Source organism: Agelaius tricolor, unplaced genomic scaffold, assembly GCF_023055355.1.
Source record: "Agelaius tricolor isolate 1412-34295 unplaced genomic scaffold, bAgeTri1.0.p SCAF_4, whole genome shotgun sequence".
NCBI lineage: Eukaryota > Metazoa > Chordata > Aves > Passeriformes > Icteridae > Agelaius > Agelaius tricolor.
In genome coordinates, this window is record NW_027269264.1 from 19,532,775 (window position 1) to 19,776,567 (window position 243,793).

Genomic DNA, 243,793 nt, shown 5'->3' on the forward strand with positions numbered 1-243,793 from the left:
CCTTTCAAATCGATTTATCATTTATTGTAGATATCATAGTACGTTGACCATCTAGTTATGCCATTTACCAGATCTGAGTCATGACAATGATATTACATTTTAAGACAAGAGAACACAAAAAAGGGGAGAAAGAAAAAGAGACTTTCACACGAGAAATTAAATTTACTTTAGGCTCTGTTGCCGCCAGAGACCAATTTGGAGCAGGTCCTGTGATAAATACACCACCCAATGCCGTGGCAAATTGCTGGGTTAATGAAGGGAGTTCAAGTAGGGAAATGAGAGGCGAGAGTAGCAAGGTGCTGATCATCTGTAAATTACTTGCTGCAGGGCATACGATGTTAAAGCTCAGGGAGTGAAATACATCGTTTTTTCTTAGATGATAAGCAGAGGATTTACTTCACTTTCATTACTATATTTCACCAAAGCTTCCCCTTCAAACTAATTCATTTTTGTGCACCCAACAGTGTAAGATTATAGCAGAGGAATTTCACGTGCAAAAAAAGGAGTGAAATACAGGCAGATGAGAGAGAAAACATATCAAGCTTTTTAGGTAAGGAAATACTTTTCTAAAATAATGAAAGTGCCGTTTTTAAAATGTTTGATACTGTTTACAGGGGGAAAAAAATGTCTGGTAATTTTCTTTAGTAAATTCTTGTATATTGTACCTTCACATTTCCTTTCCTAGTAGTTACTTAAAACTGGAGGAGGGAATCACTTTTCCAATAATACTTATGCTATCTATTGAGAATGATTTACTTCCCTTCCCCACGTGCTCCAAAACCATAATTATAATTATCTTTCACTAACTTGATAAAGTAAATTCATAATATTTTTGTGAATTTATTTTTCCTGTAATTTTATCTTTGCAGTGCAGAGTTTTATAAAGTACACCAATATCTTTTCAAGTGCACAAATTTGAAACTAGTGAGACATAATCTTTATTTCTTGATTTGGTTTTGCTGGGGGCAGGAGCGTTTCTTTTGTTTGTTGTTGGGTTTCTATAGGTGATAGTTCTACCAAGCAAAGAAAATTCTTCACTTTTATTAAGGAGGTATTCCCTCACCTCCTCTTAATATCAAGCATTAAATTCACTACTGTCTTATAGCCTCAGCTTTCAGGCACCTTCATGCATTAATGGAGTTAGTTGTGTGAGCAGCATTACCCTCATGTTCATAGGTTAGTATTTTCTGTAATGTTGCTCTCTTTGATTTTTTCAGGGAACCAGGCTCCTTCACACGAAGAAGGATGCAGGATTCCCACATTAAGCTTCAGAGTGAGCAGAATCTGGTTATGTCATCTCTGTGGCATGTTTAGGAGTCACAGTGTGTGTCTTGATCCCTTGTGACTCTTCTTGCAAATAAAAAAAAGGTAAGAATCTAGACATTTTAGTATTTTTTATTTTACAATTCCATCTTCTGAACCAATATAACAGTGCTGATTTGAATTGTGAAGCAGAAAGAAAAAAGCTAATATGAGATACAAACAGATATAAGCTTCTCTATCACTTTCTAAAATTTCAATTTTGATTCTCATGACTTTTTAGAAATAATTTCATGTTGTCAGTTTTTCTAAGTAGTGATGTATGTAAATTTTGATTCTTAGTTGTTGCAACAGAACGTTACTGTACTCTTTTAATTTATGTGTTTAAAGGATGTAAAGGGGAAAACTGTAACAATTCCCCAAACCAAGAAAATCAGCACACAACCTTTAAACAATCTTAAGGAAAATTTCTCTGTTCCAAGTGGAAAAGAGCAGAAATCCTTCTGACGTATTTTATTGAGTTAACCATAGTAAGTTGTTCATCATACAAGTATATAAGTTGATTTTTCACATCCACTGTGAAGATGTTTCTAGCAGGGGAAAAGGGCTTGAAGGCCTCGATAGACTGGCTCTGGTACATAGTGATAGATATATTAGCCAAAACCCAATAGACAAAAAGCCATACATGTTAATGAAAGCATGTGCAAAGGACCCCGTGCAAAGGACTCGACACCACAGTGGGACTTCTTTAGCAAATAGCAAAGAACCCTCGAAGCCCGAAGCCCGGTAAGAGTGCAAGCAGCCATAAGCATCACAGTTAGCAGGTCCTCTCATGTACAGAAGGGCACCCTTCTGTGCCCCTGATGTCATTGCTAATGCCAGCTAAAGCATCCACCGAATTACTTGCAATATCTTGGTCCTGTGGAAAAGATGGGAGATGAAACATCATTATTTTCTAATTTTTGAAAATTGGTGGAGAAAATTAGAAAAGGCTGACAATTTTGTTAAAAAACAGGAAGCAAAAGCAGAGTTCAGAAACTTGTGTCAAATACTCCCCACTTCACAGGTGATGCAACAGCTTTAGGTTGTACTGCCAACAAAACCTGATAATAAAGAATATGTACCTGATCAAAAAACCATTTTTCATCTCATGCTTCTATTTTGAGATGTGGGGGCAGCTTCAGACTCTAGAAGCTGCTAAGGAACAATTGCTCGTATTTCATACACAGGGCCCAAAATGCCAGTTTCAGACACCCCCTGGTCACTTCCTATTGCCTTGGTATGTGTGCCAGCAGCATTGGTTATCACCACCTATAAAATCTCCTCTTCACCTCACCTGGATAGAAGACAATTGAAGACAAAAATAGAAGACAAAAAAATTTCTAAAATTCTAAGTTTTTGATTCTAAATTTCCAGAGGAAATAAGAAAATTGCAGTAATAGAGATTCTCCCATGCCTGCTATCTGTGCTATTAGGTGAGCCCTTTATTTGCCATTGGACTATGCAAGGATCTATGCAGAAAGCTATTGCCCTGCTTCAGAGAGAGCTATTTAATTTCACTTTTCCTAACATTTCCCCCAGTTCCCATGGAGAGTGTAAAGAACTGATGCTTTTGTACCCAAAGTAAGATGTGTGTTACCAGCTTCAGCTGCAGATGTATGTGTAGTGCCTGCTCCCTAGACACACATGACTTTTGTATCTCTTCACTATCTGGAAGTATCTTCCAAAACATTTTTGAAAAGACACACTATTAAAGAGAATTGGTGTGACTTTTCTGCTAGCCCAGAATGGATATAATTGAGTGCTGTAGCCATCTGTTCAGACACCAGGGTTTGCATGCCTTTTCCAGACTTGGTAGCCAGAAAACTGGATCAAAGAAAGTAACTCCTTCTGTGTTTTTAGAGAACATATGAAAGGTCAGGTCCTTGAATGAGTGCCTCTACAAGCTTTAATCTCTGATTAAGCACAGGAACAACAAAAGCCTGAAGGCAATTGTATTTCTTACTGAAAGATTAATTAAAATTTATCAGAATGCTAGTTAATTTAGTTTTTGACCTTTTGAATGTGCTAACAAGTCAGAATAACTGTGTAGAATCTTTGCAATAGACAACCAAAACAAATTGTAAAAGCATCAAGCTTAAATTGCTGGCATGTCTGTCTGCAGCTAAAGTGGGTACCTTATTTGCTCAGCAAATTTTCTGCAATAACTTCTGATTTTTGGGTGCAGCCCTTAAGCAAGGACTGCTGCCAAAATGGAGGAACCAGTTTCCTGGGGACTTTTAGCATATGTCCAAAGTATTTTACTGGTAGTCATTGGGAACACGATAAACATTTGAAGTGAGCAAAATGTGGAGGGTTTTTTATCCTCAGAAATAGTAACAAACTTACTTTCAACACATGTAATTCCACTTTCTAGGCTATTATTATTACTCTCATCTTCATTATTTTTGTTATTGCTCTAATTTTCTGACTCAGTAAATTCTGGCATGGTGAGGCTTGGGGAGTAGACTAAGGATAGCTGCCTCCTCTGTCAATGTGCCCAAGGGGTGTCTTCTGTTTTCCTCACGGTCTGAGAGATGGCTGTGGTGAGAGACACAGAACACCAATGCATGTTGGAAATCCTTAAACCAGCACCCAGAAGTCCATTCATATTATTCATGACTGAGTACCCCTGAGTCAATTCACCTGCCTAAAACAATGACAGACTATTTGTGGGGATTCCTTCACATCAAAGCATTAAATGGATTCAAATTCCTTCTATCCCCACCCCATACCCAGGTGCCCCTGGCATTGACCACCAAAATGATGGAAAGCTATACTTCCTAAAAAAGTGGCACTTGCTTCTCCCCACAAAAGAGTGTGGATGTGGCTTGGGGCAAATTAGAGTGGAGCAGATAGGATTTGGAGCTTTTGAGTGTAGGTGGTAGAGAGTTTCTAGGGGTGTGAGGACAGGCTGTACTAGCCAGCATCAGTCCCATTAAAGACCAGCTTGTCACAAGTTTCTTCAGGTTTTACAATTTGCCAAAACTTTTCTACAACAGGCCCATTTGACCTGTAGTATATGGTAGAGATAATGCATGCTATTAATATATAAAATATTGTAAAATCCAAACCATGTCTTTTGACCATCCTGGCTGGGAGCAGCTGTCTTATTTATATACATCTAGTTCCCACGTTAAGATAAACATTGACGCTTTAATGTAAGTATAGAGGCTTCCAGGATGATAATCGTTGGCTTCCCCGAGTTGTCAAGTTGTCAGGTCCACCTGAAAGTTATTATCGACCTGCGGATTGCATCTATCAAGATAGTCAGCATCAGTTAAACTGATACATCTGAATACACGGCTTCCCAAAAGCCAATTGACATTGATGGCACGCCTGGACTCGGCCTTTGTCCTGCTATGCATGTGAAGAGATACAGAGGAAATTTGGTCATCTTTGCCTCGGGCAAAATAAACTGTATAAAACCCCACTGCAAGAGGCAGCATTTGTGAACCGAGGGGGAGACTCTGACACTCTGGAGGTCAGATCCAGGTTCGCCCAGTGTCGACCCCGGGCTCGACACTGTATCTTTGGCTGTGGTGGTTTCGATGACTGAACTTCAGTCTCGCAGACAAATTAATAAATCTTTGCTAAATTTTCTTATAAGTTTGTCTCACAATTTGATAATTTATAACAGACCCATCACAGTAGTATTGAGACTGAAAACAAGTGCAGTGACCTCTTTAGACCCAGATTTGAGGCACATGCAGGACATTGATTATATAGTAGTTCCTATTTATTGTGGCAATTTCAAAAGAAGTAAAGGTCTGGGAGATTTTTAGTAGGTTGCTTCCACATTAAATTCACTGTGAAGTTAGAAAGGCTTGGGTAAATCATATCAAGAGTTTGTAGATTGGTCTAAAGATTGAAACTGTGAATCTTTTGTTGGAAAGAAAGCGGAAAACACTTTAATTTTCCCATGTTCATTAGTAAATAATTCTAATTTATCTGGCCTACCAGAAATTTGAGAATGAGATCTGATGAGTATGTTTGTGTTCATACAAACGCACATAAATATGAAAAATACATACATATACAGAGATGTGTACAAAGTTAGTTTGTATTGACTTCAGTAGATAGTGTATATATACACACAATATATTGAAATACACCCACAATATAATGAAATACAAAAACACTGACTTACTATATCCCAACAGAGTGATGTTCAACAAATTTGATTCATGACCAGCATGGTGAGCTTCTTTCAGAGCTTCTTCAATTTAAACAAAAGTCTTCTAAATGCATGAACTTATTTAAGTGTGACAAAGAGGGCTCTTTGTTGAACATTTACCATATTAAGCTATTAATGCAAGAATTAAGCAAACAAAAATCCCAACAACATTCTGATTACTAAATTTGCTAATTTACTTAATGGTTTTACTAGGTTAATTGTATTTTGTTAATCTCTCTAGAATTAATTTTTCTATCCATGTTCCCTTGAGAATTTTCCTTGCAAAAGAAGAAAAAAAGCCTGAGAGCTTTAGTACTCTGACATTTTTGTTTCACACTAAAACAAATTTCAGAGTCTCTAGAGGGAACATTACCTCCAGCTACTTACTCCATAAGCACTTGCAGGGAAAAATATGGCAGTACTTAAAATGCAACATTCTAGAGAATATCTGAGATTTACATATGAATACTCAGATATTTTCTCTCCTAAGCACCATAAAATCTCATCAGTCATTTCTAAAATGTTCTGAGTGCCGCTGTTTGCTGCTCTTTCAAAATTGTGAACACTGTGTTTAAGGACCCTCCATCATTGCCTGTTCTGCTGAAGTATTTTTTGTGAGGGCTGAAAGGAAGTAGTTTAGAGCAATGAAGAACTTGAAACAACACAGGCAAATCATTCTTGTTTCTGCTTAATTTAAGCTATTTAAATTGAGGGGTTTTTGTTTGTTCAGGTCTCACAAAAAGAATCCTCTTGACTGGATGCAGGTTGGAAACAAGTCTGAAGGACTGAGCACTCAGCTGAATGCCCGTCTCCTGCCGTGCCAACTCCCACTGCTTTGGCAAGTGGGAGTCTTTTGTCCCTCCTTCTAAGGAGGGACAGACAGAAGCAGGACCATGGCCCTTGACCAACAGAACACTTTGTGTATGGAGCTTCAGAGAATTGGCAGGTCCAAACCTGACTGATTATCTGTCTGTGGTGGGAGGATTGCAGGACACCTCCATGTCCATCTTCGCACTAATGGCAGGGCTGCAATCCACCCAAGGGCACATTCACTGGAAACCCCCCTAGTTCTGTGCACCTTGAAATGGCCATATTGCATCCAGCAACTGGCATATGGCTCAGTATTGAAAGATCAGCTCTTCCAGTGGAAAAAAATTTCACATGCTATTTAACATACTAAAAAATTACTCATACTAAAAAAATTTCACCATTTATTTGTATCATTTAGCTTTAATTGTTGCCTATTTCAGCCTCTGAAAAGATGAACTTGAAGATGTTTTCATAGTTTTTGTGTAAAGTTTTTGTTGTTAAAGATTATTGGCTCGTTTTGTGGGGAGTTTTGGTGTTTAATTTTTCGATTTTATTTTCCCAGAGGAAACCTTTCTTTTGAGTCATGGTTTTTAAAGTTTGTATCTTAAATATTTATCAGGGTGTTAGGTCTGTATTTCACCTTTCTAGTTACTTCTTACATGTGCAAAGAAATTTTTATTTCAAAACTAATTCTAAGATTTAGCATATTCTACTTCTTAAAAATTAAAAGCATCATGTCCTTGTGAGAATATTTAAAATGCATTTTCAAAATGTGAATCATGTAAAAACCCAGCTTGTTTAACCAGACAATTCAGAGTAGAGAGATTCTGAGCTACCAGATCTTTCCTTCAAAAACAAAAATGACATTATTGATTTTCTTGCCTTGAACATTTTTCTCTTGGGGTCTCTACTCAGTAACACTTATTTTATTTCTTCAGAGCTAGAAAATTCACAAAAGAAGTACTTACACCTTAAGATAAAGATGTATTTATTCTTACTGGCACCCTCAGAGGCTTTTCAGTTCTGGTAAGTAATTAAATGATCAAATTGTTTACCTTCTACCTTAAAGAGTTTCATTTAAAACTAAAAATAGGAGAGGAAGAATCACAAAATTAAATCTCATTTCCACTTTTTGTACCCTTTTCATCTAGGGAAGAGTCTGAATTTATTGCAGAGTAGATTCATACCTATGCCCATCACAACAGAGTTAGCACATGATTGATGTCAAATGCTAAAATGTATGCCCAATGACAGTTTATTATCATTTATTTATTAAGTCTGATGTCTTCAAAACTGGCACCAATTGAATGAAAACCTGATCTTTCCATAAATCTTAGGAATGTGTCCTTGTTGACACATAGTTAGTATGTAGGATTCATAGTATTAATATTTATCTAGAGCACACACAATATCCTTGAGTCCTGGTTGTTTCATTAATTCTCAACATACTCAGTGACTGATTTATTTACTCCCAAGAGCAGGTTTTTTTGGGGGTTGGAGTTTGTTGCTTTGGTGGGGTTTTTTTTCCCTTTTTTTCCCAGAAAGGAATCAAAGAAATAATAAGATATCTTTGCCAATCCTAACAGAGATAGTTCAATGCACCTAAAATATACCATATCGCTCAATACAAGTTCTACACAAACTAGAACTCCATGTTTGACAGCCTATTAATCAGTGAGGGAGGTGTTTGAAAAACAGGTTATGTTCCTACTCAGGAGGGATTGCTGCATAAGCAATGGTTTCTCTTCCAAAAGTCTTCCCTACATGCAGAAGTTTAGTCACATAACTGCTCTTGTACAGACCACCAGTAACAGAGGTAGAATCCACAGCTGGGAAAATGGATTCATGCACAGTTCTATCAAGCACAGCAACAGTCATTTTGTTCCTAATGTGGAGTGTAGAAATCTTGTTTAAGAACGTGTTAGATGATCTTGAGAGAGCAGACGTAAAGAAATGAGGTCACAAATATCTTAACCAACATTTTTGTCAAATATTGTCTGCCTCCCCATAGGGCTTAAGAGTTTTTGTCTGCCTCCCCATAGGGCTTAAGAGTTTTTGTCTTTTCCTCCATTAAGGCAGTGGATTTGGAAATTGATTCCACCCTCTCCAACCCAGCCTAATGTAGAATAAGTTCTTTGTTTGTGTGGGACAAGTTTGTTTTAAGCTAAATTTTCAGACACACGTATACAGTTGCACTCAACTAACTTTGCCAACAGTTTCTGGCTCTACACTCCCCATCCCCAGCCACACAAACATGTAGCAATATTCCCAATCTTACTAATCTAATAACTGATTTACATTGCTTCAGGCTAAACAAAACAAGCCAGCACCCCATGAGGCATCCCATAAAACCCCAGCTGTCCATCCACATCTTACCTTGTTATAAGATAGCAACCACTGACATATACTTAATATAACAGCAGAAAGTTGTGTTAACCCTTTTTCCACCTTTTTTCCCCTGTTCTTTCTAGTAAGGTTTAAGTTCTTTAAGGGTTATATTTTAGGTATATTTTTTCTTATAGTTGTATAAATAAGCCAAAATGTGAAAGGAACTAGAACACTTAATTCTTCACTCAGTGCTCATTAGATGTAAATGTGGGAAGGGCAGTTAAATGGAGTGAAGTCTCTGCTATTTTTTCTCATCACAAACAGAGAATCAGAGTTAACAGAGAGACAAAATGTTTTTTAACTTAGTCACAATTAAATTCATTTCTACATTGTACACAATACACTATTCCATCATGGAAGTGATCATTAGTTTGTATTAGAAAACAGAAGGGGATGGGGCAGAGGTTCACAAGATTAGCAAAGTGTTAGTCAAAAGACAGCAAATAATGTACTTTGACTTTTCTCAAGAAATCTATTCATTTCAACTGGTATTCCTTAATGTTATAAATTATCAAATCAGAAACCAAATTTATAAGAAAATTTAGCAATGATTTATTAGATCATTAACAAAATACAATTTCAAGAAAAACCATCACAGCCAAGGCAGCATCAACCTCGGGTGTCGGCGCTGGGTGAATCTGGATCAAACCGACAAAGTGTCAGCATCTCCCCAGTGGTTCACCCCGACTGCTTCATGCAGCAAGCTTATATACAGTTTATTCTGCCTGAGGCAGAGATGACCGAATGTTCCTTTGTGTCCCTTCACATGTAGAACTGGGGCCATACATGTGCAGGAGTAGACAGAAGTGAGTCCAGATGTCTACATGGTTGTCTGAACACTTCGGAAGAGTCCACATTCGCATGTAGCAGAGTGGTGCCAGTGCTTGAGTGAGGTAGTTGCAATCTCCCGGGTGCAGGCCCTGACATTCTAGGGAAGTCAGCAATCATGGCCCAGGAAGGTTTCATTCATACATTAAGAGATTTGATATTATCTTAATGTGTTCCAGTTGTCCGGGAACAAATTGAATAAGTATAAGACTCTGCTCCCAGCCGGGTGGTCAAAGACATAGCTTGGATTTTACAATATTTTTTACATAAATAGCATGAATTATCTCTATCATATACTACACTTAACATTTCTGTTACCAAGGCCATTTTTCTTATTCCTTTGAAAGACACCTATTTTTCTATTCATTATCTTACTTTTTAAGTATTAGCTATATTGAAATAATGGGCATTTTTCAATGTCTATTATTCTTAGGGGTTTTTTTTCTCTCTGTACTTCTCTCTGGACTGTGAGAAAAGGCAAATTTCCCTACAACAGTCACAATCAAAGCCTTATGTCCTCAGCAGGAAATCCATCCTCCTTTTCTCTCAGAGAAGCACAGAGCCCATTTTGTCTGTGCAGCTTATCATTCTCCTGCACAAGGTTAGAAAACTAACCGGCTCAGATCTGGGTTTAGACCACAGAAACATCTGTGTGTGTCTTGCCAACCACACAGACTTATGCCAACTCCTGCATTCTCTAGTGGAGAATGTTACCATAATATTTGGCCACAAAGGTATCCCAAAGCTCCTGGTTTGCTCAGCAAGCCTGGAACAGACACATCAATAAATTAATCTGCAATTTTACAGCATTTAGAAGACACCAAATAGCCTTTCTCAGTGTCGTCTGCTGAGACAGCATCAGAGACAGTCTGTGGTTAGGAAGGCAGTGCACGCAGCAGTACACAAGATCTGTGTGCTGCTGATGTGTGTGGAGAGTGTCCATCTCCTGGACGGACACAGGAATGGCTGCCTGGCAACTACAAAATCCTGAATGGCGACCCAGTGTTTCTGTCTGACTTATGCTCTTCTCTCAATTTTGTAAAAATATGGATTGTAAGTGAACACTGATTGGAGCTCTCATCAGAAAAGCTATTGAGAGAACATCTCTCTTACCTGACACATCAGGAACAGCAGAAATTTCAACAAAAAAATTAGTGTCACCACATGGAAAAATTTGGGACATTTCTTCCAAAATGGGGTCATGAACTAACAGGACTTGGGTTTCTTGATGTCCTTTATGAACATTTAAAACAACCTGTGAAAGTTATTTGAGAAGCCACCCTTAGGACTGAGGTCTCCTATCAGATTTTTACTGTGCAGTTGACAGCTGCCAAGTGTTGCAGACATTGCATTTCAAACCCCCGTCTTTTGAAATGCCCATCTTTGAAGAGGACAGCTAATTCCCTGTACCAGGATATACTAACTCTCTGTGTTTCTCTTTGTATATCTGCATGTCTGATTTCACGCTGTACTTGCATGTTGTTGCCGTGAAGGTCGAGCAGGTTATTGATTTTATTATAGGTCTAAAGGCACAGCCCAGCTTCACAAAATTTCCCTGTTCAAAACTGCATGTCCTTCAGCAGGACTTTTCATGTCCTTCAGCAGGACTTTTGCAAAACATACAGTTGTAGATTTAGACCTCAATAAATGGTACTGTCATTATTATTTATACTATATCTGCACTATTGGACACTGCGATAGCCAGAATGAACAGATGCTCAGGAAATTATTCAGTGGCATATGGCTGACCTTGTCATCTCATAGAAGGTTTTGTAACACTGCTTATATTTCTTTTTTATATAATTATAGAAAACTATTTCATGTTTGCTCATGCTTGCTGAGAGTAAGGAGGGCAATAAATCTGGATTACAGAGGAACATGAGGACAGCTTACAGCAACAATGTGGTTTAAATGAAATGTCTTATCATTTGACTTGAAATTACATTATTGTAACATTTTGGAGGCTTGAGTGAGCAATTATAGAAGTAATATATCTGCAGCACTATGGAAACACAAGTACTTACAGAAAACTAAAACTAAAAACCAGAACAATTTTCCTGAAAATCTTGCCCTGGAAGTATTGCATGTATTTTCAATCACCTCATAAAGTCTGCTGTTTCTTACGGTTGAACTGAGTCCCAAAGATCACCTTAAATGATATATCAAGTTGGACTAGATGAGAAAACTATCTCAGCTTTAAGCAAGGACAAGAAATTACAGTGGCAGAAACCACAAAATATACTACAAAAGTCTCTTCAGAGAAAGAGTAATAACCTATGTTACTGGTATGCAGTTTTTTGACACCCATGAAGACACTTTGTCTTCATGGACATAGGACAATGGATTATTTCTCAATCACAGAAATGTTACTATTTTAATACCAATTATCTTTGACTGTTAGTCTTTAAGTCTTTCATCTTTTTTCTGTTCCTCTGTCAAGCTTTGGTCATTTCATCAAGGAATAGATAAAGAGTTTGGGGAATAAGATCCCTAATTACATGAGAGTAATTAACAAATTAAAACTAATAACAGTAATATTTCATATATAAAGGGCTGTGAATTATTCACAGAAATGGTTTGGATCTCTTCTTAAAAAATTGGCAACACAGCTGGCCACTTTTTCAGAGTTATTATTTCTTCCTGAAAATTGGCACATTCTGAGATGGTGATGAGTGACTATGAAATGTGAACGTTGCCAGCTGTAGTGAGATCAAAGATGTCTTTCCCTGCCTGTAAATTGCCACCATAAATGTACTGTCACAAACCACGATGCTATAAGACATGTGTTGGCATTTCTCTGGTCAGGAAATTATATAACCTCATATTGGTTTTCAACACCTGCACTATTTACAAGCATTTGAGTCCTTGCCGGCTCAGTCCCTGAGGACAGCAATGCAGTCTTATGATCTGCTAACCATGAGGATTCATTTCTGTTGTCATGGTTTGCTATAATTAAAACTGCCTGTTCAGTCATTTATAGTAAGCCTGAAAACCCAACTCAAAACAGAGGAGCTGGGAATATACACTTTCCAAGCCTCGCATGGGGTACTCAGGGTATATAAATAAAACACTCTCTTCACTTTTTCCACTCTCATAGTTTTGTTTTCTTCCATCTCTGTGTCCCATTCTCTTCCATCCTCACTGCTCAAATACCTTCCAGCATGTATGACTTTCTAATCTTGTTTCTAAACCCTAGAAATTCCTCTTCTAAAGAAAGAAAAGGAGGATGAGTATCTCCTGCCTATGGTGGGAAGTGATACAGGAATTGGACTGGTCCAGGAAATCCATAAGAGATAGTTTCCTATTTTTAAAACATTCAGACCAAATCCATTCCCATGTTCACATAGTACTGTGTATTGAATCTGGATTGAACAGTGAATTTCAATTATAATAAAATATATTGTTGGATTCTCCTACTTCCAGAGTTTTAAGGCTGGGTCTTTAAGAAGCCCTTGTTTGCTTAGGAGAGGTCTGCTGGAGATCTATTTACAATGAACACCAAGTAAAAAAAATGTGGACAAGAATTGCAGGTTTGTGGACATCAGACAAAAATCAGATAAAAATCTGTCACAAAACAAAAACAAAATGTATAGATTCCATCTGGAATTAAGCCAGGTGCCATCAGGAATATTTAAAAGGTTACATAAATTTCTTTCACTGGGTTACTTCAATTAAGACCATTAAGACTGCCTAGAGATAAAGGAGAGGAAAAAAAGTAGAGTAAGAACATAAGAACATAAGAGCACACTAAGAAAAAACTACAGAGGAAGCCAGTAATTTCTCATGCTATGTCTGTAGAAGATATAGAGTGACAATAATATCTTGGTTCTTTCACGTCCTGACTTTTGTTGGTAGAGCAGAATAAGGTTGCTTTAAAATACACATGACCATTCTCTAAAATATGCATTAAAAGTGAAGGCAGTAGTCATTGGAGGCAGCCAGATATTATGTTGATAGGGTTTGTCGTTTTGTTCTCGCTAAAATAGATTATCAACATCTAATTATGGCAATTCATAAAATAATAGACTGAATAAGATTAAAAAATAAAAGAATAAATAGAGAAAAATATTGTTACTCACTAGTGACACAGCCACATTAGCCTTTTTTTACAGGGATACTGAACATCTATGGCAAAAGCAGAATATTAAAGATCTCTGATGTTTCCTGATTCCTCCTTCATTAGAAACATCACAAACAACATATTTTATCCCAGTATTTGTTCATGCCCAACAGTGGCTCAGAGAAAGCACATTAAGATGAAAAAGAAGATGCAACTCAGAAAAAGTTTATCTCAATCTCCAGTTTAAGCATAACATAATGCAGGCTCACTGCAGCTGTATAATAAATAGATTCCTGGATCAGCTATAGAGCTGCTTTGAGCAAATTACTTTACTCCTCAAAGTCTCGTTCTTTCCATCTATAAAATGAAAACATTAACGCTTACATTCCACATAAAATGCTGCTAGATTTGTAAGTAAAAAGCATTACTTATGCTTTCACTACTGATGTCCCAGCCTTGCATACTGCAAATTTCTGAAAAAAAACCAGATCTCTTCTGGTATCACCTCAGTGGTGTTAGCTTATCTCTTTTCTTAGCTTTATTGCTTGAGTTGTGAATGTAAAGGGCAAGTTTTGACTTGATGTACAGTATTGTGTTTTCCAGATCATCTGGTTATATATGCTCAAAATTCTTTCAACACTGATAATTTCAAAGGATGGTCTTGGTGAATTTGTTCACATTCAGCTTGCAATTATTAAGTAGTCTAGTAATCACAGCCTTAGCAATGGAATAAAATGACAATAAGAGTTATGTCAATGCCAGTTTTCTCAGCTAAAACTCAAAATGACTGGTTTCCAATAAAATAAATATACATGCCATAAATATGAGCTCATAAGCAAGCACAGATTCACTGCTTTTCCAACAGAAGCAAAAGGTGATTTTAATTTTTTTTCCTTTTTCCTTTTTTTCTTCTTGCTTGAGAATCCCTTATTTATAGGCTTCAGCTACTGGCATCCAAGATGTTACAGAAAACATTTCAAGATATAACTTGACTGAAAGAAACAAAACAGTTTAGAAATTGAATGGTACTCTATATTTTATTACTGAAGAAGTTGAAAACTGAAAGGGGAAAAACACCTCTTCTACTGTAAACAAATTATGTATATTCTACATAATGCTTAAAACAAACTTCCCTACTTTCCTTTGTGTCTGCTTAGATATGAGAGGAGATGTCTCTCTGTCATACACTTTTCACCAACTAAGTGCAGTTATCTTTGATTTATGCTGGTTTCATGAAGATTAAAATTTGACCCTTTTCTTGTATTTATTTATATAAGACATGAAAAATGACATGTTTCTCAAGTAATTAATAACTGAGAGACCAAACTAATAATAAAGAGCTTGTAAATTAAAATGTCAAGGAAACTAATGTAATATTTGATAAATTACTATGTTGTTTCCAAGGACTACATTTTAATGTTATTCTAATAGCTTGATTATAAAGGGCAATTATTGCATTTAAAGTAGGCTGGGCAGAACATAACCAGAGTCAGACCTCATTTTAAATTAACCTGTAACATCTCAGCACAAACATATTTCTTACCCAACTAAAATTGAACTTAATTATCAGAATGTGAGATTTTATTTTCCTCTTTTGTAGCATATATGGACAAATGTAATTTCCTTTGATTTTTAAATGCTTTTTTTTTCCTCACTGTGCTTTCCAATATACCTGTAACCTTTCTCTTCCAGAGCAGTTTACTAATTACATAATTAATATGGAAATTAGTTAGAAAAACTGACAGTCATTGGCACCTGATGAGCTCTTTTGCTGCAAAACAGAAGTTCCTAAAGTCCACACCCCTGCTCGCAACCTTGCACCCACATTCCAAAGTTGTAGGAAAGCATTAAAAGTAAGCTGAACTAAGGAAAGACCAAAAGTTAAAATGATCTGTTTTGTGGAAAACATATTTTCCAGAAAGTCTTTTCTAAACAATTATTTGTCCTCTTTTGCGGCAACTTTTTTTCCTCACTACAAAAACTTAAGGAAACAGATTCTTTAAAATAGCCATAGGGTACCCAAAACAAAACGCTGGATTTAAAACCCGGGAGCCATTTCATAAGACTAGTAAAGTTGAATCAATTTTCTCTCACCTGCTGGCAGACTGAAGGCAGGTCATTGAATTATCTGTTCAGAACCCCGGAGTTTCCCAAGTCTAAGGTCAAAATTGATTTTTATTTCTGTAATTACTAAAATATTTTTATTTCTCAAAAAAACCCTTACTTTTTCAAATAATCTCTCCTATACTCGTGAAGACATAATTTCTTACTAGCAATTTGTGCCTTGAAAGAGAATGAATGGATGGTAACACTTAAATATGTTTTCAGGCAACATCTGCTTTTGGAAAGCCCACTCAATTGTGTGATTTCATCTTTATTATCAGCCTTTAGGCTATCACTCCTTTTAAACTAAAGATAGTTTGGCAACAGGATGGTCACCATCTTTTGACATGTACACAAACCCCAGTGAAGTAAATGCTCTCACTCATAGCCTTTTTCCCACCTAGAAATGTCCACCACCATGATGGACATTTGTTGTTTCTAAATGTTTGTGAACAGTTTTATTTCTGCCTCCTTCAGATGTTATTTTTCTCATTTTAAAAATATTTGCCACTTTTACCATTTTGTCCAGTTCCCTGGAGTTAAGTATTTTCTAAAATAAATTTTAACTGGGACAAAAGACAAATATTTGAATAAAGAAACACAACATGTAGTTCATCAGTGTAACCAGAAACAGCAAATGAGAGCATTAATGAAAGCTAGGCATTCTTTCATGTCTGAGATAACACAGGATAAAACTGGTATGTTTTGGCTACAGTGAGCTGTGAGAGTCCTCAGCATTCCTCTTGTCAAACCTGCCACCTAAGTTTCTCAGCCGATCTGTCTCCAAACCATTTCCACCAAAACATGCGTATGAGCAGGGACCTACTCTTCTGACTCTTTAAACCTCTGGGGTGCATTGGATGCAGAGCTCAGGAAATTCCTTCAGCATTGCATCTGGCAGAGCAGAGGAGCAGCAGGTAGCAGCTAGCATGGCAGAGGTGATAATTAGCTGAGGCAAGAGGTGCTGGCCACTGCCTCAGCCTGTGCAGCTGCATCCAGGGTATGGAAATGGTGAATGTTCATAACGGGGTGTCAGAAGGACCTCTGACATTGATGGATAACATTAAATCAAATCAGAGAGGAGCAATACAGTAAAAATGAAGCTCAGGAGCTATTAATAAGGTAGTAGGAAGCTCTAGAACGAAACATTCTATTTTAAAGTGAGCCAAAATAAAGGCATGGCAGAAAATTTAATCCTCTGCTGGCAGCAAAATGCCTTCTAACTTGAGATACCTAATGCTTATTTAGAAAGAGATAGAAAGCTATTCTGGTATATTTTGATACTTGCATGGCGGCCAAAAGCAAGAGTCCCTACTGTGTCATGCCTCTCTTTATGGTGTTGCCACAGAGGAAGAAGGAGTCCTGATCCCTGATAAAAGGTGAGAAAATGAGCTTTGTTCCCACCAGAAATTTCAACATTGTCAGTATCTTATTTGAAAATAATTAGGACCTAGGTACCCAGACAATGTTCAGTAAGATGGGTCTTATTTGCAAGAAGCATTCATTAGGCCTCAAAAATGAGCGAATGCAAGTTATGGCAACTGGCAGAATAACTGAACAGCTGTGCAATATGGTTATAGAAAGTACAGCAGCTTCACTTAGGAGGCCTGCTTTTTGAAAGTAGCACATTTTCCCCACAATTTCAGAGTCTTGATTAGTTTGTTTTCAGTTTTACTGTTGCCATTATTTAAGGTCAGAGATTTCCTTCATCAAATCTTGCGCCAAGATTTAAAAACAACTAAAAAATGTATTTTTCATCTGCCCAGTTGTGAAATACTATATCTGGTAAAAAGCCTCAGCTGTTGATCCTTCCATTATTGAGTTTTGGGCCTCATGGAATGGCTTGTTACAGACAGACTTCACATGAGTCTATCTGTCATTAAATAAAAGGTAAAAGGAAGCATATATAGGGGTACAGAAGCATAAAAATGATAAATGGAAAAGACTAATTGGGTAATTTAGTACATTTTTCTGCCATTTTACTCTGATTCCTCAGTACAATTGGTGGTGCTTTGTTCAGTCTTACTTAAAATGTCTGAGGCAATGAGGTTTTGATCCTAGGTTCCCATAAGAAAAAAAATAATTCCCAGGAAAATTAAACATTAATTGTAAGTCAGAAAACGATAGTCTTGCATAATTTGTGTTCTTATATATTTTCATTAACCCAGTTTACTATTGAAAAAAAGGAAGAAAATGTTTCAACACCTTGGATACACAAACATGCTGCTATGGGTTGCAATTTACTATTCATCTTCTCATTCATGTTGTGTGAGCCCACTTTCTTAGCCCACAACAAACAGTAATTCAAATACACTCAGGTTGCTTATACTTCAGCTCTGGTGCTTGAAATGAAAGGGCACTTATGAAGAGCTTACCTTCAGGTAAGAGTAAATAACATGCTCTAAGAAGCCATCCGGCACACATCAAACAAATGTTGAGAGAATTTCAGACCAGAATAGAAGTAGTCTGTCATAGAGATACAAACCTGCTAAAGACCCTGAAATGCACAGACTGAACTTCAGGGCCTCACCACCAATTGCTTTCCCTTAATGCTGTTTTTTTCTTACCCATTCCTTGTTACAGTAGAAATTTATTTAGACTGCCTTTGCCTCATTAAAGCAACATTGTGGCTCTTCATTCTTGCAATAGATTAAAATAACAAGTAGAAAAAATTACTGGAGATCATGAGTGATTTGTCTGTGTGTTTAAACTCTAAGATATTTCTCGACAACAGTCAGTGATTTAGGTAGGTTAACATTTAAGTATGATTTAAAGGAAATAAAGTTTTTAAACAGAAATATTATTACACTATCAAGCACCAAGCAGCCTATTAGGACTAAGGACGGATTTTGCTACATTCTCTGATTTAAAAGATAGTCCTGAACAACTTAGTGCCCTAATAACATAGGTAGGATGTCATAAATCATTAGAGGAACAAATCAAAGTAACAGCTCAGTGCAGTAAGTCATATGGAGTTGGGAATACCTCAGTTATTTATTAGAAATTATTTAAAATTTGAATGTTCAAGTCCATGAAGTGACTATCATGCTATCAGAACATTAAAAGATTGCAAATACCATGAAGCAAAGTTGTGTTAAAATTCCATAATATACCAACAGATTTTTTTATCAACTAGTTAATTAAAAATACAAGGATAACACTGCACTACTTCTTTAGCAAATCACAATGTAACTAGTAGATCTGAACATGTTAATATGAATAAAACATCAACTTGTTCTTATACAAATCCTTTCTCACTGTCAGCTGAAATACACTAGCTCTTTTTCCAGACTTTATGGGTATAATAACCTGCTTCTTTACTTTGGAGAGTTAATAAGAGTGAATCTTGAACAAACTGGGTAGATTGATGCAACCTCTTGGGGAAAGCATTTCCAAACTCCTTTTCCTTAGGATAGTAAAGTCAACTTTTCAGTTACAGTAATACAATTCCATAGTGCATAGCACTGACCAGCTGTAAACTCAGATTGCAAAATCAGACTCATTCAAAGGAATTTGACGGGTAATTTCCTACCCCAAGTAGATTTTATATTGGTCCCCTCATGTTTGTTCACGCCAAATTTCAATTAGCTTTGTGACAAATATTGATTTTATGGTATTACATCATTTTCGCTCCCCTGTGGACCCTCCAACCTCCCTCACATAGGACCACTGTGTTGTCTTCCATTCTGGACTTTTTCTGTTCCTAAACTTTTGCTGCACATTTCACAGACAAGCCTTTCTTTAAGCTGTAGATCAAGTAGTATTACAGCATACAGCCCTAGTGGTCAAGATATCAGGCTTCTCCAATTGCTTATCTTGTACAATCATTTTACATTTCTTCGGGAAATGTGACGTAATATAGAATTTGTGACATAGTACACCTGACTTCATTAGAGATAAATACTTTCCAGCTTATACAGATGAAGTAATATCACGTCTTCTAGCATGGTGTCTGTTTACATGAGCTTAGCGATATCATTCACAGGGCCAGATGCAGTGCTTCTACCTTGACCCCCGCTACCTTTTCAGTGTTTCTGGCATGTTATCTCACAGATTATTCATACTATGTCTCCCTATCTGGTGCAAACAGAGAGCATTCAAATAAACCCTACCATTAGCAGCGTTGTCCCCAGACAATATCTAATAAGAACCCTTAAACCCTTGTGGATTGTTTTTCTGTCTAGTTGAAGATCATCCTGATTTTCAAGCTTAAAGAAGCTTGACCTTTCAAGTTAAAGTCAGACATCTAAAGACAATTAGCACAGTATAGGTGAAAGTGTGGAAGACAAGATTCAGCAAGGGATCACCACAGAAATTTCCTGAATGTGTAATTGGTGGCTGCATTTGCTGAGTAGTAAATATAGAAGAAAAATGTTGAGACAGTACATTGAATACTAAAATATTATAATTTATGACTTAAACATCTTCATGAAGGACTTTTGCCTGTTAGGCCAAAGTCTAACAAAAGCTGTATTACAAAAGCTGCAGAGAAGACCACCACGCCCTGAACAGGGCCCTGACTGAGGCCCTACACTGTTCACCAATGAAGATAAATAAAGTAAAAACTCAGGGCTGGGGCAGAAGAGTAAATTCACAGTGCACAAGCTCAGCACCTTGGGAGAGGAGAGTGCAGCCCCAGGGCTTTCAGCTGCCAGGCCTGCACAGGGCTCACACTGAGCTGGGGGAGAGGCTTCGGGCTGTGGGCTAAAGGCCTCTGCTGAGAGGCAGTGGCCGCCCATCCCGGCTGTGCAGAGGGCTCGGCCGAGGGGCCCCTTCACCCCGGAGAAGCCGCAGCCACACGAAGGACCCGGGGGTGCCGTGGGCTGCCACAGGATGCCCCGAGGGCTCCCAGACCCCGCTCCGGGGCACGGCAGCGCGGTACGACAGAGCCGCAGCGCTGCAAGGGACGGCCTCAAACTGGGGCCTGCAAGGGAGGCACCTGGGCATCCCCACTGCCCACAGGCACATCCATCCACGGGATTCCGTACATTCCCTGTGCCGTGGGGGCACGGCAGCCACAGGGGAGCCTCAAGAAGACCAGATGTGGAGGGGAGCAATGAGATGTCATTGGGTCCTTCAGAAGGGTTTCTACCTAACCCCACCACCCTTTAGCTGTCCTGCCATCCCCCCACACTCTCTTCTTTCTCTGTTTCTCTCTTTCCTTTTTTTCTTTCTTTCTCTTTGCCACTTTTACTATTAAATAAAGCTTTTCAATTTTTTGGCAGCAACATCTAACCTCGTTTGGTTTTAATCACATTTTTCAAGTATATTTCAAGCTTTTCTGGGTCTGATCCATTTCGTTCACAGAGGCTTAGCTTTCTTTGGTCTTCTGTCTTAAACCTTTTGTGTTAAACCAGTTCATAACACAGGAAGAACTCTTTCCAGAGCTTACAGAACCTGCAGTACCATCTACACTTCTTCATGACCTCCCACATTGACCTGCTTCATGCACCTTGAATTGGTTATGGAGCCCTTCCATGAGGGAGCCTACATCATGTGCTACAGGCTCTGCAAGCTGGCAGTAGCTTTATATCGGTGAAAATCAGGAATCAGCTGCTGTAGCTCAACTTAGCCTTCATTTCTTCTGCTGTCTTCCCCTCATGCTTGAAAATAATGTGCAATAGACAAAATACAAACAGTCCTGATAAGGAAATGGAAGTAAAAAAATCTGAGACTAGGCTACCTCCTTTTCTGGGAGTTAAGTGTATATGACCAAGCAAAACAGTGAGAAAGAAATATATGTTTTGTAGAGTGTTAGACTATATGGACATCACTGTAGTTAAGTGCCCACCGAAATCTTCAATGGACTTTAACAAATTAATTCTCTTCCTTTTAATGAAGGATAAGTTTTAGTTACCTAATGCAAACAAGCATTTTATTGACAGCATCAATATCTCACATAAAACAAAAGAAATATAAATGACTATATCAGCTCCAACTGGCAAAAAAATACAAAGTGGTGAAAGGGTAACAAAGTGAATTACTGTAATACAACATCCAAAACACAGTCATTTTTAACAAAGGCTATGTCAGCGCAAGACAATATTATCTGATACCTATAGATTTAAATCATTACAAATGAGCAGAAGCAACTGTCAGAGCCTTACTGTGAGAGCTACACTGCAGACTTGTCAAATTCTTAGGTGAAACTGTCAAGTTAGGCTGTAAAATTTTGAACATATAGTGGTGTCTATGTGCTTTATAAACTTGAAATAATTTACTCAAAATATTGATTTGTCTGACAAGTCTATAGAGAAAATCTATGCTACTTCTAAAGTCACATAACATTGTTTCAAATTACTCTGAACAACAAGAAGGCTGGAATAGACTACACTGCTGATCTCTACATGGTATCAAACTGATACTACAGTGATCAATCAGTCTTGCTTCCCATTTCTCAGTAACTTTATTTACAATGATCAAAAATCTCTGATTATTTCTGTGTGTCTTGCTGCAGCCTCATCTTCTCCCTAGTGTTTTTTATGCTTTCTTACCACTAGGCACCACAGTGGAACTGTGTGTGAGTTCTCTGAGATGTTGAATTGGGGCAGTTTCAGCACAAGAATATAAGTGGGATTTCAAGATCTGTTTTATGTCTGGGCTCTAGTGAAATTCAGATTTTTCAAAACAAATTCCATAACTTGCTTGCCATGAAAAAGTATGCCTTAGGATACCTAGTAGAGAAAATCTGAGCAATATATTTGATAGTCTGAGAAAGTGCAAAACGCACCTCTGAGACATACAGGAGATCAAACAAGCAATGCTGTTGGTACTGCCTCTCAAGCCCAGAGTTCTGCATTATTTATATGAAGAGGAGCAGCTCCAAGATGAGAAACTGTAAGAGTCTCACACCGTCATCAGCAATTTGGGCATTTGTCTAGGGTTCAGGATCAGCCATCAGTCAGAGCAGTCTGTCCTGGAACAGTGATTTACCAGCTTCGTGTTACATTTCATGGCTCACCTACACTAACAGTAGCAGTGCTGAGGTTTTACTGATTGATTACTGGAAAAATTAATTTAGCTGTTCATCTGAACTAATTATGGATTCAATAAGGATACTTAATGATACATTGCATTCTCCCTCTCCCTCTCTCACTGTCTACTAAACACATCCAGCAGACAATAAATAATGTGTTACGTTTTATGTTAGGAGATAAGGCGGACTACATGTCTCTTCTTTACCCTTCTTCTCTTCCCTATGGAGGAACCAGCTGTTATTTCTTATGATCTCACCAGGGTGTATCTATTTAAACTTAGAAGTTGTTAAAATGAGCTAACATCTTCTAGTGAAAGCTCCCTAATTGTGAGAAGTTTAAAAAAGGAATTTACCCAGAGCTGTCTTAGAAACAATGTTTTGAGAAACAGCATTTGGCACAAAATGAAGCAGTGAGTTAAATAAATTATCTGGAGAACAGAAAGGTTGTCATAAGCATAGGGAACTGAATTTCAAAAACAAAAGAAAGATATTACTGGAAGGATCAGAATAGAGAAAATGGCACAAGAGGCAGTTTGTGAACTTGAGATCTAATTAAAATTTCTGCCATAAGTTGAACCTTGTAAGTTGCAAAAAATAAGAGGAGAACTAGATGAGTGCATGAATCAATTAGAAAGTTGTAATGAGCATTGTACTTCTCTGGAAAAGATGAAAGTTATTCTAGATTCCAATTGTGCTATCCAAACAAAATCAGGAGGCATACAAGGGACTAATACTTAGCTGGAATGTGACACACTGTTCTCAATGCTTGTGTTTAATGAGACCACAGAAAAGAGTCATGATACCTATCTCTCTATCCAGAGAATGAGTATGAGAAGACTCCGAAGTCCTTAAATGTTATAATATCAAAACAAGGAAGGAGAGGGGAAGAGATTTCTGCCCTACATAGCTTGAAGACATGAGAAGGGTAACTTGTCTCTTGAATATATTCAGATTTTAGATTGAAAGAAAACTTACAGTAGTTGGCACAGAAAAGTCTGGAGCAAGCTTTCACTAAAAATACCTGGAGTAAGAAATATAATTACATTCAAGGTGGAACTTGCCAAACTACTAAAAGGTTATGCATTCATGTTGCCAAAAAAAGCTGAGAGCAGAAAGTCTGTCCCTATCTGCTCTCCCTTTGTCAAAGTAGCACCTTACTCACTTGTGTTCTTCTGTTTACCCAGGAGTACCAGTGGAAGGAGGAAGAATATGTCCAAGAAGTGGAATTGCTAAGTTCTGTAACAAATTATATACACTATGATTCAGCTTGCAGCTGGTCAGATTCCTGCACTATTGAGTGTATTAACAGCTTAGCTGGAATCCTGTCATGTAGTCTACCAGGTGCTTTAACAGACCAACACTTCAAAAGAGGTGGAAAAGAAATCTATTTATCTGTCAGTCACTCAGAAGCACAAACGTGAGACAAGATGTGTTATTCAACATGATCTTTTCAGATCTATCCTTTTTCTTGGAGGGGATGGTGTTGAATTCTTGCAAGTCATATGGAGGTTATGCTACAGTGATCCACACTTGTGGGATCTTACTTGAGTAACTGTTTCTCCAGAGCCAAGTTATGACATCAGTGGCACCTGTCAAAATTTATAGCACAGATCAAACGTGGCATTCAGAGTTTGTGCCCTGTAACTGTCTGGTCATAACTCGTGGTGTGTTGCAGGCTTCACAAAATGAGACTGTGGGTTTGGGGTTTTTTCCCCCGCTGCCATTAAGCTAATTCATAATAGCAGATGTCATCACTCCCAAATAAAAATGAGTGACGGATGAATAGATTTCATCAGTCATTCCTGGCAGTTGGAGTTCTCTTGAAAAGGGGAACCCAGGGGTAAAACTGACATGATTCAGTAATCACTCAAGAAAACCATACTTTGACAGAAGAGGAAGCTACTATACAATCAAAGTAAGCATTTATATTCTTGTATTTTGGCCAAAATAAGATTTTTCCTTCCTGTCTTGATTATTAAACCTGCCTAGATATACATGGATATACATTAATTTTATCTTTTGTTAAATCATGCGAATTTGAATAATGTTTTCTTCTTGTTCCCTCCATGACTTGGAGGGAATTCTGGAATTCTGTATATTTTAGTATACCTTTATGGAAATTATTCTGATCCTATGTGATTTATAAAATATAAGAGGTATCCTTCCACTGTTTCATTTTACTCTAGTCATAGCTTCAGTTATTAAGCTATTATTTGTTACTATCTTTTTTGGTATTACTAGAACTTCTGTATTACACACACTTCAACTGAAAGGAAAACCACCATAAAAGGAACATGTCAGGGGATACTCATCAAAATTATGCATTCTTTATGTGTAATGTAAAACTTCTCAGAGCTTTGAGCTTTTTTAAAAAATTTGTTTAAGGAGCACTATAAATGGGCTTTGAACTGTACTGTAGTAGATATATAATGATGGAAAACATTCCATGCTTAGGCAAACAAACCCTGGTGAAGGGCAAAAGGAATAGGATATTAATTAGTGTCCTGACAAAGATAAACCAGCTCATGGTCATGATATGACCCAAGGGACTGAGTCTAGTTAAAGTCAAAGATAATCTTTCCATTGTTTACAATGGTCACCAAAAAATCTCTGAAGTGACTTTAGAAATTCTTCCAGGAATATGCTTATGTTCCATATTAAAATTGGCTGAATCATCAGATTAATGGAAAGAGTTAATATTAGACTTATCTCCATCTTTTAGAAAGAAAATATTTTTAAGATATGTATATATACATATAGAAAATACAATTCTTGTTAAAGACTGTCTTTCAGCAAAAATTTTCTAAATAAACTTTGGAAATATTAAAATATTGTTTTATATTACTGGTTAAAATATTTTCCAGTAAGGAAAAAGCATTAAATGGTTTTCTTTTTGTTAGCCAAACGAATAATTCTTTAAATTATGCATAATTCAGACTAAAAATCACATTGATATTTTTCTCCAAATATGTTCAACTAACAGTTTTACTGAATATATTGAAATACTTCTCACTAAAAAGCAAAAGCACAAATATTTTGCCTACAAGTCTGTCTGTATAAAACACTGATTTTTTAAGACTATAGATATCTTAAGACACATGTTAAATAGAAAGATTAAAAAGGGTAAAAAAAATGGTTCCAGAGACTTAAGAAAGTATTTTCTTCTCCTACTTGTTTATTTCACATAAAGGTAACTCAAAATAGCAATTTTGTTCAAAACATCAAGAGCCATTTCTGGCTCTTAAAATTTCTCCAGAAAGAGTCCAAACTAGAAATTACAAAGTGTGCAGAAAAGAAATTACTTGCATTGGATACTTTTTAAAACTCCTTTTTGTACCTCGGCAGGGGTAGACTGAGATTGCATTAGGTCAATAGACACAGACCAGGCAGGGGCTAAGACCAGAGCATGTGGGAACCTACTAATTTAACACCTTACCAAAGCACACTCAGATGCAGATCAGATTAAATGAGAGAAGGTTGTACCACTGGCTTTTTCTATACTAGTTTTTTGTCAGTGAACAAAAGTTGTGCATATGACTGACAGCTAGAAGCAAAATTTCCTCCCCCTTGTATGGGATAAGTATGTAGAGGGAAAGCTGTTAATCATTCACAATTCAAACCTCCTCTGAACTGTCTCTCAGATGTGACCTCACAAGGAGAAGCAGAGGAGCTTGTATCAACCTCCTCACTCTTGTGACCAGTGAGAGGACTCAAGGAAATGGCTGGATCAGGGGAGGTTTAGGCTGGATTATCAGGAAAAGACTCTTCATCCAGAGGGTGGTTGGACACTGGAACAGGATCCCCAGAGAAGTGGTCACAGCCGGACAGAGTTCAAGAAGCATTTGGACAATGTTCCCAGGCACATGGTGTGACTCCTGGGGATGGTGCTGGGCAGGGCCAGGAGCTGGACTCTGCGATCTTTGTGGGGCCCTTTCAATTCAGCATTTTCGGTGTCTCCATGATTTTATGAGTTTAAAACAATGTATTATATGTAGGTGCTGTGTTTCATGAGTGATTTGCTGTCTTACAGATTGCTGCATGGCCCTCTGATTTATGGTTTGATTATAAATGTAGGAGATTTTTCTTTTACAGGGCCATTAATTTTGTTTTTACAATTACTTCTTGTGGGCATTCTCCATAAATTAATAATATGTTTGCATATAAATTAATTTCTGTAAATGATGAATGCTGTAAAAACTCTTTTGTACATCCTTACATGTTTTTGACAGTTGAGGTTCAGAGCTACCAAATACATAAACCACTTTAACCAAGATCTAATTTCATTCTAATTTAAATGTTGTTTTATCAGCTTGGCAGTAAACTAAAAAAGCAGTAAACTATACTTCATATGGGCAGGTAGGACAGCAAAACCTATATAATCATAGTTCTTCCTTAACTATCTTAGTTGAATATTTAATAAGAGACTGTCTTGCACCAGTGTTACACACAATTTAGTAACCCTTCATAGAAAATATATTGCAGAAAGTTTTATAGCATAAATTTTCAGTTCATAAATGATACTTACAATATTTCAAGTCTTCTGAATGAATAATTTTAAATGAATAGAAGTGCTTGCTCTTGGTTATTTTACATTCATATCAGTAGATAAACATGTTAAAACAACCTGCCATCAGGAGTCAGAAAGACACCTCCCTGACTTTACTGTAATATCTCTGGAATGATGAACTTATTTTCTTTGCCCTCTGTCCACCCAGACAAAACTGGCCAACTGACTGTAAGAAAGTGTGCTTTTTATTTACAGGGAAAATCTAATTGTTCTACTTGTTACTGAGCCCTGAGCTATCTGAGTAAAGGAATCAAGAAGTACTTTGACAGTATTAAGTCCAGGTGTCAGTTTAAATTTAATTTATGTTATTGGGATATCTAAAAAATAAAAGATCACACATCAACAAAATGTTATCAATAGAGCAATAATAAAGATTTTTTTTTTTTATACAAAGGGCTACTCAGAAATTCAAGCCAAGCTCCTAAGAAGAATCTTTCAATTAGCATAAAGAAAAGCAGGCATTACAGTATACATGAACCCTAGTCTCTACACCTAGATGTTGTAATGCCAGGCTGAAAAATATAATGCTTTCACACATCATACCATGAAAGAAGCCAGCCAGCAATGCAGACAGTATCATCTTCAAAAGTTCTACATCAAGAATCTGTCTTAGCAAGGACCACAGCAATACCATGTGAAATATTAACTGTCACTGGCATTCCTAGGAACTAGTAGCAAATGTTCTTGACTTGCAAAAAAGACCCACAAACCTAGCAGACTGAAACTTGCAGAACTACCTCCATCTTTTGGGCACCTCTCTGATCACAGTGTGCTCTTTTAGTGGAGCAGACAAAGCTTAAGGCAGCCAAAACCCTCATGTACCCCCTCAAAATCTAACTAATTTAAATCTCAGATAAAGACTGGAGATCCTCTTTGTACCATTTGGAGAACATCAACTAGAAATTTAATAATCATAAAAATTTAATCTCTAATTAAAGGTTAATGTGTTATGGCAGATTCTTATATGAGGCAAAGTATAATAGGGTTTGGAGGGCACACTGATTCAGTTTGTCAGCAACTTGCACTTGGCTTCTGAGGCAATGGGATAATTATCTGTAGAGTGTCAAGTGGGCAGCTGCTAGTGATAGAAGAGCCTCTAAATGGTGCAAAGACCCATGTGACCTGCTGATCCAGGAATGATGAAATAATCAGATTCCATCACTCGCTGTAACAAGCTATTACCAGAGCATTTATTTTAACAGTGCTCAAGGCCTATGGAATTAGGACACAGATAGGGCATGTTCCAGTGCATCCGTGACAGGCATATTTTTTTGCAAGATGAAGCCTTAAATAATACTATTATTTTGGGACCTCAGAGTGACACAAAGCTTTATTAACATTACCCATATTCCCATTTAGACCATATTCATTGCCAAACACAACACATTTATCAGAAGGTGTTAGTAGAACTGCTCTACCCACACCAATGCAACAATTGCAGCTGTATCACACTGCTACATCTACAGCACCCCCAGTCCACATCAAGGGAAATACTAGAAAAATGCTGTTTGCCTCAGAGAAAAATATCTGGTTGTTTTCGTGATAGTGCAGCTCTTGCTGACCTTGCTGTGAAGACAACCAGTGTTCTAACCGCTCAAGGCACTCCATCACACAGATTATATTACATGATCATGCTTATCACTCCAGTTGGGCTGCTCTGGTCTTTAAGCAACTGGACTTTTCAATGGAAAAAGAATGTATCTCAAAGAGATTTTTCTTTTTGTTAAATAGTTTTTCCATTCCAGCCAGACTTTATGCCAAGTTTGGCAAAATTATTTGTTATTACCGATCTTTTTCTAAAAAATTGATACAGGAAAATTATGATAAATCTAAAACATTCAATTTAGGAAGATGCCCAGAACTTATCTTAAAACTTAGTTTTAAGATGCCAGGAGTTTCAAATACTGCATTTGATAGTAACCTTTCAGAAATCTGCATTAATTGTATTACATCTGACTGTCCTTTATGTTTACTCTGATCTTCTTCTTTACAGCACTGTACAAAGCAAAAGTTTCTTCAGATTGGCCTACATTAGCATAGCCTTTGTTGTACTTATCCAGAATAGCTCCTAAAGTATGAAATCATCAAGAAAGAAGATTCACAAGTCCATATCAGGGTCTATGAGGCATTGAATCATCACCATTAGAGTGGAGTGTTGGCAAAAGTATCTAATGATAGTAGAATGCAAGTAAACACAAGGAAGCAAGGGATTTATTTCATAGCAACCCTCATATTAAGCGCTGATCTAGTCATAGAAAACTCTGGAGTTTAGGTTTTTGGGGTTTTTCTTTCTTGTATCCTCCTGCTTCCTGGTGGGATTTAATGGAGGATGCTGATTCAGGAAATAGGCTACAGAACCTAACTTTTCAAAGTACCATTACCATCTGATAATCAACACAATACAGTAATATCAGCAAGGACATCAGACACGATGAGAATTTTAATGTTTCAATAGCATGCATTTAGCAAGGACAAAGTCACCTATTTTCTGTAATTATTTATTGGAATTGATCCCTGTATTTCAATGAGCTATACTTTTAAAAGCATTTAAGACTGAATTTTGTTAAAAAATAGAACAAGACCATAACAAGCTCCGCAGGGCTTTGCATCCTGTGTGTTTCAATTCAGATTCATAATTCCCTTGTATATTTTGTGCATGACATCATTTGGAGTAGCAAAAGGAATCTTTTAGGCGCCGTGCATTTCCCTGAGATAAAGCATCTATGATCTGTTTTAAGAATATGGAAGATAGAAAATAGGAAAGTCCTTCACATCTAATCTGAACTCCAGTGACAATAGCACTATATTTGAAAGCATTTTTCACAAGTTCTTCTAAAATTACTTAAAATATCACACATATTGAGGCATCCACAATATTTCAGTGAACTGTGCCATGCACAGTCATTGCTCAGCAGTAAAAATATCGTTATGCCATTCAGCTGTCACCTAAGGCCTGTTTCAATGCCTTATATTTTGGTTCAAGGCAGACTGCACACCAGTTACCTATTCTTTTCGGGTGACATAATTTATTTTAATAGCACTTCCCGAGAATGAAATTTCAAGGGGCTAAGTAAGAGAGTATCTGCCTCAGGTCAGGCTTTTGACTGCTCTGACCTCCAAATTGCTTTTCAGAAAATGAGCAAGCATACGAACTCTAGACGCCACAGGATGGGTGGTCATGATGCGGAAGAGCTGAAGAACTTCTGGGAAAAGGTCATCCAAGAGCAAACTAAGCAACAAGAAGCTGAAGAGTCTAGGCTAAGCAAAAGTGCCCTGAACAAGTAAGTGGTATTTTTTCTTTTCCACAAGACAGCAAGGCATGTCATCACGTGTTTTAAAATAAGGTAACCTGTTATTGTACTGCTTTATTCATAGCACAGATTGTGTTCTGGATCTTTGGCACTTTTCCTCTCACAGCTGCTTGTCTCATATTACCATGGCTCTTCTGCATGGAAACTCAGACACCCCTCACCCCTAAACCTCATGAGCATTCTTCAAAGGCCTTGGAGCACAGCCATGAAAAAATAAAGCACTTTGGAATTATGGCTTGTGACAGCCAGAAAATAGCAGGAATTTTACCTGGAACTGATAGAGCTACACAAATAAACAAAACAGTATTACATTAAAGGGACAACCACCCACCTAATCTGTAGAATAAAAAACCTGTGGCACCTTTGTCACGTTTAACAGCCCTCCACATCATATAAACCCAAAGGTAAAAATGACACAATGAGATTTTCCCATTCAATGGAAAATGCTGTGGGCTTTTTGTTGTTTTGGGGGTTTATTGTTTGTTTTAGTTTGGGGAGGGGGGGGGAGCTTTACAAAGCAGTATAAAACAACAGGAATTGCCTACAGAGAGAGCTATATAGCTATATTGTGGTACAGATAACTCTGCACATGTGTGGCGGACTGCTTCAAATATTTGTTCAACTTGTGAAAACTCAGAACTTTGAACCAGGGTCACTTGCACACTAAGTGAATCCCCTGACTACTAATGGGCAGAAACAGAGGACAAGAAATACCATGTCTCATGTGGCTTCCTTTTGTGCTTTTCTCCTGAAGCTAACAAAGGTTTTCTGCATAAACTTTTCTCAAAACTGGGACATTCACATAAACTAATTTGACTTCAACAAATTGGAAGGTCCTGCTAAAGGACTACTTCTTGGAAAAAATTCTAGGTACTTTGACCCCAGTGCCCAAGAAGGAAGTACTGTCATCATTTAGACACTTGGAAATCAAGATCTGGGCAGGCCTTGTATCTCAAAAAAAGTCACATGTGGACAATCCTTCTTCCAGTATCCTACTCCAACTATTCAGTAGTATTCTCAAATCCCAATCACAAAATTGCTGGAGAAAAAGCATGTATGGTAAAATCCGGGAAAGTGCTCAGCTTCACTGGAAACATTTATCACCCTAGATCACAAAAGACTACCAGGAGAAGACAGTGCAAATGAAATGCAATTTGTGGTTTAGATAACATTTTTGACTTCGCAAAGTTGAAAGTGTAAAAGTTCTACTCTGAAGAGTAGAGATGTTGTGAAAGGACCTTGAATATGTTTTAACTTACATAGTCAATATGTCATAACTGACCCATCACAACTGAAATAGACCCAAGCAAGTTCCTTCAAAGTCACTTGCCCAGTCAAAACCCAGTGTTCACAAACTATTCCATAGTTTGAAAAAAAGTGATGCTTTCGGGAGGTAATAGACACTATCAATACAAAACATACATATCCACTACCTCATGTAAGAGGCACTCGGGAGAATGGTGTGGTTTTACATAAAGGCTAGTGCTCCCTTTTTGACAGTAGGACACTGAGGAGAAACACCAGTATTCTCAATGGCAGATTTTTCCTAACTCGCTGCACCTCTCTTTTGAGGCTTATCTATATGCACAAAAGGATATTGAAGACTAGGTAGTTTAAAACACAATGTTTTAAACCAAACTCAGAATCAGATAATACAAGCACCCAAGTAGTGAAAGAGCTACTGCTGAGTTATTCTCAGATGAAATCATTGGCTGCTGTTCTTTTCACCACACCAAAGGTAATTTAAAACCTCATATATTCTGTGATGCATTTGGTATCACCATATAATATCTAATCTTATAACATTGCTGGGTCAGATGTTTCATAACATTTCCTTCAGAAAACAACCCAGCCAACAATATCTTGCAGTGGTCCCTAGAGATTTTCTCTTCTGTTTTTACTATGCGAGTGTCTTGAAGCTATGTGGTTCCTCTTGCATGTGATATCGATCCCTTTCATTTAACATGTACAGGGTCTACAGAGTTGATGTTGTTTTCTTTTTTATCCAAAAGGACATATTTTAAGTTCAGCCTCCTCTTCTCCACAACATTTTACAGCAGAACTTGAGGGGTTGGAGAAAAAACTGTATTTTTTAATTTACACATTGAATGACCTTACTGCATAGGCAGTACATCCGTGTGGCTTTGAGAATACCCCAGAGGGAAAAACAGAGTTCTTCCCAGTGACAGTATTTCAGCAGTTGTTTGACTCATTCGGAATCCAGCAATGTCAACCCCTGATAGTATCAGCACTATCCTTTTCTCCCCTGCATTCCCAATCTAGCAAGCTAGAGGGATGTGTAATTGGTAATAAATACAGGACAAGTGCTCTGGTGATGAAAGAGAGGAAAGCTTCGACCCTGTTGAAAAGCCCTGGATACATTTGAAGGATTTGGCTCAATAACTGCTAAGCACTTGTACTCTCTTTGCAGACTTCGCCAGGAATGGACTCTGCGACTGGAAGGTCGAATAAGGCAGGTCCAGGCGCACATGAAAACACAGCAAGAAAAAATGACACCACTGTCTATCGAGGCTCTTCCCTCACCAGATAAAACTGTTGCTTAAACTGTTGCTGTGCAAACACAGCAAGCACTGGGACTGATTCTGACCTGCATGTAGAAACCAGCAGTTACGCTGCTGAGCAACCAAAAGGTCAGATTCTGCCCTTTTTCCAAGCTATTTACTAGAGCTACTATTAAGGTCCTATTGAAATTCAGTGTAAGAATAATGCCACAGGGGAGTAAAAGCACAAAGGAATAGATGAGAAGCAGACAACTCTAATTTTTCCATGATATATTGTTTCCGTGATGTATCAGGATTCTCTTATGTAACTGCATTTCCAAGCAACAACAAGACACTCCTAGGAAAGAGGGTGGCTTGTTTAATAGGAATAATAGATACAGACAGCTGCATGCAAAATTGCACATTTCCATTTACACAGTTCAGAGAGTCTGGCTTAATGCACTCATAAGAGGTTCTGTCTTGATGAGCCACAGCAGAAGGAGTTAAGGATTAGCCTGATCAGCTGGCCAGGACGAGAAACATATTCTTTAATGAGGGAGGAAAAAAACCAACTTTCCTGATCAACATTTAAGAACATTTACAGATCTTAATAATTAAATAAATTTAAAAAAATAACTTTCTTGGGGAATGTCAGGAAAATCTACTGAGCCAGTAGTCTTTATAGTGAGCCAGTCAGACAAATGTTAGAATAGTAAGAGCAAGTCAGTGTGATAGTTTGAAATAGAAGGCAGCGAATCATAACAGCAAGGAAATGCTGCACAAAGTATCACTTGCCATACCTGACATGCACTAATCCAAACAACTTCTGCATCTTCTTCTGGGTTAGGTGAAACAAAGGTAGGAATAACAAAACACAGGGTAGTAACAGTGTGCCCTGTTTACCTATATGTCTATGTATCTAAATACTAGTCTTCTGTACTAAAACATTTGTTTGTTTTCTCTGCAAATAAACTTTGGAACACAAGAGAAGACTCGTAAGTCTAAACAGCTATTTTTGTCTAAGAGTATTGTGCCAGACAAAAATTTACTTTGAATCTATATTGATACCAAAGTAGTACGTAGAAATACATTTGATATTTCAAAACAACAAAAATTAAATCATTTTGACCTCACAGAAATGCTTTTTTAATCCTTTTAAAATAATATTTCATTAAACACAAAATTTTACTGAATGTTCTCACTCTTACAAAGTGAAATTTTGCCACAGGAAAAAAAAAAAGCTGTCATAAAAATGTTGTTATTCCATGAATGATTAAAACAATAAAAAACTTACAAAATGTTTTCCTGTTATTGAAAAATTAAGGGATTTTAGTATCAGGTTTTATTCATAAACACTGACTCAAAAAGCATGCAATTGTTTCTTTCAGTGGCTATTTTCCATTAGAAAAGCAATGCTGAAAAAATAATAAAGTTGTAACTGCTTTTACCCAGCAAGACTGGTGTTTCTCTTCTGCATCCACTTATTTCCCATTATTCTCTAAAAAGTTATTTCTGTAACCCAGTAACCTCGTTTGGGCCAGGACTGAGTTAACTTGTCACAGTAGCAGTGAGGGATTGGAAGCTAGAGCTCCATGGCCATGTCTGGGTGTTATTCTCTAGCACCGCTTGCCATCTCTGCGGGTAGGAAGTCGGGATGCTTTGGGGAAGAAGGTGGGAGTGGTTGGGATGTGGGAACAGTCTGGGTGGAGAACTCATTGGCCACTGTTCATTGCCTTGGGGTAGGGCACATTGGGTCAGTAATTTTTGCATGTGCATCACTTTCTCTTTGAGTACTTTTCTTATTAGTATTGTTTTCCTACGTCATTACAGCTTCCAGTAAGTTGTTCTTATCTCAAGGTGTAACCTCTGTGTTTCATCTGCCACCAGAGGTTTGTGGTTTTCTCTTTAGTGGGAGTACTAAGTTGAGGAATACCATTCCTAAAATATGACACCTAAGCTAAACTGCTTCTTTGGTGAAGTAGATCAAACACAACCTGAACTAGCTGCCACTTACCAAAAACCTGGACTGGTTTACTTTACTGTAGCCATCACTAAAGGAAACAGACACGGGCTTTTAAAATGGAGAAATGCCAGATTCTCCACTTCTGAAAACCAGATCTATTAGATTTGTTAGTTTAACCACTGATCTATGGTGTTGTAATGCCACCCACATCAGTGCAGCTTATCCCTACTCCATGTCAATGTGACAAGAGAAGATCCATGAAAAACACGCTCAATAAGCATTTATTGTTCTTTTACACTGAATGTAGATTTTATTTTTAGTTTTTTATTTATCAGGAACACTTTTATTATACTCTTTATGGTTTTTTATGAAGTTATGTAAGATTTGAAAAAGACAACAAAAATAAACATAATTCACACAAAGCAAATTTCAGCACTCCTCTGAAACCAACCTTAGCTCTCTGAGGAGTAGTTTTTCTGTAAGGAGCTCTGAAAGCATCCAGGGATATGTCAAATGACTTTCACTACAAGCAGTTGGTATCATATTAGCTATACACTAATGGAATGTTGCAGGCATTGTTTACCTTCACAAGTGCATAGAACCTATTTCAGTTGTGATGCAGAAAAGAGTGTACATATCATGAGTGTGAAAAACCAAAATGCTCGCACACCAAACAAAAACCATTTCCTTTGCATTGCTTAAGTGCACATGCATTAGTCATGGTTACCTATTCTGGCACACATTTCACATGACAGTAGTAACCTAACACCTCCATGGTATTGACCATCAGGTGTTCCTATTCCCAAATGCAGGTGTTCATCCAATTTTCACTGCTACTTGCACATACAACCAGACTGAGATACTGAGACAGGTATCAGGTACTAGAAATAATAAAGTCTAGCAGTTCAATGTAGTCAGATCTGCTGCTTGCAAATTGCAAGGCTGAAGGCAGACAGGAAGGTGGCAGATAATATTTTGTCATTTTGCTTTATTCACTGAATTGGTGTCATTCAAGCCTGAACTTAGACATTTCATACATAACTGGCTGTCAATAAAAAACAAACAAAAGTCAGTTTTTTAAAATATAAAAATTCAGCTTGAACTGTCTCATTCATATACATGTCAGCCATTTATAAAATAGGATATTCAGTGAGCATAATCTGTTAGGAGAGTAGGCCACTTCAACTGAATATAGCTGAATTTTTTAACTCCTGTGTCTCTAGTTTTTTCCATTTTTCCATTTTTTCCCCATTTTTCCAATGGGAAAAGAAGGAAAATTTATATTACAGTAACCATATTAAGAAAGTTGGGCTAGATATTTTAGAAACTAATTGCCCTCATTTTTATTTTTATTATTTATTTTTCTAATAGAAAAAGAAGCAAATGTATATTGAATATAATGAGATTAATTGAATAATAAACTGTATAATCAGCACCACCCTGATCCTGCACTAGCAAGACATTACCATGTCTCACATCAGCACATAAACCAGCCCTGGCACTTGTCTAAGTCAATAAACAACTAATTTTGTACAGGATAGGTCAGTAGCCAGTATTTTGGTTGTGGGAGTTTAACTTTATGATATAGGATGCAATAGGTGTGGATCATGCACTCAAGCTGGCGCACTGATGTCAGCTGTAGAGCACCCACTTCACATGCCCAGATTTATGTGCATGACAGACATGGAGTGCACAATCTATATCCATTCACATTGTTGGTCTTTAAGTGCTGTCTGATCCAGGAACCAGCGACTTTCTTTAAGTAACTGAGCTGTGGCCAGTTGTAGAAGTCTGGCTTACTTAAACCAAGGTAGTCTAAAGGGTGACTGTAAACACCACGTTGATCTGCAGTCTGACTTCATTTGGACACCATGGTAAAGCACTCACACAATCAGTTCTAGGGAGGATGCAGCAACTCAACACCTGTCAGCTGCTCCGCTTGAATTTGCACTTAAATTCAGAGCAGGAGAGATATTTTTGAAGCTAAACCCTTGACTGTCTGCATGTACCACATACTAGTTTGGAGCCAATTTAACGCATACAAACCAGATTTCTTTCTGAGGAGCCAAAACCAGACCAGAAGCTGTGTTCCAAGCGCATATGGAAGAACCCTAGCCTCTAAGGATCTGAGACAAGCACTAGCTTTTCAGATAGTTTTGAGACACCTGCATAAAGGGGATATTCGGTCCAACTAACCAAATTAAATTGAGTCTGATGTAAACCCCTGGACCATGCACAGTCTAATGCAGGGACATCAGCAGCAGCCACTTTGATCTATTGAGCTGTTTGGTAATGTGCTCAGTCGCCTGCTAATGTAAATGAGTATAACCCAAACAAAAAAAATATAAGTGGGATCAAAGCACAATAATACGTTTCATATAGATCTAAAAGTGTACCTCAGCTGAGCTCAGGAATGATAATTTAATTAGCCATGTAGATATGCTAGCACGCACAACTAAGCACAGTTTAGTCAACTCACCCACTGGATCTGCATGTAATGGAACAGAGCCTCCCTACACAAAACTCAGAATAGATCTGGCTTCTGAAACCACTAAACAGCATGTATGGTTCATTTCTAGAGTTAAATGATAGGAATATGAGGATAATTACCAACTTTGTGGACCAAATATTCCCACTAATTACAAACTGCCTGTGTCCTGAGGGATGCTGCTCTACCCTCCTAATAAACAGCACTTAACTGCACCAGAGTGTGAACAAGGAATAGTAAATCACATAAAATACTTCTGGATTGAAACAGGCATCTGTAGATAAATAAGAATGAACCACAGAGTAGCTCTAGAAAGCCTTATACATCCTGAGAATGCTTCCATTCATTAATTAAGTATTACTATATTACTATATTATTTATTTCGTACCAAGAACAGGATCTATCCATAATGTTACATATTTAAGACAAACTGGAATAAAAAGATTCAATAGGCAGGACAGACAATTCAAAATTCTATTTACTATTCCCAGTTCTTTCAGCTGTCAGTATTTATCTGTGTATTATTTAGTGGCCAGTGTTTTAAACATATTTCAAGCTACAATGGACAGAAAGCAGGGAAAATTCAAGCTCCAAAAATGACAGGCTGACAAACAGATTGAAAAAGGATTATGCTATCAGGGAAGGCAAACTTAACAGTGGGTCATCATGTGCTACCTTCATAATTAGCTGTAGTTGTCTCAAACTCCACCCCTTAAAGGAGCTAATATCCTACTAGCATCTAATGGAAGGTGAGAGACTACTAGTAGGCAGCATCAATGTTCAGACTCAATTATATGGCTTCGGTGGTTCATAATCAGGGTCAGTGTTTTTTTCCATAGCAAACAGCAGCAGCATCAAGGAGAGCTATGGTACTAATAAAAAAAAAATAATCTGACAAGAATCAAAAGGCAGAAAAAAATGCAGCAGCAAATGTGAATGGTAATATATTTGGTTTACCTATTTGGCCAATCCTTAAAGAAATAGTCCTTTTGTGTTAGGTTTCCAGTATGACTGTACTGCATGTCCAACATAAATATTGATGCCATTTAATCAGAACTGTGAGTTCACAATGTACATTGATGATTCAGTCATAAGGAACAGTTCAAAAAATGGAATTAATACTGAAAAGTTCTTGATTGTATTAGATTTAGTACCTAAATAAAAGGAATCGTATCTGCAAAATGCTGATACAAAAAGCTTTGTCTGTATTGTCTCTTCACAAACAGGCAGAAGAAAATTATGTTTTTGAATAGAGTTTGCTATAGTTATGCTATTTTTCTCGCTCTGATGTGCTATTCCATTTAACAACTGCATCATTATTGTTAAGGGTTTGAGGTTGCAGTACAGGCTATGAATCTAATTAGGCAAGGAAAACACAACATACTGGGGTGGTCATCAGTGTTATTTCTGAAAAACCTTTTGAAAAATTACCTATGTTTGCCCTGCTGTCTTAATTTTTTCTTTCCCAAGCTGGATGGTGATTCCACTGCAGCTTCTCTTGGGGAAAATTTTTCTTTAAGATTTTTATTTGTGCCTTTATGTATCCTAGTAAGTGAACAAATTGACACAATTGTTCATTTTTACATGTAAAAAGTTTCAAATAACAATTCTGTCTCATTAATTGCTGGATATCATTGCAGCAGAGTTTCTGCTAGAGTTCAGTTAATGATAAAGTCCTAACTAATGAATCAATACTTTTCAGCTTTTGGATAGCACCTGGGTTTACCGATTTTGTTGATACTGCCTCAGTCATTAAATATATATTTTTAATAATAAGACTAACAGTCAATGAAAATAAACCCTACAAGCAATAAGAGCCATCTAATCTAAAATATCAGAAACAGCAGCTATTTTCCACCATCTCAAATGAACACTTAATAACCTGGAACTAAATCCCTTCAGGTTCTGTTTATGATATGTACACACTTCTACTACAGTGATGAAAAATACTCAATTTTCTCAGAACTAATGACCACTCTATTATATGTACTAGAGGACTGTGGAATGAGTCTATCAACAAACTAACAGAGTGCACACGTTTGAAAAAATTTTTTCCTAAATCACAGGCAAATTTCACTGCTGCAAACCTATAAAGAGCCCCTTTGAAGCCATTTCAAACTTCTGTAGCATGAGTTTGGTGAAAACAATTTCTGCATATGCTTTGTTTATTTTAATTTTGGTTACCTTTGGCCGCTACAGTTAATGAGGAGCAATATCTAGAAGTAATTAATATTTAACTCTCCACTATGTTCAGACAAAATACTATTGTCTCATGGGATGTTTTATTGCTTTAATTGGTGGATGCAGTTAAAAGTATCCCTTTATCTCAAAACCAAGAGGGCTTTATTTTTATTGCAGGGCACCTTTGAAGAACATCTCAAAGTAGGTTCAAACATATCTTACAGCTTTACTGCAGAGACTTTGACAGCACTCTGTTTATGTATCACTACAAAGATTAAGGATGCAGAAAATAAGTATACCTTGAACTACTTTAGCTGCTATATTTATAGTTTAACTTGAGTGCTGCTTTTACATACTCTGGAATCACCAGAGAACACAGCTAGTTCTGACAATAAGACTAACACTTATTCTAGCAAGCTAGTTTTAAAAAATACAATACTGTGTAGCCTAAATACTGCTAGATTTGAGCTAATATTTTCAACAAAAACCAGTAAATTTGAGCAGCTACACTGCCTAGTTCCATCTGTGCTATCTTTTCTTTGAGGCATTTCCTTGTTTGGAATCGCTGATACTTCATTTTTAAAAGCTACAATCCAAGTGCAAATTCCTCTGGCTGACAGTCCTCAACTAGCCTTAAGAAAATCTGGTATTTCTGCTGGCAAGTAGGCAACAAGAGTGCACAGGTAGGCTGCAGGACTTATGAAGAGAGGACTTTGGGGTTTTTTATGCTGTCAAGAAACAAAATCAAAATTTGATTTGGGAAAAATATGGCGTTCTAGCATAAATTCTAGTCAACTCTATTGAATTCTAGACAGGTGTCAGGAGCTTTGTTCTGGTCCGGCATATAATTTCTACCTGTCTCTGTTTTCCAAGCTGTATCTCCTAGGCTGCAGAGCAATTCCTGACTTGCACATGTATATATATCCTAACAAGAAAATTCTAATTGGACGACTTGAGTCAGAAAATTATTTCTTAATATAACTGGAAACAAAGAGAAATAAAAGTAATCAATAATGCTTTTTGATGCTCTAAATTACTCCAGAGTAACATGTTGATTAAAATGTAAACCAAATAAAACACATGCGAATTTTGCCTTCAGGAAGCACAGTTTTCACAGGAGCAGCATTAAATCAGTTATAAATGAAACAATGAGAGCCTTCTTCACAGGGGACTGGAATTACGGTTAAAGATAAGGTTTTTGGTTCCAAAGAGAAATACATGCAAGCATACTATCCTAAATGCTTCAGCAATTCTAATCTCAATTTCAGGAAAATGTCGATTTCTAACACGCCATGTCAACATGGTGAGCATACTCTGTCCCCTGGTCTCTTAATATTTGGTGTTCTGAACAATTTCACCTGGGTGCTTCCCTGCTATAGGAGGAATATGTCAGAGAGCAACACCATGCTAGGGAATGCAAAACACTGATTGAGCACATCCCCAGCAACCTCAGGCACACAGGTTCTAGGAAACTCTAAACACAAAATAAAGCTGCTTACAGAGCAAAAGAGCAAAATATTTTAAAATATTCTTTTGGTTTGTTTTTCCTTTATTTATGGGGGCTATTTGTGCAGGGTATGGGGGTCTGTTGGAGAATAGGGGCAAAGAAGTGACATTTAAGTCCCGGGCGGTGGCAAGCTGAGCTTCTGCTCCCTCAGTCTGGAAATAGGTTCTGCATTTTCCTACAGGACCTGTTTTACACCTCTATTCTGTATCACAGAGGGTGACTGGGGAGTCGGGCTGGGTGTGGTCCATCGTCTTCTCCAAAGGCAAAATATCTCTGGAAGAAGGCCATGCGAGAGGGAAGACCACCCAGACAGCTGCCTTCACAGACTGCGCTCGGCTAGCAGGGCTGGTACAAAGTGACCTCCTGGCCCCACTTTCCATAGCCTTCCTGAGCTACTTGAAGCTGCCCTTCTGTTACTGGAAGCAGCAGCAGCAGCAGCAGCAGCAGCCCACTAGGTCTGTGACTGGCAACATGGGAAAGGGCCCTGAGGACAGGAATTTAGAGGCTCTTTGATTTTCTCTTCTCTGTCACCTTGAAATGGCACTTGACTGAAGCTGCTTGAGAACTGCTGGCTGCTCTCATGTCAGTTCCAAATTCAACCATCTGCACCAGCACGACAGTCACAGGACAAACCCTGGTCAGTGCACATGAGTCAATGTTTCTCTTCAGTGCTCCCTAGCAGCTCCATGACAGGAGAAGGAATGTCTAAGAAATAGATGGAAGCTGAATTCAAGGCAAGATCTTTCAGTGCTAATTTTAAGTAAAATTGCCAAATTTTTAACCACAAATATGACAATAATGCAACCCTCTGATACCAGAGAACTCCAGCCAGATATTTCCTGGGTGAGACTTCTGCTGGGTCAGGGATACCTGGCCTACTCAGGACAAGCACCCTTGGCTGAACACAGTGAAACATCACATGAGTCAAACTGGGAGTGGAATTGCAGCAGAGAAGAGGTATGTGCTGACCTTCACATTCAGATTGGCTAATGCCACCCCTCACAAAGGGCAATTTGCTGCACCCACACCAAGCAATTTCCCCGCGCTCAAATATTCACACACAAAACATATAGCTCACTAATTCCAGCTTTATGCTCCTAAGTGTGAACATGCAACCATGGCATGTTGCCACCATGCATCTTTCATTCAATGAGTTATGTTACCTGAGGATGAACAACTGCCTTGAAGCTAACCTTCTCTCCCTGTAATTCTGGCAAGGCTTTGAAGGTTGACTGGGAAGACCTGGATTTTCAGGGATTCAAAACTCTGAGTCTTGCTCTGTCTGCCTCTAGCAGCAAAGGAAATAAAGAAAATTCATAATGAATCTCCACTGATTAAGTTGTCCAACAAATCAGCAAGAAGCCTTTGACTGTTAAAAGCCTTTAACTTCAAAAAATTCTCTGTTCTTTGTCTTTGTCAGATTCTCAGAGTCCAGCTCCAGATTCTCCAAGTCATACTATAAGACAGAAATACCTCTGTCAGCTAGAAGAGCGAAGATGCCATACAAGTGAGTAAAATAATAATTCATTGTCTATGCAGTTACTGAGAATGTGTGAAAAGAGAAAGAGGAATAGTCATTCTCAGTACTTTGTGTTTCCTCCAGATAAAATTCTAAAGGTAGTTTGAGATCCAATTTACAAGGAACTGAGATTTCAATAAAATTTGCATCAAGGGAATAAGAAAAAGCAGAAAGCTATTCAGACAAAGCTAAAAGAGAAACTGTGAAGGAGGGTACTGACAACATTTAACATTTATTTGTCTCCAAAGGTTCAGCTCTGCAATTCTCACAGGGTAAAAGAGTTAAACACAATATAGTTCAGTTCCCAAAACTCAAGAGCTTGTTGCCTCATTAGTTAGTGATAGGCTAATAAGCACAGGTAACCAAATTTATGCTTTATTGGCATCTTGACTCAATTGCCAGGAAATAGCGTGACATTACCTACTCCCTTAAGAAAGAATTAGTTATATCATAATACAGAATTCCCAGAGCATGCATGATATTGTTTTTTTTGAGGAAAAAAAGAGATCCTAAAGTTTCATGTTAAACTGTATTTGTGAAAACTCCATATCTGAAAAAACACCCAACCTTTCTTTCCATAGCACAATTATTTGTATATCATAGATCTTCAATACAGGTAAATGCAAGATATGCTTTTTGTTAAAAATTAGCTTTTTTTTAGATGTCATAAAAAATATAAATACATGGAAACAAAGTAAAATGCTGAGCAATAGTTAGTGAAAATATTATCTGTATATTCAGTATATTAAAATAATATATGAAACATCAATATTAAAGACAGTTTATGATAAGCAAAACTACTTTAGCAATTATACATACAGATTTAGCCCACTTAAGATTTCACACATTTCTTCATAGCCATATTAAAAGCTAAATACACATGAATTTTGATGAGTTCAAAGCAAAAGGAAAGAGTCAGAATTTCTGCATAAATATGAATTTTTTTTTCCAAGAAGTTAAAAGTAAATGCTCTGTGGTTTAAAAACTGCTGTATTGATGCAACAGAAGGTAGAAGTTTCAATTTTGGTGTTTTCTAGGGCTCCTTCATAGATGTTTTGGCAGATTTAGTACTGCAACATCAAATTGTTGGTACCAGTTTCCTGGCTCCCAGGCTCCCAGCCCATCTAAGCACACAGGTACAATTTGGTGAACCAGCCTAAGCCAAGAGTGAAGTTTTTACACTGAAATGTGAGTCCTTGACCTGAGAGAACTGAAGTACAGATGTAATTTCCATTCTGTCATCCTGGCTAGGAAACACACTAAACTGCAGCTGGTAAGGAGAAATGGGCAGGTGGGGGTGGAAATGTCCAAAACTCCTGCAGCTAAATATGACATAGCTAATATGCTGGAGTCCTAAATCCTCAGCCGAAGCTGTCACAGAAAGCCAGCCTCTGTGCAAACCACCCTGGTCAGAAACAAGGAAATGTCAGGCTTTGTCTGTGCAGTCCAGTCAGCCACTTTTCAGGTTTATTAAGGGACACAGATTATCCGAGGAGCCAAATCTTAATCCTTTTAGGATGGCAAAAGGATTAGAAAAGGATGCAAAAGAGGAGCTAAAACTTTGAACCCTTCATGCCATGCCACGCAAACTCCCTCAGGAAATTGAGTTATATGTTTGTTACTACACTATAAGTTAACTAAATTGTATTTTACCTTCAGGAAGACACAACTAGAAATTCACTTCTCTGCCTGACAAGTATGATCATATTGCTTTGATATCTGAAATCAGGCAATGAACAAATATGTAACATGATAAATAGCTGGTTTTTTTAAACCTTCCTGATGCTGAAAGGTGCTTATTTGTTCATGAAAGTTATCTGCTTTACACTGCTTTTTGACATGCTTGTTTTCTCTCCAGATGAAACAAGTCAACTAGAACAGAGGGAAGAGTGTCAAAGCTCTTGAAATCCAATCTGTCTTACCTTATATTGCTAATTTGGGGTGGAGGAAATTACGTGGTTCAGTTTACAACTAGGATTCCCCCTTAATGGTGCCCTTACATAGGACATACACTTTTTACAGAAACCTAAAATGAAAGAGTATTGCACAGTCCAACTCTAATATTGTTGCCACTTGTTTTGACAGATTGATCAAAAAAAATACAGACAGCAGAGAAAGGGAGTGAGGTTTTCTGGCCAAACATGATTTGAAGGGCATGGTAAAGGAGCAGCTGAGGGAAGTCTTTCTATACTGCAGTTAATGTTCAGAAAAGTTCTTTAGTATGTGCTTATGAACAGTTCTTCACAATAAGAAAATGTGTAGTTATGCATTTGGTTTGCATACTTATGTTCCCATATCCCATCAAAACAAAAAATATTCAGTGAATATAGAGCAAACATCTCTGTGTTCCAGGTAAATTTTCAGTGAAGGCAAGTGCCATTTACTGCAAATATGAAACTAACTACACAAATATGAAACTAACTCTACACAATGATTACTTTTAAATTAATACTACATCTTGTTTTGTCTTGCCAGATTTCAGCAAGTTTAGCTAAAAAAACCCCAGGAATTTACCCTTCAGGAATTTTGGTTGAGACCTCCATTAACCATGCCAAACTCCCTCAGGAAATTGAGTTAGATGTTTGTTACTACACTATAAGTTAACTAAAATTTATTTTACCTTCAAATTGACAACTTTTGGGGAGAATGAAGGATGAGCTGTTACCCAGAATGACAGGCAGAATGTCCAAAATACCACCCATTAATTGAGAAATCATCAAGACTTTTTCTTTACTTTACCAAAGGTGTGCTGTGCAAGATTGACAGTCTTGAACAAAAATAAAGATCCATGTGAAACATGTATAAGTACCAGCAGCACAACAAGCTTTCAGTCATAACACTACTGCTGCTTGGCAGATCAAGTTTTCAGGAATGAGATGCCCCAGTCTTTTGTACTGTGAGTGACTCTATTCAGCACAGGGAGTCACCAAATTTACCTCATGTAAAGTGAAGAGCATGCACTTGTTTTCTTGGCTAAACTAGATTTAGAGAGCATTCAGAACCAGTTATGGTTTTTCCCAAAGCTCTGCTATTCCCTGTGTCACAAGAGATGACAATGGATGGGAGATAAGTACTACAAAGTAAAATCTCAGCTTCTATCAATTTAATGGAGCTTTGCCTTTGTGTTCAGTGTTGCCAGAATTTCTCCCCAGCTTTATTCAGCAGCCAGAGAATGTCAGGGAATTGGAGTCAGCTCAGCTTTAGGGGCAACCACATCACTGGGCTCAGAATATTTTACCATTATTTTGCATTTAGGTAAATCCAGACTCATAATCACTTATTGTACTTCCCTGTAAGCTGATCTCTTTCAACTCTATTCTTTCCCTTTTTCTCTCACTGGCAGAAGCTCTTTTAAGGAACAGAAGAATTGTTGCTTTGTGGAATCAAACTCCAGAGTATTACAGGCAGTAGAGCTGTCTCCATGCCAGGAACTCCAGACATCCTGGGCAAGCATTGTAGTAATTTCGGGAGATAACTGGAGAATACAAAATAAAATTGTCACAACACATTTCACAGAATTTTATAAACAAACAATTTTAGAAATTTCTCTCTCTTCTCCCTCTAATGTTTCCTAGTTTACACCCTTAAACATATAATTTGTAGACACAGAAAATTTTAGCATGACATCTAAAAAAAAAATACAAATCAATTTTTCATTATTTGCACAGACTCCTTGGCTTTTGCAAGAGTTCAGACTCAAACAGCATAACATTACAGAAATTGTTGGAGTGCCACCTATTGGAAATAGATGTACAAATGGAAAAGACCTTGGTTAACTGAATAAAGTAATTATTTATTTAGCCTTATTTATTACCCAAATGTTGGTTTAACTAGATCAAGTTAAGAGGCTTTTAAATGCTTATAAATCATGCTCCATTTGTAATTATGGTTAAATTTAGATCAGCTTGTAATGTAAAAAAAAAAAATATTAACCTCTCTAAAAAGCAAAACACTAGAAAGTGGCAAAGATTTATATCCCTGGACCATAAAATATCAAATACCAGAGCAGAATTGCAAGAATAATCACCTGCCTAAAACCTGACTCATTTTATTAAGCTGTATATCCATGGCTAGTGTAAATAGTTTCACATCAGATCCTGGTTTTCACTCTGCAGAAATATATGTAATCTTTAGGCTCACACAGTTCAGCTGTGTTTTAGACTCTGAATATAAATTATTGATTTTCCCTATGGAAAACTGTCACCTTGAGATAAAACAGCCCTGACCTCCCATGGAGAACATACAAGTCAGGCTGGGACAGTACAAGCAGTTTAATAAAATGATCTTCAGCTGTCATTTCTGTTCAATCTGAGAAGACACTCAGGCAATGACATAAGTGACTTCTCTCTGTCTCCCATGAACAGATAAATTTATGGATTTATCGTCACTATTTTCTGTGCAATATCTTTGGCATTTCTATTAAGGGAAAGCATTCTGATTTACACTTAAAATTAAAAGAAACTACTCAAATACAGAAAGCAACTGAAAAATTTGGCCTAGTTTAGAACCTTGAACTTGATTCTTGAGCTGTCTGCCCTCACTCCTCCCTTATCACCAAGCAAGCAGCAGACTGGGAGGGCCATTGCCTGAAGAGCATCACTGCTGAAATCCTAACACATCCGTTTCATTTCCTCATCTTTACTACTGCAGCTTCCTCCTCTGTGGCTTTATGAGCTTTCACACTAAAAGAAGTAAAGTGTTGCCCAGCTCTTTTCTGTCCAAACATCCCAGCCCTAATCTCAGAGTCACACTATTCCTCTTACAAATTCTTCTGTTAATTAGCACTGACCCCTGACCAGCTCATGACAGCTTCTGTAGCAGCTCTTTTCATGGTTATGATTAAGAGAGCTACACAAACACAGAGTGGTAGCTTTTGTAGATTGCTCCAGGAAAAAAACAAAACAGAAAAAACTGCAGTTAATTATACATGTTAACATAGAGTAGAAAAAGGAATAAAAGAGTGACATGGCACAAAAAAAAAGTAAAGCAAAAGGCACTGGGTATTGGCTATTTCATACACTTAATCCTCAGAATTATTCCAGCAGCCAGATTTTCACTTTGCTTAGTTGTCCATGGTGGCATAAAATTTTAAACTCAAATTTTGGACTTAGTAGTATTTCATAATGTGTTTACAAAAATGGCATATGGAAATGAATTACTAAAACACATGCTCTTTACTTTTACTTGCAACAAAGGCTAAAAACACCTTTTCCGTTTATGCTGCTTATAAATCAGTGTGTATATATATATAGATGTATGTATATACACATACATATGCTGAGTATATAAATTGACAGGATCACTTTCAAAAATCAGTTTCTAGTCTGTCTCACCTTGATTTCTAGTAGATGTCTGATACATAATTTCTTTCTTTACTACCATTTATTCTTTTCCTGGTAGCTTACATCATTCTTTGAGTGAACACGTTTTTATTCCTTGGTTTTATCTCTTCCTCCAGATCCCACAGAGTATGCTCCAGGCTGCTCTGTGGTTTATAAAAGACTTTTTCTCCTATAGCTTTCTCTTGAAACTTCAATCATTCTCTGCTTCCTCTTGAGGCATGCCCTCACATGTAGCTTCCCTCCTTTAACAATCTTATTTTATTCTTCTGGGGACATATTTACAACAAAAGTTTAGGGGCATCAGAAGTAACATTTCTTTGGTGCAACAGCAGTAGACCCACATCTGATAGTAATGACATGTCTCCTATGCCCACTGTAGTATCTGCACTTACATTGCTTACTAAGAAGAAGGAAATGTGAGGAGAATAAAAACACCACAAAACTCTCAGTGAATTCACTAGGCCTGCTTCAGGTTTTGTGCCATATTTCTGACTTAAATGACTATGCCATAAGCATTTTAGGTGAGAACTAGTAAGGGTAAGCACAGCAGCAACTGTCTGGTGCTAACAAAAAGCTTGGAAATCTAGTCTGTGACCAGATTTTTGTGAGTACAGATCCTAGGCTTCTCATAATCTTCTATTTTCTTCCAACAGAATTTTTTCCTTGCAAATCTAGCCATAGATATAGATGAACCTGGGTTTGTTCCCCATTTGGTGTCTTTCAGACTGGCAGTGAAGACCTAGCCATGAAATCACATTATTCTAAAGATATATATACTTAAAGCCCAATTTCAGTAGATTACTAAAATGTTTGGTGAGGGAAGGGAAAAGAGTCTGCTGATTTTCTTTCTGCTGGACTGTGTGAAATGTAAGTTAAGTGAAGATAATCTCTGTGTTGTTTAGATACTAGGACTCACACAAATGGGAAAAGAGAATTGAATATTTTAAATTTTATTCATAGTCTGGAAGAAATTGCAATGTCAACATGATCTTCAACTGTAGATAGCATATTCCAACCACCTCTGACAAATTGCTCAGAAGATTTTCTGAATGTGTTTTGGACTAGTACAAAAACAGGAGTTCAGCTGTGCCTATCAGCTAAAAGCAGCAAAGGTGAATTTAGGAGTTGGTAGCTAGATTATACAAGAATTCTCTACAGGTGACATGGCACCTGTAGATAGAAACTAAATTAATAGACATATTTTTCATAAGCAATTTACATAACTGAATTAAAAAAAAAAAAGCAAACATCTTTACTCTCACCAGCCATAAAAAAAAACCCAAAAAAAACCCAACAACAACAACAACAACAAAAAAAAAACAAAAAAAAAAACAAAAAAAACAAAAAAACAAAAGAGTCTCAAACCACAAAAAACAAACAACCCACACAACCACACACCAAGTCAAAAAACCAACACAAAAAAACTTAAGCTAAAAAAAAACCTACTGTAAGGCCTAAAGGTTTCTTCACCTGTTTGAGGATACCAATGCTCATTCACTGTAACCTGAATAGGCATACTAAATGAATGATGGGATTTATAATTTCCACGCAATGGATCTCTCCCTTGTGATATAAATATCTGTAAAAAGCTCCCGTGAGGTATGGCAAAAGACGCCTTTAACCTTTGCATACATAATTTCAGATCAGCTTAGCATCATTTTTCTGAGAATGAAACCATATGTCACCTGATGGCTCAGGGGACATGCTGGCATATGGAGCCCTTCATGCTTTAACTGCCAGCTTGAATCCAGCCCAGGTCCATAACAACCAGCACTGCTCTGTCTGGAGACTGTTGGGTAATCTGTGTGAAATGAGTTGGCCATCTCAGATCAGACCCTACAGCAAAGTTGTCCACCAGAACGTGACCACTGCAGATGGCTCAAGCTTGCCCTTCTGTCAGTGCTATCAGCAAGTCAGCCAAAGATTAAATGAGTATTGTACATACATGAGCATTCACTCGGCAGAAATCAGTCTCCCAAGCCAGGAAATTGAGAGTGGACATGCAGAGCACTGCCTTGGAGAAGGACCTTTCCTCAGCCAGCCATCTCCAGCTCCTCTGAGTTAGTGTTGCAACACCCACTCCAAGCTCTTCCTCCATCCAGATTTAACCCATTAGGTAGATCAGCTTTTAACACCTGCATTAAAGTTCCACACATTGATGGTAGATCCTTAATACTCTGCTGTCCTAACTCAGGATTCACATCCATGAGAAAGCTTTTGAAAAGGAGAATGCAGAATTAAACAGTGTCATGATGATGAGAGGTTCAAACATGGAATAATTTTATGAAATTAAATAATTTTAATGAGGAAAAATACCATATGGTAACAAACAGCTTTCTTTGAAATGCATCCAATACTAAATGCATCCAATACTATAAAATAATTAAATAATAATGTAAACACATGCATTGCAGTAGAGAATACTGAGGGACTGAGAAACAGAAAGTTTAAGCCTCCTCAGAAAATATTACCAGGGAGCACATTCATAATTTTCAACAGAAGGGATTTTTATCAATATGAAATGTATGTTTTCTCTTTGCAGTACTGAAAATACTGTACGTCCATATTACCAGTTCTCAGTTAGGCTTCCAAAACTATAATTTTGGTTTTAGTTCCTACTGGAAAATCTATGAAGGCAGACATTTTAATGCATAGCATGACACTGATGTACAGCTGGGAAATTAAGCCAGGCAAATTAATTGATGATGCAGCTCTTTATGCACTCTGTGGGATCTGTATCACAAAGGGGGCTGTAGGTGTTTCCAAATAAAACAGAAACTGGGAGGTGATTTTAAGAACAGATCTGATCAGATTCTGATTATTTATGATCAGATTCTATTCCATTTATTGCCTGGTAACAAAAGAGTTTACATGAAAGTATTAGTGTTAACAAATACTTAGTTCATTGATAGAACAGCTCATGTATACCTATTTACATGGGCTTTTTTTCTTTTTTCTGGTACCAGATCTGTTGGTGTTTTTTACCGTTGCAGCTTTGTTAAATAAATATGCATATGACAGAAAGCAGCATACACAATTTACATGTTTTTTTTTTTTTCTGCTTTTGCAAATTATATGATTATTTCAGAAAAGGCACCTATTATGTCAAGCACTATCCAGCTATCTAAGAATTCATATCCAGCTACAGAATAGAGGTTGATCTGATAATCACAAGCTGTTGATACAAATTCTAGGCATGTTTTCTTCCAAAGTATTTGATTTCAGATTACTTATACAACTATATTATGTTCATGTAATATGTATTACATTTACTTCTTCCTTTTCAAATGTTAACTTTTGTCTTGTATTTCCATTAAATATGGAGTTCAGATTTTTAAAGGTTTTTTGCAAATGGAGTATGAACTATAGTTTCTTCCACTTCTATTTGCATTATCCTGATAACAAGGTGTTCTCCTCTTAGTTACGGAAAATGTAAAGGGCAGTTTAAAGCATATGTGCATGGATTAATCTAAGACTTACTAAAAGAAGATTAATAACAGTATGTCCATTTCTTATTATCCCACAATATGGAATTTAAGCAAAACAATACCTTTTAACACTAAGTTGGGTTGAGCACAATAAGAGTACACATTTTTCCACAGGTACAGTAATGGTGATGAAACATGAAAAACAGACATTTGTCTCAGTATGCTAAAGAGCCTATATGAGCATCAGAAACAGAAGATGTGTGATGTGATCAATTTTGGCATGAAGGACTGGGATTTTTCAGCTACATGAAGTAAAATATAATCAACATAGAGGCTGACACTTGTGTTGGAGAGTTGGTTTTTCTTTCCTACTTTAAAATTAAAAAAAATCCCAGCAGTTAGGTAAATGGTAGATAAAATGCACATATCTAGCTTTAATTAAATAATTCACAGAACTGAAAAAGAATAGCATGTCATCCCTTCCTCAAAGATGGGATAGTTAAATATTCTGGTCAAGTCCTCATAATTGGTCAGGCTCAAGCACAAATTGTGCTTGAGGTATCTTTTCTCTGACAGGAGTCTTACTATACCATGACATAACATAGCTGTCCCTTTTCCTGAACCTTTAGCAGGAGTACTGTTTTTTTATTTCCCTTGGACTAGAAAAATCCAACAATTTAACTCACATTTTAAATCTTTCTCACATGAGACCCACACACAGGCAGTAAAGAGTGGTGGAAGAGAACCTGGGAAGATATCCTGGGTAAAGATCAGACAGATGGATGAGCCTGATGAGTTACCTAACTGATTGGCTGGGGACACTTAATACCTTGCTAGGAACGTCCCTGTGGGACAGCAAGCTCGAGTGAGCAGAGTGCCCTGACAGTAACGAGGCCAGGACAGTCCTAGACTGGGTCAGGACAGTCCTAGACTGTGTAAGCCAGAGGTAACTCAACAGCTTGAGGGCTGACATTCTTTCTCTTGGTGCTTGTTAAGCCACAACTGGAATACTTCATCCTGTTTTTCAGCTCAAGAAGAGCACTGAAGAACTGGGGAGAGCCCAACAAAGATGCACGAAGTTGATTAGAGGACTGATGAATATGATACACAAAAAAATTTTGAAGAAATGTTATGTCCTCAGACTAGAAGGGGGAGAGCTGAGCAGAGACTTTATGATAGTGTTCCAGTTGCTAACAGGCAGATGCAGAGAAGATGAAATTACTCTCTGCACAGGAATGCACAGGTGCCAGAAGACCCAAGATGCACAAGTTGCTTCAGGAGAAATTCCATCTGGATATAGCAAAAACAATACTTCATATGAGGACACAGTCCTGGGCAACCTGTTTGAGCAAGGGAGCTGGGCCAGATGACCTCCAGAAGTCCCATCTTGCCCCAGCCATTCTTTGATTCACTAAATCATGGAAGTGGTGGAATCTTCCTTGCTGGAGACACTGAAAACTCATCTTGACACTGCCCTACATAATCTAATCCAGAGTCTCATTTTCAATAGAAAATTGGACAAGGTGATTTCCAAGGATTCCTTTCAATGTAAACTTTTATGTAATTTCCGTAACATGGAATACAATGTATCTATTTGCTTACATTTTTAATTTCCTTGCAACCAGATTAGAACAAAAGAAAAACTATTATTAAAAAAATAGTTATCTGAAGCAAAAATTTCAGGGGCAAAAAGCATAATAAACGAGTGGGTTTGGAACTGTTCAGATCTATTACTCAGTTCAGCATAGACCTGTGTCTGTGCAGCTGCTACCCTGCCTCACAATAGTCCAGAGGCTTCTTTTCCTGCTATGGGCCAGGCACCAAACCACATAGCAGATTGCTGCCATCACAGACACTGTGGCTGAAATCTGGTCAGAACAGAAATAAGAAAATCAGTCATGTTTCAAACTATAAATTTGCATTGAAAAATTTAGCAATATCAGTATATTTCAAAATCACTTTAAGTGCCTCCAAAAGTAAAAAAAAAAAAAAAAAAAAATAGTATCTACCTGTTCAGGCTTTCAGAGCTCTAAGAACTACAACCCTTTTTAAATAGGCATCCATTTCATTTTTGAAATGTACTTTTTATACTGATTACTAGAAAGGGGAAAATCTATTATGGGAGTGCCACTGAGTAAAGAGTGAGCATACTCATTGCTCTCTGGGAGTTTGAAAAGGATGCTAGAAGAGGATACATGCCTATTAATTTGTTTAGAATGCAATATCTGTTTAGATTGCAACCCTTGAGCAAAAACAATCACAAAGAGAATTGGCTACATTTCTTGCCTTCACCTCAAGGCTGTTGCCATTAAGCAACACCCTTTTCTAGTATAAAGTTACCTATTTCCAGTACTTCCATTACCTCACCTATTAGTGTGGTACTTGCTTCTTCTCTTTGACTGACCCTGAACTCAGTGTTGCATCCTTTTCCACATAGCTATATTATTTTTCTCCTGTGAGTACGAGAACCACATTTGCTATTTCTTTTAGACTTCAAGTTTCCAGCCTGAGGAATAATCAAAAGAAATCACAGTTCTGACATGATTTAGCATAAAGAGCTCAAAACTAGCTACAGTGCAACCCAGACAGTTTATTTTCTCTCTCCTCTCTGCTATTACATCCAGATATCCACTCTCATTTATTTTGTTGCTTCCATAATTTTGTTATTCATCACACTTTCTGGTAAGTTTTCCAGACTAAAGATAAACCCATATTAAACATTATTTGCTGTGAATGCTAACAGCTTGAAATACACCACTGATGTATACAGCTTGTTCCATCATTCTAAGTATGCCATAGATCAAGCTATCTACCTGTGATGGTGAGTATATTAAATCACTTGAAGTTCCATTTGCATGATCATCTTTCCAAACACTCTTGCTGTGGTGCTGACTCAAGCACTTTGAAAGGCACACTTGAAATTACTGTTTAAAAAAAAAAGTGAACATTGTCTCACTAAGTATGCAGGAAATTAAATGTGTTAGGACTTATCCATTTCAAATTAGATTCAGCACATAACTGTCTAACATGAGTGCACCTAGCTATAGTTTACATTTGTGTCTCCAGTAAGCTTTTTAATCAAAAGTAATTTAGTGCTAAGTGTATTGAAAAGCCTTTCATTAGCCATCGATGGAACTTGATTTATTCATATGCTGTGCAACATATGTTGCTGATGCAGTCATCTACCACATCTTCAATTTTAAATCAACCTTTCAGTTTTGGATGGATATTTATGCAAAGGAGAGGTGATCAGTCCTTGGATGATCTTCATGGCCCTCCTCTGGACCTACACCAACAGCTCCATGTCCTCCCTGTGCTGGGACCCCAGAGCTGGATGCAGGGTTCCAGGTGGGCTCTCACCAGAGCAGAGCAGAGGGGCAGAATCCCCTCCCTCCCCTGCTGCCCACGCTGCTCTGGATGCAGCCCAGGACACGTTTGGCTCTCTGGGCTGCAGGCTCACAATGATGGTTTGTGCAGCGTTTCTCAATGACCAACACCCCCAGCTCCTTCTCCCAGGGCTCTCCCAACACTTGTCCTTGTTGAACTTCATGAGATTTGCACAGACCCACCTTTCAAGGCTGTCAAGATCCCTCAGGAAGGCATCCCTTCTCTCCAGCATCAGGAGACCGCATTGCACAGATTGGTCTCTTCAGCAAAATTGCTGGAGCTGCACTCCATCCCACCATCCACATACTGACAAAGATGGTAAACAGGTGTCATACACAAACAGCTCTTATAGTTCCCACGTTCTACTGCTTGTCAGCTGTGCACTTTTTAAAAAACCCCAATTAGATGCTTTGTATTTCTGTTACCCACCCTCAGACCGAAAAAAAACCCCAAACAAAATACCACCAAAAAACACAAAGAAATGAACAAAAAAAAAAAAATCAACCCAATTTTGCCTAGTTAGGTTTAAGTCCTTCAGAACAAGTTTTTCAGACAGTAGGGCTGAAACCCTACTGAGTTTCTATTGAGGTATGTAAGAATATTGTTTCAACTTCACTGAATTCAAAACTTCAACTTCTGTTTATACAGCAAGAATCAGAAGTGTCACTTTAGGTTCGCATGACCCAAAGAATGTCAGGAAATGAGAATCATATTGCCAGTCTCATAGCAATATGCAAATCACTTGTGCGACCAGTCAGATAGAAGCATGGATAAATAGGCATTTTACTTTGGTGGCTCAGATAACTCCACAAGACCATATGTTACCTCAAACATTTATGGTAACAAAAGATGCATTTTTGAAGTGTTTTTGAGAAAGTACTGAGTGTTTTCAGCAAATTGAAAATAATTGTGTTTTAATATACTAAAAAATTCCTAGGTATTTTCTAAAGACAGACTATAATGAGGCAGGTAGACAAGTTGTGTGAAGAGTTTCTTACTTGACTAAAGTAAGAACAGTAAGAACTGTTCAGATACTCTAGTGGAGAAAATGAGTAGACTTATGTCAATTTAGGAGACTAGGAGGGTAAAAGAAGAGACAAGCAGCCCACCAGCATTGAAAGTGCATTTCCATATATCCTGAGGAACCCAATACGGGTAAACAAGAGCTGCATCATTGTTAAAATCATATCATTTCATGTGTGGCTTCATTTCCTCAGTACTGACCTTGTGTCTCCCTCAAAAGTTAAAGTTGAGGAAAAGAAATTGAAGTTTTTCACTCTGTTTTTATCACCACCACTATGAAGGACAAAAACTTGCTTTTACATACTTTTGCTATGTGCCCATATCTCTGTCTGTTTCTGCCAGTCTCTTTCCCTTTAGCAATATTTGAACTTTATGTTCAATTTCAGCGAAATAAGACAAAGGAGTCTCAAAGGAAGTTTCTTGGAAATAGGCAGGCAAGGAAAAGAGAGAGGCCGCATTAGCGACCCAAAGATGGAGAGGCTAAGGCATGTATTCTGACATTATTAATCACCTGAGATACCCCCAGAAAGAGAAACTTGGTGTTCCCTAGCAGTCTCTGAATATTCCAACTGCCAGCCAAGATTAGATTGGAGCTCATACCTATTAGACCCCATAAGGCACAGTCATCCACTGGGAACCAGATCTTAATAGCATTGTAGTTTCTGGATGAGCTGTTTTTCTCTCCCCCTCTCTCTGACAGTCATGCTCCTTTTTTTTTTTCATTGTCTCAAAAATGAGCTTCATTTTTCGTGCATCTGTGATGAACTGTTAAAAGTGTGCTAAAACAGCCTCCATGGCTGTCACCCTGATTCCACTTTGCTTCTGCGGTGAAATGCAGCCTCTGAGCCCTTCTGTTCCCCATACATTACTGCACCCAGCCCCTGGGACCAACGGCCTCTGCTTATCCATTACTTCATGCAAAGGAGGAAGGCACTAGAGCCCAGCAGTAATAAAGGGGCAAGGATTACCTTCTGTGCTGGCTGAAAAGGAGTTTTCCCTGTCTTTCATCACTAGGAAAGTATTCTCTGCCTACCTCCTCTGATGAGAGAACTTCCTCCCTGCTCACTTGTTTGCCCCACAAAGACATTCCTAATTTGTAAGGGACTGACTGGTCATTTACAATTTTTGCATATGAGTCAGGATGCTCCCAAAAGCAATCTTGAACTAAGTTGAGCGGAGAAAGTAATATAAAGACAGGAAAAATTAATTTGCAATGATTTCATCTCTAAAAAAGGGTATTATTTGAATTATGGATGGACATAATTACTTGTATTTTGTATATAGAGTAATCTATCTCAATAAAATAATACTGTCTGATCAAAGACAAATTCTATGATATGGAATGTCTCAGGGAAAGAAAACATATATTTTACAAAGCAATTCTATTTTTGCACATTAATCCAGAAACATTAAAACAATACACAATGATTTTAATTTAAGAAAAATAATCAAAACTATTTAATTAAATCGAGGTTTTGTCATATGGAACTTTTAAATATTTTATTCCACCAGCAAAATCTGCTGAGGCATGTGGAAGATCTCTGTATCTAAAGCAGATGGAAACAGATCCTGGATACACATTGCCATCTTGTGGAGCCCTCCCTGACAGAGCATGCTGCAGAAACCTGACGGTTTGCTTTACTCAGCAACCACTCCGTTTGGAGCTGGTATGGCTGTTTAACACAAAAGAGTTTTCTAAGATGCATAAGCAGCAGATAGTCTTATACGCAGAGTGTGTTGCCAGATAGAATGTTGTGGTTCAGGCCTGCTGAATCTCTTTTGGGAAGTAAGACAAAAAACCTTTCACTCTTAAAGCACTGCTTCAAATCAGAAGTAAAACAAATAAATACACTTGTCTCTTCCATTTTACAAGAAGTATATAACTGCTAAAGTGCTCTGTTTCACATTTAAGACCACACGCAACAAGCAAGGGGACTGAACATTTATTGTGCTCAGAGAGGTGTATCCTTTAGGGCTGGTTTGAAGAACAGTGGGACAATGGGAAAATATCTAAAGCCCTCCTACTTAAGAACTAGCAATTTGTAGACACAGACATGCAATTTTGTCAGCTTGATGAGTTTCCAAACATGACATTTCTTTCAAAAAATGAGATATTTAGCAACAAGCTCAGATGAGTCAGGGAGTTCTTTGTGGAGTGATCAATCAATACCAAATAAAGCAATCCACAGAAATATGAGTCATATCACCATAATACAGAGGAAATAAAAAATCTAGCCCTTCTGGCTCTTACTTCTTTGGTTGCCTTTTATTTGCTTGGTCTCTGTTTATTCTTGCCATTAAGAGTAATTTCCAACTATTGCATTCAATTTTAGTTTCTTTGGGTTTTTTCCTATACAGTCAACTCAGAGATGAAGAAATGTTCTTGTCCTCCTGATACAATATTAAACAACCTCCAAACTGCAAACTCCCAATTTCTTTTCTCCTGAGTCAACTAGGGTTAGCTCTAAAGCCTTTTAACTGTGAAGTAACAAAGCCCAGTACACGCCTTAGTACTATTACTATTAAATGTATAAACTGGGACAGCCGGCAGACTACAGCTGTGCCAAAGACAGGAACAGTGTGAGAGACAGGAACAGTGTGAGACATGGCGTGTTCTTCTGCACTTTGTTTTTGACAAAGGCTATCCTCACAGAGGTTTCATAATACTTAAATCAACAATTTGCTGAAAAGCTGATGAAAGCTGAAGCCCAAAAACAATAACAATAATGGACAGCCACTCTGTGGTCAACATGACTGAGATGTGTGGTAGGATGAAAATCATCCCCACATGGAAATGAGACAAATGGATTTCTAGGCAGACAACATGGTTTGGCTGAGCAAGAAGATGTGGCTGCAGTGTGAAAAGAAAAGAGCAAAGATAAATCCACCACACCTCAAAACATAGCTTTGGAGTGACTCAGTGATACCTTAAAGATTAGGCAAAGATGAAGTCACCCACTTTTAATCAGTGCAACACAGAGTATGCACTGTTCAGCCTAGAGATTAAATAGATTAATTAGTAGCTGTGGTCTTTTTTGTAGACTACTACCAGTGAAAAGGATAAAAACAGTCCTTTGCTGCAAGGTGATATCATCAGAGGTGATATTATCAAGAAGGGATGTTACAGGTGTGTACAGCATATACTGGTAAAAACAACAACAGTATCACTGTTCACTAAGCAGAAGGAAAACAGATTTAGACTGACATGAAGTTGTACTTGAGTATGGCTGTGAAGAAGTTTGCAGGCTACGTTTAATACCACCTATAATCAATACGTTCTTACTGAGTGTTTATTCAGTTGCTTTCATATAAGTAGAAAGGAGAGGAAGCATAAATAGAGATGCCAGAAGAACATGCTAGTAGTTACCTGTACTTGATATATCAAGCATATTTAAATTTCAACAAACTTCAAGGCAAAACTGTACCCACTGATTGCAGTTCTGTATAGATCAACTGCATCTTGCATTACATATACTTCTATGAATTTAGTGTTTTACGCTCCAATTTTTATTGTAGTGGTTTTTCAATTTTTGCCCAAAGAAGGAAATAATATAATTGTTTTTTCCTTATATACCTTCTTTAAAATAATTGTTACTACCAAACAGGATGGGCTCAATGAAATTAGGAAAAAATGTTCAGAATTCCATTCACAGATGGGGCTGGCAAATAGGATCAATCAACAACCTACATTTTGAACTGAGCAATTTTGTTACCAGCATCATCAAAAGAATAAATATACTGTCACATAATGTCAGTGATTCAGAATGAAGTGTTATAAATGTCAATTTTTACAAACTATGGTGGCAAATGTTAAAAAAATCTCTTAGGTTATTTTCCCAGTCACTGTATAAAGGTGATTCATTATATTCCTTAAATTCCAAAAGTTGTAACTATAAAGAATACATCTTTGGCACATTCACAATGCACCACTTGCAACCACCATACATTATACTCATACAGTGAACTAGTTAACAATGACAGCTGGCACTAAAGTTTTCTCCCGAATTACGGCTAGTTCAGAAATGCTCTGATTCCAAATACTATGGAACATGAAGTAGAGAATCGTACCTCATAAATGCTTTACTAGCATAATTTCTGCTGACAGTGGACATAGAGGAACAAACAAAAAAAAAAACATTTATCCTACTAACATTCTTGTGTATCTCAGTTTCCTTTGAATATAGCTCAGTATAAAGTTAACCCTGAAACTTCCATAGCTACAAGAAAAATCATATTGTTGCTGTGCAACATAGACTAAGCAAATTAGAAAAAAACAAGCAGAACCACATGACTCAGGGAAAATAAAAACCAAAATCAGGATATCAGACTACCTGTCACACATCTGTATGAGGTGGTATGTCCTGTTACCTGAGAACAAGGTTTGATTTCTAGCACTCTGCAAGGATATACAGCAGAATATACACAGAAAGAGGGGATCTTTCTGTACATAATCTGTAGTTTCTAAGACAAAGTACATTGATACACAACCATACAAAACCTCTACCTACAACCCAACATTACAGCCCAGAAAATCTGAGAGTTTCTAAGGCTTTGACCTGGAGGACAAGAAAATCTGACAGTATCTAAGGCTTTGACCTGGAGGGAATAGGTACTTGTAGAAGATAGAGACCAGAAGGCTCTGCCAAAAGATTCTTTTTGAAAACAGAAGAGGCTGGCATTCTTTTTTTTTTTCCTGTTTTTAATTTTTTTTTAATTTCTTCCTAAGGAGAATATCAGATTTTTTTGCTTTAAAAACAGCAAATTTAATTGACACTGTAGGCCAGTAATATCATTAAACACAGTCCATCAACCGATCACAGCAGCCAAAATCAAGTAGTGGGCCTCTGATCTGCCTGCCACAACAGTGGTGTAAGGAGATTATCTCTGTTTTTAAAAGATTATAATTTATCCAGATTTTTAACATTATTAGCAATGGCAGATTTGGCCCAGCTTGTTCAGAGGCCACTAGGGCTTGCAGTACACACACAGCAATGCACAGATGTGCAGTGAAGTTGAAAAACGTGTTCTGACTTTTTACAAAGTGTGTACAATGAATATTAAACAATCCCCTGAAGTTCACACTTCCACTCTCCAGATTCACCATCAGAATCCCTATTATACACTGCACTTTGTGTAATGTTAATAACTATTTAAACTAATTCATAGTGGGTGTGTAAAGAATCAGGGCAGTGACAGGGATACAGCATATTATAAGTGCAAATTGTACTGCAGCATTACATATTCATTTCCCTTCTTCTTTATTTCATGAGGACTTTTTCTTTCCAAATTTGAAAGAAAGGACATTGTTTATTGCCTTGGGGGACAGAAAATGAGGTTTCCACATCAAAATGGTTAAGAGATACCCATAGGCCAATTTTGATTTAGGAAAAAGGAAAAGCTGCCATGTACTAGAATACCATGTCAAAGGCTGGGGAGATCAATTGAATCATAAAGGGAAGGGATAGGAAGCTTCATTAAAAGTGTGTGGAAATATGGAAATTCCATGTAAGCCACAATGTTTTGTAACCTCATATTTGTGTTCTAAATATATTTGCATCAGAATTCAAAGAATTACAGCACCAAAATATCAGGAAGCTTTAGCTAGGAAATAGGAAGCAAAGTGATGTAAATATCCAATTGCTTACATAACTAGAAAGAGCACATTCATGATGTACAATCTGCATTAGCATATATCACTTTTTCCTTCCATATTCTGAAATACCCCAGCTAATACATCAATCAGAAGTAGAGTCTGAGGACTTCATTTTCTGGAGTTCAATACAGCTTCCATTTATTAACTCAAAAGTGCATTATTGTCCTTTTTAGTTGTTAGAGGGTTTTTTTCTGACAGGGTTTCTTGTGGCTTGAAAGAACCAGCATTCAGACAGCCTTCATTTTAGGCTGTAGCAAACTAGAGTTAATAGGATCTACCCTATCCTGGCTTTGTGCCTCTATTCTCTCAGTGGCTGCCTTCCCCAAATCACCACTCCAGTAAACCCCAGTCTAAAGTTAACTCATAATTGGACAAATATATCTTCTGATAAATATTGCCTTGAAAAGGCAGTCACAACCTAAATTTCTCTTTTTGTCACAGCAGGCACTTGCACAAAACTGAATTGTGAATTCTTTACCAAGCATATTGGCAAAAAAACATGTGCACCTGGCAACTACAGAGTATCCAGAAGAACCTACTTGGTGTTAGAAAAAGTTCTGCTCTGTCTGAAGGAGAAGCAAGGGCTTCTAAAAAGATGTACTTTTCCAACACAAACACGAACACAGGATGTTAAACCTAGGGACAAAGCTAGATTTTAGATACTCTAAAACAACTTTCATACCCTGGTATTAGATATGGCTCTATGTTTTAATTTGAGATACATTATATACAGCACACTATATTTCTAGAGAGGAAGATCTTGGCTAGAAATATGTCCAAATTTCTCTATTACATTCTCAACTTATCAGACCCATTAATTACTTTCTTTTTCATCTTTACATGCTCAAAGCAGCACAGTGGCAGGCAAACTGGCTGCAACAAGAACTGTGCTTTTTTCAGCACAGAGATTCTAATACCATTGCCGCTTTGGCTTTTCAAAATGTTCATTAAGTGGGAGGGATGGAGAGGACTGATCAGTACCTTGCTGAATGCATATGCAAAGGTTAGAAACAAAGTATTGGGGAAGGGAGGGAAGGGAGAGACAACTAATCTAAATCCTTTAAAAAAATCAGGTTGTTACCTAGCTCTCCTTGATGTTTACTCAATTTATAGCATCTTCTTCCCTAATTACAATAATTGGAATTTTTGTTCATATTTGAGCAGACGCATAACCTACTTTTTTACTACTCTGTACAAGTAATTTTAAAGCCAGGCAGCTTATTTTAAAGAACTCATTCTTCTTTCAAGCTGCAATTCTGGGAAAAAATTCTGAGCACAGAAAAAAAACCAGGAAAGGCTTGTGTTGCCTGAACACAGCTCCTGCCAAATGTATTCCAACAGGATTTTATTTTACCAGCAGGACTTCATTATACAAGCATTTTAGCAAAAAAATTATGCAGCTAAAGGGCAAGATAAAGACTGTAGGAGCGTGGAGGGAGGGGTCAAGAAAATCTAAATATTGAAAAACAAGAAAAAAAGACAAGTAAAAATAAAGAAGCAGAAGGGCCAGTCTTTTACTGAAGCCACATAACAAAAATAAGATTACACAACGTTAGCCTCCAGTCTGACTGAAATTTCAACACCTGAGCAGTGCTGGGCTGTGCTTTCCTGACACCATGTGGTTCGTCTGTAGAGGTGCATTCTGTTGGTCACCTGAACAGCCCTCAAAGGGGTTTTTTTCCTTATATACCTTCTTTGAAATAAGTGTTACAACCAAGCAGGATGGGCCCAATGAAAATAGGAAAATTTTATGGTTTTAAACCCAATGGTCCTCAGCCCACTCTCAGCTGTATTACAAGTCCTAGGATGGTCTTTCATAAGAGAGCCACATTATGCCACCTAAACTTTATTTTCATTCCACTCCAGCCCTTTATATTTCAAATTAATTTCCTTTCATTTATACTCAAAATTCAGAGTATATATACTTGAAGTATATATACTTAAATTCAGAAGTCAGATTAAGCATTTTAAAAGATTCTAAGAGGAACCCTATGCACATTCTGTGAAATAAAACACCTACAATTTAAAAACTAATTCACAGCAGCAAAAAGAGCCCCAACACAAGTTAAACCCAAGACTTGACCCCTCCTGTACTGCTATTAGAGAAGCACACCAGAAAACAAAACATATCAGCCAAGAAGAACTGCAAAACAAATTGCCAGCATGATTGTCATTTTGAGATGATTTGTGCCCCAAATTTAATGATTACTGAGACCCAGATGTCTTTAGACTCTCTCAGCTGTAAAAAAAACTGCTCTTATTAACTGCGATCAGCATTCAGGAAAAAAAAATCCACTTTCCTTTTAAATGTTTATGTCTAATTAACAATTAAAATGAGTACAATTATGTTTATTTCTGCTTCGTAAAGCAGCCATCACCACAGCTCCTATGCATCTTCAAATCTTTAGGTCATTTGATGAATGCTTCACAATGGACCCTGAACTCCTTGCATCTCCAGTGGACATTTAAACCAAACATGTTCAAATTCTCATTTTCTGGCTGATTTCTTTGATTTTTAACCTTTCAATTAATATGATTCTGTCAGCAGTAACATACAAACAAAGAAGATTTTCCTAACAGGTAAGAATTGCAAATTGCAGCTTACATTCATTTTTATTTCCTCCATTAGCTTACTTCACAGTCAGGTGACTTCATTGAAGAACCTTTCTTATCTGCCCAGAGCTTTTTAACCACAGCATTTACATCTTGATCTTCTGCATCAAGATGTAAATGTAAAAAAAATTAAAGTCTCTTGAATGGATACTAGAAGTCAAATGAGAGACTATGTAGAATCATAGAAAACATAGCAACTTCTGGTAGTGTATTTTTTTATGAAAAGGGAATTAACTGCAGCATTTACACCGATAAAGATGGCACCTATCACCAGTTTCAGATATAAATCATTACAGCAGCTTTACTTCAGTGATGATCAGCATTTCCTCAGTCTTCATATTAACCCACTGCTTTGCAAGACTCATCTTTGGTAACTGAAGGCACTTTCTTTCTTCAAAGAAAGTCAGTGTTGTGAACTTATCATTATCATATATAATTTCTGAATAGACTCACTTCCAATTCCATTTATTTTAATTTTTGTCCTCTGTTTTCAACCCTTATGTCCAGTGGACACTCTTAACATCTTCAAGGGGGAGCCATTCTCAATGAGACATTTCTACAAACAAAAAAAACAAGAAATTAAACTGATTTCTATTACAGTATTAAGTATTTCATTGATATCAAGTAGCAAGATGCAACTACAGAATAAATAAAACAAAACGCAATTTACTGTTTAGGTAGAACCTGAACCACCATGGCATGTCTTCGGAATCCCCTCAGTAACAGTTTGTCTTGCAGGGGCACAGCATGCTATGCTGAGAGAGTTTACCCAGCTGATTTTGGGCTTAAATGTGGGGGTTTCTGTACCCAGGGGCTGCAAGAGTACCCTGCAGGGAGGAATTCAACATCTGTGCTGTGTAGTTACAGCTGTTTCTAGCTGGCTCTGCAACCACTGTGCACCCCATGTCCCACACCAAAATTTCAACCAACCACAAGGTGCTTCTGTTCAGACATGTTTATAAAATGTGACAGGTGCCAGTAAAGCATCAACAGAGAAGATATGATGGGGATGTTCTTGATGACACGGATGGAGATGTGCTCTTCAGAGGTTCTCCATATGCAGAGGAGCTGCTCTGAAGGGACTGCAGCCCACAGTATGGATGCCCTGAAGGGACTGTGGCACTAGTGACACACACTACCAGTAGCAAGACATTTCCAAAGGGACTATGACTCACAGAGAGCATATGCCAGGGCAGAAACTTCCTAAAGAGATGGCTACCCATGCATAAACCACACCGGGGCAGAGGAAAACAAGAAGAAAATATTGGCATAAATAAAACACTAGGTGTAAAGCCCCAACTCCAGCTCCCCAGATTGTGACTGTTTTGCTTATGAATCCCACCAGCTCAAGATAATCTTAGAAGAGATATGTGAGAGATACATGAAAAGTCAATCCCCCACTGACTCTTTCTGCACACTCAGAGATAATGGGTTTGTTCCAGGCCTAGAATTAAGAGTTTCACAAATACTTGTTTCCTCCAAGTGCTACTATATACCCCAATCTTCTGAAAGACTATTAAATCTGAAAAATTATTATGTGTAAATCACACGAAATAGACGTTGCATGATTTCCTCTTTTTAAGATAACAACTGTTAAATAGTACCTGTTACTAAGTCAGATAACAGGCATTAACACTAATGACTTCATAGGTAGTATCCTTACCTCTACGATGTAGTACTAAATAATATGCCAGCATGGTGTCAGGCTGAATTATTGGCTTCACTGTCTTTTAGAAGGAGTATTAAACCTATATCTGAAGTATTTATGGTCCTCAGAGAACTCCTCTGCACCGTGAACAAGGTTTTCCCTGGAGTTCTGACTAAATCACATTTTTGCAATTGCATTCTGTCAAACCAAATTTTCCACTGCATTTTTGTTTAGATACTCTACACTCCTTTGCCTCTTGTCTTCAGCTGCTGTGATGTAGTTGTGCACAGTTTTAGAACCCCACACGTCAAGAAGTGTTCGACAAGGTCATGCCATGGTTTCAATGAGAAAAGAGCTTTTATTTCACTCAGAATTGAGAAGAGTGGTAAAACTACATTTCCCCCTAGAAGTATAAGTCATGCACTGTTAATTTGAAGTGGGACAGGCTAGACATTGAAGCATTTACAGAAAGCATTAAGAAGCTGTAGCCAGTGGTAACTTCAGTATTGCCAGTTTCAAGTAAAGGTTGCTTTTGATGCAGAATTTTTTCAAAGGTGATTCTGCAAAGGTCACACTGGTGATTTTTTCCAAGTAGAATTTGGATTTTTACATTCATGGTCATTATTTTCAAGATTCTGTTTGTTACAGAAGCAGAACCAACAACTTTCTAGGGAAAGCTTGTGATTCCAGGTTGACATGTCACTAAAGTAGTCAAGAGAACTAGCAACAGAGATTTTTGCACTCATGACACACTATTTTCCCACCCTCTCCATCTTCTACAAGCTTTCCAGTACAAGTACTGTGGCATACTGTGCTTAAAAGCAAACCACTGTTCTGACCCCACAAGTGTCTCAAAAATGTGCAGAAGCAGATAGTACATCCAGGAAAATGGAATTTTCATACCCACAGAATATAGCTCTTCCACTTTATGTATGACACCTCTTTCTAAGAACTTGAGGAAGGCGTAAAATCTTTTGTGGATTACATAAATAATTTAAATTTGTGTGGAAAACTGTAGACTAGTGTATCATCTTCTTTGTGTAAAGACTGGTCTATCCACCATTCAGCAAGCCAGCTGTTCACTCCCTGGTTTTAATGCTCTTTTTCACTGGAACTGGAATCTAGTAAATAATTTGCTGTAGAAGATTGTCATCAGTTTCCTTCAAAGAAAGCAGAATTCTTAGGTAAATTTCAAATTAGATAAAAATTCTTTTATCTAAGTGACATCAGAGATAACAACAAAGATATTTCAAGACATTTTATCCCCTGAAATTCCCAAACAAAGCTACAAGCATGTCCCACTGAAGACTTCTCAAAGCTTGTCCACAATGTGAACTACACGTATTCTGAACACCCTCATGTTTTTACATGTCTTTTCCTAGAAAACCATGCCTTATTCTGATTTAGTCTCATTATTTGAAAGTTATTTCAGATAAACACAGTTCAAATAAGCACAGCCACAAGTAGACTTACTCGGCAATAGCTACAGAAATTTAATTTACATCTACTTTAGTCAGAATTAACTTTCAAGTGTGAATAATCTCCTTATTACATTTTCTGAAGCAGAGGCTGAATTACAATGACCTGTTTAGAGTACAGCTACACAGATATACAAGGAAAAATAACTAAAAAGTATGATTTTCAATAGCACTTTATCAAAGCTTTTACGCAAAAGTCACTGCCACAAGACACAGGCGGAGGACAGGCCACAGAAGCAGCATTCCAAAGCAGATAGACACACACGTGAAAAATGTATAATGGAGAAAAAGAATACGTATACGTGTATTTCCAAGTGGATCATACCTCCTGAAGTCATTTTTAGAGTAAGATAAATATTTCCATAGACTAAGACAATCAAAATTTATTTTACAAATTTGTTTAAATAAATAAATACATACAAACAATCCCTGCCTAGACTCGCCTGCTTTAGCAATTAGCAGTCCACAAAGCAGTAGAAAGGAATAAGAATTCTTCAATCCTGATTCATTCTTTTCTGTCGTACGGGCTTTTCATTTAAGAAAAGCAACACAGCAATTACTACTCAGAAAGGGTCACACAAATTACATTAGCAAGAAGAGATTCCTGCTGGTACAGCAATTCCAGACGCAGTTGTGTTGATCCCATTTGGACTGTAAGCCAGATATTTTCTCTCTTCTGATATTTTCAAACAACAACTAGTACTTCTTTAAAGCATTTCCCTTTGTAGAATTAATGATAGCAGCACCACAGAAATACATATGTTTTGCAGATTGATTGTTATGACACCTAGCTAATATATTTGTATGATCAAACTGATACTGAAATCCCTAGGGTTCTATTTCCAAGACATTGGAAACCATGGCGGGGCCACCGCTTGAATGCTACAGTGCCTAATGAGAATTTTTAAACAGGGGCTGTTGATCATTCTCTGGAGAGAACACAAGTCAATTCAGTTTGAAAAAAAACGTGACTCATGTACTATGCAGAAATGGCAGTAGCTGCATTTAACAAATGATTGATGCATAAACATTAGCATGAAGAAAACAAAGTTAAAATTGTTGCAAACATTTTATTGAGGAACAATGAAGAAAATAAAAAAAAAAAGAAGAAATAGAGCTTAGAGGGAATTTTCATTCCTTTGCCATTATTTTCTTCTTTTTTAACAGATTTTGGGTTTGTGCACTGTATTCTTTAGCTTCTGCATGTGAAATCTTAGGTTGCAGACAGAAGGACATGGCACATTCTAACTTACAACATGAAAGATGATGATGTAACGAAACAACAGTACATAAATTTGAATTAATTTGAATGGCCTTTCACCAATATGCAAAGAAAGGTAACACTTGTTTTACATTTACTGACATTTTAGTTAAAGAATTTGTGGTTTAGCTGATATGTTAATATATGTTAATTTATGGTTGCCTCCAACTAAAGTATATTCCATATATCTATATTTGCCTTTTAATTCTGATCTTCACTTTAACTGCTAGCTTTGTGCATAAACTAATGACTGCATTAGAAATATATTAAAAAGATAATTGAAAATAGGAATTGAAAATAGGGAAAAAATAAATAGCTCCATTAAGAAAGAAAAATCTGGAGCAGATTGACATCTTTGTTGAAGTAACAAAATTACGGTGCAAACAACATGAGGAAAAACAGCTTTCTTGTTTAAACATTGAAGACACAGAAGGGGCCATATTTTTGAGCCATAAGCCAACAATTATCTCTCAAAGCACCAAGTGCAGGATCCATGCCAGCATCCACATGAACTCCAGACCGAAAAGGCTTTCAGGCCTAGGCCCTCCACCTCAGCTTCAGCATGAATTTTACCGGCTGTAGTAGAAGGTTTCATTGTTAACAAACCCAACACATTATTTCCACTGGAGAGGATTTTAAAGGCCCTCCTAGGAGAGCCAGCTGGAAAGCTGTAATGTCTAAAGCTTCTGATTAAGGGTTCACATGGGCATTAGACACTTTATCTTTGGACTCCTTTTCTTATTTAAATAATTTCTTAAGAAAGTACCCACTAAATGAAAACTGTGGCTTACTTCATCAGAGTTTGGCACATACATCATCTCAGTCAGTCAATATTAAGAGAGTCAACACGTTTTAGCCAAATTTGAAAGGCAGAAGAGTGGACATGGGTCATGGATTTGTAGTCCTTAGGATACAGTCAGGCAAGGTTGTGAAAAAATCAAATCCACCTCTTTATGAGAACTAGCCTGGGTTTCTAATTGATCCCTCTAGCAAAGAGGGTCAAGAGATATGTCTGATGCTAAAGTGATGCTACTCTTAATTATATACCAATAAATAAATGAGATCTGTTTCAAGTGTGCGCTATAATTAGCAAAAGCTATTAGCCTCCAGCGAAAATATTATACCATCTACTGGCCTCAAGAAGGAAATTCCCAACTGTAGCTAAATATCAATGTTGTCATAAATAAAAGAATCACATCTGCTTTTTTTCACATTTTTTATTTCTTAATCCTCTCATCTGGTTTACACTAATGATAATTAGCTCACTTTCTAAGAGCCTTATTGCTAACAAGATACAAGACAATTCTGTTTGGCCTGTCTGTAGCATATCTTTTATTTGTTTTTTGACCATGTCTCATCTATTTCAGTAGTATTTTGCTACTTCTTAGTTATTTTAAAAAATATTCAATATTTACTTAGAGTAAATAAACAGCATCTTCACACATAATTTACTGTGCTTGACACATAGATGGTCATCTCTGTTTCTCATTTGCAGCACAGAGTAGGTAGCTGCAAAGCAGAAATAGATTCAATTCAGAGATTTCTTATGAAATGCATTAAAAGTTCTCTTTGTTCCTTGAGGCTATATTAAATAAGATGTGCACGTTTCACTTAATACTGTTATTTTGTTGCATAGTAAAGTTTGTACTACTGCTCTGTCTGTAGGGTTTGCTTTACAAAACTAAATATATCAGATTTAACAGGAAAAATATTTTCTCTCCATACGTCATTATAATCCCTGAACTATTTGAGTAGATTTTAAATTACATTTCTATTATCTGTGTTCTGAAACAACAGTTAGTCAGTATGAAATATGCACTGATACTCTGATACTGCAGCCAGACTTACAAAGCCCTTTAGTCTGGTAAACAATCTTGAACTTTTAAATGGAGCCAAAAAGCAAAATTCAGGCAAGCTTTGAAACAGTAATAAGTCTGGTTTTTTCCTTCAAGGAAAAAAACAAACAGCCAATCTTCCCTCAATAAACAAAAATAGAGAAGCACAAACCAAACCAAACAAAAAACCACACACACAAAACCAACAAACAATAAAAAAACAACCACAGAAAGCAAAACAGGAAGCAAAACTAATGAGAAATAACATCAGGATGAGTACACACAGCAGGTAGTGAAACTGGAGATTAACTCACCTCTTGCAAAATTACTTCAAAGTGCAAATTACTGTCCTTGCTGGACAGTAAATGGAATACAAGTTTTTAAAATGCCTCTCAGTTGCCCCATCTCTGGGTCGGGAAAAGGGTATTGTCTTTGCTGGTTGGAAGAATCACTCCATGATGCTATTCAATCATACCTCCAGGATATTGTGAGACTAAGGGAACAATGAAAGGCAGACATGAAGGAAAAAGCCTCTTATTATAGAATCATAAAATAGTTTGAGTTGGAAGGGTCTTTGAAAGATCATCCAGTTCTGCCCCCTGCCATGGGTAGGGAACCTTCCTCTGCACAAGGCTGCTCCAAGCTCCATTCAGCCTGGCTTTGAACACTGTCTGGGACAGGGAGTCCACAACTTCTCTGGTGTACTTCTCTCACCATCCTTGTAGAGAAGAATCTGTCTTATCTACAGGACAGTATACACTTTTACTCCTTTGTTATTACAACAACAGTTTAAAAACAACTAATTCTTAGCTAGTGTTTAGCATGATGTTTTTCCCTGGCACTGTAAACACTAATTTATTTTTGCTGATAAGTAATAACCTTGTTATCTCTAGCTAAACAATATTAGATTAACAAGAACAAATATCCTTGTGTTAATTAAACAGTACATTGTGCAGTAAATTGATAATAACGTGTTGCTTTACAAATAAACACCAAATACTTTAGGCAGTACATTTATGGTATTGATACAGGCCACACCTCTCTTGTCAAATATTTTGTGTAGCTGCAGTATACAAAGGAATTAAGGTTGCATAATTACAGCTGGTATTTTGTTTCACTAGTCAATACAGAACAAATAAATTAACCACCATATTTGTGTAATTACTATCTTCCCTCTTGAAATGGTAGGAATTTAAATTTCTTATCCACAGTACAAAGTAACCCAACACTTGATTAATTAAATATTAGCTAAATTTCTCTCTACAACTGTAAATTGCACTTCAATGAAGAGAGTGACTTGCATCCTGAATTGAAATTTATAATGTAAATGCACTGATTGATTCTCCTTAGGACAATGAAAAATACATCACTCTGACAAAAGTGTTTGGTTAAGTTATCCACATTTCTATATTTGTGAGCTATAAAGAAAAGAGGGGAAGGGAAAGAAAAGGAAATTTCCCTATTCACAGCACACACAGAAGAATTATATAGTTTTAGTAGACTGCACACTTAGGTAGTTAGTACTGTCCAGCAGATATGGATTCTTTCTTCCCATCTAAGAAAAACTTACGTCTGCATTTCTGTTAAGGATGTATTAATGAAAGGCTTTAAGCTTCAGCTTTCAAAACATGACTGCTAATTTTGAGTTTTTCTTCTTTCAGAGAACATGTTAGAGTACAACTGTCTTCGCTTCTGCCCTTTCTCTATAAAAGTGGGGGTGACAGCAATTTGTATTTGTATTCTTACAACACTTAAGATTCTCCACCAAAAGTTAGAAACATGGTGCTTGAGGGGTTTTAGAGAATACTTTGGAAAATACCCTCAGAAGAAAGTTGCTGTTCCTCACTTGTATACAACTGAAACCAGTTGTTAAGGATGTGCTTCTTCAGCTAGTTTAAGGAGGCCAAATTACATAAAGCAAAGTCTGCAGGCAGTCTTCATTGGCCTAGTAGGAATGATTACCACCTCTCCCAGACAGGCAGAGTGTCTCTCTTGGGCTACTCAGATTTCATTTCAAATCAAGAAAGAACAAGCTCTCTGGATGCACAAGGTCAGCTCTGTGCAGACTGACCCGGGGCAGTGTCTTCTGAGCTTGTGACACCACAATGCCCAATTCTTTTCATCAGTAGATCCCCTACAGTGATATGACTGCTTCTTCTGATTTCCAGCTGCAGTGGCAAAGGCTCTGGTTTAAGCTCTCCTGATGATCGAGTCCTGAGCTGTGCCCCTGAGTCCTGCCCAATGCTTCCTGGTTTTACCACAGGCATAACACAACAAGATTACCCATCCCCTTCAGCTTCAAGATGAAGACCAAAGTTTGTCAAAAGCTGTCAGTTGTCTGCCTTGCTGTCTTGCAGTAGTCAAGGTTAGGCAGCTCATTCCCATCAGTACTGCTGAGGGAGCTACAGGGCTGCTGCACACAGCACACAGCACACAGTTTGGTTTATGAACTGCTAGGGGAAGAAGTGTGCTGCATACTTCTAACACACTAATAACTGAACAAGGAAGCCTGATGAAAACAACTGACCATATTCTTCCAGAATCATAGAATTACTTATGTTGGAAAAGATCTTTAAAATCATTGGGTCCAACTGCATTGGAGAATTATAAGTTTCACAATTTCCTGAAGTTCTTTACTAATCTTTACTAATTTGAATTCATCACCTTTCAAATCAAAGTCCTTGTGAGGACATATTGAAATGCAAAACTTAACCTGTTTTATGTGCTCAGTCCTGGTAATATAAAAGCAGTGGCTTAATCCAAAGTACAGGGGATGTAAGTTTGGATCACACTAACATACAGACCCCAGGACAGTCTGCCAAGAGAAACTTTGGAATTAATAAAATCAGACAGTTTCACAAAGCAGAAAAAATTCTGGAGATTCCCCCCAGTCCTATTCTCTCTGATATTTCTTTGTCCTTTGCCCACTAAGAAAAGTACCCTCATTCTCATAAGCTTTCAGCTGACACAACAATGTAAAATACTACAATACTCTTCAACGACATAGTGTTTTTCTTTTTGTAAGAACTGTTCACTCATTTCTGCGTGCACTCGAGCATCTGCTATTCAGCTGTCAAGACACGGTGAAGCTCTGCTTTTGCATGAACCGGGACACTGGGTTTGGTGCGGTTTTTGTCTGATACAAAAACCGAGCAGCTCGACAACTCCTCGACAAGTTTTCCATCTCGCTTACGGCCCTCTGCAGGTCTGCGGCCTCCCGCAAAAATAACGCCGACCTCGAGGGCCGTGCAGCCATGTCACTGCTCCTGCTTGCACACCATTCCTGGAAGCTCCGAGTGACTCTCCTGTGTTTCCCGGGCACAAACTGCACCCCGTCTCTGGCTGACGGACGCGCAGCGCGTTCGGCCGCAGGTTACTCGCTCTCTCCATCGGAATCCCCCGCCTCCTCCTGGGCCTCGGCGCGGCGGCCCGAGGTCGTTCCCCCGGCCGGGAGCGAACGGCTCCGCTCCATCCCGGGCCCGTCGCTTCCTCGCCGTCGCACAACGGCCCGCGCCTTTCCGCTCCAGCTCCGCCTTTCCCTTCCGCGCTCCCATGGCCGGGTCGCCGGCGCCCCCGGTCACGCAGCAGGTCGGGCGGGCGCGGGGCTGCGGGCGGCGGCCGGAGCAGGAGCAGTTGCGGGAGGCCGCCCGCTGCCCGGTGCTGGACGCGGACGGCAGGAGCTTCCCCTTCCAGGCCCTGTACGCGGAGCAGAAAGCGATCGTGCTGTTCGTGCGGGTGAGGAGGGGCCGTCGCGGGGCCTAGCCCGGCTGCTGGCGGGGCAGTGGGAGGGCGGCGGTGCGGGGGCTTAGCGCGGGCTGGGCAGGAACACAAAGGAGAGCCGTGCTTCTCCTGAGACCCCTGTTCTTTGGTAAAGTGAAACACTATTTACCAGAAAGGAAATACTTCTTCAGCCGGGTGTTTAGGGAAACAAGTATCGTGTTCCTTGATTTCCCGGCTGTCGAGCCAGCTATCACATTCCTAAAATACCTAGAGATAAAAATATTTGCAAGGCTGCAGGCCCAGTGTCCTTGTTCAGGCTTGGGTTAAACCATTATCCGAATCCAAATTTTGTGGTTGGAATCTTTCCCATTCCTTGTTCCTGATCACCTCCAAAGTGGTGTGTGTCCAAAGTCTGCTGCTTCCTATTTATGCAGTTGTATCTGTTTCTCACACATTCAATTGGGTACGTTGCAGAACTTTTTGTGTTACACCTGTAAGGAGTACGTAGAAGATCTGGCAAAAGTTCCCAAGGCATTTTTACAAGTAAGTACTCTGCTCTTAATGTGTTTGTGGCCACAATCAAGCAGATCTGTTATGTCCAGCTACGCACTTACATAAAGCTTCGAGGAATAAAAAAAAAAGGCTCAGAAGAAGCACTTTCATTGTTTGCTACAATAGCAATAATGAATCTGCCTAGGAGACACAGGAAAGGATTTTATGGCATTGCACGCTCTGTTGGAACAGCATTATTTCTCCCTGCCCTATTAGCTTGGTGCTCTTTTTACTGTTGTGCTCAGAGCAGTTAGACAACATCTGACAGGCATTTCTTTCAGTATTAGTAGTGCCCTGGACAGCTGTCTTCTGACTGCTAACTACTGCGTGTCCATTATGCTAGTAGGGCCGGCTGATGTACACAGAACAAGATCAGAAAATTGATCTGGATTAAAAATAGGATCTTTTTCTATGGTGATTTGTAAAGTGCATTAGTAGTGTGTCCTGCTCTCCAGGGCAGCTGCACAAACAGGAATGACAGTGACAGAAAAGAGAAGTAGAGTGGGCAGGGGTTGCTATCAATATGAGTTTTTTGGGTGGTAGGAGATGCCAGAGAAGACAATGATATCCTGCTAAATGTGGAAGGTCAATCTGTCTCTTCTAGACTGCTGATTGAAATTCTGCCTTACTTTATTCCCAACAGCAGCATAGCCAATGACAGAGACTCAGGTCATTGCTGATGGCAACTCCATCTAGGTCCATCTGAGATGGATTAGGAATTATGAGGACAAAAATGGGCAATTTCTTTGTCAGGTTCCCTTCTCAGGACAGATATTTCTAAACTGTTTGATCAGTGTTACTCAAAAGGACATTTTGTTAATTTGGCTCCTCAAATAAATGTATCTAGAGAGTCAAAAATGTCAATTAAGAATGCGCTTTTCTTAATGAAAAGATTCTGATTTTAGGAGGGCTTCTTTTCATAACAAGCAAAATTATTTTATATGGGAAATTATTCTATATGGGAGAGGCAAATATATAATAAAACAACCTTATATTTAGGAACTGGTTTTAGTGATATCTAAATGAACTTCAATTTTGGGCTCTGTTTTACAGACTCAGGCTTAAGGCTGCACCTGCAAAAAACAGCAGTCAATATAAATGCAAGTTATATCTATCAATGGGTCCATATATGTAAATCCCAAATGTTTGGGCACCATCCTTTGTGTGCTTCTTCTTTAGATGTAGGTGCAATTGAGTGGAAATTTTGAGTTTCCAAAATCATATCATGTTGCAATTAATTGAAAAGACAATCCTGTCAATGCTACAGGAAACTTAAAGATTACACAACTGTAATATAAAAGTTGTATTTAAAAATATTTTTTCACTTAAAAAATTAATGTTGCTGCTAACTGTGGGTGATATACAAAAGTACAGTCTCCAAACATGGAAGTTATGTTAACATGAAACAATTTTAAGTCAGTGCACTGCAATCACTAACTCGGCACACCAGATTCTGGCAATGTTTTGAAGTCATGTAGGACACCCACTTCCTCTTCACAGCTTCAATACCCATCTTCTGTTCTAGGAATCGAATGTGAGGCTTATAGTTATTGGACAGTCATCATATCATCACATCAAGGTAAATAAAGTGGTCATTAAATACAATGAATCCTCTATTATGTCCTCTTGGTCTGTACTGAGGGATTTGGTTTGCATGAAAAGGTAGTCTTTTGCAACAGTAAAAAAGGATAGCGTTCATGAGGCAATTCTAATAGTAATACACAACTAAAGCAAATAATTAAAACTTGCAGTTTAAAAGCCACCAGGTGTTGCTAAGGAAACATCCTTTCTTGATTTCACTGAAAGCTTTGTTTTAATAGAAGCTTTGAGGCTAAAAATTTTGTACTTTAATATAACTAACAAATACACAGCTTTCAAATAAGAGGGGGGAGCATGAAGCTGGCAGAGTGTTGGTATTTTTGCTGTTGTCAGTAAAACCTAGCTTGTTACTGCCTTAACCTTACAAATATTACTTTATTTTTCTGTGTCTGTCTGTGTCTATGCCTATATTTTGCAGCCTTTTTGCAGTTTAACTGGATATACACATGAAATATATGTAGATCCACAAAGAGAAATTTATAAAATACTTGGGATGAAAAGAGGTGAAGGTAATAAAGCATCAGGTAAGAATGATTTTCTCACCTTATTTAGACTTTCACAAACAAAACAGAAATGCTCTGATAAAATAATATGATCACAATGTAAAGAGAAAATGAGTTGCCCACCAGACTGTGTCTCGTAGGCTATATTTTGTGAAAACACTGGTAATCAGGAATCTCTAAAGTATTCATAGCAGCTGTTAATTGTTGTTGCTCTTACATACTTTCATATTTCCACATAACAAGTGTTTTGTGGTTTTGTTTAGTTCGGAGCCCTCATGTGAAATCAAACACTCTTCTGGGAAGTATTAGGAGTATATGGAGAGCAATGACTGGCCCAGCTTTTGATTTTCAAGGAGACCCTGCTCAGCAGGGAGGAGCTTTGATTTTAGGCCCAGGTGAGCTGCTTTGTTTTGTGTGAAAGTCACCACTGTCTCCTCTAGCTGTTTGCTGCCATTTCGCCTTCTGTCCCTGTGGGTCCCAAGGAGACAGTCTGGTGTTGAACTGTGTGATTTCTGTCGCATGAAGAAATCTGCAGAGTGTCGTTGCGTAGTCCCATCTCCCACAGAGGTGGCATAAACCTGATCACAGTACTGCAGAAATTGGTTGGATCGCTGATGGAACAACTGCCTCAAAGTATGGAGGGTTTTCTTGGCATTGTGGTATTTACCTACATTCTGCTTTCACATGTGATTTGAGGCATTTAATGTGGTTTTATTAGAGGGGTAAAGCATGAAGGGGGAATTGCAACATGACAGTCACCACATTATTAGGAAATATCCTGCTACAGCAGATTTAAAGTAGTTAAATGTGTCAATGTTCCTTGCTTCTTTAATATAATTAAAAAACATTTTGTCATTGTTTAAAATACAGAATATGTGCACTCTACAGAACTAATACACATTTGTACAGTAACTGGTAGGTAGTCAGAATGCTGCTTCAATATACTTACATCTTTGAATAAATAATATGTTATTCAATAATTTACATGTTATTCTCATTCCAGGCAACGAAGTTCATTTTTTGCACCTTGATAAAAACAGGCTGGATCATGTTCCCATTAATACAATCTTGGAGCTGGCAGGAGTTAAAACAGTGAATTTCTCAAACAAACCCCAGATTATTGACATATGACACTGAAGCAATGTATACTTTTTTTGTAAATTTGTGCTCTACAAGAACAGCTCTCTGGTGAATTACAGCAAGCATTGGTTCTGTTGCTTCTTTGTGGGACATCTGAAACCTTATGTAGAAAATCAAAGCATAGAATAAACTACCTGACACTAGAGATGGATATAAAAGTGCTATTTCCATTGAGTACAAGATAATAAAAACTAAAACACAACTGAGACTGATTGCAAAAAATCCTAGAGCTTATTATTGTCTCATCAGACAAACTTGCTAGTTTTTTTTTAAACATCGTTGTTCAAGGTGCACTAAGGTAAGAAATCAGATTTTGCTCAGGAAGAACTTGGGATTCTTGCCTTCAGCAGATCAACACTGGCTTTCAATCCAAGACTTTTCAGCACTGTTTTAAAGCTTCCAGCACTGTATGACTGTATTTTGTATTGAAATACACCTTGAAAAGCCACAGTTTTGAACACCTGGACTTCATTTGCATCTGGCAGTGGCAGAAGTTATGAAACACATTTCACAAATTGAAATAAATATTTTAAATACATCATCCTGTATTGTCTGCAATTCTTTTGTGTGATACAAAAACATGGGTCTGTAAGACCAGAGAGGGGTGGGTCTTAAATTTGTATCTGATCAGATTATTGTTTTTGGAGTAACCCAAATAATTTGTGTTCCTATGAAGATTTGCAGCAAGATGTTCTTCCTTTGTATATACGTATTTTCTCTGAGCAAGAGGTCTCAGAATAAATTGTTCTTAGTTATTTCTGTCTTAGACAACTGAAGTAAGCATAACAGCATTCTTTCTGGTTTGCAGTTCTGGCATATTTCATATTATTCATTTATCTACAGATGTTTATGTTCAACATCTATTGGTTTCATTAAAGTAGATGTGCCCTCTTTCATCTAGGATACACTTTTTAGCAATTTGAAAAAAAAAATGTCCAGGATTTATGGAGGAGCAGATCCTTCTCTGCAGCCTTTGATCTTTGACCCTCACTGTAAAATGTTACCATACATACATGTCTCAACTGCAAATTTTCACCCCTTTTAAGCTTTAATGCAATTGTGAAATGGCATTTTGTGAAGATGTTTGTTCCTGCATTCATTAAGGTCACTGGCAGGCCCAGAGCAAGGTCTGGAAAGCTTTACACCATTAAGAGCACGTGAAATTAAGTGCACTGTTCCTTGATAAAAAATAAAAGGCTTGCGTAAGAAACATAACAATACTGAACAATGTAATTCTATTAAAGATACCATGCCTCAGCAACTTATTCATTACACCTCTATTTTGATATTACATGTTTAGAAGAAGGATTTTATGAATGTAAAAATACAGTTGTCAGTTCCCTGCTTTGAACAGCACTCGGCACAGGGCTAAAGGTAGTCACATGCAGACTCTCAACCCCTGTGATTTCAGGGCTGGCCAGAGGCTTCCTCAAACTCGGCATAACAGACTGGGACAGGCAGCTCAGGCTCGCGGGGGAGTGAAGTCTGCTTTTCATGAACCACTGTTCCTACAGTCTCAAATAAGGAGCTGCCTCCTCCCTCCAGCAGTCCCCCAGCTCAACAATATTTTTCAGCATGCCAAGAACTCTGGAATCCATCTGCCTCTTTGCCTCATGTTACTTAAACAGCCAAAAGCAGGCTGGAAAACTTATGGTTGTAAAACAAAGACAATAAACAAATAAAATTATTTTCAAAGACAATGTATGATGAATAGCCAGTTGATATGTAGTGCTTCCACTCTGCTTCATTAACCTGATAATCACAGTTAAGGGCACTGATTCTTGTTCTACTTCTATTTTGCAGTTGTTCTTGGTGCTTTTGATTTTAAAGGAAACATTCTAGCTGCCTTCCTGCTTTTTTTGCTTTTAGTAGAATTAAAAGAATATACAATGGTAATCGTTCTGTTGGTCCTAATAAGCACATTTTTAAAAATTAACTACAGCTAAAAGGATTATGGGCGATTAAAAGATATTGAAGTTAATTAAACTGTAGCTTTACAGCTTTTTAGGTAGAAGTAATCTACCCTTACTATTTCAATACTGACAGGAACCATACTACAACCTCTGTGTTATCCCAGCAAAATCACTTCTTCAGAAAGACTCACAAACTGCAGACAAAAAAAAAGGAGAGAGGAAGATTCAGCAGAAGAGCTGAGGTGTCCTAATCAGGGCATTGGCCCTGCCTTTTGCATCTGGCCACAGCTTGAGAGAGTTTGCTTGACCCCTGCGAGACAATGACTCCCACATTCATAATGAATTGGAAGAACGATGGCCACAGTCACCTTGGAAGAATTTGTTTCCAAAGTGTCAGAAGAATTTTAGGTGACTGGTGTTACTTAGAAAGGATATTTTTTAAAAAGTCGTGCAGAGGATAGTGGCTACTAGAATGTTTCCAGCAAGTTTTTGTCCATAAATACGCGCACTCAGCAGATGGTAGAGTACTCCCTCCAGGGCTTTCATAATGGCCATTAGACGGAGGTGGGAAGGGAGTGGTTCTCAGAAGCTGTTTTACCTACCGGCTTGGTTTAGTGCTACGGCCATTTAAAATAACTATGTATTTTAAAGTATCGCTGTATCTAAGAGGCAGATTCAAACACAGTTATTTAAACTTTCCGGATCAGCCCATTTAACGTTCAGACCAGAAGCCTACATGCACTGGACTGTTTTGAGCTGGCTTTACAAAGTACCAAGTCCTCGGGCTCCTCTCTTGGTACATGTCAGGAGGGGCACCTGGAGGGCAGCGAGGCCCCAGAGAAGGCAGGGCAGGGGCGGAGCGCGCGGAGCGGAGCCCCCGAGAGGAGCCCCCGGAGCGGAGCCCCCGGGCCGCGCTCCCCACCGGGGGCAGCCAGCGCCACGTCAGCAGCGCGGGCCGGCCGCGCGCCCAGACAAGCGGCGCCGCGGCAGCGGGGGCGGGGGGGCGCGTGCCCCGGCCCACCTGTTACCGCGGCCGCCATGACGTCACTCCCCCCGCCGCTCCGCGCCGGTGACGCCACACCGCGCGCCCCAATCAGGGGCGGCTGTTGGGGGTGCGGCGGGCGCTCCGCCGGGCTGCGGGGCGAAGGTGCGGCGGGAGGGGGCGGTGTCCGCGGGGACGCGTCAGCCGCCGCCGCCCTCGCCGCCGCCCTCGCCGCCGCGGGGTCCCTCCCCTCCCTCCGGCCGCCGGGTCCCCGAGGCATGAGGGGATCGTAGCGCCGCGGCCGCCTCCGCCATGAAGCGGAAGAGCTGGGCCGAGGCGCGGCGCCGCGCAGCCCCGCCGCCGCCCGCGCTGAAGAGGACGCGGGGCGCGGCGTCGCGGGCGGCGGGGGGCGAAGCGGAGCGGCGGCGGCAGCCGCCCCCCGCCGGTCTGGAGACCTGCCTGAGGATCGCGGGTGAGGGGGGTATGCCGGGGGCGCGGGAGGCGGGGGTGTCCCGCCGCGGTGTCCCGTCCCGCCGGCGGTGGGCGCCGCGCCGGCTCCGGGTGGGCAGGAAAACTTGCCGTCGGTGCGATTCCCGGCGGGAGCCCGGGGCGCTCGGCAGGCACTGCTGTCCGGGCGGTGGGCCGGTCAGTCCCCGAGCCCGGAGCTCTGGCGCGTCACTCCGCCAAGTGTTGTTGGGAGTGCGCCGCTCGTCCAGCGGGATAACTCGTCCTGCCGTGTCCCGGTAGCCCGAGCAGTACTCAGCCCCGATTGCCTCTCGCTGGCATTTTCTGCCTGCCAGAGAGAGTGAACGGAAAACAACGTTAAACACGTTTCTATCCGTTCAACACGTTGTGGGGTGGAAAAAAGTGGCATATTTCTCCATGTGTTGGGGGAATGTGTGTATGCGCACGCACGCATAAATATATCTATATCTAATCTATCTGTATCTATATATATAGATACTTGTATAGATAGATGCAGATAGTTTTTTCTCTTGATGCCGTTATATCGGGCTTGCTGGCTAATGAGTAAAATAGTGGGCAAACGTCGCACCTCCCCTTGACATGCAAGTGCCAACAGCTTGTGCAGGCAGGATTGCTCAGTGTCGTCTCTCTTTTTCGTGCTCCAGGCTCCGAGCCGCGCTTTGTTTTGGCACGAGTCTCCCTCTTTTAAGAAGCCTGTTGGATCACAGCCAGAAAATTATGTGTTTAGGTTTGAGCTCCCCATCTGAAAGATGGGCTTGAGTTTAGTTTGCCTAAAGGCAAAAACAACAGCAAAAATTACTTTTTAAGTCATACGTCATAATCTCAGAATTTTAGTGTATTTACAACTTCTCATAAAAAGCAAGAACTATACCTCCCGGCACATCTCTGTGAAGGGCGTGGAAAATATCTGTGGACAAAGCAAGCAAAAATATAAAGAGCAAACATGCAGAAAAGGCACCAATGTACCTTTTATTTCTGCGGTAAAAATATGGTTCCTTGTATTAACTAGTGTGTCTCCTACGTAACAGTATGTATAGAAAACTGTAAGATTTTGTTTTGAAAATTTGTCATAGCAACGTAGAAAGAATGTAAACTGCCAAAGCGTACCAGATTCTTCTTTTTAAAAAGCTTTAATACTGCCAGCGAGTAAAATCCTAAATATTCCAGCCAAAAAAATCAGCATTTTAGGCCTAATCTACACTGAGAAACATAATGGTGTACTTATCCACAGAACTCTAAAGCTCCAACAACTCCATATGTGTTTTGTTTCTATTGCAGCAACTGTTCATATAGGACATGATGATAGTATGATTTTAAGGTCAGTTGTGGAAACCCCTCTTGTATCAGATAATGACTTCTTACTATCAAAGTGATTTTACTGCCAGTATTACCACGCAGCCCTGTCCAGCTCACATCTCCAGCAAGCAGATCTGTCTAACCATTCTCATGAAGCAGTTGCTCTGACCTGGTAACATGTGACTGGCATCAACAAGCCCATTAAATTACTGTATTTTCTCCTTCAAGAAAGTGTTCACCTTTTTAAATTCAGTAGAGCACCTAGGCTTTGACCTGTGTTTTTTCAGTGGGATTTCACCATGTGCAGCAGTACCTAGTGTAGTAAATTCGATTAAAGTGCACTTTAATTAACTTTACTTTGATTAAAGTAAATTTCATTATTATTTTTAAGAATACTTCATTTTGTCTTGATCTTGCTATGTGCAGTGGCTGCTGTTTATTGTCCAATTTTTAGCTCTGATTCAAATTATAGTCTAATGTTTAGTTTGCTGCTTTAAAGAGCTTTCTCTTTTAAAGAGAAATCTTAAAAGAATAAGCTAACAGGCTTACCTTTTTGTTCATCTGTTTTAAAGTTCTGTCAAGGTTTGAAATGTCAGTTTTGCCTTCTCATAATGCAGTTTTGAGAAGTTAATTAATAGCTGTGTACTGGAGACAAAGCATAAGGTCTTATTCTTAAAAATGGACATACTGGTAAATATTTGAACCATCTTAAAGGCTGAGAGATCTGTGTTAGCTTATCTGCCTAGAGAAACAGTGCCAAATGTATTAAAAACACCTCAGGCTACCCTTATTTTCATCTTTGCAAAAGATAGAAGCAGAACATAAACCGAAATTGCTGTAAAGATTCATGGATCTTTTGTTTTGTGATGTTACACTCGCAGATGGCGAAGTTTCAAATCCATTCTAGGAATTTTATACCCACAATACTTAGAGTAATCATTGCATTTCCTTATTTTGTAATTAGTTGTATGCATCAGCCATATGTCAGAATAACTATTATTTAGAACTGTCTAAATATTCTTGGTTACTAGTAAGACTAGTTCAGGAAAGCTGTCCTTTTAAAAAGTTGTTCATTTTAGTCTGTTAAGCTGCATGGTAAGCTTTATCATTTTCTCTTTGTCAACGAGTGCATGGGGCTTGCTGGTATGAATCCAATTTGCTGGAACTGAATGCATTTAGTCTGTTTATTAGAAGCATATTCCCATATCCTTCTGATCTCTGAGAGAAGTAATTTATATGATCTAAATAAAATGTAGCAATGCTCTGTGAGATGCTTGGAAGCTGTTCATTTCCTTTCCTCAGCTCCTTTTCTTTCTCATTGCTCTTATTTTATAAAGAACATTTTAAAGAAGAGGTGGAATTATAATGCATAAACTTCAGGCAAAAGGTGTGGGTTTCTCTCTCATCTTTTTTGTGTAGTAAATTCTAAAATGAAATAACTACAATAACTAGATATGGAATTAAATTTTAAGTGATATAGTGTCATGGATAATTTCTTGATGTTTGTTCTTCCTGTTGAATGTATACCCAGTTTGTTTACAGAATTGAAAATCTTAAAGGATGCTCCGAGCTACAGTGTACATACCTATTTTGTTTTTCTTCATTGAGAATAATTTTGCTTATATTGTCATTAGGAGTTGATAATTAAATAGTCATTTTAATGTATTCATTGATATGTGGGTTGTTTTATTTGGTTTTGTATTGCAGTTTGTTATTTTTTTCAAACCATTAAGTTGTCTTTTTCCAGGAGTGTGGTTTGTCATTATAAACTTTGTGTACCCAATAGAAAACTATTTTTCTAGAATGCTAATGACACTTCTAATAAGTATCATTAAGCTTCAAATATTTTGACTCTCAACATTTTCAATTAGTTTTTATTATGCAGCTGTCTCAGTACAAAAACTGTGTTTACTCTTTTATCAATATGACCTCACTTACTTGTGATTTTTCTCCAAAGCTAAGATTTTAAATACATGTTTAAGGCTTTTAGTGTCTAATCCAGCACTGAAAGTGCATGAACATATGCAGTCTTGTGTGTCAGTCAAGAGCAGCAGAGTGGAAGCACTCTATGTAAGCGAAATAATAGTATTGATCAGTCATGACATGGCACTGAAAATAGGCTTTCATAGTTTTTTGTTTATAAAAAAGTTCCTCTATCTTTTCAGTGTACTTTTATTTTCCTTTTCAGATTCCAGGCTGTTGTTCCAATTGGCAAGTCTATCATTAGCTGAATTTGAAATATCATAGTGATGATGACTTAATGAAATTTTTCAAGGATAGGAAGACTAAAAATCTTAAACAAATATACTGAAGTTCTTTAAGTCAAACACAACAAAATTCTGTATACCAACTCTGAATTCAGAAATACACTTCTCTTTGGTTACATTCCTGGTGATTCAAAACAGACTAACACTGGGTTTTGTTGTACTGTCAGTCACTGAGTTTCTCATCTAGGGCATCTATTTTACAATAGAACTGTAGAATTTCTGTTTGCATTAAGTAATGTTTGCTGATCATATGCAAACTAGTCCTGCCACTAATGCCTATTTAATATTTAGTTGTTACTTAAAGTCATAGAATCACTTAGGTTGGAAGAAGCCTCTAAGATGATCAAGTCCAACTGTAATTCTTGAATTAATGAAGTTTCTTTCTTGAAGGCCTGTGCAGCACAACCTGAGAAGTATCAGGCTTGTTGAGAATAAAGGAAGGAGATTATTTTTTTCATCTCTAAATTCACATTAATGTGATTTTGAAATGGTAGCTCTCAATTTTCTACACATCTATTTCCACAGAACACTGTGGCTCTGATAAACAAGCAGAGTGCTTTTCCTTCTGTAACACTCTGCAGTCAGCTTGGACAGTCATGCTTGTGCTCACTTTAGTCTCACTACCTGAGTTACCAGCAGTAACTCAGCTGTGGTAACCTATGCCTCAGTGAGGGGTATGTAGGCTCATTTTGGTTACACTGGATGCTTACTCAAATTAAATGCCTGCAGTGACATTCATGCTTATGTATTTTAACTGTTCTGTTATATAAGGCTGACAAAATTAAGTGTATTTGAAGTATATCTAAAATGCTGCAGCCATATCTCTTAATTGCAGAGCAGATGCAGCCTGTAAGGCAGTGAGCCCTACTCTGTCGTTCTTCTGAGAGATGATTAGAAAGGTCTGCTCTAGTTTGATAGTTTTAGGATGATTTTTATCAGAAATTTGCAGGAATTAGGAAGTGCTCAAGTGCACTATATGTAAATGAAATACTAAAGAGCTAAAATTAGCAAAGTAAATACGAAGATAATGAGAGGGAAGCCTTGCTCCTGGCAGTCCCAAACCTTTGTGAAATCCAAGTGAAATCAAATCATCAGTGCTTGAGTGTATTTTATGTATAAACTTTCAATCCTGCAATCAGATCCTTAATGAAGGAATTCTCCTTTCTCTTAATTTCCGTTAAAAAAACCATAACATGCTAATCCTTGATTAAATAGAGCTTGGAATGTGTTTGGAAAAAAAAAACAGGTAAAAGCAGACCTGGTGAGTAATACAGCATTTGTCAGATGCTGGACTGGTAAATCAGTAGAAGGGTAAATACACTTACAGGAAATTTCTTCATTCCAAAATCTCCCCATAGGAAACATGTTAAAAAGATGGAGCCTGCTGTTTACATAATAGGGAGTAATTGTTAGCAATGCACGGGAATGGACAGCTTGTCAGGATATTGGCATTTGACTCACACTGCTCTTATTGTGAGGTACTTCTGTAAACTCATTAAACTCAAGTTTCTTTCAGGTGTTTTAAGAATAGCAACAATGAACACAGTTCAGAGGTACCAGCACAGAACCATTGCCAATAGCAATTCTGAAGGCCACATACACACTGCTTGCTCAAGATAGCAATTTTTATTTTTGCTGGACATTTTTGCAAGCTGCAGAAGCATTTCAGTAACAGTATGAGCACTGAGTATGCACATGATTCTTTTATTCCAAATCTGGTTTTGGAGCAAAATGCTAAATTATTTTAGGTCTTTGACCTGTGCAAACTATATATATTTTCATTTTTGTCCTCCTTTTGTATTTGAAGATTTTGGATTGCTCTTTGCAAAGTACTTTTATATTTTCAAAAGTGATGTAAAGTTTCTTTGAAGAAGCTGAAGTGGAAAAGGGTAAAAAGGTAGTGTTTGAGTACCCAAGGAATTCAGTTTGAGTACTACTGCCATTCTTCCCAGACTTTGAAGTGGTTATTGTTTGTGTACAGTGAAGAGGGAGAGCTCAGTCTAGTCAATAATTAGACTGGCACTTAAGGACAGATGCCATGGAGGGAAAAATTTTGGCTGCATATTCCTGCTCTTAACCCTCAGCAGGCTGGTTCAGTGAGCTAACTCAGTAGATTTTTCCTTCTAAGGAACCTGGTGGCAGCTAGCCATTAAATCAGTTTAGAAGTGGTGTGAAATTATAGCTTGGGGCTGCAGTGACATGTGTTTAATCTAGCAATGCCAGTTTAAATACAATCCCTAGATATCACGTCTTCTCAGTTCTCCTTTCTGCTTCCTCCCTTGCCCTCAGTTCTCCTGCATACATTAGCTCTCATTCTCAGAGCAGAGGGAAGGAAGTCAGAAAAGCAGCTTTTTACCTTGTTTTTCACTTTTCTTTTTTATCCTTTCCTTTTTCTTTTTTTTTCTTTTTTCTTGCCTTCTTTTTCCTTTTTTTTTTTTCTTTTTTCTCCCTTTTTTTTTTCTTTTTCCTTTTTTTCCCCTGTTATTTTCTTCTTTTTTTCTTTTTTTTTAGTATTGCCCAGGGATCCCTGTTACAGTTTCTAATTAATTCAAATCCACCTTGACAGAGCTCAATGATTAACACCATGGTGGGGAACTACCCCCAAAGTCCACCCCAGGACTGCCTCTCTATGAAGCTGTTTTTGTCATAGCATATTTTGCACTCAGCTGAAGTATCAGTGCACTTGCTTCTCCACACATAATTCATTTTGTGGGCCAGTTTAGTCACTTCTTAAAAATGCACACATTTATCCTTTGTCTTGTTTTCAGGGAATTATTTGGTAAGTGCTGGGAAGTACAGAAGCAGCACATGTAGTACTTGAAGTTGCTCTGCTTACTGAATGGGTCTGTTAGAAATTAAATAAGCAAGCTGGGTGCCTTGCTTCTGCTAGAAAGTAAGGAGGTAGGTGCCTGAGTTGCTTAGGAGGTACTATACATCCCACTGTTGCTCCTGACCTGTACATGTTTAAGCCAAACCACTCACATTGGGCTGCTGTTCTACTGAAAAAAGCATTAAGAAATTGTACTCTTTTTGGTGGACTTTTCTGCCTTCACCCTTGAGATACTAGTGTATGTAGGTGAGTGCTGAGCATGTGACTGTTGAAATATAGATATGGTAACTCCTTTCAGGGCATACCTGGATATATATTTTCAAGATACAGGTGATGATTTCTAAGTGGTGGTCATGGATGATGTTTTTTTGAAGCGATTTTTTTCCCCCCTCTGCTGTATAAAAACTGACATACAGTTTTTCCTCACCACAGATCATGTTTTGAAATAATACACGTGATCTGTTTTGATACTTATATAATATCTGTTCTAGGAAATTAATTTGAAAAAAAAAAGCTTTCCTTTTAGGTCTGAATTTTAATTCAAATACTTAATGATGATATTTTCTCAGCAGGAGGAAGACAAGTATTGCGGTGGTGCTGCAAGCCTCAATTTTTATTGACCAATTACCCCAAGCACAGCAATTTATAGCAGGAGCACAGTCAGTGTTTAAAGTTCACTGGGGCTTCAGCTTCCCCAGCCATAAAAGTAATTTATATCTATGTGAATACCACTGGTATTTTTTTCCCCTCAGCTTAACAAAGGAAGCCAGGGCAAGTACAAGATATCTCCTGCCTGCAGACACACAGGCTTTGAAGGGGCAGCTGGGATGGGGATGAGAATTCAGTTGGAGATGTCCAGGTGGGGCTTGGCTGGTGCTCCCATGGGCAGCATGTTGGATACCTCCTGAGTCTGTTACCTGCAGGCTTTAATTTGTATGGCACTACTGTCAAAATCATGGCTTTACAGAAAGGAGTGCCTGTGTTTGGTGTGAGTGTGCTTCATCATTTAGTTTAATGTAGGGAATCAGAGGTGCAGAGGGATTTGTGCTTTAGTCTGGGGGGTGGTGTGTGTGCATTGGTATTTGGAGTGGAACCAAACCTGATAAAGGATGTGTCTGCTGTGTGTGTGGGTGCAAGTCAGGCTCCTGCTATTTTGCAAAATCATCAAACAAGGAACACTTTGGGAAAGAACACTAAAGAGCTGTGGATTATGGGAATGCTGCTGAGCAAAAAGCCTCAATCTTTGTATGCCTTGTTTGTTTAACACTGGAGAAATAATAATAATACCGAATTTAATACTTAAAAGAAGATTTTATTCACTCTAAACCATTTAATGTTGTCCCATTGACAAGTAATACTTCAGAGATTCAGCAGAAAATCATTATGTTTATAAAAGTTTCCAATTTTCTTGCATTTCAGATCGCCTTTATTTTGCAATTCTCTACCAAAAACCAAAGAGCGGAGCTGCAAATACGCATTATTTCTGCATAGATGATGAACTTGTGTATGAGAAGTAAGTACCAAGTTAGGTTTTTTTTCCTTTTTTGACAGAAATAAATTAGTCAGAACAACAGCAGTGAGGAATTAGTCTTATTGGAGAATTAATTCCATGAGTTTGTTCTTCTAAGACTTCATGCCATGCTGATTTATAGGCTTTTGAAGAGTTTCTTGCTTTCCCATCAGGATTTCTTAAAAACATCTTCAAAGCAGAAACTTTCATTGTACCCATTCTTGTTCGAAGACACAGAAACATGATACAGCCATATAAATTTAGAAGTGCACATTGTACTGCCAGACTAAAAGGGGTGTCTTTGGTTCCTCATGTATTAAGTGGAATGTCTGAACTTCCTAGAATCAGAGAAGAAAATGGCAAAGTCAATTCAAGCCTTTATGAGCTGACAATGGATATATTATTTCCCCTGTAGTGAACAGTGTTTGTCTTTTACATGATGTGGAATGTTGCTAATTCTTCAAATAGTTTTGATCAAGGGCATGCTTGCTGGTTTTTAGTACACTAATAAATCTTTATTCTCTGTGTTCACTTTTCTCTAGCACAAGTTGCCTTCTTTTAAAGTAAAGCTTATGAGGTCCTCTTTAAATAGAATTTAAAAACTTTTGTCACAGAGTGATACAGTAGTGAGAAATAGTTCTTAATGTCTGGGGTATTGGTTTCAAATGGTGCTGTGTGTAAAATAAAAAAAATGTAGTCCATGTTTAAGATGACAAAACATTTCCTCCAACAAAACAGTATGTATTTATGTAAGACAGTATGCTTGTTTTTAGAATGATGTATGTATATCACATGTATATTATTACTCCTTGCTTTGTGCATCTTGTTTTTAAAAAAGGTATTTACCAGGGTCATGTACAATTTTTCTCCTTTCTTCTAACAGTTTCTATGCAGACTTTGGACCACTCAATCTGGCAATGGTCTACAGATACTGCTGCAAGCTAAATAGGAAATTAAAGGTAATTCTTGGGTTTTTGATTCAAAAGCCAATTATTACTGGCTTTTTAAAAAGCAAAAACAAGTAGGCCAACATTTCTTTTGTTGCTATTGTTCAAGTGCTTTCCTGTTTTCCTAACCCAGCTGAATTCTGAATATGAGTGCTATATTTTAGTGAGGTGAATTTAGGGAGGAGGAGGATCAGGGTGGAAAACTCACTTATTCATTCACTCACTCACTTACAGAAGATACACAACTATCATTAAGCTTCTAGAATATCAGTTGCTGAATTAATATAGGAAAAGCTTTTTTCCTGGAATTCTGTCATATTGGCAATCAGCCAATATTGAGTGAGCTTGAAGGTGTAGTGCTATGTTTTTATTTGAAATTATTTTTGTTTGACTTGGTCTTCTCTTCTGATGCTGACATTCTTCAATAATGAACAACATTTGATATTTAGTAGCATTGATAGCATTGGCCTGAAGGAGGCTGCTCTGCTTGTACTGCAGATTATTTTCTCTTACAGGAGCTGAGTAATTTTTGGGATTGGGCTTTTGATAAAGCATAGTGTGTTTAAAACGGATTTCTTAAATTAATTAACACAACTTACTACAAGTTAGTTGACCTTTAGTAGATGGTGGAGTATAAAACCTGTTTGGCAGATAAAAAAGCTTATTTTTGTTAATGTCAATCATGGTTTGCCTCTTCAAAACTACTTAGATCTTTAAACTGCCACTGAACTGTAAGAAGTAGGAAATATACAGCACATAATAGGAGGGTATTTTTTTTTTAAATTCCTTGATGTCTGTCACAGATGATAGTTTGCAGAATTCAGACTTGCTTTATTATTCTTCAGGTTGTAGAAGCAATTGACACCCATGGGTGTGATGTTGCTGCTCAGTTCTTACAGGGGCACTAGCAGAATTGTCTCTGGCTAAGCCTGAGATAAACCTGTTTAGTGGTCCAGGCTGGGAGGTGGTAAACTCCCACATGGGTAATTGTGTTCATTAGAGATGAGATTCTCTGATTTTTGTATATTGGGTGCTCTGAAGCAACAAAATAATTGCTTCTGTTATAGTCCCTTTCCATGTCTTGTGTCTGACATGTTAGGCTTTCTGAGAACATATTTCTGCTACTGATCTGAGGTTTTGTCTTGAATGCATTGAATCTGGTATCTTGAAGAGGTAACATTGCTATTTAAATTAATAAAATAACATTTTATGATAGCTTAGCAGTTGATCAAAGTGGGCAGTTTCAAGCACATCAGAATTTATTTCAAGGGCTAGTTAGGGGATAACAGCCACCACACGTGTGTGTCCTTTCTATTGAAAATACCATTCCACCCACATTCTAAGACACATGGAGAAACTGTATGCCAAGCCAAGAAGACACTTAAAAAAAGTATGTATGATAAAGTTTAGAAATAATTTCAATATATTTTAATCTAAGCATGGTTCTGATCCTTAGAAACAAATACTAGTGGATTTATCTACATTTGAGTTTGAAAAATGAACAAAAAGGTAAAAACTCTGATTTTAAAATTTTTGCAACTTTAATATACTTGTGTTGCTTCTGAGAATGCCTCTTTCTGTTCTCATAAATGGCTATCTGTTACATAAGGCTTGAAGTAAAAAATGCAAACTAAAAATACAAATGTATTTAAGAAGAAAAACAAAGTATTTCAGTAATTTCTATCAAAAATTATTTCGGCTGGATACTGGGAAAAATACTGGAAAAATTTAGTTAGGGATGCAATACAGTTTTCCAAAGCTTCTGAGGGACTACTCCACAGTATTTTTGGTTCTCTGACTACAGCTGGATGAAAGGAGGCAAACAAACTCTTGCATTTCTCTGATTTTATAAAAGAAGGTATAAAAGGTCTAAAATGCAAAATCATAATCTTGTTCATTTCTTGATACAGTCATTTTCATTGATAAGGAAGAAAATAATTCATTATACTGGCTTTGATCAGAAAAAGCAAGCAAATGCTGCATTCCTCATAGGCTCCTACGCAGTAAGTATTTAAATTTTTACAACAGCTGCTGATTGTGTTCATTTTTTATACTCAATTTTTAGAACAGCAAGATAAAAACAATTCTTTTCTCTTGAATAATCATCCTACTAATGTAATTATAGTAATGAGGCACATAATAGGAGAGTTTCTAAGGTCCAACATATATGTTAGTGAAGTTATATGCTTTCAGGCTTTTTCCTTCCTCCTGCCAATTTTGTTCTTAAGAAATAAGAACATTGCTGAAAAGAAACCAGTTTTAAAATTTTCATTTAGAAAAAATCATTGCTTCTTGAAGTTTTGCATTTCCCCAACCACACAACTTCTTTTCTTTTTTTATTATAGAAACATAGTATTTTGCTTGAAGTGTAATGTATCATTTGCCCAGTGCACGTTTACATGAACCTCTCCTTCCCCAGCTGCTTCTTCTCTCCTACAAAGTAATCTCTTCCATTTATCTGGGAGAAGCAGTGAGAATGTGTGATGGGTTTAGAGCCTGTCTAAAAGCTGGAAAGATACAATGTGGCTGAGAAGGTACTAAGCCAAACCTGTGGCTGCAGAGTAAAGGACTGGCTTTAAACCACAACTGCATGTGTTTGGTACATGGAAAGGTAGTCAAGAAATAAAATGTTGAATTCTTCAGGCTGTAAGCTGTGATGCACCATATTCAGGTTCTGTTTTGACTTTTAACACATCTTGGTTGTAACCATTTCTCTTGTTTACTGAGGAATAAAATGAAATAAAAGCTATGCCCTTTTTGATGTTGGAGATTTGAGATTGGTTCATGTAGCCTTATGTTATTCCTATTTATTGGCTGCAAAGGCTACACAGTACTTTCTGTGATGCAGGCAGTCTCCTTGCTGCCTCCCTGCATCATGCAGGATGTCTGTTTTCTGTTCCCTGGAGTTTCTCTGTTGTCTATATTCTATAGCACTTTTTACAAATTGAGAACTAAATTTCAAAACATGTCACTCTTGGTATTTGAATTGGGAATGTTGTTGTAGTCCTGTGCAATCTTAAACTGCATGGAGACTGGAAATATGAGGAATTAAGCTTGTTTGCCATTAAGGAATTATGTTGACAAAACAGCTGCAGCTTTTAGGAAAACTACTTCTTCGTAATTACTTGATCATAGTTGAGGTCCAGAGAGCGAGAGGGGCCTGGCTTCAGTTATCAGCCATTATTTGGAAAAAAATGGGTTTTGTTTTTTCCTACACTCTTCTAAATATGTGTAGTAGTAACATTGTGTGGCACGGCTGCTGACATTCTGAGCAGAATTTTGGTACAGAAGGTTAACTAATGGCAAAACAATCTAATAGGAAAAAACTGTGGTTGACTACGCAAAAGTATACAGAAAACCTGAAATAAATCTTATTTTTGATCACCTGGTAGCCCTACCATGTCACAATAATAACATGCAAGTGAAGGTAAGTTCTTCAACAGTCTTGAATAAAATATTAATATGTATGGTTTATGACAATCCAAAGCACAGTAATTAGAAATGGAGGTTGTTGTACAGATGAATAGGCAGTTTCTGCTTTAGAGAGCTGCAGTGAAGGAAGCGGGAGTTGAGAGTAAAGAAAGGATGCTTGCTCACAGAGAGATGATGACTGCCTAGTCAAGGCATGTGGTAGGGCTAGTTGCAGACACGTGGCATATGGCAAAAAAATATGGCAAAACCACCATTGTTCTCAGAGTCTGGAGAGGTGCTTATGTTACTGTATTGTACACATTGAGTATTTGGCAGTTTCCCTGAAAGGCCTATGGGAAAGTGAAACACAGTACTAGTATCAGTCATATGTAGGCATGTCTATCTTGCAAATTTGCAAGTCTAAGATTGTGAGCTAGCTCTAGCTAGATGCTGATTTTCTTTCCAGTGCAATACGTTTTGGCTTTGATACTGCTTTTTCTTTACAGTAGGGTAGAATTTCTTCCCAGTTTCTTGTAGGAGGGATTCCACTGAAGAAAGATCACAGAAGAAAAACTATGCCCCTGAGGACTTTTTTTTCCCATGGCATTCTTTGATGATCTTTCATGAAGAGGCAAGCTTAATTACAGAGCTCATTGCTCAAGTGTTCACACATATTTGTCCCATATTTTTGCTTTCGGTAGGGAGAATTGGATTGTTGTCTGTGGAGCAAGCAATGATATGGGATCTGTTCAGAATGCCTGATAAACATGTGTATAAGCATATTTCATGATTGAAAGGAAATATCGATGACTTCTTTATTTAAAACATATGTAGGCTTAAGTGACTACCTTCTTTAGTTTCAGAATACTTTGCTTTTTGTTGAAGATCCATCCAGATACTGGTCAAATCTTTTAAGGAGTTTTTCTATAATTTTAGTTAATCAGACTGTGTCATGTTAGTAATACTCTTTGTTGCTTGAGCTGATTGTCATAATTTATTTTCTGATCTTACAGTGTAAGTTGTAGGTTGATACTGTATTTTGTTTTCTGTGGATTGAATATGTTTTCTTACTTGATTCTATTTATTTAGCTTCATGGTAGGTTCCCATTTCAACAGGGTTGAGGAGCTCTGTGGGTAAGCAATGCCTTATCTTGAGGGAGTTCTGGTTCATTCAAGGAAGAGCAAGGAAGTAGAAAGGGAATGTGGTCTTTTCAGATTTGTGCAGACAAAAATAGTGCTTGTCTACTTTGGTTGAAAGTTGTTTGAAAAGCACAGTTTTGGGGTGCTCTGTAGGTGCAGGTGCTATAAGTTACTTGCTAGGAATAACAAGGAATAACAGCAAGGTTTTCAAGAATAGCAAGGCACAGTGAGTCTGTGTAATTTCTGGTTTTGTTATCTTTTGGGTTTTTTTGAAACACAGTTACAGTTAAGCTATAAAACTGTAATGAACTGTATATGACTAGCTCTCCTCTGGGACTTCTATGTCCTCATAAATGTTCAACTTCTGGGCATGTCTTTTCAAAGGCTTGTTGACCGCAAACTTGTATTCTTAAACAAAATATTATAACTTCTGCTTAAAGGAATTGCAATATATTAGCATGATTTATAATTTGTCATCTTTTGTTCAAATGTATATGTGTGTGTATATATATCATGTGGGGATATGCTCCTACCACTAAGGCAATTATGAAAGTCTTCATTAACTGTGGTGTGGTAAGGGCAGCTGTTAGTGTTCTTGTTTTCAAGCAAAGTCTGTTCTCAGTCTTTTCTTCACAGTTGATGTGTTTTAATGTTTCCCCCATTCCCGTTCACCTAACTTGTCTTTCTTTCCTCTTCAGTGGAGATAGTTTATGAACTCTCCAGACTACATACTTCTTTCTCCCCCCTCCTGCATCTCCTGCTTCCTTCCAGGTGTACTTTGATGTGACAGCACAGCCTAACTCAAGCTCTTCAGTATAACATGGCCTTAAGATTGAAGAATTAAGTTTACAAATACATTATTGTATATGTAGTTTTAGAATAAAATACTAGTTTATTAGAGTAAATCTTAACAATTTAGACCTTAATCCCTTTATTGTTCATCTTTCATCTATTTTAATTCTGTATTTCATTTCTAAATGTTTGCAGACATCATGGGAATAATATTCTTCTATGCAGGTTAGCAAAAATTTGGCACATTCAGCCACACAAAGGGTAGCCAGAATTCAGTGTGTTGGGGTTGAATGTTTACACTTTATTTGGGTGGAGGGGGAAAAGGGAAAGAAGGGGGGTGGGGGGGAAGCTTTGTTCTTCACCTTTTAAAGAAAAATCTTTTCCTTGAAAGCTATCTGCACTGTTCAGGCCTTACCACACTACCAAAGCAGCAGTGGTCTTCTGAGTTGATATCTACAGTGGCTTCTCTTGATTTTCACCAGGACTTGGCTGTGGGTGAGGAAAGTCTGCTTCTTCCATCATTGCTCCTTCTATATTACGAAAGAAAATGTACCCTCTGTGCCCTGTCCACCCAATTCCCAAGCTCCCCCCTCTCCCCTTGGCTACATTAACTTAGTAACAGTGTTTTTTTTCTCAGGCCTGGCACTAATTATGTACTTGGAGGGTGACCCTTCCAGGGTACCGCCCCATGAACTGCTGTAATTCAGGTCACCTTCTCCAGGACTCATCTCTGTACTTTGTCTATTTTCTCATCTTCTTTCTTCAGGGTAAGCAGCGTTTCCTTCATCCGTTCTAATCCATAGTATTGGTTTTTTGCCTTTTCAATTTGTTAGTATCCTTCCTAGTTGTGGGCCTAATGCTGGGTAGAAGCTGGAGGTTGGAGAATCAATTGGCACCCACTGCTGTGATGTTGAACTGTTCTGTTCTTAGTATGACACTTGCAGAATTATCTCTGGCTAAACCTGAGATAAACCTTCTAGTGATCCAGGCTGGGTGGTGGTGAATGGATAACTGTGGCAGTGCTCAAATTTAGAGTGGGTAAACCATGTTTACCCTCAGCTATGTTTTGGTGAGAGGTGCTTGATGAGCAAGTGGCAGAGACAAGATGGACTAAGTACTGACCTTTCATTTAAGCAGAAGTTACCTGGAGTCTTGGCTGTCTCTGAGTTTGTGTCCTCTAAAATGCTACCTTCTCTGAGTTGTATTTGGGAAATCGTGATTAATCTTCACAGCAGCAGCTTTTCCTGCTGTTGGTACTAGGTTCTATTCCAGTATGCTCCTACAAAACTGCTTGTCTCCATAGGAGAAGAAAGGTTGTTCTTTTGGAGGTCCCTCACTCTATAGCCTTAGGTTGCTTCCTTATCTGGCATAAAATAGTGATGTGCCCAATCCAATCAGTTCAGGGTTTTTTATACTTTCCTCTGCTGTTTAAAAGGTAATTGGAGGTTTCTTGCTTTTGTTTATGATGAACAAAGAGAGTTGCCAGAGACAGGCAGTTATTCACTCTCTGTCTCTTTTATCCACTTAATGACTGTGTTTCTGCTAGTGATGAAACTGTTGGCTGCATGCATTTCTTCACTACAGTACAAATCCATACAGGAAGCTTTTTGTTCTAATAAACTTCTATTTTAATTTTGCAACATCTAACATTTTGTCCTAAGGAAATTGCTAGAAATTTAATTCTACTAACTGAGTAGTATATCCAGTTGAGGTTTTAATGAAATAAAATATTTAACACTTTAAAGTTATAAAACCTGTATGAGCTTGTGTTTGAGTCTGGTCACACACAGCAGTTACTTGCATTTGTTCAGAATGGGTTTAATTGTTTGCTGCTTACAGCAGTTCAGGCCCTCTTGGAAGAGTGACATTTTTGGAACAAAGTTGTATCACATAAAATTCACTTGAAAGCAGTTTAAAATTATTTATCTCATTATTTTCTGGCTTCACAGTGAGCATGGTTGGTAAAATATATGATTTAGGTAGCAGCCTTAAGCAGATTTTTCATTTGAGGGTGAACAGGTGGATAAACATGATTGTATTGAGCACATCATAGATATGAATTTAAAGTGCTGTTTACAGACTTGAGTTGATATAGTTTCTAACAGTAAAGCTTCTTTGAATAGCCTATTTAATTTTCCTGAAAAAGCAGCAAGTTATGTCATAGATTATTATTACTAAACATGTCTTGTTTTATATGCAGCATTATTATTTTACTTGGCAGTGCCATGTATTGAAAGTTAAGATGCCTTTTTTAACCAGTGAATCATTTCCCTTTCTACCAGGAATACTTTGCATCCTATTGTGAATATCATTCCAATGATTATAGCTCCAATCTCTGAAATGGTTGCTTGAAAAATAAGGCTGGATTGAAAACACTAATGAATCAGATGAAAACATGGCTTGCTAAAAGCTCTCATTCTCTGGTCGATTTTAAATGCTCCTAAATAAAGACTGGGTCACCTAATCCTACAAACCCTTGTATTTCATTGAGTGAACTTGAAGGCAGCTGTTTGACTGCACAGCACTGTTAGCAGGAGGAGTGCTTGAGTGCACCTTTCCCAGTGTTCAGTGCTTGGATGGTTCTTGACCATTCACAGAGGGGCCTGTAGTTCCTTAATTAGAAACAGATGTCCTAAATGGAAAGGATTATTAGAGCATTGTTAGTAGTTCAACTGCTAATAGCAAATTCCTGGCTATATGTTGAAGTTCAGTAGGATATATTTTTGTACGCATAAAATTTATACGCATACATTTACAAATTATTACAAATATATACAAATGTATATATTTGTAATCAATATATAATGTATATATATCTATATATGTATAATATACAAATGATTGCAGATTGTGATAAAATTATATGTTTGACTTGAAAGATATCAATTCCTTATAGTAACAATTTTCCTGAAAGGTACTTAAGTAGAAGATTTCTAAAATATTTTAAGGCTTTTTCTGTTTGTATTTGTGTCTGTATAGATATGTATGTATTCTCCTATCTGCACTTGAATATGACTGTAGGAAAATTCTAAAAGCTGAACCTGTAGATGCATGCTGCATTGACTAAGCTTTTTTGAAAGGCGGCCTTTTTTTTTTTCCAAATATTTCCCTAACTGCAGGAAAGAATCCTCTTGGGAAATAATTTTAAAATTCTAATAGTCTTTTCTTCATTTGTATATACACAGAAGGATAAAAATTATCCCAGAGAGTGAATGCTTCTGCTAAATAACCTCTAATATCATTGCTTTAAATTTAGTTTAAAAATTATATCTTTTTAGTTGTCATTTTTGTTGGTTGCTTTATTAGCATTAACCTAAGAAAACAACTTTATTTGTGAAAGTTTTCATCATCTTAGAAAGCACAGCAGAAACATAAATTGTAATCAGCATCTGGACAAATTAGTTTCAGTTGTTGTATATTTTGATTTCTGGAGTTTGTCTTCTCTCATTTCCTCTCCTTCCCCCAGTACATACCTCATTAATTTACAAATATATCTTTGTTTTGTTATTCATCAAATCAACATTTCCATTCTTTTCTAAAACTTCAGTTTTCAGTTTTTCTAAGACTTTCAGTTTTCTAAAACTTCAGTTCTGCTTGCTGCCTTAGAACGTCCTTCTCTCTTGCAACACTTCTGTCTGCTACAGGTGTTTGATCACTACTACTTTCTCTTTCCCGTTTATTTGCTTTCTTTAGTACTTTGTTCACTCACATCATTCCAATGAAATTGTTCATCTTTAAGGCTTCCCTGGCCTCCTCCAGGTCAGAAACAGTATTATATTCAGTTTTACATAGATATAGATGTGTCAAAAATATTTTTTCAACTGAATCTTTCCTTAAATGCTAATACTGCATTTTGGTTCACTTTATGGAGCAGTGTAGGAGCAATCCCAACAGATAATGGGCATTCAGTCTGCAGGAACAGACTAAACTCAGCTGTTAAGCTTAAAAGCTGCTGGAAGTTTTATATAGTAAAGATGTCAGATCTGCAGTGCTGGCTCTCTGTCTCTCTGTCTACTGATGGAATTCTTTTGGTGCAGACCATTTCCTGATGCAGATGTGTGGCCTCTGCTGCCTTGACATCTGTTGCTTCTCCGAGCTTTGCTATTTCAGTCTTACCTGTTACCATACATGGAATTTGGTCAACCCCAACCTAAAAGCAGGCCCCACCCATGTTTAGCCTTCATCCAGCCTTGGTTACATCCAGGATTTCTAGCTGTGTACTCCCTTAACCTGTGACAGAAATTGATTATGTCTCCACTTTGACTATCACAGCTTCTTGTGTTGTGTTACTGCCAAGATACTTTCCTTGTGAAGTAATTATCTGTTTATGGTCTTTCCCATTATATGTGAGTGTCATTCTTCCCTTTTGAAGCACTCTATACCATTGCACTCATCCAGCTATTCTCATACTAACCTAATTTTTTTGCAAGCACTTTCACCTGAGTACACTATCTGACCATTTCATCAAATGCTGTCTCTGCAGCTGTTCCCTTGTTGTGTCTTTTGTGTGTGTGGTAGTGTCATAGCTGAGTGTAGCAGGATTTCTCTTTGTTTCAGAATAAGTTTTCTTCTTCAGTAAATATGCTGTATTTTGCTTCAGTTGAACAATACAAGTTGTATTTTTGCTTTGCAAAATCAGATTGGGTTTTTTAAATGTCCTTGTATGGAGGAAGTGTTCTTATGTAGCTGTGTTAAGAAAAGTCCATACACATATGGATGAACGGATGGATGGGTGTTGTTGTTATGCATGTATGTTATGTATGTTAAAAAGGTATTTCTAGCAGTTTCACTGGTAATGTAATTTCAGAAGCAGGATCTGTGCTTGAGAGCTAACATAATAGAACTAACTAACTTATTGTAATACAACACAGTGAAATGAGAAAAAATTCTCTCTTGCAGCTGTTACACTTGTAAACAAATGTTTCTGCATTCTGTCTTGTTTCCTTTAAGAAGCTGGTAGCTCAGAAAGGCCAAGGATTTCTCTCATACCTCAGCTGAGCTTTTATACAAGCTTACAAAATCACGTAGTATTAGTTGCCTTTCTATTTGCCTGTGGTACGATTAGTGCTCTGTATACTACACAGTGATAGCACTTAAGTCCAGTTGGACATTAGGAGGAATTTCTTCACAGGAAGGGTGAAGGATTGATTAAACATTGTAATGGCCTGCCCAGGGAGATGGTGGACAAGCTGTTTAAGGGAAGACTGGACATGGCACACAGTGCCATGGTCTAGTTAACATGATCATGTTTGGGCAAAGGTTGGACTAGAATGATCTCAGAGATCTTTTCCAGCCTAATTGATTCTGTGATTCTTTAATCCAGTTTTTTCCAGGTGACTCATTTCTGGCTACAAACCCTGTCTAATTACTGTCTGTTTTTTTAATTCCATTACATGTCTCGGGTTTGTAAGTTTTTCAGGAACAGGGCTCTCTTCCTGGTAAACAAGAAGGGCTTGATGTGTATGGTTGCTAGCAATATGTGTTCACTGTCCTGCAAGATGCAAATTAGGACTGTAGCAAAGCACACAATTTGAAATTTCTTGGAAGATAACCTTTACATCCAAATCAGGCAATGAATGTTTGTAGAATAAAAAGTGAATTTTGCTGTCAGAGGCTAAGCTATTCATTATACTTGGGGAGGCTTTTGAAGTATCTTTTCTATTTTGAGTGTATACTTGCAAATATAAATGCAGAAGTCGCTTATCTCTCCCCAGTGAAAGCACACACACACAAAACATGCAGTTTTCATTACTTAGCTATGTCTCAAGATTTAGTTTTCTCTTTTCTTCTGCCAATTTCAAGGGAAGAATGCTCTGAAAATACTTAACGCACTAATTGAATCAGGAAAATCAAAGGGGTCACCTGTTGGCCATGTCTGCTTTAGCTGTCTCTTTAGATTGTGTTTCAGGCTGGGTTTGTTTGTTAGGTTTTTTTAGCAACATCTGTTCTAACTCTTGTTTTCTGTGTGTGTATGTGGAGAGAGGATGTTTAAGGTATGTTAAGCCATTTGTTGAAACTGGCCTTGCGGCAGCATCAAAGAAATTTGAAAGGCAATGCCAACATTTTAAAGAAAAAATGTCCAGAGCAACAGAAAGTAAATACACCATGCCTTGATTTTTGGAAGATATTTAATTAATACTCATGAGGATTTTTACTTTCAAATATCTCTAAGGGAAAATGTCATTAGTATAAAAGAAATAAATAATTTCACTGAAAATTAGTGGAAAAACCCACCATTTTCTGTAGAGTATTAAAGCAATTTCAAAGAAAAAGTATTAACTTGAAATTACTCAATATTGACCTGTTAATGACAGCTTGTTATTAACAGTTGTTACCTCCTGGCCATGCTGGGGATGGTGTTTAATGGTATTTGAAGAAGAGATATGCAAAAAAGAGGAGTTTTAGGTATTCTTTAAGGAGACCTTAGTGTTAAAGGCTATCCAAGAGGGATCAGACATGTTGTGATGGAAGACCATACGGATATTTTTCGTAAGTTGGTCCTTTGTGAATTCTTTTCTGAGTGTTTTTGACAGTAGAAAGTTCGATTCATTCTGTTCATAGTATTTTGCTTCTGAACCTATTTGTTTGTTTTTTCTTTTTGTTTTCTCTTAGTTTATGACATCTGGATTTAGTTTTACTGGATATTGCCCCAGAGGTGCAAAAGAGGAAGTACAGAATTTGGATTAATGTAAATGTTCTGTAGGAAGATCAAACATAAATAACTGTTTTAGTCTTGTCTGCTGTGTGTATCCACAATTTGTGTACTAGATGATAGCTTTACTGATATCTCTTCAGGTTTTTATGTTTTGATTTACATCTTAAAAGCTTATTTTAAACAAATTTACAAACTGGTGAAGCCGAGTCGTAGTAGAAATGTAAGAATTCAGTTGAACAGGAGCCTTTTCACTGTAGTCTATAGCTGAACAACTCCTGCACAAATCTATAAAGATTGTTTTAAAATATATATTTCTTTAGATTGACAAGATTTTTTATTGTTTATGTTAGTTTTATTGTTGCACACTTGAAACATTTGTTCTTGATTCCACTCTTTTCCAGCACTTCTGCACTCTGTGATAATTAATTATGCCTTCTGTAGTAAACAAATTATTTGAAATTATTGAAGTCTGTCATAAAATAATCTTTTTCCTTTTCTGTCTTTTTCCAAAAATAGATAATATACCTGAGAGAATCCCCAGAAGATGTGTACAGGCTTATATTGTCAGGAAGTGTTTCATATCTTCCTTTCAGGTAAATAACAAGTTGATAGAACTTTCGGTACCTTGATATTTTGAAGAAGAATGTAACATTTTTCAGTACTAATTTCTGCTGTGTTGGTTTTCTGGGGTTTTATTTTATTTTGTTTTGTTTTGTCAATTCATTGAGCTTTTTAATCTTCCTTATTGCTTCTCACTTGGCAGTCTGATTTTGTGCCAGTAGCTGATAGTTAAACATATCAAAATATCTGTCATTCACCACAGAGGGCTTGCAATACTTAATAGCATTCTTTAAAACAAGGCAGTATTTGCAGATTGCTGCACATATTTGGCAAGTGGGAAGTTGTCATCAGTGTATTCCAGGAGCCATCTCTGTTGCCTGTGCCCTACTGTGCTATGCCTCCAAAACATATCGGAGTGGTTGCAGTTCCCTGTGAGGACCATGGCCTAAGAATGTGAGGCTGCTTCCATCTGACTATAGAAGGCTTTATCCATTTGTTCCTTCTCATCAGGTGGTCTGATACACATGCTACTATGATGTCACCTTTATGTGTCCTTTCTTTGACTTGAGTAACATTCTATTATTTCTGTCTCCTCCTAATTTCTGCCCTTTTTCTCACTGATTCATAAGGAAGGAAAGGATAGAAAAAATTACTAGAGACAGCTATCCAGGTTCTTCAAAATTCTTCTTCATCTCAGCTGAAATTTGAACATGAAATGTTTTCTAATGGTTCTCTGGTTTAGATTCAGTTTAATTAATTTATTTAGTTCACTATAGTATTCCTGTAGAATTCGTAATCTGCAGTGCTTATAAAATTTTATAATGGTCACATACTAAGAACATACAATTCCTGTATCAACAGAATTAAAAAACTTGTCATTGAAAGGGGCTGTTTTAATGAAACTAGTTTCTCCTCTTGTGTAAGCATTAACTATTTATGCTTCTTAAGGAAAATATTTTATTCTATTTTATTTTATTTACTATAATTTATTGTATAATTACTATTAGATTTATATATTTACTATATTTACTAAATATTTTAGTATAACAGTGCATGTCAGAAATTGAACATTTTTACTAACAGTCCATGTCAGAAATTGAACATTTCTGCTTTACAAAAACTGTAGCTGGAGTAATCTTACTGTTGTATCTGTTAATAGAAGTTATTTTATGTTGTTATTCTTGTAAGATTCAATGTATGGGAAATGAAGTAATCATTTGATATAATTATTTCAGTTTAATAATCATTACCTTGAAGTAATTTTAAAAGGTGTTTTAGAGAAGTATCTTCAATTGCTTTCACTTGGATTAAAATACAATAATTATGTTTTGGTCATTGTATCTTATAGGGATGCTTCCTTTGGTACTTGCAGTTTTCATCTAACGTTACTGGACTGTTTTCATGCAATAAACAAGGTCAGTAAATAAATGTTTTACACATTTCAAAAAAGTAGCTAAATGTTGCCCATCAGAAGAAGAAGGCTTAGGAAACTAGGATCCAATTAAAGTTGTGAACTAGCAGATCTGCTGATTGTTGCCTAGTTTACTATGCATTACGCATTGTCACAAAATAGATACAGCATTCTTAGAAGTCTACCAGTACTTTATGTAATCAAGTGAACATATTATAGAGGGAATTCTGAGTTTTACTTGTGTAATCTATTGGGACAGTAATTCACCTCTAATCCTAAGAGCTTTGTATTAGGTTTATTGTATGCCCCCTGGTGTTATGTATTAGGCTGAACATAGCCTTTCAAAGGGTTTTGAATGGGTTTGCTATATACTTCTGGCATTTGCAGCACATGGTAATGATTTCAGATTTTGCTTCAGTAATAGAAATAGAACAAATGTTAGGAGGTAGGTGCTTCTTTTTTTAACTATAAAATTATAAAATCTAGGTTTTATAGCAATATAGCAGTGAAGTAATGCAGCATTAAAGGATAAGGGAATCAAACCACATTATTTTTAGTCTGTATGAATAGTGAAATGGAATTCTGCAGCTCTCCACCATATTATTGTTTTGTATTATGGGTATCTCTACCAAATAGTGACATTTTTACTGGTTAAGTCATCTTCTTGAAGATTGGTGATTTTTCAGCTTTTCTGGGTATTTTGAAATTGGTTATTTGTATGCCAAGACTGGTGCATTGATGTTCTTGCAGGTGAGCAACAAGCAAAGCTGCAGAAGATTAGGTAGTAAAAAAGAAAATTGGAATGTAGTATTTTTAATATCTGGAGGTAGGAGGTTTATCTGTATTTGTCTTCCTGTTTTAAGAAGTGGATAAACTATTAGTTACCCAAATGTTTACATTTTTTATACAGTGTTAAGTATTATGGCTGTGGCTAATTATGGGACATACGGACTCACAGTAGTATCTACTTAGGACTTTGTGACTGCAAGCAATTTCAAATCAGTGAAGATATTAGCAAATAGAATTTGTGCACAAAAAATATCTCCAGTCCTTGAATGCAGTCTTTAGAATCTACTCATAGCTTCAATAGATATTTTTTGCTGGTTATTTTTCTTTTTATTTTGTGCAGCTAGCAATAATGAAAAGACTAAATGCTTCGGTAATCTGGGGTTTTTATAGTGATTTCGTGAAAACAAAAAAGTTGATTTATTCATCTAACTTCACTTATATTGAAATTTACAAACCTAGTTTGAAGCAAGACTGAGTTTTTCTGTATTCTTAAGTTTTGTGAAGATAGAAGGAGAGTGTGTACTAAAGGACTTTATGTAACTGAAAAGAGTAATAAACTGTCCTCATTGAAGAGGCATCTTTGTTAAGAGCTGTGTTCTGAATTTTAGGCTTTGCAGTATGGTTTCCTGGATTTTAGTACGTTTGATGTAGATGAATATGAGCATTACGAAGTAAGTGTTCAATATCAATTTCTTGATTTGTTTGCTGTTACTAATGCTAAAGCAATTGGTTATAATTTCTGCTATTCTTTTGTAGTATTAAGTTCCATTTTTGTTTTGTCTCTTTAAGTTATGATAAGTTAAATAAAGGTTAAGTTAAATAAAGGTTAGTGGTCAGAGAGATAATAGTAAAATCCAGATTTAAGCATAATTATGTTCAAACATGGGGAAAAGCAGAAACCAAAATGGAAATAAATGAGAGTCTCCTTTATTAGTAAAACCCTGGATATTCTTGAGCAGTCTTGATGAAAAACTAAAGGGCATACAAGCCCAAGTCTAACTGAATGCTAGAGAACAATCAAAGTATGTATTTGAGGACACATGGCAAAAATGTAATAACACTTTTTGAGGTAAAGAAGAAAACAGGGCTGGGAATCTCCAAGTGCCTAAAATTCACTTTGAGTCGTAGGAAATTATTGTCACAATGAAGGACTGCAACTCCTGATTGTATGCAGTCTCAGAAATGCAAAGCTGCCAGATGTCTGTAAAGAGAAAATTAAATGATCCTAGAGCTGAAAAACTCATTATATATTTTGTGAATGGTGGTAAGACCAATTGGTAAGATCAATTTAGAATCCTATAAAAAATAAAAATTTGAAAGTTGCTCTTCATCTGAAGGGCATCAGTTGTGTTGTTCTAAAACTCTGATTTAGAAAGACAGGGACACAGGGGAGAAATGTGAGGTTGAGAGCATCTGTCATCCTCATGATGAAAAAGAAAGCAGCCAACTAACACACCTTCCTTTGACAAAAATTATACATCAATTCTCTCTAGCATGTATTTTGAAACAATAAGGAAAAGCCTGAAAATACAGGGATAATGATAAACCAAGCATTTTCTCTTGACAGAGAGCAGAAAATGGAGATTTTAACTGGATAATACCAAACAAATTCATTGCCTTCAGTGGACCTCATTCAAGAAGTAAAATTGAAAATGGTATGCTTAAAAAAGGAGGTGGGGAACACAAGCCCACTACTTTCTTAGTTGATTGTTATCAGTAAGAACAAGCTTTAAAAATTGTTCCTCAAACAGTGTGTTTTTTCCTTGGCTCTTTTCCTTTTATAAGAACTCTGGCAGTAAAATTTTAATGCTTGGTTTAATTGTATCTGACCTAGGTGATTGTATTAAAATTCCATTTTCAGTTAGTCTATTTCTTTATCTTCTCTCTGTTTTGGGAGTGTTTTCATATATTTTTTTTTAATATTTTTTATTTCTTCACTTTAAGCCTTACTCTTTTTTTTATCTTCTGTTCTCAAATAGGCTATCCCCACCATGCTCCAGAGGCTTATTTCCCATACTTCAAGCAAAAGAAGGTCACCACTATAATACGCCTCAACAAAAAACTGTATGATGCCAAACGATTTACAGATGCTGGATTTGAGCATTTTGATCTCTTCTTTGCTGATGGAAGCACACCTAGTGATACTATAGTTAAAACATTTCTAAATATTTGTGAAAATGCTGAAGGTGTAATAGCCGTGCATTGCAAAGGTATGATGCAAAAACCAGTTTATATCGCTAGTGATGTTTATAATTACAGTTCCTGAGCTATTTTGCAGTATAATTCTACTATATCTAGTTATTAACATGTCTGCCAAACTGCAACTGTTCCATTAAAATTATTTCTATGATTCTGTTCAGCGCTTCAACTTCTAATTTTGTTAAGTACCAGAAAAATCTTCCAAGCCATTCCCAAAATGAGACTGGGGAAAGTGAGATTTCCGATATTAATAGCTGTTTCTGCTAGAAAGTGTTAGTACTTTCAAAGGATGCTTTGGGAAGGCATTTGAAGTCCTGTCAAGTTCTATCTGAAAATACATGTTTAAATATACCAAGTGGTAAAGTTTTGGAAACAGTGTTGTATTTTGGGGAGATTTCTCAAAGTGTATGAGTGCTCTTCTTTTGGTATAGCTACCAAAACCTTCATCCCTCAGAAACTATACTAATTTGGGCATGCTCTGAATATCCATTCCTCCAGAGTTAGACTGCGAAGATTGTAAGAGCCTGGCCAATGCAGCTAGTATAGCTGTTATATATGTTTTCAGTTGTTCTAGAGGCAGTATGTTTCCCTTCCCTCACCATCTTTAATAGTCTATCAGACATTTCTTCTCCACAGCTTTGCATTACTAGTGTATCTGATAATGCTGTGATTGAAGGAGAAGGGCCTTTTCTTAACCTGTTTCTTTGGACCTGCAAAGACTGCAGTTTTGTTCCTGTATCTGCCATCTGTTTGCTGCATTTAACAGAATTATATTTTATAAAGTGAAAGAATTGTTGAAACCAGCATCTTGACTCTGGGAAAACAAGTCCATACTCTTATTCTTCACTGAAGTGATAAATTCAGGCATATTGCTTCAGTGGTTATGCTAGAATATTGAGTATCAGTGATACAAGTGCTTTGTTTTCATTTAAATTAAGGTGTTCTTTGGTAGATGTCAGACTAATGGTGTCTAGACTGCGCTTACTCTTGAGGAAGTGTAGAATGCTGTAGCCTGTTCCTAAAGCTGTCATGGAAGTCCTGGAAAGCTAAAGCAAGTTCCTAAAGCAAGTCATGGAAGCTACTGTGTGGTTGTCTTGGCTATTGTGTTATACAGAAGATTTTACAGTGGTGTTGATCAGTTAATTGTTAAATGAGCTAAGGTGGTGTGTGGTTTGCATGTGCAGCAAGTGATTAAGGAGAGATGCCACTTAGCTGGAGCAGTCCTCTCTTGCTTCTCATGTTTTCCCAAGGTAAATAGAACTGTATTGGGGGCCATTTTAAAAAAGGTTTCTCGCTCTGGAGTACTTATTTTCTGTGCTAGCTAGTGCCCAGACTTGCTTATTGCAAAATTTGTTTTTTTCTTGGGAGTTAAAGAGATTAATTAGAGGGGGGGCTGGGAGAACATCTAATTTCAGTGCAATGAGTACAATGTATGATAAGTTTGCAAGAAGGTGCTGGGAGAATTCTGAAAAGAAAAAAAAAGGCCAACTGTTTTATCCCATCCTTATAAACATTCTCATACCTTCATACATATTCATAGATAGATAGGTAAATAAAGGTAGCTAAACTTACAGATATTTGTAAATATGCTGGCTTTGGAGGGTTACCTCACTCAAAGAAAATATGGAGAGTGTGTTAGTAACCTTGTATATGATGAAACAGATTAAAGACTAAGTTTCCCTTACCACATTTGATAAGTAGAGGTTTGTTTTGATAAATTAGGCAGGTAACTACTTGCCCAAGTAACAGTGTCTGTAGTTACAACAGATTCCAGATGGAGATGGATATATAAAAGAAGCCATTCTTCTATATTACACAGCTGGTCTCGGACGAACTGGCACACTTATTGCCTGTTACATCATGAAGCATTATCGGATGACAGCTGCTGAATCTATTGCCTGGATCAGAATAAATAGACCTGGTTCTGTGATTGGACCACAACAGCATTTCCTGATGGAGTAAGTAGATTGAGTGTAAATTATTGCCAAAAATAAATCTAGATGTATTTTTTTTCTTCTTCTTCTATTATACACTTAACAATCTTCAGTGTTAATTTGTTGTGTTTTGGGCCTTTTTTTCCATGTTATGATAGCAAACAGGCAGAACTTTGGACAGAAGGGGATATTTTCCGTGCAAAGTTGAAACGAAACCATAAAATTGCTGTAACAAGAATTCTGTCAGGAGTAGATGATATTTCAATTAATAACACAAGAAACAGGAGAAGCATCCAAAAGGACATTGAACTGGTAACCATCCAAATATTGTGCTCTTGTAAAAGTTGAAACTGTTGAGAATCTCTCAGGTTTTGAAAAAACCTGTGGGTGCACTAAAACTTTGTTAATCAAATTTTTTTTCTGTTCACCCTTTTTGTATAAAAGTATATGGGGGAGGGGGAGGAAACTAGGGATGGCAGTTATGAAAAATGGAGTTTAGAACACAGGTGAAGTAGGAGCATCATCATGTTTTAGTCTTCTGTAATTAGGTCAACAATAGAAAAAACATACATTCTGCAATCAAAAACACTGATTTCATTTTGGATTGTTTGTTGCTTCACTGTGTGTATTTAAAGGGAGGAGATGAAAGGGTGGGTTATGCTTATCATTTTTACTCATTTTAGTTTCTAAGTAATTGCAACTTCTGTAATACCTTTTGATGGTGCTTTTTGAAAAAGACAGTTCTGCTGTTTTAAAAAGGCAACTGAAGAAGGGAAATGCTGTATTTAGTGAAGATCATACTGTACTTAAGCAAAGATTTTATAATATATTGCTTCCAATGCTTTAAAAGGAGACAATATTCCAATGCATGTAAGTCATGACACCACCTAATAGTTTACAGCTTCTAAGGCAGCAAACAGGAAACTGGAAGAAACAGAACTATATTTATGCAAGTGAATTTCCTTTGACTTTATCCTGTTGAGATAATTCTAATTTTAAGCTTTAAGATAAAGTTAATTCTTATATATCAAAGTGCCTATATTTAATCTTGATTTATCCCTTTCCCCCCTCCACTTATTCAGTACAGTGATGATGACGAAACAAACTGTTTAACACAAGGGGATAAGCTTCGTGCTCTGAAAAGCAAAAGGCAAGCAAAAGCTCCAACTGCATCTCCACTAGCGTAAGTCAGTTTTTGAATATATAAAATGCCAGAAACACTTTTATCCTTTTCTTCATGCATACTTCCCATTGCCCACAAATTTTTGTTATCAATGCTGTTTTTATTCCCTTAAAACAAACATGAGGTTCACCATTTCTCTGAAGGCTTGGTGAATGCTGAGGAGGCAGGACAATTTGGTTAAAGAACTGTATTACTGAATTTCTAGTTTTCTGCATAGTTTTTGAAGCTGATATTCTGCACTTTACAAGCTCCTATAGCACTTCTGAATGCTTTACTTTTAGTTTAATCACAAACATTCCCTTGTCTGTCCTGTGGTAGTATAAAAACAAAAGAATATGACTATGTGTGGTTTTGTTTGATTGGCTCAAATAAGATATGTCCTGGTGTTTGAAGTAAAGTCGGTAAAGTCAGAGTTGAAAGAAGGATTTTTAGCTTTCTTTCATTTTCTCTTCCTTGGAAGAGAACTCTCCCTAAATCCTGTGGGCTTTGTGATTATGTCTGGTGGATCTGGAAGGCAGAGTAGCCACTGTTTCAGTAAACAAATTCAAAGAACTGCATTTCTGTCAGTGAAGCTGGTAGTCTCTTTATTTTAGACAAGTCCTGAAACATCACCTGTAAAAGAAAGTTTGCATCTTTTGTAGCTTGTAAGAACTGTGGGTGCAAAATATATCTGCCTGCCCTTAAACAAACTGCAAGTGAATGCAACACTTGGAAAACTTTGCAGGATCGCGTTTGATTGCTAGGAAAGCAATGGTGACCCCTGGCTGTCAGACTTTTGTGAATCACACGTGACCAAAATCACAGGCCACAGTCAACATGACTTTTATTGTGTTGTCCTTCTGTAGGACATGATGCTGCTACCTTGCTGGACTTCTTATTTTCTTTTTCTTCTTTTTCAAGATCACCACTGTCAGCAGACTTTTAGAAAAAGTGAGAAGTATGTAGTAAAAATGTGCTGAAGGTAAAGGAATATATCTCTGGAAACCTTCACACATTGCTATGTCTGATTTCCACTTTTGTTTTAAATTACTGTCTTCTGTTCATGCTTATCATTTACACAGGCAGCCATATAAGAAACAACATACTCAGAACAAAAACTGTGCCCAGCTGAACTTAAAAAATACCAAAATGCATCACCTCAGTTATTTCAAATAGCACACTAAAAAAACAATTACCTTGCAGATTAGTTTCCGAGGCACAGAAGTGCCTTAATTGTCAAGTATTTAATTGCCATACGCTCACGGTATGTTCCATATGATGAATGTAGACTGTGTGATAACCTATTCAGAGCCATTGTCCTAATAGCTTCTTAATACAAAACCTATCTACTATCAAAATATTATTTGGCTCATGAAGCGTTCTGCAACATCTGCTCTAATTAGCTTGTACTTGTGTAGAATTAAACTAACTGACCTGGAGCTTATAGCTCATCTTTACATTGTGCATTGTTGCTCAAGGAGCTTCAATTTACCTCTTTCTGTTCCCCTGAGTTATTTTTATGGTTGCGACTTGTACTGAAATAATTCAGTGAAAAATGAATGTGTAAACTCATACATTCCTTTGCGTTACTGTTGTTTTATTGCAAGGAATATTTAGCTGCCTTACGTGAGTCAGAAGTTTTTTCTACTACAAGAGATGACTGTCTGTTTCCTTTTTAGTTTAGTCTGTTAAAATAATTATTCTGGCAGTGAAATTGATTACTTTTATCTAAACAAACAAACAAACAGGAGCTTCTAAATCTTCCAAGTAGTTCTATTTCAGAAGAAAAAATAAGGGGGGTCGGGGGGGGGGCAAAGTAAGAGCACCAGAAGCTTGGACAGTTAGTCTTTGAAAAATAGAGGCATTATTTACTTTTAAGTCACAAGGGACTTGTATAGAGTGTTTATTGAGGTTGGCTGTATAAATTCTTTATGTGTTGATGACTGGATATTTTATGTATGTTCTAATAAGCAATATTCTGCACCTGTGGCAAAGGATTATGAATTGGCTTTTGCTTCTTACACGGAAAGGTAATACACCCCCTGTTTATATAAGTTGCTTGTTTCTGCAAACATACCTGTCTGTGATGTAATGTTTTAGTATCAGAATGTATGATTGTGAAGTAAAATATGTGAATACAGGCTGATCAAACTGCATAAGAAATGGCAGCAAGTGGTCAGAGCTGTACTGCTCCTGCACACAATTCTTTCCAAGAGTGATACAGACTGTGTGAAATAGGTGACTTTGGTGTGGGTTTCAGAAGATTTGCTTTGATTCCAGCAGCATAGGGGTACCACATTGGCAATTTATGGCTGTATGGATTGTTAGTCATAGAAAGTAAGAAATGCTTGACAAAGTTTATAGAGCAGTATCCTTTTGAAGAACTTGAAACAAGCTAAAATGCACCAATAGCTTTTGCTTTGAATTTTTTTTCATCTCTACCTCCCCCTCCAATCCCTTTTTAGATGGCTCCTAGCTATGCTGGTGTCTACACTGTTTAGCATTGTCATCTGGTGGATTGTATGTGGCTCCCTTCTGCCCAGCCTGCTATTCTGTCTAGATGGTTTAAGAACATAGTAACCATCAGGACCCCCTGAGAGAGAGCCACTGTGTAAGTGTCCCATTCCATTTCTCTACAATAGCTCACACTTTCTGTCTAGTATGTCTCTTAAATGCATGTTTTCATGTCATTTTTCTTACTGGCTTTGTTGCAAGAGTGAATTTCACTGCTCTGGCTTTGTTATATTCTTGTGTATATTATTTGGAATAATTGAGTGATTTTTATGGCTGGCTTACAATATACAAAGGCAAAGAGCTCTTAAAACTACATAAGCAAAATTATCTGTAAGAAATAAAAAAGTGCTGCTTTAAAATATGATCCTATCCTTTGCATATTGCCGATGCAAATGTTAGCTTCAGTTTTACTTCAAAGGTCATGAACTTGCAAAGTAGGCTAGTTTCCCAACACATTATTTTATTCCCATGAAATGCCAAGAATTAGAATTTGTTAGAAATGTCAGTAGGTCTTTGTTTCTACGAAGAGATCAAATTTTATATGCCATGTCATAAAACATTACTTCTTATACCTTTTTGACATTAAAGAAGATGGGGCAAGTTGCAGTGTTAGGTCCAGGCTCGCTTGTTTACCCAGCCAGTCTGGTTCCATCATCTTTTGTTCACAGTTATGTTTTCTAGAGCTTTAGGAGACTACTTACATTCCTTATTCTGTTACTTGGATTCAGCAGCTGAGAAAACATTAATAGCATATCAGTTCCTTGAGTACAGTTTTCACTCTTTCTTCACTCCACTTTCATCAGAGTAGCTGCAGTGATTTCTGTGCCTTGCTTCTACTTAAAAGGTGCAATGTTTTCATTAAATGACAACTTACATATTTTGGTGAAATAAAATTCCAACAGCACACAGAACTGTGAGGAAGTGCAAATGAACTTTTTGCTTGTTTCTGAGCCTCCCTGGAGCTTCTCTGTCATCACCACCCTCAAAGCAGAATGATTACTGTGGGTGAATACTTGAAATCTTGGTGCTGTCAGATTAAAAAAATGGTCAGAAAGTCTTTTACTCATTAAGAATAGGCATTCTCTCCTGACAGGCATGAAGGGCTGAGATTTTCTGTCATCCATACCTTTGGCCTTGCAACTTTTTGTCTGCACTTTTTAAAAAGCATGAAACTCTTTCTGCTGACCTAAGTCACTGGATAACTATAGAATGAGAACTGGGAGACTTTGGACAGGTTAGTTATTCAGTTAGCCTTCACTGAGGTCATCTTAATCTGTTCTTTTTGAGAAAGAAATTATAAAGAAATAAAGATCATTTCAGCTTAATTTTCCCCCTAACCTTGTCAAATAACTTACTTGAGAGGCATTATTCCAAATAACATGAGAGGTGTGTTTTCAAAGTTTTACAGTGAATGGAGCACTCTTTCTTTTCTCAGTGGTCTCTGGAAGTCAGACCTCAGATTTCTGAACACTTACTAAAAAGCTAAACTTAAAACACAGGTTAAAGAGGTGAAACAATCTGTGCTTTGTTTTGCTGTACTGTGCTATAAGATCAATTTCAGTCAACTATCATCCTTTCTTTCTCTTACTGTGTCTGTGTTCTGTCTTAAAACTAGAAACACTTATTCCTTGCTAGATGAAAAAAGGCTGTTTGATGTTGGTATATGTGATGCAAGCAATTTTGTTATTCCCATTTGCTGTGAATTTCCAATTTCTGGTGCTGCTGCTTGATTTTCAAGATTAACAATGTGGGTTTAAATATAGGGAGAGAAAACACTTAGGCTTTTCTTAAAAGCTTGCCTAACTTTCTCTTCTTTCTGCAGCAAGTATCTCATGTTTTAAGAGATCAAATTATCGGTAAGGATCATGGATCAATCTGGGCTAGCCTGGCAGTTTTGTTGGCTGGAGCCCTGTATGCTGAGGAGTTATTGGTCACTTGTTGCCTGTCAATGACTTGGAAGAGTAGCAGAGGTCTCAGGTCTATTTTCTTAAAAATCATGAGGTGATGAAGGAGAAAGCAGTATTGCACTTGACAGACCTTGTAAGACAGGTTGCCCAGATTGGTTGGCAAGACTAAAATGCCTTTTGCAGATAGAGAAGACACGCACCTGTGTAACCTCTTTTTTCTTCATCCCTGCTTAGGATTCTGCAATCACTTATTTTAAAAAAGCTTGTTGTGTGGACTGATTTCTGTCCAATGTGTATTACACTGCTTGCAATTCAAGTTTTGTGGATTTTGTCTCGGGTTGTGGAGTTTGGGTTTTTGTGTGCTGGTGGTGTGCCTGTGTTCTGCCCTTGCACTGAGTTAAATGGTGAATAAGAGTTGTGAGTAATTTAAAAGTTGCTGCTCCTTACACTGTTCCATTCAAACAGGTCTTTATTTGTTTATTTGTTTAAAGGCCAAAGTATTCACTTGAATAAGAAAGCAGTATATAAATTAGTCTGCTATTTGTGGTGTGTATTTAGGATCAGAACTGCCAAGTGATGTTTCTATTACAGATGAATTGGAGATGAAAAATTCTTACGATGTAAATGTATGTTTAATAGTGTGACCATTACAACATCCTATAGCCTGCAGGGTTTTGGGGGTTTTTTGGGTTTTTTTTTGTTTGTTTCTTTTTTGTGAGGTTTTGGTGGTGGTGGTAGTTGGTTGGTTTTTTTCATTTTTTTATCATATCAAATGAGTTAGAAAACCTTTGTGTACATCAGATGGGTTTGCTGGTGTTTCTGGAAGTTGTGTGACATACTATTTTATTGGAACAGCTCCAAAGAAGTAAGGTAGGTGTCCTGAGATCTTACACTTCTCTAATATAGTTTGGGATATGTTTTTCAGGCTGACATTTTGACACAATTTTCCTGTACCTCTACTTCTTCATCTCACATCCATTATAAAACCTATCTATTGAACCTCCTGCTATCAAGTGAGGCTGTTAGTCTAATTGTAATAAACCAAAATTCCACCTTCTTCTCTCACCTTTAACATATATGCAGTAGCATTCTAATAAAAGCTGTGATAGCACTGTTGCAGCTCCTCAGCTGACAGTTGTGAGGCTCAAAGACAGCTCTGGGTGTTTAATTGCAACAACCTGTCAGACAGTCGTGTAAATGAAACCTTGTCTCTTTTCCTTGAGGTGCTATCAGCCTTGGAAGTCTAGAATTCTAGTCTGATTTTAAAATGTCTGTGTGATAATTTAGCAAATGTTTTGTTCACAGTGATTTCAATTATTCTTTACTAGAGTAGAGTAGCCCAGTGAAGTTGCATGTATCTTAGATGTAAAAATGACATATCAACTGAAGAGCAGATGATGTTAAAGATTCTACTTTGCTCACAGCTGGCTCTGAGCTGATCCCATAAGGCATCTTGTTATCTCCCTTTGGCAAATGCAGCAAACTTACAAGCATGTTTTTGTGGTTGTTTTGGTTTCCTAGTGGCTATTTTTATTATAAGTCACATTTCCACTTAGAGCTTTTATTATTTTCTTTCTTTGTTTTCAACAGATAAGATGAAATTTTTTGGGAAGGGCTACCTTATGATATTGAAAAGATGAATATTTAAATGTTTGTTCAAAATGCTATCTTGAGAATTCATAATGCTTCACAGAATTACAGAATGGATAAATGTTGAAATAGACCACAGTGGGTCATCTGGTCCAACCTCCCTGCTCATGCAGAGTCATCCCAGACTACATGGCGCAGGATTGCATCCAAATGGTTCTTAAATCTCCAGTGCAGGAGACTTGACAATCTCTCTGGACAATCTTCCAGAGCTCAGTCACCTGCACAGTAAAGAAGTTCGGGTGTTAGGTTCAGAAGTTCATAAGTTCTTCACATTCAGGTGGAACTTCCTGTACACCCGTTTGTGCCCAATGCCTCCTATTGCTCAGCACCACCAAGCAGAGACTGGCTCTTGACACCCTGCCTTCAGATACTGACAGACATTGATGAAGTCCCCTCTGTCATCTCTTCTGGAGGCTGAACAGACCCAGCTCCCTCAGCCTTTCCTCATGAGAGAGATGTCCAGTCCCTATCATCTTCATATCCTTCCACTGGACTCTCCCCAGGACCTCCATGTCTCTCTTGTGCTGAGGAGCTCAGAACTAGACACAGCACTCCCGATGTGCCTCACCTGGGCTGAGTAAAGGGGCAGGATCACCTCTTCTGACCTGCTGGCAGTGCTCTTCCTGATGGTCCCCAGAACACTAGTGGCCTTCTTGGCAACAAGGGCACACTGCTGGCTCACATTTCAGTTCATGTTAGATACGTACATGGGCATAAGCCACGTACATTGACCAGTTTTCTGAACTTCTGGCATCTAGAAAAACGGGTGTTTATGAGAGAAAGATTACAAAAATTGTATTCCAATAACTTTTGCTTTCTTTTATATGTACATTGCATGCATTTTATGCAGAGAGACACCAAATGTATATTTAAGGAGAAAACATGATTTTTCCATATTTCTGGCTGCATGAGCTCTAGTAAAACAGAATGTGCCATGATCTGTTCGTGTTTATATTTCAGTGACCGAATGTTACGAGGTTAAGCATAACCTCGTGCTTTTCTGTTCATTCCTAGCACAGATGAATGGTATAATGCAAGTCTTATCTCACCATTGCTGTAATTTTTAGTGCTTGGTTAAAGTGTGGTAGGACTGAATTTGTTCATTCTGTATGACAACTGTGGCACTGAAAAAAGAATTTCAATATTAGAACTTGCTAAAACTGTTTTACAATCACAGTAGAAATTAAAACATAAGCTTTCAGGTTTTAAATGTTTTCACCTTGGGCATGCAAGGAAAACATTTTCATTAGAAGAATTTCTTTTGTCTAAAGTATGATATGAAGTTGAAGGCAGCTGGGGGTGGTTTTTTCTGCTTCCTGTAAAAGCAATTCCTTCAACTTTTAATGTCCTGTGTTTACAGGAGAATTTGCATTGCATTTTCATAGTACTTGTCATTGAAACCTTGTATCTTACCTGAGCAACTGGCTGTTTTGTTTGAACATTTGCAAATCAAGTAATAATATTTTGCAAGGCTGAACTACTAAGAGAGATTTTTTCAAGTAGAAGTTTAAAGTACTTGAAATTTGTGGGTATGTAGGCATTTGTTTGCTAATCAAGAAGTGTATATGCAGTAAAAATAATGTTGCTGATCAGTTTTACTGCATAAAGAATATATTTTAGATGAAATTGTGTTATCTCAAATACATGTTCTAATTCTGAAGCCCATATAAAACAATGAAAACATTGGAGGTTTTTTCCATTTCTGTTTTTGGTATGTTACATGAATATAGAAATGTATATTCTCCCTATATATTCCTGTTCACTTTTGCTCCAAAAGTTAGCATTCAGTATTCATATCTAGGATTCTGTGAAAGTAGTTTCTACAGAGTATTAACCGACCAAACTGTAACTTGCACTATTTAATGAAGGTTTTGATTTCCAGTCTAACGTAATCTGCGCATACGACTGGACTCACTGAAGCCACTGAAAATTAGAGTCTAATGATAGCAGGAGAATAAAGAGTAATAGCTAAGTTACTCCTAGGTCAGAATCTCTAAAACAGTGCATACTTTCACAGCTGGAACTTTGCACAGATGGAATAGAAAATAGATATAAAGCTGATACTTGTTAGCTCTATTGTAACACCCTCTTTTCAGTGTTTTTAGGAACTTTCCAATTATATAATCTTTCTTTTTTCCTACTCTTTACAGAGTAACTCTGCAGTCCAGTGTTCAGAAAAATAAAACCTCTGAACCTAGCATTTCTGACAGTACAGACATTACTAAAAGAACTACCAGGTCCGCTGCAAGAAAAAAAAGTTTAAAAAGGTGAGAGTTACCCTCTTTACAGATCCTGTAACTGTTTTCTTGGCAAATACTTTGACCTGTTCTATCCACTGCTGGCAGGAGCTTTGCCATAGTTCAGCTCCTTCTCCTAGCAATGGATAGTGAGAAACAATTAAATGGTTTGTGTCATGTACTGAGAACATCTCGAACCTTACATCTTAAGTAATTTATTTGTCTTGCTCAGTCTTCCAAGTTCAAGAATTTTAAATAGTAATTCTTAATGTGAGTGAGAATTACTGAAGACAAGGGATTTTGATAACATGAAAACCCCTTTGTCTGGAGTGAGAGACAGAAAAATTCTTCACAGCATTAAGTCATATACTAGTCAGTGCATGAAGTCAAAACTTCATGGAAGGATTCAATAGACAACTGAAATGCAGTGGTTATGGAAAGGTGAAGTGTATAAAATGCATGTGTATACTGGTATGAGATTTTTTTACTGATAGCATGGCTGATAATCTGAAGTAAACCTGTTTGGTAAAGCTTAATGAAATTCTAAATTCTAATGGATTTATGGAAGACTGAAAGTGCCTTTTGGCCCAGAAGCATATGGCCAGACTACTCCTATTATTTATCTTTGTGTATGCCTGTGATCACACCCCTCAGTGGCAAGTCTCCAGGTCATTATAAAAGATGACTCTGAGAGCATAGTTTAAAACAATATCTATTGCTTACAATTTACTGGAATTTGTTTTAAACTCTTAGTGAAAAATGGATCTGTCAGGTGCTGAAGAGATTTTGACTGGAAAGAGTAAAAGATGGCACATAACTACTTCCTATGTTAACTGGCTTGATTTATAAATATCTCTGAAAATTTAAGTTGTTTTGCAGCTTTTTCCTCACAGAGTTCTTCTTTCTCTTTCTTCATCCTGTTCCCTTGAAGATAATGAAGTTAGGAAAAATTTGCTCTGTTAGTCAGTGGAAATAGTCAGTAGAGTGCAGTAAATCCTATTCAGAGACATTTTAGTTGTGACTTGTTTTGATTTATTGAATAACATATTAAAAAATAAGACCTTTTTTAGGAAACAGGTATTTTACTAAAAATCAGTGGTATTTTTCCAGGTTTTCCTTTTGGTTGGTTGGATTTTTTCTCCATTTTACCCAATTTTTACCATGTCAGTTTTGATCCAAATAGAATTGATGGGATTCTGCCTGCTGTTTTTATTCTTCATGCCTCTCCCAGTTTTAACCTAGCCTGCTTGCAACATTTTGTATCAACATTCATGCATGAGTGTAATCTGAAGAGAGATTTTCAGTTCCTTGAAAGCACTTCTCCAAGCTAACATTTGTATTGTGTGAGATGTGAATACCTATCCTTAGGAAAAAACAGCATCCCTAAAATAGAGCTCACAGAAGATTTCATTAATTTCATAAGAAGTCCTTTAAGTGCATTGCCAGATGTATGACTCTGAAGGCCAAGGACCAGGTCAATCTTAAACTTCATAAATTACTTCCTTCATATTTTAATGGACTTTCTAAAACTTCTACCCTAAACACCTCACCATATACTGTTTCTTTTCTTCTAACTTTGGAGGTCAAATAAGTTTCAGTTAGTTTCATATTTCCATCCAATAATCAAATTTGTCCTTATTCTAGATGTCTTAATTGTTTTATAATCTGAGAGGGCTAATTGGGTGCTGGTCCCTTTGAAGGGTCTTGTGGTATGGCCATATAATTTAATGGAATTAGAATGCAGTGCCTTGTTGTTAGTCTTGTAAGTCTCCTTTTATTTTCCTGTACCATTTGAAAAAGTATCAGTCTTCTTTTAAGCATGCCTTTTCATTTAAGTTTGATTTCTTGAAGTATGAGCAGTTTGCATTACCTCACAGTACTCAGATTCATTGAACTTAATCCAGATCAAGTGGATTGCAGAGTAGAGAATAATTATTTATTTCTACAATATTGACATCCTGCCCTAACCAGCATCTGTCTTTGTCAAGACTTTGTTTATTTCACTGAACTTCACTGACATTACTGTATATCCTTATTCTTTTTCTTTCTGATACATTCCAGTGGAAACATCTTGCAACATTTTTACATCAATCTCATTTACTGCATTATGTCACTTTAGTCAATTCTTTTTGTATGTGAATCACACTTGTGACCCATCCTCATGCAGTATAATCTGCACAGCTAGGGAATTCATTTGTCATTTCATCCTTCAGACTGTTGGAGACCCTACCATGGATTGTCTCCAGAATGATTTTTCAGCGATAAGAGCTATTTACATCTAAAACATTATTCTGGCTTTTTAAAGAGAACATAGGGAATTTCAATCCTATCTATAACACTCACTGCTTTTCCTTTGTGGAGCATCTTTAGATGTCAGCTGCCTTCTATGAAAGAAAGTACTGATGGACATAACACATATCTGTGTTTTGAGCTGCAGGAAATCACATTTCTAGCCCATAACCCAGTGTTTCTCTGTGGATGCCCTTATTTCTCCAGACAAGACATCTTCCTTGTAAATTTGCCAGTTACTGAGAAGTTCATGTCTGTATTTTAACAAGGTGCATACTTCACATCCAAACCGAGTCATAAGACACAAGTTAAATGGTCTTTTCCATGTCACCACACAGAACAGAACTAAAATTTGATTTGTAGTAAGGAGTTGATAAGAAATGAAATCCTAAGTGGTAAAGGCATTGTGATAGGTAAAGGTGCTTAAGGGAATGCAGGTAAAGTTATTACAAAACATTATAAAGGGGAAAAGGTATGAAAGCTGTATAGAGGAATATCACAAAAGCTAATGAAGAGGAATACACTTTAAAAATCTCATATGCCTTTGCTTTGCCAGGTAGTACAAAGTAGTCTTCTATACCCTTGTTAAAATACTGAAAACTACCTGCAGCGTTTCAGAACTTTTCTATATGTCATCTAAACCTAGCTTTAAAAAAATATGTTTCTGTCCTGTTCTTCCTACTTTTCCTGCAGTCTGATACTTCAGAGGGAGAAAAAGAAAAGGAATGCTTTACACAAATGTGCTTAATTAAATTATGGTACTCTGAATCCCCTTTTGCATTTCTGTATGGAACAGAATTTTCTTCATATTGTCTGTAATCAGACCAGTCTGTGCATCCTTGACAATCAGTATTGCTGTGTTACTAAATGGAGTGACTTTGATTTTTTGTTTCTTTCTTTGAAGTACCATTTGCTCATTTTACCTTGCCAGAAATGTTTGCCTGAATTACATACTGAGTAATGTTTAACTTTTTCCCTCAAATATGTTTTATTTCAACAGCCAATCTGCCACAAGGAATAGAACAGTATTGCGTTGAATTTTGAATAAGCCACCAGTGTTGAAGAGGATATTCAGGAGTGAAGGGGATATAGAGGGGACTTGATGCAATTCAAGGAAGTTCACTTTGGCTCTATTTTTCAGTAAAAAATGAAATAGAACAATCTCTTTTTTATTTGTAGAATGAAATGAACTGTCAACATGTTTGGTAGACTTTTTTCTACCATGCTAATACTTTCTCAAAACCAACATAATCTACGTACATTCAGACTCAGGTGTAAATATTTAGGCTCTCTATTATAAAGAGGGCTTGCTAGTATGTACGATGCATGTGTACGAATTGTGATGGCAATCACTTAGCTGCAGATCACCAGATGGTGGGAGCTTTTAAGTATATAAATCTGTGTTGTGCGTTCAGACTGGGCTGAAGTCTTCACTTGAGTCTGAGAATCAACCACAAAAGCTTTTATTTCTAATAGTATTGGTACTCTCTTGTGTTATCAGCTGTTCTTTCTTACTTTGTATAAAGTTTTTTATGAAGCTGCAGTATTGAGTACACAATGTAACTGTTGTCCACCAAAGAGTGCTTTATTGTCAAAGGTCGTGTGGTTTATTTAGGAAAAACTAATTGTAAGTAATTAACTTGTTTTTAGTAGTGACAGCTTTTTAGTTCTTCACAACCAATTGCTCTTTGAACTACTTAGAACTGCTTTAAATCTGGTATGATTTTAAAGGGGAGGAAAAACACTACCATTTAAAGCAGTGCTGTCTTACTGAATTGTCATTACTGTTTAATCACTGAAACATTACTGTTCTTTTACTATCACGTTCTTTACCTGAAACTTTAAATTACCATATATAAAAGGTAGGAATCCCCCCCTCAGATTTCATCGGTACGCTTGATAACACATGGACAGTGCTTTGGGACACTTAATGAGTGCAGCACACAAAAAAGGGAAAATAAGGGTTCCATACGACTGAGGTAGTGAAATTCAGGAGCAGGTAAAAATTTTGACACATAACACTTTAGGAACTACAATTTACCTCTGGTAAAAAGCAGTGTAATTTTTAGAGGAATCTACTTGAAACGGAAATTTTTATCCCCTACAGGACTACAGTGGTTTTTTTTTTCCTACTACTTTTCACATGACGACATTTCAAAGCTGATGTACTCTTGTGCACCAGCTAGCTGATGGTTATAGCTGCATATCCCTCAGATGAGGGCTGTTACCACATAGCCTTAATTATGGATCAGTTATCTGTTGATTTAATGGCTCTTACAGTACAAAGTGGAAGAAATGGAGAAATCTACAATGTTAGTAATGGAATAACTGAAGTTTTTAAAAATGCAGATTACCTTGGTGAGAGGGGGAAATTTCAATGAATGTAAATGTTCGGTGACTAGTTTCAATCTACATCCTTTTGAATGAAAACTAAGCCTTCTGTTAGGCTGATGATTTTTGAATGCCAATATGAATATCACACAGTGGTTTGAAAATATTTTCTAGCAAAAGAATCACGAATTGGAGAGGAAACAGGATGTGAAGTAAGTAAGCTTACAAATGTTATTTGTAAGTAAGCTTACAAATAACATCCATGTGCTTAGATAGTCAAAATTTGCTAACATGAATATAAATTAAAAAGAACAGGTTTAATGCAAAATAAAGGACCACTGAAGGCTCAGATTGAAAGTATTTTGTTTTCTTCTTGAACTTCCCTTTTCACACCCTTCTAGAGAAAAAGCATCTGAAAGAGAGGGAATGATCTCATCCAGATAAGGCAATTAAAATTTCTTGGGCTTTCAATGGGGCTGCTTTGTTTGTTTTGGCAGAGGTTATTTGGTTTTTCTGGGTTTATTGCAGTTTAGGGGGTTTTGGGTTTGGAGGTTGTATGGTTTGGATTGGTTTTTTTTTTGGTTGGGTGGGTTTTTTAGTAAGCCATTTTGCGCAGAAGTTTACATATAGGTAACCACAATAGTAGGTCTGTTGTGCAAATATGAGCCTATGCTTCTTTTTGAACAAAATTCTCATCTTGGAAGGCAAAAGGAATGAAAATAGTGAAAGGAAAACCAGAATAAAGATTTAGTAATATTTACTATGTTTGGCTGTGGCCTTCTCTCAGCTGAGCTGCTTCTTTTAGCATCTTTTTTTAACCTAAAAATAATTGGTCTCTTTCTCACCCCTTCCAAATTCCAAATCAGAATTTACCTCATTTAAAGTAACCAGCAGAGTAATTAGCACTTCTAGGTTCATCAGAAGTAAATTTGCATAATGCAAGTGCACAAACAATAGCAACTCTAGCTAAACCAAAACTGCATGTTTAGCATCAATGTCTTCCAGGATACCCCATCCACCACCCACTATCTTAGTGAAAAACACATAAATGTCAAAGGGATTTTACATCTGAGCTTTCCAAATAGCCTTATATGGAAAATTAACTCAGTACCTCATTGTGCCACATATAATTGTATTGCTTAGTTTGTAACAAATTTTTATTACTTTGTCTAACATTTCTAATATACCATACCAAATGTGTCGTAGGTACAAGAACGAAGAGTGGACATGGGTGAGGAAATTCCTGGTTTCTAAATTTTTTCTGAATTGTGAAGTATTATGTGCCAAAATGGAATGTGTTATGGCAGCTGCATCACCTTTGTATATCTGTACAACAGAGCAGCTGAATGAAGTTACTTCTGCTATCATCAATTAGGAGATTCTTCTTAGAAATTCTTTCCTCTTTCAAATGTTACATATGGATTCTTCCTCAAATTCTTAACTCAAACGATACTACGTGCTCAAAAGATGTAATATCTTGGGTAAAATTGCTGGTTTCCATTACAGCATCAAAAATTTCAAACACTAACCTAGACCTTGTCTTTTTGCCACAGCAGAGGAAGCACTGCTGATTTAAAACAGTAAGAGATTATAGGAAAAAACCAAAACATAAATGTGATGTTCACCAGTTTGTTGCACTGCATTTTTTATATTAATCGTTTGCAGACTGTCATATGTAAACTCATATACAGGCTATCAAGGTCTAAAATTTCCTGACTAATCAGTACTGTTCATGCTGATTATTTTTAAACTGTATATTTCTAATCATATTTTTTTAACTTGGATTGACAGAATGAAAGTTTATTTTGCTGAAGGTATTTTTAAGATAAAGCTTCATATTATCTTGTAATATTAATTAGTTCAATATGCATTTGTGTGTCATTTGAAAATACTGCAAATTGCATTTGATTTTATACAAAATACTGAATAGTGAGAAGTGTAAACGTGAGCTGTGTAAAATTAAAAATAATGAGAAGGTTTTTTTTCTGTTTTATTTCCAGTATGATTACAAAACCATCATTTCTGTAGCAGACTGACTCATATATGCACTGAAAAAACACCACACTCAGCTGCCTGAAAATCTTTAATTAAAGCACAGATTCTTAAAACACATTTTTAAGGACATATTTAAAAAACAGAGATATTTTGGCTCTACATTTCCAGGAACTCACACTGGAAAACAGTACCTGCATTTGAATTGCTGTGATACAGTTACACAGTGAAAAAAGCACAGTTAGACAGATCAATGGTATTTTAGTTGTTATTTCTCCTTCCTCTATGATATATAGTATTAATTTTTAGAAACAGGCATTATCTTTAATACTCTATACTTACCACAACAGTGAAGGCTTCCCAAAAGAATTAAATTTTTAGGTACACTGATTTTTGCATGAGCATGGGTGATGGCCTTTCTTAGTCTTTTTAAAGAATATCCAACAGCAAAAAATAGCTACCAACTGAAATATTTCTTATCACCCTTACCTTACCTACATTAAAAAATGCAGAATTTGCACACACCAACCAGAGCCTATTTGACAAGCAAGTAAACTTCTGCTTGCCTCAAAGGTAGAGTTTTATAGTTGGAAAATCTGTGTTCTTTTGTTGTAAGGTGATCCTTTCCAAATTTACAAGAATTTAAAGCACCTTTTCCTGACAAACAAGCTGCCTGATGAAGAGTGAATGGTGGAGAACACCAATTTATGCATGTGATGCCCACAGGAAAACACAGTTAAGCCCTATCACATCATTAGCAATTTAAGAGAGTACTGGCACTGGGCAGGGGAGGGCAGAGCACAGAAAGAATCCCACAGAGAAAAACTGAACAGTGGCCCAAGACAATTCCATTGAGAAGTTAATGCAATAATCTGTTCACAGTAGTTCTTAGTAACTTCAATTTGGATCTATTTAGCCTCCTTTGCATTGCAATTTCTACACTGCTTATGTAGGAGTAGACAAAAACATAGCAAAAAGGATGCCCTGTTATACATGAAATCTGAGCCTAGTTTCAGAGAGAAGCTGTGCTTTAAACCTACCTCACCAAGGGTTTGTTGAGGAAGAAATGTATTTTTCTTGCACTTCTGGTTCTGGGATTGCTTTCATATGGATATGACTAATAAGTCCTAAATATGGAATAAGGTCAAGAGAACGCAGAAAAAGGTGATGTGCTTTTGAAGCTCAGGAAAAGATGGACCAGAGCAGTTACAAAGATGACTTTATCTCAACTCATAAGGAACATGGGGTGGCCTTTGTTTTGGATAAATGGCTATCAAAGTTTAGGTGGATCAACCAGTACTTCTTTAGCAAGAATGAAGACCAGGCCAGCATGGGGAGAATGAATACATAGAAATAAAAGCCAGACAACTGCCATAAGAATTTCAAAGAGAACAATGGGCTTTAACTGATCAACCCTCCCTATTCCTTCTTGACACCTGAGGACACCTCACATGATGACAGTGAGGATATATTTCATAAGGACCAATAAAGGGAGTCATACCGCTATTGTGAAGGATCTGTGTTCTGCAATTGCTACATTAATTATAATATTATGTTTTTGTGTTTTCGGTATACTTTGTATCACTCCAAACTAGAAATACCATGTGACATGAACCATCTTCAAGTAAGTAAATCTGGTATTAAACATGACACCCTCCATCCATGGGATATTTCCAAGAGCCTTGTCAAGTGCTGGACTGTCACAAAGGGGGTGGAAGAAGGCACCTAGAAAGTCTGTCCTTTAAATAACTCCATTCCTGGTCCATGTCCTCTCTATCAAAGTCCTAGTTCTCAAGGCTGATAAAGATTCCAGAGAGGCCAAGCAGCCACTGGTGTTTTTGATCCCTCAACCCAGCATGTGGTGGCCCTGCTGCATAAGAGCATAGCAGCAGATGAAAAGCTCTTCTGTGCCACTAGCACCTCCAGCCATGCCAGCTGCTGCAGCTCAGTTACAGCACTAACAGGTTAAAGTGGTAAACCCCAAAGTCTTTGTACCCCGACAGCACAATGGGAACAGACTCCTGGAATCAGCTATTACTAATGCAAGAAAATCCAAAGCGAGAGTGATTCCAATAGCAGGAGGGTAAATAATGAAACATCACTTCTTACCCTTGTGAGCTTGCTTTTGCCTCTGTCAGTGCTTTGATGCCATTCTTTTAAGATAGCAGAATAATTCCATTATTTTCTGCTCAGTGGAAGGGCTCAACCTCTTCATTATCCCTCCTTTGAACACAGCTTTTCTCTAGACATCCTTGTATTTCTTCCTGAGTTCATGTTTACTATTACTAGGTTGATCTTTCACCATTCTTACCAAAATGGCATGCTCACTCGACTGAATCTCTAGTCAGTATTTTATACACATTACATTTGTCCTGCTTTCATGCTTCTAGGTGCTTTTTGTCCATCTCTTTACACCAGCATCATACCTATTTTAAAGTGAACTACTATTTAACGTTGATTTTTTGGAGTTCCATCTCTTCTTCCCACTGATCAGACCTTTCTAGCCTCTGTTCTTTCACCCTGGTGGCAGTTTCATTGGGTTTTTCTTTTCCTACAATACCCTCTAAGGTTCCAAGTCTTTGCTAGAGCTAACAAAAACTCCAAAAAGAAGCACTCAATCCATAAGCAACAGAAATATAATCAAAAACTAACATGCACAGAATTCCTGGATCAGAATATGTCAGTTTATTCTCTTCTGGCATGAGAAAAAAATTTTGTACCTTGCTGTTAGTTTTATGTTTTAGCAGAATTATCCTGCTGATTTAATTCCAGTACACAAAACTCAGTATCTTTCATTCAAACAGTAACTACTGTACAAATCTCAACAGAAGAACTACTATTGCTAAAAGTAAGTAACAGCTTATTGAGTCCTGTTAACTAGCTGTAAAACATTGTAGAGACAACAGAACACAGATTATGAACAGTCACACTTGTCAGTTTTACTAGTAACTGGTTTAGTTACCTAAACAGGGAGAGCAGAAACTTTATTCAATTTAGTTAGCACTGGTTCATCTCCAACAGCCATTAAATGTGATGCAGTATCTGAGGCTGCACTGAAGATACAGCTATCTGCAACACTTGTATCACAAATTCAAAAAGGCATTTGCTGAGAAATAAAAAAAAATAAAAAGCTCAAGATAAAATGTATTTCAAGTTAAATTCTAAGCAACACAGCCAAAGTGTAACAGTTGTTGCTTCCTCCAAAGACTGAAGGCTACCTCCCTCCAAGCACAAACTGTTCAGTACTTGCTCAGCATATGCTACTCAAAGAGAAAAAGCTCTGATTTCATGCCAAATATTCAGTGATTGAAATGTATTTTTTATGCAAAGAATCATTTTTCACATTCAACTATTGATCCACTGATAATGAGTCAGCATTGCATTACTTCCAACACTGCATGTACATGTATATATATATATGTTTGTGTGTGTGTATACACACACATATATTCAGTTTTTCATATGAATATGTGTGTATGTGCCTCTGACAGCTCTGGGGAAAAAAAGGAAAAATTATGTGAAAATTGTATAACACAAGATTAAGAATAATCTTAATGGCATAAGTGTACTAGAGGTACAGATTCTGAATTTGGGCCCAATACACACTTTTACCCCAGGGCCCATTTTCATACCAAAAAAAAGTGCAACCAGCTGAAAGCTCATTTCTTATGGGCTCAAATGCCCAATGTTCTTATTCATAAACTCAGGGTTTTTACTTCTTAGTCTCTTAATTAATTCTTTGGTATTCTTATCTTAAGCACAGACATTTCTCTCCCCTCTCTTCTAAAGGCACTTTTATATTAATATATACTTGCCGATCCTAAACTCTACTACTGCATATGATTCAACTGAACAACATCATATCAACATTATCATATGTAAATGACAATCATGAAGAGAGGTAAATTCCTTTCTTTGCAAACCTACTGCAACTTAACATGAATCTAAAACTTAAACCTGAAATGCAGCAGTTTTTCCTAGGCCACTCACTACATTAATACAAAGAGTAACTGGTAGCAGTGCATTAAAGAATAACATGACTAAGACCTGCAACACAATTTAATCCCTTCTTAATATGCATGCCATATTCTACTAGTGTTTGTATATATATTTACACCTGCTGCCAACTGCTTTACATGAAGGAGTAAAGCTACACCAGGAGTGACAGCAGCAAATCTGTGCTTAACAGATACAGCTATTTTGGTACCTTAAATATGACAGATTACTGAGATTTACAGTTCTGTTATCACAGCTAGGCAAAGAAATTGCATTCACTGTCATCACTTACAATTAATAATTTCTTTTCTATACTTGGATATACCATCAACTAGAGAAACTCTAAAGCCATATTCAAGTCTGACAAACTGAAAAATAAAATTGTCACATATACATGCTCTAACTGGTTGAAGCAGTAATCAATTACACTAAATCTCATTCTCACAAAGTTTTGGATGGGTTGCATTTTTTAGTTTTGGTTGGTTGGTTTGTTCTGTTTTTAATTAAACAGTCTTGTAACCAGCCTTTTCTCCTTTTAACCAGGAGTTTACAATCTGCTAACCAAAAGTGGATTATACATATACATTTTCACAAGTCCTTTAAAGCATTCCCCAAAGAACCTATTTGTCATTCTGTTTTGAAAGGCAGATCAAAGTTAGAAGAATAAACAGTAACTTTGCAACAGCAGGAAGGAGATTGAAAAATAAACAATTCTCTCAGCTTTCTCAGAGAACAGTCAGAACCAAACTGAATGCATCACAGCAGATTGAGTCCACTAGCACAGCATACCAAAGATTTAATTTTTAGTAGAAAAAGGGAGTGTTACTTTTACGTATATGAACACTTTCCTTAGCAAAAACAGGTCAGTGGAAGAGAAGGCTATATTCAAAACACGACAGGAAATAGAAGGAAACCCTGCCAAGAAGCTCTCCTCATCTCTATGCATTCACTCACCCCAGCAAGTAAAAATATAAATAAAAATTCAGACACATTCTTCCTTGTCCAATGGGAAAATGGGAACAAGAAAGGAAGAACAAGCAAAATATTCCAACAACCCCACCGACAAAATCACTTATATTCCACATTGATTAAATTGACATTTTTGGCAGAAACAGACAACACCTGTAAAAAGGGCAGCATCAGGTAAATCTTAAACTGCAGTGATTTCAAGTAACACCTCATGACTACAAAGTGAAGGAGGTGTGCATTGTTTCATCCCATTCAGTTACTCAAATAGCAGCAGCATGGGTTCCTCTAACACCAAAACTTTGCTTTTGCACATTCTTCCTACTGCAAGTCAGAGCATCTCTATGCCACTACAATGAACTTCTTGCAGAGTAAAAAACTCACATTACAACACATTGTCGTATAAGTAATTTAACAATGCAAAAACAAATCCTTTGGGCTTACCTACTCTGCAGACCATCGGTTGGGAGCTTACAGAAAAGAGTCTTTGTAGGATGATTACATCCTATTTGAGTAAAGCCTTATCAGTGAGCAAAGTCTTCAAAGATTGTGAGTACTCTTAGAGCTTACTCCAAAGAAAAACTTTTCTTCTAAGTTTTATCCACTATTTACTCTCAAAGGAGACTGCTTAGAGTTGCTTAGAAGTGAGGCACAGAACTGGAAAAAACGTGGAAGGTTTATAGTCATCTGCTTTCCCAGTAAATTTAAAGAATGTGTTCAAGTTGAGCAGGCATTTGAAGACTCCTGTGAGGATGACAGCTACTTCCAAAATGCCCAGTGTGCTTTTCCGCTCATTTCTTTCTGTCATCACCTCTGGCACCATTTTCTTGTTTCTCTCATATCCCCCACAATGGCTCTCAATGTCCCCTTGGACAGGGAACAGAAAATCTGGCTCAAGTATGTTAAAGCTGCAATGAAAGAACATTGCACCTCATCCCCAACATCACAAATTTCTTGATAAGGCATTTAACATTTTAGTTTGTAGTTGCTCCTGCTAAAATAAAAAAACTTCTTTAATAACTTAGTTCTGTCTTTAGATTAAAATTCTTATTTTACTTAATCTTCAAAGTACTTGCAGACTATAACTTGTTGCTTAAGTAGGACTTAGGGTTAGGTGTCAATTCAAAGCACCTATGCTGCCTTGATTTTAAAGATCACTTCCATTTAGAGAGATGTTCACTTTTTTTTTTTGGTGAGTACAGATTGCTGTTTAGGGTTTGGGTTTTTTCCCCCACTTTTTTCCCCAGACTATATCCACATAGCAAAAGCTTCGACCTAGCACTCTGTCTTCTTAAAATAATACCTCAAACCCAAACCAATGTGCACTTTTCTTTATTTGTGAAACTCTGAAGAACTGCAACTTGTGACTGTCTGAAATATACACTTCACTCAAAGGAAACAACTTTCAAATATACAGTGAAATTGAGTCCCAATTGTGGATTGTGTTGTACAGTTTACATTTCACCATGGTGTCATGGAGAACTTGATATAATCTCTATATATACATTTTTAAACACTCTTCCCTTTAACTTCACTTGAAGCCTAGTAGGGAAGTACTATAAGCCTTCCCATAGGTTTCATAAATGGAGGCAGACATTGGAGCCTGTGACAGGATCCCAATCCACCCATATCTCTAGAACCCAACTCTATTAGCAGACAGCTGCAATCATTCCACACCAAACACCCAAACAACTTTCCAGAAGGAAACTGGCTTCCTCAATCCACACCAGCATAGAACCGGTCTCTTCACAGTTACAAAGGAACTTTGAGATACCACCATTCACGATGGGTCCTCAAGCTAACGCTGGAAAATCCTCAGGATCATCAGGATTTGGAGCAACCTAGAATGGAAGAAAAGAAGTCTTATAAAAATGAATGCATTTCAAAAGTATCTGACAGCTATGTATATGTATTTTACTCTCAAAAGGGTTCATTCTTCTACTCAAATGCTACTACTACTAAAGGCTATTTCTACTCAAATTGTATCCATCACTATCACAAGAACTTATCTCAGAACTTGTGACTGCTATAGTTTCTTTTCAGTGTGAATGTTTTTATAATGCTCCCTGGAGAGGACCAGGTCACAAGTTCTGCAGCACTGAATGAAGGAAAATTTAAGCCATCTTAAGCAGAATACAGCATATTTTTAGAAGTAGCATTACTATATTTTTACATTCTAGAACTACTGAACATATTGGGTTGTCGTTTTAATCTCTCTGATCTGTTACCATAAAGAACCCTTTTCTTACAGATGAAACAAATGCATCAACACTTCCATATTATTCCGAAAGTTCCTGGTCTTAAAGCATTTTAGTCACAGTAAAGTTTCTGTTAGTATGAAGAATAAAGATGCCATTTTCCAGTGTACAAATGCTTTTTTTATTCCAAAGGAAAAGGTAAGTGAAGTTTTTTAATAATGGTTATATTGAACACATGAATTATCCTGTAGGATCACAGATTTACTGATCTCACTGTTAGTAAACAAAGTATCACTGTATCACAGAATTTTTTCAAAGAGATACAAGCCTGTAGTTATTTTAATTACTTCCCAATTTATATAAAAACTAATTGCATCCTTTCCTCTAGTTACCATTAGAGCATCCAGTAATCGGACCTTTTGAAATGTATGTGTTAAAAGTTGGGAGCTGAATCAGTATTTAATTGCAAGTAACATAATATGGGCCAGGAACTCAATATGCAAGACAACATACTATGAGACAGGAATTAAAAACAAGTCTATCACTACAGAAATCAAAATTCCACACAAAAATGGGCAGGACACACACAAACACCATCAACAACAGAAAAAAAACCCCAACCTAACAAATAAAAAAACCCCAAATGAACACCACCACAAAATCCGTTACCATTACTTCTGGTCGAGGTCCTGTCTCTTCAGGTCTTCTGCCACGACCACCTCGTGCTCCTCTTGATCCGCGGCCAGGGCGAGGCAGACTCCCAAAATTAATATCCAGCTGAGAAGTTATATCATTCACTGGTTTTCGAAAGACATGAGAATTATCTTCAAAGTCTTCTTTTTGCAACTAAAGAGAAGATGTGGTTAAAGTCTACAGTTTTCCATGTATGAACTTCTCCCCTCCCAGATACACATTCACACTTATATTATTGACTAAGCAGCAGATGAACCAAGATAGCATCTGGAGTAGAAGACAGGCCTTAACTTGTACAGGATTTTAACACAGATGAGGTAATTGCAGCTTCCCAGATGCCTGGGAAATGCATTCTTTGTTGGCTCAGAGATTCCTGGTAACAAAAGCTTCCATACCAACTCCATAATACTGAAGAGGTCTGCCAGAAATACAAATCTAGGAGGTTTTCAAAGAGACTACAGCATCAGACCTAAGCTACTTACTCCTACAGTTATGTCCAAGTAATAGATAAAAGGCCATACCAAAGCTACTTAATCAATGTATTCCTCAACATGCCTGCAGCTATGAGATCACTGTGGTTTTAACTGTGTGTTCCTAATAGCTAGTGCATGTCAGACTATTGCCCAGCATAACTAATGAGGACTGTAGTAATGATAAAGTGTATGTTAACTCAACCCTTACAATGATGAATCACTTATTCAGTGTCTAATTCAGGGATTTCACCTGCCTATGTTATACAGTTCCTGAACCTCCTGTTCTGTGTTCACTTTAACAAGGTCTCTTGATACTACCAGAAGAGAAACTTTACAGGCAAAAGGAACAGAAACTTGTATGTACTCTTCACATACCTGTTCTCTTCAGAGTTTGTGGAAGGTATCTCCCCACCCCTACCACTACCTCTCAGAAAAGACAGAGGGGATAATGACAACTCTGACCTAAAAAGTCTCACTAAAAAGAAGGCAGACTCAACAATCTAAAATTATTAAGCAAGTTTTGATGTTAGTATTATAACTAGAGAAAAGGTACATATCCATAAACGCATGTAGACTTCAAGGATCAAAATTCCATCATGCTAGACAGTATGCACATACTTCTGTGACCCCCAAAATCTGAAATCGAAGTAAAGCTAGAATCTGAAAGAAGCTTCCCCTCTCTCCTCAGAACTTCTCCATGGAATTTCAATCTAAATAACATTATGGAGTGAAATTTAGAGGAAATTGGGAGGGATGCACACTACAGCACCACAAGCTCTCCAAGGTTAGTTCTAAGAAGCAGGACCCAAAAAAACCACATCCTAAAAATCCAAAATTCATCTTTTCAAGTGCACAATGAGATACATACAAGTGCATACTGGCAAGTAAGCTAAGCGCGATTCAAACTGAGGAAAAGAAGTGTATATTAAACTCATAAGCCAAGTTTTTCTAGCAGCATTACTAGAGACCTATACAGGTGGCAGCAGCTGAGCCATAAGGTAGAACAACTTGATATATTACATGTTTGCACAGAAAAAAGGGGCAATGATGTCAGACAAAGAAATTGAACACACAATTTAAAGCCAGTTTTGGGGCACATGTCATTGCAGTGATAAAGCTTAGATACTGTTTTCTTGCCCATTCAGATTATACTAAAGCTAGTAGAAAAAAAAAATAGAGACAGTTTCCTATCCCTGGGCATAAAGGAAGGTTTACAGAATTCTGGAGGCAGTGCTTACATCGTCACTATATTTTGACTTGTGAATCACCACTGCTTTGGAAGGAACAGTGGATTCTGGCTTCCGGATATTGAATTCAGGCTTTGGTCGATTCCGTTGCTGAAGATTTTTCCACTCATCTAACGTCATTTCTTGAACCACTTCTTCCATTGGCTCTCCTTCAGCAGCTCTACAAGTTTACAGTTTTAGAGTAAAAAACTTTTTTTTTTTTTAAATAAAAACAAGATAAATAAGAGCACTTACATTATTTAACTCCAAAGTAAGGATACTAAACAAAATATTTGGAATGTTTCTCACCAAATTATTGTCAATTTCACTTACTCCTCACAGTAACTTCATATGATAAGTTTCACATTAATGTAACTTAGAGTATATATTTATGTACTCTGAAATTAATAATATGAAAAAATGCTGTCTGCAGCTTCCTGTGTTAGTAGTCACCCAGTCTCATCCTGAATTCAAGCACTTAGATTCTAGACAAAATCATTCTGCCTTTTGATCTGGCATATTCGTAACCCTACAGTTTAATAGTGGATCTACCCATAGTAAATATAGCCACAGTAAAGAAAAAAAAAAAAGGCCCACAGAGCAGTTTTAAAACACACCAATTGCATGGTTTCATTGCCTTGTACTGCACAATGACAATATGAGGTGAATTCGTTTTTTAGTGGAGCTTTCAGTCATCAAAATTGTTCACCATATGATGATCACACCATGGGATCTTACATTATTAACATTTATTTATTTATTAACATAAATTATTAACATTTCCTTTTTTAATTTCACAAGATGCTTCCTTGAATTTTTTGTCAGATGTAGCAACAGACAAGCAGACAGTATTTATCACTTGGCAAAATCAGATTAATCCTAGTCAAATTATCATTTGTCACTAAGTACAATAATTATATGTTCTAGAAGAACATATGGAATACATCAGAGGCTGCCTTGCATATTTTTGAACTGTAAAGACAGAAGGTTTTATGTCTGTAATACACAGAGATAAGACAAATTACATAAGCAAAAAAACTTCCCTTCCACTGATCATGCTTAAGTACTCTTCTGCCACTTTTCTGCTGCTGATCAAGACAGGCCTGGCCAGGACACCAGCTTTTAGAATACTACAGGTATACATTTAATGATACCTACAGAAAGCTATTACCTACTAACCAGCATCACATACAGGGAGAGCACAACTTCCTACACCACCATAACTGTCTGCTGCATAAACAAGTCAAATACCATGACTTGTACAGGAAAGCCCACACTGATTACTCCAAGATGCTTGAGAAACCATTTCTCCTTACATAGAAAACTGTTATGTGTTACAATAGCAGTTGGAGTTGACTAAATGTTTCCCTAACAATGACTTTTCTAGAAAGCCCCTTCATTAGAACCTGTCTTGTGGGAGAATGATGGATTTGGTTTTCTGCATAATTTCCACAGTCCTACCAAAAATTATCATTTCCCCAATGTAAATATACAGTTTATTAGGTGCAAGTTGGAACTTTTTTATCATGGAAAGATGCAAAGTCAAATGACAATCAGTGACTGCATGTATTTTGTTTTTAAAGTCGGACAAGCAACCCATTGGAATACCCATATTTTTTGGGACTGTACTTTATAGAACTAGCCTATATGGGAACAGGCCTAGTCCTTCTTACCAGATTCTGTACCAAAGCATTCATATTTCTTGCCAAAATTAGACAGTATTTTTCTAAACACCCAGCATATGAAAGGGAAAAGCAGAACTGAACACTAAAGCAGCCCTTAATTTTAGTTCTAGTATTAACACAAGTTAGTTCTAAATTCACTTCACAGAAGAGTAACAAATACAGAAGTCCTGCTCAACATGCCTGCCCCTCTGATATGCCTTTATGCCCTGTTGTTTTGAAAATTCCAGCTTTATCAACCAGATATTCAAGATTAAAAGACTGGTAAGCAGTCTGTAGTTCCCTTCTCATTACCATCTGAAACTGTATTAGAAGGACTATTAGGGAAAAAAATTAAGTTTACTGAGTTACATAAAAAGGATACTGGTGAAAGAAGCAGCTACTTCTGGAAAAATACCAACAGATACTGTTGCATCTGTAAGAGCACTAAGAACACACAGCCCCAAAACCATTTCAACTTGTTGTCCTCGAGAGTAAGAGGCCAAACAACTTTTGATCAATTATCTGAGGCTTCAGTTTTGGGAATAAGTGTTAGAAAAACAAGACTTCTGGTAAATACTCAGAAGAATTAAAGAGAAACATAACTAATAAAAGTGTCTCTATTAGACTGATTTAATTTTTTCCTAAGCCATATCTCAATAAATTGCATATCTGAACTTTGGAAGTCTTTTTTCCTCCTCTTCCATGAACCTTTCACTACATTACAGAGACAATGTTTCAGTCCTTTGCAAGAGATGCAGAAAGATGCAGAACTGACAGGAAAAAGTACTTGAGAACTAGCTATCAATATTTCAATTTGCAAAAGCAAGCCAAGAATGTGAATGGGAGTTCAACAGTGTAAAATAATATTTACTGCATTTTCTGTGGCACAAAGATTGCCCAAAAGAAGGGCAATAGTGCAAGTATTCAAGAATACTGAACAGCTTCTGATTCAGTGGTACAAGATGCTAAAGCGACCCAGTGATTTGAAAACAAGCAACCAAAACAACAATCACCAGAAAGTCCCAAGAACAACTAGAAATATGTACACTCAGGCAAAAGTATCAGCCACCCAAACACAGAAAGAACCAATAACAAGGCAGAAGCTCTGAAGGAGGGACCTCAACTCCCTGGATTGTGCAGGAGCACTGCACGCAAGTATCTGTTCCTTCTTCAACAACACAGTATGCATGAAAAGGAGCCACATAAACGGTTTTGTTTGGAACAGCTGTTATTGCTGGTAGGGTGGAACAACATCTCAACTGAATAATGTCTTCTACATGGGAACAGATGAGAAGCCCACAGTAGCACTGCAAGACGCAAGTCTGAAACACATGATGTACAATGGGGAATCTTTTAAAGATGTACAAAGGAAATATACATAATGCTAAAAAAATTTTGCATATCCATTACGTTAAGGCAAGACATCCAGGAGAAAAAAAAAACTAACATAGCAGCTTCTATTTTTCTAAGTATTAGAAAGACCATCAGGGGACATTGAAATCTCCAGTAGCAGAGTACATTAAAATTAACTGGACATGTATCAGAAGCAACAATTAAAATTGGTCATGCCTTGGGCCCAAAAGACCCCTTTCAGGTCTAAATTGCTATGATCATAAGAAAACACAAGGACATTTGACCACACAGCAACTTGATCTCACAAAAAGCAAACAGAGGTATTCCTTTCAAAAGTATACATAAAACAAAAACATCCACTTGCCAGTTCCAAAGGAAATACTTGCAGATTTACACTGCAAATATTTGGTCTTTTCAACTGCAAAGTATGGTTTTGGTTTTTACTCCAAAGGATGGTTTTAATTGCTAGGTTATTAGGAGTAAAAATTTGTTTTAGGATGTCAAGACTCTCAAGTGAGTGAAGATGTCGAGACTCTCAAGTATGAGTGAAGCACACCAACAAAAACCTGCACACCACATTTTGGACAGACACTTAATTGCAGCAAGTTATTTTGGGCACCAAGCCAGAATGGAAGTACATTCTGCATATTACTATCTACCTTCTAATGTTATACATTTTTAGTAACTGCTTAGTGTGCATTTTCATTAATCAAATTAATAAGGTCTTGGCACACCAGCAGTCATGCTTACAAAACACTGCCAGACAACTAAGCACAACCTCTGGACATGAACAAACTGAATTTACAGTGAAAGTCCTAGCAAATCACTAAATGAGAGTCTTCAGTAATAGTTCCTACTGCTTCAGTGTCTCCAGTGGATGACAATAACCTCTTAACTATGCCTTGATTGCTGTGCATACAGTAAAACAAAATACCTTTGCTTTTACCAGAAGGAAGGTAAATGGAAAAGAACACCATTTAGCTCAGCTATTCACCTATTATTTTCATACTAAAAATAATGACAGCAGGTCTCTCTCAGAACAGTTTTTGTATTATTCAGCTCCACAAAGCAAATGCTTAGCCAGCTTTTATCAAGAAGTCAATGACAAGAAGCTTTCCCACTAAACATTATTTACAAGAGCATTATCACCAGCTATAGAAAAGTTTAAAGTTAAATAAGGTAAGACCAAACAATTGTACAAACTTACTGTGGAAGAAAAACACTGAATCAAATACTTATCAAGCTCTGGCCTGATCTATGAATAGCTTTATGCCACCATTGAACAACAAAAAACAAACAACAAAACAAATAAACAAATGAGAAATAGCTAAAACATTGAAGATAAATTGTTAGAGCTTCCTATTACATAACCAATAAGATACATAGCTCCACCAAAAAGGAAAACTATCACGTGAATAAAAAAGTAAGAAAACCCCACAAGATTAAATATAAGCTCTGCAAATACCTTTAGGAACAGCAGTTGATTAGCCCATGCGTTGTACTGAATGAAACCAAAAAATCTAATTTGAATTGGTCAACACAAGTGTGTAACATTGTTTGAACTGTGAAGAAAAGTCCAACCAAAAGCAGTTGTGAGGAAAGTTTATACTTCTGCACTACCTATGTATTTTATACAGGGTCAAGATCAGGTTTGGCTTTTGCAGCAAAAAACCCCCATATCAGCATGCAGTTTGGGATGATAATAACTAGAGATAAAAACTCTTGATACACTCAAGATTTGAGGATATGGAAAGAAACACCTTGACTTATATCACACAAGTATAAAAGAAACTCTTATCCAGCAATACTCTGCAAATAGAAGCTCAGGAATGGCAAAACAGTCTTAAAGGCAAGACCCCATAAGTCACAGAAACCCACAGAACCTCTTTTCCAGAGCTGCATGGAAATTAGCCAGTACCACATCAGAAAGCTCCACACCATCTTCATGCAGACAGGTTATTCCCAACTTCCAAGAGTACATTTTTTTACTTGTAATTTTAAATGGAAACACTTCAGACTAGAAAGAGAATGAGAGATGAGACAACCTCAAGTCTTCAATCACTTTCTCAATGAAAGCACACAACTGCAATAAAGTTGTAGAAAATAAATGGTTACCTTGCAGTCACTGCATTTTAGCGTCAAAATGAGAATGACCCTAGCAGCAGCCCAAGCAAACACACAACCCTGTATAATACTGAGGCTGTAGCAAATGCAGAAGGTAGCCTAATGTGTGTTATCTGGACAGCAGGGGCAACCTAAGCATGTAAGACCTTTAAGTAAATCCTGAAGCCTGAACACCATTGCCTACCAGCTTTTGCTTTTAAACATTAAAACAACACAATTCCATCTTGTTAAGGTGTATGCCATACAACCATCCATAAAGGCACTATTCATACAGTATCTCCTGTTTTAAAATACATAGGGTCACCAAGCTGACACCCCCCAAAAAGTAAGTGCAGGGAGATTTATGTAACTCATGTGTTGTATATAGATTTGTAAGCCTTCAGGACAGTATTTATTGCCCTGAAAGAAGTACACAGTGCAGAATTTTGTGCTTGTAGGTTACTTGCCTTTTTTGAATAATTTGAATTTCAGTGGACTATGCCTAAATTAATCTTAAAAAAAAAATACAAACAGAAGTACAATCTCCAGAAAGGCTCCCAGTCTGACTGAATATCTAGTGATCTCTAAATGAAAGATGAAAGAGTTAAAGATAACTGGCAAATTCTGCCAGAGGCCTTTTCCACTGCATACACTTCTCACACCTTAAGCTCTACAATGAACAGATATTGGGACATATCTACAAAGAGCTTGAATTCAAATAGAAACAAGTACAAGCAGGAGACAAACAAAGGTACAAGCAACAAAACTGAAATTTTAAAAAAGGTGAATATCTGTTTTCATATTTAGCTAATACAGTGTATTTATGCCACTGTACCTACACTGCCCATCTGATTTAAGTTAGCCTAGAAATATTTTTTCAGTCATAAGTCATTCAAAGACATGTGTATACACTTTTACATGTGGATACACCTTTACCTACATATTAAAACCTACTCTAAAATTAAAAGAATCTAGGTTATATCAACTGAACATCTCACAGGGTTAAACAACCTGAACATATAAAACAGGTTTTGTCATCTAGTTAGCTTTATAATTAATAAATTAACCCATATCACTAATATCTGGAGCTGCTCCATGAAGTAAAAAAGGCTTCACAGCAATAGAAGAGGTTGACATACTGCACTGACCATCTTTCATTCATTAGGAGATGTGCACCACATGCTCTTTACTTATTCTTTCAATCTTTTACTTAGACAAGACTGTCCAGTTATTTTTCTTATGCCAGTGTTCATTTATTTGCCGTGACACTGATTAGAATGAAAGCCACAAGACAACCAGCACTTTTCTTTCTCAGTTTCCTTATTCTAAGGCTCATGGCATTTCCAGAATTTTTTTCCAAGTTCTACCATGGCCTCTCAAGAATTGATGATATCTGCATGATATTAGTGATTGGTGAATACAAACTTAGAGTAACTCAGCATATTTTAAATGTGTTTGTACAATTGCATGAGCACCTCAAATATCTATTGTCAGAGAACAAAAAGCATGGTTGTTTCTACAAATTAGATGAGTGAAAAAGGCAAAACATAGTATGTAGCTCCTCCTTAAATCATCACCAAATCTTAGGAAGTTAAGCATCACTGTGCAATTAAATGCAATCTCCAACTGTATAAATCAAGCTTTAGTCAGAATTAGGGACATATTTTCCATACTCACAAATACAAAACAAAGCTTTTCTATTTTTAAATACATGCACTAGCAAAACTTCACAGTTCCCATTTCAAGTGTGCCCCTCAATACAAGTACATCAGTAAGAGTTAATTGTTTCCTTTGCATTTAGACAGAAAATATTTGTCTGACTTTACTTGCTCAGAGGCTCTCCTTCAGATGTCCTTGGCTGTTCAGGAGTTTCCAGAGTCTCCTCCATAGATGCAGTCTGCTCCTTCCCACTAAAACAGTAAGCAAACAAACCAAAACAAAACACATACAAAAAAAACCAAAACAAAACCATAGTCTTCATGAGTCATACCAGAAAAAAAGCCAAATCAATACATTATTTCTTTTACCAGAATTCCTTGGTAAGAAGGAAAAAAAAAAAAGGGAAAACTCTTTGATCATAAGCAGAAAGATATACTAAGTGACTAGTTGAGCAATTTACAAGTATATTTTGGGAATATTGGGGAAAAAAACCTATTTCACTAAAAAAAATAAAAGCATGTATGAAGATGAAATAATCATTAATAATATTCATGATTAGTATTAATTGTCAGTATAACACTGACATTTGGAGTTGCCTTTTTGCTTCTTTTAAAGAATTCAAGTTTGTATTTTCTGTAAAATGGACTTCAATTCACTGTCAAATGATAGCAGGAACTTATTTTCATTCCAGTAGCAGGCATACATATTTAAAATTAACACCTTTTAGCTTCAATGCATGATTAGCACAATTAGGACACAGACATGCTTTTACAACTGTTCAGAGAACTTTAATTTTATGTCACCTCTACCACATCACAGGAAAACATTGGTAGAAGTTCTGATGCTGATGAACTGAAAAAGCCCAAAACAAACCACTTCAACTAGGAAGAAAATATGTAAGGGCCAATAAATATCTTTTAAGTTTATGAAGCCTTCCCTGATATCCTACAGAAGATAGTTTTCTGCTAGCTTGTTTTGCACTATCAGTTCAGAACAATGTTAATCTAACTGATCCTTTGAAAAGCCAGGGTACCTAAACTATCTACTCTTAATATGAAATTCTGTAGGAGGGAGAGAAGTTAATACAACTTTCAGAAGAATTTGGAATATCAAGACCCAAAAATTATTACACATCAAGGCTATATTTTTCAAACTTTCAGCATGATTGTCTGAATCCACTGAGTTTTAAAACTAGATTTGATTTTAAAATAAAATTTTATTTTTAAAACAATTTTGTGAATCAATGTGTATGTAGCAAAATATATTTGCTACAAGTTCAAGACACTACTTTTTCTCCATCCTTTATCAGCCTTCAATTAAAGAGTTCTAGATGTATATGAGAACAAAAGCTACTGGAAAGAGCATGTATTGCTAGGTACAAAGAATGGATATAAGCCAACATAATCAGTGAGGTTTCACAAATCTGAACAAAAATCAGTACCCCTAAGAGATATACAGAACTGAATGGAGAAGTCCTGATTTTTTTTACCTAAAAGTGGCCATTAATCACATTATGCTACTGATTTTTCTAGCACTTTAAAATGTACTTCTGTGGTACAATCAACTCAATATTACCTTCAGAACCACATTGAAATATACTACCATTTTGCAATTTAGAAATTATCTATAAAACTCCAGAAAAGAGACTGGTCTTTAAACCCAGTAACAGAGTTTGAATTTTAAAATTAGCATTTTGGAACAATTCCATTAAATACCATTTACTTGACTATTGAGAAAAATAATAACTTATTTCCATTAAAACACAACTCAGCTCCAGTCAAAAGATTCCAGCTGTCTTAAATGAACAAACGTCATCATGCCTTTGCTTCAATTTAATCTTACCATCATGAAGGAGCCAAGTTAAAAAAATGTAAAATTACATTAACTACAACAATAATAGAACAATGTTTATAAAGCTCAAAATGGACATGAAACTGATGAAAATGATGATCTAACATAGGCCACAGAAAATTATGATCTATGATGGGCACAAGTATATGACATACCTCATACCATCTTTCATTGTTCTGCAGTTGCGAGGTCCACCTCCATCCTTTTTGTCATCTGCTTTCACACCTCTAGAGAGGAAAACAATTCTATGAGTTTAGGAGGTTTTTGCCTTTTTTTATGACCTCAGACTAAAACCAGTATTGACTTTTTGCCAGCCAACCTGGATATGGAAGGGAACAGAATACCTAAAAGACAGTACTGCAGTGCTGACTATTATTTACTTGTATACCAAGTAAGAAACAGCACACAGAACACTTACGTTTTATCATTCCCACTTTGTCTTTCAGGTTCACGTTTTCTTCTTTGGTCAAACCCATCAAAACTTCCAATTAATCCACCACCTCTTCCTCTACCTCTCATTCTGCCTCTTCCCCCACCACGGCCTCTTATTGGTCTTTCATAGTCTAATCTTTCCACTGGTCTAAGAAGAAGGTAATTAGTCAGACTTTTGTTTTTATAGAACAATTAACAAGAAGAAAAAAAAATCTTATTGTTATGTTTGTGCAGCTATGGGATACATCAGTATATAACAGCTACAGCACAATTTGTAGAGCGCATCTTTATACAGTACACACTACAGCTGTTTTGGTTTTTTCATTGAAAATGGACATAAACTGAACTCTAGAGGTATTACAGCACACAAACAGAAAGATCAGCAGTTATTAACACTGAAAACATTACAGAAACTAAAGAAAACATTATAAAACGTCAAGTCTTCACAACTTTATATGCAATAGCAATAGCTCCACCATCTAAACCCATATTTATATACAACTGCTAAAATTTCAGACAACTTGTTAAATATCAGCTATTGTGGTATAAAGTAAGAACAGCCACATTCTGAAGCATTAAGGGTTTAGGTGGAATCTTCTAATATTTATGAAGACAGCAAAATATGCATTCACTGTCAGCAGTAAATTCCAGTTTGCAACCTCCTACATGTTCTGCAAGGCTTGGTATGTGAGCTCAGAAACTAGCATTATAAATATGCTGCTGACTAGGGGGTACATTTTCAGATCTTTAAATTTTTCAGTTTTGCCTTATATTGCTAACATTCAACAAAAAATGTAGCAATTCAACCCCCAAGGAAGCTGAAACTACAAATCTTACAGCCATGAAGTAAGTAGTCTTGCAAAAAACCTGCACACTAATATCCTCTGTGAGGGACCTTAGTTCTCTCTGCAGGATACATACCGTTCCACTGAGAATTCCACTTGTCTTTGTGCTCCATAGGGACGGTATTCCCTGAAAGATGGTCTCCATTCAGTTTTGTCCTGTTTCCCCTCTGTGCCTCTGTTACTGAACCCTTGTTGTTCTCCCTGCCTGGGTACTCGCTTTGGGCCTACACAAACACACGCAGGGATTACTGACAGCTCAATAGTAACACAATTGCAGTTACCAAACTACTCACTGAAGTGAGCTGGCTACACATCCAAACCCAAGTCCACCAGAATATTAAAAGTCCTTATAGCTAATGTTGCCAGACACTGTTTGCTTGAAAGACAAGTGCTTATTTTACCTTCTGTATTGATGAACCTGCAAAATATTATGGGTTTTGATAGTCAGAGATTTCTAGAAAAGATAGTCTAAAGAAAAATCTCATTTTGCTCACAAGTCACAGAGAGGAAGAAAAAAACCTGTTTCTCTCATGTTTTCAAGGATCATGAAAGCGTAGTACAGGATGAGGTGGAGAAGCTTCAATGGAAAAGACTAATTGAAATACAGCAGCAGAAGCAATGAAGGCAAGAGAAAGAGAATGACCCCTTACAGATAGGTGATGATTGTGAAACAACACACCTCCTGCCAGATGAGCTCAGTTTAGAAGTCTAAGCCTCCGGGTCCTCTAAGCTTATGGCCACAGTATCAAACAACCAGCACAGGGTCACCTCTCACACTGCTGTTCTGTGGAGGAAAGCACCATTCAACGACACTAAAGGTCACTGAGTTCAGCTGGCAGAGACCCAAACAGTAAGTAGAAAGACCTCAACACCTCTGATTCTAGAACATAAACATATTCCAAGATAAAATATACTTAAGCTTTTTAGATTTTTGTTCAGCCATTGTTGGGGTTGAGGAGGATCGGGTTGGGCAGAATGAATGAAAAGAAATTGTGAATTATAATAGAAAAAAAATGAAGTTTTACACTCAACCTGTATACATCTAGCAGATGATTACGCTTCTTTATGTGCCTCCTTTACCATTTTCCCAAATTCTGTTCTCCTTCTGGGAGCAAGATCTCCAGAAGCAAGCCATTTTGTCTGCTAGGCCTCTATATTTAAACAACACCTTTCTCAGCCAATAGTGTAGGTCAATCAAGTAAGGAACAGGAAGACTGGTCTCAAATCTAAGCTACTGTTTCCACAAGAAGTACTGAACTACTGCAGAATGCTGAGCGGATTACTGAACTCAGGTTAGTGGACAAGTGACAGTCCTAGCTACCTCTGTTGCTAGAACATAGAGAGAAAAAAGGCTATTTTATGTCACAATATTAATATCCAAATTAATTCTTAGCCCCAGAGAAATGCCCACATCAGAAGATTTTTGATCAAAGCTTAGGTGGTAAGGATGAAATCTAATACCATTTGTAAAGAGAAAGCTTCCCAAGAACTATCCACTTGGTGAATGTAGTAAATAAAGCTTTTTGTTATGCAGTAAGAACAGTCATATTTGCACAGAGAAGATAGTTTTATATGTGGTACAGAAGCAACTCCAGCTCTGCTTTTCTTTGAACTACAAACCACTTGACATAATACATTCCAGTAATTCTCTCTTCTCAGGTTTGAAGTTACTCGACCCTCAGGCCACTGAGCATATTTGCATTACCCAAATTACGATTTAATCTCTGCATAAAGGACAACTTTTAAAAATCAGTTTCTGAGTAAGCTTTTCAAATTGGGACAGTTTAACACAAAGCAAAATTACAGATGATACAGAACAGTACATGCTGTTGGGAAACATCTACTCTACACACATCTCAACTACACTACCAGCTACGCAAGGGTTAATTCTAAATTGGAATCTTGCTTGGGAAAATTACTACTAATTTCTGGCCTCATTTTAGTTATTTTGTTTGGATCTGAATGCGCAAAAATGCATAGAAGACTATGATGTTTTTTAATTTTGATCCTCTCTCATTGGCTATCTGAAGCATCAATTATTCTATAAAGATTCCTTTGGCAAGAATGCAGCAGTCAGAGGCACCAATCCCTACATATTTAGTATTAACCTCAATTTCACCTTGAGATTCAAAGAGCTACTTCAAACTAGCAAAACAATGCCAAAAAAAGAAGATGCAGAAGTCATTTTAAAAAGATAGTGTCTCATTTTATTACCCAGTACTGCTTATAAGCACTTCAAAACAACTTCAAAACAAGTCTTCTTGCCAGACATGTCAGTATATTACATGTCAGCAGCACGGAGAGTACTGGATGGAGCTGTCTGTTCTACTCCAATTTGAGTGCCAGGCTATTTCACTTTGATTTTAACAGGTGGCTTCATTTACTGCAGATGTATTTTAAACACTAGAAAGTCTTTCATACAGGAAGTAAGTGCCACAAAAACATCTTTAATTGGTTTGACAGACATGAAGTAGTGGATTAAGGCAGTATGCAACACCTGTATCTCTCTAGTAGGACAAGTCACCCTTGGGGCAAAAGTTCATGTGACCTGCTTGTGAATCAGTTCAAAAAGACAGCCCAGCTTTCAGCTCTGCATGTAAATAAAACCAGACTGGAGCTTGACAGCAGTGATAGCAGAGGATTAAAACTGTAGAGCTTATGCTATGTTATGTCCTAACACAGACTCAGTTTAATTCACAGAGCTCAAGGGCCATCTATCCTTTGGGGGACAATAAAACAAGGCAACAAAATCAAGACAAAGCATGAGCCATCTTGTATATCACTGACATAAAGAACTGGGGTACATTTTGAATGCTTGCTTAATAACTACCTCTCCAAATAGACCCCAATTTTGTCTGCTTGCTTGTCTATATACTCTGGTATGCAGGTTTTCTTCAAAACCACACAAAAAAAAAAAGCTTTGGAGTTCTGTGGATCATCTACTTGAGGCCTTACAAACACAATTCTGAAAACTGAAGATCACTCTTTCCTAGTTACTTAGTTTAGACTCTCTTTAAAGTGGTTTTTCTGTGTCTTAAAATTATGTCTGTAATCTGTATTCACCTGAATACATGTCCCACCATTCCCCACTTCACCACAGCTTTCCTGGACTGTTACTGCATCAGCCCAGTCTGTTGGCTAAGCTGCCTATCACTTTACTTTCTAAACTGAGGAATCAGAACAGAGATCTGTGTTTCAACAGACCTAGCATTTTTTTCCCCAGAAGAAGCAGCTGAGCTATTATTAGCAGGAAAGAATCTGTAAATACTAAAATTACCAGGTACTAGAACTAGACAGTGCTAAAGAAAAAAAGCTCAGTTGTAAGAGAGATATTGTTAAAACTCTAAATCATACAGAGCAGACATACTTCAGTAGTTTTCACTTTCCCCACAATAATACTTCACTATTAGTATTACTTTTGCTAACACTGCAGCACTTAGATAAAAAGACTTTCTAGAGAAATGTTTTTAATAAGTATGTATACAGAACTTGCTACTGGAAAAGCAGAACTTATACTTTTATAACCTGCATTGTTTGGTTTCCCAGACACTGGATATAACAGATGGATATAAAATAATGCAGCAAAATCTAGCTGCCTTTCCAGTGTTGCTGTCTAGCTCTCAGCAAGTTCCTCCATCTATATAATCCATCCTCAAAAAGTGAGACTTTTGCTTGGAAAGAGGTATCTCTAGGTTTTGTGGTTCTTCACTGGCCTGTACTGAGAGTGTGCGCTTTCACCTTTTTTAAATTTTTCGTTTTAAACATTTTTTTTAGAGAGCCTTGACTTCAGACAAGCACCTCAAGGAGCCCAGCTTGCAACTGCTATCAGAGACTATAAACTAAAGCAGAAACCCTGCTGTTTCTCCCACTTCCTAATGTAAGGATGTGACAGTGGTAGCTGGCATGCAATTCACAAGCTGAGAGAGGTAACTGCTTACAAAGAACAAATTGGAAAAAGAGTGTTTGTGGAAGGGTCACATTGACAGAAGACTCCCCCACATAAAAAAAGACCTCTTACAGACGTGAGATACAGAATTACATTTGTTACCTGAATGGATAGATCTAATCATTATGGGAAGGAGTATGATCACCAAAAACATACAGAAGGAGCTAAAAATACCAGAATTGTTGAAAACCACAGTCACAAAGCTGTGGAGAAAAATCAGCATTAATGCAGAACTGATGCTTGGGCTTAATCTATAAATAAAACAAAAAACAAATAAACAAGTAGCAAAACCCACCCGAACCAAAAAAATCAGAACACAAAAAACCAATTCCCACCACCCCCCACAAAAAAAAAAAAAAAGTAGGAAACCCCTTCCAGCTTTGAAAGAAGACTATCCTTCTTCCCAGTATACCTCAAAAGGACAAAGTAGACCCAAAATAGGTCCAAGGCTATGGTACAAATATCTTGACCAAACAAAGTAACAAAGAAAACAATTGTGAGGAATTTTTTAGGCACAGTAGGGTACTGAAGAACTTAACCACCAGGGCTATGGCAGTTAAAACATGAACTGTTATGAATTTTAAATCATTAATTTAATTATTACTACTTTAAAAGGATGCTGAATTCAGCAGCTCTACTATTTGTTCTTTCCAACAGTGAGCTGTATCATGATTGCTATGAGGTGTTTCACTCCAACCACTTATGGACAGATCTGTAAAATCAGCCTCTACAGACCTTAGATCTGATACTGTTGACCAATGGATCTCCATACTATGTAAATGGAAAACAACACAGAGGATATGCATTAGTGAGAAACTTTGAGGCGCTTGAAACCGAACCTCTGCAACCCTTGCTGATGACCCAAGAGGCCAGACTAATTGCATTAGCAAAAGCAGCCCTGTGGTGACATGATCAGCAAGTGCCACTATTTATATTGAGTCTAAGTAAGCTTTTGGAGTGTGTCATGCAATGGGTATGCTATGGAAAAAATGAGAGTCCCTTGCTTCAGCAGAAAATATTTCTGCCGATAATATTCCTGTAGTACACTCCTGAGCTCATACAAAAGGCTCCAACAAAATGAACAAAAAAATAACTCAAACTTGTAGTCAGATAGGTTTATAATGGCCTGAAGCTTATGAGCAGTATACTTTGGGATACTATGCAATGTTGGGAAACAGCCCTTCCCCAACATCTAAGGTTGACATCAACAGGATTAGTGTTTGGCAAACAATTACACCTAGGATCAACCTCTTGAAGATCAGTGGTTGACTCAGTATGCTAAATAAATGCAAAAAAGCTTTGAGAAAAAAAAAAGTATGCTCAATGGTATTACTGAAGTATTAATTAAAATATTTTCACAGAAATCCAAATTAGATTCTAAATGGAAGTGGTCACATACCACCCTACTATGTACTTACTTTGCTGTTAAAGCTTTAGGATATTATGCCTCTTATTTGTAATAACACCACATGTGACATTATGAATAGCAGTTAAATGCTTTGAAAAACTTCATGAGTTCTTTCTGATAATAGTGGGAAAGCTTAATAAAAACAAAGGGAGGACTGTTATATACTGAGCTTAGTTAGCTGAATTCTTTTATCTAAGTTGTTTTGCTTAGCACAAGCAAAGTGCTGAAGTTTTAGGCCACAAGCTGCAAACTTTTACCTTGAAATGCTGAATGAGTCTTGCACTATTGTTCAGCTACAGTGAAAGGAGCCTCTGAGACCAGTGCAAACTAAGAGATTAAGAAGTCATGGCTATCATCAGAAGCTGCAACCCATCCAGATAAGGACAGCTACAGAAAAAAAAAAAGTGATATGAACAAGAAGACTCCAAAACAAAAATCACCTTTGGAGCAAGATGTGCATGCAAGGTGTGTGAAGTGTGCAAGGAATAGGAGCATTGGTTGTAAGAACAAAGAAATACCTGGGATTTTGTACCCTGAATCCCTCTGGTGAGGCACCTAGCTTGAGCTGTACTTGTTGCAATACCACAAAATTATTAATGGTTTTTCTCCTGAAACCGGATGCCAGCTGTGGGAACCCTAGGGTGAATAAACTTGTTTAACAACTTATACACAGGCAACTAATCTTTCTTTACAACAAAACTTCATAACTGGTAATAGTAAAAGGAAATTTATTCTCACTCAAACTCTTATTTTGCTATATTTTAGAGAGTAAAAGAATTAAGACTCCAAAAACAATTTCACTTTCTCCCCTTTAAATGTGTGTGATTCTAATACCAAACTTCAAACAATAGCTTCAGCTATTGCAAGCAACACACCAAAGAGGCACACGGAGTTAGACTCTATCCTGTGCCATTTTGTTTACATGTGTGCCAGTACTTGCTGAATTACAGAATTGCCTACCATAGCTTTCCTTTAGACAATCCTTATGGCACTGTAGTTGAAAGAATGCTGTCAGGATAAACTATTAAAAAATAAGAAAATCACAGTCAGTCTAAGATAAAACTCCATAGAAAATTCCACGCCATTTTAAAACCACAGCTAAAAACTCAAAAGCACAGTATTTAGGAACTATATATAAATGTTACCAGAGTCATCATATGTATAGGAAAGAAGAAAACCTTTTAGAAGTATTAGCAACAAAGGTTTAGAGATTTCAAAAGAACAGAGAGTATTACTGCATGATCAACAAATTTAATTTTCCTGGACTGGTAAAGAATGCAAGCTCTGCAACTCGGCCTTTTGCATAAAGAGCTGGCAAATGCAGTTTGGTCACTGTGGTAAGAATGAACTGAGTTAACATCAAGTGGTGCAATTACAAGAGCTCCAACACCTACAACCAGCCTTTACCCAAATCCTCAGCTAATACAGTCTAAAAATCACAAAACAACAGTCCAGAGAAGAGAAAAAATGCACCTTTAAGGTCAAAAGTATAGGTTTTGGCAGACAGTGAAATAGAAGTCCATTTTCTCCATTAAAAACAAAGCTTAAAAAGTTGTCTCCTTAGAGTTGTGCTATTTCATAATAAATAGTTTGGATTCTAGAGTTCAAAGTATTGCATTCTCTGGCAAAGTCCTCTCAGGAGGTTTGCTTCAAATTGAAAATATCTCCAGAAATTTAGTAAAACCTGCTTTGAAAAACTCAGTGAAGAATTACATAAAAAAACCCACAAACCTACCTTACAGAACTTTGTGACTAAACCTTCCACTCAAACACTAAAACATAATACCACAAAAAAATCTCTGAGTACTGTAAAACTTCTTATATTGCAAGATAGAAGACTAGATGTGCTTTGAGTCTTTAGAAAGACCCTTTTTAACAGATTCAATATGCTTAAGAAATAATACTAGAATAAAACAAAAATCATGAAACTTAGCAGGACTTTTTGTAGTCCAAACAAGCAAATACCCTAGCAATTAGATAAAACAGTCTGGAGGGGTCCAAAGTAGGGTTATGAAGATGATCAGGCTGCAGAATATCCAAAAGAAGGCTGTGAAGGTTATGAAAAGGTTGGTGAGTCTGCCTTATGAGAAAAGACTGTCTTCTTCCCAGGACAAGGCTTCATATGAGCCACATCACAGTACCCAGGTATTAGAAAGGCTACAATGATGAAGGCTCTTTTCACAAGGAGCCCCATATAAGTGAGTGGCTACAGTGGGGACAAGCTGCACAAGAAGATATTTCATCTGTGTTAAGAATTTCTTTCTGGTGCTACCTTATGTTGAAACAACCTTTTCAGAGTTAAACTCCCATCAAAGAAGGCTTTCAAAATGCAACTCGACAAGGTAGCAGATGAGGTCTTCAAGGCTATCTTTCCTAGGAAAGCTTGGACCAGACCATCCTTCCAACATAGCCTCTCAACCCTATTCTGTAATGATTCCAAAAACACTAGTACAAGACAGCGAATTCCATCATTTCAACTGTAATACCACTAGACTCTGATTTTGCTGTTCAGATGGGTCTAGATGCTATTTTTTTGGTGTTTTAATTACTAATAAGTAGAATGAAGTTAGGGGTACTTATGCCCAAAATCAGGGGGAAAAAAAATCACTAAGAAAGTCTAGAAACAAAGTCTTAAGACTGTTATGTTTTTCTTTTTTTTTTAATTAAAAGTTTAGCAATTAGTTTAACAATTTAGTAATTTTAATCAATATTATTTATTTCCCCAAACATAGGTGCACTCTTCTAACAATCCATCTGTTATTAGAAGCTTTATGCCAAACTGTGGGAGTAAAAGGAGGTTGGTCATTCTCAACTGTCAAGCTGATAGCCCCCTGAATCCTATATAAAATATAGAAGTTTTGAACCCTACATAACAAACCAACTTTGTATGGCACCAATAAAGAGCTGACCTACTCCCTTCCAAAAAACCTCAAGATTTTTCTCTCAACATGACACTTGCATAACATTTGTCAGCTACATCATCATTTGTGTATTTACCCTAACTCAGAGGGTTCTCTGCCATTCAAAGCAGACTCACTAACACAGCACATTCAAAGAAGGAACACAGTCAAGACCAAGTCATGACTATCCACACTGGTTTAGCATCTTAAGCACTGTACTTTTATAGTCCTTACTTCCTACTAAGCCCAAGACAAACACACAAATTCCCAAACAGATGCTATGTTAAAAGAAGAAAGTGTGTGTTTTAAATATAGAAGAGAAATAACTCTCCTAAAATAGATCTTAATGCCCTTTCGCTAAGGGTACTATAGTCAGCAGTCTTTTCTCCCTTTTAAATCAGCAGGAAATTGAAACAAGGTGCACATGCCTGTTGTCTCTGTCTGAGAAAAGAGATTTCTTAACAAGAAATCTCTGCATTAACAAGAAATTTCTGCAACCAAGGTTGCAGAGAACAGTCAAAGACAAGCCACAGAGCCACTGTGTATTGCCAAGAACGGTGACACCTATGGGCAAGCGGGAGGTAAAGGATGGTCTTCACATACTACTATGGTAAGTTACTGATAACCACCAGATCTTGTTCAAGAACTTTTTCATCAAAACTTGAGACTCTGATGTTCACTGAGCAGACTCCTTCAACTTCTAGCTGACAACTACAATTACAATAAAGTAACTTTTAAATAAAATAAGCTGTTATAGTCTGAGTACTGGTCTTAGGAGACTAAGTCACATAATAGCAGAGAAATCTCAGACTAGTTTCATATAACTGCCCAAAAAGACAGTGAAAACTTATCTTCCTCTACAAAGGTGCTCATTATCCAGCGCATATTTAGCATCGAAGATTCTCTGCTCCACAAACTGCTAAAAATGCATCTACTAACTGCTGTTGGGAAGAGTGTAAGACTGTAAGCCTGAGCAATAGAATTGGTAGCACTGGCAACAACTTGATGGAGCAACAACCTAATTCAAAAGCCTTTTCCTAGGGCATTAAAACACATAGTACCATTACTGTGAGTTTAACAGGAGCTTTTACTACAGAAAGAAAGAAGAAAATATCTTAATAATAGATTATGTGTTAGGCTTCGTTGCTTCCTGCAGGAGAATGGGAACTTACAACAGAGTGTAAAACCTGAAACCAGAGTGAAAGTGTGAAACCAGAAACTTCTGTGCAAAGATTCTCAATATTTGGAAACCATCCACCAGTTTGCTCAGATAATTTAGATACTGAATCCAACAACCTGAAGCTCAATACTGGGTAAGTAGTAACAATCAGACTCACTAAGACTAGCAATCAGCTCCAAATGCAGGAAGCTATAGCCCACAAAGCCTCCAGCTGCCAAGAGGACTGTGACAGACATTTTAGTACAAAAGCCAACTGACTCCCTCTTTCCCCAAGCAGTACTACGCATCAAAGCCTAGCAGATGACCACTCCTGAACATCGGCTGAAGAGTTACCCCAGGAAATAAGGTTTTATTCAAAGGCTGGCTCACCAATGCAAGCTCAAGGAAAATAAGCACAGATCCCTGGAGACGACAGAACTCTGAAGACACTGAAGGATACTGTCCAGGGTGACAAGCAATGAAACGCAGCAACAGGGCTGCTAAACCACCATGAAAGCTATAGATGCCGCAGCGTAGGAGTTTATGCTCTTGCACTTGTCTCCTGGGGATATTGCTGAAGTTTTCATTTACATATTCCAAGGCCTCCTCGGCTGATAGTGCTCGGCAACATCGTGTTGGGACCGTGCCCAAGCGTCACTGCTTTCTCTGAGGGGACTTTCAGGTGTGTTCACCACGACGACCCCACCGGGAACCAGGATTTTTCAGCCTCGCTATGACAGCGCTACCCCCGCCACGCCACGGCTGCCGAGAGGTCGGCGGAGCGCGGAGCCCGCAGCCACCCACGCCGCGCCGCGGGGCCCGCACCAGGCACCGCAGCGCCGGGCATCGCCTTCCCTCCTTCCCAAAACCGGCCTCCGGTCCGGCCCGCCCCCGACCCGCCGGGGTGCTGCCCGCGTACCTGGCTGCGGCGGCGCCGCAAGGGAGGGTGCAGGGGAGCTCTCCGGCTGCCTGCGCTCCTTCTGGGTCTCCCTCTTGCCGCCGCCGGCCCGGCCGCCGGGCACGCCTCTCCTAGCGACGGCCGCCGCCTCATCGCGCTTCTTCCTCTGCTGCTGGCGGCGCTCGGCCTCGCGCAGGACATCGAACGGGTCTGACTCGTCGTCCAGGAGCTGGCAGAAGCGATTGGCGACGGAGCACCCGAAGTTCTCCTGCATGACGGCACCCACCGGGCTGCCCACCAGCCCCGTCATCATCCGCGCGGCCACCTCGCCTCCCCGACCGCCCCCTGCGCGCACCCCGGCGGCCGCCGGGGCTCCGCAGGAGGCTGCCGCCACTGCGCGGGGCCGAAGCAAGGCACACGCCGGGTGAGAGCAGCAGCGGCCCGGCCTACGCGCCGCCCCAGCGCCCGCGGTCCCCGGCACCTTCCGCAGCCCCGCCCTGGCCGCAGCAGCAGCCAATGGAGCCCCACAGCACACCCCCCACCGCCACCGCCGTCCCCGCCGCCTATAAGCGCGGCCGAGCCCGCCCACCGCCTGCACGCGCGACTGGTGAGTAACAGAGCAGCCAATCCCGGCGCCAGGCTCCGCCCCGCCCCCGGTGCCCAGCTGCGGCCAATTACTGTGCAGGACCGGAACTGTCAATCACGCCCGCTAACCAATGCGATGCGCTGCTCTATTATTCATCAGGTGTGGGCCCCGCCAGCCCGGCAGCGCTACAGCCCCGCCCCGTCTGGGGACGGTGTTTGGCGACAGCGCTTCGAAGGTGGCGCTGTCACACAACGGTGTGTCGCCGCGGGTCTTTGGGTACAACCTACATCCTCCAACAAGTGACATTGTGAAAAACGCCAATAACTTGTTTTTTAAAATTTTAGAAGTTTATTACTATTAAAATGGTTATGAAAGCAGTAATACAATTAGAGTAATAATAATTTGGGCAATTTGAATTAGGACAATATGAGACAATAGAAACAAGGAGCTACGGACGTCCGGGTACCTTTTTCTGGGCAGCATAAACCCGGAAAAGGACACCCGTTAACAGAGGATTAACATTTAAAAACAATAGCCTGTTGCATAGTCATACACTTCATATATAATGCATAAATTCCATTCAAACACAGGATTCTCTCTGGTCATCGTCGACTTCTTCCTCTGAATCTTAACGGTGCCTTCAAGCCTGAGCAAGGCGGGAAGAAGTTAGTTTCTTCTCATAAGAGGGCAATAAATTCTTTTCTCTGAAAGATTTAGGTGTCCTGCGGCTGCTATTTCGCTGAGAGTCCTTTCTTTAAAAGAAGTATCTTACTTAGCATAGTTTCTATTTCAACATTTTGTTATAACCTAAAACTATATTTAGCACACTACTTAAGAGAATTAATACAGCGTAACTTTCTAACACAACACATATAATATCCATTTCGATATTTGCGAAAAGCCAATCATAAAACACGCATTTTCCGCAACGCCAAGGAAAGAGGCGCCCCCTTACACTGGGCGTTCCCCAGGGTAGCTCTGCTGCCGGCACTCTTGGATAAGGTAGCGTGGTGTTGGCGCGGGGTGTCCGAGCGGGGCAGCGAGCTCCGCCGCGGCACCGCCACCCGCTCGCAGCGCGGCGCTCGCAGCGCGGCTCGGAGAGCGGCTCCGGGCAGCCAAAGCCCGGACGGGGCTCCCCGGCCGCCACGGTGACAGATTTTGGTGCAGCACGCCTGTAGAGGCCTTAGCTGCACCCAGCTGCGAGTACTTTTGCTGTCTCAACAAATATGACCAACAGTGACATGCCAGGAAACTCATCAAGGCTTTTTTCCGCAGGGGACGGGCACCTGGGCGGGCAAAATATCAGTGCCTCTTTCATCAGCCACAGTAACAACAAAATCTTAGCCCTTCATCCACAGTTGCCCAAAGAATGGTGATTGCAGTCTTGATTTCTGTGATGAGGCTGTCTTTATTCCATGAAACTAACGCTTCCTCTGTCATGATAACTTCACTGCATATACCACCTGCTTTTGAAATTAATTTTATCCTTATTTCAGTAACTTGAAACAGTATCAGAAATCATGCTGTGTTTCAAAAGGCAGGATCAAAGACAGCCCTTTTCTATCTTAATTTTGGGATTCTGATAAGTCTGTAGACACCACTATAAAGCAAAATGAAGTTTATCGTCTACAGATTATTCCAAGCCTTGAACGTAGTCATTGCATCTCTCCTGGCTATCATCTAGACCCACTTTTACATGCTTAGGGCATGCAGAATTAAAAAACTAATTTAATTGGACTTAGTGCCCTTTCAAGTTTCAATTTCATTTAAGAGAACAAGTACTGTTTTGCATGGAATTAATGACAGAAACTTCAGGCAATTATCTGCTTGCAAAACAGCTTTACAAAATCCTGGTTGTTGAGTCAAATCTCTCAGGCTCTATACTTCAAATTAAAAGCAGAAAAATATAAGTCAACAAAAGAAAAATATCATTATTTCTGCACAGTTCTTATGTTGTAAAATGTAGCTAGCCATAATTAACAAAAATTCATGATGAAATTTTCAATTTATGATATAATATATATATTTTATAATATGAAAAATATATATATGATATAATATATAAATTTTATATATGAAAAAAATACTTTATAAGAAATGTTCACTTAGATCAACTGTCCTTTCCTCTGAATTGTTGGTTTATTTTGTAGAAAGATGAAACCTCATGTGTTTTCAGTGTGAAGAAGAAACTGGAAAGGTACATTGTCCTGTACTAATCTGGAGAAAGACATTAACAACATCACATTACTACAGCATATCAAAAATCTCGCCAAATATTTGCAGATCTTTTTGGAGCCTTTTGGTATCAATTGCAGCATCTACACTAGATTTACTCAGCACACATTGTATCCAAAAATTCTTTTAGAAATTTTAGAAATATTTTTATTTAAATATTCTATAAGTTTGAATCAAGGTTATGCTGTGTATGAAAGATGACAGACGACTATCATTGGTCAGTGCCATCACTGACTGTAATGTCCTTACAGCTTTAATAGGTACTTTGAAGGTCACAGTATCTTTGGAGAGGGATGAATATGAGGAATTCAGATATATTTCAGCAGTAAGATTAGAGATTTGGTGTTCCATGGGATTTGCTTTTTTTTTCGTGAAAAAGAAAAAAAAATCTAACTGCTCAGAGAGATTCCACAATGACAGCCAAAACCAGTGTTGGCTATAAATATATCTTATCTTTATCTGTACAATTCTGTTTCCTAAAATTAATGCAAAGATTTAGAAAAATCCTTAGTTTTCTGATGCTCTGCGCTGTCAATCAAAACAAAATTTCTGTAAGAGATTCCAACCTCCAAACTGATTAAAAGTCTTGCATGACAAATGAAATTAATTTGCAATCTCTTTTTTGCTTGCAGCTGTCAGGAAAATTAATCCAAAATACCAGAGGTTTTTATGTCCAAAAAAGAGACAGAATGGAGTCCCATAAAAAGAGTGGAGTGGAGTGGAGCGGAGTCCCATAGCTTTATTCATGAATAAAAGGAGAGGTCATGGGGCAATTTCCCACAGGATCTCTCAAATTGCTGGGGGATGCATCCTCCTTTTTATCCTAATTTCTCAGCCCCATTTCCTTCTCTCTTTTCCCATTGTTTTAGGTACTTGAGAGGTACAGACTTCCCAAATCGCCTAATACAGACCCTCTTCCAATGTGCATCCTCCCCCCCTTCCCTTTTCTTTGTGTCTCTTGTTATTTCTTTCTAACTCCAGGAATTTCGCGCAGCCTTGAGTGAGTAACAGTCTGTGTCAAATAGTGGAATTCCTCTGGAATTTATGGTTCCTACCATTGCTTCTTTCTCCTATCAGTATCTGGCTCTATCTACCAGCAGGCCCACAGTTTGCTGGTAAAAACACCTCCCTCTCATTCCTTTCACAGCTTTTCACTATGTGCAATCAGTGTGTGATTATCGAGATACATACTTACACAAACAATGGAGACAGACAAGGAAAACTTGAATTTTACATTTTAACCAAATGCTCTGTCTGGAATTTTATACCAAAAAGTAATAGCAATGGCTTTGGCATGATTACATATTTGCATGCAAAGCCTGAATCTCCTAGTTGTAATACAAGGCACAGGTGCCTAATCTTTCTGACAACAGGTAACTCTTGTTAAGTGAAGATGAGGGCTGCCTGCCTAAGTGGCTGTCCCATCCACATTCTCTCCACAAGTGGATTTTTCACATGCACAGAACAGCACCCTACGCAAGGTTGCCTAGCAGGTAGATGCCAATATGGAATACGGCATCTTTACCAAAACAGCCCTTGCTTATTTTTTTCTTCTTTTTTTTTTTTTTAAGGTGCAAAAGTGCCTAATTACAAAAGATAGAATTGAGAATGCTGACTGGTGATTCTCTGATGTTTGCAGCTAAGTATCTAATCAGCAGCAAGGGTCATCCTGTCCTTGACCTTTCATACAGACACTTTCTCATCCCTGGACATTTCATTTTCTATGCCCACATCTCTCCTGCCTGAGGGAGACACATCCTGAACACATCACATGGCTCAAGGTGCTGTTCTGGGGCAGGGTAGAGAGGGTAACAGGTAGAGAGGGTAACACTGTGTCACTTAGAGGATCTAGCTATTTCATACATTTTCCAGCAACACAATTCTACTAAGCAAAATTGACTACATGAAGTCTTAAGCCAAAAAGAGAGCTCCATCACTGAAGATGGACATGCTTATAGAGGAGTACCCTAATGCTGAGAGCTTTGTGCACAAGCTGGACGTTGTGCCCTGGCTGGCAGCAAATGGTTAGAGCCCCATCAAATGGGCCAGGAACAGGCACTGACCTTCTGCTAACAAAGGGCACAGGGACCCTGGTGCTAGCTGGTGGGGGTGGGGGTGGCCAGTCACGTAGAGACTCTGCAGGACCCAGTGAACAAGGAGAGGACCTCAGCCAAAATATCACCATTGGACCAAGAGGCAAGTGCAAGGGGCATGAAGGGTGGGCGCACAGATTGTAAGGGTGTAAAAGCCCAGGAATTCCTTAGAAACAGCACATGCTGCTACTGAGTTGCCACATCAGGATCAAAATACTTCCAGGAACCCAGCATCTGGGACACTGCTATGGGAAACGTGGGGTCAAGATGGCAAAGGAAGCTTGTCTGGCAGTGTGAGTATGGTGAGTGTAGGGATTCAAATGGGGCACCTGTAAGGTGACTGGAGCCACCCACTGCAAAGGGGTCTCAGTCCCAGCAGTGAAAGTCTCACGGATTGGGAATGTGATTCCTAGAGTGGAATCTGAATGCTCAGACAGGAAATCTGGAAACTTTAAAAATATAATAACAAAGACTTGGATAAAAGATATTATTACCATTGCTAAGGTTTTACATAAATCTATATTATAACATAATAACAATAAAGTTACATGCAGTGTGATCGTTTGCTATTATCTGCCTAAAGTCCATAATATAAAGTACATGCTTTAAAGAGGTAGAATACATCTTTTCATCTTTATTTGTCATGTTTTGTTCTGTTTCAGAGTTAGTTGTTTTTATCTCTGAAAGTTTACTATCCTCAAACTCCATAATTGTCATTTCCATCTTGAGTCTAACAAGCTAGATTTTCCGGCTTTCTCTTGAATCCTTACTCCGTATCCTTTTACAATTCCAGTCTTATGTCATGTGTGATAAAAGGTGTGCTTTGTTGTAATAAGCAGGATTTGATCTGACTGTATCATGTTTCATTATTTTCGTCCTTTAACTCACATAGAGAACATTTTCTTGTTTCTACACTGAAATATTAATGCTTTAATGCATTGAATTGGGTTTGCAAGGGCAAGCTTTCGAGAGCGGAGGGTTACAGGACTGGTTTCTGTGAGAAGCTGCTGGAAGTTTCCTCCATGTCCAGCAGAGCCAATCCCTGGTGGCTCCAATACAGATGTGTCACTGGCCTAGGCTGGGCCAGTCAGAAATGGTGATAACACTGCTGTGATAACAGATTTAAGATGAAAGGAAAAAAAGTTATTATGCAGACATAATTGTGGCCAGAGAAGAGTAGGGTGAGAACACACGAGAGGAACAACTCTGCAGACACCAGGGTCAGTGGAGAAGGAGGAAGAGGAGGAAGAGGAGGGGGAGGTGCTCCAGGCACCAGAGCTGAGGTTCTGCTGCAGCCCCTGGTGCAAACCATGGCGAGGCAGCTGTGCCCTGCAGCCCATGGAGGTCCATGGGGATACAGAGATCCACCTGCAGCTGGTGGAGGAGACTCACACTGGAGCAGTGCAATAATCCTTGGCTCTCTGGGCTGTTGTATTAGTCCGACCCAGCTAGCCCAGACTCTGGCCCACACGGACTTGCATAGACAGAAATAAAAGCTGAGAAGCGCTCTTCTCCACGTGGGGACGAGTATCCTGTTTATTGGCTTGGGACAGGACACCGCTGGTTACAGCAACCACCCAAGTAGAAAAGAGTCCATAAGAACGAACTCCTGCAGTGGAGTTTTATACCCGAGGAATGGGGGCGGGGAAAGAGGACCGCAGCCAATGGGATACCAGTGGGGAGGGGCGAGGGGAGGGGTACCCATGGGACAGACCACCAGGTGTGTATAACAGGGGGGGTGTGTGAGGGAGAGACCATGTGATGGGGGAGGGGAAAAACCCATCCACATGACCTAACATATTCAGTAAATATTTCCCATCACCCAGTCCAAAACAACAACTAAATAAACTATTTAGTGCAATACAACGGAGCAGGTGGATGCGCAAAGGAGTCTGTGAATCCAAGGGAGGCCCCATGATGGAGCAGCTTGTCCTTGAAGGACTTGTACCCTGTAGAAGAGTGACCCAGGCTGCAGCAGTTTTGGGAGGACTGTGTGTCCATGGGAGGGACTCTCATTGCAGCAGGTCACTGAGAGAGAGCTGCTGCTCATGAGATGGACCCATGTTGGAGAAGTTCATGGAGAACTGTCTCCCATGGGATGGACCCCATGGTGCAGCAGGGGAATGACTCCTCTTCCTGAGCAGTGGGAGAAGCCCCAGGTGATGAACGGGCCATAACCCCCATTCCCTGTCTCCCTGTGCTGCTGTGGTAGGAGCAGAGCTGGAAGGAAGGACGGGTGGCAGGAAGCTGTTTTTAAGGGTTATTTTACTTCTCATTACCCTGCTCTGATTTTGTCAGATAATAAATTCACTTCATATCTCTAAGTTGAGCCTGTTTTGCCCATGATGGTATTTGGTGAGTGATCTCTCACAGTCCTTATCTCAGCCCATTAACCTTTTGTTAAAATTTCTTTGTCCAGCTGCAGAGAGAAGTTATAGAGACTTTGGAATCTAGCCACAGTCAAACCAAAACACACATTAAGCTAGTAGCGTAGCATCAAAATACTATGAAAAGGAAATATTTAATATTGCTAAGACACTTCAGTTCAGATGATTACTTTAGAACAGGTTTTACATGTAACATGAACTATTTTAATAACACATCATAATACCTATGACTGTGTACTGAAAAGCAGTGTGTTTTAAGCCCTCTAGGCCAGGTACATTCTATATGCCCATTTTCTCTTCCAGTGGCAGGATCTGGAGAAAAAGTTCAGTTCTCTTTGGTTATGGCTATTACAACATAAAACACCATTGTTCAGAACAGTTAAAATATCAGATGTGGCATCAACTAACTTCTCCCTTCACTTGCGTTGCCTCTATTAACAAAATTCTATTAGTTGGCATTAGAAAAATTTACAAGACCCACATATAAAAGTTAATCTGCTGTCAGGCCCTTGAAATCCATCACAAAACATAACGTGTACATTGGGGCAGCATAGGTTAAATATGGAGATACTCTGTTGCTCACAATGCACTGCACCATTCCCAGTATCTACAGTGCTGTACACCAGGTCACAATGTTAATTCCATCCATCACTGGAGTTCTTTAGCAGCTACATGTACTACCTGAAGCATTATGCATGTAGTTTTGGAAAGTTATGAAGAATATTTGCAGCTTGGTTTGGGGTGCAATTATTTTAACATGAATATTCTTTTCCTTTTTTTTTTTTTAATTTTAAAGTAGATTTTAACATATTTTTTGTATTACTATTCCTCTACAACATCATTACATTACCAGAAATATTTACCATGTGCTATTTTCAGGGCCAAAGGTTTTAAGGGGGTCAGATCCAAGCATGTGGAAACCTATTTGCTCATTTTGGAAACAAATGTTACAAGCTGCAGCATTTTCTTTCTGGACTGGTAAGGAAGGCCTAACCTGGCATAGTAATGGTAGGACTTTGACATGTTACACTGACTTTGAGAAGCTGGGATAGCATAGCAATGGACAAGAATTTGCCTAAGCAAACATTTGAGGATTTTCAGTTAGTTTAAAAGAGCAGCTGAAGCAAACTCAACTATAATTCAGAATGAAAGGGCTGCTGATCTCAGGATGGATAAGGAATGCTGAAGCCCTATGTTACAGCCTCTGTGTTGGAAGAATTGGTAGGCTTTTCCCATTATCCAAAAGGGCATTACTTAGTAGTCATACACTGCAAACCTGCTCTTCCCTGCACTTTCCTGTTCCTGTCAGTCATGAAGTTTGCCAACACTCTTACAAGGCAGCAGTCAGCAGCATACAAACTGCGAACAAAATAGATCTGGGGGAAAAAACCTCACAATTTTTGGAGCTCCGTGGCATCTCTGTGCTCCTGATACTGGCCTCAAAATTTAGCTACTAATGTAATAAGTGTAAGCTATGTTCTCAGACTGGAACAGGCTCGTGCTGAAGGGAAACTTCTTATGTTTTAGTTCTCTACCGCGCTCAACGTAAAGAAGCTGACACTCATGTTGAAGTGAAGCTTCTTATGTCTCAGTTTAGAGCCACTGCTCCTCGTCCTGTCGCTGGGAACCACTGAATAAAGTCTGGCACCATCCTCTTAAAATAACACCTGCCTTAAGAACCTCCTAAAATTCCCGAGTCGAGTGTCATGACAACGTCTTCTGCACACTTCTCACAGCCCCGGGACCGGCGCACGTAGCTGTATAGCTACGAGTGCCCTATTGCCACGGGCACCGTTGCTAGACGGGGCGTCTCCCCGGGCGGCCCCGCCAGCGCCATAACGGCCGCGCCGGCCCGACCCCGCCCGCCCTGCGATCCCCGCGGGGGCAGCTCACTGGGGTACCCTCCCAGCCTGTAAGATCGCTCCCAGCTCTGTCCGCCGCTGAGGGCAGAGCTCCAGCAGGCGAAAGGAAAGAGTTTCCCCCGCCCCAGAGAAGGGAAGGCACGACCCGCTGTCCCAACGCCAGGCGACCCCTTTAAGCCGCCGGGCGCGCCAACTCCGCTGCGGCGCCACGGGATTGGCCCACGCAGCCCGCCCACAGCCGCAGCGCGCCAAACCTGCCCGGGCGCACCGCCCCTGCCTCCCCCCGCCCCCGCCCCGGCAGGCCAATCAGCGCCTCCGGCGGGGCCGTGGGCCCGGCTTCTGCCCAATAGAATGGCAGCAGCCGCACGGCCTCGCCCTCAGGCCCCGCCCCTAGGGGTGCGGCCGCCGACTTTCCCGCCCAGCGGTTGGCCGGCGGGAACAGACTCCCCGTGACACCCGCGCTAGGCCGGGTGATTGGCTGCGCTCGGGCGCGAAACGTAACGCGGGAAAACCTGGGGCTCGGCCTGGGCTGCGAGCGCGGAGGTAACGCGGCGGCGGCGGCGGCTCCTCCTCGGGCATCGCCGGGACCGGGGCTGCCAGCGGGGCCGGCTTCGCTTCAGAAAGGTGCGGGGACGCTGTGACTGCTTCGCTCCGGGCGCTGCCATGGCCGGGGGCCGCCGCTGACTTGGCGGACCCGCTCGGGGGTGGCCGCGGAGGCGGAGGGGTGCGGAGGGCAAGCCGCCGAGACCACAGGGAGCCGCCGTCCTCAGTGATGAGCGGCTGAGGCGAGCCTGAGCGGCGACAGGTGCCGACGGCCGCGGGACCTCCGTGCAGCTGCACGGCCCATTCCGGGACACGGGCGCGGACTGCGGGGCCCTGCCGCCGCGGAGCGCCCTCCTTTCGCTTTCTTTCCCTCCCTTCGCCGCTGCCCGCGAGGGTTCGGCGATGGCGGAGCGGCTCCCGCCGGGCCCCCCCCCGGTGATTTTTTGCCAGGACTCCCCGAAGCGCGTCCTGGTCTCCGTTATCAAAACCACCCCGATCAAGCCCTCCTCGGCGGGGAGTGGGGCCGAGGAGCCGATGCCCGTCCCGCCCGTCCCCACCAGCCCCGGCTTCAGCGACTTCATGGTCTACCCCTGGCGCTGGGGCGAGAACGCGCACAACGTGACCCTCAGCCCCGGCGGCAGCGACAGCACCGCCGGCCCGTCAGCCCCGCCGCCGCCCCGCGGGGGAGCGGGCAGAGTCCCCGGCGGAGACGAGGAGAAGGCCGGGAGCCCGGGGAGCGGCGGGCGACACCGGCACCTGAAGGTGAGTGCGCGGCGGGCGGGGGCGGGCGGGCCGCGCGCCTGCGGGGTGACTCCGCGGCGCGCGCCCCTCCCGCGCTTCCGCCCGGGCATTTAAAGTGAAGTCACTTCCGGCAACGGCGCGCGCGCCGCGGGGAAGAGCGGGGGATGGAGCGGCTGCCCGTCCTCCCTCCTTTAAAAAGTAAAAAAATGACCATGAAAAAACCATCCTCGCCGCCGAGAAAAACTCTTGTCTTCTCTCCCCGTGTCTGGAGCGGTTTGTCCCGTTCTGGGCTCCTCGGTACAAGAGAGGCATGGAGCTCCAGGAGTGGGTCCAGTGTAGGACAACAAAGATTATTTAGGGACCGGAGCATTTATTTTGTGAGGAAAGGCTGAGGGAGCTGTACCTGTTCAGCCTCAAGAAGAGACGACTGAGATGATTTTAATAACGGATATGAGTATCTTACCACCGTGCCAAGAGGATGGAGCTAGGATTTGCTTGTAACAAGCTGGAGGAAAAAAAGGCAGTAGGCAAAAAGTGATACACAGGAAGTTCCACCTCAATATGAGGAGGAATTTTTTTATGTGTTGGTGACCAAGCATAGCACAGGTTGCCCAGAGAGGTTTTGGAGTCTCTGTCCCTGGAGATACTCAAGAACTGCCTAGACACAATCCTGTACCATGTGCTCTAGAATGACTGTTTGAGTAGGGAGGTTGGAGCAGATGACCCGCTGTGGTCTCTTTCAGCCTGACCCATTCTGTGGTCCTATTGTCAGTTTCCCCCGTGCTCCTGAGCTCATGGTGGTGCCTGTCATCTCCCCTCCTGCACCGGGCCCTTAGGAATGGGCTGGGCACAGTCTGGTGTGGCTCTGTGCTGTCACAGCACCATCCTTGGTCATGCCTTCGCTCCAGGGCATGCTGTGCCAGTTGGCCAAACTGCAGGGGGGAGGAAGTGCCTGAGTTTAGTTGCCTCGTTATTTACACCCAGGATGGAATAAGACGTGGCCGTCCAAGAGCAGACACCGTCCGAGACCTGATCAGTGAAGGAGAGCACTCTTCCAGCAGGATACGCTGCAATATTTGCAACAGGGTCTTTCCACGAGAGAAGTCACTGCAAGCCCATAAACGAACTCACACTGGTGAGTAAAAGGAAGGTGTGAATAGCTGGGGAGAGCCACTTAGGAAGCACAAATGAAGGAATTAAATCCCCCCAAAACAAACATAAAGGAACCCCAAAGAACTTAACCTGTTATGATTTTATTGTAACTGCTAAATTAACATACTTTGCTCCCAGTGCTTGTTAGTCAATCAAAGTCTTTGTAACCATATTTGTAGTGGGGAAGTGTAGCAGCAATTTGGGCTATAATAGTATAGTCAAATTGTGGAAACATTTTATCTGTCACAGACTCACTTTTTAAGAAAGACTGTAGTCTTGGGCTTGGTACTCTGTACTTGAGCCTGGTAGCACTTTCTATCCTGATTGCCTCTTTGTGATTTGTTTCCTCCTTGCTGATGTATTTTTCACATCACAATTGAAGTTTTGCTGTAAGAGGTTAGAGTAACTTAAAAAGTGGCAACTTCAGGATTGTCCCAGGAAGTGGGCTTAAATATTGAGAGAAGAGTCTACATGCTTAAAATCACCACCCAGTTGTTTTTTCCCACCACCTAAAATTAATTTTCTGGGGTGGAGGAGATCAGGCTAATTTACTGAACAGTATTTAGAAGGTGATTTGCATTTAAGTTTAAATGTATGATGAACTCACTCAATACTCAACTGAGCTTAAACTGAAGATGATGTTTGGGGTTTTTTTTAAACCAAGCAAATACATTTTATTTCTTCAACAGAACACTGTTTGCCATAAAACATGAAAAAATGTAGCTCACAATTCAGACACAACCACCAGCACTCTCCTCAAACCAACCAAACAAAATCCCACAAAAGTCCTGGTTGTCACCATCTCCTTCTGACTCAGGTCACAATGACTAATCTAAATAATGATATTAAACAGCATCATTCCTCATTTTTTGGTCAAAATAAACTATTTCACTCGGTCCTGCAATGTGTTGAACTTGTAAGAACTTCTTAACTGAGTAGAGCTTACCCTGTCATTCCTCTGAATTAGTGAGCCATACTCACCCTCATTTTGTTGCCTTCCTGAGGGCGGTGGCATGGCATATCTTTGTGTAGTGTGTGCAGTCAGGTCCACTTGAGGAAGGAGACACCTGCTACCTTTGTTCTCTTTGTTGCAGTTTGCATGGAGAACTCTTCCTTGATCACTGATTTAAGAAAACTTAAATCTGGAATAAGTTTCTCATGCAGCCTTCATCATTATAACTTTTCTTAAACATGAGCTATTTCTCCTAATGAGATAATTCTATAACCTTGTAGTGATGTTGACCTCAGGTTATTTTACCCTAGTTCAGGCTATGGTAAGGATAAAATGTTTCTGGTTACAACCTGAATCCAATACAATCCTTGTATTACTGAATCCAATTACTTGTCCATATTTCTTGCTTTATATCTGCACAGTTTCACAAAACTTATGTAGTGCTATCTAGCAGTCTTAAATCAGGAAATATGACAAGGAAAAGTACATTTTTTTTTCTCTTCAGAAATAAGTGTATTGTTCAGTAGCATAGAGCATGCACTTCTAAGTACACCAGGATTTTTTAAGTAGATGCAAGTTTCTGAAGCCAGGGACCACTGCTGGGTACTATGACACTTCTAGTCATCTTTCATAAATCTCTTCTATTACTACTTTTAGGTGAAAGGCCTTATTTATGTGATTACCCAGATTGTGGGAAAGCCTTTGTACAGAGTGGGCAGCTCAAAACTCACCAGCGTCTCCACACAGGAGAGAAGCCTTTTGTCTGCTCAGAGAATGGTAAGTCATCAGAGAACGATTTGCAGCTTTCTGGGGTCAGACTAATATTGGGAATGTATGCGTGTTAACATGGCAAAAGCTTTGGAGTTTAAATTTGGTGGAACTTTTAGGGAAGGGAAGAGCCCTGCAGAATCTGCCTAATTCTGCAAGTATGTATCTACGGATTGCATACATTCTCTGTCAGTGGATACTAATGTATAAAATAATGACGGGGGGCATGTTACGAACCTAGAGCCTTTGGTTTTCAACAAAACCTAGGGGTTTTGTGAATGAGGAAGGGTGGATTCAGTGGCATTTCCATCCCACAGATGCTACACTTTCTTTGGTTGGCTGCTTTCTGTAACACGTTCTTCATTGTCACTCTGTGTTTTTTTTAAGGCTGCTTAAGCAGATTCACACATGCAAACCGTCATTGTCCCAAACATCCCTATGCTCGACTGAAGAGGGAAGAACTCACAGACAGGCTGAGTAAGAAGGAGACAGCTGACAATAAAGCTGTGGCCGAGTGGCTAGCGAAGTAAGTTTCCTCATCTTTCTCAAAATACTTAAAAGAGTGGTCTAACACAGCATTCATTCTTTGGGATAGTTAAACCCCAAGAAAGCAAAACTAGATGTTCTTCCAGTACACATCAGCACAGCCTTGCCTCTCCTTAAAGAATTATGAACTCCTGGTCAAGACCAAGTTCTTGAGACTTTTTTCTTACAGTTTTGTTTTGTGTTTGCTTTCTGCTTAAATACCTTTTTTTTTTTGCTTGATCAACACCTGCTAATACTTTATTAGCTAGTGCTACAGTTTTGCTGAATTTGCATTTGTATGAGGGGTACTGTATGTCTAGGAAGACATGCCTGCTGAGAATACCATGGAGACAAGAAATCTGTCACAGATGTTCACTTGGGCACTTCACATTGAAAATACTGAGTAAAGAAGCTTTCTGACAGCTTAAATACTACCATATAAGGGCTGAAAGGTAAAGCCAAGTGCAATGCCCAGTTCAATGCAAGCTAGTACTTGGGAGGTTTTTGCCCATTTTGAATTGGTGGTGTGCGAGTCAATTGTTGTGTGTATTTTACAAGTATTCCTCACGTTTGATGTTATAGATACTGGGAGACTAGAGAGCAGCGTGCTCCTGCTTTGAAGACCAAAGCAATCCAGAAAACAGATCAGGAACAGCAGGACCCAATGGAGTATCTTCAGTCTGATGAAGAGGACGATGAAGAGAAAAACAGTGCTCATTCAGCTGCCCGCCACCGTCGCCTCCAGGAGCAGCGTGAACGCATGCATGGCGCGCTGGCGCTCATTGAGCTGGCAAACTTAGCTGTGGCACCCCTGCGACAGTAGATAGGAGGAGCAGTCTCTGCCCATAAAAAATGTACTTTCTGGTGTTACTTAACCAGTTAGATCCCAAGCATAAGCTAAGCACCTTATTTGCTTATAATAGGCTGCTATTCTGTAGAATTTATGAAGAATGTTGTTGCCCCATAACATGGGGTGAGAGAATTGCACTTTTGATAGGGTAGAAGACAGATGTAAAATTTCTAAGTATTTTGTAAATATGGGACTGCATAAGGCAGGGTTGATAAATTTATGTGTCATGGAAAGCTAGATTTTTGCAAGGTTAACTCATTTATCTGAAGCAGATTTCACAGGAAACACTTTCTGAATAAAGTGTTCACAATTAGCAGGATGGTACATGTGGCCAAAGATGGCTGACAAAAAAAGTATTTATCTGACTATCTAGCAAAGTGATGAGTCTGGGGATATTGTTAAAACAGCAATGAAACCATGTTTTTCTAATGTCAGTATATCTATACCTAGCATCTCCAAGGCGAAGGGCAGAGTTTAGTTATCTCAGCTTGTACAGGGAAAGAAAATGCTTCATGCAGGGAATATCTTCACTGTGACTGCCCAAGGTATGAGGCTTGACTTTGCTGCTTCACATTTTTTTGATTTGATTTCAGCAGAATCTCTTGGTAGCACTTGTTATTCCTAACATGTGTAGTTGGGAAGTTTTGCACATTGTTTTATCTGAAAATGATTAGTCTTGCAAAGTCTAGAAAAAGGTAAAGAACTGGTAATATTTTTTTCAGGTATTTGGGCCCTTTAGTGATTTGGCACTTGATTTTGTTAATAAAAGGGTTATTTACAGGGTGGTATGAATTTGTAGTAAACTATTCTAGGTCTTCTATTAGCAAACACTAAGTTTTAAAGCATTGCTTTTATAATGATTAGCAAATAGAAGCCTCAATACTTACTGTGCATAAAGCCACCTTACTGCTTTAGTCCAGCATAACATGCCAATTTTTTGTTCACTAACCATAGCACAGCTATAAAGTAAACACTGCAGAAAAGTATTCACTATACAAATAGAAAATAGGCTTCCAAAGGTAGTTACAAGTGTGTTAACAGTGTGATTTCATATATTTCCCAAATAAATGAAGTTGCAGAATGCTGCCTAGTACTCAGATGCTGATATAAAATGTTTAACAGGGTATCTTGTCACTTTTGAATGTTATGTACTTTCAGTAGCATTGTCTCACGGTGATCTTTTACCATATTTTGCTTTGAAGGCAGCCAGAGATTCCTAATATACTAACAAAAGTTTGTTTTCAGATTGGACTTTTTGTGTGTGGTTTTGTTGTCAGTTGTTGTTGTTGTTAAGCTACTGCTTATGGGGATATTAATAATGTGTATTTACTGACCTGCTTGCTTTAACTTCTTCCCCTTGTTGGAAGTCAGGAAATTTAGATGAGAAGGGAAGCCTCTTTCCCTCTCGCTTGAACTGAAAAGGAAGAAAACATTTTGTCAATCACTTGATGTAGGCTGACCAGATGCATACAGCTGTTCCAGAAAAGTAGAGTGGTTTTATATCTGAAACTGCAGCTGTTGAAGTATGTTCTCTGATAACCTTTTGTGGTTGAAAATCTCATTAATCCAGTTTGTTTAAATCCTGTGTCGATGCACTTAACTAAAAAGTAATTGAATAATTTAAAAAAAGAAAGTGTCTTTCATTGATTGTAAATAATTTTGCACCAGTGATACGGTTTAACTTTTGTTTCAGCTTCTGAAAAAAATAGGAAACACTAGTCATATAAGGCTTCTTTGCCTATGTAAAACTGGTAATTCATTCGTGTATGTAGGTTTTGGGTTTCTAAAAAATATTAAGTGCTTCTGACTGTTCATCTGGCTTCATGTGAATAGTCTGATCCCAAAATGAGCCCTGAACATACATCTGTTGTAATTCTGAATCATAACTCAGAATTGCTCCCGAGCAGTATTTCACAGGGCAGAAGACTGTAATTACCAGCCACTTGCAGACTGGAATATTACTTCATCAGGTTTGGTTGTGGATTTTTTGGTGGGGTTTTTTTTGTTGTTGTTGGGTTTGAGGTCTTCAAATTTCTTTTTTCAGTCAGCCAGAATATTTCCTCAGGTCTTTGAAGTATGACAAGTACACTGGATTGTACTTTGCCATAGACAAAATTCAGACAGCTGAAGCAGTTTTCGATCATGACAAGTTTAGGGTAAAATACCAAGTTAAAAAAGCAAAGATGGGTTGTGGAAGACTGCTTTTTGTTTTATTAAGTGATTACATACAAGAAATTGTTTGGTTCTTTGAAAGATTTAAGTTGTAGTTTGGCGTGAGTTAAAAGCAGAAGAGTTGATGTGCTGTCATTCTAATAGATGCTTTGAATAAAAACTTGATTTAATTTTCAGGTTTAATGTGTGCTGTTTGGTAATTATTAAATACTCAGCCTCTTCCTTGTTTCTGACAGCCCGGCTTGTTGCAGAGAAGGTTTAAGGTGTTTATTTTCCCTGTCCCTTGAAATCTGACACAAGTAAACCACCCGAGGCAAATTGTTTTTTAGTTTCAGGAACTTGTGAGAATCCGTCCCTCCGCGCGGAGCCCAGGCCGAGCTCTGGGGGTGCTGAGGGCTGGCTGCAGCAGGGTCCCCGCGGGGTTCGGCCCTCTCCCTTCCGCGGGCAGGCTCCAGAGGCCCCGTTTTGCCGCCGGCCTGGTTTAACAGCACGACCGGGTGCTCTGGGGGCCGGGCTGCCGCGGCCCCGGCCCGCCGGAGGCCCCGCGCGGTGCCCGCCCCACCGCCGCCGAGTCCTGTGGGCCGCTCTGGCGGGGCTCCCCGGCCCTGGCGGCGGCAGCGCCCCCGGCAGGCGAGGCGAGGCGCGGCGCCGCTCCAGACCCGCCCGCGGGGCCGCCGCGGCCGGACCCGGGGCCGCCGCCGCCGTCTGGGGACGGGCCGGGGAGCAGGAGGAGGAGCGGCGTCCCCACGGCCACCCTGGTGCAAACCCGCGGTGCGGCCCTGCTCGCCGCCGCTCGTCGCCGCCATGAGCGCCGGGCAGGCCGCGGGGGAGGAGGCGGACGCCGTCGCCGCTTCCCCGACACTTCCCAGGGTGCTCTCGGCGCTCTTCTACGGGACGTGCTCTTTCCTCACCGTGCTGGTCAACAAGGCGCTCCTCAGCGCCTACAGGTGAGCGCCGGGGCGGAGCGGGCGGCCCCCAGCCGCGGGTGCCTGTACGGCCGGTGCCGGGCGATGCCGGGCTCTGTCCCTGCCCGGCGGAGAAGCCTTCCCGTTCCTGTTCCCCTTCCCGGTGGCGTGACCCTCGGGCGTCCGTGCAGCTCGGGATCCCGAGCCAGCTGGTGGGTAATGTGCTGGAAGCAGGGCTGGTTTCTCCAATCTGGGACTCTACCCGTGCCCAGTATGTACCAGTTCTGCAGCACCGCCCGACGGCAGGCACAGTTCCGACTACACCCGTCTTTTCCTGCGGGTCTTTTCGCTATTCCCAGAGGATCGCACTACTTGAGACACCCGTGAGGGAAACAGCGTATCCTCTAACTGTTCCTGCTGAACAGTATCTTTCTTCCAGCATCTTTCCTTTCTGAGGCAGCCAAAAACGAAAAGTGAAACTCGTAAAATGGCTTGATCGTAAAAACACTGAGAGATTCAGTCCTTGACTTGATGGTGCTAATTCCCATATGGAATCCTGGTGATAATTAGAATCTTCTACCACTGTAAAGCAACAGCATTAACTGCACCCCTCTTACACTGCACTTTACTCTTAGTCTTGCAGCTGACGGAAATAGGAACTTGGGCATTCATCTCCAAGTCATACTTTTCCCATCTAGATGTATATACTTGTTGGACTTCAATCATCCTTGTGGGTCCCTTCTGACTCAGGATATTCTATGATTCTATATTGTCCTGTGACTGTCATTTTTGTCACCAGTAACATGTTTTACTTGAAATCTTTGCTCTGTTTTTGCTATGGTTTAGCTCATCTTGAATCAAAATAAGAAAAAGAAAAACCAAAATAAGAAGAAAGTTAAAAAGCCAAATGTCATTTTCTAACATTCAGTGCTATTTGAACATATAGCAGTTGTATTTAATATGTCTCATAAATTGTACATGGTGCAAGTTGAGATTTTATTTTATAGTACTTTTTATCCTACGGACTGCAGCTCCCTGAAGGTCCCTAGCATACATCTAGCACATCTGCATGAGATAATCGAGTACAGTATGTCCATCAGTAAGCCTAAGTTTTGTATTAAGACCTTACAGCATTGCTGGAAGTATTTAGGCCTCTGCAAATCACAAATCTCTGCAGAAATCTGTAGTACAGATGGGCAAACTCTCCATCTTTATGTGGGGGAGCTGTAAATACTAAACAAAAGGCAGTTTAAGTGTCACATGATTATAAATGGAAGTCCTGCTATTTTTTATGTTTTTCCTGCCCCCAATACTTCTGTTTCCCTGATCTCTTTTGCTATCAATTGCTCCTAACTCTGTGTTAGGACTGTAGGGCTCTTATGGCCTTTTTGCTGTGAGTCAGTGTGTTTGTTTCTTTTGTCAATGCTTTGTTCCCATTTCAATTATGTTAATATTAGATGTACATTTCTCGCCACACTAAGTAGGAGAACTGCAGCTTCTGCAAACGTCATGAAGTTCAACAAGGCCAAGTACAAGGTCCTGCACCTGGATTGAGGCAATCCTAGGCACAAATATAGTGTGCATGGAGAATGGGTCAAGACTAGCCCTGGGGAGAAGGACTTGGGGGTGCTTGTGGTAAAAAGCTGAATATGAACCAGCACTGTGTGTTTGCAGCTCAGAAACTCAACCACCTGGGCTGCATCAGAAGAGGTGAGGCCAGCAGGGGAAGGAAGGGGATTCTGTGCCCCTGCTCTGGTGAGACCCTACCTGTAATAATGCATCCAGGTCTTGGACCCCCCAACTCAAAGACATGGACCTGTTGGAACTAGTCCAGAGGAGGCCACTAATCACAGTGGCTCTGATCGCAGGATGGCAGCACCCCTCCTGTGAAGACAGGCTGAGAGAGACAGGGTTGTTCAGCCTGGAGAAGGTTCCAGGAAGACCTTATTGTGGCTTTCCAGTACCTAAAGGGAAGAGCTCAAGAAGGACTTTTGAGAAGGCCATGTAGTGATAATACAAAGGGAAGTGGACTTAAGCTGAAAGAGGGGAGGTCTAGATTGACACTAGGAAGAAATTCTTTACTGTGAGAGGGGTGAGGCACTGGAGTAAGTTGTCCAGAGAGGCTGTGGGCTCCTCATCCCTAGAGATGACCAATCATCAAGAGCAGTCTGGATGGGGCTTTGAGCAACATGGAGTAGTGGAAAGTGTCCCTGCTCATGGCAGAAGGTTTGGAGCTAGATGATCTTTAAGGTCCCTTCCAACCTAAACCTTTCTGTGACTCTATCTATGCTTTCAGCTAAAGCCAACTGAAGGGTTATAGTAGGAATGTAGCTAGTTTAGTAGACAATAGATGTTTCTACAACATTTACCTAAGAACTTGATTTTGACAAAAACATATTGCTAGTATGTTTGGATTGTAGAGATAAGCTTCCATGTTAGAGCAAATGCAAGATGTTTTAGTTACTATCCCATCTCAGGATTTAAAATGTATATGTGAAGCTACTCAAGAAATGATGCATTAAGAGTTCTTTAAGTGTGTTACCTTCAGTTACGAGTAGTCCCCAAACAGCTAGCAGTTCAGAATTGATCAACTGTACATACATGGGCTGTATCATTTGGGCTTCAGAAATAAAATATTTCTACTACATTAAGTGTAGTCCTGAACTCTTCTTAAACACAGGGCAGTCATCCTCATGTTTAATTGTTGAATTTGGTTTTAAAATTTAACTTTTTTATTTTTCCTAATTACTTATTTCCATTCCTCAGTACTAAATATCTGTTCATGCTTTTCAGCTTCCCGTCACCAATGTTTCTTGGAATTGGACAGGTATGTTCACAAGTAAAGCATACTAAAAGTATTCATTATTTTTTAAGTTAAACTAATGATAATAGAGGTAGATTTTAGGGGGCAAAATCACAGTTACAGTGAACTGCTTGTCTTCTGGATTAGATACACTTTAAGGAACTGTAATTTGTTTCATTGAAAACAGGCAACTTTGAGCTTGAGTAAAAATTATTGCCTGGAAAGACTGGAATGCTATTTAATTCTCCTTGAAAAGTTCAGTAATTAAGGAATCTGGCCTTCAAAACTGTCCAGCTTTGTTCTAGCAAATGCATACATTCTGTGAGGGTCCTTGAGCCTTTGTGGACTGCATGCAGAGATATTGCCCCTGTTTGTAGCCAAACCATTAATTTCCTCATAAATTTCTCCCCATTTCCCAGCAGTTTTCCAGTAGGACCAGTGCAAAATTTTTATTCTTTCTTGCTTTATTTGCCCATGGGTAAGTTGGAGTATGGCAGCAGAAATGTTTGTTGTTGGGAGACATTGTAATAAAACCAAAGTTCAAATGCTTGTGGACTGGGTCCATAAAGAAGAATGTGTCACTGCAGAGGGATCACTGATAAAGACTGAGCCTTGAAGCAAGTGTTATTTAGGCAAAAACATTTTATAGGGAATTTGCTTTCTGCCAAGGCTGCACGGCAGGGGGTAGTGAGGAAGTATTGAAAACAGGGTACCGCAAGTCTGACATCTCTGCTGTTAGGTGCTAGAGAGAGTGAAATGTCTTGTAAAGACTTTGTGATGTGATAGAGAGTTTTACATACCCAGACTGCTCAAGGAACCATAGAACATGTTTCAGTGAAAGGCTTGAAAATGTGGCAATAATTCATGTCTTGATGTGGCTTTTTTCTTCGTAGAAAAAAGAAAAAGAGTCTTTGCAGAATCAAAGACTTAATGACATTTCCATTTTTTTGTTGACAGATCCTTCCAAGATTTTTGTGAACACTATATAAAGTACATATGATACGATATAATGCTTTAGTCTGCAGAACATGACTCCACCTCATCCTCTAGATAGTTGATTGCTCTATTTTCATATTAGGAAAATTTGACCCTTTGTTTTGACTCCCTGGAGCAGCATTAACACCTGTGATATATCATTGCTCAGATACTCTTCTTCATTCTGTCTGCATCTTTACTATTTCTTCCTCATGTTGTCAACAGATTGATCAATGCCCATCCTCCATGTTGCATTACCAAAAAAAAGTTTTGGGAGTTGTTCTGCAGACTAAAGTATTCTCTGAGTAAAAATTTCACGGTTTATCTGGGGTTGTGTCCTATTTTATTTTCTCAACTCCTTCTCAGCATGCATTGTTTCACAGAATGCCACTAATTTTCTTCAGGATAGTAAAGTATATTTGTGTATTTTACTTTTAAATAAATAGCTGGTAAAATTGTTTCAATAAGAGCAAAATTATTTCAATTTGTTAATTTCATTCTGTGCTGTTCTTTTAAAGAAATACATAAAACCTAGCATTTGTCAAATTCATATAAAGATTTTGTCTTTGAAGCAGTTTTTTCATTCATACATTACAATTTTGCTCTTGCATGACTTCTCATTTTTTCTTTTTGTTTAGATGGCCACCACTATACTTATCTTGTATGTGTCAAAACTAAATAAGATTGTTCACTTCCCTGATTTTGACAAAAGTATACCCGTGAAGGTAAGGATCCCATACGTCATAGTATTAATAGGAAAGAGTTACTTCTTATAGTAGCATTCTTTCTTATGGAGACAAGAAAAACATTTGCATTTCTTTTTCAAATGGGATTCTTTGCATCATTGTTTCATTTAAAAATTGATTTGATAATTTTAATTTCTCTGTAATATTCTAGTTTGGGCAATAGATATAAACTCTGTTTGCAGAGAAATCATTGCAATTTAGTTATGCAGCACATGGGAAGGTTGTTTTACCTTTATATAGCAGGATGAAATCTTCCACATTTCTGAAAGGTTTTTCTGGATATAGCTCTCTGTGGGATCAATGGGAGATAGGTGTTTGTGAAAGACTTTTGAACACAGCATAAAAAGAGGAAGGCTGCTTGGAAATATGAATGAAGCATGTGATAGTAGAAAAAATAGTAGAAAAGTAATGTGTTAGATGAGAAACCAGAACAATAGCTGACTCCCAGTACAACATTTACGTTCCATAGGAGGGGCTAAAATAATGCCCACTGAAAATACTGATGGTGGCGACTAGCTGCATTATACAGACCTTAAATGTATATGGTCTAAAGAGGCAGGATAGAACAAATGTGACAGGACCTCCTCAGTTACCTCAGTTTGGGAACTAGAATGTGAAATTAGTACAGCAACAATCCTCAAAGATTTTTGCATCTATGCAATGTTGTTGGAATGTTTCTTCGATGCATTAGCCTGTGTGTTTATGTCTTGTTGCAGGTTATCAGTTGTGTTTGCTCCAGGACACAAGGAATGTTCCCAGCCCTGCTGCAGGGATCAGATAGCATAGTTTTTCAAGCCCACATCTTTACTGCAGAATGTCTTGTCTTCCTGTCAGTGTGAGGTTTACAATGGATGTCTCACAGATATGTTCATTCTTAATGCATGTTGAAATCATTGGCATTTCTACATGTACAAGTCTTGGAGGAGAATCCATGGTATTATTCATAAAATGGACAATCCTTCTTTATTATTCCAGAATAAGAAAGAAAGTTTCCCCATGGGTAGCTTTGAGTTCCATGTATAAACAACTTATTGAGACCTTGAGAAGTTTCTTCCCTCCATCCCCACAAGTCCTGCTGTGCTTCCTCTCTGCTGTTGTCTTTGCTTTAACTTACATACAAAGGCATTAAAAAATACAGCATGTATTTTCTTTATCCTAATAATATCTGTTGTTTGGAAGATTTTGCTGGATAGGCTGGGAGCAGTCAGCATTTTAGCTTCTAGGACATGTACACTGTTTGTGGTGTTGGATTTGACTAGTCATAGTGAATCAGCTGGATTGCCCATTGTTGATTTCTCTACTTTTTAAGGAACCCTTAGTCCAACTCCTTATCCTTTTGTCAACTTTTGCTATGGCACTAAGATAACCATTACTTTTCACTCCTCAACTGGTAAATGTCTTCAGTGCATTCAGCTAGAGTTTTAAAGTAGTGAAATGCTTATTTTACTGATGAAACTTTGAAGTTCCCCTTTTAAATAAATGATTCACTGATCTCTGCTGTTATGCTGGATGTTGTAATTTTGTCTTTACAATTGAATGAATTTCAGAGGAAAGATAATATAATATCTGCTCTGTTTTCAGCCTATAAATTAAATGAACCAAAATGTTCTAAATAAAAGTCTGCAGATGAGACTGCTTTACAAAATTTTTGCAAACTTAGGCCAACAGGCTGAATATTTATTGTTACTCATACTCCTGCTTTCTTTATACTCCTGTTTACTTTTACTGTGACTTTCACTTAAAAGTTAACTTCCGTTGACTATCAATTAACTTTTACTTCACTTTTTTCTCTCTTGCTGTGAAAGAAACACAGCATTTTTAACATAGATTAAATACACCCTACTCCTCTGTATGCTTTTCCAGCAAGGTTTAAAAATGAATAGCCTTTGACTTTAGTGTCCTCCAAAGTGTCCCTGTTTAGAAACCAGAGCAACTATTACACATTAGGATAGAGGATTTGTTATGTCTTTCTGCCATCTCAGCCCCTCTTGACTGATAGTGAATGGGACCAAATGTACACACTGCCTTTGTCCCCATTGATTACCTTGGCTGGCTTAAATCTTCTGCAAATTCCAACCTTATCCATTCTCTGATAATGTAATTTTTTCTGTAAAAGGAAAATTAATGGCTTTGAATTGCAGCTGATAATTGTAGGGATTAATGTATTCTTGTACATTTTCTTAAGGCTCATAAGTTCCATTATTTTTTCTCTATATTGTGTTATGGACTATAGATTTCTGTGCAAGTCAGTCTCTTTGCTGGTTTAATTTACTCATAGTTAAATTTACTCATAATTACTCAAAGTTTAATTTACTCATAATTACTTAACTTTCCTTTCTAGTATCTTACAAAGCAAATTTTTTGGGTTAATCTAAAATGTTGCAACTTCCAGCTGTATTAATATGTGTGGAATATGTAGAAGAGCACAGCATACTTATAGTTTATTAACTTTTTATTCTACCTCTTCAGTTGATTATTTAGATACTGTTGTTATTATTACCTTTATATCTAAAATTAAATGTTAAAATGGATATTTATCTGAGGATTATAGTAATTAGAATAAGAGTGATTAACATTTACTCTAAATGGATTCTAAGTCTCATTAGTGGTAAATTGCAACTCTTCTAATGACATCAATGAAGCTGTGGTCATGACCAGTCACATAAATAGGAGCTGCAGATGAGCTTGCAGCTTAGTTACCTTTTTTCCTGTTGAAAAACCCCTCTTTCTTCGTAAAAGTACATCTGATATGACAGGTATCAAATTCTATCAAGTAAAGTTCCTCAACAGTACTTCTAAACAAAATAATCTGAGTTATGCTTTTAATTTTATCACAGTTATTTCCTCTGCCTCTGATTTATGTTGGAAACCACTTAAGTGGATTATCAAGTACCAGCAAACTCAGGTACAGTAAGTAGAAGTTATAAGTAGACTCTTTGGATTTTACCCTTTTCTCTTGTGAGGTAAAAAAGAAACACTAAAGAAGAGCATTGTCTGGAGTCTTAAATCCATGTGGTGTCTGTCTGTCTGCCTGTCTGTCTAAACCCCTGGTACTGTTATTAAATTTTTACACAAACATTTGACCAGTTTACCAGTTGTCTACTTCCTTTAAGGGGAGTTTAGCCAGTCCTGTACTGACATAAAATCACAATACTCCCATGTAACCATGAAAGTGCTTACACTTCTGCCTCACACCCAAGCATCTAGCTTTTCCTGGGTGTCTTAACCAGAGAGTTGGAAAACTGTGTTTCTGAAGGAAGAAGCATAAGGAAAATGTTTGTATCATGGTGTCATGGCAGATATTTAGGAATCACCAAGAGATGAAAAACTACTGTGTAGTGGGGTGGTGGTGATGCTTGGGGAGGTGGTGGTTGTCAGGGAGTGCTGCTGAAGAGTGCCTTGACTCCCATGTGCCTGTAAGCTTAGACTCATGAGAGTTGCTTCCATGCTAGTGCTAAAGAGGTGCAAGCAATGCAGATAGAATGAATGACTGTATTTTCTGTGGAAGACAAGCATAGGAGCATGATGGCTGCACCAGGACTGGAGGATACAGCTAGAGGATACAGCAGGATACACCACTACCATTGTGGTGGTTTTTTTATGTTGTTGCAGTCTTCTGAAGGTTTGGTACTAAGCTAAACCAAAACAGAATTTTGCAGGTTTCTGTGCAATTCATAACTATTAGACAGATGCTAGGAAAGAAAGTAGAACCACAGAATCATAGAATCATCAAGGTTGGAAAAGACCTGTAAGATCATCCAGTGCAACTGTAAACACAGCACTACTACCACTGTAACCCTGAACTAGTAATCTTATCACCCAATGCCAGATCCAAGCGCCCTCAGGGATGGTGACTCCACCACCTCCCTGGGCAACCCATTCTAATGCCTGATCACCCTAACAGTGACAATTTTTTTCTAATATCTAGTCTGAATCTCCCCTGCCTCATCTGAAGGCCATATGTTCTGGTGCTCTCACTGTAGGCACAGTAGAAGAGAACTGCCCTCACTTCACTGCACCCTTCTTGCAGGGAGTTGTAGAGAGTGATGAGGTCCCCCAGTGTATTACTTTTAATTTGTTTGCATTTCTGTGGTGGTGTTCGCAGGGGTCTCAGGATGAGGGAAGAGACAAGAATTTTGATTCTATGTTTCGGAAGGCTGATTTATTATTTTGTTATATATATTATATTAAAATAAAATTATATATTGAAACTATACTAAAATAATAGAAGAAAGGATTTCATCAGAAGGCTAGCCAGGAAAGGAATGATAATAAAATCTTGTGATTGACCAGAGAGTCCAAGACAGCTGGACTGTGATTGGCCATTAATTAAAAACAACTGCATGAGACCAATCAAAGACGCACCTGTTGCATTCTACAGCAGCAAATAATTATGGTTTACATTTCATTTCTGAGGCCTCTCAGCTTCTCAGGACAAAAAATCCTAGCAAAAGGATTTTTCATAAAATATGTCCGTGATACATGTCTTTTTATTTATAGAATTAATGTTCTCCAGCTATGAACACTAGATGCCTGGTTCTGCAACTCCTTGTTGAATGTATTCACGAGCTGTTCCACTGAAACAGACATTAAGACTTAGGCAGTACTGTGCCTGGTAGCACTTCAGCCATTGTGAATATGAAAGAAGTTTCAAAACTGTAAAAATTGGGTTTTACTTTCCCTTTTCCCTGATTCCCTGTAGTAAATTTAAATGCTTAGTAGGGTATGTAAGTGCACCTTCTCCCTCTCCTGTGGCTGGTGTACCTATTTTAGATTTACCAGTTTTAACTAATTTTTATAACAGAAACTTTAAAATGCCTGCAGTGTTCCTACCATTAATATTTTGTTACATTGCATTTTGGTACAATGTATGATACTTATTTACATCACTGAATTCTCCACCTTGTTTAGGTTGTCTGGAAGGTGCAGATGATCCCATGCATAAATTCAAAATATCTGTTGTAAAGTTTTTAAACATTGTGTTAGGAATTGTATCATTTACTAATGCAATTGTTAATAATTATCTTTAGCAGGGGATTAATTGGTCCATATGGCCATGCTGTCACATTTACAGTGTCAGATGCAAGTGTTTTCTCACCCAGAAAGGTTTCCAACTGCATTACTTCATGCAGATCAACAATATCTTGCTAAAAATAGACGTTTGTTTCGTAGTTGCAGCTGTGGCCCCACCTTTTATGTTTCTTGTATTTCCTCTAATTTTTTGGTCATGGATTTATTTTACTTTTTCAAAGTACGGCTTGTTTACTAAGCATGTTTTCTTTGTATTTTATTTCTGTTACATGTTTTCAGAGAAAAGTTTAGTGTCTCTCCTCTTAAGTTTCAATAGAAATAGTTTTTATTTAACTATGCCTATGAATTTTGCAGAAAGATTTATTTTATAAGTGTTATGCTAGGTAAGAAATACCTACTATATTCCATTTCAGTAATGCAGAGTGACCTTCAAACATAGCCAGTTGCACAAATTTACTAGCTGGCAAAGCTTGCTGTCTTTCAATTATTTGGTTGTCTAATGTGCATTTCAGACTGACATTCATATATATGTACTAAATGATTTGCTATTTGGTTTGGTTTCTTTTTCCTGGACTAATTGTTCCATCTCCTGGGTTAGTAAAATAAGAGTTAGAATATAAGAATGCTATTAATCTGATACTATGCTTGGATTTTTTTTTTTTTTTGACAGTTTGCCGATGTTTACAGTGCTCAGGAAGTTTACCATTCCACTTACTTTACTGCTGGAAATCATCATACTTGGGTGATCCTTTTTGTTTGTTTTTGGGGTTGTGTTTTTGTTGTTTTTTTTTTTTTTTTCCATTTAAGATTCCTTTACTTTAGATCACATCAAATGGATTACTTGTGTCATCTCATCAGAAAATTGAATGAGTGATTTTTACTTACAAATAGAGAAAAGCAAAGAAAGTGATTTATGTAGCTTTTTTGAAGGCATAGATATAGACATTTTAGTGAAGAGAGGGAAAAAATCAACTTTCCTCCATTTTCATATCTCATTCTCTAGACTGTTACGTGGGTTTCAGGTCAGCAGACACAACTCAGTCACTTTCAGTGTTTATGTTTGTGTCTTGTCTTCTAAACTGTGAACTGCTTCAAACAGACAGATCCTTATGTCTCCAAAGAGTGCTGATAGCGTGGCAGTCTGCTTATGTAGAGTAACTGTCTGGGTCAAGTGTGAAAACATACCAGGTTAATGAGGCAAAATGGTATTTACCAGTTCTTAGATCAGAGAATTCCTTACTTACAGACACCTATGTTATTTTTCATGAGAAATTAAGAAGGATATGCTAGCTGCTCAGGATCTCTAATTTCAGTAGTACTGAGTTGGAGGAACAGGAGTAGAAATAAATCATACTTTGTCCAGAACTTCACAGTTCTATCCACATGACTGGTGCTGAGCTCACAAGATGAACTCACAAGGAGAAAAACAGCTTGCTGAATCTGACCCCAGGCAGCGTGAGAGTGATGATCAGGGGAAAGCTAAAACTGCAAAAAGCCCCCATCTAAACCGTCATCTGCTTTTGGCTGAAGCAGCAGTTAATTGATCAATGTGATTCATATTTGGAGATGCTCTGGAATTCTTTTCTAGTTTTGACTTCTCCCAGGGAAAGCAAAACTTGCTGTCTTCTGTTGGCCTGAAGACTCCCACAAGCAAGTGAAAAAAAATGTGAGTCAGTGAGATGCACATAAATGCTCAGCTGGAGAACAGCAATGTGGCCTGTGAGTGCAAGCAACATCCTAACCAGTGGAAAGCTTGGGAGGAGAATGCTGTGTTGGTGCAGACTGACACAGTGGATTTCGCCAGGGCTGAAAATGAAAGGACTCTAGAGAGTCTGTGCAGGCTTATGTCAGGATTTTTGAAACAATCAAGATTTGGCTTGTTACTCTTGAGAGTCATTATGATCAAAGCCTAATTTATCTAGAGTCTGCTCAGCACATTATTCTTGGGACAGTGGTCCACAGGTGTAGTCCTTTACACGCAGGATTTCTCCAAGAGTATTTCTTCAAAGAGAATTGTACATTCTGTTTTGAGGATCTTCTCTCTCAGTCTTATCTTGACAGAATAAGGACTAGGGGAATATCTGTAAGGCATGTTGGAGTACGATGCAAAAATGGGTGCTTAAGATATTTTCAAATAAAGTGGTGTAGATATAAAAACCTTTTAACAGGTTTACAGTATGCCTTTTACTACTCTGTGGCAGCACTGATGTGGTGGTGAAGAATGTTATAAGCTCCATGTTTTCCCTTTCAAGTAAAAAGTTTCAGTTTGAGTTCAAAATAAGTATCTATTTGAAAATAATCCAGACAGTGTGCTGTATAGCATCTTCCTCAACAGAGGTGGTATGAAAAACTGCATGAGAGATGTACTGGACTGCTGGACGACTCTGAAATATGTCTATTATGAATATCAATACACATTAAATTTGTTTGGTTCAGTGCTGTTACTTTGAACCTTTAATCTTTACTTTTATAATTGTCTAGTAAGAGAGTGCTCAGAATGCTTTTTCAATTTCTGTTCTCAGGGCCAAGGTCTGACAGCATGGCACATGAGCAATCACATTTTTTCTGTAAGGTTGTCAAGACTTTGCCCTCCTATTAAATGTTCTGTGATTGTTAATTACTTTGAAACTTTTCAGGCAGACAGCCATTTAATCTCTGCTTCAAATAATGAAAATGTGAACTGTTTCAATTTTTGCCTGCAGGAAACGGTACCCACTGAATATTATAGTCAGCGTATTTGCCATCATTCTTGGGGCTTTCATAGCCGCTGGGTAAGGTTTTAATTTCTCATACAAAGCCATATTATGAGGGGAGGGACAGCAGGAGGACTTTTTCCTTGTTTAATTCTGAGTAAACCTAAGTAGAGATAAGTTACTTTGGATAAAGTTTTGATTTGGAAAATCTCTCTAGTGACATCTCTAGGAGGTGCAGTTATACACAGGAAAAAATCTAATTCCTGCTGACAGTCTTTGGGTATGTCTTTTTCCACCTCTAGGTTTTCCATGTTTGCAGGATCATAAGTGAAGCAAGTTAAAACTGTGTGAGGAATCTTGTTTTTATATCATGGTATCAGTGTATTTTAATAATCTTGGAAAAGTATATTCTTGTTCTGGATAGAAAGAATGATATTTTGGTTGTGAAATATGGAGTTATACATTATATATTTTTTTAATCATAAACCCCCCCCCCCCCCCTTTTTTTTTTTTTTTAACTTCTATTGTGAGATAATTGCTACAATGCACCCGTATGCTGTTGTCCTCTGTTTTATGTTTGAACATTCCTTTACCTACCTGGAAAGTTAATGTTTTGCTTGTTTGTTTCCTGGCTTTGCTATGAACAAGGGTAAATAATTTCCATGTGATGTGACAGAGATAGAGCCATGTCCTATCAAATGAATTACCCTGTATTGATGAGATAACTAGTCAAAACAAAAAGGATGACAATATGTCTGAAAAACATACAAACCAGCTGGATTTTATTCCCTAGCTGCTTTCTTTCTGTAGTAAAAGAAATAGGTAAGTAAATTCAATTATAATTGGACTGGTTGTCAGGGTTGAGATGGGTGGAATTTTTCTCTGAATGAAAACTGAACATTTCCTGCCACTTTCACACTGAGCATTAGGAACTCTGATGTTTCATTTGTGATGGTCCTGTGACTGGAGAAATGTAAAGTACTTTGACTTACAAAGAAGGCTTGAAGCCTAACCTGTGACTGGCTGGAGTTCATGGGATTTGCATATCCTGATTCACAATATTTGTCTTGGTAAACAAGGTAATGCAATGGATTGCATATTTTTTGCTTATTTACAATATAGTATTTCTTTCTTTCTTTCCCAGGTCTGATCTGTCTTTCAATCTGGAGGGCTATATCTTTGTGTTGCTAAATGATATCTTCACAGCAGCAAATGGAGTTTATACAAAGCAGAAAATTGATCCAAAGGTAACTTGGGGTGATTGATTTGAATTTAGCAGTGAGCTACTGTCTTGGTTTAGGGCAAATTTAGGGAGGGGTCCCTCTAGAAAGCAAATTCAAGTGGCCCTTCTCCCTACCTGATCGGGAGATAAACTTCCTTGGAGAAAAGTGGAAAAAAATATTTATTTAACAAGCAAGGTAGTCACAAACATGAAAAAAAAAAAAAAGAATAATATTAAGCATTGGAACCTCACACTGTTCTGAAGAGATGGCAAGAGAGACTCTCTCTCAGAGAGAGAGAGTCCTTGTCATGGAGTGTAGCTTGGCTTGCTCAGTCTCTTATCAATCCCTCTGGTGCTAGAAAATGCCGTGTCCTGGGCCCTGGTGGGGCACAGGCATGAGCACCTGGTGTTTTCCTGGGTTTTCAGTCAAGAGCAGCTTTGAATAGTTCCAAGAAAAAGAAAAACTACAGTCCAGGGAACTTCTCTGCCTCAGCTAGCTGAAAACTAACTAAAAGCAAAGGGGACCTCTCTCCCACTGTCCGTGCTGCAGACAACACACACCGAGAGAGAGGTGAAGCTCTTATCTCTATGTTCTTGAATACAGCTGCCTCAGACATTCCACCACTTCTCCTTTTCCCCCTCTTCACTCTTGGATCTAGTTTTAAAGGCACAAAACTTGTTTCTAGGCTAAACAGACAAATGGGGATAAAATTCAGCATCATAAAGTCACCCCATTAGTCACCCTAGGACACCAACTTATTATATGACTTTTATGTACTTACCATTATGAACTCATAAATAACTTTATTTACTTTCACATTCCAGTTGATACATGCATTCTTAATAGAGAACAGCCTAGAAAAGGTTGTTATTTCTATCTCTGGCTAGGCTTTGGTAAGCAAACTATATTTTCTTTTCTCCCAAGGCTTTTAAGCAGAGTTTGTAGTTATAAAAAAAAAAATCAAACCATAAAGCAAACAGTTTACCTCTAAATTTGATATGTATACATATATAGGGATGATGACTTTTTTTGACTAGAAACACATGTTATGTGAGGTTTATGTAGAATAAACAGAGAACTGTCCAGCCTAAGTCATAACCACAGTAACTGTAGAGTTTCTCAGTTGTCTAAAAGCAAGTCTTCAGCAAAAGCAGGTGTGACAAGGTATTAGTTGATGTCTTGATATACATTATTCATGTAAATGTTGAGCAGGCTGCTCTTCAAATGCAGTGCCATGAAACATACTAAGCCATAGCAAAGAGCAGTCTTAGATAGAGGTTTGGTTTCTGACTTCTGTGGTTCACTCTGTATAGCAGAAATATATGTCTTTTAATAATCTTAGAAATCTTTGTCGATTCCAGATTGCATTTTTATTTATAAGCAGTGCTTAACAGCCTTACAATTTTCTGCAAAATACAGGAGAAGAGATAGGCTGCAGAGATTTTCTAAGCAGCATGGCTGAATCTGTAGGAAGGGAAGGTTATTTTTTCATTCTCCTAATTTCCTGCCTTTGTGCCAAGCAAGTTAACCCACAGGTTATATGGCAACCCTTAAGTTGCATAAAGTTACATCAATTACCAGTGATTACAGAGCTCTATCTATGAGTCAAACTTCATTAATTTTCCTGTTATATGTTTTTGTGGTTAATTTGTAGTAGAATGACTAGGTGACTGCTTGCCCAGGGAGAGACTTTTGTGAAGTCAACAAAAAGCCCTTCTGGACCAGGGCTTTTGAAAGTTCCTAGAGTTGTATAGGAAGTGTCCAAGGTATAACAGAGCAGTAACACTCTGCTGAGTGCACAGACAGAGTGAGTGAAGTGGAATTTCAGCTTAGTATGAAACACTGAATAAAAGGATTGCAAGTTAAGTTTGTATTTTAAATTGAGATGTATTCTGTTTACTTGCTGACAATAATGTCAGAAGAATTACCAGAGAAATATGTAGTATTTTGCTCCCAAGTGGCTTTTAATGCCACATGCCATGTTTGTTTTTCACAGGAGTTGGGAAAATACGGTGTCCTGTTTTATAATGCTTGTTTCATGGTGATTCCAACAGTTATTATTAGCTTTTCTACTGGAGATTTTCAGCAGGTAAGTAGCAATATTGCATATCTCAGACTGATAATATTATTTTGTTCATATTTCATTTGGGGAGTGAGAGGGGCTTTTTGGTTTTTTCTGAAGAAGTAATTCTCCCTCAATTGATTTGTTTGATTAGTTTGAAAAATGTGAGTTAGACTTGTCCTTCACATGTAAGAACTTGTGAGTATTCGCTTAAGGAGAAGCTAATTTGTGTGATAGTCCTTATTTGAGTCTTTCTCTAGGAACTAAGGTATGTTCAGGTACACCCAGCTTGAACAAAAGGTTGAGAATCCACCTGCACTGTGTGATTTGCTCTAAATCAAGATTGATTTGCTCTAAAACAAGATTGCAACTATCCAGACAATTTTCAATCTTTCTCTTTGAATCTTTCTGTCATTCTGATGTCCAGGGCAGATTTCTGTTTAGTCTCAGTCTAGTTTAGTAACCTACATTGTGGTTTGTCATGGAATGAGAGCAAGAGTCTCCCCAGATAATCCTAATACAGTATCTATAGGCAGTATGTCCTTAAACATAAAATATCAGACCAGAAGGCTTTCCTGGCTCCCTCAGACTTGCTGAGTTGCCTTTTTGGTAATAGTTAAATGAGTCTAGTCATTAATATTCCTTTCTAGAAATGTTTTACATTTGCCACAGAAAATTCTTTGGAGGATGTAATAAATCATTGTAATGTTCTTTGTTTTATGTTGTTGTGCCCTGAACTCACACGATTTTGTCACTGTGTTTTTAGAATTCTGCTTTAAGCAGAAAAATTATGATTCCCTGAAAGTGTTAGAATTAGGTCTGCAGTGAATGTGAAATTTCTTTATGTCATCAGTCCAGCATGACCTTGTGCCAGTTTAGGACAATGCAGCCGCTGCCTATCCTGGAAAAGGAGCCCAAGTTTTTATAGCTGTAAGATTTCAATTACTTGTCCAGAACACAGGGTTTGAAATAATTTTGGTAGACCTGGTCAGAGGAGTTTACCTTGTTGCTATGTTTACTTCAGGGGAAAATAAGGAGTGTGTTGTGCCCACTGGCCGATTTGCTGTAAACATCTTAATGCTCAGTTACCTGAAGAGAATAAATATCTATTAAGGAAATACATTTTGGTTGCTGTGCATCGCATTGGTTTGGTCACTTAAAAATAAAAGTACTGTTAAATGTTGCAGATAACTAGTGTCACTGTGACACACAGAAATCAAATTACAGACAAAACAGAGAAAATGGAAAGATACTGATGATAAGTCAGCAAATGATTGTAGATAACCATTTTACTGAGCAGATTTTCCGACCAGTTTTTACCCTGGCAGAACTTCTTGCCTTGACCGTCACAGCATACGTCTTCTGCTGTGAAGTCAAAGCAACATTACCATGTCTGTCCCTACCCCCATGTGATAGGGACATGCTTCTACTCCTCTAGCTAGTTCTGTAATCTTGGAGAGATTGCAGTTTGTAAATGAATGTCTAAGTTACTAATTTCTCCTCCCCCAGATGGCTCACTGTAAGGACAGGAAAACATGATGCAATGTAAGAGGAAGGGAGCCCCAGAATGGTTATACTTGGCAGCTTGTTGTTGCACACCAGCAAAATTCTAGTAGGGCAGAGCTGCTCAAGATCCTTTTTACCTGTTACCTCACATGGTGGAGACTCAGCTGGCCGTCAGCATGGACTAACAGCCTTTATTCTGTTTCTCAGGGATGTGTTCAGCCTTAGCTGAATTTGTTGTTTATGTAGCAAGTGTAAACTAACCAGATTAAAATGAGCCATATCCAGGAGTGGCTGGAGATGGAAAAGAATCTCTGACATGTTTCTTAGTGGCTGGTTGGCACTGTGTGTTTGTTAGCTGCACTTCACTAGGGAGGATACTTCAAAGCAATTGAGCCTTTTCATTGATATTCATTATTGAGAGACCTTAGTAATGCTCAAAAACACAGACTTGGGCCCTGAAAGTTGTTCATGAATGAATCTGTGGTGTGGAAGAGATTTAGAGGAAATTATTTATGTATTTGCTGTTTCTGTCCATCTCACATCAACACTGTTTATTATGTGTTATTATTCACAGTGTTAGTATCTGTCAGTAAATAGCAAAACACAATTTTCGGTATTGTGTTCATGTTCACTGCTTACAGTGTGCACTTGTGTATCTGCACTGCTCTACATGTTACAAGTACTTGTCTAGGTATCAGGGATGCTGTCATCCTGCTGTCTGTCAAGTTAGATGTATTAAATTGTTTCCAGAAGTAATATAACTGGTTCATAATTTTGGTATGAATTAAATGTATTTTGTGAATTTACATATTTTCATATTAAGTACATTTTATATGTGTTTACAGTTGATTATATAGCACATAATTCTCTCTCTCTCTCTTTTTAATAGGCAACACATTTCCAGCACTGGACAAATTTTTTATTTGTCTTTCAATTTATTCTTTCCTGCTTGTTGGGGTAAGGATATGGGGGAATAAAGCAGGTTTTTTTCATGTCAGTGTTTCAAATTGCAAATCTCAAACATAAGACTCACTAATAAGTTACATTAAAGTTCAGAGAAAATGGGTTTTCCCTCAGGGTTATGTCTTGACTTTTAATTATTTCTGATAGTGTAAATAACTGTTCAGTGCTATCTGGATTTTTGACCTCACAGTACAGTGCTGAGCAACATGACATTTAGCTTTGTATTTTCTGTACGGTCTGTCTTTTCCAATAATCTAACTTTGCAGTTAATAGCATGTAAGTCCTTAAGTATAAGAACTGTTTCAGTGTGTTTGTTCTTCAAAGCAGCTGGAAAAGTTGGGAGACTTAAAAGTAATGAAACAATGCTTTGTTCCTGTTGAAACTGCAGAGTCAAAGGAAGAAGGAATTGCATCCTGTTCTTCTCTTCCATGTCATATCCAAGGGGTCAAACTAACTTCAAGCACTGACATATAAAAAGCACAGAGAAAGAGTTGACTCTGCTAGAGCTCAAGTAGCATATTTTAACATGTATTTTGAATATTCATACATCATATGATGTATGTGCACATCTTAAATTAGAGATTCACAGAAATTCTTTTACAAGGGTTTGAAACAGGTGGGATTATAGATTCCAGAAAATTGCTATTCCAGATAATGTTGAATATCTTGAAATAATGTTAAACTTAGCTCCCTGGGAGGAATTTATAAAATTTTCTTCTTTGTTTAGGTTTCTCTTGATGTATTCTACTGTCCTGTGCAGTCATTACAATTCTGCACTCACAACAACAGTGGTTGGTGCAATCAAGGTGAGTTATGGACCAGAAGAGGGAAATAGAAATGCTCAAATAGACAGGAAAGAGCATTGGCTCAGCAGTGATCTTGATTCTGCTTTGAGATGGAAACTCAAAATGAGGGCTAATACTGAGACACTGCTTGTGCCAAGCAAGGTCACACCACAAAGTGACCCTATTCTCTTGCCTTCAAAGTCAGGTATGCTCCAGAAAACATTGTTAGTATTGATCTGTTTTTATTTCTTCTACAAGAGAAACTGGAACAATTTTAATTAAATGGTGTACATTTAGCCACATTTCATCAGGGAGTATCATGTGCCTCTGTTGTTTGTTAGGTTATTGTGTGTTAGTCAAGATGCCCTGATGCAAATCCAGGTGAACTTTTACTTTGGGCTAAACTAGTTTCCTTAGCAGCTGATATGTAAGGCTTTTATAGATACAGAATAATGACTAAGCTGAAGTACAGAGTGTGCTTTATGGCTAAGTGCCTCAGCCTCTGTGTGAGAACCTGTGTTCTAGCTGAACGGACTATTTAATTTTGGTTCGTACAAATTCTGGTCAATTTAACCAACACCAAAACATGCATATCATAAAAATTGAGCCTGGTGTCCTTAGAGTCTGTTTTCTTTAACTCAGTTTAACTTAAAGCTGTGCATCTTGCTTTGTATTGATGAGTACAGCATGTCTAGGAACATCCCTGACTGCCCCTGCACTTTTAGGTAGGCCAGTTTGGAGAGAAACATAGAATTATAAAGCTGAAAGAGAAAAGATAAAACTGATGCAGCTGTGGGCAAAAGATTTTCAGAATTCAACTTACCTTAACAGGAATAACAGTACTGAAAGTGCTCCCTTCCATGACTAAGGAAAACAATAAATTCACCATAACAAAATCTGCAAAAGGAGGGCAGTACTTCTCTTTCTACATCCTTTTTCTTTTTTGAAAGCTGCAAGATTAATCTAGTAGTTTTCATTCTGTGGCCCTGAAAACATTCTTTTAAATTTTCTATGTCTGCATCAAACCATTAAGTCAGGGCAAGACTATTTCTGTTTTCTTAGCTGTAATAGTCTTTGACACTCTTTGAACAGCCTTAAAGTTGAGAATCAGGTTATGATGCAACAGTCTCCATTAGAGACTTGTAGAGACAGATGTCATTATGCAGACTAGCTGCTAAAACAATTGAAAGCAACAAAGTGTTGGTAAAATGATCACACACTTCTACATTTTTCCTTGTGTCTTTAGGGGTCTATTTTTCCAAAACTTGAAGCAGGTGGGTGAGAGGTAGAATTTTTAACTTTAAGCTGTGCCTGTCTTGAACCTGTACCAAGTGATTTCAGAGCACATGTAGTTGGAAAAGTAAGCAAATAACCCTCTTAAGGTAATAATGAAGAACTTTTACTGTGGCTTTAAGGCATCCTTTTTATGCTGGAGAACCCAAAACCCACTTTTAAGAAATGAGATTTGAATTCCAAAGATAATAAAGAAATAAATATCAAAAGGTGACCTTAGGTCCATTTTACCTAAATTTAAATAGCCTTTTTTTTCCCCTAGAAAGTTACTGTGCATTGTATACATTTAGAAAACATACTGATTTTATTATTCTTTTCATTGCTACATTATCCATAAGGCTGACATCCATGAAATTAGTTTAAGGGCTGATTTTAAAGTGGTCAGCAACACAGTATAACTATTTCCTTAGAAAAGTGAATTAGTTGATATTGTTTGTATTCATGGAGATGAAATCTGACTTAAATAAATGCATTATTTTTGTTTCCTTTCAGAATATATCCATTGCTTACATCGGAATGTTGATTGGTGGAGATTACATATTCTCCATGTTAAACTTTGTAGGGCTAAATATTTGGTAAGTGAAATTTGAATAGCGTTTATTTATTAAAGCTGAAAATTTCTCAGTGAGTTCTAGTTTTATATTTTGTTTGATTGGACTCATTTGGTGATGCAGTTTTGAAACTACTGGCCTGACAAAGCACTGCTTCAGCATGTCATTACAGTTAGTTATGTCTTTTCATGTCTGTTTTCAGACATTAAATATTGCTGTGGTAAGGCCTAATTGTGGAAATATGCCTGCAGTTTTACTGTGTGGAATTATTTATTTTTTATGAGCAGCAGTTCTGAGCTGTGAGTCTTCCAAGTAAAAGTCAGGTGGGAAGTGAGAACACTGACTGAATGACTTGGGCCCATTGAATATAAGCTCTAACTTGTGAGTGGTTACTTTCTGGGCTTAGATGATGCCCGGTGTGTGTGAATCTGTGTGAGCAACTGGTAATTGATCCTTATCTGCTTGGGGCTGCTTTCTCAGATGGGTTACATAGCTCTTAGGTGCTCCTAGTTTATGATAGCTGGTGTTCTTTAGCTCTTCAGAAGTTATGTACCTATGAAATGACATCTGTAACATCAGACATCTTTGACACCACTGTTCATTCTCTTTTGTTTAGCATGGCAGGAGGACTGAGATACTCATTTTTAACATTAAGAGGAAACAGCAAGCCTGCACAACCTGGGGATGAAGAGAATGCACTTACAGTGTCAAAGACTTAGACAAAATGCCTGCCTTGAAAGAGACTGAAGATACAAGTTTGTTTAGCATTGCCAAGACCTTAAATAAGTGTATGCTGGAACATATTTGGAACAACAACAAAAAAATCTACCTCAGTTGTCACAGATGCACACAATTCACTGGCTCAGAAATATTCTTGCTCACCACTTTTTTTTACATGCAAGCTAGTTTGATTTTAGCTTTTTCTTCTTAATCTGAAAGCCATTTTGTAGGGAGGAATCCTATGAGCCAATCTTAAGTTGTAGATTTCTGCACTTACCATACTGTACTTGGTGCTATTTCAACAAGATCTTTGAGCTTTGTTTCAGTGACTGCCTGTAGTCTCTTGAGGCAAAATTCCCTGTAAAGATCATGAGGCTTGATTCACCATTGCCTTATGCCATATGCAAACCTAGATATCACTGGGGAGATGAAAGATCCTAGTGTTTCAGATTGATTTCACGCATGCATGTGCTCTTGGGTAAGTGATATAGAAAGTATGGAGCAAAGAGGGTATTTGCCCCCAGATTGTTCCCTGTGTGTCAACTAAAAAATTCAGGCTATGTCCATGTATGTACATTGTGTAAGCATTCTCTCTCTGTGTTTTTCTCATCCTCAATCACACTATGGTGTTCTGCAGAAATTGTCACTGTTGTTATAAATGAACCCTCATAACTTTGCAGCAGATCAAGGAGAGTAGGGAAATGACAGGGGATATTTTAATATTTGAAGATTTTTTGTGTGTGTGTGTCTGTGAGCCAGTACTGACAAATCTATTTTTGTTAAGGTACATTTTTCTTTCTATATCACATTCCTCTCCTCTCACCTTTTATCTGCCACCACCTTGCTGCAGAGAAGTGTGCTACTATGTACAAACATAGTAGGAAAGAGAAATATAGATATGTGGAAGACTGACTTGTGTTTAAACAAGGAGAAATGCTAGTGTCCTGTTGTGTCTTATATATACAGTAAAAGCTTATCTGGTACTCATTTATGCTTTCAGTTCTAAGCAAGAAATCATAATGAGCCTGGGGATAACTACAGTAGGCTCAGCTGGTACAGGGGTTAAGAGGCCCAGACTGACTGTCTTAGTGATCATCTGGGACAATAAGACCTGTATCTATATTTCAATAACACCTGTATCTGTATTTCCTTCTTTGAAAATATTTGACAATGCTTACCTGTTTCTCTGAGGAGAAACTGTTAACCTTTGAAAATGTGATAGGCACACTGAAGTGCTGGAAGACAGCAGAGAAATTAATCTTGTTGAAGTTCTCAATTCCCTGTGAGCATGAGCCAAAATTTTTGAAAATAATCAAATCAAAAGAAGATTTGGAAAGACTTTGACATGGAACCAGGGTGGTCTAATGACTTGTTTGATCACTTCAATTAAAATACAGCTAATCTGAAAATACAGAAAATCAGAAAACGTTACTCTGTGTGTAGCACATCAATGACCAGTCTGAATTAGATCTAAGAAACATATGGGTAACACCAGAAGATTCAGGGAGTGACTGCCTGCATGGATTTGAATGGCAAGAGGAGCAGTGACTGCAGATACTAGAAGTGGCATTTAAAGATATGGTCAAAGTGAAAAGAGAAATCTGAGCTATCAATTTTCTCACAGCTGGCGAAGAATGTGACTTTTATTTTCTATCTGTTGAAGACCTGTGGAGGGAAAGCATTGCTGGAAATATTTTTCCGTCATCATCTGTTTTTAAAAATTTCCTATATGCTTAAAAACCTTCAATATTTTTGAGTGTATTCTTTTATAAGGCTCCTCTTTCTTCAGAACATCTCTACCTCCACAATTTCAATTACTGAACCTTAACTCTCTTCCATGAGACAAGGTATTGGAAAGTTTTCATTTCTTGTGAAATTAGTATGAGTGCCATTTGATTGCAATACTGAAGAACACACAAAGGCATCTGCTAAATAAGATGTAGTTCCCACAAAGGAACACTTAGCATTCGCATATAATTAATTAATATTTTGCTCTACCTTTTATAAATAAAATGATACAGATTACAGTTTTCACAGGTGTTTTGTTTGGGTTACTTTTTTTTTTTTTTGTGGATGGACATATTCAATTGTACTAAGCACATGAACAACACTACTATTTGCTTTTTATATGATTAACTCCTCTAGTGTACTTCAAGTAGTTTCTTTAGGTCATTCTGTACCATAGTGAAGTGATTTTAATTTCTTGTTCATAGAATGTTTTTGAAATGCTTCAGACTTAGATTTTTCACCTGAAGTACAGACCTGATAGTTATAGTCTTTATGACAGTGTTACTCAGAATAATTTAAAAAATAAATCTAGGAATAACAAGAAATAGGTACTATCTAGAAGTACTTGCAATTGCTTGTATACTTTCACAAAGAAATTCAGCTTCAGTCACTTTCTTTTTTCCTCTGTGTCTGAGATACTGTTGATTTCAGTAAATTTGCTGATTAAAATTCTGGCAATATGGGCTCAACCAGAGACAACTATCATGTTAGAATTTAGGAAATTGTATGGGTTTTTCACCCAGATCATCAATAATTGTGTCTTTCAGTTACTAAGATAGAAACTTAAAACTGATTTTTTAGGTTACAGCTGCTTACTTTTCTACAGATTTCATATTAATGGACTTAAGGTTTTAAATATGACATTCATACCATTATAGGTGCCAGGGTATATTTACAAGGAAACATACAAAGAAAAATCATTACTGGACCAAAAAAATGTTGTCCTGTGCATTAATCTGTTCATGCTCTAAATTTTGTGGGGCTTTTTTAGCGGTGAAGAAATGTGATCACCCAAGTGACTTTCTACCTATTCACTGTGTAAATTTTTTGCAGTGATTCCTGTGGAAGTCAGAGAGGAAAAAAGGACCTTACCTCAAGAAAAAAACACTTAGACCGAACAATTCTTCACATACTTAAGAATTTATTAATTTTCTTCTCATTATCTTGCGCTAATTTACTTATATTGGGCCCATGACTTGTAGACCTATCTGAGACTCATTACCAACCACAGGAAAAGAAAATGGAAACATGGAAGTCCAGAACAGAAGACTGACAGCTGTGGAAGATTGTGTTTTGATTCCATCATTAAATAGAAGGAATTTTTTTAAATTTTGGGGGCATTAATTTAAAAGAGGTACTCAGCATTATTTTTTACAAGTAGAAAATAGTGATACCTCTTCAAATTTAAAGTATTCCTTGAACAGTGAGTAATTTTTTGGGTTATTCGTGATTGATTGTAAATACTTTTGTAAATGTAATATTCAAACCTTTTTTATTTGTTTGGTCTGGCTTACTTATGAGGTGAGCCCTGAGAGGAAAATTAAGACTGCTTTAGTGTGAGGAAACTGGGTTGTTTTTAAGCTAAGACAGTAATGATTTTTCATCTTGTTACAGATAAGCTAGTATTACCTTCCTTGTGATTCAGACATTGTCTTGTAAAGCATCTGCACAATTGTGTGTTTCTATCTGAAGGTGTCAGTAATGTAACATGATAAATCTTTTTTTCTGGTTCTAGTGTGAATTTGTCCTGGAAATGTCTGGACCGCAATTTAACTCTTCACTGTAAGAAGTAGTGTTGATCTCTGTTTGGGGTATTCTTTTTTAAGGGTTTGGTTTAGATACATCTCTGGTCTCTATGAATGGTAAACAATGACAATACAATTAATTTTTTGGGTTTATGTAGTTTCCAGAAAAGAATTGAAACCTTTCTCCTGAGGCCAACCTTAGAAATCATTGTTTACTTTGGATTTTCTCAATAGTTTACAAATGTGGGTGTAATGTAGTGATGTTATGCTAATCTAAATCCTGGACATTTCCTGGAAAATGAAATCATGTGACTTAACTCGTCCTCTAAATTCTCTTCCAAGGCTCAGAGACTAACAATGGGCTGGAAGGAGGCATTTTCCATGCAGAGAATGTCTGATTCATACAAGCTCACTACCTTCTCTCACCATGGAAGTGTTCCAGCATCAGCTACTCAGTCTTGCTGGGGCTCTGATCTGTTTCTGTACTCTGATAAAATGCATCAGATTCATGTGAGACCTTTTTCCATATGTCTGAAGTTCTTTGCCTTAGATTTTCTTTCAGTCAATGGGAGAATGGGCAGGTAAAGGAAATTGCTTCACTTTCCGCTTGTAATTGGGTGGTGGATTGTTACATCACTAATCAGGAATGGTTTTCCTTGTATTTCGTTACCTTGTTCCTTCAGGATGAAACACAGTTTCTGATATGTATGGTTTGCTTTGGGTTTATGAACTTGAAGGTTTTGTGTACTTGGGGAGAATAGAAAACTGGTCAGACTGGTAACAGCTCACACCCTGGTGCATAGATGTGAATTCTTTCCCTGTTGCTACTTCTGCTGTTTTCTCTCTGCTGCAAATGCTTTTATTTTAGTGGCATTGCCCAGATCCTCAGTTTTCTGGTATGTGAAGATGCTAGTTTATGTCTAGCATATGTGCTCCAGTTTTCAAAGCAACTTTTCTTGTTCCTGCTGATGTTGTTCCAGTGTATTCTTTTCCAAATTGCTGACCTATCCTTAATGATACCATTAATGAACTAAATTTACTTTAGTCTAAAATCTTCCAAAGCTGCATGTTGGCAGTGTTTTCTAAGATAGTATGCTTTCTTGTAGAATAACACAGAGTTTAACAAGCATCTGCTTCTTCCTATTGATTATTCATGTGTTTCTTAAGCTCGTTAGACGATCAGTATAAAGCAGGGATGAACAGCTCCTGAGTTCCTTGGCTGCCAATGTTGCTGATGGCAGCTTGTTGTTAAAAAATTACCTGAACAGTAGACTTGTGTTTGATTCCTTTTTCCTGCATTAGAATTGATGGGACAAAATATACAAAATTATTAAATATATAAAATACATCAATTAAATATATAATTAACTATTAAATATATGTTTAACTACCACATCTTCTAGTGGATTAATAAAATAAATCCATTCCTGTAGAAGACCTGCCTGAATACCACACACTTCTATGGCAGACTTCTAGGTCTCATTTTGACTTAAGAGAGGCAAAGACCTCCCTTCTGTGTATGAGATGAGGAACAGCATGTGGAATTTGCTGTGTAGAATCTTTCTTTTCACTTAGGGTTGGAAGACTTGTTTCTTTCAATGAACCTTTATGCTGTGTTTCTATAAACAAAGTCTTCTGGCCCCAGTAAAATTCATAAGACTCAGATAATTTGTGTTGTCATGTGGCACCTGAGATTCTGATAATCATGAAAATTAAAATTGGCATGTGGAAGTTTGTTTCTCAACAGACTCTTCACTTTTCATCTACAGGTCTGTTAGGAAACTTAATACCCACCGCTTCTTTACTGGGATCTCATTTCCCTGTGAAATCAGAGAGTAATTGTTCTTCTGTTGGCAACACCTAACCATTCAAAACCACTTTGCTTTCTGTGTCTCTGTCAACACAAAAGTCCTTAATCCACATTTTTTTATATTGACTAGTTTTTCATTTGCTCTAAAACTTACCAGGTTTACCTTGGAACTGCTTTGGTTATTTCTTCTCTATGTTTATAGTTCCTCTTTTTATTTATATGCATAGTGTTTAAAGTTCAGGGTACTTTACAAATGCCAGGATTTGTTTATTTTCATACTAAGACTAAATCCAAAAGTAAACTGAGTAGTACAGCTCTGAAGGAAGAGCATTTTATAGGTGGTGGCAAGTTCGATGTGATCTTTCCTTACAGACAGAAATCTTATGTGAGAAATTGTTGTATCAGTTTCAGGTGGTCTTTATCTCCTACCATTCTGCCACCAGCATATAAATTCAAAGCTTGCAAAACAGAACTTGTGAAAATACATACATGGAAGAAAATTCTGCCAGCTCTTCAACAATTGACTTGTTGCTTATGGACATAACTGAAAATGAGAGTAATAGCTACCTCCTGTACCACATGGACTACCTTGGGGAGAGATTTGCTTTAATGACAGAAAGTGCTGAATAAACTAAGAGTTGCATTGGTCACAAGGAAAAAATACTAGAAGACTGGTTCTATTCTTCAGTTGAGACATTTAGGTTGTATCATTCAGGAAATGCAGATGATGAGGATTGAACAATTCACAAATTCAGAGATCCAAATGTAATCTGTATCATTTTTGCTTTCTCCAGTGGTCACAGGAGCAAGAGATGGGATTGGAAAAGCATATTCCTTTGGGTAAAATAGATTACCTACCTTTCATTTTACCTTAACAAAATTACAATTGCTATCCCCCCATCAGTGTCTTCAAATTAGTAAAATTATTCTAGAATTCAAAGCTACTGTGACAAACATGGTCCTAATCTTTCTTTCATGTATAACCAGAATAGCTTTAATCAGATTCTGAAAGGAAACCAGTGGTGCATTTCAGAGGAAGGTCATTTGCGCCTCAGTGGTCTCATCAAACCAGGGAACTAAAATGAGTGATTCAAAAGAGGGCCTATTGTCTGTCCAGAAAAGGAGGTCTCCTAAATTGTCCCTTTTCTCCCAGTTTCACAACTAATCTGCAATGAGCTGGTCCAGTCTTAACACACAAAATGCAATTTTGTAGCCTTTACACTTGCAAACACATATTGAAAGTTTTATCTGAAATATCCAATAAGGGAGAAACTTGTATAAATTAATATAAACTACAAGTTATGGAAAGTATAAGTAATCCTAATGGTTTAATTCAGAATCAGGAGCTCTAGGAGGCTGCAGGAGGAAGAAGGTCTTTGTGCTGTCCCTGTAGCTGCTGCTGTGCAGAGTCACTGCAGCAGTACCTTCCATTAACCCATGGTGGCCAGCACTGAGGGCAGGCTGGCCTTGTATTGTGTTGTACCAGCCCTGCTATTATTGATTGTGACTGAGCAGTACATTTTCTCCTTGGTGTCTTCTTTCTAAAGTGTCTCCCTTTCTAGAAGCTAAACAGCAATGAATCAAGAGTTGCTGTCTTCAGGGCTGAGGTGACTGGGTGGCAAAGAACATCCTGTAACATGCAAGAGCTTAGATGTGATGCCTTCTGCTCATAGATTATAAAATGTATTTCACAGGAAAAGAAAAAATTTGAATTGATTTAGAAGATTTCTGTGCTAGTCTTTTCATTATGCATTGTTTAAACACCTAGATACCTTATGACTGCCATTGCTGGGAATGGCAGTACAATAACTACTTTTGAAAGAGCATTGAATGTAGAACACTCAAAGACAAATACCAGATATTAGAGACAAATAGCAGGTATTAGAGTTTAACATTTGGCATAGTTGTGAAAAAACCCATATGAAAGAAGAGAAAATGCTATTTCCTGTCTACTCAATAAGTTGCAGTATTAATTAGTAAATGGGATGGGTCTGATGAATACATAGGTCAAGGGGAATGGGATGGGATCAATACAGGGAGAGCAGGTATCAAAAATGCCTAAACATTTTTATCATGTCTCTGGGTGAAGTCCTCTGTTTATGCAGCTGAACTAATTTTCTGTGTGATATTTTATCTATGTGAAGGCTGCAAGAACCTGTGAATGTCTAGATTGGAGCTTGTCACTGTTCTGCTTTGTTTGGGCTGTATGGGTTATGCAAGAATAAATCCCATTAAATGGCCAGCTATAACATGTGAATGGCTGCATTATGCCATAAGAAAAAGTAAACTCACCGCTGTCCTTTTTTTAAACTTGGCTAGAGCTGGATAGATTCTGTGGAACATTTGTTCATTATTTTTGGCATTTGTGGGATGACTGAAAGTCATCTTTCTCCATGCGGAGATGTACCATCCTCTCCAGGTGGTCCCTTTGATTGAAGCTGTGCTCAGCTACTGCTCTGTGGGATAGATCCCAAGCCCACACCACATGAACTCATAGTTTGGCACATCATCTTGCTGGCTGAAGTAGAAGCACACACTTGTGTGTGGCTTGTAGATAAATAAATCTGATCCTGCTGTTTTAATATTTGTGTGTCTTCAGAGGCTCTGGCTCAGCGCTGCTGCCTTGCTGCTCTGGTGTCAGGATACAAAATTCTCTGATATTATTCTGGTGTAGGTTCCTCTGGCATTGTGTGCTGATGTGAAGGCAAGCCTTGTTGCTGATGTGAAGGCACAGTCTTATAGAGTTTGAGTTCTGATGTCAAGTGATGAATTTCTTTCTGATGCCCTCAGCTCAGGCATGGGTCACAACTAATTTAAGGACTTGGTAGCATATGCTACAGGATTCTTAGGAGAGCTGGGTTTGTATTTTGGAAGGCTAGTGGAATGTGGTTTCCTGTGTTTAGTTTTATATAGAGAGATCCCAGTGGGTGGTTCATTGGATAAAACTCAGCAGGCAGAGGTCCAGAGAGAGATTACAGTATCTACAGGTTCCATACTCCTCTTTCCAGGATTTATGCCTAGATACAGGACTCTGCAAAGTCTCTTAAGCTCAAAAGCTGCCTGGGGCTGTATGAAGAACCTGGCAGCCGTGAGGTCTCAGAACACTACATTGTTGATGCCAGGACACAGACCTTTTGTTTCACAAGCTTGTTTGAGAGGCAAGCAGATGTGGAACTCAAGTTTATCCTCTTCAGAATGAATATCCAGGCTTCCCTGAAGGCTCTACATGTATTTTGAGTAGATCAGTTGTTTTGAATGACTGATCTTCTTGAAGATGAAGATCCCGACCTTTTAACAGACTGCTGTGATGTCAGAATACTGTAATTTTGGATCTAGTTTGCTGTATGTACTTGAAAAGCCAGGCTTCTGTTCCACTTGGTCTATGAGTTCTTGGGCTGGTAAGGTTTAAACTCTCCAGACTTCCAAGAAGAAACAAAAGTAAGTCATCTGTGAGTCTGCTGCTAGTCTGTCACATCTCTACTCAAGGATTAGCATTTCAGGTACTGATGTAGTATTGTTTTTTCTGCTTTTGTGGTGTAGTAACTACAGATGTGCTTTATCACCTGTTACTGACGTAGTACCTCAGACATACTGGGTTTATGGACAAGGCCATGGCATATTCTGAGATTTATGGCTTGACCTCTTTACACTTCTCATGTGATGTCAGGGCATAAGCAGCGTGTGTTTTGGCTCATGTGGTCACCATTCTTGCTACTGTTAATAGTTCATCATTCTCTTATAAGTTAGGCCAGTGCTTGTGTTCAACTGGTGTTTCGGAAGACCATTTTGAGACAGACCATATTAATTTAAAATTCATTCATTTCCTGATTTAACAGCTCCTTAAATCTTAAATATTTGTTTCTTGTCCTGAAATTCTGTTTAGTATTACCAGCAGTATAATACCTCTTAAATATGATCTGAGTTTTCCTGTCCTGGTTGCAAAGTATTCTATTTTCTCCACTAGATCTTGGATTTATTCCTGGAAGTACTGCTATTGTCCTTGCATTACACAGATCATGCAGAGCTAGCAGAAGAATTGCTAGATCATCCTACTCTGTCATCTCAGTTCTGGTCTGCTGGAACAAAACCAGGGTTGAAATTTTTGAATCAGAATGAATGCCTTTTTGATTCATAGGGACCCTACAGTTCTGAATCCCAGTTAAAGAAAGACAAAAGGTGAAACATGGATCATATCAGCCTCTTCTCTAGAAGTTGAAGATTACTGTAGGCAACTACAGATTCCACAAAGCATTAATAAGGAATTTAAATTATTATATCTAATAACTCATGTAGAATATAAGGAATTTGTCAAGGTAAATGTAGCAGTCACATGCAGAAGCAGTCATGGTTTGAATTTAAAACCTATCTCACCTTTCACAGAGCTTTATTGTTTAAAAAATCAATTCAGACTGAGCTGTAAACACATGCTAGAAAATGCAGAGGGATGTAATAATTGTTTAATGTAGATTTGAACTTTTAATCATGCATTTTTGAGATCCCAGTGTGCTTGAATTTTCTTTATCATTAGCCCTATTTCTAAATGCTTAGTTGTCATGATTCTTTATGGCTGGTGTTGTTAATAATGTTCTTACATTTAGGCAGACAGAGTCTCAGAAGCATTTTAGTCCTTTGCCACTGGGAGTCAGGATTTCCTAACATATGCATCTTCCCATTACACACTGGCTGGGAGCCAGTGCTAATTCTTTACTGTGAAGGGAAACACCATTCTTTAACGTCAAAGCCTTTGTATATTAGGAAAATTCTTTGTGCTAAAGACATCAACACTAAAAGTTGCCATCATTTGAAATATTAAGCCAGGTTTAACCTTTCCTGCAGATGGCCAGGGAATTCTAACCACAATTAGTTTTGTTTGCTCGAGGGTCTGTTTGTATCTCATGGTAATTACACTGTCCTACAAAACCTGTTTCTGGAAAGGATACACATTTTCTATGTGGATGAGGAAGCAAAAGAGACTAGTCAGAGACTAATCAAAAGAGACTAGAGACTCCTTTGCCTTGACTTCTGGTTAGAATGGTGCACAGCAACAAGAGAGGTTCCTCTCACCTGATAGGTAACACTTTCATAAGGTTGCTCTAAATATGAGCTTTTAGGTGAAATACAATGCAACCTTAGCAGTAAGAATCATTTTATAGTTAGATTTTAGGAGGGGATTTTCTGTCAAATGACATACAGTGAAAAATGTGTGATACTAAGAAGCCCAGTGAAGCAGAACTTTTTTTATTTTGTGTATTACATGACTGGCAATTTGTCTTGGGTCTGAAGATGCAAAAGTCTAAACAATCCCTGTGCAAACACCCCCAAATGACAGAAGGGAGCAACTGGAGGGACACTGGAAACAGAGACCATATCTCTGACTGAAAATGCCTTGAGTCAAATTCCTTACAGACTATGGAAAATCTACCAATATGTAGGCAATTATAGTTCTCTACTGGAGAGCTTCAAGTGGAGTACTTAAAGCAGATTTCTGAAAACCCAAACACCCAAGGTGCAGGTGCTTTTGGAGCCCTGATCAATTATGTTAGTGGATCTACACAAGACAGAATTGTGAGAAAGGGAGAAAGGCTGAAAATGCAAATGGTTGTGGCTGATGCCTTTAGCAGGGCAATATCCCCTTGTACTCTTGATGGAGAAAATTTTTGAGCAAAGGTCCTTATTTCTTAACATTCTCTGCATTGTCTCATCATAACCCAATAGGACAAACTGTTTCCTCAAATAGTTTAAGAAGAAATTGTTGCAGTGAGTCAGCTATAGAAATGAATGGATCTTCGGTGGATGGTCCTTGGCAATCATTTCTTCTTCTAAGCAAATCAGAAGGTTCTTTCAGATAATACAAGCTTTATGCTTTGTGATGGCTAATTTAGCTCTCTTTCTCCTTTCTCTCACAGGCATTTTTCTAGTTTTAGTTTTATCTTTCTTTATACACTCAGCTCAGCTGACAATTGTTAATAACTTAATTTCCAAAAATGAGGCCATGGCCCTTTCTCTGACTTTGCCTAAAAATCTGATGGGAATGGGGGGCCTCAGAAAATCAGGAGAAAACCATTCTATGTTTGTTCTGCACATGGTTACGTGAAACTGATCATAAATGGATCATTACATTAAATAGCATTTGCAGCTATAGAATTACAGCTATTGCAAACGTCTTTGTGGATGTACATTTTTGTGACTCTATTTTGAGTATTTATGTCTATAATTCACCTTTTTTCCTTTGATTTTTGAATATTTAGTTCTTTAAATTTGCATCTAATTAAAAAATAAGAAAAAAAAAACAGTTAAAATTTATCCATCAAACCTGGATCAGATCTAATTTATATTCAGTGAAAATTATTAAGGTCCAAATCTTTTCTACTGTTGGGCCTTCATTTCAATGGGCTTAATGTAGTTCCTCAGGAAAAAAATATAATGATGGAAGGTGATGCTATGAAATGACTGGAAAGCCAGCAACATGACTAGGCTCCAAAATAAAAATAAAAATAAAAATAAAAATAAAAATAAAAATAAAAATAAAAATAAAAATAAAAATAAAAATAAAAATGTATTTCTGAGAAATTCCATGTGATTTTCACTCCCTGTAGACTTTCATTTATTTGAAGTTGGCTCACATTATTTTTATTTTTTCATATTATTGGGATTTGATTGCTGTCCAGTATATTTTTCTTGTAAAGGTCCAAAATTATGCAGTGAAGGAAATATTCTGGAAGTCTCTAGAAGACTGATTATTTTTTGGCCTGGTTTTAACTTCTCTTGTTTATCCATTAGGCAAGTGACAGGTGAATGAAAACAATTTCAAAATTCATTATTACTGTTTTTGCAAAACTGTAAAAAATGGAAAGATCCTTGTCGCCTTACTATTTCTTAACAATTTTATATTCCTCTCTTGTACCTGGCAAGAAGTGGATTAACTATAGTGATGATAAGAACTTTTGAAAAACTGAATTTGGTAAGCATTTTTCTCAAAATTATCCTCCCATTTACCAGGCTGGCTTTACAGGGATCTGCAAGTCTTTTCCCTTGTTATCTAACACAGCAGGGTGCTGGATATTGCTACAGCTGTACCTCCAAGTATTTCTCCAGTACCAAGAGCATTTTTATATTACTCTGTCCCTTGAGCTCTTCTAGACATGGATCACTCTAAAAATATATGCTTACTTTCAAAGAGTGTAATGGGCTAAAAAAAAGTGAATGTGTGTTCTTTACTGCCTTTATCTGCCCTCAAAAATCTGTAAATACAGATAAATAGGTTACCTTTAAAGTAGTTCTTGGAACAGTGCAGAGGAGGACTAAAAACAAAATCAAAGTACCAGGTTTGTTTTTTGGTTGGTTGGTGTGTTGGTTGGTTGGTTTTTTGAGGCTTTCAAATTACATTTGGCTCTTGATGAAACAGTTAAATAGAGTGCCTTTAGAATTAATGTTCCCTTTCTTTTCTTCAAAGGAAATTAACCATTAATCCTGGTGAATGTCTTGTATAAATACTTTAAGATTGACAGTTAGAATTTATTTAGGAGTCAAATGAGTTTTTATCCTCCATTAACTTTACAGATTGCTAGAATGAAAATCATTCTTTCCACTGTCTCTTTTTCTATACATGGCTTCTATCCAGCAAATTCCTTGATTTACATGTTTAAAAGTATGTGTCAACCCAAGACTATATCCATACAAGTTGGAAAGACTTTCCCTTAAGAAGGCTTAGCAGCTGAGTCCAGCAGAGTATCATCAGGTCCAGGGTACTTAACTAAGAGAGCAGCACATCTGTCAGGGATGTGGCAGACTCCTGCAGCTACCAAAATCAAGGAATGGACCCAGAAATTTTCTATTCAACGTGCCTCTCTCTCTCTTTTTTTTTTTTTTTTTTTTTGTGGGGCTGGATAGGCTTGTTTTCCCTTGGAAAGCAAGGGGTATCTGACGAGGAAAGCTGTAAATTCTTCCACACTTTGACTGAGTACAAGGCCACCCACTGGACACCTTCCTGACTGAGGCCATACTGCACTGCACTGTGTAGCAGCATGCAATGAAGGACTTGCCTGTTCTGCAAACACTCCTACTCCTTCTGCACACATCCATGGCTTTTCAATTGCTCAGTGACAGCTCCAAGCTTCACTGACAGCAGCAGTGTTATCCATGTAATCCAAGGTGTGGGGAGGTGTGTTGTGTGACCCCAGAAATCAGGCTACACTGATGAGGTTTACACACTGTTCCACCTGGTTGTGGTCATAGCCTTTCCCACAACTTGCTGAAATAGGTGACAAATCCCAGTGAAGTATTTCAATTGTTTTCAGCAGGTTTTAGCTGAAGTCCAGAGTGAGTCATCTGTTATTTATTGTGTCAGGTTGGAAATTAGTATCTTAATAACAGATAGATGGCACGAACAAAAGGAAAGAGAGAAAAATACAGCAATGAAAAGTATAGAGTATCTGATGTGGAGGCACTAAAACCAGCAGGGAACTCTGGACACATTACTCTTGTTTCCTTTTTTTTAAATATCTACACAATACCTTTTTGCAGTCCATTGGACATTGTATTGAAAAGACTTGCTCCATTTTCAAACTGATTGTATTATTTGCCTAATTATACTGCCACTTCTGTTTGGATACTGAGTGCTATAAATTAAAGGAGTCTAAACTGTGAGTAATTACAGACATCTCAATGTTTGGCTTTCCAAGTTCTGTGGGCCACAGGTGTGCCTGAGAACAGCACTCAGAGCTGGAGCCGGCAGAAATCCACAGTAAGAAAAACATTTCTCCAAAGACACACTGGAATTGAAAACCAGATTTCCACTCATTCAGACTGGAAAGCTCTTTTAAAATGAGATAAAAAATACCAAAGTAGGTGTTGTAGAGGGCAGACAGAATCACTAGCACAGGTATACTGCTCATTTAACACATTCAGTACTGTGGTTGTGAAACATTGATCAAGCCACAATACCAGGGGTTAGAAATTATGGAATGCTACTAACTGCAGTCCTGTTTAATTTCTTCTGCTTGTATTTCCTGAGCAAGCTGTACAGGCAGAGCTAGGTCCTGTTTGCAAAATACTCCCTTAGGATCCATTCATATGTTCAGGATCTGTACCATACTGTTGTTAAAGCCAAATAAACAAACAAACAAAAAAAAATCCACTTCTGCAAGATAGAAAATTCCTCAGCACAAACGTGGTTGGGGTTTGTAGAGTTTGGTAGGGATTTTATTTTTTTATTTGTTCTGATTGGTTGTTTTGAGGTTGGTTTGTGGGTTTTTTTGTTGTTGGTGGTGGTTTTTTGTTTGTTTGCTTTTGTGGTTTTTTAGTAGAAACAAGTATTTTTAAAATGAAAAATAAAGTATGTTGTCCTCAGATACAATAAAAATACAGCTGTAGCGCTTTAGATTAGCAGAGAACACAGTTAATGAATTTGGATTTGGTGATGCAGGAAACTATACAGAAATTATGTCTGCTAATATAGAATTAAGTAGTGAATAAAAAAGGAACCCACACAGCCCAGGACAAAATATACCTTACTCCCACAAAGACCTGTTAAGATGCTAATTCATTCAGCTGTCCTCCCTGCTATAGGCTGAGTTTCCAATCTGCTCTGCTGTGTCCTCTGCCTCTTGTCCTGCCTGCTCCAAGAAATAAGCAGGTAACATAGTGAGTTCACTGACTAGCATAAAACAACTCATCTCCCAAGCCTTTCTGCATACTAAAAGGATATTTAAAACTGTCTGTTGTGTCTTGCTGGTCCCTTAAGGGACCTTAAGTAAACTCTTCAATTTACTCTCCTATCTGTAAATTTCCACTGAATATGAACACCACCTAAGATTTAGTGCTTCTCTCTTTATATTCAAATGTTGCTGTAGTACTTCAAGAAGGCCTTTCAAGATCAGTTCTTGTGCCACTTGGGCATTCATTTTGCTACACTGATTTTCAGAACATCTTTGTAACTCTCTAAACTATCTAAATAGGAGGGGAGTGATTCTGGAATGCTGTATATCCTAAACAACTTCATACTTCATTCTGATTTATTATCTTTTCGGTAAATTTCAAAAAGCAGCACATTATCCTATCTGACAGCAAATTCCCAAGTGGTCTAAGGCCAGAAGAAGTTAGATGTAAAAGTCTTAGAAATACATCTTATAACACATTGAACTGGCCAATTTGGTTCCACTTTTAATTTTCCTTAAATTAGTTTTTACTCCATTATTTAAAATAAAAAAAAAAAAAATTTAAAGAAGAAAAAAGACAATAAACTGTCCTGGTGTTTGAAAAGCTAGGCTTTTTACTCTAGGACACTTAGGACTTTTAAACAGAGATGTAATGCCTTGAATCTTCAAAGACTATCATAAATCTGTCATAGGGAGGGAGAGACATAAGAAACATTGGAAATTGTTTTTTGGCTCTCTCCTTTGCAGAATTGCTTTAATTTTCTGAAGAGCTATCCCTGGGTAATTCATTTGTCAGCATGAGAGTTTTATTGTTTTTTAATATATTGGTTTATTCTTATAAGAGATGGAGGAAAGCCATCTGGAGTACTTGTTTGTTGGCTGACAGTGCTGGTTGCAGCCATACAGTTCTGTACAGACAAGGAGTTGCAGAGAAAGTCCAAATGGCTTGTTTGATCCTCGTTTTTATGTTGCTCTAGTTTTGGCTGCCCTTCTGATTGCCCACGAGAAGGATGGCCACAACATCACTATACTTTTTAAGACCATCTCGTTTTGTTTATAGAGCTCTTCAAACAGAAGGTCACTGTAGGTGTCTGCTCCAGCTGTTGCTCTGTTCTTTCCCACTCACTGCATTTACACTCACAATATCCTTTTATTTATAGTTTCACCATTCTCCCAGCCTGGGACCATGACGGGGTCATTTGCCACTAGAGTTGCTTTTATAGGTTGAAGGTTCAAAGGATGTTTTGTCCCTTTCATACACAGAACTGCAGCTTAGAAAGAGGGCAAGAAAAAGGGCAGTCCTTCCTCCTTTCTTCTGTCATGGAGACAGATGTCCTCTAAAACTGCACACAAGATGCAGCACACATTTCAGGTCTGCTGTCAGTGTGCTTGCTGTTTCCTCAGACTTCATTACTTGAGTAGTGTAAGGTGGTCAAAACTTGCAGTTTGCAAAGAGCTTTGAGGGGCAAAGAGGAACAACTGGAAGGGAGCAAGTTTATCTCATCCTCTGCTCAAACAGGTGTTCTGATTTGTTGCAAATTGATCTGCTGGACCCAAAGCCAGCTTTCTGCATTCTTGCTCTCCCACAGGCGCTGGCCCAAGGCCTCTTCTTAGCGAATGAGCACAAATGGATGAGACAAAATTTCTGGGTAATAATTCAGCAAGTCTGATTCCTATTCAAGGCAATGCTCTCTGTCTTCTGTATGATAAAATCAGAATACATGCCAGCAAGAGACATTTTGCCAAAAACCATGCACAATTTTTGCCATGAGTGTGCACCTGAATTCCTGCCACTTGCAGAGAGCCTGCAATCTGATACTCTATTGACATTTCCAAGCTTTGCCTGTCACTTTTTCAGCAAACTTCATCTGGATTTCAGGTTGCCCGTAAAACTTGAAAGCAGGTTTAGTAGCAAAAATTTACAATGTGAACATCTAGTTAGAGGAGACCTTATTGAGCCCTTTTAAAGGAGAGCCTTGCCTTTAAAAATGAGTAAATAAAGAGTTTCTACTTCTTTTCCTCATGAAACTACATTGAAAATATGAACAGCAATAAATCAACTGCTGAAAAAAATGGCAATGTAGAGCTGGGCTCCCCTCCTGCATAGAAATGACATCGGAAAAATCACACACATTTCCCTTTCCCTTCTAATTGACCTTGTAAAATTTAAGCTATAGCCTCCCTAAAATGCCTTTCAGTGCTGCAAAATCCCAAGAAAGGTTCAGACTATGAGAGCGCAAATGTTAAAATTGTCAAGGAATTAAAAAAAAATAATACAGAAAATGCTGCATCCCGTCCATCCTTGTTTACCCCTCCTCTTGTGTAAAAAGATAAGTTCCACTTGTTAAAATGCTTATCTTATCCATCAAAATTATTTCAAACTGTTCTGCAAAGCTGTGCTTGTGTAGGGGATCTGGCATCCACATTCATTTGTTTAACATATGCTGACAGTGTTCATCTATAAATATTATGATAACAAGGGGAAGAAGTCCTGTGCGTCTTATTTCTGAATTTGTTTTGTTTTACCTTACTGAAGGACTAAAGATCTTCTTAGAAGACCTAATGTTGTTTAGGTCATGTAAGAAAAGCTCCGTTGATTGAATCCTTCCTATATTTGCCAGGCCATTTTCCTGAAAACAGCTGGGTAGAGTGAGAGTGTTATGCTTGTGTTGTATTATTTCTTAGAGTAAGAATGTTGAAACAATTGCTTGATGTATGATGGACATTACTTAGCAAGACATCTGCTTGTTTCTCTCATTACTTATTACAGCTCCCCTCTCTTTCTCCGTAGATGAGAACTGAGGTTTTCTTGGCTGGTTGGTCTTTGGTTTTGGGTTTTTCTTTAGTTAAAGAGCTGGCCACAGATCAAAAGGTGAAGGTTATACAAGCTGATTTCACTAAAAATTCAGTGTACAAGAACATTGAAAAAGATCTGAAGGACTTGGATACTGCTGTTCTGGATCAGTCATTAAGGTCTGTTAATTGACAAGTATTTTATGGCTGTGGTGTATTTAACAGACCATTGTATAAATGATGTGTTGCAACAACTTGTTAGCCAATGATTAAAATCAAATATACATAATGAGTCTGTGGCTCATTATCTGGTATGACTCATGAAGCAACAGTGAAAAGATGGGGTTTTGGAAGGTATTTTTATATTTTAAAGAAAGTCAACCTTTTAATAGTGAAAGAAATGAAATAACAGCAACAATACACAAACAGCTTTAGCAACAGTCTGTTTTTCTGTTTCCCAGAGACAGCATTCCTCAGTATCACTGACCTCAGTGAAAACAGGACTTAACACTAAACAGTGTTTCTCCTCACATGTAGTTGACAATCTTCTGGGTCTTGAAGAGAAGCACTTTGTTTAATTAGATGAACTATGCACTTTGTCTCGATTTGATTCTTAACATTGTATTTTCCCTGACTAATTAGCAATGTTGGAATGCTTCATAATCCTCTTCCATGCCATTTCCTTAATGGGCCAAACATAGAAGAATTAGAATTATTCTGTAGATTTCATCTTCAAATGTAACAATGAGGAATGGTAATTCATTGAACAAGGCACAGATTTTGCCCCTGCTACAAGCAAGTATTAACTGTTCAGTTGGGTTGGAAATGAGCTGGGCCTGAAGAAGCATATTTTGATTTGGGTTTAATGCTTGGAAGAGCTTGAAAGAGAAGAAGAATGGTAGTTTTCAGCTAAACTGCAGGAAGCATCCAGTGATAGAGGGGAGAGTGCAGCTGACCTGGTTGGAACAGGGATTAGCAAACCTCCTGACTCCCTGCTGGCTTGTAGTGTAATGGGGTCCAGTCCATTCACAGCCACAGCTGAAAATATTGGGTTCTTGTTAGCGTTATTAAAACTTAGTTTCTTTGAGACACATTGCTTAAGTATGTGGAAATAGACAAACAAACAAACAAAATTAAAAAAAAAAAGAAAAGAAAGAAAAAAAAAGAAAGAAAAAAGAAACCTCATTTAAATGCTGTTTACTTTGTGGGGGAATTAATTTACGGCGGTTGAATTGAGTGACAGGATTAAGGATGTGATCAAGTACTCCATTGCCTTATTGTTATTTGCCTCTATATCACTTGCAATGAAAAGGCCAGAATTTCTAAGTGTGTATCTTCCTAGCACCTCTCTCAGGATTCATTCAGTTTTTGTGTCATCTTCTCTTTCAAATCTGAGAATTTCAGGCAGGCTGCTTCCGTCAAACTCTTGCTTAAGGAGTTTACTGTTTTGTTTCTTCCTGCTGGACCTTGTCAACTGCAATATTATTTCTGTTCCAGGTAGATATATGACTCCGTCCTATCTGTTCTGGGGCTGTAATGTATTTCATTAAAAAGTACATTAGTAACTTTTCTATGTATTATAATTTAATTCAGTGATTTTCAGCAGGACAGTCAGTGTTAATTTAAGGAACTCACCTGTTTCTATTACCTGTGAAATATTTTGATCAGAACTGACTGGAAAATTCTTAACACAATTTCTCAGTTGAAACACATCCTTGCACTACAGATGAAACAGCTAAAACATTTCACAAATCATTTTTGTTTTGGTATGCAGGGAGATTTCCATCAGAATTAAAATTTTCAGACAGGTAAATCTGTAGTTTGAATTTTAGCACTGTACATTTTTTTGGTCACAATTATCTTTTGCCAACATGTTTTTGTATCAATGCAGGACAGAAACTCCAGAAACTGTCTCCTGATTCTGTATTGTTACCCCTTAGTGCTAATTTTGGTTGGCTCCTTCCCCTCCAAGAACATTTAGTATTTCATGCTTTTCAACTCTGATTAAGATTTGTATTGCTCTGCTGTATGCAAGCAGCATGTTAACATGAACACGAGCAGAAGATCTCAACCTTGACTTCCATGCCTTTCACGTCTTTCTAAAAATGACATGAAAATTAACAGCAGATGTTTGTCCCTCTCTGGCTTTCAAAATTTACATCCCAAATTTGTACTGCTGCCTAATGACTTAAGATAATAAATCATGTAATACCAGTAAGTGGGAGCAAATTCTATAAGTAGCTTTGTGACATTTCTGCTCCCAGGATATAGGATATATTCTATTTCTGTGTCAAAAGAACAGAAATATCTGCAATATCTGAATGCTATATATATGTGCCATTCTGTGCCCTCTTGATCTGGATACAGGAGGTTTTTCTTTTTGTCATTTCCCACGTTACCTATATCTCAGAATCAACCTCTTTTGTTTTTGCAGTGCCTGGGCATTGCTTACCCCACTGCTGCAACCACATCCTTTTCAGTGTTCCATGAATATTCACTTTCCTCCAAATTACAGAGAAGAAAGTATTCTCCTAACCAACATTCCTCATGGTTAGGTCCAAATAATCTTTAAATCTTTTTGGATTTCCTTTCTCCTCCCTGTCTGGATTCCTGCTAGATCCCGTTTACCATTTCTCCCAGTGTAATGCCTGAGGTCCACGTATCCTGGCTCCCACGGATGTCAGTGGGATTTTCAGCACTGCAAAGGAAGGACATTTTCCCATGTTTATTTGGAAATTCCTCTTCATCCAAGCTGATGTGACTGACTGTGTTTTCAGACTTTGTCAACCCCACACTGCTCCTACTATCCTCTTGAGCATGATGACCCTACTGAAAAAAATATCAGGAAATAACAAATATTCAATTAAACTGTGCCATTAACTTGCAACCTTTACAAGTTAGGTCACACTGCTGTCCTGACACAATTCATAATGTAAGTATGACTTCTTCCTGGTACTTAGGTTTCCTATCAATAGTACCCTTCAAAAGCACAAAGAAAAGCTGATTTCTTATATGAAAAATGCATCTAATTTCACTTTAAAAATCAGATTCATGATTAAGTCTATTGCTAAAATAAGAATGAAAAAATAATAAAATAATTAGCACTAAAAAAGATCCTAAAACTCTTTCTGGTTGCAGGAAGAAAATTATATATTTTCCTGATTTTCTGCAATTTCTGATCCAGCTAGAGGCAGAACTGAGAATGCAAAAAGAACATGGAGTTGACTTTCTCCTTGCAGTTATGATTCCATGTTGAAGAATTATGAAATTCAGAAACTGTTGAAAAGCTTTGGACAAACATAAGACTCTCACTGCTTAGAAGGCTAACTTTTGGAATTTTTTGACAACTCGGATGATTTTCAGGCCACAAGCATTTCTAAAATATTTTCCAAAATGTTGAATGTGCCATATTTTAGCTATTTGAGCTGTATATATATAGCTCGATCAAGTGAAAAAACTTGTTATTAAAATAAAATCAGTTCAAAAATGCTGTCAGGAAGATGGGGAATGGAAAGAATTCTTAAAATACTTGTCATATAGTTGACAAGAATTGTTTTGAAACAGATGCAAGCAAAGTATTTTTTCTATAACTTTGAACTGTGTTAAGCTTCTACCTTCAATGCCTTTGGTGGTAGTTAGGTTTTTCATTAACTTCTGAACTTCACAGTCAATCAATCAGTAAGATATCTTCTACTTCTGTTATTGCTGTATGATTATATGTATAGGAACTCCCACAAATTGTCAGTCAATTGTAGAACAGAGCAGAAAACAAAATATGTATCTGTCCCCAGTTAAAAATGTGTGGCAGAAATAGAATAGGATGTGATGGGCCTAATAAAGCAAGAAACAGCATTTGAATATATTATCTATTCTTCTAAGAATGGTAGTTTGGGTTGGAATAATGCTTTTCAAGCTCTGGAAATACCCATATTACTAATCAGAGACATTAATTCAGCTCTGCGATTTAGGATCTCTGTCCTCTTTTTGTACTATGTGTATTTTAGACGTGGGGTCCTTAAACTAGAAGTTTGGCTTTTTGGGTGGATTTTCTAGAAAATATTGTTAAATACTGCACTTTAGAGGCCAGTACTTTAGAGGCTTTTAGTTTTGGCAAAAAAAAAAAAAAAATTCTTGTTTAATTTTTGTTTTGTTTTGTTTTGTTTTTCCTTGTTGTTGCTGAATGCATTGGGTTTTAGTGATGCGTACAGGGAGTTGTGAATGGGGAAGCTAAACCAACAGATCCATGCAGCAGGAAAAAGAATGTGCTGGCTAAAGAGCAAAGGGGATCTGCCAATTACTTAGGAGAATAAAATCTTTCCTCTGATGACAGACTTTTCTCTCTGTTAGATGTACAATTGCATGTACAACGTTCCCATGGTTCTGATTGTGGCAGGCATTCAATTTTCACTCATGACATTACTCCTGTCTGGTTTAAACCAAACTAAACTGTAAAAAGGGGGTCTTTTGAAGGCACATTTGACAGTATAATAGGAGACCTATGCCTTCTGGGGAAAAAAATGTTTTCTGCTCATGCAGAAATATACTACTATACTTTTACTATAATCCTGTAAACTGTAAACAGAATGTAACTGTTTAAATTAAATTTCAGTCAGAAAGTTCTAATTTTGAATCTGTCCTCTGGTTCGAGTACTTTCCCTTGTCCATTATATACAATGTACTCAGCTACTAAGGTAAATCTTTCACATTGCTTTATGAAGAAATCCCCATTAAGTGTTTATCAAAGCATTATATCAGTATAAAAAATGATCAGAATATAAATAGAATTGCTCCATTGAAATAATGAAGTAATGTAAATTAGCAATACCTGACAACCAAAAATGAGTGAAACACTGTAAATGAAGTCAGCTCAGGGTATGTCTGATCCTTGGAATGATTTTGCCTTTGATTAAATAGTATTAAACCAGTGCTCACAATTTGTCTTCATTCTGGAAAGTGATGAATTTTACTACGCTCATTTATCTAAATTTTAAATTGTAGATACACAATTGTTGTTTATTTTAAATTGTAGATAAACAAAAGTGCTAGGTTTTTCTTATGGAACCAAGAATAAAATTTCTGGTAGGTGACTGGTGAGTTGCCTAACTTCATAGATTTCACCTAAATTTTTGCTCTGAATTTGAATTCATGAACTCACAGAAGTGAGGAATGAATGATTTTGAGTAAAACTCCAAAAGTAACTTGATCAACTCAGGTTTCCTTCAAATGAAAAATTCTAATGATATTTTCTTAAATGTAGCTAAAGTTTAGATTGGCCAAAATAAAAAAGAGCTATTCTTGGTAAGAAAATATAGTTTTCTAGTTCCTTTTTCTCCTTTTATATAAAACCCTCATTGCTCAAAATTTGAACTTCATTCAAACCAGATAATTTTAGATCCTTAAAAATGTTTACTTAACATGATTTCCAAATGATATGGTACATTAGTAATGTTATGTTGTCGACTTGTCTTTTTTCATTCTCAAGTATCTTTTAACTTTGGGGTTTCTTTTGTTTTGGCTTGGTGTTTGTTTTCATTAGCTCTTTTGTAACATTTTTTTTTAGTCCTCTGGAGGGAAATTATTTTACTTGTCAGCATTATATCATGCAATATCATGACAGTGTTGGTGTTACAATTTTAAGACTATCAAATGATGGGTTTGGAAAACAGTCTTTTTTTTTTTTTTTTTCTTTATTAGGACTTTTATATTTTTCATTACAGAGGAGCTATTCAACCTCATCAAGTGTCTGACTATTTCTCAAAGATCTAACTCCTAAAATCTCTCTTGAAAGAAACTCAAATTTGCACAAAGTTAGTATGTGCATACTCTTCATGCTGTGGAGAAAAACTTAAATAAATCTAAAAGATTGAAGCTAAAACTTTTCTTCAAATTCAGAAACACTTGACTTTGAAACATTTACCTGCAGGTTATGCTACTAGGTAAATACTGAAGGCACGAGTTTCATTTTGTTCCACTTTTCATTGCAAAAGAAACAACAAGTGCAAGTGTCTGACTGGCACAGTAGGGATCATCCAGAGCACAGAGCCACATGAAACAATAGCTAGAATAAGTGGGACTCTACTTTTTCATAAAAGTGTCTAAGCTTCCAGTGCAGTCTGCAGTAACACTTGTTGGATGTCCAGCTCAGGACAGTGCCAGGTTCCATCTTTTCTGGTGCAGAGAAAGAGTCAGCCTCGCCCAGGTGCACCAGCAGAAACTGTATCTTGAAAACTTCATTTTTGTGTTTTCCACCAATGCCCTGGGCCTTAGATTGTACAATGTTAGGCCTTTTGTGTTAAGGACATGTTTACACTTACTTCTGAGGATAGTGAAAGCACTGAGCTTCCTATACTAATTTTGGTTTTGTTTGGTTTGGTTATATTCTATCTAGGCTTTTATTGGTTTGGTTATATTCTATCTAGGCTTTTATTATTCTACAACCACTGCAAGCAGAGTATAAGGCAAAGGTAAATATCATACAGGTGTTGCTGCATCTTGCCATATTAGCCTTCATTTTAGCAAATTCTTCAAGAATATTTGAGATGTCTAAATCTGTGTTGTGTAGCTGTCCTCAGTGAACTGCTGGGTGACTCTGCAAGATTTCTGTCTCCCTCTATACACAGCTTTTTTCCTTATTTCACCATAGTACTGTCACTGATTCCATATAGTGCCCTAATCCATTGCAAACATCGGTCAAAATATGTCAGATGCTATGGGAATCTGCAGAGTGCCTTATGTAATTATATGGCATTACACTGTTGTCATAATTTTTTTTTTTATTTTAGATAGTGATTCCTTATGGTGTTTCTGCTCCAATGACAATGTACCGAAACCCTGGTGTTATTACAAAGACAGCAGAAGAGTTTCTTAGTGAATCACTGGAGTATGTCACCTTTGGAGATGAGATTTTTGGATGTTTCACCCATGAAATTTTGATTGAATTTTGTTGTGTGTAAATGTCTTCCAAAGACTCCAGCCAAGTCCGTCTGGGCTCAGCCTGCTCTTTTCACTTTTTCGTAGACCTCAGATATCAAATGAGAAAGTGGCAATGGGTTGCTACAGCTAATATGGCACCAGTAAAATATGAAGAGAGGAATACACAAGTAAAGCATAGTGGTTACAGCATAGTATGATTTTCTCTGCTTATGAGCCTTGAGTGAGCTCAGTTTCATGTCTGGTTAGTCTTTATCCTCTCTCCAGCTGCCTGTTTTCATGACCTTGCTAAGGAATTTTCCAAGACATCTACTCCTTCAGAAAAATTGGCCAGCAATATCAAACGTTTTTAGTGGGGGAGAGGAAAGACATAAAACCTGAATGTACTATCACAAAGACATCATTTTCTTGGATACCATGCTAACAAAATAGAGCAAATATTTATACACAACAGCTGTTAATGATGAGCATTAAATGAAAGTATAAGAAAGGCAGTAGATTTGCTGAAAGCAGAGGAATTAACATTTTCCTCTAAGAGAAATGTGGTTACTGAAGCCTGAAGTAAAAGCTTTTGTGGGCCTTATATAGGCTCTAAGAAATTTATATTACCATTTTAACATAATCTTAAAGGTCACCAATAATTATACTTATTTGATATTTATGAATAAAATGATAATTTGCTTTATTTCCATCTTTTTCACAGTGTATTTTCATGCTTTCAGTGAGTGTTTTGTGTCTTTGGTTTCTTTGGAAATTTGCAAGAAGATAAAAAGAAATCTCAGAATGTAAAGTACACGCTGGGCTTTGGGAAGCCCTCAATGACAAAAAAAAATTATTTCTTTCCAGAGCCTGTGAGTAGCTCTGCAATATCCAATATGGGATGTAAGAGGCAGCAACAGGGATGCACAGTAATTCTACACTGCTGAATTAATCCAGAGGACAAGTGTTTTGACTGGATGGCTGTCAAATCAAACTGGGTGCTATTAAAAGGTATTTCAGGGACAATGAAATCACCAGGCATAGTCATTGTGGGATCATAAAAGGAAAGTCCTGCCTAATTAATTTGATACCCATCTAGAATAGGGTTACTTGCCTAATAGATGAAAGGAATGTGGTGGGTAAGGCTTTTCTTGAATTTTGTAATATTTATTATGATTTTGTTAAGATTTTTGATGCTGTCTCTCAAAGTGTTCTTCTGGACAAGATGTTGTGATGATCAGGTTCACTGGGTGCTGGATGAAAAACCGGCTGAATGTCAGAACTTCAGGGGTTTTAATGTGTGGGGCTGCATCTGCCTGGTGAGCAATCACCAGTGGTGCTCCTCAGGAATTCACTGTAGGATCAGTTCTGGTCAACAACCTTATCAATGATCTGGATGCAGGACTTGAATGCACCATTAGCAAGTGTGCCAATGATACCAAACTGAGAGGTGCTGCTGACTCTCTCAAGGCACAAGAGCCTTGCAGAGGTATCTGAAATAGATTGGAGCACTAGGTAATTATCAGTGGCAAGAAATTAAACAAGAACAAATCCAGATTCTGCCCCTGGGATGCAGTAAAGCTGGGCACCAGTAGAAGCTGGGAGAGGAGTGTGTGTAGAGCAGCCCTGCCAAAGGGATCTGGGGGTGCTGGTGGGCAGCAGCTCAGGGTGAGCCAGCAGTGTGTGCCCGGGCAGCCAGGAGGGCAAACCCCATCCCGGGGTGCAGCAGACACAGCATCACCAGCTGGGATTGGGATCATCCCGCTGGATCCAGCCCTGGTGCGCCTCACCCCGAGTCCTGTGTGCAGTGCTGGGCCCCACACTCTGAGAAGGGTGGGAAGAAGGTCCTGGGATGGTGCAGAGGAGGACAACAGAGCTGGTGGCAGGGCTGGAAGGCACATCCTGTGAGGAGGGGCTGAGGGCTCTGGGTCTGTCTGGGCTGGAGAGAAGGAGGCTCAGGGGTGATTCATTGCTCTGTACAGCTCCCTGGGCAGGGGACCTGGAGAGGGAGGCACTGATCTCTTCTCTCTGCTCTGGACATTAGGAAGTACCTCCCTACTGAGAAAATGGTGAAACACTGTCACAGTCTTCCCAGAAAGGTGGTGGATGTCCTGTGCCTGTCAGTGCACCTGGACAGTGCCATTCACATTGGGCTTTAACTGCTCATCGGCCCTGAAGTGGTCAGGCAGCTAAACTACACAATCTCTTTAAGTCCTTTCCAACTACTTTATCCTGGGCTAGGTTTGTTTCTGCTATTTAATCAGATAGATCTCTGTTAATTAAAAATCAGTAATTTTCATGTGTCTTTTAATTTTGCATGTTTATTTCACTTCTGCATATCAAAAATTATTTGTAAAACACTTGTATGAAGATAGCAAGGACTCTATTAATAAATGAGATTTTTTGCCAAATGTGAGGGACAGTCTCTGTAATTTTTGCCATGTAGATGGAAGAGAAATCGCAAAATGTATCCTGCTGCCTCCAGAAATGCCTATCTGCTGCACTGAATTTAATGACATCTATAGACAACACACCACAGACATATATTATAGCACCATTTAGGTCCCAGCTTTCTGCAAGTCTCCTAAATTTGTTGTTATAAATCTCAAAAAAACCCAAAAACAACAAAGGACTGAGCTGAGATATCTGAACTGAAATAATGAAAATTGCAACACACAAAATGATATATATCTTTCCTGCAGTATAATCAGATTTAGCCCAGATCTGCAAACAGTTGTAAAAAAATCACTTTACTCACATGGGCTCCTATCAGTTGGTTCTGCCACTGAATTCAGTGAAAGTGCTGATACACTTATGTTCTTTCATGTCAGAATTGGAAATAAAACTATTACTTAAATATTATCACTCGATGTAGAAAACATCTGGATATGAGACATCTATGCTGGACATTTCAGCATTGCTGGTTTGAAAAGCAAGGAATAGAAACTGTTTGTTCATCACTCCATAAAGACTATGTTCTCAAGTGATTAAACTGTATTCTTCAAAGTGTTATATTTGTGCAGCTGTGCAGCAAATAAGTACAGAATACAAGATATGTTACATATTGCATGTACACCAAAAGCTGTTGAAGTTCCTGGGGGAAGTGTGCATTGACTAGGAGGCCCAAGTGCGGAATGTAGGGTTTGTGTTCGTAGAAGTGCCTATTTCTGTACATATGTATGTGCTCAGTCAACACATCCTCAGATACTGCATGGATGCAGTATGTGTGTCTTTCCCAGTTCATCCACTCTAAGCACATCCAGAGGCCTTGTCCCCAGGCCGCTCTCTGCAGGTTTGATTTGCATGTATTGGTACGTCCTGCAGGGTGAAGCAACTCACAAGGAGCAGGCACTGCTCCTGCTCTGGCTGAGTCAGTGGCAGTCACTCAGGGATTCAGTCACAGCAGCAGCAAACCTGAGCACTCCCATGCCTGCTGCTTGTCATGATCCCAACAATATAGCTACAAACTCCTTTATTTTCCTTCTGACTTTCACACCATTTACCTAACTCATGTTAGAGGATACACTTTCACTCTTCCTACAATGACAATGTTTTGTCACTGGAAACAAATGTTTATCCGACGTACAGGGACCCTAGTAACACAGAAGTACCATTGGTACAGGCATGGGTTAGTGAGCAAGAGACTTGGTTTCCAAGGTTCACAAGTCCTGCCATCTGTGACAGATGACAATTCCATGTTTCTTTTCTCACACCGGTTTATGGCTGTGCATTCTGTGTGAGTCTTGCAGGCTGTTGAGTAGAGAGCTGAGTAACCAGCTCAGTGTTGATTTGTTTCTCTTGATGAACATAAGGATATTGTTACTTGCTGCTCTTGCATGGTCAGACTGTGGAGCATCCTTGTTTGACCTTTCAGCTCAGGCAGATGGTGTGATTCATGGGGTGTCCTGAGCAGGGCCAGGAGTTGGACTGGATAATCCTCGTGAGTCCTGTCCAACTCAGCATACTCTAGGATTCTGTAATTTTGTTTTTCTATTTGCACAATATTAGGCCGGATCTTGCTGACTTCCAATCTTCTAATGATAAATTAGAAATACTCTCTTTAATGATAAATTAACATAAAAAAGAGGTTTCTCTTCCTTTGACATCTCAGAGAGGTTAGTGAGTGGATCAGCCACCAATGTGTAAGCTTGGAGGAGAAGCAATCATACCTTCCTCTTCATTTTGTACACCACGTGTTGTCTCTGAGTGCTGAACAAACAACACAAAAGTTAAAGTATCTGCTCTTGCTCTAAGTTACATTATCTGCCCTTGCACTCAGACATGGTTCATGGGGAAATGGAAACAGAAGGGAGAATGCCAATTCTTCCCAGTACTCCCTACCTAGGGAGAATGTGAAGGAGCAGACCAGCAAGTCAGGCCTTCTGCTTCTCCCACAGAACCCATAGCATGGAATTTCCTCTTTTGTGATAAAACATTGCTGATAACCACAAAACTGCACACTGGAGCAGTGGCTCATCATGGAAGGATTCAGTATTATCCCTTTTTATGGAGTGGAAAGAAGTGTGGAGAGCTGAAGCCCCTGCCCAATCCACCTGGAGGAAGGAGGATTCCCTCAAGACAAACACTGTTCACCTCTTCTTGGCTTCATTCTCCAAGGAGCCTTTGACTTCTAAGGAGACTCACAGCTCAGAAAGTCAAATGCCTTAAAATTAAGAAAAAAAATAATGGCTATCCACCTAGAGCCAAACTCTGCTGGGCTTATGTGCTTATATCCTGACCCCACCATACCTGGGAGTTTGGTGAAAAGTTGCCATCCATGTCTTAATGGGTGGTTATGCCTCCTTTTCCCTGGGTCCCTGGATCAGGGAATTACAGAATGGTTTACATTGGGAAAAAACTTCAAAGATCATCTACTACAAAACCTCTGCCACAGGCAGAGGCACCTTCAGGAAACCCAGCCTGTTTTTCTGAGTGGTGAAGGAATAGAAAAGAGATAGAAGAGCACTGGATCTGTGGAAAAAAGAAATTGGGTCAGAAATACTGGGTAGTGCACAAAGCAAAATATTTAAAGGCTCTCTCCTTCTTTCACACACTGGTTACATTCCCCAGATTTTCCCTGTGAGCATGCATGTGCATAGTCACATATGTGTGATGCCATAGTGTTGGTGGCCTGAGTTACCTTGGTCTTCAATAAGGGCCAAAAAAAAATTTAAAAAATTGGAGAAAGTCAGACTTCTTTGTCCTTGAGGCTCCTTTCAGGTATAAAAGTGCAAATGTTCATTCTGGGTTTTGAATGCATTGTGTGCAGGCCAATCCCCGAATGAACACTTGCACTTTTATGAATGCATTGTGTGCAGGCCAATCTAGAGTTGAGTGAGGGTTTTGCTGATTTGTTGGGTTTTTTGTTTGGTTGGTTTTTCGGTCTTCAGGGGCTGTAGAGGTTTTTTTTGCTTGCTTTGGTTTTTTGTTTGTTTGGTTGGTTTGGTTTTTTGTTTGTTTATTTGCTTACTTTTGTGTTTTGTTTTTGGGTGGTTTTTGTTTGTTTGTGGTTTTGTTGTTGTTTCAGTTTGGGGGTTTTGAGGGGTTGTTTTTGTTTTTTTGGTTTGGCTTGGTTTGGTTTTGTTGTTGTTTTGTTGGTTTTTTTGTTTTTTACTTTTGACTATTTTTCTGTTGGTTTCATTGTGTTTATTTCCCCCAAAATCCCTCTTTTTGGAGTAAAGATAAAACAATTAACAGCTGTGGGATGCAAACTTCAAATCTTTGATTCACACAGATTTTAGTTATTACATTAGTTACATGCTCAGGCAAAGCAGAAAATCACTCTAGGAAAAAAATCTCTCCAGTTAGCTCAAGACTACTAGATTAAGGAAGAGAGGAACTATGCAGTGCAGGATTGCTTTTAAAAATACGTTGCATTCAATCAGGGAATTACATCAGCAGTTGAGTCAAAGCCTTACTTTCATGAAGATTGGAGCTTCAAATCTGTCTAGACAAGTAATTTACAGCAAGGGGAAAAGTCTAAACCACTGAATCCTAATGTTGTAAACAGTCTGTTATCAAGACTGGTAATACAGACAGAGCTCTACTTTTTTCAAGGACCACCCACAAGAGAAAGAATTTGATATGGCAACTTGCCTGAAAAATTTATTTATGATATCCCAGTATGCGGTAGCTGCATGAAAGAGCTGTACGAGTGGGGAGTGCTTTGCTGAGGGAGCAGCTGATGGGATTGGCCTTGACAGTGACTGCAGCATGCACTTCAGAAATGTCAGTCCTCCTAAAACACAGAATAAAGACAGGGAGTCTTCAAACAGCCCCTTGACTATTCTGCTCTGTCCTTTGGTCTTTCCAGTATTACGGCATTTCAAGAATCCCAAATTAATCATAACATGTGTAAAGGGACAGTTGTCTTTCCTCCTGCCCCCTTTCCTTTTAAAGAGCCTTCTTGATTAAGAGCCTACTTGCAGACCTTCTGCATGGTCTTTAAGCCACAGTAGCACATATCCTGGTGCATATGGGTTTCTGGAGGTGAAGGGAGAGCTCAGCATTACAACCCAGAGTTTTCCAAAGTGAGACACACCATCAGTCACTGTCAGCAGCTGCAGCAGGAGCATGGCAGACATCTGGTATAAACTGCCCCTTGACAGCCCCTAGCATCTCCTGAGACAACTGTAGGACAATGAGAGCTTTCTAAATCCCATTTTCAGTCTTGGATATTGAAGCTGGATACCAGCATCCACACTTACACATTTTAGAACAGTCTGTGTGATCTACATTGAAATTGCTGTCCAGCTTACTGAGAGAATTGAGAGAGAGATAGCAAAATATACTTTTAACTTAAGTCCCCTACATTGATTTTAGTGTATTTTAACCTTTCAGAAATTATTAAAATCAAGAGTGACTGAAATGTTACATAAAGCATATTTTGAACTAAAGCTATCTAAACTTTTCCAATGTTTCAAATCTAGCTGAATCTGGGCATTTGTCATGAAAAACTGAGGCAGACACACTGAAAAGGAAGCCACCTGTAAAACTGTAAAACAGTTCTCTCCTCTCCACAATGTTTTGGGGTTTTGATTTTAGTGGGTTTGGTTGGGTTGGTTTTTTTTGTTGTTTTTTTTTTTGTTGTTTTTTTTTTTTTTTTTTTGCTTTGGTTTGGGGTTTTTTTCCAGTTTGGTTTGGCTTTGAGTGTTTTTTAGGGGGTTGACTGGTTGTGAGTTTTTGTTGTTGTTGTTGCTGCCAAAAAGAAGGATACATGAAAAAACAAAAGGCTGGTTAGTGTTCCTGGCAACTTGTTTGGTGAAGAAATACACAAAAAAGGAAGCTGGCCCAAGAGGGTTATTAGTACATTCTTCTCTCCCCTTCTCTTTCCTCCACTACTCTACAAACTTCTGAGTTGAATGGTTCAGGAGTGAGTGAGTGGGGAGCAAGGTCAAACACAGCTTTACACAATGAAATCACATCGTGATAGCTTTGCTAGCTCAAGGGAAGAGTACAAAATCTACTGGAGGATGATCTGTTGCATTTTGCATCACCTTGAATTGTCCAGGCAGCTAGGATTGTTACTCCCTAGGAACAAATTAAAAATATATAGGGTAGTCCCAAGGAACTTTTTTGGAAAATCTGTGGGGCAAAACAATTGTTGCTACTTTCAATACAACAAGAGAGTTTGTTGAAACTGTCACCTGGGAGGAGATGTCCTCCTGCCACCAGGCTTTGCTGTGTTGTGAGCACAGTGTGAGTCTGTGCTGGGGAAATACCTTCACTGAAGAGGTCAATGAAAATTAAATTGAGATCAAAGTTCTTTTCACCGTCTTCAAATAGACGTTCACCTAAAATTTGCTGTAGAAATAAATAGTGGGAAGAAACAATGACAAAAACGTATTTGAGCAGAAATATTTGGCAAAGGAAAGGAAGAAGTCAAAAGCAGCCATTTTGATGTAGATTAAAGCCTATTTTGGGTGCAGGAGAGAGGAGGAGGTGTCTGGCCCCAGTGCCTGACTTGGATCAATAGAAGGGGGGTGATCTAGCCTGAGGACTGATGCAGATACAGGGCTCAGGAGGGGGTCTGTGATTATTAAGACCTCTGGATCAAAGTGTCTCTCCATGAAGACAAGAACATTTGTCCCACATCAAAGATACTAAGGTGTGAAGCCACCTTTTTGGAAGACTTATTGCAGACATAGGGAGACTGGTTAGTATTACTGCTGTTTAATGGCTTAGAATATGATAATACTGTGAGTATTGGGAAACGTAATTCTTTCCCTATAGATTGGACAGCCTAAGTGGCTTCTGGAAGAAAATAGATGCAGACTATATTAGGATTATAGCTGCTTCCTGTCCAGGGTAGGTTAACTTCTAAGTGTGCATCAGACAGTACTGATCTGTCTGCGTGGAAAGTAAGCAGGAGAAAGGCTTCCAGTGACCTCAGTGGGCTTTGGATCAATCCCTATGGAGAAAGAATGAACCTGCAGGAAGCACGACTGTCTACCTTCAGTTCTAATAGGGTTTTTTTACACAGCACAAATTTCTTGCAGGGAAGTGACCCCACTGAGTTAATCAGACCAACTGACAATTCTTACTGAATATTGAAGTGCTACTATTGAAACTATGAGAGCAAAATACCAGATTTTAAATGCTTATGTAGGATGGCCGAGCTAGTGCCTGGGAATGAGGCGTAGCTTGGCCTCACTCGTGGAACAGGCACAGCAAGGATGTGCTCTGCAGGGAAGCGAGCAGGGTGAGGGAGATGTCTTTGTGCTGCTGACATAAGGAACTATCCTTCTTATGTCATACTGGAAAACGGAAGCACTACCTGGCACCTGAAACTGTCTCCTGGGAAGTAGCAAACCAAGAGCTGGCCTCACCCCTGAGACATGCTGTGAGAGTGTGTAACCAAAACACAGTCAGCAGTGCAACCCCAGCTTGTGCATGGAGAACGGCAATGGTGCGTTGCTAGGAGCACTCCAAATTGTACGAAAAGCAGAACAACTCAGGGCTGAGAGAAAAAATTAGACCTTTAGGGTTTATGTACACTGCTGTTTAAATAAAGCAGTAAAGTTAGAGGGAGCCATGCAGCTATCTGAGCAGGTACCTCTGGGGGGCACTATGACCACAAAATGAAACCCTGGAAAATTTGGCTGCTATTTTATTCCCCTGGTTTTTTTCTTCTAATGGCATTGCAGGCTTCGTACACTCATTCAGCTGCTCTCTCCAAGATATATACTGAGGGGTTTTTGTTTGCATGGGTTTTTTTAAAGCAGAAATGAAAGAAAAATGAAATGCTGATTTTGAGGGAGTTTTTCTTGAGACAGAGCGCAGTGAAACCCAGATGAAGGCATCAGTGATCTCTGTTCTGCCTCAGCCATACACAGACCACAGCATGTTTCAGCTCCACTCTTAGCTGGAAGGTCTGACAATCCAGCAGAAAGTCCTGCCTTCTGTACACCTCTCAACAGCATGCCATCCACATTAATAACTTCCGAAACACCTGACTGGGCATGCTCACACCAAAAGCCCACTGATGTCAACACAGCATTGAAGAAGGATCAACACTACAGGAGATCAGCCCATGGGGCACACCTGGTTCTGGTTTATGTCTGCTCTGCTTGCAGAGTTTGGTCTAAATCCCCTGTGTTGTTCCGTTCCTACCCACAGGCTAACATATGGCTGGGAGTCAGATCATCAGACTGCTTTATGGGCTCTTATCTTTCACTGTGCTGCACACAAGCAGAAATACTTCTGGATCTTGCTCTGGTAGAGCAAACAATTATATAAGTGACATTAGGTAAATAAAACATCTTTTTGCCTTTGAAGAACACAAAAGAATGTTATATATCTTCTTGCTGATCAAAGGTTTTATATTGCCCTTTTTGTTAAACACACAGATTGTTGTATTTGTCTAATGTTTACAGCATGTAAGGCTGCTTTAATCTGTCACTCAGATTTCATAGTTTGTCTGCCTTTGGTTTTATCTCAGCTTTGAACAATAAGGCTTAGTGAGAAAGTATAACTGGGTATTTATGCCCCCTTTTTATTCCAGCTTAGGTTTTCACCTGCATCTTCTTTCTAATCCATTCCACCCCCTACTTTCCAGCCTGTGCTGAGCAGCAGTGATGATTTAAGATTATAGTAAACAGGATGGAAATATTTCAGATATCATTGGAATGGTATTCTCCCTCACACACAGTGACAGAGGGACTTGAGTGTGCATGCAAGAGTGGGAGAAAAAAAAGAAGGCTGTAAAAGGAACTGAATTTAAGCATTGGCAGCCAGACAGTGGTGTTCTCTGGCAGACTGGCAGCTGCAAGTTGCCTGGAGACTTTTTGGGCATGGTCAGGAACCACAGAGGCGGTGGAGCCAGGCTTCATGACACCCTCAACAGCACAGCCAGACAGTCACACAGACTTCACAGCACCATTTTAAAGCATTCTTAAATCTAAATCACCTTGAATTGTAGAGTCCAAAGCTGATTTTCTAAAAATGCAAATGAAGTTCTGAGCCTATGTGAAAGTTATGAGACAAGTATAACTTGTAACTTCAGCTTTTTCAATTCATCTGAATGCTTATCTTTTTTAAACAAATAAATATTGATTCCCTGATATTTTAGAGTGGAGACCCCAACTCAGCTTAAACAAATAAAGCAGCTCATCTCAGTGGGCTCCTCCAGGGCTTGCTGTAGCTTGGCCTGTGTCTGATTCTTTCACTGATCTCTGGTACCTAGATAGGTCATGCAGTGAATTTGTTTCTTGACTTCTTTGTTTTCTTCCTTAGATGGGACCTGTGAAAACTAAAGCCTCTTTAAGATGAAAATTAATGAAACCAGTTTTGCTAGCAAGAGTTGAATACTTTGTGACTTTAATCAAGGGCCATTCTTTACCTTGTTTCTCTCTACTGTATTTTACAGAGGCAGAATATCTGGGTCACCTGGAAAGAAAACTTTTTGATGAATAAAGATGTGCATGCTAGGAAGTGGAGAAGAAAGAAACCTAGAGATGAGCTGTTTAGGAAAAGGGATGTGAGATTTACAGGAGAAGTGGCCCTGGTGGCAAAAGAAGCTTGGAGAAATGTCTGCAAGGTGTGGGTTCTGGACATAACCTCCAGTGAGGCAACCAAAGGAGGACAGCTGCAGACTGAAAGAGTAGGAATGTGTCACAGCTGAGGTACTAGAACAAAGACCTAGGAGAGCAAAAGATGTCCATGAAGATGGAAATCAGCTTGTGATGCAAATGTCTAATGCCCAAAGCCAAGTGGAAGGAGTTTCTGTAGAGGGGAAATTGAGAAAGCAGCAACAGGTAAGTAATTTCGTTTTGTCTTCTGTGCTCTAAAAGCAATGAAAATCTATAAACCTTCCCAATATGTCTGATTCTGCCTGTCCCATTGCTTCTCCACAAGTCTGCAGGCTTGTGGAGTCGTTCTAGCAGCTCACTCTTATTCCTAAGGGTCCTAAAACTCCTTGCTGCTACCTGGCTTGAAATGTGTGCCCATCAGGGGGCAAAACCAACACCAATCCCATTTTTTCTCCCTCCTTCTCTATAATTTTGGAGTGTGAAGTGAATATGACTTCAGTCACATAATGGGAATGAGCTGGGGGTTATGTGGCCCCTGCTGCGCTTCAATTTTAAATTTATTTATTTCAGTTTATCTTCTGGGGCTATTTTCCAGCAAGATAATGTAGTACAGCCCACAGCCCACAGTTTTAATTAAAGCCTGAGAATTTTTTGTAAGGAAGTCCTCCAGACTGCAATGACTAAATGCTTCTGAGGATTATATGTATATTATATGAGGTTATGTGTATATCACACTTAACCACTTGCACCCAGTGAGTTGCTCAGAATGGATAAGCAAAGCAAACTCTACCCTTTTCTTCAGTGCAGGAATAGTTTTGAAAACAAGAATGTTTAAGGATTAATTCCCTACCAAAAGAAAAACCAAACCAGCAGAAGCTCTTGGTGTCTGAGACAAATGCTTGCAGAACATTGTCTAACTATCCACACATGCTGATTTTATAGATCCAGGCTTTAAAAGCTTTCTTCTCCCAAAGCTCCACCCACATCATAAATCAATAAATAGATCAATAAATAAAGTAACAAAATATCTCTGCTGCTGATACACAGTAGATGCCAGTTTCTCTTCCTGTTCTGTTTGGCTTCCAATGGATTGGATTCCAATGAATGGCACAGAGTGGGTGGCCCATGCATTGATAATCACCTTAATTTTCAGAGTTGCCTCTATTACTAAACTGTGTCACTGATCCCGTCTGGATTACAGAAACCAATTTTACTGATGAAATCACAGAGAATTTCAGTAAAAGTTGAATAATATTCTTTCAATATTGAATAACTGTGTGGGTCTGGCTGTGCTTGCAACATAGGCATATGGCAAGCACATGAACAACATGCTGTACTCTGAACCTATTGTTTTAGTTTGTTTCTAGCAGTTTCAGCCCAGAAAAATCCATTGCTAGTAAATTACTTGTGATGGTTTGTTAGGAGAAAAAGATGTCACAGCAGAAGAATATCCTCTCTCCTTGATGCCTTCCCTCCCCCCTGCCTATTGAGAGAGTATTGATGTTGCACACAAACAACTTTTTAATTTTCTTTTTCCTAAGTGTAAGCAAGTCTGGCAAAAAGAAAGTAAACTTCATGATTTAATAAGAGTAAATCAAGATTTGTCAGGAAAGATAGTCCTTTGTTAGATTGAGTTTCATACTTGGATACATACAGGAAATCTTACAGACACATATGCCCTCCTTCAGGTTCTAATGTAACAAAAAATATTGCCTCTCCTCAAAAACACTGTCTACTTTTATCCTTGTACCTTATATCACAGCTACATCAACACAACATTCATATCCTTGTGAGCAACAATCACAGATACTTGGTTCTTATTTGAAAATTTCAGATGTTGCTTTTGGAGTTTTTGAGGACACATTCACAGCCATCTCATTTTTTTTTTTACATTCTGTAATGTAACAGATTTCACAGTAAAAATGAAAATCAATGTATTTTTAAAATTTTGTTTTAATTTTTAGATATAATACTTTTATATATTCTCTAATCTAGTTTCAAACTTCTGCTTAATGTCAGCAACAGGTTCTCTTTTCTTAACAGCTGTTTAACAACTCTATAGAGACAGCCTCTGGCTCCCCAGGTGCCATGTAATTCCAGCAGTGGGCATATTCTAAATCCCACTTAAATGTGGAGTAATTTGCTACCTTTTCCACAAGAGAAGGGCCACCCAGCACTGTCTGATACATCTGATATGTTGGAAGTGCTCACAAACACAGCAAGAAAGTGACAATTGCTTTTTCAGTGCATTTTCACATGCTATTTGATGCTGTAGCACATCCAGCTGGTGCATCCATGTCTGTGCTGGAGATGGCAATTTCCTGCTTTAAAGCTGTTCCTCCACATGCATTTGGCTTTCTCATTTTTCTACATCAACCATCTTCTCATGAAATCTTAATTTCTGTTGTAGGATGTTTATTACCTCCCCAGCGAAGCAGTGCAGAGCACAGCCTCTTAAAGGATTAGAGATTCTTCCCTTCTGATCTGAGCATGGCTGCCTGCCACTCTCTGGGAACAGCAACTGTGTGGAGCATCACTCATCCTCTTTCTTACAGGATTGCTCTTTGCCTCTGGTACTCAATAGCTGTGCTGCTGAACCTGGCCTTGAGCAATGTGAAAGTGTGCCACGTAATTTGATGTGAGGTGACACATCAGGTCAGCTCCTCTAGGGATGAGGTGTTGCCTCTAGTTCCACCAATCATCAAGTTATTTAGCCAGCTACCTGGCCAGAGAAGCATAGCCTGTGTACACAAAAGTGGAATTCAGCTAATTTCACCTTCAGAAGCTACTTTCCATGTTGAATGTGGCAATATAATTCAAGAGGCAAGCAGAGATCCTCTAGGTGCTGGTAAGCTGCCTTCACCCTGCTGGGGTGACTTCCTAATGTTCCAGCAGCACCCCGTGGAGCATCCATGTAGGGAAAGCTACACCTAAGCTTGGAGGTCAGAGTTACACTGGGATAACCCCAAGCACTCTCAGGGCCATATTAGTCCTTTTCCTCTTCTGGAGGCACTGGACATTTCAGCATTCATGTAAATAAAGTATGTCTGAAACATATGATGTATCTCTCCACACAGACACACATGCAAGAGGCTAATGCTCTGAGGCTATCGGGTCATTTATAATGCTCTTTGGTTTTTATTACCAAGTAGACACAGTATTTTTCATGTACACGACTTGCATATTCACTATTATTTTCAGCTGTTTTAAAGTAATAAATATTCTCATGCACCTGGACATAGTGGTGCTGCAATTCTTACACATTTCCCTTTCTCCCATCACTTATTTTAAAAGTTCAGTATTGGTCCGTTCAGCTTTAGAATTGTGACAATTATTTTAGTCTGATTAAAGAAATATTGCTGGGTAAAATACATGCTCATCAAATATGTGTTGAGCCCTTAGACAACAACACTGAAGGGCAAGCTGGACTGCTAATCTTTGGAAGTCATCTATTCACTGCTGCTGTAATAGTACTTTTGATTTCATACAAGCTGCAGGGCCAATATACCTCTCTTATGTCTGTGGCACCATTAATGTTTCCAGCACTCTGTTAAGTTGTAAAACTCATACTCTCTTTTAAAGGCAGTCACAACAGAAACAAAGTCTTTAAATGGGAAGAATGAAGTAATAAATGATCAAAATAAAGAGCGTTCCTCTGTTTACAAAAGTGAGATGACACTGCAGCAGCCCCAAGTTGTCTGCTTGAAGCACGTGGCACGGTGCTGCTGTCCCCCAAGGAAATGCCTTTTTCTTTTTAGACACACCAAGCACAATAACTGTGGCAGTACCTATCACACTTTCACAATCAAGATTCAAACTGACGTGAGCTGCAACTGCAGATCTAGTGCAAGTGTGCAGGAAAGATTCTGTAGCTGCCACTGCTCCCCACTCAGCAGTGTTAGGGAGTTTCCCCACACAGCACAATGCCAGGGCTTTGCAGGTGGTTTGCTCTGAGATTTCCACTTTGCTGGTAGAGAAACAGAACTTCAAATGCCAGGAATAGGAAAACAGCTCATGGCCTGTTCTTTTATTTCCTATGGTGTTACTCTAAATACATGTATGATCTTAAAAAAAAAAAAAAAAAAGCAAAAATAAAAGCCAATGGACCTGCCATTTCTCTGCAATCTTGTCAAGACAAGACTCTGCATGGTGCTTCAAAACAGAATAATGGCATTTATCTTCAAAACAGCTAAATGGCATTTATCCCAAGGTGTGTTTCTAGCTGTGCTCCCCCTATCCCCAGCAGTCTGTGTGGTGCACTGACATAAATTTGTACTTGTGAGAGTGCACTGCCCCATATGGAGCAATAGCTGCCTTTCAAGATGCAGCTTTTTTCTTTTGATAGCTTTTGCTATCAAGTCCAAACACTGGAAAAAATGGGAAGAATAAATCATCCAATGACACAATTTACAAAGTGTGGAGCTTTAGGGTATTAAAATATTATGAAAATGGTCTTCACTTTGTTGGGTTCACTCACGTCCTCTGCATTGAACTTGACTTGCTCTAATTAATATGGTGTTTCCTTGAGTCAGAGAAAAAAACAAAGGAACAGAGTGAAGCAAAAAGGACATATAATCAGGCCAAAGCCTGTGGTATCAGGAAAGGACTAAGAACAATCAGTGACACTGGAACATGGTAGTTCAGAATACACTTATGCTCGTAGAAGCATAATAGCTTTGTTCTCAATTCAGATATATTTTGAAGGTATAATAAAATGTTACACTGCAGTTTCTTATGAGATGGTATCCTGGGTGGGTCCTGACATACATCAGCATTTTAGAAATGACATTTAACATCTAGCAAGAAATTAATCATAATTCTCCAGGTATACAAGAATGGGTAATAAAAACCATGAGTGATGGTCTGGCAGAAAAGTCCTGGCAAGGAGGATTACAGTGGATTTTAATATGACTTTGGAATGTCAGGTAAGGGTACTTTTGAAGTCTACATATTTTGGTATCTGCTTCTCCCTCCATGTACTCCAGGTCTAGCATGGCTGCATCAGAAAAACTGAATGAGTGCTATTATGCACGTGGTACAGTACAGATTTAACTGCTGGATTGTCCCCTGGGAGCGAGCCACTGAAGAAAGCCCTGCCACAGATTGTAACCTTTCTTCAGCAGAGGGGTGAGTCACAAGAACACATGCACACGTGTGACAATGTGTTTTGATAGGCCATATCTTCTCCCCTTTTTTGCTCCTGGTGAAAGATCCTTCACCTCTGAACAACTGAGTGCCATGCAGGACAAGGCTTTAGGTGGCATGGTAGTCATTAGCTGCTCCTTCCATGTTGCTATTGGAATGACACTTAGGTAAAGGGAAACTTCTTGATGGCAAATGTTGCAGACAATAGGGAGGGCATTCCTGATAATAATTACTAGTCAAAGGAGAAACTCTGGTCACCTCCAACAGGCTTCTCTAAAATCCATCACAACATTAACAGTAGAATTGTTGACAATTCTTGCTCCTCCTTCCAGGTGGGTGAAGCTCATTCATAATGAGGGGCTTCTACTGCTAAACCCAGGCCATGCTTTTTGTTTTTTCCAGTAGATGAAAGATGAGAGAGCTTCTGAGAACAGAGCCTAATCTGTGAAGAAATGGGGAACTCAGCATACTCACTTCATAAAGAAACCTCGAAGGAAATTTTCTCTATTAAATTTATCTAGTTTAATAGCTGTGAAGTCATAAAATTTAACTGAACAATGGTTTTCCATATAAAGGTCTCTTCAGTCAATAGTTCCTCTCTAAGCTGTTCCAAATCTTCTTGGCTCCAATAAGATCAGATGCTCAAACAGCCAGTGCAGGAAAGAGTGTGACTTCTATAGGTTTAGCAGCTGTTCAATATGTTCTGTTCTGGTGTACAGTTTTGTCACATTTTTCACAGGCTTCTGCTATTGTGTCTATTAGACAGGACACATAAGAGATAATTTTTTTAAAGCAGTTTGTGGGGGGAGGCATTGCCTTTTACAGTATTTTTTAATTGAGATGTAGACATAAGTCCAACTTATTAAACCTGTAAATGGTTTTGCAGGTAAATTAGCAATATAAAAGAGGACTATCTGAGCTTGACAAGTGTTTTTCAGATGTTGATTAATGTCAGTGACATTTATTTATCTCATGAACACTATGACAAATTAAAACACAGCCTATTGAATTTCTTGTGCTTGTTTCACCAGAAAATAAAAACAATATAAATTCTTTTAGTCCCAATTCTGTTCTCCTTATCTACAGGTCAATAAATTAGAAATACAGTGGAGACTGAACACATTTACTCTTCATGTAGCTCAAGTTCATCAGTTGCCTTGCTTTCTCCAATTGAAAGGGCATCTGCCCTGGATTGGGTACCACAGGCTCTAGCGTCTTGCCAAGAGTGCTGTTGGAGGTTCATTGTCATCCTGCTGTGCTTTGCATTCATCACTGCTGCAGTGCTGTGAAGGGATGTGTCCCTGAGAACAAATTTCAGATTCCATTAAAAAACTGCGTCTCCCTAAACTTTACAGGGAGGATAAGTTGCATTTTCAACCACAGACAAACCAGGAAGTTGTAAAACAGTTGTTGGAGAGAATGTATGAGGCATTTTGTTTAACCTGCAATGCAGAGTTTCATTATGAGATTTTTTCTGTCTTGTAAAATAAAGATGGGTGCAGTTCTAAACAGCATGTCACTTCAAAATGTGAAACCAAAGTTCTCAATTTTTTATTTAGGATGCCAAATAAAACTTTTGGTTTTCTCTGTATGACTAAAACAACTCAACGTGTTCAACATGAATTCCAGCTCACTTTTACAAAGGAAATATTATCAAAACTAAGTCCAAACTAATAAAGCACAGTTCCTCTCTCTCTAACTGCACTTATTTCTAGATCATTTAGATTTAATGCTTTTTAGGCTATGGGAATATATTCTTACAATTGATTTATTTCTTTTGTGTAATAATTCCCTGGGGGGAAAAAAAATCCTGCATCACTTACAATACTATGGTCCCCTGTTTGGAGAATTTTCATAATTGTAATAATTGCTCTGAGAATTCCAGTGAAGCCAATGATAGCCAGTGTCTGCCCAAAACTTGCAATCCAGATGCAAAATCAATACAAGTGGTACATTTCTCAGCAGAAAACTGCCTCTTTCTCTTCTGGCAAATAGTTAGTATGAATGGATTGTATCTCTGATTTGGAGAGTCTGATTTGATAACACTGTAAATCCATAATAGAGATAGTCCAAACACAGGATTCTGGTAATCTCAGATGAGTCAGCTTTTGCACAAACAAATTTCAGATTATCCACATGTCAGACACATCCTTCAGTTCTAAAACTCAGGGACTACATGAATTTATTTGAAATCCCAACTCTTTGACTGTCCTGGAGCTACTTGGATGACTGGAATGTATCTGCATTCCACAAAGATTTCAGCAGACTTCCCACCACACTAAAATATTCAGAACGAGAGCTGGTGGGTCATAATTACATTCATATATTTGCATGCTTGAGTGACAGTTTGTATATATTATTATCATGTTTCTTCATTTTCTTCTATATATTTTAGGATTAAGGTATTAGGAGTATCCTTACTATGTGGGGGAGCTGTTCATCATTTATGTCTGTATCTACTCTACTGTTTTGAAGTCAAGATTTTCCCTGCTAGCTCCAAAACACATCATGTGGTTTAGGTAATTTGGGCTGATAATAATAATATTTAGGTAAAATATTATCTCACAAACTGAGATGAAACACAGAGGTCCACTGTGGACCTGTACTAAAAAACACTCAGAGAAACTTTGGAGACAAATGCTAGTTCACAAAACATTTTCCATAAAGCTCTGTCTCAGTGTGGGCAGAAGGCAGATGTTTAATGAACTGTAAAAAAATTTTGAGTGTCAGAACTATAGAGTCTTTTCCATGGTTGGAAAAAACCTCCAAGATCACCAAGTCCAGCCTTTGACCAAACACCCATGCCCACTAACTCACACAGGCTTCCTACCTCTTTCCTCCTGGAGGACAGGTGTTGGTGAAGGGTCAGCACTCTTGGCACAACAAAAGCTTGTGCCACGGCTGGCACGAGCTTAGAGGTTTGCTGTTCACTTGAAGCTTGTAAGAAAAAGTGATTCCTACTGGTCACTTCAAAATGAGCCATAGTTTGCTAATTAAAACATATGCCCAAAGGTAATTGTTCAGTTTTGGTCATTATGGAACTGTTTCTTCTCCCTTGGGTGCAGTACAGTACAGTAGAAAGGTCTGTTTAAAAACCTGGACTAGCCTCTCCTTCTTCCTTTTTCAGGGACAGTGTGATTCTCCAATTAAAATTACACCAGGGATTGGCTGTGCTACAGTTTATTAACAAAACACTGAAGCACATATTTACTGTAGTCCAAGTTCAAGCATAGCCATCTAGCATTCAAGCATGACCATTAAGCATATGACTGCCTGCATGGTGTAATGGCAGGGCAAATGTTTTCAGAGACCCCAAACAATGTAGCAATGTTTATAAATGCTCTTGCCCTTTTATTCAAACTGCATTTACCAATAACTTGGTGCTTCAGTGGTGCTGTGTGAGACTGTATCCACACACAGCAAACAGCGACAGAGGAAGTACAAATTAAAAATTAGTTGAGGTTGCACCTCTCAATACACAGGGGTATGTGTAGGGAGGAATGCAGGGTTACACCTCTTAGGCAGATAGTTTTGTTATGCGTATGATCAGCATGGAGACTGCAAACAGGAAAGTTGATTAATGGTAAAACCAGGCATGAGCTATGAGCTCTAGCACAGGTAACAATCTATGAAATGGTGTTTAGTGACATGGCCAAGTGAGATTCTGTCTGCTGATAAACCTCAGTTTTACCAGAAGAGACCTTTTATGGCTCACATGGAAAGGAAGGAAAATTTTGAGTTGTCTTCTGGAAGAGCTAGATGGAAGAAGCAGAATAGTTTTTTGACCAGTTTCATTCAGCCAGAGACTTCTGTGTATGTGATAAGGCACCATGTGGTTTCACAAATTATCATATGCTTATGTGATTTGATGGCCTTATCAGAGTGCTGAAAATCACCTCTGTCTGTGCCTAGTTCCAGAGATTAGCCTTCCTATTTATTTAAATAAGCTAATCTAATTTGTTCAGAGTTGTCCTTCTCACATGTAAGGACACAGGTCCACAACTGCAGGTGTGCATAGGCACAGAAATCTGGCCAAATGCATCATTCTTCCGCCATTAAACTTTGAGTGTTGCATGAATTATCTGTGAAGTTTGTTGCAGATATGCCAAATATTTACAAGCTTGCTACAGTGTTTTGTGGGAAAAGCAGGGAGAGAAGTGCCCTTCTCAGAGAAGTCAGTGAGGTGTACTCTGAGACTACTTTAGAACATGATTTCACAAATCGCCTAAAAAGGTGGAATGCAAATGTGTGCTGCTTCTGTGTATATTTTGAGGATGAGCTTTAGTTTTTTAGAAGGGGATGTCTGCATATGATTTTGTATAATGCTAATGGTAGCCAGGCAAGAGTGGATGAGATAAGCTGTAATTTAGGATAGTAAAGTCCAAATCCAGAAAGCTATCTAGATGCCATGTGGGCAGAGCTAACCACTGTTGTTGATCCCAGCCTAAGAGTTGTGGATGAAAAGAACTCAGTGCTAGTAAGAAGTCATAAACAGTATGGGAAGGAATATGCATTACAGAATTGTAATTTTAGTTAAAGGGAATGAAAAAACCCCAGTTTTGATGTGACCACCATCTGACATTTACCTATTTAAGTGTGTTTAGGTAACTGAGTTTCAGTTGCATATGAGTATTCACTGACTTTCTCTAATCGGTGAAGAGGAAGGGAAGTTCTAAAGCATGGGTCCTTTAATCCCATGGCAGTGTCTAGAGAGCTAAAAAAATCTTCACCACTGACTGCTAATGAAGTCCAGTCTAATAGTTCATATTAACTGAAGCCTAGGTGCAGGAGTATTAAGTGGTAAGTACTCATTAATTAGATAATAAATATTGAAATAAAATTTTAAGCACCTGAATTAAAATGAAATTAATTTTATTCCCTTTAACTGAAGTAAGGAACTTCTCAAATGCCATCAAAACTGAAGGAAAGTAGTGCAGTACCAGTGTCCAAGTATTTTAAAAACCCTATAACAGAGTTTCTGAGCTGGCGCTTAGAAGATCAAGAATGAAATCTTGGGATTCCCTGGTAGTCTTTCAAGGGTACATTAGAATTTTGACAAAAGCCAGAGGAAATTACTTGCTCTGATGCAAGCCTTTCACATGAGAATACTTTGGAGTGCATATGGAAGAGTTTATGCCATCCATAAGGCATCCTTAAAGAGAAACCTGTCTCATAGCTCTCTTTTAAATACAGCATCTGGGGCCCCTCTGTTGGTCACAGCTTTCAGAGAGAGAAAATCTAGTAGGAAAGTCCAAAGCCATCAAGGGCTTTGTAGGTCAAAGTCAACACCTTTGCCTCAATCTGGAAAAGCAGCAGGAGAGCAGCAGTGATCACAGAGCACTGGTGTCACATATTGCCATGCTGAGGAGTTGTCAGCAAAAATCCAACTCCAGGACTGCTAGAAAAAACAACAGATAGCAAAAGGTTTGTTTTGCTTCATTTCAGCTGAGTTCTGAGGTTACCAAGCTTTATAGAATGACAGCAACCATGTACATTTTTATAGTCCAGCAGAGTTCAGAGCCCTGGTAAGAAAGCAAATCACTGCTTGGTCAGGTCCTCACATGCACAACAGTTCAAGGGTTCGTGTTTTTTCTCTCTCAGCTAAGCTGTTTTCCCAAGAACATCTTCGTTACTTTTTGCCATAAAACAAAAGGTCAGGTTTGATGTTGCTCCTAGAAATGTTCTTGTTGTTCTGTTTGTTTATATAACCCCCTTCTCTGTCCATCTGATGGAGAATGTGCTCTGCTGCTAAATGCCAGCTGCATGCAGGATGATGAGAAGAATGACAGCCCCAAAAAGAGGGCCAGGGGAGGGGTATGCAGAGCTGTGAAGGAAATAAAGGGAAAATAAGCAGAGTTTTGCCTCTGGTCATTTTCAGACAGCTTGTGAGATCCTCACATCATACACATTGCTGGGTTGCCTGTGACGTTTCTGAACACACAAGCTGTTATTTCCTCACAAGGAGACAGCACTGCTAAACCCTTTCAGGCAACGTGGGTGGGTGCTTTAGAAGACATACTGTCTCATCCCATTCAGGAACTGCCCTCTGTCACTGCTCTCCTGGCATGCTGGATGTTTGTTGTTTAAGTAAATAAACTGGCTTGTGTCTCAGGCTAGCTGTGAATGCTGTGTCCTCCCACCACCACCCTTTCCCGGCCACTCCAGGGGACAGGAGAAAAAAAAAAGAAAGAAGAAAAGAAAAAAAGAAGAAAACAGCCAAAAGCAACAAGAAGATGAAAAAGTTCACAGAGAGCTTGATGCCACCCACTAAGCCCCAACCTACAAATAATCAGTGACCAAATGGTGTCATTAGAGGCCCCAACATCCTGTCAGCACTTAGCCTTTCAATGGAAATCCATGATGGAGGTGATTTCAAAACCATGTTTCCTTTCTCTTTCAGAAAAGTTTCAGGGAAATGGCTATCACAGGAAACTTTAGTTTTCATTGTTTCTTTCAAATATACATTTCAACTTCCAAGTCAGTGGTCACCTCCTGCAAAACTAAAATAATAATTTTTGAAGCCCCATTGTCAGCTTGCCTCCTTCCTTGGCTATAGAATGTATGTGATGTAGAAGGGAGATGCAAGATCATGAATCTGCCTCTGTTTTGTCAAAGATGCTCAAGCATGATTGCAAACAGGCTTAATTTGTGTTTTACTGCATCTCCGCTGCCCCTTTTTTCAATCTTGATGTTAACCTACAATAGGGAAAAGAGATGTCTGTTACAATACAGATTGTCTTTAGGGTTAATAGGAACTTTCCATATTGGCTGAAGCAGCATGCAGTTTTTCATATTCTTCTCCTGCTGGGTATTCACATTAGCCAAATGCAGAAACTTCATTAAATAATCTGGGCTTCCACCCTTAATTCCATAGGCAGTCAATGAGAAAAAAGCCCAGGTCAAATCAGAATAATTCTAGTAACTTCTCTTTGAAATGAGAAGTTTGCATGATTTTCTTCTGTCTTCCTCTTCTGCACTGCCTCTCTGGTGCTACTCTACCAAATGCAAGCAATTGAATAAATGAAATAATTTCTTCACACGTTGGTAATTGTGCCTATATGCTTCCTGGGAACAGAGTTGTCACTGACATATTGCTTCTGGAAAAACTGCTTGCAAAAAAAGGTTAATTAAGAGAGACATACAGAATGGTGACAGATCCTAAGAATTTGCTCTAATGGTTCTGCTTTCCTCTACAAACACCTTCACGTATTTTCAGACTGGATTGATTATGTCAACCACATTAAGAGTTAAGGCATAGAAGAACCTCAGCACTAGAAGCACCCTGCAAATGCAGAATGGCTAAACTGAACGTTTTTGTAGGGTGCCTAGTAAAACTGGCTTTCAGAAGAGTTTGGTTCAGTGAAAATGTCACAGACAGTGACATCACAGACAGTGAGTCATGTGGTGATCGTCCTTGATTTCCCTAGTCTCTCAGTACACTTCTTCATAAATAATTTTAAAAGACATTTTTCACAGTTATTAGCCCCTCTCCATTAGGCAAGTGGGGCAACAGAGCCACGCCCATAGGCTGGGAGGTTCAGCCTCTGAAACTTCTCAGGAGAGGCACCACTGAGCACAGACAGGTAACTGGAAAGCTCTCTGAACCCACAGCAAATCACACTGTGCTTCACCATACTGCTTGTGTCTCATCATACTACTTGTGTCTCCTGTTCCCATAAGGACAAAGATCCAAAACTTAAAGGGATATTTCTATATCTGAGTTTCTCCTGATTCAGCAGTGCTTGCCACCACATGAACTCCATCAGTTTGCATCTGAAACTCATACAAAATTCAAAAAAAACTTCATCCCCAGACCCCAGCCCTTAGAAGCAAGATTCATTTCTAGTCTTCCATTCAACCTCTTTATTTTCACACAGTCCTCAACAGGGGGTCTTGTCACCATGAGGTGGTTTTCACTTCTACAAATAGGCAATACAAAAGAAAACTGGTCTAATGTCAAATTTAGGGCACACTGTGAGTAAACACAGAAAGTGACAGCAGAGTCATAGTACTTGACACCATCACATTTTGCAGTTTGTGGGGGCCTGCCTCCAACTTTGGAAAATCACAGCTGCATATTCTATTTGGGGACCAAAGAACATCCTTTATTTGACAAAGATTTCTTCAAATTTTAGGCAAGCTTCAAAATCATAGGAAGAAATATTGCCTTGCTTTCACAGAGAAATAAATGGGTTACATGAGATCTCATTTCTCCTGCCTTCTTTTCTCCAAGTCAAAGTTTAATTTTTCAGTTACATTCACTTGGACTGAAAGAAGCAAACAAAACAAAACCAACCAAACAGAAAACAACCAAAAGAGATCCTCTAGGAAAACAAAAAGGTCATTTAATTCAGAACTTCAAAGCTGTAATAATAGGCACAAAGAAAATCTTAATGGTCAGATTCTGTCATGCAAGAAAACATCACCAGGTGATAGATTAAGCCACTGGCATAATTAAAAGAGAGTAAATAATGAAACATACCAAATAATATGGCCTAAAGCATTTGAAAGCTTTCAAAATCATAATGGCTGCAGGAGTCACGCTTCCACAACTATGATTACAGATAGCTGGATTCAATATATTTTCCAGACATCTTTTTTTACTTCAGCAGACAGTGAGCCTGGGAGCAGCAGGGTACAGCTGGTGGTTGCCACCCATTCCTCAGCCCCTTCAGAGCAGGAAGACACTCCTGCTCCCAGAAGCCAGGTCCTTACTGTAGAAATGGCAAATGCTCACAATCCCTGCTCTTGGCCCTTGCATTCGTGGCACAGGGGACTTTCTCTCCTGATCAAGCATGGGGACATCCCTTCTTCACCTGATTTGGAGACTCGGCAAGGGGCAGAAGCCGCTGTCCCTTCCCACAGGCCAGGTCCTGCAGCTTTAGTGACAAGCAGGACAATGTCTCCAGACCTGCCCTCTCTGACCTGCTGTGTGAGCCTTGGCTTTTGTTGCAAACACT

The 243,793-nt window shown here is 38.4% G+C and overlaps 7 protein-coding genes and 2 long non-coding RNA genes across 17 annotated transcripts; 6 read left to right on the forward strand and 3 right to left on the reverse strand.

Annotated features, from left to right (window-relative positions):
* Positions 1–30,343: 30,343 nt before the first annotated feature.
* LOC139589488 (protein FAM240B-like) lies at positions 30,344–33,083 on the forward strand. Its single transcript, XM_071425940.1, has 2 exons — positions 30,344–30,489; positions 32,951–33,083. Exons 1-2 carry the CDS (start codon positions 30,344–30,346, stop codon positions 33,081–33,083), a joined length of 279 nt encoding a protein of 92 aa, XP_071282041.1.
* Positions 33,084–73,448: 40,365 nt separating this feature from the next.
* PRXL2C (peroxiredoxin like 2C) lies at positions 73,449–78,398 on the forward strand. Of its 2 annotated transcripts, none has more exons than XM_071424788.1 (6): positions 73,449–74,044; positions 74,541–74,609; positions 76,144–76,197; positions 76,636–76,741; positions 76,984–77,115; positions 77,724–78,398. In XM_071424788.1, exons 1-6 carry the CDS (start codon positions 73,601–73,603, stop codon positions 77,849–77,851), a joined length of 933 nt encoding a protein of 310 aa, XP_071280889.1. In that variant the 5' UTR covers positions 73,449–73,600; the 3' UTR covers positions 77,852–78,398. The 2 variants fall into 2 exon arrangements, with proteins under 2 accessions (XP_071280889.1, XP_071280891.1); XM_071424790.1 differs by having other exon boundaries at positions 73,761–74,081.
* Positions 78,399–80,877: 2,479 nt separating this feature from the next.
* CDC14B (cell division cycle 14B) lies at positions 80,878–125,053 on the forward strand. Of its 8 annotated transcripts, none has more exons than XM_071424794.1 (14): positions 80,880–81,227; positions 89,054–89,147; positions 90,028–90,103; positions 92,002–92,094; positions 102,606–102,682; positions 103,999–104,065; positions 105,459–105,521; positions 106,418–106,505; positions 106,830–107,060; positions 108,869–109,007; positions 109,142–109,295; positions 110,066–110,166; positions 112,611–112,756; positions 116,157–118,352. In XM_071424794.1, exons 1-13 carry the CDS (start codon positions 81,068–81,070, stop codon positions 112,720–112,722), a joined length of 1,455 nt encoding a protein of 484 aa, XP_071280895.1. In that variant the 5' UTR covers positions 80,880–81,067; the 3' UTR covers positions 112,723–112,756; positions 116,157–118,352. The 8 variants fall into 8 exon arrangements, with proteins under 8 accessions (XP_071280897.1, XP_071280898.1, XP_071280899.1 ...); XM_071424792.1 differs by lacking the exon at positions 116,157–118,352 and adding an exon at positions 121,743–125,053 and having other exon boundaries at positions 80,881–81,227; XM_071424793.1 differs by lacking the exon at positions 116,157–118,352 and adding an exon at positions 118,367–118,482 and having other exon boundaries at positions 80,881–81,227.
* A 6,290-nt stretch (positions 125,054–131,343) lies between these two features.
* On the reverse strand, positions 131,344–155,350 carry HABP4 (hyaluronan binding protein 4). Its single transcript, XM_071424799.1, has 8 exons — positions 154,857–155,350; positions 144,601–144,748; positions 143,666–143,827; positions 143,403–143,474; positions 141,564–141,647; positions 134,630–134,798; positions 132,895–133,071; positions 131,344–131,868 (listed from the first exon to the last, which is right to left on the reverse strand). Exons 1-8 carry the CDS (start codon positions 155,146–155,148, stop codon positions 131,821–131,823), a joined length of 1,152 nt encoding a protein of 383 aa, XP_071280900.1. The 5' UTR covers positions 155,149–155,350; the 3' UTR covers positions 131,344–131,820.
* LOC139588944 (uncharacterized) lies at positions 135,352–141,553 on the reverse strand. The gene is made up of 2 exons (XR_011678868.1): positions 138,581–141,553; positions 135,352–138,524 (listed from the first exon to the last, which is right to left on the reverse strand). It is a non-coding gene; the product is annotated as an uncharacterized lncRNA (long non-coding RNA).
* Positions 155,351–164,434: 9,084 nt separating the features above from the next.
* On the forward strand, positions 164,435–171,877 carry ZNF367 (zinc finger protein 367). Its single transcript, XM_071424800.1, has 5 exons — positions 164,435–165,303; positions 166,267–166,417; positions 168,044–168,163; positions 168,542–168,680; positions 169,262–171,877. The coding sequence occupies exons 1-5, from the start codon at positions 164,944–164,946 to the stop codon at positions 169,500–169,502; spliced, it is 1,011 nt and encodes a 336-aa protein (XP_071280901.1). The 5' UTR covers positions 164,435–164,943; the 3' UTR covers positions 169,503–171,877.
* On the reverse strand, positions 166,520–173,040 carry LOC139588948 (uncharacterized). The gene is made up of 2 exons (XR_011678869.1): positions 172,613–173,040; positions 166,520–170,943 (listed from the first exon to the last, which is right to left on the reverse strand). It is a non-coding gene; the product is annotated as an uncharacterized lncRNA (long non-coding RNA).
* SLC35D2 (solute carrier family 35 member D2) lies at positions 172,217–195,991 on the forward strand. The gene is made up of 12 exons (XM_071424801.1): positions 172,217–172,648; positions 175,400–175,433; positions 177,023–177,109; positions 179,968–180,035; positions 182,832–182,903; positions 184,864–184,932; positions 185,999–186,101; positions 188,074–188,166; positions 190,535–190,602; positions 191,336–191,414; positions 193,179–193,261; positions 193,854–195,991. The coding sequence occupies exons 1-12, from the start codon at positions 172,506–172,508 to the stop codon at positions 193,954–193,956; spliced, it is 1,002 nt and encodes a 333-aa protein (XP_071280902.1). The 5' UTR covers positions 172,217–172,505; the 3' UTR covers positions 193,957–195,991.
* On the forward strand, positions 195,701–219,164 carry HSD17B3 (hydroxysteroid 17-beta dehydrogenase 3). The gene is given in 12 exon segments (XM_071424803.1): positions 195,701–195,804; positions 196,799–198,071; positions 200,095–200,139; positions 206,203–206,261; positions 208,314–208,335; positions 211,809–211,920; positions 212,392–212,454; positions 213,212–213,239; positions 215,290–215,324; positions 216,359–216,440; positions 218,169–218,228; positions 218,532–219,164. Coding segments are annotated over 11 exon segments (831 nt in total). The 5' UTR covers positions 195,701–195,804; positions 196,799–197,917; the 3' UTR covers positions 218,703–219,164.
* The last annotated feature ends 24,629 nt before the right edge of the window (positions 219,165–243,793 follow it).

Bases quoted from the DNA above. Each gene is read 5' to 3' on its own strand.
- LOC139589488 (XM_071425940.1), top strand. From the start codon at position 30,344: ATGAGCAAGCATACGAACTCTAGACGCCACAGGATGGGTGGTCATGAT. The intron at 30,490-32,950 runs GTAAGTGGTATT...CTCTCTTTGCAG, and splicing joins AGCAAAAGTGCCCTGAACAA to ACTTCGCCAGGAATGGACTC.
- PRXL2C (XM_071424788.1), top strand. From the start codon at position 73,601: ATGTCACTGCTCCTGCTTGCACACCATTCCTGGAAGCTCCGAGTGACT. The intron at 74,045-74,540 runs GTACGCGGAGCA...GGTACGTTGCAG, and splicing joins AGCTTCCCCTTCCAGGCCCT to AACTTTTTGTGTTACACCTG. The intron at 77,116-77,723 runs GTGAGCTGCTTT...TTCTCATTCCAG, and splicing joins AGCTTTGATTTTAGGCCCAG to GCAACGAAGTTCATTTTTTG.
- CDC14B (XM_071424791.1), top strand. From the start codon at position 81,068: ATGAAGCGGAAGAGCTGGGCCGAGGCGCGGCGCCGCGCAGCCCCGCCG. The intron at 81,228-89,053 runs GTGAGGGGGGTA...CTTGCATTTCAG, and splicing joins GACCTGCCTGAGGATCGCGG to ATCGCCTTTATTTTGCAATT. The intron at 90,104-92,001 runs GTAATTCTTGGG...TTCTTGATACAG, and splicing joins AGCTAAATAGGAAATTAAAG to TCATTTTCATTGATAAGGAA.
- HABP4 (XM_071424799.1), bottom strand. From the start codon at position 155,148: ATGATGACGGGGCTGGTGGGCAGCCCGGTGGGTGCCGTCATGCAGGAG. The intron at 141,648-143,402 runs GTATGTCATATA...TTACTGTTTTAG, and splicing joins ACAATGAAAGATGGTATGAG to TGGGAAGGAGCAGACTGCAT. The intron at 133,072-134,629 runs GTAAGCACTGCC...TCTTCTCTTTAG, and splicing joins AGTCAAAATATAGTGACGAT to TTGCAAAAAGAAGACTTTGA.
- ZNF367 (XM_071424800.1), top strand. From the start codon at position 164,944: ATGGCGGAGCGGCTCCCGCCGGGCCCCCCCCCGGTGATTTTTTGCCAG. The intron at 165,304-166,266 runs GTGAGTGCGCGG...ATTTACACCCAG, and splicing joins GGCGACACCGGCACCTGAAG to GATGGAATAAGACGTGGCCG. The intron at 168,164-168,541 runs GTAAGTCATCAG...GTTTTTTTTAAG, and splicing joins TTTTGTCTGCTCAGAGAATG to GCTGCTTAAGCAGATTCACA.
- SLC35D2 (XM_071424801.1), top strand. From the start codon at position 172,506: ATGAGCGCCGGGCAGGCCGCGGGGGAGGAGGCGGACGCCGTCGCCGCT. The intron at 191,415-193,178 runs GTGAGTTATGGA...GTTTCCTTTCAG, and splicing joins CAGTGGTTGGTGCAATCAAG to AATATATCCATTGCTTACAT. The intron at 193,262-193,853 runs GTAAGTGAAATT...TCTTTTGTTTAG, and splicing joins TTTGTAGGGCTAAATATTTG to CATGGCAGGAGGACTGAGAT.